At 49.2% G+C, this 225,122-nt stretch overlaps 9 protein-coding genes and 1 non-coding gene across 19 annotated transcripts; 5 read left to right on the forward strand and 5 right to left on the reverse strand.

The window, feature by feature from the left end:
- Positions 1-48,711: 48,711 nt before the first annotated feature.
- Positions 48,712-58,784, reverse strand: DHX38 (DEAH-box helicase 38). 2 transcript variants are annotated; one of them, XM_086620770.1, is made up of 26 exons: positions 58,459-58,784; positions 57,747-57,934; positions 57,485-57,589; positions 56,900-57,065; positions 56,695-56,813; positions 56,495-56,571; positions 56,181-56,336; positions 55,362-55,523; positions 55,170-55,277; positions 54,140-54,252; positions 53,899-54,036; positions 53,474-53,660; positions 53,198-53,383; positions 52,616-52,756; positions 52,329-52,439; positions 52,137-52,253; positions 51,783-51,890; positions 51,554-51,666; positions 50,807-51,015; positions 50,573-50,727; positions 50,340-50,495; positions 50,131-50,265; positions 49,926-50,051; positions 49,417-49,512; positions 49,134-49,255; positions 48,712-48,989 (listed from the first exon to the last, which is right to left on the reverse strand). In XM_086620770.1, exons 1-26 carry the CDS (start codon positions 58,779-58,781, stop codon positions 48,905-48,907), a joined length of 3,702 nt encoding a protein of 1,233 aa, XP_086476896.1. In that variant the 5' UTR covers positions 58,782-58,784; the 3' UTR covers positions 48,712-48,904. The 2 variants fall into 2 exon arrangements, with proteins under 2 accessions (XP_086476896.1, XP_086476895.1); XM_086620769.1 differs by having other exon boundaries at positions 56,495-56,613; positions 58,459-58,781.
- Positions 58,785-59,496: 712 nt separating this feature from the next.
- LOC147527804 (haptoglobin-like) lies at positions 59,497-61,524 on the reverse strand. The gene is made up of 5 exons (XM_086621267.1): positions 61,238-61,524; positions 61,011-61,072; positions 60,740-60,841; positions 60,431-60,505; positions 59,497-60,260 (listed from the first exon to the last, which is right to left on the reverse strand). Exons 1-5 carry the CDS (start codon positions 61,522-61,524, stop codon positions 59,497-59,499), a joined length of 1,290 nt encoding a protein of 429 aa, XP_086477393.1.
- A 3,060-nt stretch (positions 61,525-64,584) lies between these two features.
- Positions 64,585-68,267, reverse strand: DHODH (dihydroorotate dehydrogenase (quinone)). The gene is made up of 9 exons (XM_086621268.1): positions 68,250-68,267; positions 67,819-68,022; positions 67,119-67,318; positions 66,820-66,902; positions 66,095-66,282; positions 65,500-65,613; positions 65,008-65,161; positions 64,776-64,935; positions 64,585-64,639 (listed from the first exon to the last, which is right to left on the reverse strand). The coding sequence occupies exons 1-9, from the start codon at positions 68,265-68,267 to the stop codon at positions 64,585-64,587; spliced, it is 1,176 nt and encodes a 391-aa protein (XP_086477394.1).
- Positions 68,268-69,592: 1,325 nt separating this feature from the next.
- Positions 69,593-78,718, reverse strand: IST1 (IST1 factor associated with ESCRT-III). Of its 4 annotated transcripts, none has more exons than XM_086620828.1 (10): positions 78,636-78,718; positions 76,606-76,705; positions 75,751-75,931; positions 75,398-75,485; positions 75,007-75,090; positions 74,513-74,623; positions 73,940-74,146; positions 72,743-72,835; positions 71,109-71,154; positions 69,593-69,939 (listed from the first exon to the last, which is right to left on the reverse strand). In XM_086620828.1, exons 2-10 carry the CDS (start codon positions 76,691-76,693, stop codon positions 69,740-69,742), a joined length of 1,098 nt encoding a protein of 365 aa, XP_086476954.1. In that variant the 5' UTR covers positions 76,694-76,705; positions 78,636-78,718; the 3' UTR covers positions 69,593-69,739. The 4 variants fall into 4 exon arrangements, with proteins under 4 accessions (XP_086476954.1, XP_086476955.1, XP_086476956.1 ...); XM_086620829.1 differs by lacking the exon at positions 78,636-78,718 and adding an exon at positions 78,142-78,331; XM_086620830.1 differs by lacking the exon at positions 73,940-74,146.
- A 751-nt stretch (positions 78,719-79,469) lies between these two features.
- Positions 79,470-92,188, forward strand: ZNF821 (zinc finger protein 821). 6 transcript variants are annotated; one of them, XM_086620819.1, is made up of 8 exons: positions 79,470-79,578; positions 81,040-81,131; positions 83,192-83,275; positions 88,082-88,207; positions 88,704-88,846; positions 89,404-89,508; positions 90,389-90,555; positions 91,283-92,188. In XM_086620819.1, exons 2-8 carry the CDS (start codon positions 81,092-81,094, stop codon positions 91,935-91,937), a joined length of 1,320 nt encoding a protein of 439 aa, XP_086476945.1. In that variant the 5' UTR covers positions 79,470-79,578; positions 81,040-81,091; the 3' UTR covers positions 91,938-92,188. The 6 variants fall into 6 exon arrangements, with proteins under 6 accessions (XP_086476945.1, XP_086476946.1, XP_086476948.1 ...); XM_086620820.1 differs by lacking the exon at positions 83,192-83,275 and having other exon boundaries at positions 88,704-88,897; XM_086620822.1 differs by lacking the exons at positions 79,470-79,578; positions 81,040-81,131 and adding an exon at positions 86,056-86,576 and having other exon boundaries at positions 83,233-85,319; positions 88,704-88,897.
- A 5,869-nt stretch (positions 92,189-98,057) lies between these two features.
- Positions 98,058-101,037, reverse strand: ATXN1L (ataxin 1 like). The gene has a single exon (XM_009991612.2). It carries the CDS (start codon positions 101,035-101,037, stop codon positions 98,965-98,967), a length of 2,073 nt encoding a protein of 690 aa, XP_009989914.2. The 3' UTR covers positions 98,058-98,964.
- Positions 101,038-103,143: 2,106 nt separating this feature from the next.
- On the forward strand, positions 103,144-150,754 carry AP1G1 (adaptor related protein complex 1 subunit gamma 1). The gene is given in 26 exon segments (XM_086620692.1): positions 103,144-103,190; positions 116,089-116,292; positions 120,331-120,455; positions 123,016-123,157; positions 124,407-124,503; positions 126,790-126,866; positions 130,794-130,889; positions 131,394-131,474; positions 131,722-131,820; positions 132,241-132,296; positions 133,163-133,276; positions 137,519-137,550; positions 137,553-137,597; positions 137,600-137,657; positions 138,244-138,298; positions 139,882-140,004; positions 140,329-140,418; positions 140,923-141,050; positions 141,673-141,777; positions 144,728-144,869; positions 145,329-145,455; positions 145,912-146,007; positions 146,244-146,404; positions 147,425-147,523; positions 149,841-149,862; positions 149,865-150,754. Coding segments are annotated over 25 exon segments (2,448 nt in total). The 5' UTR covers positions 103,144-103,190; positions 116,089-116,091; the 3' UTR covers positions 149,942-150,754.
- Positions 134,592-134,678, forward strand: LOC147527805 (small nucleolar RNA SNORD71). Its single transcript, XR_015222585.1, has one exon. It is a non-coding gene; the product is annotated as a small nucleolar RNA SNORD71 (small nucleolar RNA).
- A 4,828-nt stretch (positions 150,755-155,582) lies between the features above and the next one.
- PHLPP2 (PH domain and leucine rich repeat protein phosphatase 2) lies at positions 155,583-190,390 on the forward strand. The gene is given in 33 exon segments (XM_086621285.1): positions 155,583-155,714; positions 156,138-156,382; positions 163,470-163,603; positions 167,961-168,151; positions 168,595-168,720; positions 169,925-170,079; positions 174,074-174,143; positions 174,145-174,221; positions 176,814-177,044; positions 177,756-177,820; positions 177,823-177,957; positions 178,468-178,528; positions 179,275-179,370; positions 181,367-181,443; positions 181,446-181,498; positions 181,500-181,522; positions 182,263-182,365; positions 182,368-182,442; positions 182,444-182,466; positions 185,182-185,273; positions 185,276-185,343; positions 185,869-185,999; positions 186,396-186,506; positions 186,981-187,169; positions 187,304-187,535; positions 189,202-189,356; positions 189,358-189,668; positions 189,671-189,750; positions 189,753-189,791; positions 189,793-190,002; positions 190,004-190,039; positions 190,041-190,286; positions 190,289-190,390. Coding segments are annotated over 33 exon segments (4,032 nt in total). The 3' UTR covers positions 190,349-190,390.
- Positions 190,391-207,354: 16,964 nt separating this feature from the next.
- TAT (tyrosine aminotransferase) lies at positions 207,355-214,524 on the forward strand. Its single transcript, XM_086621042.1, is given in 18 exon segments — positions 207,355-207,409; positions 207,412-207,588; positions 207,766-207,870; positions 208,657-208,724; positions 209,069-209,096; positions 209,099-209,166; positions 209,168-209,227; positions 209,383-209,531; positions 210,047-210,089; positions 210,467-210,502; positions 210,504-210,537; positions 210,540-210,619; positions 211,528-211,615; positions 211,618-211,632; positions 211,635-211,654; positions 212,093-212,176; positions 213,170-213,268; positions 214,381-214,524. Coding segments are annotated over 18 exon segments (1,353 nt in total).
- The last annotated feature ends 10,598 nt before the right edge of the window (positions 214,525-225,122 follow it).

The raw sequence follows: 225,122 nt of genomic DNA on the forward strand, positions 1-225,122 counted from the left end.
AAGGTTAAAAATGCGCCCAGAACTATGTATTCAAAGTTAATTTACTATTTAAATTTTAATGTTTGAGGTTCCTGTGTTTAATTTCCATGTAAATATTAACTTTTATTGTCACATAAAGGTAGCACTGACATTTTCCACTAAAAGATTCTCTTTTTGCTTGCTTGCCACTTCTTTACCCACTTTAAACCTGAAATTTTCTACGTTCATTTTTGTCTTGACATGATTTTTCTTTAATATTTCTGGAAAAAAAACAGTTTTGCCAAAAATTATTTTTACAGAAAAGAATACATGACTTGTTCGAGATTTGGGGGGGAACCTTACAGATGTTTCCTTGGAAACCACGAAAGCCTCTGTGCTTCAATGTAAAGATTTAATTCTTCTTGCTAGAAATAGCAATGTGCTGCACCTTGCCTTCAGAATTAGCCTTAATTTTGACATTTCTCACCCTCCAGCCCTGCTGGGAGTGCCTGGGACTCCCTTCCACGCCATTCCCCCATGCTCTGCCCGGTGTGAGCACACTAGTCCCACGCCTGGGCTGCATTCCCAAATAGCAAAACTTGGCACGATGGTGCAGCTTTGGCTCAGCCTCATTGTGCATATGCCCTACACCACTGTTCCTCGAGGACGCGCTGCGTGCACAGTTACTGCTCCGTGGACGGACCGAGGTGTGGCAAAGACAGCTGCTGTTTGTGGGATTTCTCACCCAGCTGTTGTGCACACCTGGAAGCGCTGACTGAATGACAGATGGTGGCTTGGGAACTGCCTCGGTGACAGAGACCTGTCTCGGGGAATCGCGTTTAGTGACAGGTACAGCTGTGGGAGTCTTACGTTACTGGAGACCACGGACAAGCCAGGACCCTCGCAGACAGCTCTGACTGTGCCATGCTTTCCCTCAAAGTTTTCGGCTTGGAACATGAAGGTGTTTCTTTGTAGAATTGCTGAGCGCTCACAGTTTTGCTTGAAACATATGAAACACTATAAAGCTGGTAAGTGCTTCACAAATCAGAAGTAGACACCTCGAGTCAAGCACCTAAAATTAGAGGACACATCTCGTGCTTGAATGTCTCTCTGCCTCTATTCTGCATTTGAGAAGTGTGGATAATAAAACTTCCTCACAGGGGTGCTGAGATGAGGTAATGCTCCTGGAGAATTTAGATAATGACAAATGTCATAGAAATTCCCAGAAGGAGATTAATGACAATGTTCTGCATGAGATTTGAGAAGTGTGCACGAAATACAAGTTGGAGCCACGCACTAAGTTGTGAGACAGAAGAGGAAATACTGACTGATTACCTGTTCTGTGCACGTTATCCACCTTCTGAGTGAGCAAGTCAAGGACCGTATAGGATCATGTACTGGAGTCCTTATCGTATGCTTATACAGAAGGGCCCAGATTGTGCTGGCAACCTTAATTCTGTCATATCCAATGTTCTAATAGTGTCTTGTATTTGTAGTGTTTTTCTAGAATAGTTCTACTGTGGGCACTATCTATAAACTAAGAAATCACATCTGTTCTCGCGCATGTTTCCGTACTCAGTCCGACTAATGAAAACTGCCAGGGTTAGGCGTTCTTTGAAAGCCTTCCTCAATAGTAAATGTTAACAGAGACACCAGTGCATTCTCCTGGCTATTAATCTGCAGATAATAGAGGGTCCATTTCTTAAGTACACACAGAAAAGGAGAAGAAGAAATACTGGCTATGACACAAAATGAATTGTCTTCCTCCATGCCCTTGTAACCTAGGGCATGTAGTGCAGGCTACCAGCCATTGCGTTACAGATTTAAAAGTGCTGGAATCTCTCAGTTCTTTAGCAGGTTGCCTGATGGATTGGTGAGTAATGTACTTGAAGAGTGCATTACTAAGCCCCAGACTAATGGCTAGCTCTTGCCCATGGCTTTTGCTATAGATCATTCATCGTGCTATTCATAAGCTCTCTGCCAGTCTGTGTCTGGCACTTGGGCTGCTGCTGCTAACACCATTTGCCTGATTAATTCTGCACGAACATCCCCCACGTTTTCAGAAGGCGAGTGGTAAACGAGAAGAAAAGAGTCACAGTTCTCCAGCAGTTCCCCTCGTGCTGTTTCAGAGGACATGGTCAAGGATAAGGGGATGGACATGATACTCACTCACTCAATATTACTCGTGAGTATTACTTGTGCCTGTAAAAAACGTCTGGGGTTTCTACACACCACAGGGCACCTTCCTATCACTTTCTGAGGAATTTATGCCTGGGAACTTTGCTTTCCTGGGAAAACTGTTACTGGCCATGGTAAGATAGAAAGGGGAAGGAGAGGTGACTGGGTTGCTGAGTATGGCTCTTCAAAAAGGAACTAGTTAGTTTCTCTGACGTGTGCTCTGGTGTGCTAGAAAGAGATGCCCAGATGTAGTCATCAAGATTTGGCTGTTGTGTGAGCTAAACGAGGCAGAACCAAGCTCCACAGCAAAGACCATCTCTGAGGTTGACTTCTGGGCTGGCTTTGGTGGACAGGGCAGATGCGTGCAGAGATGAATGAGCTGCCCAGCTTCCAGTCCCCACCTGACTTTGGAGGTTTTCCTCTTTCTTTAGGCTCCATGATATTAATAGGACTCCAGGGTAACTGTCCAGGAGTCGTGGCCCCCTGGTATGGTTGAGACTTAGCTGGATCCTTCTCTGCTCCTTTCACTTGGACCACTGCACAGCCTTGAGAAAAGTCAACTATTGATTTAAACTGGTGAGCCATCCTACCTCCAGTTGTTTGAGCCATCCAGGACCCTTTCCGATTCCCAAGTCCAATCTGGTAGCTTTGCCAACAGAGAAGGTTTAAGCCTTGCTCTCTATTCTGTGCTCTACGGCTTTGTATTTTTGCACGAAGTTACTTTAAAATAAACTTCTGCAGCTCTTTATTAGCATATTCCCAATGAGCTTATGGAAAGGATGAAGCCTTCGTCTTAAGGAATTTCCTCTACAGCAGTCATAGTAAAGATTGCTGCAAAAACTAGACAGCAGAACCAAAATTGTAAGAACAATGCAGATGAGGAAAGTTCTTCAGTTCCAGTAGTCCTGTGGAACTAGAAATAGTCCAAACTGAGCAACAAACTCTAAATTTTCTAGTTTACTCCATGTGTTAGGAATGTCGTGCCTTTTGAGGGGGCAGTAGTAATGACATCAACGTCCTTGGGGTGCTAGTTATTATATTCTTTTAGATAAAGACCTCTTTTTACCGGTGCTATTTTTCTTCAAATACAGCTTGGGCACCTTTTCATTGCCCCAAGCAGCAAGCAAATTCTGGTTCTTTGTATTATTTGCTTTAATTCTACAGCCGAAGGTCTGACGGTATTGGTATTTTGGATACCGAAACGGGGAGAACACAGAGGATTGCAGACAAAGACAATGCTGCTAAAAAGGGGTATGCCATAAAACCAGAAATTCCCGGGGAGTATATCGATCAGTTTATTTGCATGCTCTTTTGGAAGATGTTTCTGGTAATAAAGCGTCATCAATCTATTATTTCTTTTGACCAATCTTTCTCTTTCTCAGCCTGCCTATAGAAAACCTCACAGTGGCGTATATTTAACTGAGAATATCCTCTGCTTGTTTCCTATCTTCTAGCTTGAGTTTTCTTTCTTTAACAAGCACAACAGCATGCTGCTATATCTTCAGAGAGGAAATTAATTCCGTCCGCAAAAGGGTCAAGTGCTAGAAAGTGCATAGCAATGCAGTTTGCATGGCAGGATCCAGGAGATATGATGCTAATAAGATTCTAAGATGAGAACAGCAGACTGGCTCTGGGGATTCAGATGAAGGGTTCTGTAAATTTTAAAAGAAATGGTCTCCAAAAACTAATGATGTCTGCTTTCCAATTCATTAATAATGTGGAGCAGGGAGATGGGAGTGAGAAGCAGGCCATGCTTTGAAATATCAAAATGTAACAAGGAAAAAAACAGTGAGAGCTCATCTCATCGGGGTCATAAAGCTGGGAGAAGCAGGCAGGCTGCAGGGGAACATCGAGTCAGTGCCTGGAGGGAAGGAAATTGCACTGTGTGTTCTGCTATGTGTAATTTATGCACAGAGTCTTTGCCAGTGTTGATGTAAAATTTCTGTGCTGAAAAAGATGTTGCTGTATTGACAGAGCTTTTTCCACATTCTTGTTTAAGGTGACTTACTACATAGGATGCCTGATGGATTTTAAAAACATACCTGAATTGTCTTAGCACATTTACAAATGACTCGGGTAAACCTTCCCCTTCACCTTTTTGCACTGCATGCACGAAACTGAGTAACAAGAACCTGAACCTCGTTGGTAGTTAATAGTGGAAGAAAGCCCCTCAGGCAAAGCCTAATGAAGCAAGAGCAATTCTGAGCCTTGCTCTGTAATATCTGGAGAGACCGTGCCTTTCCAAGGGCTGCCTGGCCACGCCGGGCAACCTTGCTGCTTTACATCACGAAAATTTCCCATTGCTGGTGCAGCGTTTGCGTGGAGGTGCTGTGGCGCAGACGTTGTGCTGCAGTCTCTCCCCCATGTCTGTGCTGAACAGTTGCCAGGGTGGGAAGGTGTGCCGGGGGAGGATTTAGCTCTAACTTTTATTTTGACAAAGCTAATATGATTTGCAGAGTGAGGTTACGGTTTTCCTCCTATCTTCTCCTTTTATCTGTGTGATATTTTCTCATCTCCCCCCAAAACCTCCTGCCAGCGAAGACTGGTGAGGTGCTGGGGACTGGTGAGGTGCTGGGGAGCAGCCTGTGCCGCAGAGCTCACCGCCATCGGTCGCCATTTGGGGCCAGACCGCAGCCCGCCGGGCAGACCTCGGCCACGGAGAGAGCCCGGCCCGGGGCGCGGGGCAGGGGCTGCGCTGCCAGCCTGGGGCACGGGGCAGGGGCTGCGCTGCCAGCCTGGGGCACGGGGCAGGGGCTGCACTGCCAGCCCGGGGCACGGGGCAGGGGCTGCGCTGCCAGCCTGGGGCACGGGGCAGGGGCTGCACTGCCAGCCCGGGGCACGGGGCAGGGGCTGCGCTGCCAGCCCGGGACCAAGCTGCTGCTGCTGCTTCCTCAGGACTCGGTGCCGGCACGCTCCGGCTGTGCCAGCACGTTCCAGGCGCAGCAAGGGGCACCTGCCACGGCCACTGCGCTGGCTCTCTCCGCCGGGCACTCTGCCTGGCCCAGCTCTTGCACAGAGCAATTTTCAGCCTCAGCAAGACCCACGTCTTGTCTTTGCTGCACTGTGCTGCCCTGAAGCTTTTTTCTTGCGGTCTGCTCTCACAGTCTGCAGGTCCCATCGGTTTTCTTTAGCTCCAGTCACCTTATCCCAGCAGCAAGTCACGCTCGAGATGAGTAATTTCTCTTGGGCGCAGGAGCAGGGGTTCAAAGGAGTGTTTAGTACGTGGCAGCGTGTGCTCGGGATACCCTGCCCTCTCAGAAGAGCTGTTTTCGTGAGAGCTTCTGCTGAGCTGCAGAATCAGGAGCGTCTGCGATGTGGTGGGCGATTTTTGGGAGATAGCTCATTGAGTCTGGCGGAACTCGTTGAAGGCTGGAACTGACTTCTGTTTCCTTGCTAAAGCCACAGCCATGGAAGTGGGTGAAGTGGGGCTCTGCATCACGTCTGCAGCATGTTCACAAAACAGGTTTCTCTTATAGGTTTAGAAATGCTGTGTATTTCTTCATCACGATACCATGGGGTCTTCAATGTTGACAGGTACGCCTCAGTTGTCCCTAGAGCAAATCACAAATGCATTGGCACCAACTCCAAAAGCTGTAAGTGTTCACGTGGGGTTTTTCTGCACGTTCCTGGTCTCCAGTGAACATCATCAGCCCGACTTTACAGGCCATCCCATGGACTGCAGGGAGGACATAGCCATGTGGATCAAATCTTCCACTTTCCTCATATTTGCGTCTCAAATGTTCCCTTGGAGAAGAGCTGGGGAATTTGTGTCCTCGGGAGATCTCAAGATAGATAGATAAGAATTTTCTTGAAGGTTTTCCAGTGAAGTTCCTTGTTGTTACTGAGTTTCTCAGCACGAGGTTACAGAATGACTTGCCTGCAGCCACATAGTCAGTCAGTGGAGCAGACAAGAGTTCACAGCTGCTTCAGTGTAGGTACAGTTGTGTGCATCAGGACTGTGTTACGGCGTCAGTGAAGCTCTGAAAACCAGCTGGTATACGGAGGCCTTTTTTTGTTGATGTTCTTCACTGAGACACTTAGCAACTGAGTTGATTTTTGTGTTAATGATCTTCCAGCAGAAATCATTCTGGCTTGAAGCCTGCTGTAGCCACCAGGAGCTTGGCATGAGCAGTTATATTTTTAAGGTCTTTGCTTATGGTGAAGGGGAAATGAGGCAGTATTCCAGTGTAAAACATAAAGATTTCATAAACCCTCATTTCCTGAGTTCTGCGCCTCAGGTAGACTAATTGATGTGTGATCACCATCTCAAAAAAGTTATACTTTCCTTTCTGATTTGCATCAGTTTGCTGCTGACTGCTTTTTCCAACCTTTTATCTAAAAGGCAAAAAAACCCTCTAGGTTTTGCTGGAGGAGAAAAAAAAGTCAAGAAGGTTTCTCTGTTCAAAACCTAAAGCTTCTGCTGTAACTTGGGAGTGTACTACTGGACACGTTCCCCAGTCTTCCTGAGTGACAAACATCTGTACCCATCAAGCTGCAAAAGCCTGCAGAAGAACAACTACAAAAATGAGACCTCTAAATTTCTGCAAATCTGAGAATGAGATATCTTCTATAATCATGGCATCCAGGCTTGGAACAGCCCGTGGAATCCTTTTGAGATGCAGTAGGAAACGCTAGAAGCCAATGAGTTCTCTGATATTCTGGATGCTATACTGGAACGTGCTGTCCCAGTGAGAAGCCCAGCTCTTTGTGCCCATGCTGCGGTTCCCAGCTTGCACTGGCTTTGTGCTTGCAGTAAGAGTTAAGGTTGCCTGCACTCCTTGAGCTTGCAGAAAAAGCAGACAAGGATACTGCAAATACTACCTGTGATCTTACTGCCTCATTGCTCCCTGCTTGGCGAGAGCTGCAGCTGTGTGTCTCATCCTGTAGCTGTTCTTTGCAGTCTGAAAGGTCTCACGGAAAAAGAATCCTCAGCAATCCTGAATAAACTTTCCTGAGCTTCTTAAAATGGCATCTTTAATTAGAGGAGACAGTTCTGAGTTTGTGGTGCTGTCGCACCAGTAGCATCATCTTCACGCCTGCTGTAGCACAAACCAGCCTTACTCTGGCTCACACACTCGCTGAGCTGTAAGAAGAGACGCTCTTTGCTCTGCACTTGGCCGTGTGATTTCGCTTGGGCACACAAGTCCTTGCAAAAGTCACGTTTAGGGGAGTATCAGCTGTTTGCCTCCCTGCAAGAAGAGAGCTCCTGCCCTCTTGCACTGGGACTTGGCTGTCCGCAGCGTGAGACGTTTCGGCAATTGCCTCATCGTAGAGAGCAAGTTCTTCCTGCATGGCGCCAGGGTGACAGAGCAGCAGGGCTACAAGGAGCACCTGAGGAGCTACCTGTCCATCCTCATACCCTCAAGTGTGGTATTCCCGACCGGGGTGGTGTACAATTTAGTCCTGAAGGCTTCTGAGGATAGAGCCCTCACAGATCTGCAGCCTGAGACAATGAATGCCAGTTCAAACTATCCTTTCCGCTAAAAAGTTTTTCTTAATCTCTCACCTAATGCAATTTAAGACCATGGCTGTTTGTGCTTTCTCTCACTGGCATGGGGAAAGGATTACATGCTTGCTGTTTGCAAGAGCCGTGCTTTTATTCGTTTGAAGAGATGATTCCTTCAGTTGTTCTTTCTTCAAGCTAAATCATTTGAACTCCTTCACTCCTCCCTTAGGGGTCATGTTTCCAGATCTCAGTTCATTCACACTGTTCACCTCTGGGATTTATCCAGCTGCTCCACTAATCCTTTGAAGTGCAGCTCTCCAAATTGGACACCGTGCTTCAGCTGGGGATCAAGCATGCGGATGACTTCACATGTCTTTGCAGGCTATGTCCTGGTCATGCACCCAGTATAACATTTTCCCTTTTCACAACAGTCCAGTATCATTGGCTTGCATCCATATGGGTCCACAGCAGTACCAGCCCCATATCGATAAGCTCCTACCTCGCAACTGTCGATAGTCTATGTGCAGCAGTGATTCCTGGCTATGTAGACCTTGCACTCATCTCTGTTAAAATGCACTTTATTTTCCCAGCTCATTTCTCCAGTTTATGAGGTTTTAAATCCTGCCTTCCAATAATCTTGCAGTTCCACCTAGATTTGTCATTTGCAAGTGTAACTGACATTCTCTATTCCATCACCTGCACCGTGAATGTTCCCCAGCATAAAAGAGAGCAAGTCCTTCAAAAGCTCTAGGTACTGATAACTGTTCATGTAATGGGGGTCTTCAACAAATTTTGTGCCTAAGTTACCTTTGTACCTTATCTAATAGTAGTTTTATGTCCATCATGTTTCTTCAGCTTGGTTACAAAAAGACTATGTGAAACAGCATCAGAAACTTTTATAAAGTCAAGATATATGACACCTGTAATATCTCTTCCATCTACCTTTTACCATTTTGTGGAAGGAACTTGGATAGATTAGAGAAGATTTGTTCTTGACAAATCCATGTTGGTTGTTACCCATCTCCTTGTTATCTTTCAGGTGCTTACAAACTGTTTAATTGTTTAATTACTGGTTTTCCAGAAATTGGAGCTAATCTGACTGGTCTATGTTCTCTGACTTCTTTTTCCTCTACCCACTTATTATAGACAGACACTATGTTTGCTGGTTTTTAGTCTTCCATGACTAAAAATGTTCATGAATTGTTAAATGCTCTTAAACTGCTTCAGTCAATTCTTCACATACCCTGCACTGGGATTCCTTAGACCCAGAGAGGTTGAAAATATCTAACTTATAACTGCACGCCATGCCTGTTGAGTGTGAAATCCTGCCTCTGTGCCCTCGGTGGTAACTATGAGAGCCATCTTTTTGCTGTTAACCTTGTAGACGAGACTGAAACGAAGACGCTATGAAAGACTGGTCGTCTTAGCATCGTATGTCAATAATTGTACCAGTCTGTGGAGGAGCAGGTCTTTTCTTAGTCTTTCCAGTAAACGCACACTTGCCACTTTTGATTTCCCTTGTTGGTTGCACCTCGTTTTGATTCTTTCTGTTTTTTCCCTCTGCTTACTCCTGCTTTCATCTTTGTCTGATTGTTTCCTGTTTGTGTTTGTAGTCACTGTGGAGCTCGTGGTTTAGCTGGGTTCACTTCACACTACACTTGTAGCATTTTCTTGAACTGATGCAGTTAATGGCATTCTTCTGAGGAACTGTCCCCTGGTATGTTAATATTTCAGTCGCATGAGGCATTATACAAGTTTTTGTTATGCCAATTCAGTTGTATTATTTAGCATGAATTAAGAATTAGAATCAGAAAATCACAGAATATTAGAGGTTGGAAAGGACTTCAGGAGGTCTGCAGTCCAGCTTCCTGCTCAAAGCAGGACGAACCTCAAAGATAAGGTTGCTCAGGGTCTTGTTCAGTTGAGTTTTCATCATGAAACCTTGAAGGTCTCTGAGACAGTGAGTCAAGTGCAGCAGAAGTCCTTGCTGGAGGCCACGGCACAGTCCCGGGAGCAGTACCTCCCTCAGTTACTGTCCTGACGTGCTGTGTGCCTCTTTGTACACAGCCTGTCTTTCATCTTTTTCTGGGCTTCCCCTTGCTTACATGGGAGTGCGCACATGTCAGTGAGGAACGTAGTCGTTTCACAGCTTCTGCTTTCCCTTCCTCTGCATCCAGGGTTTCGTAAACCCAGCTGATGCTTACAGGAGCTGCAGAGATCCGTTGCTTCTGAAAACCAGACCCTGTGCCTGTCACTTCAGAGTGTGCCCAGTAACCTGTATTTCATGTGTCATCACCTGATATGCTGGTTGGAGATGAGGGCTGATGCAGTAAGAGGAGATGAGTGGTGGGAGGAACATGTCTACACCCTTCATATAGTGAGTCAGGATGCAGGAATGTCGGGCAGGGAAGATTTATGTATTCTGAGCTGCCTACTTGTGGATTTCGTGTTTCATCACAAAACGTCGAATTTTCCATTGAGGAGGGAATTCAGAGATCTGCCAGAGGATCGTGTCTTGATGGTACTCATACGTTGCCTTACGACCCTTTTCACACACCCAGCATCTCCCCAGCAGTTCCCTTTCCAGCACTTCACACCAAGCGGGGCTGGCTGATTATTCCTCGTGACAGGTGTAAAAACGCCTGGATCCATGGCAGCCCTGCTGCAGAAGATCTCTCGTGAAGAGTGACCTCTCGTTTCAGATAACGAGCCAGATTTCTGCGGAAATCTGTCCTGGACTGACTCATCGTCGGGCTGACATGCCAAGGGGCGAGCCACGGGCCAGCCAGCACACCAAGGGGCGAGCCACGGGCCAAGCAGCACGTGGATGCAGGCGCCTGTACTGCTCTCACAACTGTTCCTGGGGATAGGGGGTTCTCCTCTGCCTTTCCCTCCCTCTCAATTCAAGCTGCTGCAGACACTTTTGAAAATCTAATCACACAACGTTTAATACTATGAATTTGTGGGAGAGAGATCTACAAAGAGCTTTACAAGTAACAGCAAATGAAACGCACCGTTTCTTCCTGCACTTCGCTTCCTCCTGCATTGTTACGCACGTCTCAGGTTCGCTTTGCCGAAGCCGGTTCCTGCTGATACTGCCCTCCACAAACCTCTCCGCTCCTCTCCACGCAGTGCGCCCTGCACATCTCCCAGGAACGGAGGGATGTTTGCTGTGCCAGGCAGTGCCAATGCTGTTGGGTCTTTCCTTCTGAAGCTCAGCAGAAGCTGCCGACTCTCCCAAGCCAGCCCAGGAGAAGAACGTTGCCGGAGCAGGATTACTCGGTGGAGGTAACGAGGGGGAGGAACGGCAGATTTTGCGGCCGGACAAAGCAGCGTCACAGATCTCTCTGGGACAGGAGCCAGGCGTTGTGCGAGGCTATGCCGAGTCCCAGTGTTGCGTTGTGTGTCTCTGAAACCTTTCTGGGCCTCAGTTTCCCCATTTGAGAGAACAGTGGAGTATGTATGCGTCCCGCTGGGCTGGCAGGACTCTGCTCTGCAGCACCCTGAGCTTTGGGTCCTTCACCTCACCACTGGTGCCCAGGGCACTGCTGCTGTGGCACATGCCACGTGCGACCTGCTTCAGGCGCCCCGCAGAGCCCCCGAGACGTGCATTGGCTGCTGGCACCGCGGCCCTCGCGCAGGGCTGAGGCACCACTCCTCACCGAGAGCAGCCGGATGATTCAGCCCCATCTGGGAGCGCAGACACGGCAGCGACCGGCTCCGTTACAGATCCCAGATAGGCCACGGATTCCACAGCAAGACTGTTCTCATGACAGATACCCAAAGGCAGATTTTCTTTTAATTAAATATGAAAATCTATAATGCAGTCAGCATGATGCCTCTTGGTATGTTTATTTTATACCCTATTTATTTGCTTTTGTTCTCAACATATGCTTTCGTTATGCAGGAGATTTTCGTGCTGACCATCTGTGCGTCATGAACGGATTTCAGATAGGACTGAAGGACTTGGGGAGCAGGATAGAGGTCAGTTGAGACTTTTAATATCTGAGTGGAAATGGGTGTCGTTTACAGTTGTGGAATAAACACACCAACTAGTCTTTTTCTTAAAATAATATAATATATTGCAAAGTTGACATTTTTAAGCTCTTGTCTTTAGGTTTCAGGATTACCAGGCTTTTGAGATCAGTGAAGTATTTCATACCTCATATAGTTAACATTTCCCTTTCTGTCTCTACACTCAGAAAATAATATTTATTGTTTCAATAATATTTTGCCTACATTTTAATACTTTTCTCTGCAGCCAAAGGGCAAAAAGCATTTAATTTCCCCAGCACCAAAGGTGATGGCATTTATCTGTGTGTTTGTGTGACTAACTAGTTGTGTGCCCAGTCCAGTTTCAAGCCTTGGGGAACGGGTTAGATATCCCCACGTGGAGCCCTGCGGATGTCATGAAAACAAGAAGGGAGCGTGCCAAACCCTGGCTGGCACAGTACCAAGATCTGTGCTTGTCTGCAAAGAAAAGGACTGCTGCTCCCTCCAGTCTTCTCTCTGCTCTACCTGTCCTCTTGGCATGGTTTGAAACGATGAGACATCCTGCATCTCCCTGCTGAGCACTCGCTGCCAGTCAGAGCCTCCCAGCCCCACTTGTAACACACGACCGTGGAAAACCTCGGTGCCTCTGTATCCCTGCACAGAGCAGAAAGCACTGCTGCCCAGCTCTCCCCCTCTCTGCCAAGGAGCAGATTTAGGGGCATCATGGAAACCCAGTCCTCTTGCCTGGCGGAGCGGCACCAGCAGCGTGGACAGGCACAGTGGGGAACCACAGGTCCTGCCGTGAGTCCGAGCTCTGCGGAGGCAGCCGTTTGGCAGGACTGCTGCAGGAGTCTCGTCCCATGTGTAGTGGCTCCTTCGACCTTTGAATTCCTCTGTGTCTCCCAGCTTTTACCGCTCCTCCTCTTTGCCTTGTTATTTTTCCTTTTGACCACTTTTCTACACTCTATGGTCAAGAGTTTGCCCTATGGAAAGAAAAAGCTTAGCTGAAAATTAGAAGATTTAATCAAAGCTTCTCCAGACACCATGAACAATCATCCAACATTGAACTGGACAAAGGCCATTCAAATGGAAACAGAAGGCTGTGCAGATCTCCCTGAGCAAAGAACTTGATGCCATTTCCACACTCCACGTGCTGCACATCCACCAGCAGGCCCCAGCCTGCGCCCGCTGCTGAGCTGCAGGGGCGGCTGCCCAGCAGAGCCACGCGCCGACAGCTCTGTCCATCAGCCCACCGCGGTGCGCGGGCTGGGCAGGCGTGCTCTGCTCGCTGCAGAGATGTGCAGTCCTTTCGCAAGAGCTGCACTTGATTCCTCTCCAAGGGAGACCGTGTGCCTTTCCTGTGCCGTCTGCCTGTGTGGCATCACTGAGGATGCAAATGCCTGGGCGCGTGGGCACTACCCATAGTGAGGGAGTTCTCCCCCTTTCCCACCTGAGGTTTCCCATCTCCTCAGGCCGAGTACCTGCTCGGACTGGACGACCTCCTTCCCTTCGGGTGCTGGGTCAGCACCTGCCGCTCTCCGGGCGCTCCCTTCGCCGTGACTGCGGGGGTACAGTCGGGATTTGCCCCTCCAGGCTCTGCATGGTGCCGTGTACGGCAACGTGTGCTGTGACATGGTGGCCCGGTGCCCGTCTGGGTGTCTGTGCAGTGCTGAGAATGGCCAAGTGAGTGCTCGTGCTGCGCCAAGCGTGTGCCTGTGCTGTGCCAAGCGCGTGTGTGGGGACTGTCTGCAGTGCCCACGGAGGTGGCTGCGAGCGGAATGTAACGTGCCCATGCAGGGACCTGTCGGACTTTTGGGCAGCGATTGGCCTCCACCTCTTCAGCCGCAGCACCGCTCCTCCCCGGGTGGGCACCGTGCTCCGGGCAGGAGAGGGCTGCCTGAGCGGCGTGGCTCCCGTCCTGGTGTGGCGTTTCACCGCTGCAGCCGAGTGAGGCTGAGACAATGTGCTCGAGCGTTCTGTCTGGGGGGTGGGGAGGGGAGGGGGGAAAAGGCTGTTGGATCCACCGCTGGCAATTTAGATTCAGAGACATTTCATCTGCAGTTCCCTCAAGTGTTGAATTGAATAAAACCAGCAGCGGCAGTGGAAGAGGAGGTGGGGGAAGGGCTCTGAGCACTCTCGGCTAAACAAAAAGAGACAGGCAGCTCATAAAAAAAAAGAATTGCATCCTTGGGCTGAAAATACAGATTCAGAAGGAAGGGAGGAGCGCGCGTGGCAGAGCCCACCCGGCGGGCAGGGAGGGCCCTGGGCAGGCGCTGCCGAAGGCTCCCGGTGTTCCTGGAGCCGATCACAGGATTTACTTATGGGTTTCATGATTTTCTGTGGGTTTTTTGAAGCTCCTGTTGTAGAATCAGGCAGGAAGAACAGAGTCCCAGGCTTTGTTTGCGGTTTTAAAAAAAAGAATTCTACTTCACTTTCTGGTACTTCAGCAGAAAAGTGCGAAAGTGAAATCATAGAATGGTCTGGGTTGGAAGGGACCTCAAAGATCATCTAGTTCCAACCCCCCCTGCCATGGGCAGGGAAACCCTCCACTACACCAGGTTGCCCAAAGCCTCATCCAAGGGTCAAAAAATTCAGAAGGAAAAGTAACTTAGCACTTATGATTTTGTAAACCCTTGGTGTTTGGGGCCCGACTCATGGTTCTGAAATGCAGCCATGGGTCGGCGGGACTGTCCTCATCATTAGGTGTTTCCATTCACCTGCCTTTGGGAGGGAACCGCTGCTGGCGGTGGCCTGGCCACGCACTGCAGCGTTTGCTGTTCTCCAGGTCTGTCTCATTCCGCAGGCGTCAGGCGAGGCCGGCTTTCACGGAGCGGCAACCATTCCGGAGTTACATCACAGCAGAAAATAAGTTCTCGGAGTCTCTGTTGCCTGTGCGAGCGTGGCGCCACCACGTCCACGGTGGTGCTTCCAGTGGCTTAGTGGGGTGCAGAGGAGCACCAGGTATCTCAGGGCTGACTGTGACCTTCCCTCGGGACACCCCCCCGTGACACCGCGATGCTGTCGGCTTTGCCGGCGGCACAGGTTACTGCTGGCAGCACCTCTCTTCGCTGCGGGTTTCCTGGGCGCGTTTCACCCACAGGGACCAGGGCTTCTCCAGAGTGGCACCCTGCCAGTCGCGCTCCGAGATGCAGCCCTGGCACCCACTCCAGACTCTGCTGCACGGCGCCCTGCTGCCATGGCGGCACCTGCCCCCGGCCCAGCACGTGGAGGGAAGGGCCTCGGGAGAGGAGCTGCTCTGCAGCAGGAGGGCAGCCCTCCCTCCCCCAGACTGCCCGTCTCCATCTCAGCCTGTGCTGCTCACCAGCCAGGTCTCTTCCCCTCCTGCAGACAAGACCGATGCTTTCCGTCCTGCCCAAGCCGTTTGTTCCCTCCAAGCCGCCTGCCAGACTCCCCAAAGCCGATGGCTCTCCTTTCGCCTCCAGCAAGCACCGTGTCGTCGGGGTGGAGAGCGGAACTTGTTAAGGTGCTGCCCTACTGCTCTCAGGTGCTGCCGCGAGTTAATCCACTCGGCGGTACAGAAGCCTCCCTTTGGCCAGGCCAGCCCAGCACTCCACCGGCACCCAGCCTACAGCCGTCAGCACCCGCTCGGGCACAAGAGTTCTGACCGTGTTCACGAGCACGTGCGCACTGACAGCTCCTGCTCCTCGCTCTTCCCTTGCACAGACAGCACGTGGGCGAGATCCGTACGTGACAGCAGTCCAGAGTGCCCTCACATGAGCGCGACCTGTGGGCTGCCAGAAGGGCTACCTGGCTCTCGCCCATCCGAGGCACGAGGCAGCTGGTGGGGTGCATGGGTTTTACCTGGGCAAGATCCAGGCCGGCTTCGAGTCCCCTCAGGGAACGGTACAACATCAGGGACTGGTCCACACCAGCATTTCCAGCAGCAGTGGGAGATGAGGAGAAGCCTGCTGGTGTGTAATCCCAGAGCAGGCACCGGGTGCTCGGGCAGGACCTATTCACGCTGCTCAGGTCCCACACCGCTGGCATAGGTACGGGGCAAGGGCTGGCTGACGCTCCTCCGAGGTTATTTCTTCAAAAAATGTGTTCCTGCCTCAGGTGGAAAGGCAGGTCTTTTGCTTGCCCCCATCTTTATTGACCTTCTCGCCCCCTTTCTACACCTTAGTGATGGATCTTGCATCTTAGGTTTTGCTCAGCCCTGCTCCAGAGCACATGCAGACGTGCGCGCAGAGCCCAAGCACATGGCCCACGCACAGCGTCGGCCGGAGCGCTCCCAGCACAGCGTGTGAACGGATGCTGGTATGCAGCCTCAGAGAGAAATGGGTGTAGGAGAACGGGTAGGATGGCGTACATGGAGGCACCTGGCTTGACCCAGCTCTCCACGCATCACCGAGAGAAGCTGCTTGAACAAACAGCAGGTCAAGTGGCCCAGTGCCACCAGCGGCGCAGCTGCACGGCGCGGGCTGAGTGTGACCTGGTGGAACGCTGTGCGTACGTCCCCTGCCTTTGCTGGTGCTCACGCAGAAGTGCACGTGAAATACAAAGGCAGGAACAGGGTGAGGAGTCAGGACTCCTCGGGGCACGCACCGATACCTTTCTTTCAAGTTGTTTCAGCTGTAAAACAGGGGTCACGATTCTGATCTATGTCACAAGGATTTGGGAGCCTGATTAGCTGCCACCTGTAAAAGACTGAAGACGACTTACTGTGACTCTAGGACCAAAGAGTAGAGAATGAGAGAGGCTGTCTTATGGGCATGTTTTATGCTGCCCTGATTTTCTCCCTGTGTTATCGATCCAGTGGCTTGCTAAGATACAGCCCTGCCTGCTGTAGTGGTTTAATTCATTTTTAAGCATCGTTATTTTTCATGTTGTGGTCTTCCCCTGCTTGGGGTGCTTCTCACTGCCCATCCCCAAAAACGTCCGTTCCTGTCTGTGTTTCATGGCGTGCACTGCTCCCACGTGTGTGTGTGTGTGCACACCAGGGAGATGGAGAGGCAGCTTCAGCTACACTAAGCAATTAAACTCCGGTAGCTCAGGGATGAGCAGGAGGCCGTGATTTTCTTTTCCTTTGCAGTAATTGCCTCTGCAATCAGCTTTGATCACCCGAGAGCAGAGGAGATGAGTGCTGCAAGTTGACATCAGTGGTTTTAATATATCCATTTACATATACAGGAGCAGTGCAGCATACAGCTTTCCATAGCGCCTCTGACCTGAAACCATCGCTGCTCCATAGACACCTCATTTAATTTAATACTTCACCGCCACTGCGGAAGCCACAGGATGGGGATGGGAGGGGGGATAATCAAGCCCTCACTCTCTCGCTCTCCGTGAACGTCTGTAGAAATGACATGAAAGTAATTGCTTTTGAAAAGCAAAGCAGAAATGGCACAATTGATTCCACTTAAATGAGAGGAGAAGGGGTGGGGGTGGGGGATGCTCACCCTAAACATGCCACCTTCTTTCCTGCTGCAAGCAAATCGCTCCGTGGGTCTGTGTGGGGACGAAGGACGGGTGTGCTTGTCTCTGGATGGCACGCAGAGGCAGGTGAGCTCAGACAGGCAGTGGTGCTTTGAGCAGGGTACGTCCTCTCAGCTCACTTGGTCCCAAAGACGGGCGCTGCCTCGTGAAGCCATCCGACGTCCTCTGTTGTCGCGGGCGTTTCTGTTGCTGGGGAGCTGGTAGGGAGCCTCATCGCACTGAACGTCCTGGAATTATCTCGCCTTCAAGATGCACTCACCTGCCTCGCAGCTGGCAGAGGAGGGTGTTTATTCCATGTGCTGAGGAGACATCAGCTCCTCTCTGTCTCCATCCATCTCAGGTTATCCCTGTGGACAAAGCTTTGGGAGCCCTGGGCTTTGGAAGCTGTCCAGCCTGGGGCCTGCTGGTGGATGCCCGTCCTTCCGCCCCGGGCCCCGTGCCCACTCTGCGAGCTGCCCGCTGCACATCCTGTCTCACCCCTTAGTGGGTGCCGAGGCACAGCCCCCCACCGCCGCGCCTGCCCTGCGCAGCCCCTCGCAGCTGGGGCTGAGGCTGGCACTGGCGGGAGGCTCCGCTGCAGCCCGGTGCTACTGGGCAGGCGCTGCAGCAGGGCTGCAGGAAAGGAAGGGTGTCCTGCGCCTGGCAGCGCGCTCCGCTGCGGAGCTGTGCCGCTTGTGTGCTGTGCCAGGTCCCACAGCTGTACTGGCGCCTGCCGCCTCCTCGGCCGGGGCGGTCAGGTGCCCAGGGCTTCCTGGGGCCAGCTGCGGGGAGAGAAGTCCTTGCACGGGTTTTAAGTACTTGCTGCTCCTTGCCCTCTCGGAGAGGGAGAACAAACACTCCCTCGATGCTTCACTGCTTTAACCCTTTGTTCTTCATCTTCTCTGCATGGCAGCCCACCTGGCAGCCCCAGACTCCGGCCACAGCCAGCCTCTGGCTTTGCTGCTTTCCCAGCTGCCAGGAATTTCCCTGGCTGCTCACTCAGTCTCTACGAGTGGGCAGAGGAGGTCGAGGGCTGCTGCGGAAACGTTGTGCCTGGGATTGTGAGAGGGATGTGGCACCTCACCCCGGCTGCTATGGCTCAAGGCCGCGCCGGCTCGCTGCGGTGTCAGGGGCCCTGTGGCACCGGCCACGAGACCACGGGGTGCTCCTCCTCTCCGGCATTTGGCTGTTGCGTCCTTCGAGAGCAGCGAGCCCCGTCTGTGCCCACAGTGGGGCTGCTCGTGCTGGGAGCGGTGAGTCGCGGGACAGGACAGGGCAGCACATCTGGGCAAGAGGCACAGGGACTAGGGCAGTTCCGTGCCCACGGGCTCTTGGGTCACCTCTGCTCTTCCCATGTCTGGGAAGAGACTCCTAACCTGTATGGGCCCTAGCGATGGGGGAGAAGAACACACTAGATCTCTGCTAGAAATCTGTTCTTTGCATGTTCTGCCTTGTCCCCACACCCTGCGCAGCAGCATGGGCACTGCTCCCATCCGGCCTCGGTGCGGTGCCTGTCCCCTGCGCGTCACCTCGTTAGCGTTATCAGGAAGCGAGCCCCTTTCCCCAGGGAAGAAGGCTGCTCCTCATCCCTCCCGCACAGCTAGAGCAGCGTGCTGTTCTCACCCACAGCCATCGCTTCACTGCACGTAGGACTCCTGGTTGCAGAACGGCACCGCGCAGCCCCTGACCAGCAGCACAGAGGGCTTCTCGAGGCTGGATTTAAAGCCCCAACCAGAACAGCTCCTGGGCTACGTGGCCAGCGTTTCCTCTTGCCTCCCTGCCAGGAGCCGGGCACAGCCTCTGCCCCCGCCCCACACGTGGCACCCACTGGCCGTGACTCCCCTCGCCCCACCAGACGAGCAGCGTCCTCGAGACCGCGGCAAAGGTGGGGGGCCGCAGGCAAAGGCTGGGGGGGCCCAGGGCCATGGAGCAGCTCCACCACAGCGCTGCTGCAGCACCGTTAGTGCTTGCGGATCAATACTTGAGTCTTGTCATGAGAATTGCTCCTTGATTGACATTGGTGATCCTCTCGTGCTCCCTCCCTGTGCAAACTCTTTGCAGCTGGGACTCCAGGTGAAAATGCCAAGCCCTCAAAGCCCACTCCTGCTGAGGGTGGGTGACTGGGCTGCAGGGCACTGGAGTGCCTCGTTCCCTGTGCGCCAGGGACGTGGGGAAGTGCCTGGAGGGGCCCTTAGCACAGGGTAGAGGAGGGCACTGCTCTGACACGCAGCTGGATCAGGAGCTGGTTATTCAGCTGTTAGTTAGAATAACTTTAGTTGTGCTGGGTTGCTCTTTGCCCCCCTTGCCCAGGCTGTCTGACACCCTCCCTCCCGCGGAGGAGGCAGGAGCTCGGGTGCAGCAGGCTCCCTGCCTTCCCTGCGTTGGGCATACCACTGCCGCCGCGGGTGTGTGTCAGATCACACCGACCATATTGGCTTCCTGTCCCCAGAACATCAGGTTTTTGCAGCTAATGTGTGTGGGGGGTGTCTCCTCCTGACAATCCCCACCCCCAGCGGCATCGGGCCTGTGCTGTTCAGGGTTTTGTTAAGCCGTTTAGTATTAATTGATTTTTTTTTCCATTTTTTCTTTCTTTCCCTGGGCGGGTCAATAGCTGGATGCTCAAGAGCAGAGGATCTATCAACTGCAGACCAAGCAGAGGGAGAGGCAGGCTGAACTGGAGCAGAAATGCAGCCGGATCCAGCAGCTCAGCCAGGACCTGGAGGCGAGCCACCAGCTGCAGGAGGAAGCTCAGAGGCAGGTAGGAGAAGATGCCAGTTCCCTCTAGCTTGGCAGCTCAGGCTGGGAAAGGAACTTTATTTAATGCATTCACAGCAGCAGCGATAGCCTACTGTTCTCGTTTACATGACAGCAGAGGAAGGGCTAAAGATGCGAAAGTGGAGTCTGTCAACTCCCAGTGAGGAAGGGAGAGTCTGGGGAACTGGGAAGACAGCTACAACTGTGCTGACTGTAAATAGGTGCTGGGGTTGCACTTGGTTTGAGGGCATGACTGCAGTAATGTGCAGATGTCCTGGATGTTGCTCCTGCTGCCGACCTCCTCGGAGAGAAGGGAAGAGGGTGGCTGGCAGAGGCTATGGCTCCCAGGACAGTGCAGTCCTGGCTGGTGGTAATGGTGACGTGTAGTGAGCCAGGAGATGAGGCTTGTTCAGATCTGTTCAGCTATGCTGCTGTGGGTGAAATCCTGTTTGCTTCAGGACATGCAGACAATTGGGGTGGGCACACCCTCATCGCCCTGCGGACCTGAGAGGAGGCCTGCTGGGCAGCCCCTGTGCCAGTCCTCTCTGTGCTGGCTCTGTGTGCCCCTGCCCTGCTACAGCTCCTCTCCTCCAATCCCAGTATTTCAGAAGCCGCCCGGAGTCAGACCATTTGCTCCGACAATGTATTCCTCTGCATGTGAATCTGGCTTGGGAGTGCGTGCCGCTGCCCTGTCCCCTCAGCCATCGAGCTGTCTGCCTGATGTCCGCTTGGGCACCTGTAGTGGTCAGCAGATGAGCACAAGCTGTCATTCAGATCCAGATGGCAAACAGGTGAAGAGAGCTGATCCTGAAAACCTGTGCAGCTACTGCTGCTGCGCACTGCGGGATCACTTGCTTAGCCTGTGTCTGTCCTCCGTCGTACCCGCTTCTAATCTCTTTCAGCACCCCATAAGCCAGAAAAATCATGTCTATTTTAACAGCTTGATACTTAAATATTCTCAGTGTTCTGGAAGAGTAAACTGGGTGCTCTTGATATTGGAGTCTGAAGTACCAGCATGCTGGATAGCAGGAAGGAGCTCGGTTTGTCTGAGCAGCAGCTCAGAGGGCAGCATTTTAAAAGCGGGCCGGGGGGCAGGGGGGGAGTTCTCTTGTTATTCAAAGTGGAAACATTTTGTTTCACTTAATTTGGTGATGATGAATATGTTCATATGAACATACAATGTACATATTGTTCATGTATCATATACGAATGTGATGTAATGATTATGTTCATTGCGTTTGAAGGAAAATAACAAGATACTGTTCCGTTTACTGCCAAGTCATCCATCGTTCTCTATGGGTGGTTTGGGGGGGGGATGAAGGCACAGCGCGGTGTGTGGGCTGAACGGCGTGTCACGATGTTTTCCCGTTGCCCACTAGCAAAGGCTGGTGCAGAGAGTTTGTGCGGCGTGGAGCGTGCCGGTGTGTGTGTGCATGAGTGACAGAAGGCAAAGGCATGTGTGAGTGTGCCCGTGCGTGCCTGCGTTTTGTTCTGCGTATGCATATGGGTGACCGTGTGTTGATTCATGCAGGGACAGCGTGGCAGGGCAGGAATCACGCTTCTGTTTCTTCTTACAGTTACTCTGTCTTACTCCCTTCCCGCCCCATCCTTCCATCCATTGATACTGGATTCGTCTGAGCCTCGCTGCTTGGTTTTGGTGTGGAAGTGGCAGATAAAACAGCCCAGCGCTAAACTTTCTCTTGCAAAACTCCCAACGGAAGTAGTGAACATCAAGCCCTGTTACATACAAATATAACACTATTCTGTTCCACTTGGCTCCGTGTCTGGCAGCAGCTTATGCCTATGCCTGTGAAAGAGCTCTTTTCCCCTGGGAAAAACAGGGGAAGCCTGTGATGCTGCCCCAGGGTGCTCACCCACCTTCTGCGATGAAGGGACTTCCTGAGCCCAAGCGAGAGTCTTTGTGTTTAACAGCCCTTGAGGAATTTTCATCCATAACTTGTCAAACTCCGATATTACCCGGCTTCTGCAATGTCTTGTAGCAGCGAGTCCCACTGCTTAACCACGCGTGCAGTGCAGAGCCACCTCCTTTTGTTCATTTGGAACCTATCCCCTGACAATTCCTGTTGTTTTATTGGAAGAGACCATGTCGTCCCTTAGCCACTTTCCCTGTGACACTTCTGATTTTACAGACCTCTGTCGTGTTTCCTTTCCATAATCCTTCTTCCAGACAGAAGGGCCCCAATCTTTTTTTGGTTGTTCGAGCCAGACACGGTTGCTGATAAATCTCCTGGTTTGGGGGCTTCGGGCTCCCCTGGCTGGCAGTCCCAGGATGCCTGTAGCAGGCTGCACATACCAGAAGCCCTCTGCAAGGAATGTCAGGTGTAATTTAGCACTAGGAGCATGAGTTATGGTCCTGCCCTTTAAGGAAAGGCTAGCAGCACAGCCTTGCCTGTCATCTGAGTCCCCCACCTGATCATGAGCCCTCCTGGTGAATGAATCAGGATTTGGCATATCGTTGTTTAATACAGCCCCCATGCTAATGTCTTTTTGAAATGAAACCGAGAAAGCTGTTAACCTCAGTTAGCCAGCTGTCCTCATCGTGACCTGGATAAATCATCAGAGCAGGAGCTCCGAAGAACACTGCTCTCACTGCTTTGGAAAACGGAGCTGGAAAGGGCGGACTTCTCTGCAGCAGGGCTGTGCAGTGAAAGGACTGGTGTGATCTCACGCGAGGGACCCTTCTGGTGCTCCAGGCTGGGTGTCAGGTCCTGGAGACTTGCAAAGGCTGGAGAGTCCAGTGGCACGTTCCCTCCCCTGACAGCCGACAGCAGAGTCATGGTGTTACGCTGCAGGTGGGAGAAAGGCAGCGTGTTGTGTCTGGCAGAGCAGAGGGTGCATTTCCATAGCCACCCCAGGGACTGCCTTCCACCATCCAGCCCCAGCTCATGACCGCTGATGACCGCCACTCTTCCACATTGGTTGCCTTCAGCTGGAGGCTGGACTGTCTCCAGCGCTCTCTCCTTCACCACATCTGAAGGCAGCGAGCCTTGAGCTGCCTGTCTCTGTGGTGGGAAAGGGTCTGAAGAGGACAATTTGATGGCTCCCATAAGGAGATGGAGATCTACTGGAGCAGGACGTTTCTCTCCGCAAAGCTGTTTTGACGCTGGGAGCTGTTATCTCTATAAAGACCTCATTACTTCATCTGTTCTCGCAGGGCACTCATAGCTGCTGTCTCTGTGTGTGGCAGCGAGTTCCACCAGACAGGTTTTCTTTTGTTGTTTCTGATCTGGCTATTCTGTTGGGTTTTTTTCTCCTCCTGGATCTCCTGCATGGCTAAGGAAAATCACAACACCAGCTGCATGTAAAACTCCTGGAAAGACGAACAAAGCCATCTGTTCTCCATGTCCGTGAAGGCGCGCACAAGAACTGCATCAGGAGAGACTCCGGCCGCCTGCAGAGCCCCACCATAGTTGGTGTTCATGTGGTACCAACATGCCATTGCCCAGGGCGATTCCCCTTTCCTGCACAGTGACTGCACTTGGGTCCTGGATGTGTGCTCGCATCCTACTGTGGTTCACCCAATTCCACAACACTTAGTCCCAGCTTTGTGCTTCGGGCGGTGCCACATCTGCAGCAGAGCCGGCCGCGTTCCCATGCCGGGAAGCAGCGTTGGAGCCTTCTTCCACCTCACTGTTACGCTCCTGCAGGCTCGTTCACAGGAGGGATTTGCTGGGGAGTGCACACTAGTGTTTTTCCATGTAAATTCATCCTTACGTGTCTCCCTCGCTAGTGATGCTCCTTCAGCTCTCCTCTCGGGGAACAGGGCTCTCTGTTCTGAGCGCGGTGGGCTGAGGTCTCTGAATACACAGAGATTCTCCCCTCCAGCCCTCTGGAAGGACAAGTGAACCTGCCTTGTCTCTCGCACTGGAGCCTCAGCGCTCACCTGAACACACGGCACTGGTGACTTGTGCTCCGTCACGTGTGCCAGAGGTGCCCATGTCCGGGACGCTCGCGGGCAAAGACGTGCCCCTTAGGGCGAGCAGAGGCCGCAGTGCTGCCGGCCCTGGCTGAGGCAGACCGGGAATGAGCAGCAGGGCAGGACGGCACCGCCGACCGCTGCTGAGCGCTCCCTGTGATACACCAGCAATCTGCACGGCTCTGCTGGAGCTGGCAGGTGCTTTGTTTGCTGAGCTGCACCCAGGACCTAGCAAGTAGAAAGCAAGCCAGATTTTGCCCCGTTTACTGCCTACTTCTCTGGTCACAGGTTACCCAGTAGCCAGAACATGTGCTTTAACACACACTGAAAAGAGCAAGCAGAGCCTGGAGGATGTCAGTGGGTGATGAAGGCTCTGATACCACCATCTGTGTGACACGTGCTGCTGTGCCTCAGGCTTTGGCCTGAGCACTGCAGTTCCACCCGTGGTGGGAAACATAAGAGTCGATGAGGCAGAGATGGGAGCGTAGATTTGCTATCAGAACTTTGGATTCAATTTCCATTCTCAGTAGAATAGCTATGTTCTTACATGTTCTGCTTTGCAAATGAATTGTGCAGGACATGGCTATCAGTCAGAGACCGCCTGAAGAGGAAGGTCAGCTCGATGCCACGTAGTCCTGCTGTGCCGTGGCTGGCCTGGGCAACGTGCTCAGGGTCTGGCTGACGGAAAGGTCTTGCCTCTGCTCCTTGATGGCTGTAGGAGTGTACTGCCCTTTGGCAGCTTCCTACTGTCTGAGTGCAGACATGGAACCTCAGCAGCTGGAGAGGCAGACCTGCCTGGCTGTCAGTGGGTCTGACCATAACCAACGGGGTGCAGTTCCTCCTGAGACGTGTCGCCTGCCCACGGAGCCTCTCGGCCATCTGCCACGTAACAGCTGGGTTAGCACCAAGCAGCACCCGCCTCCATTACAGATTGTCAGCGGGAGGGTGGGACGTGCACAGGCACGTACTGCGTACCCTACACCCCGGTACGTGACACAGAGCAGCTCCCACAGACACCCCAGCACCATCGGTCAACAGACAGGGCCAGAAACACACCCAGCCACAATGGCCAGCGGGAACCGCGAGCGAAGGTGAACTGTGTTGGTTGTGCAGACACTGGCGAGGAACCCCACTGGGTACCTACGTGTGAGAGCCCCTTCTACAGCACAGACGTTAAAGAGGGAATAAAGAAAATAATAGAGCGTTGACTAAAATGGTCTGCAAGGCTGATTTCTCCCCACGCAGCCTCTGAAGGAGCAGCCTTTGGGGCTGTGCAGAAAGAGGCAGCCTCCAGGCTGTGAGGCTAATGCAGAGCCACAGCTGTTTGTATAGCTGCAGAGCCTTTAAGAGAGACTTGGGAAAACTAGCTTGGATTCCAATGAATATTTACAATTACACTGCTCCAAAGCTGAATCCAATCACAGCACTGCAGTATGCAGGCTTTGTGCATCAAAAGAAAATGAGAGGAAAGCAGGAAAGATGGAGTTGTCTTTGGAGAGACTTATAAACACAGATCTCTCTGCTTGTGGCAGAACTAAAATGCTTTTTTTCTGATAGGAGCAATTTATTCTTCAGGCATTTTGCTTGATATTAGAAAGTGCCTGGCTATTTTTTGAAGTGAGAGTCTTCAGAAGATGGTCTTTAATTCAAGATGAAAGAAAGGAATGGAAAGCGTTGCAGTCCATAATTTTGATATTGTACTAACAAACTCCAGGAATAGGGAAGCATTTCCAAACTAGAGCTGAGGCCCCTTTGATGACTCACTGCGTTCTCGGTTACCATGTGGAAGAGGGCTGGGCAGAGCTACCCTTGTTAGAACCATGCTTCTATCACGATATTGGGCTGATTACCGTGCTCTGGCACTAACCAGGATGATCTAACAGGGAAAGGGAAACGCTGGCTGAATATTCATTGCAGCTCAGTATTGCAGTCCTTCTTTGCAGTGGAAGGTATACAGAAATAGTGGTGTGGGGGAATCACTGCATAACAAGATGGAGGGCTGTGAGTGCTAGGTCACTGCAGAGCTGTGTGCGGCAGAACAGGGAGCGTGGGACAAAGCAGCGGCACTGCTGGCAGCGACAGCAGGAGCAGCACCGAGCCACGCGTCCCCAGGGCTGCGCTGGTGGCCTGCCCATACTGCCCACCGTGCCTGCAGAGTGCCAAGGGCAAGTATCTGGGGTTCTCTGGCTTGTGTTCCTTGTGTTGGCAGTTGGAAGAGCTGTAGGAAAGGGCTTGGCTAAAGGAGCACCCATCTGGGTGCTTGAAGAGGACCTACAATGTGTCAATCAGTTTCATAGCTTGAGTGAGTTTATGGAACTCTGACACACTGGAGCAGTTGTGGAAGGAGGTAGGTGTGAGAAGGGACAAAAGCACAGGGCAGACTGGGGACAACAGGGATCATGTAGCCAGCAGTCACGCTTCTTACTCTGACACTGCGTGCACGGACACCAGTCATGGCTGCAGCACAGAATGCCGCCTGCTGCTCTAACACACAAAGGCTGTCAATGATCTGTGGCACTGGTCTGGTCCTAGAGCACCAAAACACCACTGCTCCTAATTAATTACAAATATTTAAGGTGTATCTTTGCATTTGCACGCAGACATTCCGTGGCGCCATGGCAGCACCAGAGCAGACGCTCTGAGAGCAGTCAGGTTAGGATTTACACCGCAAGGACATGCAATTCCTTTGGCACACCGTGCGCTTACCAGCACACCCGACCTGGGAAGCGACATCCGAAGGGTCGGCCTCTGCCGGCCCCAGCAGGCAGCACGTCTCTGCCCCTGAACGGAGGGCAGCATGTTGCTGTCTTCAGACTGTGCTAATCCCTTTGTGTGTTTTGAAGATGATGCTGTTTCCTGGTGCATTTCACCTTGTGGCTGCACAGATCTGTTCTGCCGGATGGCAATCTTAAAGGATGCTGATGGGAAATCCTGGGAAGCTGGTCTCTGATCTGAGTCACACTGCTGGTGCAGGGAAGCTCTCTGTCACATCCAGGCATGGCACGGGGTGTTCCCCGCAGCTTGGCACATACTGGAGTCGATAGCCCTCAGCAGGAACTTGCATTCAGTATTGTGCTAAGAGGCTTAAAATCAACTGTGAAGTTTCAGTATAGCTACAAAAAAACCTGTTTTCGGTTTCTCCACTGGTAGCTTGCTCCAGCAGGAGATGGTGCGATTTGGTGACTGATTCCTGGAATCTGGCTAGTACATCTGCACTGGGGTATTTGGAATCATGTGTAACATGAAAAACAGTCATTCCTTTCACTCATTTGAAGTTGTCTTGCAGGAATGGCAGCTGCCCAGACAAATTCCACATGAAGATGAGAAATGTGACATAGCACCCAGTACTGTGTGCAGCAGAAATAACAGTGCAGTTTTGCATCCACCAGGAAGCCACTGTTGATCCATCTGCTCTCCACAGCTTACTGCAGGTTCTTACACCAGCTCCTGAGAGACACCAGCTGCTGTGGCCAAAACCAGTGCTCCAGCTGACCAAAAGAGGAGTAGCATCCTTGCACCAGTCTGGTAAGTCCGCAGCCTGCTGGAAAACTCCCAAATAGTTACTCGTGTTAGAAGCAGGTTAAAGCTCAAAGCAGCGAGTGCTGTTGGAGCAGGACGTGGCATAACAGTCCACAGGAGCCACTGGCCCAGGAGCTGGAGTAGTCAGAAGGGTCTCCTTTTGCCCATACTGTGTATCTCTTCTACAAGTTGGCTGGAACGTAAATGAGAGCTTCCTGAGCCGAGTGGGGCTGGAGGGCAGACTCAGAGCAAGGAGCATGGCTGTAAAGACAACTGGAGTCATGGCTTGAGCCAACCCTCATCCTGCTGATGGCAGGCAAAGCTCTGCAGTCACCTCAGCTCCCAGCTGAGAAATCCAGGTGTGTGCAGGGTCCCACATCAGTGTGTGGCTGTGCAGCTCTGCCCATGTCTTCCAGCACTCCATCTCCTCACTACTTGCCTCACATGCTGTGTGATGTGGCTGGGTGCTCTTCAGGACAGGTCTCATGTCTCCTCTTCCTAAGCCCTGTGCTGGGCTCCCGTTTTTCCATCGCAGGAACTGCATGGCAGGACTGGCCCTGGCTGGGACAGCTGAGCACGCTCTGCCTTGCTCCCGTGTCTGGCCGCAACGCCCTGAGAAGGTGAGAGCCGGTGTTGGCGCGGAGAGGCGCCGGAGAGTGGGGAAAAGGCTGATGGCGATCTCCGTTAGCTATGGAGCCCAGAGTGGGCAGTGCCAGCAGTGCTCCGACTGCCAGTGCAGTCTCCGCAGGGCTGGGGGGCCCTCGGCTGTGATCTGTGCCGTGTCAGAAGGCAGCGCTTGGACAGGGGCCTCTCCCACACGCACCGTGGCCAGCACTCGTGATTCTGTGACAGATTAGAGATGGCTGTTAAAATGGTTTATGTACACTGAAAGAAAAAAAAGTGTCTCACCAAACATTAATGGTGAAACACTTCCTAGAAACCTGCCCGCATGTTACCTGCTGTAACTGGTAACGGTGCGTGTGCCAACGGAGCTGTTCCGGCAAACAGCCCCGGGAGCTGCTGCAGTTTCTCTGCCCATTCACGCTCCATCTCTCCCCACTGTTGCTCAAGCATCGTGCCTTGCTCTGACCTGCTCCAGAGGCCCGATCTCAGCAGAGCGCTGGCTGAGACAGCCGTGTCCGGTGCCGGTGAGTGCATACCTCCCAGCTCCATTGCCTGCGCCAAACCACGGCGCCTCTGGGACGCCCTCGTTCCCTCTGGGGAGCAGCAGCAGACCAGCATTATCTCCCCTGCTTTTTGTGCTCTGGCAGCGTGCAGCACAATGTGAGGCTGCCTCACACAGGACCCCATGTTCCAGACCCATCAGGCTGAGCAGGAGCCTGTGTATCCCAGATGTGGGAGCAGCTGACTTCGCAGCTGGGTGCCACAGTGCCTCGCCGCTCCGAGACTCCCCTGGTGCGGCTGAGTCCCCACAGCAGGTCACTAGGCCACCCCCAATGCCCCAGGGAGCCTCAGCACCACAGGCCAGACCCAGACACCGGTTCTCCGGTCCTGCACCACCACTTGCGCCGAGGGCAGAGATGCTCCCTGACTCACAGGAGTACCAACGCCGTTGACCCGGCTGGAGGGCTCCCCAGGAGAACCAAGCACGGGCTTTTGCAGTGAAGGTGGCCAGCTGACAGGACAGCAAACTGCTTGCTGGACATCCTTGGCACATCATCATAGAGCGGGACCGGGAGACAGAGGCTTCTGCTGTCGTTACCGCCAGCTGTGCCGCTGCCAAGAGTGAGTGTTGTTTAAAAGTGGAGTTGTCCATGGAGGCTCACCTGACCTGGGTGCAGAGGCAGGGTTACTAGCCCACCACTGCAAATTTTTAAGCTAGGCTTTTTGGATACAACTCCTTAAAAAAGGAGAACAGACTGATACTGAGACAGAGCAGGATCAGTCCTTGCAAAGGAGCCTGCACCAGTGAGGGAAAGCAAGCTGCGATCAGCTGCCAGTCTGCCTGGCTCACCATCTCACCTCTGTCACTATCTCCTCTCTGACAGCAGCCAAGAACTGCTCTCTTGGTCAGTGTGAGAAGAGGGCACAGATACCACGGTACTGCCCAGAGTACTCTGCCAGCCTCCAGTGATCCACAGCTCAGAGACTTCAGGAGCAAAAGTGGGGTCTTGCATTTAATCAATGTAAGTGGATTTTTTTCTCCCATGAAAATGTTTAATTTCTTTTTGAATGCATATAAACTTTGTGAGCCCACCGTAGCCTGTGCAAAGCAGTCTGACACAACATATGACGTTAAAAAAAAAGAACTGTTCTGTGTTTCGTAGTTGTTGCCTGCTAGTTTATGGGGTGCTGCCGGTTCGTATATTGAAGGGTGTATTGGGTTTGCGTGGCAAGGTTTCGGTAGCAGCGGGGCGACGGGTGGCTTTCTGTGCCCAACAGAGCCAGTACCAGACAGCTCCAGGACAGACCCAATACTGGCCGAGGCTGAGCCCATCAGCAACAGTGGTAGAGCCTCTGGAATAACATACTTGAGAAGGGAGGAGGGGAACTGCACAAGGGCAATTGCAGCTGGAAAGAAGAGTGAGAACATGTGAGAGAAACAGCTCTGCCACCAAGGTAGTGAAGGAAGAGGGGGAGGAGGTGCTCCAGGCACCGGAGCAGATTCCCCCGTAACCGCTGGTGAAGACCATGGCGAGGCAGGCTGTGCCCATGCAGCCCACAGAGGTCCACAGTAGAGCAGAGATCCATCTGCAGCCCTTGGAGGACCCCACGCCAGGGCAGGTGGATATGCCCAATGGAGGCTTTGACCTCATGGGAAGCCCCCACGGAGCAGGCTCCTGGCAGGACCTGTGGCCCTGTGGAGAGAGGAGCTCAGGCTAGAGCAAGTCTGCTGGGAGGACTTGTGACCTTGCTGAGGACACGCACTGGAGCAGTCTGTTCCTGACGGACTGCACCCTGTGGAAAGGGCCCACGCTGGAGCAGTTCGTGAAGAACTGCAGCCCATGGGAAGGACTCACATTGAAGAAGTTCATGGAGGCCCGACTCCCATGGGAGGGACCCCCACACTGGAGCAGGGGAAGAGTGTGAGGAGTCCTCCCCTAAGGAGGAAGGAGCAGCAGAGACAACGTGTGAGGAACTGACCACAACCCTCATTCTCCATCCCCCTGCACCACTGGTGGGGAGGAGGTAGAAAAAATCAGGAGCAATGCTGAGCCCGGGAAGAAGGGACGGGTGAGAGGGAGGTGGTTTAAGATTTAGGTTTTATTTCTCATTACCCTATCCTGATTTGATTGGTAACAAATTAAATTAATTTCCCTGAGTAGAGTCTGCTTTGCCCCTGCTTGTAACTGGTGAATGATATCCCTGTCATTATCTCCATCCATGAGCCTTTTGCTGTATTTTCCCTCCCGTGTCCAGCTGAGGAGGGGAGTGATAGAGCAGCTTTTGTGGGCACCTGATGTCCAGCCCGGGTCAACCCACTACAAAGGGACAATGAGACGTCATACTGCAGACAACCTCTATATGCCAAACTTGATTTTTATAATCCTCTTCAGTAATTTCTTTTCCAGGCCAAAGAGACTATCTACTTTTTCCTCATCTGGAAAATATTCATTGTGTTTGATCACCCTTGTTGTTCTTCTCTGAAACCCTTCCAACTATGTTTTTCTTAAGAGAGGCAGACCAGAGCTGCATATGGTAATCACAATGCAGTTTCCACTATGAATCTGTTCAGTGACATAACTGTGATCTGCTCTCCGTTAACTTCCTAGTAATTCTTAACAGTCAGTTTGCCTTTTGGGCTGCTCCTGGGCACTGAGCAAAGGTTTCCATAGAACCATTTCTCCATCTATATCTGGTCTTTCTCTAGTACAGCCCCAAGCGCTTACTGCAGAGGAGGGAACAGAGCTACAGCAGTTGGGACTGCAAGTGAAATCTTGTAAGAAATGAAGTACAAATGCCCCAGAATTTTAGCAGGGTTAAGACCACCTGGCTGCCATCTCGTACCTTCCAGATCAGGGACATCTGAAAAACAAGACATTGTGAGTTAAGATCAGCATTGCAACACTGCAGCCCTGTCCTCTCCCAGGCACGGCTCCACGTACCAGCGCTGCCTGAGGCTGCACAACGCTGCGGGAAGAGCCCAGGAGCCCACTCCGTGCTGAAGCACAACTTGGAGTAGGTCAGGCAGAACCACAAGGAATGGCTCACGTTCGCCCTGCACTTGGAGACGGACCCTCCTTAAACAGAACACCCATTCTTGCTGGATGTGGTCACTCCTTTGCCCTTGTTGCAAGGATTCCTTCTGAGATCCCACCTTCACTTAGTGCCAAGCACAAAGGCCGTTGTTCAAGAGGCCCCAGGACTGCTGCTGGCCCACGGTGTGCCGGCACGGGCCCATGCGCTTCAGCTGACGCTGCCGCATGGCTCAGTGCTGAAGAACGGCCAGCTTCATCACGCACTTCTGCTGGGCAGCTCCCACCAACCTCTCACCGTTTGGCACAAGCACACCTCTCCAGGGAACGCAGCTGGAGCCCCTGCAGATAAACACTGAAGTTAATCTCTAGCAAAGAACACAAGTAATGGCATGTTCTCATAGTCCTTCTCCACATTTTCTTTCTGTAGATTCACAGAGTGAGCAGGACGGGATCGTGCAGGCTGACCACCTATACCTGCAGTCAGGAAAATTTCGCCATGTTACTGCTGAATTCCGTAACTTGTTTGACAAAGGCAGCTTCAGAAGGGCGTTCAACTGACCTGAAGACATCAAGAGACAGTAAATGCAGTACTTCCTCCCTTGGCAGTCAATCCCTTTGCATCATTCCTACTGATTCTTTTTTTTCCTCTGATTATTGCTGTGCTGGTGGGGCTGACGAAGCTTTCTATGCAGCAGGAGTATGGTCTCAACTTTTGTTTCTCCTGGTTTCATGCTTTATCTTTTCTTTGTCTTAGAATACTCATTTCTTTTCCGCCAGAGATTTAAGGTTAACCACAAGGAAAGGAAGGGCATGAGGATCCTCTCTTTCTGCCTCTATTCCATGCCCATGCCCGTCCACCCTGGGGAGATTCTCCCTGTGGTCCCCTCTACAAGAGTCTTTTTCCACCTACCCAGCTCCCTCTGGTTTCTGTCTCTCCTCAACCTCCCTGTTTTCCCCTTATCTTTTCCCACCTGCTGTTGCCATTGCTGCTGGTTGGAGAGAAGGCCCCCAGAGCCGATACTGATGTAGCTGTCCAGGTGCACCATCCATCTCCCAGCAGCTTAGAACCACCGTGGCATCGTGTTCTGTGACCAGACCTGAGCAGCGCTGCTTTTCCTTCGCTCACTCCTCCCTTCTTCCAGCACCATCTCTGCTTTCTGCTGATTTCTAGCTCATCATTCCTATAGAAACATGAGGCAGCGCCTACGCAGCTGATGCACATCGTTAACCCACAGGCACAAGAAACCAAGAGGCAGCTTGCAGAAGCAGCGGTGGAAATGGTTGCCATGATGGAGTAAATGCAAAACACCGAGAGAGGCACTGCCAGCACAGGGACGCTGAGCAGGAGGCAGCCCGGATGGGCTGGAGCACACCTCCAGGTTTGTGGGGTCACCCCTGCACCCGCCGGGGCCTCCCTCTTACCCTGGGCGGAGGTGTCCAGCACCCGACCAGCCACAGTCCTCTGTGCATACTGGGCCTGTCCCCCCAGGGAGCTGGAAAGCCACACAAGGCAGTGGCCACTGCGCTCTCAGCGGAGCCCCCAGCCTTCCTGCAGCACCAGCATCCGCAGCGCTGTGCCAGGGACGAGGCAAGATGCCCGGTGTTTGAGCAATGGGAACATCAAAGCTTTGCTTCTGTGCGACTGGACTGCGTGGCCCCCCCACGCACCACCGATTGCCTCAGCACCCCCTGCCCCCAAGATGGCACATGGAGGGCTGCAGGGGCACAGCGGGCACAGAGCACTTCTGTCTGCTCCAGGATTTGGCTTGGGCTCTCTGCATGTGCTGGAAACGCAGTAGGGCACTTGTTTTTGCCACCGTAGCCATTTCCTCCTACTCTTCTCTTTACACATCCAGTTCTTTCTTTCTCCCTTCTCTGGAGGGGACCCTCTCCCAAGAGCTGCAATGTTTTTTTAATAAGTATTTTTCAAGTAGCTGGCTGAGACCCTGGAAAGGATAATGAGCTCATCCTCACCGTGGAACGTAAAGCCGTGCAAGACTCCCCTGTTTGTTATTTGTTCCCTGTAGACTCTGACCACGCTGCTGGCGATTTCTGTGTGCCCTTATTCCTCACCAGCCAAACACACAGCGTGTGCCCCGGACGGTACCCACCAGGTATTAGACCAGAGCTACCAGTTTCCTACGAACACAGCGCACGGGAAATTATCACTACAACTGCACAAAAATAACCTTTAAGGCTCATTAAAATTCCACGAACGCAAACTCTGCTCCCGTTTTCCCTTTCATGAATCCCGGCGGCTGCGGCAGCCGCTCTGCGAGCGGGCGGGGACCCCCCTCCCGCTGTCGTCTGCCCCTCGGGCGGCACCCGCACCCGGCGGGCCCGGGCAGCCCCTCCCCGGGCCGCGCCGGCTCCGCGCCCCGTTCCGACCGCGACCCAAGGGGAAAATGGCGCGTCCTGGCGGGGGGGAGCCCTGGGCAGGCGGGGGGGCCGCGGGGGGGAAACGCGCCTCGGTGTCGGCGGGCGGGCGCGGGGCCCCGGTGCCGCTCGGCGGGCGGGGTGGTGTCCGCCGCACCCGGGCCTTCCCCACCGGCTCGGGGCTGCCGCGGGCCGGCCGCGCTCCCGCGGGACGCCCCGCCCGAGGGCCGGCAGCACCGGGCCGGAACTGCCGCCGGGGCCGCCCGGCCCGGCGAGGCGGCGGCTCCGGGAGAACAAAGGTGCCGCGGCCGCTGGGCGGAGCCGCCGCCCGCGCCGGGAGCGCCGCCGCGCGGGCCGAGAGCGACCCCTGCCGGGCCGCGCCGGGAGCGCGGCGGGGCGGGGCGCGCAGGGATCCGGGGCGGGGCGGCGCCTGCGCGCGCCCGGTGCGCCCCCCGCGGCCCCTCCGGCACCGGATTGTCCGGCTTCCCGCTCGCCGCCCGCTCCCTTCCCGGCCGCCTCCCGCGTTCCGGACCCCCTCCCCTGCCGCTTCCTTCGGGGCTCCCGGCCCCCTCCTGCCCCCAGCTGCCCGTCCCCGCACCCCCGTCGGGCCTCCGCTGCCGTTTCAGCCCGCACAGCCCCGCAGCCGCCCCTTCCGCTGCGGCAGCCGCCTCGCGCTCCTTTTCTGGACCCGGTGCTCCTTTTCAGTCTGCTGTCAAACTGGTTTCACGGACCAGGCCTCCCTTTTGCACCGCTCCCCCCTTCCATCTTCTCCCCCTTTTTAAGCCTCCCTTAGGCCTCGGCCCCCTCCCTCACCCCCTTTTGTCCTGTCACTCGCTGATGGCCCTTTTTAAGTCTCCCCTCACCCCCGTTTTTTAGCCTCACTGCACTTTCCCAGCCACACTCACCTGTTCTGGCCCACTGCCACCCACCGCTTCGGGTCTCCCTCTTTTTTGGCCCCATCTACTCTCTGGTCCCACTTTCTCATCAGCGTCCCGCTGCCTCCCGGCCACCCTGTACCTGTGGCCCCCCCCTCACCTCTGGCTTCCTCCTGTTTTCCAGTCTCTGTTGGTTCTTTTTTCCTCGAATTCTTTTGCAGCCTCTGCCTGCCCCCTGTCCTCCCACTCATTTTTCAGCCACCTTTCCTCAATGTCCTCCTTTTTCCCCACTGGCTTCCCCTGCTCTCTGGCCTCCACTTTATTTTTCACCCTCCACTTTCAGCCTCTAGATGCCTGCTGTCCTCCTGCCCTCTCTCAGCCTTCCCTCACTCTTTTTCAGCATCATTCCCCGCCTTCAGCATCCCCCATCCTCCAGCCTTGGCTGGGAGGGAGGCCGAACGGGATGGGAGGCCAACAAGAAAGTAGAGGCTGAAAAGGGATGGGAGGCCAAACACGCGTGGGAAGCTGAAATGGAGTGAGAGGCTGAAGCAGAGTTGGAGGCTGAAATGGGGTGTGAGGCCAACCAGAAATTAGTGACCAAAGAAGTGTGGGAGGCCAACGTGGAAGTCCAAAAGAGCATCTACATTCTTGTCCTTTTTGTTGTCCTGTTTATCCTCTACTTTCTTGCCAGCCTCCCATCTCTTTATAGCCTCACAGCTTTTTTCAGCCTCCACCACTTCTTTGTCAGTCTCCCACACCTATTTGGCCTTCCATCCTTTTTAGCTCTTCTACCCTTTTTGGCCTTTTCTTTCCTGCCGACCTCCCTCACTCCTTTTCCACCTCCCACCCCCATTTGGCCTCCCTTTCCCTTTTCGTCCAGTACTTTCTTGTTGACCTCCCATCCCTCTTTGGTCTCTACTTTCTTTGTCAGTCTTCCACTCTTTTTCAGCCTTTATTTTTTTTTCCACCTCTACTTTCTTGCCAGCCTCCCTGCCCTCCTGAGCCTCCTACTCTCTATTTGTTCTCCCACCCTTTCTTAGCCTCCTCTTTCATTTTTGCCCTCTTACCTCTTTTTGATCCTCCCACCTTTTGTCAGCTTCCACCTCTTTTTGGCTTTTAATTTCGTGTCAGCTTCCCAGCCTTTCTTCTGCCTCCCACCCCTTTTCAGCCTCCTACTCTTTTTCAGCTGCTTCTTTCTTCTCATCCTCTTACCCCAATTTGGCAATTGCCTATCTGGCTCGCCCAAAATTCCTGCTTGGGCTATCAGGAATCAGGTTCAGCTGGGAGCTGGCACACAGCAGCACTTCATGCAGTGAACTCTGCAAGGCTGCTACCAGTTGCCTTTGTTAAATTTGTCACTAAAATCAGTCCTCAAGTGGTGCAGCTCTTCAAGTAGCTCTGGACTAACCCTTCCCCAAATAAATTCTGGAGCACTGCTTTTTTTTGACCTTTGCACAGACAGTCCCACTGTTGGGAGCCAGTGCCAATGGATGGCCATGGAGACATTTGCACTGCCCTTAGCTGCAGTTTCTTGCATTTCTTCTGTCCCTTGAGGTGGAAGAGCTCCACAGCTGTAGATGCAAGTTGGTTGTCTCCTATTTTCGGATCAGACAATAGACACCTTCCCCATTAAATAACTGCTGGAGAAATCCAGCTGTTCCCTAGCGGCCTCTTTTTCCTTCTCCTTTGCCTCCAGCCATGCTCAGTCTGAGTGCTGAAACCACACATAACCTGGGAACCCTTCCGAGCGAGTCAGCTCCACACGGACCGCCGCCGGCACGGACCCACGGCACAGCAGGCTCTGCCGTGGCCCTCGGCAGCGCTCCACCCGCCCTGGTCCCAGCAGCCCGGGATGCATCTGCTGGGGCAGCCGCAGCAAGTGGATGCTCTGGCTGCACCCACTGTGCGCTGAGCCAAAGCGCGTGTTCTGCACTGCGCGTTGAGCGGGCAGGAGGGCACATACGTCCCGTGGGGAGGCATCTTTCACACTGCCTCTGTCTAAAAACATTGCAGGACAATAAAAAAACATAAAACCTCTAAATCATGGGATGTCGGGTGTTGTTACAGCTGTCATTTTCTTCTGTCAGGTCTGAGACATGCTTGATTCTGTGGTGCATGTAAGGGGGAGAGGTGTCTGTTTATTTTAAGATTTCTTTTGAAGTTCTGTTGTACAAATGACATCCACAGATCACTCCATGGTCAGGGTGAGGGAGACAGTGGGATGGGACTGGCGTTCCCTCAGTTTTTACTCCTTTCGTCTCTTTTTTTTCCCCCTCTTTCTTATTCCTTCTCCCCCCCTCCCCTTCCCCACTTAGCATATACCATCTGAGCAGGCTCAAAAGCATTTTTGTTGTATTTGCAAGTACATGCTCACTCTCAGGAAGGAGTTAGGCCACATGAGGATGAAGTCTGGTTAAGTTAAAAAAATTGTAGCTATTTTTCCTGTGGTTAGAATTATTTTTAACACTAGTAATTTTTTACATGCAAGTATTTTTCCACTCATTCCATAATTCAGGAATCGTTGAAAGGAGGTTAATAAAACATGTGAATTAAATGCATCTTCACACAAGGGCTCAGCGTGGAAAATTTTAGCCTACAAAATAAAAGTGTTTCAGAAGGAGTTCAGCCTGAGTATGACATGGTCGTGTCTGTGGTGCCCTCAGCCTGCACACGGATCCACGCGTAACCTCAGCTCACTCGCGACGCAGGAACAGCCCCTCTGAGTAGGACTGAAAACCTGAATAAAGCTTCCAGCCCCAGATCTCGTTCAGTGCTTCTGCAATCGCTTACCCAGAGCCTGGACCAGCCCGAGCCCAGCAGCACACGCTGGGAAGGGCCAGGGATGGGTGTGCCTGGCTCAGGGCACCAAAGGGAAGAGGGACCAGCGTGGTGTCATCCACCCCGTCACAGAACCACCAGAACTGATGTCAGCTTTAGAATCAGTAACTGGGTGAAGAGAGGTGGAAACAAACTGGCCAAACTTTGTTTTCAGTGTCCACTGATGGCACATCTCCTGCAGCAGTCAGTTTACTTTGCCAAGAGTTAACTATTAATGCATATGCTTTATTTCCAGTCTAAGTTCGGCTTGTTTCATCTCACAGTCATCAGACTGAGATGTCCTTTAGCCTGCTACATCTAAGAGCCTTCTGTTATCGATTCTGTTCTTCACAAAACCACTTACATACAGATGTGTGAGCAAATCACACCTGGCTCCCCTCCCCGCTAAACTCCGCACACGGCATCGCTTGAGTCTTGCAGGCGGAGGCAGTGCCTGTGGCTCCTCTTGGAGCCCTTCCTGGGGCTCCAACACCCCCCTGCGTTGTGAGCACCAGGAGCACGCAGGCTCCCTCTGCCACCGAGAGACCACAGCTCCTTGGCGAGATGTGCCTGTCGCTAACTCCGCGGTCACGTTGATCCGTTAGCCCACAGCTTCCACTGAGCACCCACGAGCTGCTGCTTGGTCTCCCAGACTGCCACATCTTCCACCAAGGCTGTTCTCCCCGGGCAGGGCTCTGCACTGCTGGAGAGGTGTCTGTGCTTTGCTCCTTGAAGGAGGATCTTACATCTTGCAGTGACCTGATGTCGTCTGCCTGTACCTGGTGTACCGCAGCATCCCGAATCTCTGTAGTGTCGGGATGCCTCCTTTGCTGTCCCCCATCCCTGTGTGCATGAATTTGTCGCTAATGATTTAATCAGTCATTTCTTTGATTTCTTCCATTTGTTAGGTAAAAACTCTGCTATCTGCTCTGACATAGGTGCCTCCCAGTTGCTGCAGGCATTCACCATCCTCTGTGCTTCTTTGCATACTCCAAGAGCTTGATTATATTAAAGTGATCCCATCTGATTTTTCCTTTCCAGTTGCTCAGTTGCAGTATGTTGGGCACTGGCACAGAGACCTTGCAGTCCAGGAACCCATGTGGAGGGAGTGAGGCAGCGTTTGGGGAGCAGTGGGGGAAAGCAAGTGCACAAATTTGCAGGCTCACGTTTGGTGGGAAGTTCCTTATGTCAAAAGGTGCTTCCAGTAGAAATACTACTCTGGCAAAAATAAAGAACAACCCAAAACCATTCCACTCCGTCCGTTCTGTGGAGGAGACAGTAAAGAAGGGGCTTCAGAGAAACGCAGGTTAAAATGCAGGAGGAGATTTGTAAGCTATTAAACAGTTTACATACTTGGAGAGTTCGCCTTTTAAAATACCACTCAAAACCATCAGGTGCATTAGGGAGTTGGACCTGAGGACATAAACATCGGATACATCTGTACAATGTGAGAGGAAAAAAACAACAAAAATAATGATTTAAAGTCTGCCCTGTCCAGGGGATTTTCCTGTTTCCTGAGTGCAAAAGTACAATAACTGCTTTCTGAAAACTGGCCACTGAAGATGGCTGCTAGGAAATAATATCCAGCCACACTGGAGCCCAGCATCAGAGCGCTCGGAGAAGCGGAACATCGGACACCGCCACACACAGCCCCTCAGCCAGCGGAGAGCTGCCGTCAGCTCCCGGCGTCGAGCCCGCGCAAGGGGAAGAGGCAGCGTTTGCTCCAGGGCCGTGTTGCTGGGTCGCTCCAGCCCTGTTCCTGTTACCCCGCTGACCACGGGCAGGACGCTCTGACCTGCATTTTTGCTGGCTGTCTGCAAACTGCCCCGTGTGTGCACCGCGGCCGATCCCACCACAGTCACACTGGATGTTTGGCTGCACAGACAGCCATCGTTGCGCCCGACACTCTGCTGATTGTGCAAATACAACAGCTGCTGCTGTACCAGCCATTTATGCCTTCACGTCCTTACGAGCAAGACCTTGGCTTACCTCTGCTTCGGCTTCCCTGTGCAAAACGGGGATAATGGGCCTTGCTCGGTTTGCAGAGGGCTCTGTGGTTCGTTCATGAATATCAAGTAGTTTGAGAACGTCTGATGGAAGATGCTGGAGATGGACAAAGGGGTACTAATGGCCCAAAGCTGACTAAGTCCCAAGCACTGGTCTCACCCAGTCGTGCTGCATTTGCTAATCCGAGTGTGTGATCAGCACATACGTAGGCGACATGTCGGCTCAGGCTGTGTAATACGCAGCGACTTCAAAGCCCACTCTCAATGCGAGCTCATGCTTCGCGAGAGGGGCGGGCGGCATCTGTGCACGCAGCCACGAAGGACTGGCAACGCGCAGCTGGGAACGGAGCACTGTCTGGGAGCGGGAGCGCGAGATGGGTGTATGTCTAAATACAGACAGGAAACATCTAAATCTCTCTGCTCCCTCCCCACCTCTGCCTGTCAGCTCCTCCGAATGAAGTCCCAGCTTTGTTTTCCTGATTTCCATTTTGTATCCTGAAATATTCACTCCAAGTTCTGCTTGACAGACATCCCTAATCTAATCTCCATGTCTGCTTTCTAATTTTCGCAGTCAGGATAAAACAAATTGGCTGGCGTTAATTGCCTGTGCAGCGGCCTGGAGCTTTGAGCCATGATTTACGAGCTCAGAGCAGGCACTCTGCAACACATTTTTCTTAATTTATTTTTAATGAGTCTCTCAATTAATTTTCTTGGAAACATCTTAATGATGTTGGAGGCGGGTGTTAATGAGGTTTGTACCAGCGCCTCATTTTGCATATTTTAAAGTACTGAATGGCATCACAAGCAAGCTCCTGGTCCTAAAACAGAAAAAAACTTAAGGCTGGGGAGAGAGATCCTCCGCAGCTAATACTGCTGTCTTGGCTTAGGCTTTTAGGCTGTATGGGAGGTTGGTGCCTCCGAACGTCGGGAGGCTGAAGCCGGAGGAGCCCGCAGGGATGGGACTCTGGTGGTCCGGGAGGACCAAGGGGCTGTGCTAGAGCACAGCTGGTGCCGGATGCTTCCTAACAGATGGGATCAAAGCCTGGACTCGGCACCTGGGCATGCTGCAGTTCTGCCCAACACCCCCCTGCCGGCATCCCCCGTGCCTCGGACACCCCACAGCCCTGGGCAGCCCCTTTGCAGGGGGTGGTCGGGTGCTCTGTGGTGTCGCTGCCAGCTTGCGGGGCCACAGTAACCGCTGGTGCGTGTGCTGGCAAGAGGCAGCAGCTGGATCGGCTTTGTTTTCCCTCAGCATGTCAGTCTTCATTAAACCGAAGGGGAATGAAAAAGGATTCACTTTTGTCCCAGCCAGAATGTGGCAGCTGTTTAATTTCAATTAATGATGTGGCACTGAAAAGAATAACATTACGGCAGTAATTAAAGAGAGACAACTCCCATCTCCAGCACTGCGCGGTGCCGGCTCAGCCAGCAGAGGGTCCAGCTTGTCCCCTGATCCTCCCAGCACCAGGTGAGCACGGGCAGGTGGTTGTGGGTCAGCCGTGGGGCTGCCCGGCCAGTGCTCACGAAGCTGGAGCAGGGCTGAGGCAGGCCAAGCAGCCAGCACTGGGGCGGCAGGAGCAGCAGCACATCTGCTGGAGGCAAGGACAAGTATGGCAGTGGTCAGACGTGCCCAGGCACAGGTGGCACACGGGCACCTCGGGAAACACCAGCCCAACACACAGTCCCACCGCAGCTCCCCTGCTCCAGGAGCAGGTGGTGGGTCCACGCAGCACAGCGCCACACAGCTCAGCACAGTGTGGCATGCATGGCACAATGCAGCGCAGCACAGCACAGCTCAGTACAGTGTGGCATGTATGGCACAATGCAGCACAGCTCAGCACAGTGTGGCATGCATGGCACAATGCAGCGCAGCATGGCACAGCACTGCAAACCATCACAGCACGTGCAATAACCAGCCTGGCAGCGGGTGTAGCCTGGCGGCACAGCCAGAGCTGCTGTGTGCAGTAACGAGGGCAAACGAGGTGGCAAAGGCCCATGTAAGCAGTGGCTGCAAGTGGGGCATGGTGCTACGGGCTGCAGATCTGAGTGTGTGCTGCAGATTGATGCCAAGCTGTGCTGAGCTGTACCGCCACGCGCTGGGCAGAGCTGTGCCACACAGAGCGGTGCGGCTGCTCTGGGCTCAGTCCCAGCACGTGTGCTATGTGCAGGGTGCTGCAGGGGAGGGCAACTGGCTTTAATTAAAGCAGCAATAAGGCCACGACAGAGCACCAAAGCAGAGGATGGCAGCTGTGGAGGCTCCGTGCCCAGTGGAGGCTCTGTGCCCCGGCTGCCATTGCCTGAGCAAGATCGAAATCTGCAGGGAGCTTCTGTTCCTTGCACTGGCAGAAATTAGGGCTAAATTCAATTGCGTTCTGCACAGTGGGGGTTAAGTGGCCCTGCTCACAGGACTCCTGGTGCTTCTCTGGCTCCCACTGCCTGTGGCTTCAACCTGCTGGTGGAGCAGGTCGTCATGGCAACCGATGATTTCTATTATGGTACATCTGCATTCACCTTCTGGGCCCAGCTTGGCCTTGGACATTTCCAGTTAAAATACTTAGCTGTGAAACTGCACTGAGTGTCAGCGAGGGGCAACAGCACAGGGTGCCCTGTGGCACAGGCAGCCAGGGCCAGTGGCAGGCGTGTGCCCAGGGCACTGCGATGCAGCCGTGCTCAAGTCAGTGCTGGTAGGGGTCACAGACCAGTCACACGCTGCCCAGTGCCGCTGCACTGCTGTGGGGCAGCCCCATCCACTCGCACCCCCTCAGCGAGCACGCTGGCCTGGGCTGCACGGCTCACCCAGCAGTTCCCCCCACTCTGGCACTGCAGCCCCCATTCCACCAGCCAGCAATCCCAGCCGCACCAGCGTTCTGCCTCAACAGACTGGTTTCCATACATCTGCACCGCTGCGCACTTATCTCCACTGCACTGGCACTGCCCCTCTCCCTCTGCGTGGTCACCATCTACACAGCCCTTTGGCAGCTCAGCACGTTGCCTCCCACCCACTGCGGGGTGGCCCCACGGATGGCGTGGGTGGCCTGTGGCCCCACGGATGGGGCGGTCTCCTGTGCCCCAGGAACTGGCCGGAGGTCGCTGCCTGCCAAGCCCCGACACTGATTCCTCCTGGAGCACCAGTCCATCCCCTGCGCACTGGCCAGCTTGGTTCCTGAAAGCCCCGGGAGGAGGTTTCCTGCAGGGTGGCACAGCAGGATCTCCCCTGGCAGAAGCTGCTTGCCCTCTCCCCAGCAGATGGGTGCTGCACATGGCGCCTGCTGATGCGGGTTTCTGTCAACTCCCCAGCAGCAGCCGGGCTGACAGCCGGGCTCATCTCCCTCCTCAGAGCCTCTCCTCGCCCACGTCAGGGCACGTGCCCCAAGAAGCGTGTGGGACATGCTCAGTCTCTCCTGCAGCCCATGGCCTGCAGCGCTGCGGGGATGCACCGCTGGGGCGAGTCCCGTGCGCAGTGCGTGGAGCGGAGGGGCCACACTGCACGGCCACCTGCCCCCGGCTGCTGCTGCCACGCTGCATGGGCAGCCCTGGGCCCGTTTGTTCACGTGTACTATAGCGCACACACACACACACGTGTGCACACACACACACTCACTGGCTTTGTTTTTTGAAATTGAAATTTCATTTCTGACAACTTGTTCCTGTTGTATTTACCCTTTTGGACAGGGAGAAACACGGAGCAGCAGCCTCAGTCGCTGTGGTCAACGGCTCGTCCGAGAGTGCAGCACAGCTCTGGGGGCATCTCGGGGAGCCGCGGGCCGGCACGGTGGGAGGCAGCCGTGCCCGGCTGTCCCAGGGGCACAGCACTGCGCGTGGTGTTGCTGCTGGCCCCGCTGGCACTTGCCCCTGGCTGCCGCAAGGCTCACCACGTGTGCCAGCGCTGAGCACGGCAGTGAGGCAGCACTTGCCAGGGCACCAGCACCAGGAGTTCCCCGGCGTCACCAGGTTACGGTTCTGGGCATTGTCTGCAGAACCGGGCCAGGGCACGGCTGCAGGCAGAGTGTCATGACGTGCCAGGGACAGAGCATGGCCGAGGAGCATCGTGTCCATGAAGGCTGCGGTGAGGGCGACAGGCAGCGGTGGGGGCTGTGCTTCGTTGGGAGGGGCAGGTGCTGTCGGGGGGAGGGGAGGGGGCAGGTGCTGCCAGAGGGGGGCCATGGGCCCCTGCACAGCTCTGCCGTGCCTGTGCAGGAGACCCAGGCTTGGCATCTCTCGCTGGCACGGGGTGCTGCTGCGGTGGGGAGCTGCAGTGCCAATGCCACAGGAAGGTGGGGCTGTCCCAGGCAGGGCAGGGTGACATCCCTGGCTGCCACCTCCCTGCAACCAGCAGTTGTCTGGGGCCAGCAGGAAAAGTCTGTCCCATGTTGTGGTCCCTCTAGCAGCAAGAGAATGTCCAAAATGTGGCACATCCAGGGAGGTTTCTGCACCTCTGGACCAGCCTGAGGATCCCTGTGGAGGGCTGCCAGGAGCAGAGGAGGTAACATCAGAGCTGAACAGCTCCATTCAGCAGCTTCAGCAGGACACAGAGACCCCGCAGCCCCAGGTGAGCAGTGCTGGCACCACCCCTGCCCCAGGCGCTGGCAGTGAGGCCGCAGGCTGGTGGCCCGGTGCAATAGGAGACCCTGGCCAGCCCTTGCTTGTGCCACCAGACAGCTCATCCCTCAGGGACAGGAAAAGCATGAGGGTTCAGGAGTGTCCAGTCCTGCTGTGGCCGCGCTGGTCCCACTGCCACCACCCACAGCAGTCACTGCTCATGCTGGCATCACTGCGGTGCCAAGTGCCAGCAGTGCTGGGGGCTCAGCTGTCCACAAAGCCAGGGCAACGAACAGAACACACACACAGAGGGGTGCTGCCTGAGAGGGGAGAGGTCTGCACCCACTGGTCATCAACACACTCGCCTGCTGCTCTCTGCCCAAAACCTGAACTGCTGGTATTGTCATCCAGCCCCAGTGCCTGGCAGGACCTGCAAGATGGGCTGGCCACAGCAGGGAGCCAGGCAAACGCTGCTCGTTTTGTATCCTAGGGCCAAAGGCGAGGGTCGGTGCTGGAGCCACGGCAAGAGGAGCCCCAGCCATGCCAGGACACACGGCAGGAAGAGCTGGAGCCAGCACAGGTGCTGGCCTCAATACGGGCGCTGCAGCTGGACCTGCACTTCTGCAGGGGCATGAACCATGAGCGGCTGGTCCAGCTGCAGCAGCAGGAGTGTGCAGTGGAGCAGAAGCACCAGGACTTGGTCTTTCTGATGCAGCAGTACCACGCGCTGGTGGGCAAGGTACCAGTGCCAGGCACGATGGTCACAGGCCAGGCCCCTGGCCATGTGTCCCCCACAGCCATCCCATCATGGGCTAGGCACCATACCTGCCCAGCAGCCCTGCCCGTGCTAAAAGCTGGTGACCAGCCCCTCCAAGGGAGGGCAGGGGATGTCCTGCCAGCCACGTGTAGGATGAGGATTTAGCACTGTACCCTGTACGAAGCAGCCCACCCAGCCCAGACACAGGCTGGCATGGCCCAGTCCACCTGACTGAGCAGAGATGGAAGACTGCAGCCCCTCATGGCCCCACTGACACCCTGGGCACCAGCCCAGAGCTGGTGTCACTGCTGCAGCCCACAGCCTTGCTGGTGAGCTCTTCTCGTCCACCTGTGCCCTGTCACAGGTCAGTGGCCACCAGGATGCCTTTCCAGGGCTGCTGGGTATCCAGCAGACACTGCCACAACAGGGAGGGCACGGGGGAGTTGCAAAGGGATAAGGCCAGCAGCTAGCAGCCATCCTGCCTCCTACCTGGTGTGGGCCACATCCCTCTGCCACAGGCCCTCCGCAACAGCCCATTGCCTGCAGGTTGTCCCAAATCAGCTGCTTCTCCAGCCCCAGCCTCTCCCCAGTGGGAGCACAGAGTGACTCAAGGGCTCTCACACCCTGCTGGGTACCCACAGGCCAGTGATGCACCTCTCCACAGGACCAGAAGGATGAGGCAGTGCAGACAGAGGTCACCTCCTGCGTGGCTGCCCAGAGCCAGACCGACACCAGCGACAGCACCCTGGAGGAGCGCCCAGAGATGCTCAAGCAGGTCAGTGCTAGCAGCACAGCAGCTGCAGTGCTGGTGCACGGGGCCAGGCAGAAGCCAGCAGACAGCTCATGGCTGTGCTGCTCACAGTGGCAGATGCAGAAATGATGGATGTTCTGCAGGCAGAAGCAGGCAGCTAAGGGGTGCTGGTACCAGCCACAGGGGACAGCGGGGGAGGGCAGCTGAGCAGAGCAGTGCTGAGGAAGGTGGAGTGGGCGAGGAGGGTGGCATCCAGGGCCGCAGAGCTGGGACGTGTTGGGGTTGGAGCCTGCAGCCAGCACCCTGGGGTTGCATGCTCTTGGCGGCTGCAGTGGGGAGCCCAGGGCCAGGGTTAGTGCACACACAGCTGGAGGATGAAGCAGGAAAGCACCCCAGGAGGCAGCAGGCAGTGCCTCCCCATCAGTTACTGCACATCCACCTGCCACAGCAGCAGCACTCAGTCCATCCCAGTGTTACAACAGGGAAAGAGTAAGGCCCTGCAGGCACCACAGGCTGCTGGTGCTTTTGGGGCACCGCTAGCTGCAGAGTTACAGGGCAGACAGTGTTTCCCTGTGCAGTTCTGGAAAGGTGGAGAGGCAGCTCCCCGAGCCTGGGGGGCAGCACCCAGGGGGGCATAGGAGACACAAGCTCAAGCATCCCAAAACCAGGCTGCAGGGCTGAGCCCTGCTCTGCTTCTCCCAGATGCCCTGGGACACAGCAGGGAGCGGCAATGCCAGCCTTCCCCCACCACCTCAAGCAGCCCAGGCACTGGCCCAGCAGCTGCCAGCCCCGAGCATCCCACAGCGCACAGAGGAGCAGCCATGCCTGCGGTCCAGCACAGGCACGCAGCACGAGGCCAGCTGCGAGGTGGAAACTGCGCTGTGAGTACTGCAGAAGGAGATGGCCAGTAGCAAGGCTGAGTGGGCACACAGCAGGTAGATGGGCCCTGAGGCTGGCTGTCCCTGGCACAGCCCAAGCCCGACCAGGGTTCTGCTGCACCTACTCCATCAAGGGAGGGCAGTCCGGGGCTGCCACCGCTCAGTCTGTGCCCTTGTCTCCAGGGAGCTGGCAGCACGGCCCCAGGCAGAGCTGAGCCAGTGGCAGCAGAAACAGCAGGTGACCCTCGAACAGGCACTGCAACACATGCATGCTGCAGCCCGTGCCCACGAGAAGCTGCAGAGAAGCCAACAACAGCTGCAAGCCCTGAGGGAGCGGGTAGGTAGGTAGTGGGCAAGTCCCTCTGTCAGCCTGGCCCCAGTCTGCCCTGCACCCATGGGTAACCCAGGGCCTGCTCAGTGCCAGGACTAGGCTGCCATGCCATGGGAGCTGTGCTTCCAGCAGGACAGGAAAGAAAAGCTCTAGCAACAGCTGCACCAGGCAAAGGAGTGGACAAGCACTCTTAAGAGAGAGTAAAGCCCTGAAGCAAAGCCTGTGCTGCAGGAGTGGGCAGCGAGCAGGGGCTGGCAGCAGAGAGGGCAGACCCTGCTTTTGCAGGAAGCAGCACTAGCACAGCAATGCCTTCTCTGCAGCGGGGGGCACAGGAGGGGCAGAGCCGAGGCCTGCGGGACAGCCTGGCTCTGCTGCGGGAAGAGCCGCAGGTGAGGACAGGCACAGGACAGCCCCAAGTTGCAGTCAGCCACCACGCAGCCCTCAGCCTTTGTCTGCTTCTGGAGGAGCCCCAGCCTGCCCGGGGCTTGGCCAACCACCCTCCCTGCCCCACGGCTCTGCATGCACCTGCAGGACATGGCCACCCTGAAGGCAGAGCTGGCCCAAGCCCAGCAAGAGAAGGCCAAGCAGGAGGAGAAGATTGCAGCCTGTGAGGAAGAGAGGCAGCAGCTTCTCTGGGAGCTGAGGAAGCTGCAGGGGTCCCTGGAGCAGAGCAAGCAGGAGGTAAGCATGGCCCAAGCTTTCCCGCAGGGCATTGGGCACCTGTGCTCTGCCCGTGTCTCCCTCACTGCCCCTCTGTGCCACGGGCAGGCCCGGTTCCTCCAGGAGATGCTGCAGCAGCAGAGCAGCCAGGCCCTACGCTGGCAGCAGCTACACCAGGACAGCAAGCAAGCTCTGGCGACGCAAGAAGAGGAGCTGGTTGTTCTGAAGGTGGAGCTGGCCTTCCTGAAGGGCGAGCTCCGCAAGGCCACGGAGCAGGTGAAAGGCCCCTCAGCACAGAACTGCCGCCTTCCGACAGCAGCTCATGGCTGGCGGTGCCCAGGCAATGGCTCTTCTCCCGAGCCGCTCTCCCAGGCGCTGGCTGCCCAGCCCCACAGGCTGCTGCCCCAGCACAACCTGGCTTCTCCAGCTGCCCTCAGGCCTGGGCTCAGAGGCTGGGAAGAGCAGTCACATGCTGGTTCACACGCGGTACGGGGGGTCATTCTTTCCAGATAGAAACGCTGCGCTCTGCCCACACTCTGGCACGCTCTGACGGCAGTTGGCCACACAAGGAGACGGAGCTGGTGCTGGTCAACATCAGCCAGTGTGTGAAGGAGCAGATGTGAGTGAGAAGCCTCATCAGAGCAGAGGGGCAGGTGGCTGCCTTCTCCCCACCCCAACTCACTCAGCTCCTGCCTTGTTTTCAGGCAGTCAAACAAGAAACTAGGGCACACGGTCCAGCAGCAAATCACGCGGACCGCAGAGCTGACAGCAGAAAAGCAGTAAGTGGTGAACATGGGGAGTGAGGCTGAGGTCTCTGCACACAGCAGTTTGCTGCCAGCAGAGTGACAGATGGGCAACTGCTGGACCACCCATGCTCCTGCAAGGCCAGCAGATCAGGATTGTCTTGGCACCGTTGCATCACTTCATCTCCCCTGCCTTTCCTCCAGGCATCTTCAAGACACACTGGGCAGGATGCAGGGGCAAAACCTGTACCCCACGGTCAGAACACATAAGCAGCACCGTTAAGTGTGAGCAGCCGAAGGTGAGCAGAATTCCTGGCACAGCCTGGCCTGAACCAGGGCTGGGCCCATGACCTCACGTGTACGGGGACAGCTGGACACTGGCTGCCTGCCCAAGGCATGGCTCGTGGGAGAACTGCCTCTGCAGCAGTGTGGGCCAGGGATGGGCTGTCTTTGCCCTCTCGGTCAGGGTAATTCTGTGCCTTGTCCCAGGCTCTGCAACGCAACAACTTGACAGTACCAGCCCTGCATGACTCTGCAGGGCTGCCTCCACCCAACACTCACCTCCAGGACAAGAAACAGTGCCAAACAAAGCAAGGATTAGACTGACAACCTTTAAACAAATAAAATTATTTCTGTTCCGTAGCAAAATTAGTGCCAAGCACCAAAGCCTTCCTGGGCCACAATCTGTAGAGCACCTCGCAGACTAGAGTGATCAAAGGAGCTGCACACCCTCCTAAGACTCAGCTGCTCCTGGAAGTCTTTAAGCCTCAAAGCAATGGGCACTGCCTTCTCAGAGGCCAAAGCGGGCTGGGGTGCGTCGTGGCGTCAGGGGCTCCCCCTGCTCCTTCCGCCCAGGGGTGTAGATTTTAGTGGATCTGCCAGGAGAGGACAGGGTGATTAGTGGAACATGCAACCTTTCCCTGCACCAGAACACCCATGGCGAAGCTGAGATCCTGCACACGGCTCACTACTCCTGCTCTTCAGCAGGCAGCTCGTGGCCAAGCAGGGCCAGCACCTACCTTGCACTGCCCAGTGGGTTACGGCGCTCCTGCTCCTCCCGGCGGGCACGCAGCTGCTCCTCAGCCAAAGCCATCTCTTCCTCCATGGCAGACACTTCCTCCTTGGCACGGCGGCGATTCTCCTGGAGCAAGGCAGCAGTAGGTCAGGGACAGACAGAGAGCTGGCCAGCAGCAGACTCTCTGCAGGCCCACAAAACACACACACACGCACACACACACTGCACTAGAACAGGTGTGCAGTGGGCCTGCCGTCTACCAGCTCGTCCTGGGCAGGAAGACTCACCTGGCGCGACTTGCCAGCATGTTTGATACTATAGAACATGGGGCCCAGCTCTGCCAGCCACTCTCCATCCACAGCAGTGACACACTGCATGTATTCCTGCAATGACAGAAGGAAAGACCAGGGTAGCAGGATGGCACTCTCAGGGCCGAGGCACCATTTTCAGCGCCATGGCAGCTCCCTCCTGCACTTGCTGATGGCACTTCTCAGGCTGGGACTATATCCCTTCCAGACAATGCTTCCTGGCCTCAGAAGCTGCTATGAGTGAGACTTGGTGAAAGGGCTAGACTTGGTGAGACCACAAAGAGGTTCAAACACGTCCCACACAGGCCAGTAAAAAACATTGGGAAAGCAACAAACAGGACTCTGCAGATGACACAGACAGGCCTAGTTGGTACAGATGAGAAAGGCTGAGAACTGCCCTTCTGATAGATCCCAGTATCACAGCAAAGCCCTCCCATCTCTCTCAAGGCACTCCTCACCCTTCTTGCTAGCCCTCAGCTGAAGCTCACCTTGGTGGTCATGACCAACTCATGATACACAATGTAGTCTGGAGTGTAGCCCATGCCGAACAGAGAGCTCGTGGGGTGCAGGTGGCAGGGCATGCCTGTCCGGATGTTCACATACTCCCCAATGCCCTACAAAGACAAGTGTGGTTAGCCCACCTGTCCCCAGACAGGGCCTCTCAGCCCCCAGACTAGCACAGACACCTCTCACCTTCAGCTTTGCAGCCTGGTGGAAATACGCAGCACAGATGCACTTCCTGACAACATCCCAGTCAGTACCACAAGACGCTAGGCTCATCCGCTGCTGCACCATAATGTCCTTGAGCTGGGCACGCACCTCCCGCACCTGCAAAGACACGTGCAGTCGGATCCCTCTCCTGCCTAAGGCTCCCTCCTCCAGCCTCACTGCCACAGCCTCACCTTCCGCATGGCCTTGGCATGGATGAAGTGCTGGTTGCACCACAGTGTAGAATAGCTGTTGTTCTTCCACTGCAGGTAAACATTCAGGTAAGTCAAGTGATCACTCTCTGGAACAGCAAATTTCTCCCGCACTTGGTCACTCTCCTCCTCTCGGCCCTGAAACATGAGCAAAGAACGCGGGTTAGCCAAAGGGCAGGGGAAGGTCCCAAACTGCTGACAGAACAAACAGGTACCTTAGGCCGATAAAAGATGGCAGGCACAGACAACATGGAGACAATGAGCAAGATCTCAGAGCTGCAACCCATGTCGCAGGAGACAATGAGCATTTTGGAGAGTGCAGGATCCAGTGGAAACTCCACCATGAGACGTCCTGTTGAGGTCAGACCACCTGTAGGAACAGCACAGGCATCAGCAACTGCGCAGATCCCAGTCCCATGGGCTGACAGCTTGCCCTTGGCAGCCAATACCTGTGTTATCCAGGGCCCCCAGGATCCACAGCTGGTACATGGAGTTCAGCATGTTGTCCTCAGGGGGCGGATCCATGAAGTGGAACTGCAGCAGGTCCTGCACACCCAGGGACTTGAGCAAAAGCACTACATTGGCAAGGTTGGTGCGCTGGATCTCGGGCACCGTGGTTGTCAGCAGCTCGTTCTTGTAGGCACTCTGGGTGTAGAGCCTGGGGAACAGATGCCAAGAGCATGCTCCTTCTGGTTCAGGCCACTGTGCTCCTTACTGACTCACCAGCTGTTGCCCAACCCAACCAGGCATGGCACAGGGCAGCAACTCTGCACTCAACCAGGCCAGCCAGCAGGACTTCAGGGAGGAACATCCACCCTGGCCAAAGTATGACCTTCCCAGCACATAAGGGTGCCTGGGCTGCAGTACAGTGAACACTCCTCTCAAGCACAGTCCTTCCCTGGGCACAGACCAGTCTCAAAGCAAAGCTTTGAGAAGGCTGCCTTTGGCTTGGCTGTTATCCTGACAGCATCAAGGGTGGAACAGCCACACATGAAGATGGGCAAGGGAAGAAACTGGAACATATTCCTTCCTCTGCAGAGGCACTGGGTCCAAAAGAGAAGGCCTCAAAGTCTGCCTACTGCCCTCTTCCCCCCAGAAGTTTAAGATAATGAACAGCTTCAGTGAGAAAAAAATGCATATAAGACAATGTCAAGCTGTGGATACAACAGCAACGGGAACACTGATGACGTGCCTACCTGAAGCAGTGGCCTGGGCCTGTTCGGCCAGCTCGCCCTGCCCTCTGATTGGCATTGGCTTGACTGATGGGGTAGATCTGCAGTGCATCCATGCCTATACGGGGGTTGAAAACCTGTAGGGCACAAGAAGAACAGACTGAAGTAAGGGGAAGGCTGGGTCATTCCCGCAGAACTCCCTCAACCCAATTCGAGATCACAGACATAAACGGTACAGGAAATCCTGGCTTACCTTCAACTTGCAGTAGCCAGAGTCAATCACAAACATGATGCCGTCCACCGTCAGAGAGGTCTCTGCAATGTTAGTGGCAACGATGCACTTCCTGACCCCATCCGGAGCCTGCAAGCATACCTTGCATCAGTCAAATCCCTGGGCAAGGGCCTCTGCACCACCGAGGAAGAGTGCAGAGCAGCAAAACAGAACCCAGAAGGACAGTGGTGACTATCGGGAAGCTGAGGGGGGCACATCCTTTCTCTTCTCACACGCAATACAAAAGGCATGTCTGCACCTCTGACTCATGCTCAGTTGTCTTCCCTGCACTAGTTTCCCCTGTCCCCACTCCTACCACAGACCACACATCAGCACCTTCTGGAAGATCTTGGCCTGCAAGTCTGACGGCAGCTGAGAATAGATAGGCAGTACAGCAAGAGCAGGCGCCTTCTCCAGCTCCTCAAGGTGCTCCACAATTTGCTCTGAGGTCACCTAGACACAAAGAGGGGTGTAAACATAAGATTAAAACAACGAGGGGGTAGGACAGTGCCTGCTCTTTCAGCTCACCTCTATGTCTTCCTGGCCAGGCATGAAGACCAGGATGTCTCCGGGAGCACCAGACAAATGGACCTGCAGGGCTTGTTTCACTGCAGCCTCCACATAATCCTCTTGTGGGGTCTGAAAGGTACAGCCTCAGTTACAGATGCCAATAATATCACCTGCCCCATCCTGAGTGCAAGCCTGCGTAACACCACCTCCTCCACTATCCTTTCTGTCCACCACAGAGTACAGGACACCCAAGCCACAACCTTCTCCTGTTACAACAGAACTTCCCTCCGCAACGTTGACCATACCTTGCTGAAAAGAATATCAACAGGGAATGTGCGCCCAGGAATGTGGAAAATAGGGACGTTTCCGAAGAATGAAGCAAACTTATCTGCATCCATGGTCGCCGAGGTGACAACAAGCTTCAGATCTGAGCGTCGGGCCACCACCTAGAAAGCAGATGAAAGGAGCAGTAAGGAAGAGGTATTTGTGCATGGCTGCAGGCTACTTACATCATTACTGAGACAACAGCACAGGACAGAGCTTCTGCTGTACTCTAGAGGCACTGGCCATTAATGCCAGGGAATGCAGATGCTGTATGATCTGTGCAGTTCAAAAGACTCAGTCCAGGAAGCCTTAAGTCAGCAAAGGTCTCTGTACCTAGAGTTTCTGACAGCCAGCAAGCCTGTGGCAGCACTTAAGCATTCGGGGAGATTTAACCCCCTAGAATGAGGGACAAGGATGTTGGAGCAGCAAGTGCAGACAGAGATGTTGCACCTCTGCCTCCTTCTCCCAGACCTGGTAGAGAAGTTCTGTCCCTGCCAAGACTCTGCTTTAAGACCAGCTCACGTGCCCTGTGCTGCTGCCCTCTAGCCCAGGCTCACACACACCTCCCGAAGCAGGCCGAAGAGAACATCGGTATTGAGCGAGCGCTCGTGTGCCTCATCCATGATGATAGCGCTGTAGTTGTCCAGGTCAGCCTCCCGCAGCGACTCACGGAGGAGGATCCCATCTGTCATGTATTTGATCACTGTGTTCTCGGATGTGCAGTCCTCAAAGCGGATGGCATAGCCCACCTGGGAGGGCAGAGATACCAGAAAGTCTTCCAGCAGCCCCATGCACTCACTGTCAGCGGGCCGTGCCCCTGCACCCACTGCCAGACTCACCTCCTCTCCCAGACGCACCCCCATCTCCTCGCTGACCCGCTTGGCGACTGACATGGCAGCCACTCTGCGGGGCTGGGTGCAGCCAATCATGCCATAGTCTGTGTAGCCATCCTCGTGGAGGTACTGTGTCAGCTGAGTCGTCTTCCCACTCCCCGTCTCCCCCACCACAATCACAATGCTGTTGTCTCTGAAGAAAGGGAAAAAAATATTTCTTCGTACACCACAAAGAAGGGCTTTTGCATTCACAGCCCTGGCTGGCCACACAAGCATCATCCTACTCAGGCAGAAAGGCTGCCACCAACCACACAAAGCAATTGGCTTTGTTTCCGGAGGGTACAGCTTCCAAACGGGCCATGTATCTAGGAAAATTTCTCACTTGGGCTCCTGAGAGGAAGGCTGTACGACCAGATCCCCAGCAGCCATACCTGAGGACGGAGAGCAGCTCCTGCTGCACGGCAAAGATGGGCAGATATTGTCTCTGCTCCAGGATCGATTTCTTCTTGGCAAACTCACTACTGGCTTCACTTTTTTCTTTCATGTGTTCGGCAAACTTCTGCTCCGTCCTAAGGGAATAGCAGAAGTCCTAAAACTGCCTCTCCACACACTTTGCTATGCCTACAGCCCCCATCACCGGCTGAGCAGAAGTAATGCAAATCAAGCTCCTACTTGTAATCCACTTTGCCATCTTCTGTCACCATCTCGTCCTTCTCCTCCTCTTTCTTGATCCCCATAATGTCTCCCAGTTTTGTGCCTGCCAGCTCCCAGTGCTTATGCTGAGCCTGGACAGACAGAGCGCAGTGTAATTTTGCCACAGAAAGCACTGACAAATCATTCTTCTCCAATCCTACTCTTAAGACTAGGAAAGCATATTAGCCCCACAATCCCCCAGTGCTACAACACAAAACACACACCCCATTCCTATATCAAGTTCCCCTCTTCCACGTGCATGGCAGCAGAGCTTTTACACACTGCTCTGCATGTAGAGACTTCAGGCACAGGATGACCAACTGCCTCCTGAGAAAACAGTTCCAGCTGCTGACCCTTCCATTAAACTTGAACTTAAACCTACACAAATCTGAACCAGAGATAATCTGCCTGCTTTTGACAGGTGCTCACAGGCCTCTCTCCGACCTTCCTGCTTGCTCCCAGCTCTGATACCAGTTTAGCTTCCACCTCCGTTCCATTCATAGCATACGTAGCTCAAATACAGCTCGGTTTCAATTTACAAGGAACCATCTGCACTTTCCCCACAGTAATCACATAACCTTGAGAGAAAGTCCCTAGAAAACTCACCAAGCTAATATGCTGCCTTACTGCATACTCCTCCTCACAGCTCTTCTGCTAAGATGTGACGAGATATATCCTGTCACCATACTGACTGCTGACTGTCCCTAAGCTACCTTGCATTCTTCTATCTCCTCTCTTCTCCCATGATCCAAATGTCTTTTGGATTAGATTCCTTTCCACAAGTACACAGTGATTCATGTCTCAGGCAGTGCCTGAGGAAATCACATCACAGCGGCTGCTTATGAGACAATGCAATGAGCTGGGCTACCAGGATATCCCAGGTCATAAAAACATGAAGTCCGTATCATCATTGCCATCACAGCCTGTCTTCTGCAAAGTCCAACAAAGGCTGTGAGACACCACACGACACGTTTACAGTGAAGTAGTAAGTCAAAAGGTCACAGCATACCCTCTTACGCTCCTTTTGCTCCCTGTGCTTGCGCACCAACTGGCTGCCTTTCCGGGCTATGATGGCCAAATCCGAGGTGGCATCCTTCACAGGGATGACCGGCTCTGGCTAGAGGAAAGAGGTATTGCTTCAGCAGAGGGCTCGTACTTGTGGGGCCCCCCTGCCATCAGCGCTCTCAGCCACAGTCTCTACCTGCTTGGTGAAGACAATCCTTCCATCTAGGAAAGGAGGCACCAGGTTATGCACCAACAGATGCACTTTAGCAGAGTTATCCTCCTCAAAATCTTCGTCCACTTCAATTCGATGAACCACACCACTGGTCAGCATACGATTCGTCTCCCAGCGCTCGTTATCCTGCAGGAAACAGCATATTAGAAAATACACAGAAGCCCCACAGAAAGCCCGAGAGATCACATCAGGACACTGAGCTCCGGTCTGGGGCCCACACATAACAGGATGAAATCGATGGTTCCAGCCTAGGAAGTCTGAAAGTAAGCATTAGGAAAGAAAGAGTAATTGGAAGCAGCAGGGTACAGGAAACACAGACTGGCCATATGAAGCCCAGGGTCAACAGGACTATCTCCAGGGAAACACAAGACAGACATTGTCCACAAGGCCCCTGCCATACTCAGAATACACCAGGACGCCTGGACATAATCCTGCTCATGTGCGAGGGCAGCAGCCCCCAGCGTCCACTAGGCCAACAGCAGACAGCCCTAGTGGTGTAACTCACACCCCAGAACAGCAGGAGCATGACCCTCTGCGCTCCTGCTGCCCCAGACACTGCGACCCACCCGTCACTCAGTGTGCATTCTGCCCCACACAGGGCTGCACCTTCCAGAGGAACTTAATGATACTTTCCCTGCGAACCCTCGTTCAGTCTGCCCAGGACACAGACTGCTGTTCTCCACCTGAGAACAAGGGTTCAGTGCTCACTGCCAGTAAGCAGATGTCTCAAGGGGCAGCAAAACCCACACGTTCAGAAGAGCCAACCCTGCATCTCGCCCCTACCTCATTTATCTGCCGCCGCTGTGCCGAGATGCGCTTCTGCCTCTGCTTGTGCAAGTGCTGCTCCCGTTTCTTCACGTACTCCTCCGAGGAGTAGGCCAAGGGGTTGTGAAACTCGTCGTAGCCCTCATCCATCATGTACCAATCCCGGTCAGCTTGCTGGGAGGGGAGAGACGCGGCCCTAAGCTCTGTTGGCCCCACAGCACAAACCCGTGGAGAGGCTCCCCGGGCCAGGCCGTGCCCCCACCCAGCCAGCCCAGCTGGGCAGCCCCAAGCCCACTGCGTGCCCGACTCCTCATCCGCCTTTGGACTCTCACCCGCTGATCGTCCTCCCACTGCTGCCGCTCCTCCTCCGTCTCAAAGGCAATGCCCTCCTCCCCATCCGCACGTCGCCCTGGAGGGGGTGAGCTGGTCAGTCTGGGTGCTGGCCCGGCTGCTCCGGAGGATATCCCACAGAGCTGAACCTTGTGCAGTGCAGGGAATTCTGCTGCTACCCAGCCCAGCCCAGGCTCCTCACCTCTCCCTCTGGACAGCCGTGGCGTGGCCCCAAGGTGCCTGCGGTCGTCAGCCCACTCGTTGTATTTGTATGACGGAGTGGGCAACGGCGTCTTATCTGAGTACCGGCTCCTCACAGACCTGAAAAAACAGCAGGAGAAAGGAACTGGTGCCCACAACCAGGCGCTACTCTCACATACACCATCCCCTTTCTGCAGCACTGATACCTGTCCCGGTCTTTCCGGTCTGTGTCCCGTACTGAGGATGCCCGGTGGCTGCGCTCTGAGTCTCGATAGGAAGGCATGGGTGAGGGAGATTCCCACTGTGAGCGGCGGGTACTGCTGTAGCCACTATCATCTTCCTCCCAGCTGGAGCGAGACGGCGTGGCTGCATCTAGCAGAGAAGATGGGGTTGGACACCTCATGTTCAAACAGAGATGCCGGGCATCTGGAGCCACCTTACCCCTTCTAGCAATGAGCACAGAGAGGGGTATCCGTTTGCCCTCTCTCGAAGAGAAGAGGCTGACCCAGCAATTCCAAGGAAAGTTGCCAAGGACCACATTTCTATCACATAGACCCAGACCCGACCTCACTGCACAGAGGTCAGCCAGATTTTCACACACACAGACCTGGCAGAGTGCTCCCAGACCCAGGTCAAGCTATGCTTGCCCTAACCAAAACATTACAAGATACAGGCTTTTCTACCTACACTTGCCCCGACAAAACCAACAGAAAACAAAACAAAAAAAAAAAAAAAAAAAAGCCCCTTCCTGTTAGGTCTTACATGAGAACTCTACCAGGTCCCACTCCTACCTTTGGGCCGATGTCTGGGACTCTCTGGTTCGCTCTTCCTGCTGCCCCGCTCCGATGAGCTATCCCTCTCTGACCTGCTGCTGTGACGACTTCTGTCCCGCTCCTCTGAGAAAAGAAAGTAAGATCAGGTGCCCAGTGCATGAACAGGCTTCCCAAGTCTGCTGCAGAAAACACCAGGAACATTAGCTAAAGACTACAAACAGGCTGAGCGACAAGCCCAAACCCTACAAGGGAAGGGGCACACAGGTCTCTGAGCAGTTACCACGGTCTCGTTTACGATCATGGTCCCGATCCCTACTGCGTTCCTTCTTTCGTTCCTTGTCCTCCTTGGAGGAGGCAAAGACACCATGTTCCCGACGCTCCCTTTCCCGCTGCCGGCTGCGTTCCCAAAACTCCTCGCTGACACCCCCTGTGTAGGAAGGTGTTTCCACATAGACAGAACGGTAATGCCTAGAAAGTGAGAGCAGAGAAAACAAAAGCTCAAAAGCGTTGAGGAACAGCTGGGCTTTGACTTGCCTCGTATAACTCCAGTTCCAGCTCTACTGCAGCAGAAGCCTGCGGTTAGACGCGCTCCCTCCATCCCTCGCTAACAGCCCACCATGCCCGCTGCGCTCCCAGACGTGCGCTCCGGAGCGAGCTGTTGCCTCGGGCACCAGGACGCCGACTCACTCATTGCTGGGACGGCTGGTGTCCGCAGGGCTGGCGGCACCTGAACCGCCGCTGCCCTGGACGCCGCGGGAGGGCCCCAGTGACACAGCCCTTCCTGGGCCGCCTCGGCTTCGCAGAGGTGCCCCACAGCGCTCTCCCGAGGAGATCTCCAGACCTCCCCCAGGAGGTTACGGCTCCTCTGTTACTGGCGCAGCCCCCCCAGCCACTGGCAGTGCCCACAGCCCCGCTCGCTCCCCCGGCACGGACCCACCGGCTGCACCGCCCCCCGTGCCACCGCCAGCACCGGGATCCCCCCCAACCCCCACCTGTCCTTGCGGGCGCTCCGGCTGCTCCGATCGGTCTCCTCATCCTCGTCCTCCTCGGGGCTGCCCGCCTCGTCACGGTCCTCCTCCCAGTCTTTGTAGGAAGAGACTCGGGACCGCTTCCCGCCGGCCGCCCCCTCCTCGCGCTGCCGCCGCTTCTGGGCCGCCAGCACGTCCAGGCCCAGCAGGGAGGCCCGCGGCGCCGGCGCCTTGAAGACGTGCGGCTCGGCGGCGGCGCTGCGCCCCCGCAGGACCAGCCCGCCGGCCTCGCCGTCGGGGCTCGTCCCCGCCAGCCGGTGCAGCGACTCCTCGCTCGCCTCTGCCATCGCCGCCGCCCGCTACCACGCGCGGGGCCGGCCGGCCGGGCCGCGGCGGGCGCCCATGGGGGCCGCGGGAGGGCCGGCGCCGGAGCGCTGCCTCGCCTCGCCTCGGCCGCACCGCACTCGGCCGCACCGCCGCCCGCCCGCAGCCCCCCCGCTTGCTTGCAGCTGCCTCAGCGTCCGTCAACCAGCTCCCTCAGCGCCGCCATAGCCGCCCCACAGTGCTCCGCAAGAGGAACCACTCTTGCCCGCTTACACCATAGACATAGAGACCAGGGCCTATAGGAGCGGCAATTACCATAGAGTCCAACCACTGCTAGACAAGACGTGCTACGGGGTTCTCGGCGGACTTCCGGCGCGGTGAAAGCGTGTAGTGTCACGTGACCTCGGGAGGCTTTCGGGCCGCGGAGGGCGCGACCGGAAAAGAGGGGCGGGGCCGGGGGCGGGCAGGGACAGCGGGGACGCGCCGGACACAGGGCAGGACCCCCTCCCCCTCGCGACCGCCCCACGCACGGCGGGGCGGACCCCGCAGAGCCCCGGGCAGCCCGCGCAGACGAGGTGCCCCGGGCAGGGGGGGGGCACACGGAGCCCACGCCCAGGGACGGGCGCACAGGGCCGCCCAGCGCCCGCACGGACACCCCGCACACCCCCGCACACCCCGCCGCGCACACGGACACAGCTCGCAGCCGGGTGTCGCAGCTTTATTCCCCGCCGCCCCGCCTCAGCCGGCCGCCACTGTCTCCCGGACCCAGGCCAGGACGTGCCGCACACCCACGTACACGCCGTACCGGGAGGCCGCGCAGGTCTTGTCGTGGCTGAGGATACCGGCCGCGTACCAGGTGTCGTCATCGGGGTCCCGCACGGCGAAGGCACCGCCGGCGTCCCCGTAGCACGTGTCCTCCTGCAGCTCGCTCATGCCCACGCAGAAGGTGGCATTGCTGAGGACGGGCTGCACCCAGTAGGACCCGTTCCGCGCCCCGTAGTACTGCCGGCACTGCTCGGCCTCTGCCACCGGCAGCATCACGTACTTCAGCATGTCGGGAAAGGCGAAGGTGGCGCCGCGGCCCCAGCCTGAGACATAACCCACCCGCCCCGGGCGCACGTAGTCCTTCTGGGGCAGACAGATGGGCATCACCTCCTCTCCGAGGAGCACCTTCTGCTTGAGCTTCAGCAGGGCCAGATCCACCACCTCTGGGTAGCCGGGATGCAGCACCACGCGCTCAATGCCCAAGGCAGGCTGCCCCCGGCTGCCCAGGAAGAGCTGCAGCGTAGGGGCAATCTCCTCCGGCTTGGCGTTCTCACTGTGGTTCAGGTAGACATTCCTGCCCGTGGTCAGCAGCCACTGGTCACCAATGAGTGTGGCCCCCACAGTGAGGTTGTGGCGGGTCACCAGCCGGCCCTGCCAAGGGAAGCTGCCCTTCCCAGCCAGCAGGCCTCCGATGATGCGCTGCATCTGCCCGGGGGGGTTCTTCGGCTTCCCACACACTGCACGGGGCAGAGCAGGGCCCCAGTGAGCCCTGGCCTGCAGCAGCCCCAGGGAGCAGCACTGCAGATGGGGGTTGCGGGCAGCCCCTGCTGCCCTTCGGCTGCCCTTCAGCTGCCCAGGCAGACCACTCCCCCGCCCACAGTCCCAGCCCCGGCTGCCCTGCTCTCACCTGGCTCACAGACAGGCACCTCCTTGCCAGCCTCAGGGCTCACCCATGCGTGATCCTCGTCACACTTGTATATACCTTTGGAGGGAAACCAGGGTCAGCTCCCTGCAAGGGCAGGAAACGCCCTGCCGCCAGCGAGGCAAGGAGTCACTTGTACCTGCCCTGGGCCTGGGGGCGCAGAGGCAGCTGCTCAAAGCCCCCAGGAAGGCAAGGGAGGGCTGCAGCATTCGGCACTGAGGCAGCCCCATGCATTCCCTGGAGCTGAGGACAAGCCCCATCCCTGTGTTGCTGTGCCTGTGCCGCATGTCTCACCATCAACAGAGCCGCGCAGCTGGTAGTACGGGTCGCAGCGGTACTTGATCAGGTGCTCCACGTAGCCATGTTCAATCTCCGGGGGCTTTGCGCAGCTCCACTCTGCAGGCAGAGGATGCTCAGCTGGCCCAAAGGACAAGCCCTGGACATCACCCCCACCTCCAGCAGGTCCCTCCCCAGTCCTGTCTTCCCTGCCCCATGCCTCCTCCCTGCCAAGCTGCTCCTGCCTTCGTCCAAGCCCCAGTGCTCCCACTCTTGCCCTGGAAGGTACCGGTGGCAGCTGCAGTCTCCAGCATGGTCCATGCCAGGCCAGCAATCAGCAGCACTGCAGGTCTGCAGGGAAGAAGGGCATGCTCAGCAGAGGGCTCCTAGGCCCCTGCTCCCAGTCTGTGGGCTCCACCAGGACCAGCACCCTGGCCAGGCTCATGCCATGTCCTGGGGGGTCCGTCCCCAGGAGGGCAGAGGGCTGACCCATCAGACACAGCCTGGAGAAGTCACCTGGGCCAAACCTGGACCCTGCTGCTGCAGAGGACGAGGCTGCCGTGTTGGGACCCAGGGCGCTTCCAGGCCAACACGGGTCCTGCCACAGTGCACAGCAGGGCCAGGTCCTCAGCCAGGCAAGCAGGACAGACAGTACCAAGCACCTGCAGGGACACATCAATGTTGCTCACCCCATGCTCACAGCTCGCTCTCCTCACAGCAGCCGCCTTCTGCAAGTCGATGCTGTTCAGCGCTCTCTCCTCATCCCTTTTATTGCCACCTCCCTCACCCTGGTGCAGCCTCATTGCTCCAGACCTCCTGACCCTGCCATATGCTGCCAGCACCTTTCCCAGCAGGAGGAGCACAAAAATCCCCACCTCGCTCACAGCTGGCCTGGCAGAGGCTCCTGGCAAGCCTGCCAAGCCCCCACGGGAAGCCAGCGTGCCAAGAGTTTCCGGGATTTTGTAGCTACAAATATGCGGAGAAGGATCTGGCTGCAGACACTGGTGCCCTGGTGTTACAACACCAGCTGAGGTTCACAGAAAGCACAGCCAGCCCCTGCCCCTGCAAAACTGCCCTGTGCCACCACCTAAAGCAGGCCCTGCGGGGGCACCCAGCAGCCCCACAGGGTGCAGGCAGCCCCCTCAGTGCTGTCAGGTGAAGCCAGGACACAGGAGCAGAGTGCCATCCTGTCCTGTGCCTGGCTCTGCCCACACCCGGGGTGCACCCTGCCAGCCACTCTGCAAACCTGGGGCGCAGTAGGGCTTGGCACTGCCAGTGCCCTGGGCAGCACCAGCTTGGCTGGCCAAGGTGCAGCACGCCCCACGCCAGCTCGCTGCAGGCTCCCAGGGACTGTGGCCAAGCTGACCTCCTCCCACAACTACCCACCCCTTCCTGCCCAGTGGGCTCCAGCCCCATGTCCGGGCAGCCCCTGGTCCCTCGGGTACAGGTTGTTTTTCAGCAGAGGCAAGGACCCACCCTTACGGGAACTTGCAGCAGCAATCGCTGGCCAGTGCCCAGCTGGACGTGGCCAGCCAGCAGCACGGGCACGGGGCAGAGCACAGCAAGGATGGCCAGAGGGCATCAGCCTGCTCTGATGAGCAGAGCCTGCTTTCAGCAGTGGCACAAGCAAGGGGCAGCACAGAGGTGAAGGGACAGGCACCTGCCCTCTTACCTACCCCAGGGTGTCAGTGTTGCAGTGAGGCCACCCTAAAACCGTTTGGAGCATGTGAGGCCAGCCCCAGACTCGAGCCATTGAAGCCTGGCCAGTGCCCCTCTGCCCCTTGCACGCTCCAGTCCTTCAGGCTCAGGAGGGACACCTGTGTCCGGTCCCAGACACTCCAGCTTTCCCATCCTGTGCAAACTTCTTTCCATCTCATGGGGTGCCTCTCCTCCTAAATAACGTAGGGCTTGAAGTCTCCGGACCAGCACCAGTCATACTCATGCAGCCACGCTTGAAACAGAAGATGAGTGGCTGGCACAGGGTGCGTAAGGGCTTGGCAGCTCCGGCCCAGGAACGGAAGCTTAGGAAGGTGCTGTCGCGTTGATGATAGCAGGCTCAGGTAGCATGGTCCCCCTGCAGCAGGCTTGTCCCTCTGCAGGAGATGCCATGCCCTGGCAGAGAAAAAAGCAACACACGACTGCCTTGGTTCCCACTTGGCAGCCTTAAGGTGAGCTCAGGCAAAGGGATGCCTGGGGGAAGGCGGGGAGAGCTGCCCCAGGCTGCCCATGAGGCACAGACCACAGCCCCCGCACCGTGCCATGCTTGAGGCCAACGCTGCCAGCAACGGCCGCAGTAGTGCAAGGCACCCAGTGTCTCCCAGCCACAGTCACGAATTTGCTTCAAAGGACAGACACGAGTGCCGTGGGGCAGGGTGAAACTCAAGCCCAGGCTCACATGGGCATGACAGATCTTCGAACTGGGAGAGCAAGTGCCTCCTGGGCCTCTCCGGAGACAGCACAGCAAAATGTGCCAAGGGAGCGGGTCACATCCCTGGTAGAGCAGCAGTAAGCACCACCTGTCCAAGGCAGAAACCTGGAAAATGCAGAGGCTGGTGCAGGGGGCTGCGGGAGCGGCGGAGCAGGGGGGTGACAGCCCTGACATGGGCAGGGGGCTGCGGGAGCGGCAGAGCAGGGGGGTGACAGCCCTGACGTGGGCAGGAGGCTGCAGGAGCGGCAGAGCAGGGGGGTGACAGCCCCGACGTGGGCAGGGGGCTGCAGGAGCGGCAGAGCAGGGGGGTGATAGCCCCGACGTGAGCCAAAGGCCACTGAGGGCCACAGTCCCGCTCCTCCTGTAAACAGGTCTGGTGGAATACAGTGCTGTGATGAAATCCTGCTCCACAGGGTGGATTGCGACAGGCTGCCAAGGGAATGCTGTGTCCGGGCCAAGCCATGTTGCTCAAGAAAGGCCTGAGACAACCGCAGGGAGCGCGGGGTGAAGCAGCAGCCAACACTGGAGGCCCCAAAGACAGAACTGACAGCCTTCGGCAGCGTGAACAAACAGCCTTTCTGTAACAAGGGACAGGGCACAGCCACAGCTGTCTCCAAATATCCATGTACTGGCAGCAAAGGGAAGAAACGGTGCCCAGCACCTCTCAAGGGCCCAGACTCAGACAGAGGTCTCTGCAAGGGGAGCACTGGTGAGCTTTGTGCGGATCCAGCTACCCTGTGGCTTCTACCACCAGGAAAAGATGCACTGACCAGGAACAACGTAGAGAGAGCTGATCCCACTTGGCTGAGGAGAGCCCGACTGCATCCCCCCAACCCAAGGGGTGTCCCCAGAGCAGCACATCAGACCAGGTCAGCCAAATATTTATTGACGGTCAGGCAAGACCCAGAGCCTGCAGGTTTGTTACAGGACCACATACAGAGGGGAGGAGGGCAGGGAGGGCAGACCCTCTGGCAGAGGCTGCAGTGCAGGAGGACCGAGCACCAGCCAAAGCAGGCAGTACTGGCAGAAGGGAGGCCCAAGAGGCTGCTTGGCCCGCTCTGGGCAGCAGCACCAGGCAAGGTGTGCCCTCCAGGGGCAGGCGCTGCAGCGGGAGCCGGGCACAGGACTGCACCGCCCGCAGGGCTGTCCCATCGGAGGCCTTCCCCGCCACCCAGCAGAGCCTTGCCCAGGCCTGGTTTCTGCTGGGGACCTCAGCCCACAGCAAAGCCAAAATATAGTCCTGGATAGCGGCACCAATGTGGAGGTCCCCTCCCCTCCTCCCCACCAGTGCGGCCCAGCTTCACCCATCACTGACCCTTCTCAGGGGCTCGGACCAGGACCTCAGCTCAGCCCCAGCCTGCCCAGCACTGGGAGTGCCAGACCTGCGCCTGCTTGGCCACGGCTCCTCCCAGCTAGACCTGGGTCCTGCAGGGTGTCAGCACCGGTGATCTGCTCCAACCGCCTCCATGACGTTCCTGAACCCCTGCTCCCTAATCGGGGACAGCATGGGACAGCTGGGTCAGCCTGGCACTGCGGTTTGGCCCTGCGGTGCCACTGCTCGTGCACCAGCATGCAGCTGCCCAGAGCCACCCTGAGCCCCAGGGTGGTGTCTGGCCCCTCACTCACCTCAGCAGCTCCTCCAGCTCCCGCTTCACTGCCCCCACCACCGGCGGCCCATGGTACACAAGCGCCGTGTACATCTGCACAAGCGAGGCTCCAGCACGGATCTTCTCCAGGGCATCGCGCCCACTGCTCACTCCCCCCACCCCAATGATGGGCACCCGGCCTGCAGGCAGGCGCAGGGTCAGGACGGTGTGGGTGATGCCAGCACACTCCCCGAGCCCTGCCCTGCCCCTACCTCGTGTGAGGGAGTACATCTCCCTGATGGTCTGCGTGGAGAGCTCCCGCAGGGGCTTCCCGCTGAGGCCTCCGGGCTCTGCGCGCTGCCTGCTCCGAAGGCTGCTGGGGCGGCTCACAGTGGTGTTGCTGACGATCAGCCCATCCACACCGAGCTGAGGGAGGCGGCAGCATGAGGGCACAGCTGCCACGAGCAGCCCACCACTCTCACCCCTGGGCTGCCAGGCCAGGAACTCCCTGGCATGTGCCGCACCCATGTGTCTGGGGACAAAGCAGCCACCCCTCACTGCCTGGACCATCCCCAAGGTCTGGGTGATGCACACAGGCCCTCACGGACTCAGAGCTACCCAGGACGCTGTCCCTACGGCAGCCGGAGAGCTGCACGTCTGCCTGTCTCTTCAGAGCACTGCCATCCCGCGCCCATGCCATGCAAGGTGCAGCAGGAGGCACACCAGCCCAGCTCCTCACCAGCCTCCCCTCCCCACCTCCTCACCTCGCAGACGACGCTCGCGATGTCCTGCTTGTCCTGTGCGGTGAGGTCAGGGGCAATCTTCACCAGCACAGCCGGCTTGCGCTCGCAGGGCAGCACGTCCCTCTCTGCCAGCACCTGCAGGGTGATGCACAGGGGCACAGAGCAGTGCATGGTGGGGAACACCTCCTGCCCTGGACTGGGGACACATGCACCCAGTGCCACGGGCAGCACAGGGACAGGCTCTGCTGTCCTGACATGGTGCTGATGATAGGACAGGCACCCTACGGAACAGGGCCTGGGCACATGCCCGCACAGGACCACAGCGACTCCCGATGCTGTGGGGTGAGTGGCTCGCTGCACCCTTTGCAGGAGCAGAGCGGAGGGCAATGCCTCACTGCTCACATGCCCTTTGCTGAAGTACAGTGCCCCGGTGAACCCTGCGCTAGCAGCTGATCAGGGGACACCTTGGTGGCCTCTGCCCATCACTCCGGAGAGCCACCATTTCTCTCCCTGTGCTGGGGCAAACCCACTGGCTGGAGCAGAGTAGGTGCTGCTAGGGGACGGCACGCATCCAGTGCTGCAGCTGTGGTCCAGGCTGGCTGTGAGAGTCACCCACCTTGGACAGCAGGTCCCGCAGCTCAGCCCTGCCCTGCAGGTCCCGCAGCCCCGGGGTGTTTGGGCTGGACACATTCACAACCAGGTAGTCAGCCAAAGGGCCCAGCGTCCGGACCCCAGCCACGTAGTCAGCTGCAGCATCGGAAGAGCTCTTGTTCTTGCCCAGGTTGACTCCCAGGGGCATCCCCGCTGCAACACAGACAGGGCTGAACCAGGGCACCCACCCACCACCCAAGCCAGAGCACCCGACAAGGGAGGCCCCAGGACCAGCTAAAATCAAGATGGGGATGTGCAACCCACGTGTTTCATGGGGGTAGGACTGGGACTGTCCTGCAGCCACAGGAGCATCAGCACAGCTGCCCTGGTGAGCACCTCCCAGCACTGCAGCCTCCAGCCTGGCCACCCAGTGGAGGCTGCCCTTGGAAACTGGCCGGCTGAGGCCCTACTGGCTTTGGCTAGTCTCAGCAGACGTGTCCTGCCCAAAGCAGCAACCGGAGCCTCTATCACAGAGAAAATGGCAGGACAAAGGCACCTGGTCACAGTCCCAAGGGGGAGAGGCTACAGCCCCAAGAGAGTTCCTGCTGCCTGAACGCGCTTCGCTCTGGCCAGGGCCTTCTCGTGCCTGGACACTGTAACACACACACCATTCCTGGCCTACCGCTACCTGGGAGACCCCCAAACCCACCGTGCAGACCCCACGAGCAAAGGCTTATAAGCTCATCTCACCATCAGTGAGCCTGAGCTGCGTCTCCCGGCGAGCCTGCAGCCTGCGCTCCACTGCAACGTGGCCGTGGCTGTTGAACCCATACCTGCACCAGAACAGACAAGCTTCAGGGCTGGGCTGGTGTCCACAAGCCCTGAGTAGGACACAGGAGGGAGATGCATGGTCTCTACAGCTCCTTTTGGCACATCCAATCCCAGAGCCACTGCAGCACAGACCACAGAGCCAAGACCACCCAAATAAAACCCTCCCTCTGGGTGGGTGGTCTGTGGGACACCGCAGAACAGCCACCCTCAGATCTCACCTGTTAATGACAGCCTCGTCCTCCACCAGCCGGAAGACCCTGGGTTTGGGGTTCCCCTCCTGGGGCTCAGGTGTGACAGTCCCTACCTCCACAAAGCCAAAACCCATCTTGTAGAGCCCGTCCACAGCCTCGCCCTGCTTGTCGAAGCCAGCTGCCAGGCCCACCGGGTTGCGGAACCGCTGCCCGAGGACACGCACCTCCTGCAGGGCAGGGGCTGGGTCACACACCGGCAGCTGGAGCACAGCAACACCAGAAACCACAGCCAGGGCCTTGCTCCAGCCCCCCAGGAGCAGCCCCGGTCCCCTCCCCTCCATTCCCCCTCCCTCATAGGGTGTCTTCAATCAGGTGCCAGCCCGAGGGGACCCACGGCTCCTACCAGGACCATCTCTAAAGGAATCTCCTGCACCCCGGGCTGCCCCAGGAGCCCTGCTGGACACCCCCACTGGCTGGCAGAGCGCACCGCTCCCCGCGGACTGCGACAGGTCCACGGTCACCCTGGAAACCGGCTGCGTGCCCATCACCCGGGGCCCTGTGACCCCCCCCGCCCCCCTCCACGCCCCGGCCGCTCCCCCGGCCATCATCCCCTAAAAAACCCTGAACCCCGCCTCGGCCACCCCACCCCCGGTCTCCCCCGCCTCAGAGCTGTCCTGAACCCCCCTCGGCCACCCCACTCCCGGTCTCCCGCACCCCAGAGCCGCACCAGCGCGGGGCCGTCGGGCCGGGCGGGTGGCAGCAGTCCGAGCGCGGTGGCGCGCAGGGCCAGCCCGTGGGCGGCCTCGGGGGGGAGGGCGCGCAGCGCGGGCATCACCGCCGTCGCGTAGAGCCGCTCGTCGCCCGCCGCCAGCGCGGAGCCCAGCAGCAGCCCGCAGCCTCCCAGCGCCGCCGCCAGCGCCCGCAGCCGCCCCTGCGCGAGGCCGTCATCAGCGCGCCCCGTACCGGGAACGGCCCCCGCCTCTCCGTCCCCTCCGACGCCGGCCCCCTCCCCGGCACTGCCCACTCCCCCGCCGGCCGCCCCCGCCCAAGCTCGGGCCCCCGCGAGCACGCCCCGCCTGACCGAGCCCCAGCCCCTCCCGCCGCCCGGGCCCCGGAGGCCCCCGGCCCCCAGACCGGCCCCGAGCCCCGGCCGCTCACGCGCAGCGCCGCCGCCATCTGCTCGGCCCGACACGTGGAGGGGCACTTCCGGGATCCCGACACGGTGATTGGCGGAGGCCGGACCCTCCCAGCCAATAGGGGCGCAGCACGACCGGGGGCGGCAGGCCGGTGGGCGGGGCGACACGGGCGGGGCACGGAGCGAGGCCGCCCTGACCGCGCCCCCGGGCGCTCCGCGGGCTGGCAGCGAGTCACCGCGGGCTCCCGGCAAGTCACCCGGGCTCCGCGGAGCGCGGCCCGAGGGCAGGCAGGCACCACGGGAAGGCGGAACGGCGGTGGCAGCGCTGTGGCACCGCCTGCTCCCCACGCGGGCGCTGCCACAGCCCCATGGGGCAGCACAGCGCCTCCTGCCACGCTACCACCCCCGCATCAAAGCGCCCCACAGCCCGCTCTGACACCGCCGCTCACAGCCGAGACTTTATTAGGAACCAACCCGTAAGGTACAAATCAACCAGAACTTCCAAAGAAAAGTAGTGTGAAAGTGTTATGTACAGAGACGTTACACTGCAGAGAGCACGTCGCGTTCGGCAGCCCCTCCGGCACGCCGCCCCGGCTGACGGGAACGGCCACCCCCGCTGCAGAGCTCTGCCAGCGCTGGGGCCAGGCATCCCCCATCCCTTACTCAGGGATGAGCAAGGTTACTGCCACGTATCCCGAGTCGCCGGGCCCTCGGCTCTCCGGACAGGTTCAGCAGCCGCTCAGACAGGCGCTGGTGCAGCCTACAGCCCTCTGCCCGGCCAGCTTGCGCTCCCAGCAGGTTCAGGCGGAACGTGCCACTGAACAGGAAACTACAATGCCCTCTGCGAGCAGATCACTCTCTGGAGAACGCAGCGAAGGCCACGTCTTGCTCCCCGAGTCCACTGGGAGCAAAAGACAACATCAGGTGAACTGCAACCACATAGAGCTGGAACAAGGGAGATTGCAGAAGTGCCTCAAGGGCAATGCCACATCTCCTCACGACCGTATTTCCCCACCTTATTTCCAATTAGTTAGACATCTTGCCAAAGGGACTTAATCACCCGTATCACACAGGCCATACAGCAGAGAGGGGCAGCTCGTGGATGATGCTGCCCTTGACACCACCAGGGGAGAGCAGAAAGCCCCATCCCATTCAAGCCTTCACTTCCCTTCTCTGTGGGAGGGGGCACAGAGCCACTGTGGGGACAGCCAGGAACAGCACCGTGAATGTCACACACAGCTTCCTGTATAGCTACCCAGACTGCCAGGGGCTGTTCCCTGCTCCAGTCTCACAAGATTCCCCACAGTTCACCTCTGGACAGTTCACCTCCCGGAGCAACAAAGATCAGGAAAGAGGCAGCACTTGGTTTAAGTACAGCAGGAAGAGAGCTCAAAAAGAAGAGCGCGTTCATTTGAGGTTAATACAGGACACCAGTTTCAAGGGGAGTCTGTTTCAGAGAGAAGAAGCCGTCACAGCTCCTGCCCCTCACATTGGCAGTACAGCCCAGTCAGTTTTATGTTTTCTTCTTTAGCTCCTCAAATCTCCGAGAAAGATCATCGAAGTCAATGTCTTCAGAGGCAGAAGAGTTGGCGCCAGCAGATGCTGTTGGCAGCGTATCTGGCACAGATGGTAATTCAGGCAGCACAAAATTATCAAAGGTACTAGGAGCTCCAGCTCTTGGTTTAGGAGAAGCTTCTGGCTTGGGCACAGGCCCTGTTTAGAATGAGAGAAATACCATTTCACCTCACCATCATCACGCTCTCACCAGGCCAAACAGAGCCGGGCACAAGAAAGGTCATTCTACCAAAAAGGCACTACCAATGTATTTGTCTGAACAGGACCAGTGGTCATTTACCTCCAACTGCACGTAGGCTCAATGGGGAAAGCCACAAGGCTTCAGGTTTACATGACTGCAAGGGACTGCAGCCATGGCAGATCTACACTGGTGACCCTGTCCTATGGCTGCACCACACAATACGAGATCCCCGTCCACTGCCCATAGCCAGCTGCAGGCAGGCTGAAGCGCCCACATGCCTACCCTGGCTGGACTCAATCACAGGGATTCAGTCTCAGTGTCCTCCATTCCAACACCTCCTAAAGATACATGCAGGTATCACATGCTGTCACCCAGCTGTCAAACTGAAGCATACAGCCAGATCCAGTGCACCCACAGGCCCATATTCTTCAGCACACAACACCAACACTCCCCAGAGGGCTCCATTAGATCACTAGAAATCCCTGCTGGAGCTGGCAAGGGTCCAGTCACTCTAAAAACCCTCTTCACCTTCCTCAGGTGCTAGAGATAATAAGCGCTTTCAAAACACACAGAGCAGAATCACACCTCACAAGGCAGGAGAATTGTTACGGTCCAATGACAACGCATGAAGCATCTCGTTAAGCCTTCAGGCAGATGGACCAATGGACAACAGCTCCCTACTAATCCTGCACTGCTGTATGCAACCTCAACACGGACAAACCTACCTACCCTCTTCGTGCTTAGTTCTCTCATTCTGGTGCTGCAGAACTGTATCACTTATGCCAGGTAAAATACAGTAGCACTCAGAGCTGTCTCTTTCTCATTTTATCCTGCAATGCCCTATTCTAGGTCTGATGAAACAGCTTAGGCTGGAGACTCAGTACTTACTTCCAAGTCAAACTAGTTCTTGAGTTTCTTCCCAGTGGAAGTCTGGATCCTCCTTGTTCAGAGAGGATACTCTCCGTTTCAGTCAGAGTCCTCTCCAAACTCAAATCCTGCTCTCAAGATGTGCTGAGTTCTATACATTGTTCCCTATATGGAAAGCTTCCTCCCAGGGACACTGGGATCCCAAGCTAACCACCACCTCTAACCACCCTAGGTTTCCCATACTTCTTGACATACTCACCAGCCACTGGTGCAGGAGCATCCTTGTCAGCATTAGGCTCATTGATCTGGAAAAGACTCTCAGTTACTACAGCTCTCTGTCCTACCAGGAACAGAATCACACAGGTGTGCAGGCACCGCTCATGGGCAACTGCAGCCACACCACGCAGAGAAATGCATACCCCACCCCCCCCCCAAGAAGGCAGACAAACCTTCCAGCATACTCAGAAGAACACGCCTCTCTTCGCAAAAAAAGGAGGCAGTGCTTTGACTTTCCTCTCCCTCCATCAATCCAAGCAGTTTCACTGGCCTTATTCTGGAACTGGCTAAACGGAGCATACCAGCTAGCAGGTCTAAAATATTTATCAAGGACATAAGTGGGAGAAGACTACCCTCTTCGCCCATGTAATCACAGCCACCGCTCACTTCTTTTCCTTCATAAATAGGTCCTTGTAACCAGTAGCAAGGTATGAAATGAACCTGTCTCAGGTTTTGGTCTGCCTGGGACAAAGGCCCCTGGCATGGTCAGTTGTGCTGGTAAAACTCCTCGTTCCCTGTGAGCTGGAGTCAGTGCCATCTATTCCCATGCAGCTAAAACTGCGGCATCTGTGCCTGCATCTCCTGGACTCCAAGGCTGCTGTGCAGCTAGTACAAGGTGTGAGCACACACAGGTGCTTAGCTATGCTCAGCCCTACTGAGGACATTGAAAAAACAAGCAGCATGTCACTGAAAGCAAAATGAGAGGCACGATCATGAACTGCAGCAACAAAAACATAGACAAGCATAGAAAGAGAAGACTCCAGCAAGTCCTTCATTGTCCCCAAGGACTGAGAAAAGCTGGGGAAAGGAAGAGTGTTTAAACATACATCATTTAGGTCAGCCAAAATTTCCATCCAGGCTAACTATGAATTAGTTCAAAAGCCACAATTAAACAGACTGAAGGTGACAAACCCTTCGCATTGCAAAAAAACCACAAAAACACACACCAGAGTTCGTGGACTCTACTTGTTAACTGTTTATCACCATTTTAGTAATGCAGTAAAACAGATCTTGGCTCTCTTTTGCAGCCAAAACACACAGTTGAATGAGGAACTTCTCACAAGTCCTTCTCCCATCACACGCACTCAGTGATTCACCACACCCATACGCGATGGCAAGCACCACCCCAAAAGGCTCCAAAGGTTGACACAATGTGCTTAATCATAGAATGGTCTGGGTTGGAAGGGACCTCAAAGATCATCTAGTTCCAAACCCCCCTGCCATGGGCAGGGACACCCTCCACTACACCAGGTTGCCCAAAGCCCCATCCAGCCTGGCCTTGAACACTTCCAGGGACAGGGCATCTACAACTTCTCTGGGCAACCTGTTCCAGTGCCTCATCACCCTCTGAGTGAAAAATTTCTTCCTTATATCTAATCTAAATCTCCCCTCTTTCAGTTTAAAGCCATTGCCCCTTGTCCTATCACTACACGCCCTTGTAAAAAGTCCCTCTCCAGCTTTCCTGTAGGCCCCCTTTAAGTACTGGAAGGCTGCTATAAGATCACCCCAGAGCCTTCTCTTCTCCAGGCTGAACATTTGCTTCTGCCATGGCTACCACTGTATGATTTTTGAGGTTCCCTCTGCTGCCTGCAACAGTGATTCAGCTCAGGCACTTACAGACTCGTATGTTGGTGGGGTTGCTGGAATTGGTGGTGGATGGATGTTAGTGAAAGGCTGGTAGGTCCCCACTGGTAGGCCATTGAAGTTCTCCTGTACAGAGAGATTACAGTCATGCACCAGACTACTCACCTGAGAAAGCGGCTGTGGCACACAATACACTTACAGCTGCTATGGGAGTCAGAGAAAGAGCAGTCTAAAATAAACGCAGGCAAGCATCCAATCTGATAGAGTTTATACTTAATACTTGAGAATATTTTCCTACTAAGTCAGAGGTAGTCACCTGGAGCAACCAGACCCAGCTAACAGGACCGTGGGTTACTCTGAAGAACCAGCATCACTAAACCCTTCATCTTCCAAGGCATTAGAAGTACCAGCACAAAAAGGGTAATACCCTGCCTTAAGCACACCTGAGCCATTTCTCCTGAGTGCAGTATCACAAAAGAAGGAGGTCGTCTCTGGCTCACTCAAGGCTTTGTATTACCCATACCTGTAACACAACAGTGCCTCAAAGAGCTAGGCTTGGTGCAAGTCCTCAGCATATTTATGCCTGGGCCTTCAGCCAGCTGATGATACTTGGCCCAGATTTTCCACAAAAAGCACTGCAGCATTGCTGGGACCATATTGAGACTCCAAGCCGTACCACTGTGCTGCCACTCTCCAGTCTACTCAGATATGCTACAAATGACTGAATTCAGACAACAATGCTCTTTTCAGCTCCCACCTTCCACCCTTGCAACATATCACCTCCGAGAGCCACTGCCCTGGTCCTCTCCCCTTGCAGGTTTGAAGGCAGGGCACTTCCGCATTTTTCTCTGCTGTTGCCACCCCACAAAACTCACCTGATCTCCTTGACTGAATCTTGGCACACTACCAGCCTACCAACTTCAAAGTGCAGCTCCAACCCCTGGTCAAAAGCCTGACAGTCAGGAGACTGCCTCAGGAGTTAAGTCTGGACTCCTCTGCTCCCTGAAGGCAAAGAGTGCTGGCTAGAGAACAGGGGTAGGAACCTCCAAGGTCAAGAAGCAACATGAAGCTTCATCTGTGCTGCCAACAATGTCCATCTCATGCAGTTTCACAGCAACCCATTAAGCTATCGAGTACAGACAGACACTTCCCAATCAGCAGGCACGGGGCTAAGCACTACAACTGGAGTCTTTCACAGAAAAAGGGAATGCTCAATGAAAAGGCACTTACCGGTCCCTTTGGAGTTGGATAGGAGAAGGGCGGATTTGGTGGTGGTATGGGCATAGGCATCATCACTGGCATGGGTACTATTCCATCATGACCAACCAGCGGGGCTGTAAATCCACCACCTCCTCCCCCTCCAGGACCACCCTTCTTCACATCATCTGTGAATCCTACATCAATCAGATCCGCCTCTCCACCCACAGGCGCTTCAGCCTGGAGAGAGTGGAAGAAACACAGCTCTATTCTAATCACAGCTCTCTAACAGCTTTAGATGCAGCATTTGTCACTGGACAAGACAAGACAAGGACAGAAGAGACGGCATCTACACAGTGATATTAGAGGGAATGAGAAAGAGAACCAGACCGTAGCATGATTAACTACAGCCACATGCCGTAGGGCTGTGGGAAGGAGCAGGGATCATGCTGTGCTAGGGCTGTCTAGAGGATACCAAAGCACAATTACCACTGAGTTCACTGCAATGCCACAGCCCTGTGCTCTGAAAGCCCGCACAACACTAACAGGACACTTCGGCCACTGGAACACAGAAGGAAGCTCCAGGCTTGCAGATGCCTCACTCACCATCACCACTGAGTCAGGCTCATAGGGCACGTTGTAGTTCTTGGCAATCTCGATGAGGTATCTCTCCACCAGAATCTTGGGCGGCGCCTCCACACTCAGCTTGTGCATTAGCTGGAACACAAGGGTGCAGAGACACTCAGAAAGACCGGGGCAGCGCAGCACAGCAGAGCTCTGCCCCAACCAGGGTCACCTGCTGTGGGGAGCACAGTGCAGCCTTGGAAAGGCCTTTCCTCCCAGTATGGCCCTGCTGCAGAGGAGGCTGCCGGCAACCACAGGCCAGGTCTCCACATGCTCTGCTCCTCTCCATCCACAGCTAGCACAGTAGGGCCCTGCCTGCCAGAGACCTCGGCCCTATGCAAAGCAGGCCCAGCCTGCTCTGCAGTGAGCCACAGGCATCAGCCACCGGCCACAGGACAAAGGGGCAGAAAGCCACAACAGGTATGCCTGTTCTGCCAGCTCCAGCTGGCCCTGCAGCTGTTCCACCAGCTTATTACCCTGTCATTGACTGTCCCGATCTGGTTTGTCCGGCACAGCTTCCCATACTCCTTGCTGTACTTGGCACACAGCTGGTCAGCAACCTGTAGCAGGAGAGAAACTCTGTGAAGGTGCACACTCTTTGCTTTCCCCCACCTGCATGTCTGCGGTAGCCACTACAGCTGCCAACCTCCCCACTCCAGACTGCACTCCTTTCTGCTACTGAGTGCCCCAGATGAGCAGGCTTAGCCATTTCTGATGCTCCAGGGACACCTATACTGGGGACTCCGTCTGCAGAGCCCATAAAAACATGTCCGCTGCCTTCATGACACAAGACAAAGGCTTCCACCAGCTTCTGGCTGCAGCACTCCCACCCTGCACTCGTAACATCCCTCAAACAACCCTACTCACAATCTTCAACTCAGCCACTTCTGACTGGAGTCGTGGTGCAGCCCAAATCAGTGTAGATACTGCTTCCGCCAGCCCGGAGTCCAGCTCCCTAGAGGAAAACAGAAGATAATTCTATCTCCACACCAAGCACCTAGTGACTGCCGCCCTCAATCTGCTTAGCTTGAAAGTCCCCATCCTTCAGGCTGGGCTCCAGAGTCTTCCCTGCTTGGGGAAGAAAAGGTCTGTGGAGGCCTTAGGACACTGAGACAAACAGGTGCCCTTCTGTATCCCAGGCTTGCCCCCAGCAGTACCCCTCCCTGAGCCCAGGGGGCCTGGACCCTCTCCCACAGCATACCTTCTAGGCCAGAGCTTACTTCATGGACTGAATCAAGCCAAAGCGGGCTAGCAGCAGATCGCAGTACAGCTCCAGGATCTCCATGGCCTCCACAAGGTAATCTTCACGGATGATGTGCTCCACACGAATCCTTGCACGCTCATCTTTTCCGGCTGCCAGATAATCTGCAATCTCCTTCCTTGCCTTCTGGGCCAACTCAGCTACAGCACATACCCCCAAGGCCAGTCACTGTGCTGGCAGGGGCTGCTGCCCCCGTACCCGCTCACAGTCCCCACCACACACAAAACCATCATGAGCTTCCCTCTCCTTCATCGAGCCTCTGCAGTGCAAGACACTGAGCTGGCCTGGTGAAGTCCTTGTGTCTAGGTCCTAGCACACTAACTCACAGAAGAAAGCAGAGTGGGCTTTTACTTGCTAGGAACACTCCTACACCTTCAACTTCCCTGTAGAGTCAATTGGAATCATTGCTCTTATCTGTGTCTGGGCAGGGCAGGGCAGGGCAGGGCAGGTGGAGAGAACCTCTCACAGCACCCAGTAAGTTCCCCACTATGCTGCTGGCACAAAAGGTCCAGGAAAGGCCCTTTGGGGCAAACTGACATGTCCCTCCAGACACAGCCCACAGCTACCATCCCATGCACCCCATAAATCGCATTCTGACACCTGCCAGGAGGTTGGACAGAGGCCATGTTGTGGCCAGCTTGGTCCACTGGGTACTTCCACACTGGGGCAGACTGCCAGGCCTGGGTACAGCAAGGAAGAGAAAAAGGCCACTCCATACTTCGCCCATGAAAGTACTCTATCTCCAGAAAAATCTCCTCAAGTCTCCTGAGCCTCAAAAGCATCCTCGGTCACACCTGTCCCCTCAAATACTCACTCTTCTTTTTCTCCAGCAGCTTGAGGCGATTGATGACAAGGCGCAGGTTGACTCTCAAGCGCTCAGCCTTGAACCCAGAGCCCAACATGATGAACACTTTCTGTGGGAGGAGAGGGGAAGGTCATTGGAACCAGGAGCTTTTGGTCACACCAGCACACCATCACTGTTTTACTTGGGGGCGAATAAACACACCATTTCTCCAAAGAGGTACAGGCCTGCTACTCCTGAATCTGGTTATTTACAAATTACTGGACCTACAGCACTCATCATTCCCTTTATACTTTACAACCCTGCACCTAATCAAGGCCAACAGGGAACAGAAACTTCCTGGATATTCCCATTCTGTCAGACTGAACCTCAACCCCAGAAACAGATGTCAGATGATCAAAAACTGGGACTACTTCATACGTAAAAGAGGATTATAAAATATATCCTAAACCAAGAAGTTAAAGGTCTGGGCCTATTTAATCTAGAGAAGTGACACTAGCCACTGATGTGAATACCAGAGTACAGTAAAGTTTTAAGAATGTTAGACAAAGATCTACCACCAACAGTCCAGGAAAACGTGATTGTGCCTCAGTTCAGTACGCTGGACTTACTGAGACGGTATTTTGTGGTTCCATTCAGCCCTAGATTTCTATGAAGCCCAAGTGCAAAAAACCCCTCAGATTTCACAGTAAACAGCATAGCTGCTAGAGCATATACCTTCATTCCCTTGCTTCAAAAGGTGAGGGAAGTAAACCGATGCCACAAGATGCCATCTGCGACAACTATAGCACAGTCAAATTCTCTCTCTCCCCCTCTGTGTTACTTCATTGACAAACCCACATTTTTAAAGAAACATGAAAGTCAAGCGCAAGAACTAAGCCAGCCTCTGTCCTATTAATATACAAGTTGTAAAACAGCTGTATGATTAACCCAAGGACTGTACAAACTAAGGTTGTAACAGCCCTGTCATCAGAAGGAAAAAGTTGCCAGTCCATATTTCCCACACTCTTCCTGCTTACTGAACACATGCTCTGGCACTTCTTCAGTCCCTCACAAGCCAGTTCAACTCATTAGTCCTACAGAAAACTAGCTCAGAACACGTTTTATTACAGCATTTTGTTATGCCAAGAACCGTTCATCAAAAAATCCTTTCTTAAGAGCTATCACATAGAAAGGCCTTGGCTTGTAACTGAAGGACACACTGCAACAGACTTTTAGGCAGCAACAGCATTTTGTGTGTAGCTAGCGATTTACACAAGATTTATTACTATCTAAACTATGTTCAGTTTCTTTAGCTGATCTATTCGCACACCAACACAGTTATTTCAATGACGCACAGAACCGATCAAGATCAGAAAACATTGCTACAGAAACATATACCCGACAGAAGTCTGATGCCATAAAAACCCAAGTTTTGTCCTTCTGTAACTGGAACATATTCCTACATCATTCAAATAACTTTATAGTGCTGCAAGAAACAGTCTCAGCACGAGTTGCAGTGTCTCTGAAGCACCTATTAAACAGCTGTTCTGATTAACAACCACGTACTTTAAGGAATCAGTTCCAAGGACAGCCACCAAGCAGCAGCCAGCTCGCCAGCCGCCTTTGGCGACCGTTCTGACGAGTTCTGTTGCCCACACTCCCTCGTACGAGGCTCTCGGCCGCGCCGCGGCACAAAGACCGGTCCGGTTCCTGCTTCCCTCGCCGTCCCGGGAATCCACCTTTACTCGCACCACCATCCGCCTGTCGCTACGGCGTTTCCTGGCGCATCAGCAGCCGCCGAGACCCGCCGCGGAGCTGCCCAGCGCCCAGGGCTGGCGCAGAGACGCGCGCAGGCGGCCGCGGGTCGGCTGCGCCCGACCGGGCGGAGAGCCCTCTGCCCCCCGCGCGGGCGGGCACGCCCCGGGCCTGCCCCCAGCCCAGCCCCGGGCACGCCCGGCACGGCGACCCCCTCGTTACCAGCACCTTCTCGGCCGCCGAGCGCGCCCCACCGTCCCGAGCTCGGCCGCCACAGCCCCAGCCCCAGCCCCAGCCGCACTCACCAGCCGCCGCTTCGCGCAGGCTGCAGGCACTCAAAATGGCGGGCCTCTCCCCGCCACTTCACCGCGTGCGGAGGGATCCACGGCGCCAGCGCCTCTCGCTCCTTACCTACGGCACGGCCGGGCTGGTGCAGCGGAAAGGCCGCAAGAAGCGCCCGCTGCACCGACGCGGCGACGTCCCAGGAGAGAAACGGCAGCGGCACAAGCAAAGAGAGCGGCGCTGAGGGACTAAATGACCCCGCGGAGGGATCGTTCTCGCGTGACAACGCGGTCGTCCCGGTACGCGCCCGCCCCGGTACGCGCCTCCCGGGCCTGGAGGTTCCGGCTGCGCAGCGTTCCGCTGGCGTCTGCCCCCGCCGCGAGCTCCGCCTCCACGGGGGGCGGGAGCGGCTCGGCTGAAGGCACCGCGCCGGGTGGCGGGCGGAGGGGTCTCCTGCTCTCCGAGGGCCGGGCGGCGGTGGCGGCGCCTCCGCGAGGAAGGGTCGAGCCGAAGCTGAGTCCAGCCCCAGGGCCGCAGTCCCGCCGCTGCGGGGTAAGCCGGCCCAGCGCGAGTGCCAGGCAGCGCCCGCGGGGCCCTGCGGCGGCGGCGGCGGCTGCGCTGGGGCTGGCGGTGGCCCGCGGGAGGAGCGGCCCAGAGGCCCCCGCTCTGCGGTGCGGTTCATTTCCAGACGGATGCATGAGTTCGTAACGCACGTGGCGGTTTCTAAATGAATAGTAAAATCGTGATTTTTGACCTTGCAGGCTAAGGAAGATTCTGGTGGGCTCGGCTAGCACAGGGGCCGCCGCTTCCCGACCCCGGCGTGGGGAGAGACAGCTGCCAGGGGAGGGGGCCGGGGCTCGGCGCCGCTTCCCGGGCTGTCCGCCGGGGTACGTGAGATCCGCAGCTGGCACGAATGAGCTTCGGACGGCCAGGAGCTGCTGGCTGGGACGGATCCATGAAAAACAGGTGAGATGCTTCAGCTAATGAAGACCTGGGGTCTGCAGGCGAGGGCTTCGACAGCCAGCGCGGCACTGCCGCCGCCGGGCCGGGGGCTTCCCGTGGCGGGGCCGGACCGGGCCGGGCCCGGGGCTTCCCGAGGCCGTTACTGTGCCCGCGCCCATGCCCGCGCTGCGCGCTCTGGCGGCGCCGCCATCTTGCCCGTCTGTCTGTCCGGCGGCCCTTTGTCTGTCTGCGGCTCCCCGACACCTGCAGCGGGACCGGGTAAGGCGAGCCGGACCGCGGGCCGGGGCCGTCCGCCCACGAGGGGCGAGCTGGGCCCAGCTGTCCGCCGGAGGGGCGGCGGCGTCTGTCCCTCTGTCTGCGAGAGGTCGGGCCGATCCGGCCGTCCGGGCTGTTGGGCTGGGTCCGTCGGTCGTCCGGCGGCATCCTCGGGAGTCCGGGCCGGGTTCCTCCGTCTGTCCTTCTGCCGAGGGAGCGGGGTCCGCTTGTGCGGCCGTCCGCCTGCGGGCTGGATCCCTCCTGCCGTCTACCACGTGCTGGGGCTGCCGGGGGATCCCTCTGAGGAGGCTGCCGGGATCCCCGTGTCCGTCTGCCGGTGGGAGGCTGAGGGGGATCCCTGTGTCCGTCTATCTGAGGAGAAATGGGTTCGCGTCCTCCTGTCTGTCTGTCTGAGGGGACTGTTGGGATTAATTCCTTCCTGTCAGTCTGAGGACAAGGAATCAGTGTTTCCCTCCTCGTGAAGTTTGAGGGGGCCCGTGTGTCCCCACCTGTGGGGGACAAGGGATTCGTGTCCCCACCTGCCTGGCCCTGGCCCTGCCTGCCCAGTTCCGTCCTGGCAGCAGGGAGGGCACAGCAACCCCGCTGCCTCCCTCTCCCTGTGCCTGTCTGTCAGGGTGGTGAGGTCGGTCCGTTTGAGGGGGTGACTGTCCGGGGTGAGAGCTGTCTCTGGGCTGGCCACACCATCCCATCAGTTGCTGCCGCTGTGTCTGGAGCCGTGGCTGTAGGGCAGCCAGCTCCTTCCCCTGCCCAGGCTGGGTTAGCGGGTGCCCTGCACCAGCCGTCTGGGTGTCGTGGGGCCTTGCCAGTCTCTTTCTGGGTGGGAGGCCAGAGATAGGGCAGGGTCTGCAGGTCTGATTAGGCTCTTGCCCTGTTGGCCATGGAAACAGACAAGAGGGAGAAGAGTGTTTGGACTGAGATTGCAGTAATTCCTGAAGTGGGGCATTCTTAGCTTTTTGTATGCTGGGGACAGGATTGCTTATAACTTTGCTTGAGAACTGCATGGGACTGCCCATACATGGTGGTTTGGGAAATGCTTGTGGATCATGTTGGGTGCTGGTGCTGAATATGGCTGTGGTGATGCAGAACGAGCCCTGTAGGCAGAAGGGTGGGGAATGGCCCTGAGACAGCCAGCTGTATTTGGCCAGAGGCTCAGGAGGTTCCAGTGGTGACAGGCTCTTCTCTTCTTAGGTGAGCCCTCTGCAGAGGGAACGAACACTCTGTGCTCCCCAGTCAGGGAAACATGTCCCGTCGGAAACAGACCACTCCTAACAAAGTTCACTGTGAGTATTCTGTTACACGGCATTTTGGGATCCTTGCCCTAGCTGGATTGTTGTGGAGTGAGGCGGGGAGGAGGGGAGTGATGAAAGCTACAGTCTGTGGGGGAATGGTGGTTACTCCTGTTTTGTCTTAGGGACTGTAAGAAGAGAAACTGAGCTCTGTGCGTCAGGGGAGCTGACTGCGTCCTGGCATGGCAGGACAGAGATAGGCTTGAAAAACAACTAATGCTGTAAAGGTAGGTGTGTATGTGCAGGGCCTGTAGCTGTGCTTTGCATTCCCACTGTCACAAGTGCAAGTTAGTGTGCTAAGAAAAATGACTTCAGGCCCATCTTGGGTAGCAAAGGAAGTTCAAGGCAAGGTGGTTTGAGTGTGCGGCTGAAGGCCAGAAGTACTGGGTTCTGACGTTTGCCCTACCACAGACTCAACTGACTGGCCTTGGACATGTTACTTAAGCTCACTGTACCTCAATTTCCTACCAAATAATATAAAACCATTTGCCCTTTCCTTTCAGGGAATGGGCAGTGGCTAAGTAATTTACTGAACAGATAAATGCTATCTGTCAGATCATTCTTGAGCTGAGCTGGTAGGACAGGTCTCTGTTTTTCCAGCATTGTCAAGAACGTGGCATTTGTTTGATAGTGAGAGGGCCGAAGATGCTGTACGTCAGCACTTCCTGTGGGCAGGCGACAGTGAGATGTTAGTGGAGCTGGGAGACACATATGGATGTTTGGCTGCAAAGGGGAAACGGCACATGTACGGCTTTTGTTTGATTGCAGCAGAGGGAAATTGAGGGGATTGAAGCTATGCCCTTGTACATACCCAGCTTTGTGGCTGGAGACATGTTTGGAATTTGGGCTGGAATGAGGAAAACAAATTTCTACTTTTGTAGACATGTGAAAGGAAGGCTGAAGAGAGGGCCCTAGATATTGCTAAGCTGTAGTAGCTGTCAGGAGTATGGGACAGAGAGCTGAGTGCTGCAGCCCTAACACTGCTTTACTTTGCTGATGCTGCTGGCTTGCATGTCTCTGTGTTTCTCTGTGCTGCCTTTTTGTATGCGTACAGCAACAGGCATCTATGCATGCTGTTCTCTGTACTAGGGGAAAATACATTGTGATACAGCCTAACACTTTGCACACTTGGTGAGGGTACTGGGGAGAACTGCCTCTGTCTGAGACTTGAGAGCCCCATTGGCTGCTAGAGCTGGGCATGGGAAAGCTGACAGAGCTTTCCATGGTGGCCAGTGTAAGAACCTTGAGGTGTGGCTTTTGGCATCTGCACTGACTTGGGCTCCCCAATTCCTGCTTCTGGGCGCTGGGATCAACAGTGGGCAGGGTATAGCTTTGATTTGCCTGATAGCACATTAATGACTTTGGAATTGTCTTCTTTGTAGAGGTTTGGTATGTCCTGTGTTTTGTCGTGTGATGCTAGTAACACATCTTGTGCCAACGTACGTTTGCTTCTGAGAGGGCCTATGGATTACTGCTGCTGTTTAGATCAGACTTATATAAGGCATATATATGCCCCTTATGCTGTCTCCCGTGGTGTAGAGTCACAGGGTACAACAGCTCTAATGGTGCAGGTAGAGTTTCCATGGTATTTAGGTGGGCTATTTTCTGCACTCCACTTCATAAGGGTTATGTTCTTCAGAAGCTTGTACTATTACCTACAAAACTCTACATATAATCGAGTTCAGTTGTGCACTGTTTTCACAGTGAACATTGCTTTTTTATCTGCAATACAAGTGATTGTATCTCCAGTTTTGGTCTCGGGGGAGCTCTCTGACAAACATGCTACCAGCAGGCATGAGGATGAGGTTATGACATCTGGTATGCTGTAGACAGGAATTCTGGGACTTGTTCACCTCTTTTACATGCGGTGCATTGCTACAGAGCAACTATTCAACAGGAACCACCAGGAGCAGCAAGTAGGACCACAAGAAAATAAAGAGACTGAAAGATAGAAGAAACATGGCAATGGTGATGTCTCCACCTTTTGGGATGGAAAATCTTGTCTGTCTTATGATGAACACCACCAAATCTTTGGGACTTCTCTGTCTACCTAGCCTGCTGTGTATCTGGAGGGCCCAGAAATGCCATGCAGTGCACTGACGAGGATAATCGGAGAGAGCATCAGCTCCAAGAACTGGGTGAGCCAGCAGAATGAGGAGTCAGGCTGACACATAGCAGACACATTACTGAGACTTCTTCACAGGGACTGAAGTGGTTGGGAGGAGAGGAATAAAAGGGACCACAGGTATGCAGCTTTTTATGCAGTTGTCTGCAGCTGGGGTCTGATTTGACAGGCTGTGGGGCTGGGGAATTGCTTTTTGGATTTGCATAAATACTACTGTGAATATCTAACTGGACAAACTTGTGGGAGGACAGTGTCTGCTTCTTCCTTGCGTGGCCACTCCATGTTATCTTCCTTCTTGGATTCACTAGGGCAAGTGACAGCTTGCTTGGTGCTAGCTCTTTCCAGGGTTACTTTCCAGGCTTGGCATGGCCCTTGTTTAACCTTGCTCTCACAACAACATGGTTTGCTGTCCTCATTTAGTGCAGAATCTCTTTGACATGCAGAGCGACCGGCTGGGAAGTTGTGTGGTTACAAGTCAAAACAGTTTTAAATAGAAGTTGTTGTGTAAGGAAATTCAAAATAATACAGAAACAATGATAAAAATTACTGTTATCACGAAAGTCTCATTGTGCATGATGGCTAGTCCTTCTACAGTTTTAACTGTAGTAATTTCACCTTTGGCAGGGCTGCGGCACATAATTGGCTCTTAATAATTTAATTTTGTTTTGCTACATGGTGCATGAAAAACACTTACACCTGACAAAGTGGTAACAAATAAAACTAATACTGGAATGCACTTATTGCATTGCCCATTCCACACTGATTTGAAAAATACAATGTAGTTATGTTGTTCCTGTGGAGATACCTTTATTGATTCAATTTGATCTTTATATTCTTCCAAAGTATAAAATATCTCTAAGCAATTAATCTGATCTTGCATTCAGGCCCATCCATTGCTGCACTGTCTCTCTGTGAGTTATGGGCTACTCACTGTTCTTGTGCTTGCCAAAAATTCACTTTTATTTTCTCTCCCTGCTGTCCCATGAGCTGCTTTTCTTTCTATTGCTTGTACCCTTTACAGGTCATGCTTATTTTAGAGCTCTTGAGAACAGCTTTCGTTAGTCAACTTAATTCCCACTTCCTACCTCTGTTTATCATGGTCCCAATATCCCGTTAATCCTCTATTTCCTTCCCTCTGACACACACATGTTCTGTGCTCTTCAATGTTCCTTGAATTCTACTGTCTGTAATATTCCCAGTTGGAAGTTAAAGTATCTTGCAAGAAATAGCACCCAGCTCAAAACTGAGCAGAAATGTTACTTGCATCAAAATCCTTGGTTCTTAAAGGGCTCTGTGGGCTGCCGTTGTTAACTCTTTCAATTGTGTTGTTTTTCATTTCAGTAACCACTACAGCAATGTGGACAACCCAGAATAGCGATGGGGCAGGTGGCCTAGATCCACAGTGGTGGAAAGACTTGCAAATTTCAGGTCCAGGAAAGGAACACAGAGAAGACCTACATGAACAGGGACTTTAAATTGATGTACAAGGAGGGAATAAAGTGGCTTATCTCTGAGAGTCCTTTCTGTTTAGGAAGGAAGACAGGGGAATGATGCAGTTTCTTTTGACTTTGTTTTGTGGATTTTGGGGTGGGGGTTGTTTGTTTGTGTGTTTATTTTCCAGAACACCTGAGAGTTATCCTGCATTCATACAGTTCAAGAAGGGAAAGGCTCAGGAAAAAATCCTTTGTGGCTCCCAAGGTGAAACACCACCAGATCCTAGCAGTCATAACTGCCCCTGTTGCACAGTACCACAGGGCTCCCCCCTACCTCCACAGCTGCTCACCGGGCATCCCATTCATTTACAAGATTATGGAGTGGAAAACTGGAATGCAAAGCAGAGGCATTTGTATGATCTTTCACTGTCCTATGTCTCTAGCTGTTTGTAAAACAAATACAGTGACACTTGTTTTGGTGTTGTGGTCAGCCTGCAGCCCTTTTTGTATTTAATAAAGAAACTTCTGGAGAAGAGTCTGTGAATTCGACATTGAGCATAACATCCTCTGCTGATAGCAGTGATCCTAAAGCTGTTGCCTGTCTTACTCCCTTTCCTAATGAATGTAAGTGTATTCGAAGCGGGGTGGAGCTGGGGATGTCAGTGTCTGTATGTGAGCATGTGTGTGCAGAAACAATAAAAGTATAACCCTGTACCTATCAAACATTAAAGCTCTGAAGCTTCATTAAAGTAGGACATAGTCCATCAGATGAACAGGACACTCCTCCCTAAGTTCTTTTGGGGAAAATACTAGTTTAATACATGAGAAATTCTGTTTAAGCTGAAGATAGCGTTTTTAAAAGTTTGTCTTTCCCAGTCCCATGATGCCTTTTAGCTACAGGCTAGTGGAGAATGCACAAGATGTCTGCTAACAGCACTGGTTTGGTTAACAGTGTGCATTTCGGGCTGTAAGCTGATAGTTCTGTGCTGAATCAGTGCTAACTTGGTCCTGGTACGTTGTACGGAAAGGCCACTGGCAGCTATGATTGCTCACTCAGTCGCTGGGAGTGATGCTGTGCTACTGACAGAGGGGTTCCCTCCTCAGCCACCTCACAGAAAGATCCTGCTTCTAAAATCCTGCAGCCTGTCCACATCACCTGTGTACCTGAGCAGGAACCCGTCTGCCCTTAGACTGCAGGCTGCTGCTCACTGGAAACATGAGCTACCTGGAAGGGGAAAGGGGGAAGAAAAACACCTGACTGCTTCCATGAGCAGTTGCAGTGGTGGTTGGGAATCCTGTTTTGTAACTGTCACAGGTAGCACATTTCCCACCATGGTTTTACATCTGTTGTGTTCCGCAGGTTTCCTCATTTCACCGTGCTTTGCCTTGCAATGATTTTTTTTGGTCTCTGGGCTTTTATCCTGGTGGTTTGTGGGTATCTGCTGCTTGGAGAGGCACTGTAATTCTGTAGTGTCTGCTGTTTGTACAGTCTGAATCTCAGTTCCACAGTGTGAGGATGTGGTCCAGACATAAAAGCAGCACTCCTGGTTATGAAAATCATTCAGTGCTGGAATGGCTTCTGATGGGGGTCCATGTGTCACAGCAGTCAAAACGGCATCTGCTGCTTTCAGTGCCAAATAGATGTAGAGTGCTCCTCAGCACTGCTCTTCAGTCCGTATGGATTGGGTGCTCAAGTCTTCGCTACAGAAACCTTTCTCACATTTCTGAAACAGAATGATAAAGGCCTTCAAATGCTTTTGGAAACCTCCATGGGGATGTTGGGAACTAAAACTCTTCTCCCACACTCTCCGTGAAACTTCTGAAGGTCTTTGAAGTCTTCCATAAATTACTGCTTTTTAAAGCACTGCTGGAAATTGAGAGGTAAGCACCAGAAAGGCAGTGTGAGTATGAATACGGGGCAAAGGTGGCTGAGATGGTTTAGCACGTAGGAATGTACCTGTCCTTGTAACAGGACTGGTGCTCTCTCAATGGGTCAAGAATTCAATTCCCTGGTTATACTGATGCCAATTATGGCCCTATACTAAAAGGTACAATTTTGTTCCAAAAGCTTTTGTTTTATGTGAAAAATGCACTGTGTCTTCTTCAGCATTTTTGTATTTATGCTTTCAGTGGTTCTTGAGAAGTTACAAATCAGTTGATAAACTTAACCCAAAAGCTAGCCCACTGGGAACTTCAGCACCTTGTCCCAAGCACTCCCAGCTCATCCACTGAGAGACAAATCATTACTACACCTGGAACAAAGTCCTTTGTTTGATTTAATATGAAAATTAATGGTTGCCTTTTATTGTTATGCTTTGGAACTAAAAATTCTGCTTCACAGGGATTGCTGTAAGAAATTTTCTTTCGGAGAAGCAAAATAATTGCCTTCTTTCAATGTGTTTGCCATCTCCTATTGAGTTGAGGTACTAGTGATCAGTGTCTTTCAACAAAACAGACTGTAAGCTATCCTAACTTGATAGTCACTGAGTTTTATTTTAGCCAGAGCCATTCCTGGGCTGGGCAAGGTGATGAAGCGTTATCCATCATGTAAGCAAGAGAACAACAGCTCCAACCACAAACACCTTCTTAATGGGCAGTTTGTCCTCAGTCCTCCCGGGACAGAAGGTGGTGACAGGGCATGCCAGGGACAACCCCTGAGTTTAGCATCACTGTGGAAAGCAGATGAGGTGCCAGGCACTCAGAGATATACTATTTTTGGGCAAGTTGCCCATTATAGCAGGGAATAGGACTTGATGATTTAGAAGAGCCATATATCATAGAATATCATAAAATGGTTTGGGTTGGAAGGGACCTTAAAGATCATCTAGTTCCAACTCCCCTGCCATGGGCAGGGAAACCTTCCACTAGACCAGGTTGCTCAAAGCCTCATCCAACCTGCCAGGGATGGGGCAGCCACAACTTCTCTGGGCAACCTGTTCCAGCATTTCACCATATAGCACTATGCTTGATTTGGGGTACTGGCATACTCCCCGAGTAGCTTCCCCTCTACCTAGAGTTGTGCTAGAGCTGCACTGGCAGATAGCTTAGTAGCTGAGAAAGCCACCTGGCTACATACAACAGATATATGGGATCTCACTTTTTTTATTGGCTAGAGTGGCATATAAAGAGTGTGCGGAGAGCAGCTGGACATTTCCATTAGTGAGACTGTTCCAGACACAGGGACTGGACTTACATCAGCAGGTACAAGAGGCTGGTGTTGCAGGGTAGGCAGGTAGAGAGGTTACTTAAATGCTTTCTGAGAGGTGACTTCAGAGATTCTACACAGTGCAGGTGAGCAGCCCCACTTGTATTGTGGTTTTGGCAAGTCTTGGTGGTGAAAGCAATGGAATGACACCAGTCTGACTCTTTGTCCTTGTGGCTGCCAGGGGAGCAAGTCTTTGCAGGGCTGGAGGAGCAAGCCCGTCAAGCCATGATGAAAAACAACTTTCCTGGAGCTCTTGGGGACCAAAGGCCAGCCATTCATCCGCTGCAAGACCCTGACTCCAGCAGCAGTGAGTTCTGCCCCTTCCAATAATGTCAGGGTAGTGGACTGGGGAGACTGACAAGGGGTGAGGCCATGTACTGCATAGCTTGCGGGGTCATCTGAGGACCATCTTACCCATCTCCTCTGGGTTAGCCTTGGGCTCCTGCGCAGGACTTGATGTCAGCAAGAGCAGGGCTGCTCCCTGGGGGAAGGCAAGCCTAGAGCTAAGGACTACCACAACACAGATTAGGCAATGACATCATCACTGGGATACAGTCCCAATTTACCAGAGCAGGGTGGTAACAGCAGCAGGTCCAGTGATTGTCAAGCAAGGCAGAGTAACAGGCAAGGTCTGGGGACTTTACAGAGCACTTTAGGGACTGGAGTGCCCCAGCCTGAGTTTAAATGGAGCCCCTGGTTGGAGGGTGTGGGTAGAGGCCCCAGGTGATGCTGGGCAGGACAATTAAGGCCTAAGTGTGAGCTCAGGGTCCTGACAGTTGGAATAACTGCTCTCCATGTTCCAGGTGGCAGTGATGACGAGGAAACCACTCAGGATGAAGCTTCTTCCCATACATCTGAGGAGGATGGCTCAATGGTGAAAGTGAAGAAAGAATTAGAGAATGCAGAACAACCTGTGGCTGGAACCCCACTGATGAGAGAGAATGAGGCAAGTGTGTGCTGGCTCTACACTCACCTTAGCCTCCCAGGGGGAGAGAAGGTATTGTCTAAACACATCCTCTCCCCACTGTGGTTTCTTACCTTTTTTTCTCTCCCACCTCCTCCAAACCATGTTTCCTGAAGAGCTCTTGGGCTGCCAGGAACAGGAGACAGTGGGCACACATTGCCATTGTCCTGGCTGGCCAGGGTGATCGTGCAGGGTATGCCCCCTTCCATCAGTTCTGGTGCCTTTCTTTGACTGACACCCCTTCCCTTCTGCAGAGCAGGGCTTGCCTGCCCCAGCAGCTGTGCTGGCAGGAGCCTGTGGGTGAGTGGAGGCCAGGAAGCCTCTGCCTGTTCTCCCCGAGACAGCAGTGGTTTTGCTGAGAGGCTACATAAAGGAAACTTTAGACTGCAAGAACGCCAACCAGCCCCAGCAGGACTGGGCAGACAGCCCTTGATCTGGTCAAGGCCTGTGTGCAGTGTTGACTACATGCTAAGGGAGGGTGGGGTGGCTGTGTGTGAGGATCCGTGTGCCTTACACAGAGTGGCTTTTCCTCCCTGTAGGTGCCTGAGAGCTTGAATGCCGACCCTATGCTGGGGCTGTCACAGTGCCCTCTCTGCCAGCTGGAGTGTGGGAGCAGAGAGCAGCTCATTGCTCACGTGTACCAGGTAGGGGATGATTCCAAACTGTGGGATATCTCTGGCCTTAAGCCTCAAATCTATAAACAACCCAAAGCACAGGATGGCTTTGTTGTGGTCCTTGCAGTCACAGAACAGAGCTTCTACCTAGGATGTGATTGAAGTTTACACCAGTAAACTGTGTCTGGGGAAGAGAATCAGCAAGGCACTGGTCTGCAGATCTGGAAAACACAACTCTGTCCCAGGGCAGTCTCTGCAAGCAGTTGCAGGCTAAGACCAGGCAGCTCCTTCAGATTAAACATGGAAACAATTTTTACATCATTCAGTGAGAGAAGAAACCATCCTCCTAATGACTCAGTTCTTTATTTTGTACCTTTATCACAGTTCCTATCCATGAAAACAGCTGTTCTTCCTCTAGAATGATTCCAGTGTTGCAGGAAATGTGTGCTGGAATCTCACAGGTTTTGTTGTCAGTACTTTCTTCACAGCACATCAAAGTCTGTAAAAGAAGGAGTGAAGCAGAACTGAATTGGCCACTTACCTGCACCAGCTGACTGTCTCCATCCAAGCACTTCCTCACCAGCATCCTGCCTCCTGTTAGTCCAGTCATGCTTTGTCCAGCAACAGCAACTCCTCAGATGCATTTCTGAAAACAAGGGTCAGGTCTTACGATCCAAGTGTTTTGGCCTTAATTATTTCTCTTGCACTGGAGTGGAGCTGTAGAAAGGTTTCCTCCTTGCTGTTTGACCTGTGACACCCCAGATGTCTTGAGCTTGGTCTAGCTGTCAGACAGAGGTTTAGTGGTAAAGTGTTCCCATTCCAAGAGGCTGAACTGAATGGTTTGCTGTATCTGTTGGGCATGCCTCAGACTGGGCAATTTGTAACTAACAGGCCAGTGGTTGTCTTGCAGCACACTGCAGCTGTGGTCAGCGCCAAGAGCTACATGTGCCCCGTATGTGGCAGAGCCCTCAGCTCACCGGGATCCCTCGGGCGACATCTCCTGATCCACTCAGAGGACCAGCTGTCAAACTGTGCAGTGTGTGGGGCACGCTTCACCAGCCACGCCACATTCAACAGGTCAGGGTCACCCTGGCTGGTGAGTGGGCTGGGGTACCCACATTAAAGATTAAGTGGGTTGCCTTAAATGACATGGAAGTCATGGCTCTGGACCCACTAAGGCCTGTAGGAGAGTTGTGAACACCCTCAGTGAGTGAGATTCCCTTGATCCCTTCCTGCCTGCAGCTCTGCATCACCTGCTGAGACCTCCATGGGCTGTGCTGCTAAAAGGGTGTTCCTTAGCTCTATGAAGAACCAGAACTGTGCAGAAAGCACTGGGGTCTCCAGTCAGTGGAGAACAATCAGCTGCTTCCCTTGTCCAGCAATCCGTCAGAGTAGGTCTGTGCTACTGAGATGGGTTCCTCATTTCCAGAGCAGGACTATAGACAGAAACCAAAATGTTCCTTGTTTTCCTTGTTTATGTCCTCCCTGGTAGAAGATTATCCATTCACTAGTGGAACGGGGCTGAAAGGAAAAATCCAGAGATGATGGGGAGGAGCAGCTTGCTGGCTAATTCCTGCTTTTGCGCTCTTCCAACCCAGATGCTGCTCTGGGCTAACCCACTTCCTACTCCTGGATATGATGTTGCTTCATTTTAGATATTCAGACACGTCTGTGGGCAGTTTAGTAGAGGCCTCTGTCATGGGCTGTAGTAGGGGCACCGTTCATTGCAGCTCCCTGGGCAGTCTGAGGTGGGCACTCTTCCGTCAGCACCAAGTCTCTGACTTCTGCTCTTTCTGTTTTCCAGTGAGAAGCTGCCGGAGGTGCTCAGTGCAGATTGCCCACCGGCACCGCAGAGTGAGGGCCCCTCCAGGGCTGAGGGAAAAGACATTGCCTTCCACACGCCTGTGTATCCTGCAGGCATCCTCCTCGTGTGCAACAACTGTGCTGCTTATCGTAAGCTGCTGGAGGCACAGACGCCTGGCATGCGGAAGTGGGCACTCCGTCGGCAGAACGAGCCCTTGGAAGTGCGGCTGCAGCGTCTGGAGCGGGAGCGCACGGCCAAGAAGAGCCGGCGGGACAATGAGACACCTGAAGAACGGGAGGTGAGGCGGATGCGGGATCGAGAAGCTAAGCGCCTGCAGCGCATGCAGGAGACAGATGAGCAGCGGGCGCGGCGGCTCCAGAGGGACCGGGAAGCCATGCGACTGAAACGCGCAAACGAGACCCCGGAGAAACGACAGGCCCGGCTCATCCGGGAGCGTGAGGCCAAGAGGCTCAAGCGGCGCCTGGAGAAAATGGACATGATGCTCCGGGCACAGTTTGGCCAGGACCCGTCTGCCATGGCTGCTTTAGCAGCTGAAATGAACTTTTTCCAGCTGCCAGTGAACAATGTGGAGCTGGAGAGCCAGCTGCTGGGCAAAATGACCTTTGAGGAGCAGAGCAGCAGCGCACTGCATTAAGCTACAGCCGAGGACTGTGCCGCCTCTGCTGCGCCTGCCGCAGGCGCACTAGCAGGCTTCTGCGCTCAGGAGGCTACTGTGGTCCCTGGCTGACTGGCGGTTCTGGCTTTCTCCTGAAAGGGGAGAACAAAGCTGAGAGATATCTGCCAAAGTAGCCCCGGTGGGAGCAGATTCTGAGGATACAGTCTGCTCTGGGGCCAGGTCATGGCCTGTGAACAGAGGGAAATAAATTAATGTTCATGTTTATTTAATCCCTTTACCTTTTGTGCTTCTTCCTGCTCTTGGACCCTTGTCTTGATGGGTTTGGTCTGCTGCAGATGAAGGCCTACCTCACTAAAAAGGGAGCTTGTTTACTGCAGCATGAATTGTGGAGCTGAGGACTTTGATAGTCCACAGCTCCTCCGGGAGTAAATCCCTCACAGTTTGTGCTCATAAAAAGGACGCAAAGGAGGATGTCATCTCCGTGCAAATGGCTGTGCACACTCTTAACACTATCATTATGTGCTTATTTGCAGTAGCATCCATGGAAAAACTAAGAGGAAACTGAGTTACTGTTCTAAGATACCCCATATAAACACTAACAGAAAGGCTGACTAAGGTAAGCAAACAGGAAACAAGTTTGCTGGTTTACTCACAAGTTAATTTTCACTTAAACAGCATTTCAGGTTTGCAAGTGGAATTGTTGATTGAATGGTAAACAGTTAGGGCAGGTCAGCTCTTTAGTACTCTATGGATTTGCTTTCCTCTTTATTCAGCACTGGTGAGGCCACGCCAGGAGTACTGTGTCCGGTCTGGGCTCCCCAGAGCCGGGGGTACAGAGGTACTGGAGAGCATCTAGCAAAGGGCCACTAAGGTAGTGAAAGGACTGGAGTGTATCTCCTGCGAGGAAAGGCTGGGAGAGCCGGGACTGCTCAGCCTAGAGAAGAGAAGGCTCGAGGGGGGGATCTTATCTCGAACCACGGCTCACGCTCAAGTTATCCATTCTCATAGTAAGTTCCTCTGTGACCAGCAGTGACTTTCAGTGGTCGCTGCAGATGACGCTGTGGGGCGAGGGGGGGACCATTAGTAAACAGAACCACACAGATAGAAAAGAAAGTTGCTTTGGCTTCCACACTGAGCAGCAAAAACAGTGAGAGGAATGTGGAAAAGGGGTGAGCTGAGGAGAGGCCATGGAAAGCTACAACTGAGTCTGGAAAAACCTGCCAGAGGGCAGGGAATTTAAGCCTTCTTTGGCTTATTCAAGAGGTAGCCAAGGTGAAATGCCATAGTCTGTTCCTATAGGAAAATGTTCCCATAGCTAATAGAATTCATTATGCAACTATGGAAATTAAATCTAGGCATGTTTAAACTGGAAAAGGCAAAACATTTAGCACAGGACTCATGGGGGGGCAAAGGGGTGGCACACTCTCTATTTGTTTCTTTAAGAATAAGCATCTAAAAACATGTGCTGTAGCTTTGTGGTTTCCAAATGTCAGCTCACCAAGCGCATAGACCACCACATCTGGGTTTGGCAGCCTGAAGACCCCTGCTGCTTTCAGAGCATTTCCAGTTAAGGTCTGCAGTAGTTATGTGGTGGTCTGAGTGCACTGGGAGCTACTGTCTTCTTTCAGGTTGCTGTTTCTCTGCATTAAGTCCAAAATGGTGACCACAAAATTCCTACTTGAGATCAGAAGAGTAAAGTTAAAAGAAGAAGCAAAACTGTTTGGCCAGACTACTTAGAAATGTGATTTTTCCCTCTTTTTGCAGTTTTAAAAACTTTTGATTGAAGTCCCTTAAAGGCCTAGTTAATACTACAATAGTTGCCTTAAAAGCGAATAATGTTGCATATTTTCCTTGATAATGAAGAAATGTTACAATCGTGTGGACGCTTGCTACAAAAAGCATTTAATCTTTTCAATACTACAATTTCCTCCACATGCCACTGGAACATCTTGTTTCCTCACCTTACAGAACCTGTTTTAAGGTATCATTCGTCAGGTAGAACTGACATCCAGGAGCCACCTTTCCCTGTCCCTTTGGGAAAAGGCACCAGATCTGGAAAGAGTCTATTCAGTTCCATGTTACTTTGTTCGTATCCTCCTTTGTTCTCTGAATGATCTCTCACTTTTATTCTCACCTCTATCTGTTTTCATACTCAAACTGGCAGAGTTTGCTTTTCACAACATTTGCCATTGCTTTAGTGTGTTTTGCTTGGCCAGCAGAGATGTAGCTTCACTCTGCAAACCATAGCTTTCCCTGCAGTGTCACTGGCACCTGATCATTATTCTAAGGGGTTGGAGAAAGAGATCACATAAAAGTGAAAGTATTTGAACACAGAATTATGGCTTATAATCCATCTGTCAGACAGCCTTTATCTTGCCCTTGTGGCAAGTCTCCAGATCACTGTATAAAGACCAGAGAAGCCACATCCTAATGACCACTGATGTTACAGACGAGCAAAAAGTCTCAAACACCAAAGGAAAAGCTATTGGTTTATATATAGATATATATATATAGATAGATATATACTGTGTTTACAGAGTCAACAAGTTAAATGCAATATTCAGAAGAGCATTACCAATAAAAATACAATCTGTGTGTAGCCAAGTACAGACTTAAAATGGTAAAACAGGAAAAAGGATCTCACCAAAAGTACAAATATACAGTACAAATTGATTTATTTAAAACAGTTACAAAAAAAGCACAACAAAATAGAGATTATCCTTAGAATTATTAATGCTTTGTTAAAGATCAGGTAGGAGGAAAGGGGCAGGAACAAGGTTGGAGGGGAGCACCTGACTAGTTCTAAGGCTTTAGATACAATGCGGTCGGTTACATGTTAATACAGCCATTACATAACTGGGATTATAGTTGAGGGATCAGCACTTATCTACAAAGACCTCCTTGCCTCAGGGCAGCCCAGCCGGTTCCCCCAGTGCAACACCTCTGTTTCTCTGCTTTGCATGGGCAGACCTTCCCCTGGCGCTAAGGTGCCATGAAAGCGGAAAACAACCAGAATGTGCACGGGTGCGTGTGCGGGGTGGCAGCAGCCTAGAAGGACGTCAGGGGCAAGTCCTGTCCTCCCTGGACAGATTGAAGACCGTGAGCATTTTGAGCCATGCCTGGAACACACCCTGGGCCACACTGTGTACACAATGTGCATTCGTAGCCGTCTGAGCAGCTTCTGCAAAGTTCAGGCGCGAGGACAGCCTGGGCGACAAAGAGCAGCTGTGAGCGACGCGAGGGAAAGGCACATGTACTGCTGCGGGCAGGAACTGGCGTTGGGGCTACTCAGGCTGCTGTAGTTTCTTTTACAATACTTTCTGAGTAACAAGGATTGTTAGTTCTCTATGGGAGAAAAGTGACTTCAAGTGTGGGGTGGGGACAGGGGGTCAGGGACACTTAATATGAAAAGTGCATTATACTTGTGCACCTGCTGGAAAGGGGAGGCAGAGGGGCCTCTGCAGCTTTCCTTCTTTCCAGACAGAGCTTCCTCTGCATAGTCTGGTAGTGATGAGCGCTCGTCACTTGGAGCAAGCCTCACGTTCCTGGAGCAGCAGCATACGCACAGCCTGGACACAGGCCTGGCCTCTACTGGGCAGCTGATCCAAGGAATGTTTCACGAGATGGGACAGATGGCTACAGACACCCATTATTGCATCCTATAGACTCTTGCCACAGAGTGTGAGCTGGACAAGACCAAGGCCAGGGGGCCCCCTCCTCCAGGCAGGCCAGACCACAGCTCTCCTCCCCTTCACAATAGCAGCAGGAAAACAGTATATTTCTCTGAGAAGCCTGTCACATCTCTGCCAGCAGAAGAGCCTGGATAACCATCTCATTCCACAATGTCTTCCTGGCTTTATCTCCTCCTTTCCCTGTAAACCTAAGAAATAAAAGCCTCCTCCACGGGCTCATTCATAGCCTTTCTGCCTACAGCAGAGCCTGTCTCACACACTCCCTGTCTCAACAGAGCCTCAACGCTCAACAAAACAACTACTGCAGGCGCTGAGCAACACAGCCCAACCCCGTAAGGACAGATTCCAGTGATTACAAGTACTACTAAGCTGGGCTAGAGGGCTGCCAGTGGCCTCCTTCTGCCCAGCACCTCTGAGGCAAGCAGCCAGACACCCAGATTCTTCATCTCAATGCCCCACTGTGAGATGTGCCCCAAACCGTTGCTCCCATAGAAGATGAAATGCGCACAAGAGCAGGGCCGACAGGGAGTGTGGACAGAAGCACCGGGGTCAAATTCACCCTGGCCTGTTCCACAGAGCTCAGAATCACACTCAACAGATGCACAGCTAGCCAAAATCCAGGGCGAGCACCTTCACAGCCCTCCAGCTGCCTACAGTACAAAGCTATTTTAGCCACACAGCATCTCACCTCATGCATCAGTGTCTGCCCTGGCAGACCGCTGTTCAGTGTGGCTGAGATCTAGGAGGAGTAGTCACAGTAACACACATGAGGTAAGGCAGGCTCTCCAAACCCTACCTCTAAGAGACAGAGACTTCTGTGTTCAAAGATGCACATGAGGAGCTCTGCACCTTTCAGCTGCGCACATTTCCTCTATGCCTGCAACCAGTCTGTCTACATTCACACGCCACACATATGCAAGGTCCCTTTCTTAGCTGCCTGCCACAGCTCTGAATTCCTCTACGTGCACCGTGCAAAGAACAGGCAAGAGAACCTGGGCTCCTCTGCCTTCTGCCCCTGGCCACAGACACCCTGGACATCCTGAGCATGAAGTACTCACCAAACACTGATCGAGGTCTCTGCGTAGGAGAGTCCAATGAATAGCAACTGTGAGACACACAAGGTGACGAGGTCAGACACCCGGGCCCAGACAGAACATTTTGCTGACAAATGGTGCCACGACAACAGCATCTGTTCCCACAGCTGCTGCATCAAGGAGACGGATTCTTCACATGACAGCATCACCATGACTTCATACATTTCAAATGCAGCTGATGAGATCGGAAGCAGTGTCACTTCGGGGAAGCTACGTGTGACACAGGCAGCATTCTCATTCTGGAGAAACCCCCACGAGGCACAAACACTGAAGGCGTGAGTAGCGCGTATCTCACCTAAGGCCTGAAAAGAAACTGTCCTGGTGCAGGCATTTCAAAGGCAACAGAAATGGCTAGCAACACGCTAGGAAAACGGGACTGACAGCCTGGACGGACACGACATTCTGGAGACTCTCTAATTTGCCAAATACTCGGGCGGAGCACCTCTCCGTCCGTCACACAGACAACTGAAGCCAACAACTTACACATGTTCCTGGAGAGTGGGCAGAACAGCCCAGAGATCCCACCGCTGCAAGCGGACCGAAGCGCAGAGGAGAGGTGCCGACACACGAGCCGTTCAGGGAGACAGAAGCAGTGCCCTGGCAGTCAGGCACTGCCTGACAGAGAACTTCAGGAAGATGAGAGAAGGGAGATGGAAAACGGTACGCTGAACATCAGAAGCAGCATCACAACTCTAGCGGGCACCTGCACCCTGAAAAGAAACTCTCTCGAGAGCCTGGTCCTGGCACAGAGATAGGCACCTTAACACAAGGAATACTGAACCCGAGTTAAGTCAGTGAAGACTCTTATTCTCAATGCAATAGTGCCTTTTTTTTATTCTAGCTGAGGAGTTAGAGCTGGTGTCATACCACACCACCAGAGAGGTCAAATTAGTGTAACTACAGGAGTCTTCACTTGAATGGAGTGTTATTACCATAACGAGGTATTAATATACATTTGTATTAAATCTCACCGTGACAAAGACTACTCTTGATTTTACCATGTTGTTCTACAGAGGAACTCCAAAGTGAAGCATCAGAAGAACTAACACAAACACACCCCATAATGCCCTATGGTGCTGTGATATTTTTAGAGTCCCTACATGAATCATAGAGCTGTACTTAGCAGAAACTTTGTACCTTGCCTGCACGTGCACAAACACTCATCTCTTGTCTAGAGCTTATTCAGGAAACTGCCTGCAGGGAAGAATTAGCCATCTGGAAAGTTTTCTTCTGATTTAATTACAAAATAGTCTCAGTCTTTTCACAGAAAAAGATGAGTTTCCATCCTCCCCAAGAGAACACTAAATATATTTTACTCCAGCTGTAAAAAAAAAACAAAAAAAAACAAAAAAAAAACAAACGAAACAAACCAAAACCACCAAAAAAAATCCAACCAAAAAAAAACCCCAAAACCATTCACCCATAGGCTAAACCTCTGCAAAAGCTGTAAGCCCAAGAGATATTTTTTTCAAGTTATTAATATGGGAGGAAAGATTTGATTTGGTGGCAAATAATTAAATGTATTTTATAGCAGGAAACTGATGTCTCCCATCCCAACTTGTCCCCCATTCCAGGTGCTCAAGTTCTCTATTCACCTACACCCAAACCCATCCTTTTGGTCCTTCCTCTTGAATTTCTGTGATTCATTCAAATCCGTACATTCTTTGCAAGAAGAAAGAGCAGCTGGATTCAGTGGAAGAGACATTAAACAGAAACACCAGAGAAGCATCTCCGTCCTGCCCTCAAGAGCTCCATTGGTGAACGGTCCTTTTAAAGTGCATGTGTGAAGAAAAGGGATACTGGGAGTAGAGCCCCCGAAACTCCAGTGGGGACTCATCTCTCCCCATCATGAGAAAGGAGGAACAAAATCTTCAGCAATTTTATCTGCTACCTTAAGCCGTCTGCCCTCCTCTTCTCCCCAGCCATCCTGAATGCTTAGACCCTGCCCTGCAGGGAATCAGTTATTCAGGGAGGTGTGAGAAAGCCCCATCCTCCAACCTCTGGAATGCTCTCATCGCAAGCTCATGAGCACATCCCTGTTCTCTACCCCAGCTAGCCTGTTGCTGCTCCCTGAGGCACTGGAGCCCTCTTGATTCCCCAAGAGGAACTGGTCAGCCACTGAACTGGATGGAATAAATCCAGCCCTGCAGGGCAGAAAGCAGCCTTGCTGGTGAACCTGTCACAAAGTCTGTGCAATTTCTCCACCTGATGGCAAGAAACCACCCACAGGGGATGCCAAACCTCACAGCCTCAAAGGGATCACTTCCCTGCATTAGAACGCCCTTCAATAGACAGCTTGACCTCCTGGGGAATGAAAGAGGGACGGAGCAGAGAGGGCCGAGGCTCCTCTGCCTGCACGCTGTATCTTTGGAAGCCTGGGGCTGTCCAGCTGTGCTGACTGCCAGTCTCAGGCTGAGAGGGTTCTGCATGAGAGCTCTGGGCTGCACTGTCCCTGTCTGCATGGCTCTTCCTTTCAGCAGCTCTGTCAGATGGTTCTCTGGACCCCTGAGCTGTTCTTTCAGACCTCTCCCTCGTAGATATCAACTGCTCTGTGAGAGGGTAGTTAGCCTGAGAGGCAGAGTTGCCATTCATGCTCTGTAAACTGATTGATATGCAGACATCACCCACCTGCAGCCTGTGACAGGGCAAAGCGAAGAGCTGAGCAGTCCGCCCTGGGCTACAGGAGGACCAGCCCTGGCCATACACAAAGAAGGGATGCTCTGGGGGCACATCAATGCTCACTTTACTTTGTTGCTCCCCAACCACAAAATGCAGTGTGACAAGCCCAGGCCACTGGCTTTCCTGAATATCCACCACCGTGCTGGAGTCGATCTTCAGGCCCCCGCTCACCTCCGCACTGCGAACAAAGTCTTGAGTCTGCAGGTCCTCCACCCGCTTCAGCTCTCCTGTAGCCAGCTGGATTATGGCTCCTTTCATGAAATGAGAGGGCAAGTGGGAGGAGCTGGGTGGCTGCAGCTGGGCCAGGTCCTTTTCAAGCACACTTCCTCGAGCCTGCGCATCTGGGCTCCGCCTCACCAGGGTTTCTGAAGTGGAAGACCTGATGGGCTCAGATCCAACGGGAGCCAGGACTGGCTTGCCGTTGGCTATCACCATTCCTTTGGTTAATTGTCTTTGTCTAACCGGCTCTTCAGGGGACATTACATACGGACTCCTGGACTGGCTTTTCTCAGCAGCAGCCCTTCCCGCTGTGTTCCTCAGCACGTCCTTCGACTCCCCCTGCTGATCAGGGATATCATGGCAAAGGTTTAAAGGGCTCGGGTCATCTTTCCTCTGGGCTGCCAGAACATGATAATCCTGAGATGCCAACACCCCCACCACCCTCTGAACTTCCAGATCAGTGTCTGGGGTGCTTCTGTGAGCTGGCACAGAGACCTCTGTTCCCAACGTCTGGTAACCTGAAAGGAACTGTCCATCGACCACACATCCTGCTGCAGGCCCTGGCAGACAGTCTTCAGCTTTACTGCTGGCAGAGTCCACAGCCTCGCTGGTCCTCCTCACCACATTATGCTCCATATGTCTCTGTCCACCATTGGCAGCAGCTACCTCTGAACTCAGCTGACTGTCTTGCTGAGGAGACTCTGGGCTTCCACCTGCTGTAGGTGTCTCATATGCTGAATACCCTGGTGGGAGGCGGGACATCTGGTAATAAACAGGAACTCTACCTGGTGCAGTATCTAGCGGCTGGGTCCCAGCATGGTGCTGCATCTGGCCAGAAGGAGAGACTGCAGAAGCAGATTTGTTGAAGGTGTGGGTAGGAGAGGTAGTCTGGGGGGAAGGAGTGGCTTCTTCCGTGAAGAGAGAGGCATATGGTACAAAGTGGGGGACATGAGAGGCTGTGAGGTTGGTGGAAGGAGACAGCAGAGGACTAGGCAGGAAGCCAGGAGGGACAGCATAGGGCACTGTGTAATGCGAGCCGATGAACTGGAGGGACGTTGGAGGGATCTGCGCGTAGTGGATGGGAGGGTAGGGCACTCCTGGGTGCTGGATTATTGGTGAGGTCACATTGAAGGCGGGGGGCAGGGGGCTCACGTTCACCACGGGGTGCAGACCCGTGGGGGAAAAGGTGGCGGGTGGCACTGCCACTTTGTAGAGCATCCCATACTGGTCCACTGTCAGACCCGCCACTGCTTCTGCGGCCTCACCAGGACCATGGCGCAGGGCCGCGGGACCCGGCCCGGCTGTCCGGGCCCACTCGGGGCCCTCGCCCGACGCCTGGGCACCCCCTGCCCGCCCCGCCTCGGTGCTGGCGGGGGGAAGTTCCCGCTTCTTCGGCGGGAGGCACTCCTGGCTGCGCTCGTGGCCTGCTCTCATGGTGCCCCGCGGTGTCCCGGCAGCCCCAGCCGTGACGCTCGTTCATGGGGGCACCCGCAGCGGCTGCCGCACGCCGGCTCCCGGATTCCCGCTGCCGGCCGCCGCCTCACCTGCGCCAGGAACAGAGGGAGCCGTAAGTCCCGGCCCCGACGCGAGCCGCCGCGGGCCCCAGGAGCGCAGGGAGCCCTCGAGCCACAGGGCCGGAGAATCCTGAGCCCCGGACCCGAGAACGAACAGGGTGACGGCCCCGAGCCCTCGCCCGGGACTCCAGCCTAGGAACAGCGGGCGCCCGAGGCCGGTCACCGGCCCCACCCCCAGCCCTAGAGCCCCGACCGCGCCGCGTCCCACCGAGCCCGAGGCGCCGCAGACGCGCCCCGCTTCCACGGGCCCGCCCCGTGCCCACCGCAGCCCGCGGCTCACCCGCCATCGCCCGGCTCCTCCTCCGCGACCCCCATCAGCGCCGGCGCCGCCCGCGGCCGCCTCCAGCCCGACCCCTCCCCGCGCCGCGGCGCACAGCAATGACGCGCTGCCCCGCGCGGCGGAAGCGCCTCATCCGTCGGCAGGGGGCGTGCGACGCCGCGCCCGCGGCGCTCGGGGCTGACGTCAGGGGGCGTCCGCAGCGCCGGTTGTCGTGGCAACCAGCCACGCCCGGCCGGGCCCGACGGCGCCGCGCCCACCGCCCGTCCCGCGGGGCTGTCCCCGGGGCGCCGGGCGGAGCCGAGCGGGGCCGAGGTGCGTGCCGGACACGGAGCCATCCCGGCGGAGAACCGGTGGGGAGGGCGCGCTGCAGGGCGGCGAGACGGGCTCCCCGGGGGCAGGGTGTGCTGCCAGGCCGGTCGGCGGACAGGCCTGCACCGAGACCTCGGCCTAGCCAGGCGGGTGGGCTGCAGGGAGCACGGTGCAGGAGGGGTGACATCCTGCAGATGAAGGACATACCGGTCTCCAGTCGCAGAGAACGAGTCATCCATCATCCAGCACAGTGTCCTTCGTGAGGTGTTTGTTGTCTCGCGCGCCTTAGACAGACTTTCCCAGGCAACCATCCGGGAACACGAGAGTCACGGTAGCCTGCCTGGTTTTCATTGTGGGGAGCCAGCGGTGCCGCTCCTGGAAGGATGCCTCCCCCTGCTTCCTCTGCACAGCTTTTCGCCTTTTGTCTGAACATACCCCTCATCCTGTCCTGCATCTACTCTCCAGGCAGTCTCTGTTCGTCTTGGTGCTGTCGGCAAGTCCCTACAAGTGTGCAGTTTCTTGGCGTTTATTGATTTTTAAAGTGGCAAAAGGTCCTGGGAAGTGCAGAGAGAAGAGAGATGCCCGGAGCTGGGACTGGCTCTGGATCCCCTTCTTGAGATCCTGCTTTCTCTGCCACACGCTAAGCCTCTCCTGCTCCGAAGTCCAGAGGCCGGGCCTGAGCAGCAGCGCCTGTGAGCGCCTGAGCAGCAGCCGCGCCACACATCCCTTAAGGCCGGTTTGGTTTCCCCTGCTCGGATGGAAAACGAGCCGGAGTCGTTCTCTGGGTATTGCTGCTGGCGCACGGCCTTGCCCTCCACAGGGCTGGTCTCAGGACAGTCTCCCCACACGCTTTCGACATAAAACGCTCTGCTTCGCGCCCGCTGACTGTTAAAGGTGCGGAGCTGCGCCTCCGATGCCAGGGACGCGTGACGCTGTCCCTGGACTCCCCAGCGAACACTTACAAGGAGCGCAGGAGACCGGCGGGCTGCGAGCGCCCCGCGGCTGAGCCCTCCTCGGGGGCGGCGGGCGCGCAGCCTGCGCGCTCCCGCGGCCGAACGCCCCGCGCCGGCGGCGCGACTCGCCCGGCCTCGCCGCGGGACCGCCCCGCGCGTGACGTCATCACTGACTGCCACGGTGCAGGCGGCTCGCTCCTCCGAGGACCGGCATCGTGGGCGCTTCCGCCAAGAAAAGTAGTGCGAGCGGCCCTTTCCGCCGGGCCGCAGCACGCGCCGCGCCGTGCCCGTGCTGTCCTCGCCGGGGCCGCCGCGTCCGTGCCCCGCGCCCGCGGGCGGCAGAGGCCCGGAGGCCGAGAGCAGCGTGCCGACGCGCGGATCCCTCCGCCTGCCGTAGCAGTGCTGCGGCCGCGCCGCCGCCATTTTGAATGCCTGGCTGCTGCCGCTTCCTCCGCTGCAGGGACCGGCCCGGTGAGTGGGGCCGCGGCGCCCGCCGTCCCAGCCCGCCTCCGCGCTGGGCGCTCGCCGCTCGCTCCGCTCCCCTCCCCTCCCCTCCCCGCGCCGCTGGCCACGTCGAGTCTCCGCTGGTGCGGCCCCGACCGCCCGGGCCCCTGCGTGTCTTCGCTGCCTCGGCCCGCCGCCGAGCTCCGTGGCCGGGCTGCGGCCCCGCGGGAGCGCCGCTGGCCTTTCTGCCGCCGGCGGCTGCCCGGTGCCCTCCCGCGGCTTCTGCCGGCGCGGCTTGTGCCGGGCCGCCTGCCTGCGCTGGCCGCCTGTGGTCGCCGGCCGCGGCCTGCGGCTCCGTGCCCCCGCTGGGCGGCCCGGGCCCGCTCGGACCCTGCCCCGCGCCTGTGCGCGGGACCGCTGCCTCCCGGGGCACGGGGCAGCGCTTCTCACGCGCGCCGGCCTTTTCCTGCCGGGAAGGCGTTGCTGGCAGAATCCCCTCTGCCCCTCGCAGCCCGCTGCCGTGACTCGGGCGATCCCGCACAGCCTTTTCGCAGCGGGAAGCGCCGGCTCGCACAAGTTGTGTCGGGACAAACGCCGCGGGACTCTCCGCTGGAGCCTGTGGCGTCTGAGAGGCAGCGCGGGCGTCGCGCCCGCCGTTGCCGGCGTCGCGCTGCTGGTGCTGCGCGGCAGCCCGGAGCCTCGCGGTACCGGCTGTTCGCCTGTGGCTGCATGGGCTTGTGATTCCTGGCCAAAGGCATCTGCAACAAACTGCCAGCGCGGGTTGTGGCAGGGGTAGGCTGCCGGTTTGGAATCAGTTCGTAAAGGCAGTTTCGAGTCCCTTCTTCAAGGTTGGTCAAGCTCTCTCTCTTCTCTCACGAGCTATAAGACAAAAAAGTGTTTTTTTTTCTATAGTAGGCACTGTTAAAGTTGTCAGGTAGAACAGTTGTGTGTTTTATTCCATTGTAAATGATGCTTAAAGATGGTTAGTGATGTGTTTTAGTTCTGATGCTTGAAACGTTAATAGAACAGTACGGGATCCCAGTGGAACACCTCCGGAAGGGTGACATGTCACATGCACGACTGGAGGTGTGTTTGGCCCATACTGGCTTAAACAAAGTAAAATACATGTATTTTCTCCTGCATAGTACCCCTAATGTCTTACATTTAAAATGGCATAGATTTTTGTGTTGCTAAACTTGCTCTTTTTCCTCTTCCACTTCTATGTGATAGTGCACAGCTGGTTTTTTACATAGCTGTTCTCCGTCCCTTTCTCCCACCGTCTCTAAACTACACTTGTTATTTTTTCGTTATTTTGTTTGCATGTCCCATTCTATTGCCAAATTTTTTCTTTTGCCTACTCATCTGCACTCTGGTATTTGGCATAGGATTTGAAAACTTTACTAGGTGCCTGAGAGCTCGATCAAGGCAGGAGCTTTTGAGTTTCTTCTTAGGGGTTCAGCGTGAACTCCTTGATTCTTCCAAGGTGGGACGAGGGGAAGGTATTTGAATTCCTTTGAGTTGAGAAGCGGAAAGTAAGTCTGGAGGAATTGTTTTCGGAAGGGATATCCAGCTTTTTTGTCTCCACTGTGTAAGAACTTTCAGATTTCCTTCTTTAATAAAAAAGCATTCTCTTCCTTTTTGTTTTTTTTGAGGGGGGGACACTATTTTTTTTTTTGTTCCTGTGACTGCTGATCTGATTTTTTTCCTAAAAGTGGTGTGACAGGAATGAAGGGTTCCTGCAGTACCTTTATTGCAGTGTCCTAGTGTAAGAGTAAAGGATAAAAAAATATTCCGATTCTTAATAGCTCCTTTGCATACAGAGTTTTTCACTGGCATCATTGTAAACTAAAATGAGATGAGTAAGTTCGTCAGGCAATAGTGTCAAAAGGTTGTGAAGAGCAGCAAAGGAACTGAAGCTGTCTGCTCTTAGCTGTGCAGGCAGACTGCACTGGTTAATGCAGTTCAGATTTGGAAGGTTGCCTTTCAAAGTGTAAGGGCTCTTAAAAATCTTAACTACTTCTGGAGTTAATGGCACTCATTCAGTAAAGCTTCTTGTGCCTCTCCAGTGTGAATATTTGTTTTTATTTTGAGTTGGCAGTGTATACGACTTCAGGAGATGGGTGGTTTGATTTATTTGTATTTTTTAATAACAGGCCAAACTCTTCTGACTGAAAGTGATGTTAATTTATTTTAAATGATACTCATCTGTTCTCTGAGGAAACGATTCTAGTCTGCCTTGTAGCAGTATTACTCCATTGGATGGGAGTTTTGAAGAGTTAATAAGTGAATATGTGATGAGGACGTAACTCGAAAAAACAGAGTTACAGCAGCGTGAGTATAAGTGACGCTGCTAATATCACGAGTAGTAGCATTACCCTTCACCAGCTATTTGGCAGAGATGCTATAGGTAAAATCTAAGATTAGAACTTCCTAGGGCATAGCTGAAGCTACCTGGTATATTGTAAAGTTTATATTAATGAGTGTAAAAGTGTGGTGTCTCATCTTTTATCTAACATTAACCAAGGTAAAGAAGGGTGGGTTTTTTGGTCACAAAGTAGCAGCTTTTTTTTTTTTCCTAATTTTAACTGCAGGAAAGTGCACAGGAAGTAAAATAACCAGATTACTTTACAGATCAAAATAGTTAGGAAACTAGAAGCAGGTGAGAAATACAAAGGTAATGTAGGTCAGCAGTGATTGAAGTATGGAAATAGAAGCCAGAAGTCTGGAATTCTGATCTTGTCTGTCACACCGAGCAGCTATGTAGGTGTGCTCACTCTTCCAGTGCTTCATTCGTTAGCTTCTAAAAAAACGGAAATACTTCTTGTCTTCTCTGGCAGATGGTTTAATACTTGTTGGGATTGAGAGCTCAGTGTGCCTGCGGAAGCTGGTTCAGGGGTTGTTTGGTGTGATGTGCGGGTACCACTGTGCCGGAACGGGCACCTCCTGGGAAGCGCTCACCTGCTCTCCCGAGTTGTCGTTGGGCCGCAGCCAGCGGGCCGAGGGCAGGAGAGGCCGGGCCGCGTTCGCCCCGCCGGGCCGCGTTCGCCCCGTTCGCCCCGCCGGGCCCCGTTCGCCCCGTTCGCCCCGCCGGGCCGCGTTCGCCCCGCCGCCTGCGCACGCCCAAGGGCCCGCAGAAGAACCGTGTAACGTCCTCGGGCACTGTCCGTGCCTCTGCACGGCGTGGTGCCTTCCCTCTAGAACACTTGGTTTTGAGTGACCGGGAACGGGACCATCGCGTCTGCTGAGACTTTTTTAGCTCTGGTTTTGGGGCTTTTTTTCCCTTACTTGATCTCTTTTTTTTTTTTTTTTTCTTTTTTTCCCCTCATGCTGTCTTAGGGTATAATGCAAATTGTAATGCTGATGTCTTTTATGATCATGCTGTATTTTGAAGCCCTCTGCTGCCTTAATTTCTTTTTGATTTTTCTGATGGTACTTTCTACTTTCTAGTTCTCTGTTGTATTAAATAGCTTTTTCTCAAGAGATTGTTTTTCCCTTTGGAATGTTGTATGGTTGGTTGCTTTTTCTCTCAACTCTTTCATGTTCCCTTTACCCTTCTTTGCCCTTCTTGATGATAAAGGTGCTCCTTGATTAGGTGTTTACTGTTTTCTGTATAAATATTGATAATACTAAACCGTATGTCAATATCTTTGCTTTTGTTCACAGTCTGTTTGCAGTGTTTATTTCTGTTTTTATTGCCAATATGTCTTTTTTTTTCTAAGTATCTGATAGAAGTGTGAAGCCCACTGATAGCAGTATTGAGTTGAGGCCATCAGTGTTTTGTAGTTGACCATCGCAGTTATGTCTCGACTACATGAAAGGAATATCTTCAGTGTTTGTGTGCAGGAGGCTCGATTCAGTTCTACTGAAGCAGGTAGGGGAGTTCTGTTACTGGTTACAGCTGGGAGTTGGGCCAGGCTTTAAGTATGCAACTTCCCAAAAGCTGTTTTTCCTTGAGGAATGTGATTATGCATGTATGCATTCAAGTGGAGCAACTGAAGTTGTGTGTTTCAGATATGTTTGAAAATGTGTGCTTCTCCAGTCTTGGGTTGATTTCTAGGATGAACCAAGTTCAGGAAATACTGTTTACAGGAAAAGCTATGACTGGGTATGTATCTTATTTGAATTGAAAATTCAGGCAATTTCCCCAAACAATAAAGCTCTTCTGTGAATAATTCCTTGAGCTTTCATGGGTTTTATGTCTTAATATTTCCAGAATTCAAGGCTAAATAATAACGGAATTTTAAAATGTGTCTGATAATTTGTCTTAAACAAGTTGTTAAGCTACTCTTTTTTTTTTAATTTCGTTAGTGTATTGAAAGCATGGTTTTTTGTTTTTTTTTTTTTTTTTTTTGAGACATAAGCTAATGTTTCTGAATAGTTTCTAGAGGGAAGGATCTCACCTCAATTACACGTTTAAGGATAGTAACTCCTTTTGTCTTTGCGCTGCAATTCCCAATAGAGGAATAGTTTGGCTGAAGTACGTGAGCATTTTACATGTGGGTTTTGGTAATACTAGGTGCTTCTTGTAAATGTAAAAGGTTATCCTGTTTAAATAGGTTTGTATTCTAAGATACGCTTATAGTAAGGTTCTACACTTAATTTTTTTTTGAAACATGATAAGCTTAACTAGTAAAAGACTAAAAGGGGAGAAAACAACGATTTAGAAGCATGATTTAGATGAACATGAAATGTTTTTAATACATTACAATTTTTGTTTTCTTAATTTTTTTCACTTTTGGATAGTTTACTAGGAATGAGTTGCGTAAAGAAAGCAATCCTTTTTTTATTGATTCAAGGGAGGAATTTGTGAATAGAAGAGGGAGGAGAATCACTTGAGTCAACACTTTTCATGCAATCCAGAGACTAGGAAAAAAGCTGGAATTCTTTTTCTGAAGAAACTTAGACACCAGCCACCTGTACCATTGGAACTAATTCGAGTTAGGTATCTAACTCTTTCAGAAGCTTTGATCTTGATAGTAGGTTCCTCTAACGAGCAAGGCCTTCAAAATGAGAAGGGGGAAACACACTTGATGAGGTGGAAGAATTCTGCATTCAATCCTGCCAAATATTGTAAATATTAGCTGGTGGGTTCTTTTCAGGTATTCGGGGATCATCCCTGATTTCTAGAGCTTGTGGTTAGCAAAGAAATGGTGGAGGAAAACTGCTACTGGAAACAAAATGAGGAAAGAGGTAACTACTTTTAAAAATTGCCTTGTCTTTGATATTACTGTGCAAAGAATAAAACCATATGTGTGTACTGGTGAAAAATGTGAACTAATCCTGAAGAACCAGACCTGCTGCTTTGAAGGAAGTTCTAAGCAGCATTTAGCTAGCTAAAGTTAAACCTCTGGTCTGCTAGTACTAGGTGATGTGGTGGTTCTCGCTCCGTTCATAAATTTGCGCAATAAAACGCGTTTCTGTAATATAGAGAAGTTGGTAAAATTTAATTTTTCATGGCAGCTTGCTATTAGATAGCTTTGTAGTTATCACCTGAAGCTGCCTTTTCTTAATCTTTCACATAATTCATAGTACGAATTTCAAGATTCTTTGTCATTTCAGGACGAATTATATAGTCAAAATTAGCTGATCACTTAAGTGTTTTAATTCTTCTGAGCTGTAAATAATTTAATCCTGTTTATATTTTACTTCTGTAATTCTTTAGTATTCTTTCTGTTTTAACTCGTGATTCTGCTTATCGATGTGTAGCCTAATTCCCTCCTTTAGTGAGGTCTGTGTGGTCATATATCAAGGCCCAATAAGATTTGGATACTGTAACTATTTGAGTGCCTTGACAGAGCCCTGCTATGGTTATGCTGCATGTTGTCCATCCTTTGTTTATGTGATTGGGAAAATCATAAATACTTGCCAATAAATTATCTTTTAGGGCTTGCTGGAGCCCTTTTCCATTCTTTGTGCCTCTTAGTGTGCCACAGCTTCCTAGAGTGCTAGCTCTGTGTCCATGGAGGGCACGAAACCCTAACAATAATTAAGTTATGGCCTGCCTCTGGATAGGAATCATCCAGATGAGCATGGACTGTCCAGGAAGTGGTGTGGATGATTTATTGGGTCATCTTTCTGAGTGTGAAAATATATGGATCTCAGAAAGCAAAAGGAATTTTCTTGGGGATGAGCATGGAACTGAGATTCTGAATGACTTTATCAAGTCTTGTGATACCTGCACAAAACCTGGATTGTTTGCTCAGACGGCTTGGATTTAGGATGGTTAGTTTTCCTGACCCCTACACAAACTACGGATCTTTGCTGGATGACCAAGGGCATATGCTGCTCATCTTAGACCTCTGGGAGAGGTTAACAGGCAGAGTATGAAAAGTAACTGCTCAGGCATCTCCAGCTCTTTTGTTCAGATGTTTGAGCTGCACATGCAGCTATGGGTTTTTTAGTTAAGTGGTAGCATCTGCCCCACCGATCCCTACTGGCTTGGCTTCTCCCAGTTTTGTAGTTACTTACTCAGCAGACCTTGTGTTAGTACCATCTCGATGATTGTCAGCTGATATAGTCAGTGGTCTAAGAGCTGCAATTAAAGTTTTTGTGTGCAACACACAGCTCTTCAGGTGTATGTATTCTGCAGATGCCTCTAGTAGGAGCAGTAAGAAGCCATTCTGTGGGTTGTAGCAAAACTGACCGTATTTGTTTCACCTTGCTGCTGCTTGGGCTAATGCTGCAGGAAGAGAGGCATTTAAGCTGTTTGCCTGCAGAATCCCAGGGCAGTCAGTATTCTGTGCAGTATAGGTGGGAACTGGGGCAATGAGGTGGTCTAGGAGGATTGATTTGCTGGTTGTGCGGAAGTCATGTCCGGCTATGTCTTTTAAATGTGACAAAGTGTCTGAGAGATCCAGTAAAAAGGAAGAACTGCTTAATATTTGAAGATTTTTTTGCATTATGTTCCTAAGTGAACTTCTTGATCTGTTTTCCTGTCTTTGTTCTTCTTCTCAGTTGGTGTTTGTAATTCGTTTGCTCAGTACCTCAGCATGGGTGAGAGGCTTTTTTTTTTTAAATGTTCTGATGACACCTAAAGACTGTGCCTGGATAGGCTGTCTTGTTGCCCAGTATAGGAGGAATATGATACATAGCAGAGACATACACTGGAAGTCTGGCTCATAATAATTGAGTAAAGAAAACAAATTCATAGCAGGAAAAAAAAAATCCACATTATTTACATCAATACTTTATTTGGAAAAACTTACTAGGGTTCTCATGTTGAAGTCTGTGAGGAATGCTCTAAAAATGAAATGTCCCAATAAGAACTCTTGGAACAAATAGGTAAATTAGGAATAAATTGCCAAGAGAAAGAGTAGTTCACCAGTATCTCTGAAGGAACTCAAAATTATTCAACTTGTGAATCTGATACATCATTATCTTAATTAACGCTTTACGTACAGTAAGAGTAGGTCATAGTTTGTATGATGACACTTTCTTAAAAGGGCTCCAGGAGAGGACCCAGAAACTGCATAGTTCTTGACAAGTTCTTACTGAATGGATACAGGTCATCTGAGTGATAAAATTGTTAGATTTTTCAGAAATCTTGTCACAGCCTCTAACCAAAGGTTTTTATTGCATTACAGTGCAGTTTTTCAAGGGAGATCTTATTGTGAATCAGTAACTAGCTAAGGAAGAAAGGAGAGTGACCATACAGTGATAGAAAATTAATCTGCTTTCGTAATGGAAAGAGGTTATGGAGAGGTGCTCTGTGAAACTCTGCCTTGAAGTGTGTTCATAAAGTGATCTGGAGAAGAGGAGTGAATGGTGAGGTGACAATTTCATCCTGAATCTGTGGAAGGATTTTGTGATGCTAAAGAAGTATGCAGTAAGATGGTAAATCTAGTTCATTGTCAGTAAATGCAAAGCAATGCCTACGCTGAAGAGAAATTACTGTAAAGATAAATACACAGTGAAAGGCTCTAAATGAGTGTTCGCTCAAGTCAGAGATCTTGGAGTTATCTGTAGGATCTTTATAAAAAATGTTAGCTCAACAGTAGCCAAACAGGCAAAGTGAGTTTACACGTTTTTTACTTTCTAAGTGCAAAGAATAGAAAAAATCTACAGAAACTCATGGTGCACCCCCGTTGCTTGAATACTTTTTATAGGTCTACTTTTTATTTTAGGAAGAAAAAAAAAGGAAATTCTGAGAAGTAGAGAGCAGTATGAAGGAGTTGTGCGATGTCTCCATACAGGAAGAGATTAGAGTAGGACCCCAGTGCCTAGAAAGAGAGGTGGCTGAGAGGTAGGTACGGTGAAAGGCTGTGCAACCATCAGTGACGTAAAATTAACTAATAGGTGATGAGTACTTGCTTTCTCAGTGTAAGAATTTCATTTAGTATCCCTTACTTGGTCAGACAGCACGTTTAAAGCAAAGGGTAATTTTTCATGGAATTTACAGTTAAACTCTGCAAATTATTAGTATGGATATGAATGGGAGAACGGTTGGATGCTTTCAAAAAACGGTAGATAAATCCATAGATCCATAGTGAGGTGCTACGCAGAAAGATACTGTCTGTGGTTCAGGAAGTCTTGTGAGTTGCAGCAAACTTTGGAAGCAGGGAAGGTATGGAGGAGATGTACTTTTTGTTACTTCCTCTCTACACCCACTCCTTTCCATCCTGAGACAGGATACTGGGGTGGATCAACCTTATGCCTTACCTGGCGTGGCTGCTGTCGTCCTCTGCAATTTCCCCTTTATGCCCTGTAGTGCATCAACATAGGGCAACAGATATTTGATCATGCAGTCTGTTAGTGAGAAAGCTCTCACCATATTATTTAAATTATTTGAGTGCATACATATTCTGTCACCTGAACAGTTGTGCTTAACAGAAAATCATCAGGAATCACCCAATTTAAAAAATTGCATTTTTTAAAAAGCCAAATGATTTAGTATGGATTAAAAAAAAATAAATGCTGAGTATGGAGTTGCAGCACACGGACAGAAGTTTTGCATGTTGGAAAATAAATCATAGCTTTGCCTTTTGCCCTTCATGTTGTCCTTCATCAGAGCAGTTCTGAATTGTTCTAGCCTTATCAGGCAGGAAGCATGTGTGAGGTACAGTTGCTCTTAGGAAGTAGTTCATGTTGGAATTTGTCTGTAGTAAGTGCCTGTTAGTGTGTTACACAGCTAGATGAAAGCAAGCGGAGCCTCATAATTTGGGTATCATCTGATTATGAGTCTTATTCTTTAATTCTTTGCTTTCAGAAATGCAGATTTCTGCTTGTTTTCCTGTGTTTGTGATGTGAGGAGGAAAAATAATCTGTACAGTGTGGCTTGCTGATTATTTATGCAAGGGTATTTGTAAATACCAACTATTTATTTTGTTCAGTGGCTGGACGATGTTAGGGTGAAATCATATTACACTTTCAATGTTTGTTTTCATTTTACCCACCTTCTTGGGGAGGTAGGAAGTCCTGCCCAAACAGTGGTAAAGGATGTGAAATAAACGTTCGGGAAAAGCTGCGCTTAGAACCTGTGGTAACTTTGTTCAGTGCTGTGTTCCTTGACTAAAACTGTTTAGGCAGTCTGCCCTTTTACTTTCTGTTGTCCAAGGCCAAAGTTAACGTGCTGAAGCCCTCTGGGAGCGTATGTTCGGAATGCTCTGGTCCCATGGCGAGGAAAGCAGTGCGATTGTACAAGTCACAGGCTGAAGGTACTGGTGTTGAGCAGTGCACAAACCCTTTGAATACAGAGTAGGGGCAAAAGGACTGGTGATATCAAAGCAAGTTGCTGCCAGACTTCAGTTTGTCTGCAGACTATGTATTAGCATTTCACAAAGGTTTCAAATAAAAAAGTCAGTCATGGTTTTAACTTATAATAGCTACTGCCTATCTTCTCAGGAACATTCAAGTTTCAGACGAACTTAACTGGGGTGCAAAACTGTAGCATAAGTGTGGTTTACTGCTGGAGGGAACACTTCTTCTCTTTCCCAGCCCATCTTGGGTCTCCCAAAGCCGTATGTTCTTGCTGCTGTCTTTGTGTCTGCACGAGCCAAACTGGTGTGTCTGAAGACCACTGTTCTTAGGAGGAAAGTAGCAAGCTGGTTTTCAGATGTACAGGTTGCCTCACTTGGTGCGTTGTCCCAGGGATGCCAGTGTCAGCACGACGGAAGGACTGGAACCACCTCTTTCATTGGGAGCCTGCGTACAGGTCATCTTGGTGAGGATTATTGCCGATAGACTGCAGAGGAATATTCCTGCAGTAGCGCTTTTATTTTTTTAACTTCTTTCTAATTTTCCAACAAGAGCATGACTTATCAAAATCAGTTTAGAACCATCTGATATATGTGTGTAGGAGATGAGTCCAGGCTTAAAAATTAGGGACTTGAAGCAGACTGTTGCCACCCAGGAAAGAGATTTTTTTTTTGTTGTTTATGATACTGTTACGTGAAAAACACAGGTTGAGCACTCTAGCAATCAGAACCCTGAACCAAGTGTTACCAATTATTAGGAAAATAAGAGCAAGCAAAATAGGAAACATTTTATACAAATAAATCACTGGCACATCTGCCTCTGAAATGCCACATGCAGCGTTTTGCTTCTCCTCTCTCCCTTTACAAAGGATGCAGGAGAACTGTAGAATGCTCAGGCAAGGCAACAAAGATCATCCATCAGGGAAGTGCTTGGATGTGAGGCTGCGTTTTGCAGACTGTGGAGGATGAAGGAGGGATAACAATAGAAGTGTGTAGAATTGGAAGCATCAATGGAAACCAGCGGTTGGAAATTCAGAACAAAAGAAGTAACTGGGTCTCCATCTGTCATACATTGAAGCTATGGAACTCGTGTGTCCTGCAGAATACTGACTCTAGAAGTTGTCCAGGGTTCCACATAAAACCAGAGTGTGTTTTATTTCTGGCTTTGGAAGTTTTTGGGCCACAAATTGTTGAAGACTGCAAGACAATTCTGAGGAACCGTTGCTACATGCTTTCCTGTTCTTACGCTCTTACCTAGGCATCTGCCGTTGTCAGAGATGGGGTGCAGAACAGGATAGAGCTTTGATCAGACCTGGTGTGGCCTTTTCTGGTCTGCTTTCTGCCTTCTTTCACTGCCCATTTAGGACAGAGAAGGATTGGCAGATCCTGCTTTTCCTGTTAAATTGGAGACTACTATAGAAGTGAGGTATTAACTTGAATTAATTAAGAATAGCTGTTGTACGAGATTGAGACCACTTCCAGTATGGCAGATTCAGAATAGAAACATGAGCTTAAGCAGATGATGTTTCAAGGACTCATGGAATTTGAGGGGGTTGTGTCCTACCTTATTGCAGAATAAATTCCTAGGTAGGCAAGCCTTGTGCCTTAAGTTTTATTCAGTTTCAGCTCTGAAGGCAGGCTCTAAGGATAGGCTTACGCAAACAAGTTTTTGGAAGATGTAGTAGGATGTAATTAGCAGCAAGTTCAAAAGTCTCCAGTGATAGCACACAGTTAATCTGTGTTTGTCCCTTTCACTAGGGGTAAATTGACACAGAATAAAGCAACACAACCAGACAGCACCTAGGAAACAACTAGTACGTGCTATCTTGGAACTCTGGCTTGCAATGATTAACTCTTGCCCAGTTACCTTAATTTTATATGTCATTTAAATCCATCCTGAAATATGAGGGAGTCTGCATGGTTTGACTGAAGAGACTTAGTGCAATGTATGAATTCAGGAGACCCGATTTATAATCCAGACCTATAGAGCTGCATTCAACTGTCTTGCTGTGAGGCCACCTTTACTCATTGTACGTTCATCTCTCTGCTTTTCTGTAGCAAACAAGTCCCCTGCTGTCCCAGCCTGTCTGTTCTGTGGTGTCATGCACGCCAGTTAGTCCAGCATCTGAATGTACCTCTTTTTCTGATACAACGGTGCTTAAATTGTATGACACACCATTTTGGAAGGACGGTGACCCAGACAATCTGTAGCAGACTGCCATGGCAGCTTTTTACAAGTTGGTGTGACGTTATTTGTTATCAGAATGACTTAGTTGTGTTTGCAGTCTAGGGTGGATGAAAGAAGACTGTGGAGATGCTTCCATAGTCTGATCTCCTAGAAAGTCAAAAGTCTGCTTTGCTGACCATGAACTAAAAAGTTCAACTGTTGAACATAATTCTAAAGTTCTGCTTTTGTTTGAGAGCCGTTTTCCTCTTGAGGGATACTTGGAAGTCTGAATTGCTCTCTTGGTCAGACAGCTCCATCAGTATTCCATCTGGTGAAGTGAAACTACTTGGAGTTCGTGTAGAATATGCTGTTCTTGTGCACTCTTTTCATACCAGTGCCACCAGCCAGTAATGTAACAGGTTTATTTGGTTTAGAAAGGATTATTCTGTTTGGTGAGTAATAAAGAGACGATGTCAACTTGATTTATTTATTTTTAAGAGAAGATCTCTGAAATATCCACACACCTAGGATTGCTCTTCCGTCTGCTTTTTCTGCTGACTTCCACGCCTCTAAGAAGGAAGCGTATGTGGCACAAGTGTTTGGGATTTTTGAAGCATGGCTATCTGAAACACTTGTATGAAATCTTGTGCAAGTTATTAAGCAGCATTGCTTTTTATAAAGGATTTCTGTCCTAAGTTGTTGTGATTTTGGGATCAACACTCTTTAGAGCCTGACTTTTCTGGAGAGATGCAAATACAACAGCATACCTTGCAGAGTTCCATTTCTGCCTGTTTCAGGTGGGGAGTCGTGTTATGTTCACCTGACAGCTAGCTCAAAGCATAGCAATTCCTGTTTCTAATGTTCTGGAAAAGCAAATGAGGTACAATGAATTCCTCTCTTTTTCAAGTTTACTTTTAACCATGCTATTGAAGCAGTCTACATTTTTTAAATTCTTCTGCTCATATAATCGTAGGGTAAGAAAGGAAAAAAAAAAAGGCGAACGTATGAGATCATAATGAGGCCTTTAGGTACAGTACAAGGTTTACAGATCTCTCTCTTCTCCCAGAGGATGCCAGCCCCCATCAGACTGCGGGAGTTGATCCGGACCATCCGGACAGCAAGAACCCAGGCAGAAGAGCGTGAGATGATCCAGAAGGAATGTGCTGCTATCCGGTCATCTTTCCGAGAGGAAGATAACACATACCGATGCAGAAATGTGGCGAAGCTGCTGTATATGCACATGCTGGGATACCCTGCACATTTTGGACAGGTAGGTCAGAGATCAGTGCTTGCTGTGCTGTGTGCATACGCCAGTCTGCTTTGTGTGGTTTGGGCACATTGACTTGTGTGGAGCATTCCTAGCTGCAGCTTTACTGTCTACTCTTTGAAATGGTGCAAGGTTTGTCTTCATATGTGTTCTGAACCTACTGTAGTTAGTTTTGACTTTTTTAGTGAGATCTGCTGTTTGGAGACTTAAATATTTTGTTAGGAAACTTAGGTTTAGTCTGTTTTTGCCAGACTCTCTGCTCCTCATCACCCGGGTTTCTGCAGAGCAGTATTTCTTAAACTGCAGTCCAGTACATATGGATATTTCTAGATGAATTCAAAACAGCACTTTGGAGTTCTGCCTCTGCTGGAAAATAGCAGATGCTTCAAAGGAGGTTCTATATCCTTTTCCTTCTAAAGCAATCTATTCTAGACAGATAGGAGCGGTCTGTTCCCAGCAATAAGAAATCAGTGTTCCTTATCCCCATCTTAGTGAGGTGACTTGGAGAATGCTGGTATGAGTTTTCCCTCTCTTGTCTTATTTTTGACACGCTATTTTAGGCACAGGTAGATTGTGGAAAAGGGAAACAGGAAGATGTGAGTTCTTCATCTGCAAGGTGTTCTTCAGATAGAGCATTGCGTAGTCTTTGGGGCATAGTCTGTTTTGCTTAAAAGTCAGTAAGAGTCCCATTAGTAGTAATTTAACCTAGGCCTTCTACAAAACCAAATAAAAAGTCAGTCGCATTGTTATATCCCTTAAAGTAGCTTCATGTATTGGGATTCTATCCATTCATGATTGTGTTTACCAGTCCTGAGATGACTTAGTGAAACAGTAAACTCAAACCACTGAAATCAGGTTCCGAATAGTCTTAGTGTTAGAGAGTGACTCTAGGCTGTGCTATTGCATATGAAGTGCATCATCTTCTACATCATTGCATTCTTCTCACAGTATTATGAGTTGTTGCACAAGAGCAAGTGAATTTCTGTATTCTGTTCTTAGTGCTTCGCTTAGCCAGACTCCCTGGTCCGAGAGAGAAACTTCCTGTTGCAAAAATTAGGGCTAAGTATCTAAGAGCTGCAAGAAGAATGAAAAGTGTTACAGATAGGTCAAAAGCAGAAATTCCCAGATGACGCCTATGTTAGGAACATGTTTAAATTTTATTGGGATTATTTTTATCTTGTTACTCAAGTATTTAATCCCATATATGGAAGATTAGACTAGATATCTAATAATTTTTCAGTTTCTGCTTAGGTCAGTAATGGTAAACTACCTCTTCACTCTCAGTGGTGCTGACCATTTTGGGAACAGAGTACTTTATCCAATGGCCTTGGTTCTTGTGTGGTTTATCAGCTGCACTTTCAGGAAGGTGTGGGGTCCAAGGCTGAGAAGGGATTTTAGCAAGCATTCTCCAAGTAAGTAGCTTACAGACCATTGCATGTCTTGAACGCTTACAACTGGAAGGATATAGTTTGCGCAAGGTGAGGACCTGTCGAAGACCCGTGCTGTTCCCACAGTGGAGTCTTGTACCAGCCTTGTAGATAGGAAACTTCTGAGAGTGACAGGATAAATATGCAGGAAATAGGTTTTGGTGAAAAACAGGAGAGCCATGGGCTACATTAGGCGGTCTCTCTTAAAGGTGTAAGCAGACATCTGATTTGAGCTAACAGTGTGGATGAGGTAACCAATAATAAAGAGAATTTTGAGAAGTTGTCAGAAGTAGTGAATGGATGATCTACTTCTTTCCAAACCAGGGATCTTCAACTTTGACCCAGGATATCTTGTACAGAAATACAAACACGAGCACCGTATTTAGCCAGTGCATGCTGAGATGCACTGGATGGCAAGCTGACTCTTCAGTGTGTGCAAAGGCCATTTGTGCAATTTTAAAAGGTATTGGGCAGCCTGGACGAATGTTCAAATAACTTTTTTATTTTTGTCATTATTTCCACTTGCAAAAAAATTCCAGATGGAAAAGTGGCTATGTTAGTAAAAACTTTCTTAAGTTGTAGTCTGGCTATATACCTGCATCATATCTGGCTTTACTAATGTATCTGTTGCAGTACTGATGTAGCAGATTTTAGTTGTTCCTTTGAATGAAGTGGACATCATGGTATCAAGATCTCTTCCTCTAATTAGACCTCCTAAGAGCTTCAGCTCATTATGTTTCTCAGTATTGTTGTGCCCAAAGCTAGTTTGCATATATTTGTATACAAGTGAAACAAGAACTCATCAGCCTTTCACAGAGTAAATTTCAATAATCTTTCAAATTCAAAAGTACTAGAAATATGTTTCACAGTATCTGTTGCAGTCATTAGTTTCCTTCTGCTTTTTCTTAGTCGTTTGTCTTCTGCCTTTGTTGGCTCTTACGCTGTAGCTTAGATGTCATCAATTCTGCATTGCATTTTTGCAGAGGGTTGTATAAGAAAGCGTCTTGTAAACCTGGAGAAGAAAGTTGGTTCAGAGATGCATTATTCTCTTACTGAAAGCACTGGAAAGATAAGAGGTCGATATCTGGTGTTCTGTACCTTATCCCTGGTTGATGTTGTGCATTTGTGCCAGTTCAGTTCTCCTTGTGGATGACTGAACAATAAGATCAGAGGTGTTTCTTTATTCTAGATTTTCAACCCCTTTGAACCTAGCAAACTGAACTCACTTTCCGTCAAGCTTTTTCTTACCAGTTTGTCACCCTGCACTAGCTGGCTGTTGGTACGTGACAGCTTCTCACGTAGTTGAGCTGTCTGTGCTGGCACTATGCGGTTGTGAGAACTTATCAGTGGTAGGTCATAGCACTTAATTCCTCTGGCATGTCAACTTTAATGTTCTTATCAACAACCTGTACAGCGTTACCCTCTTGATGTGTGTGATTCTTGCATCTCACCTGTATCTGTTCCCCTGTTAACTTCCCTGTAGCTAGGGACCATGAAAAACTTCATGAAATCCTGTATTTTTCCTGTGCGTGCCCCCCTTTACTTCCTTTAAAATGTATCTGTTGCAAGCTTTGTCTGACCTCTCCTTACATCCATTGTGTATGCTTACTTACTGCCTCGCCTGATTCGTAAAGACTTACGGGATGTGTTTGTGAGGAATAGGTCTCTTACCTCTTTTGAGAAGCCATTTCTTCTACTGTCTGCCTGGAAAGTAGAGGTTGATTATACTCGATTAGTTATCTGTTAGAGCAAAACATGTTAGTGCGTAGTAATGTCAGAATGTCTCTGTGGTTGGTGTCCTTTTCTTTTTTTTTTTTTCTTTTAGCAGGAAAGTGTTAAGTTTAAAAATGAGTTAGCAGTTAAATTCTTAATCAGCTAAGTGCAAGTGACAGCTATACACTTTATCTTAGGGATCTCCTTTATGCTGTTGAGCACAGTTGATGTTTCCACATGGTAGAAGGGAAGCTTGTAGTGACTACAACGCATCTGATTTTAGTCAAACTTCAGGTGTTCAAATAGAGACTGCTAGAGCAGCACAAAACTTAAATATCTTCGACTGTATCTAAGGTTTACCTAGCCAGCAAGTTAGCTACAGATCATAATAACAAAAACTGGTTTTGACAGCTTTAGCTTACAGAGCATTGGTCCTCTCTCTGGTAGGTAGATGGACCCATTTAAGCCTGGTTGAGAAGTTTCCGAAGCATATCAAACATGGCACATGGTCTAGAGTTCTAGTTCTGTAGTAGTTTGTTTTTAATGATGGATCTCTTGTCTCTGGCAATATGTTATCTTTTACTTTTGTGATCTGACATAAAGCCATGTATCTTGTATATCTGAGGTCATGGAAGGCCAACAGTGCCTTGCTACTTCAAGATGCAGGAGCTGCTAATGACTTTTCTGCTGGCTTGCTGGGAGCTTTGGGCAGGTCATTTAACCTTTCTTTGTTTTCTACATCACTAAAGTGAGAATAAAATATACTTTAAAAAATGCATTCTGGGAGACCTAAATGAGTAAAGATCAAAATTCAAACTGTTTCTCCTCTAGCTAAGAAGTAGTTTAAGCTAATTCTGTCTTTTTTTTTTAATTCTTTTTTTTCCCCTTTTTTTCTTTCCAGTTGGAGTGCCTCAAGCTCATTGCCTCTCAGAAATTCACAGACAAGCGCATTGGGTATTTAGGTGCCATGTTGCTGCTGGATGAGAGACAGGATGTCCATCTTCTTATGACCAATTGCATCAAGAAGTAAGGGTACCACCTCTCTCTCCATCAACACATGCTTTGAAGTTTCAGGATCTGAAAGTACACTCCTGACACTGTTATTTTGAGTACTTCAGGGTTTTTTTCCCTTGTGTTAGAAATCTTCAATTTGTTGTATGCTGTTGACTGTACAAGACTGTTCTAGTATTGTACTGTATTGGATGATCCTGTCTGGCTTTCTTAGAGGGAAGAGAATATAAAATTGCATTGGTCCTGAAGAGGTGTATGTGACAAACAACACTTCATGTAACCACTGTTACAGAACCCTAGTATGTGTTTCTGGAGGTCATGTAGAGACAAATAAAATCGGGAAGATGAAGTGGCCACAACCACAGTAAGCTGCTCAGCTAGTGCAGAAGACCTCCAGTTGGTAAAGAAGTCTCTTCCATTTCTGTAAATTAGTTCTCTTCCAGCTTGCAGTCGCAAAGAGCCAGGCAAGCTGTAATACAGCATCAGTAAAGGTCCATACACCTTTTAAGTATGATCGAATCAGGATGTTTTTATAACACTGTTAAAGCTGTGGGCTGGACTGGCCATCATACGTCACAAAGTCGTGTAATTGCTGCAGCTATGTTGTCCTGTGTTTGTTTACTTACTACTGCTGACGAGCTCCGAAGTTCTGACGAGTCGTCTTGACTTCAAGGATCAAGGCTGTGTATCCTGCTTTCTTTTTAAGATTGGCCTAACAGTCCTTGGAAGCAAGGCAGCAATTTGAAATGTGCTGTATGATCAGCATCTTGCTGAAATCAGGCAAGAGGTGATGGGAAATAATCTTTTTTTTTTCCTCCCACTTTTTTTCTCTCAGCAAAATGAAGATAAACTGGACCGTTTTACGTTATAGTTTAGTAGCTGATTGGTGCATTTCCAGTAACACTCCTTTCAAGATGGACAGGGCGAGAAGGAGTGGAACAACTGAGTTCTAATTGATTTGTCCAAATGGTTGCTTGGTTGTCTGGTGATTCTGATTTTATTATTATTTACTTTTAGAACATAAGCCTCCCAGATATTAGTCAGTAAAGTATTGGTCTTCAGTTAGACTGTGGCCTCAAAGTGCTTGGAAAGAAACTTGACAAAACTATATAGGCCTGAGGATCTGCTAACTTTGGATGTAGTGTCCAGGAAATAGGAGACATTTGGCTAAAGATTTTTCATTGAAGTGTCACACCTGTGTGACTCTTCCATTAGAACTAGGCTGCTAGTTTAACACCTCTTTTGATTGTTTATGCTAAAATGAGTTTGTGTGGTAAGGGTCTAATAAGTTTGAACTGGAAATGGGTCAGACTGAAGCTAAGCAAAACTGGTGGACAGCTTCCCACCACCTCAGTGGATTGTTTATTGCTTTCTTCTTTGGCTTCTGTATCTACCACTTTGTCTTGCTTTTGTCTAGGACGTTAAGGTATTTGGTTTATGGCATTGTCTTTCATTATTTTATAGCAAGAGCTAGATTTTTTTTTTAATACAAACCATGCGAGCACTCCTGTGAAGCACATACTTGCTATACACATGGCTATATATAGCTGCCAAAAGTTTGTTAAAGGAAGGATACAAAAACCCCAGCCCATTGAGTGGCATGTGCTGTCTGTTCCTTTGTCTGCGTGTTGCCATAGCTGCTTGACGTTACAGCCAGAATACTGTCTCTTGCTTTTCTGCATGTTGTGCACGTTTGCTTACATACCGCTCGTTGCCCCTGCTCTCCTGTCGTGCAGTCCCCATCGGCCCCCACCTCCCAAATCAGGAAGCATAGTTTTTGCTTTCTTCAACATTGAATCCTGGATACTGTGGTGACGTGAGTACCAAATAGTCTGCTGGAAAAGCAGTGTAGCAATCAGTTTTAAAGGCTGTTGGGATTGCCATGTGGAAGCTATATTGTCTTGTACTTAGTGTGACATGGGTAGCTGGCCTCATGCATAGCATCTGCTGTTGGGTGGTTTAACATCTTGGTGGCCACTTTTCACATTTTCCTTAGGCATATGAATAGTTAAGATTACTAAACAAAATTCCTGTATGGATTATTTTCAAGGTGTGCAAGTGGTGGGATTTTGTGGTTTTCACTCAGGACGGAGGATATTTTTACATGGATTTTTTTATATACCCTTTGATTTGTAAATGCAGAAGCTAAATCCTGTCCCGCAACATGTTTAAACTGGGACAACCCACAGAGTCACTGCAGGACTGTACTTCATGTTAGGTTCTTTTCTGCATGCAAGTGTCCAAAATACAAGGTTTGGTCTCTACTTGAGAAGTTTTAATGGAATTCTGTGTCATCTTCCGTCTCTCAGCTCAATCCTTAGATACCCACATGATGGTTTTAACTGAGTATTTTTGTCTTTATAATTCTAAGAAGTAGTAGCAAACCCTGTGGAACATGCACTCAAAGCTGCTGTTGCTTCTAATGCATGCTCCTAAATAGCTGAGCATCTGGAGAGTTCTTCTGGGCCATATGTGCAGCTGGTTAGATGACTGTAGGTCATCAATAGATGCCTTTTCTTGTGTGTTCAGGTTCTCTGTGTGCATGCTGATTGGCTTTTTTTGTTCTCCTTTACAGTGACCTTAATCACAGCACGCAATATGTGCAGGGGCTGGCACTCTGCACTCTTGGCTGCATGGGCTCCTCAGAAATGTGCAGAGACCTTGCAGGAGAGGTGGAAAAGCTCCTGAAAACTTCCAACTCCTATCTTAGGAAGAAGGTACTTCAGGGGACTTTTGCATAATTTGTTACAGATTAAAACTCAAGATTGATTGGATACCTTGCTAATATCTGGAATACTAGGTGGCTTGGATCACACTGGCTGAGTATTTTCCCAGTGTGCACGACAAAGGTCAAAACTCCCTGCCTATCTATAGCAGGAATGTGTGTAAGCCTCTAAAAGATAAGCCTCCAACAGTTGAGGCAGTTGTTTCTGTTTTGGTACTCTCTACCTTAAGGTTGTTGACACCCTACAGACGTTAACCCCAAATTGTAGTCAGCAGGTTTTTTTCTATATTTTCTCAGATAAGTCCAGAAAACTGTTAAAATCTTTAACAGTGCAGGCTGATATCTGAAGATTTGAATGTATTTGATCTCTTCTGCTGATGATGACGACAGTAGTGCGTGGGATAGAAAGGTTAACGGCTTCAGACGGGTGAACAATTATAAATTGTCTCACGTCCATGTGCCGTAGCGTATGCGAAGTGTAATTGCCCTTGTTCTTTTAAATGTATTTTGTTGTTAAGGCTTGGGGAGGGTGGGGAGCAGTAAGAGTTAAGAGGAGATGCATTGTTACTTGTTTATCTAGTGCTGGATCTAGAGAGAGATTGGAGAGAAAGCAATGCTAAGGGGTATTGCTATATTCTGGGAAGAGGCCCTCAGTGCACTTGATTCTCAAACAGCTGCAAAGAGTAGTGCCTCCTGTTGCTTCTGCACCCTAGGAGTAGGCAATTTTTTTTGCAGTATACTTTGTTTTTCATAGGACCCATCACCTGCAGGAGGAAGTTATTTTGTGGGGAAGGAGATGATATTCAAGGGAAAGAAATGAGCCACAAATTTGACATAAATTTCATTATTTGTTTCTAATGCATTATCCCCTCCCTAGCAACAGGAAGACAGACTGAAGTAGTCCTATTAAAGGCAGAGCTGCTTTGCAGTTAGTGTCACTCAAGTGAATAATGTAAAAATGAACCATTGCTAGTGGGAGTATTACTTTGTAGATCAGTGAGTTTTTTGTTTGGTGGTGGTGGATGTTTTTTTTCCCCTCCTTGCTTGTAGCAGGTTTTATTGAACCCTTCTCTGTGATGCTGTTTGGTGTCACCTGTAGTAGAGAGATGGAAAGATGTGCCATAAACTTTCCAGGCCTTTGTATATCATGCAATTTCTGATAGTTCCTACTGTGCCAGATGTTCTCAAAACATGTATTATTGTCATTACAGTATGTGCTAACAGCTGTTTTTCTTATTCAGGCAGCATTGTGCGCTGTTCATGTCATTAGAAAGGTGCCTGAACTCATGGAGATGTTCCTGCCAGCCACCAAAAACTTACTGAATGAGAAGAACCATGGTAATATCCAAGACTCTACTTAGCAAGGCCATGCCATTCTTTACAGGATGATGCACTTGCTACATAAGCCTTTTGTTTGGAAGGAACTTTTGAGGTGTATTTGTATGATTTATTTCTTCCCATTTCTATGCAGTGAAAGCAAATGTCATTCACAAGGAAGGGATGTGTATGACTTCTCTAGTCAGCAGGACTTTTACATGGCATAGGTGACAAAAGGAACTCTTAAACTGTTTTTTGATGCACTTCAGAGGGGGTGAAGTGGGAAAGTTTGTGATTTTTATCCAATAAACTGCCTAAAGGGACTCTAAAGTGCACTTTTTAGGGTTTGGGTTTTTTCGTATCTTCTGTTAGGATAGCAGTAAGGATTTTCTGATACCATTTCAGCAGACACTTCCAGGGCTGAGATAACTAAATCATTGTCAAGAAAGGGTCTTTCTTCAGTCTGCTTGTCATCAGAGCTACATCATAAAACAGATTCTTGCTTTAATGGTCCTTTGCCAGATTATTGTGTTTTAATGCATTTTCTTACACAAGTGCTTCTAGATTATTTAAAGAGAAATACTAATATTAACAGCCTGACTAATTTGCATCAAGCCAGTGCTCACTTCCCTAAGTCTTAGTCCTCTGGCACATCTGCAGTGAGCATGTGCCTTAAGAAGATAGGTGAGTGTGCTAGAAGTTCTACAAGTAGATGTTTGCAGTGCTGAAAACCTGTTACAGGGAGAGGTTCTGTCTCGAGACAGGGTAGTTGTAAGTGCAGCAGTGCTAACAGGCCACAATGGCTTCCTGAGAAGCTATTGTTTCCATCATTATTTTTGTTTGCTGCATGTGTTGTAAACCTTTGAGGTACAGGACAGGTTGGGTGTGCAATGCGGCTTGTGTGTGTGCAGTTAGTTTAGCTTGATTTAAAAATGTAGTGATCAGAACGTTGAGACTAGGCACTGTTTCAAACAGGCAATGGTCTGTAAGACTCTTATGTCAGTAAGCAATGCTTACATGATCCAACTTGGTAGTGCGAGGTCCTCTGTCCTTGTCTTAGGCAACCCTGAAAAGCTGAGAGCTGTTCTGTTCCCTCTTCAAAGATGGGAATGCTCATCTTCAAGCCTTGGCCAAGCAGAGAATTGAGTCTAGGTTCACCTGAATCAAGAACTGGATCATCCTTTCTGCTTTCCTCATCCTTAAAATAGTATCTCCTTTCCAGCAGTCTTAGCCGTGGGCTTTGTCTTGAGCTTTCTCTGAAGGAGACTATATATGAAACCCTTTTAGCAGCCTCTCGGGTGATGTCAGTGATAAGTAAGCAGTGTCAGTGTTAAGAACGCTGTAGACACAAGCTTTATAGAGAAATGTTTATGTTCTTCAAAGCAGATTTTGGGTAGAACCTGCAATAGATCAGAAAACTGCATAACTCGTGGAATATAAATGTCATCTTCTCTGTAGAAAACATTGCTTGTTAAGCAGGCTTTTAGTCTCTTTCTGAGCCAGGAACTCTCCAGTACAGACTTATCAGCTATAGAAAATGGCTAATTGAAAAAGCATCTGAGCAGCATTGCTGTGTTACAGCTGAATGCAAATGTAAAATAATGCTTGTTGTTGAAGTCTCATGCTTTGTGAGGTTGTATCTCACTAACAAGTTATCTAGCATTGACATCTAGTTAAATGGTTTGTAACTGACATGCCTTTTCCAACTATTTTCAGAGACATTTTGACAGGGTTTCCTTAAGACAGGACACACAGCAGCTGGCTCTCAGTGCGCAGACAGTGACTTGACTATAGTCTGACTAGTCTGCTATAGTCTTTCTCTAGACAGAGTTCTGAGGAATACCCAATCCAGGTCACGTAAGGTTGGCTAGGGTACCCAAATCAGAAGAGAAAATCAGGAAGCGTGAGGAACCCAACAGCTACAATGCAGTTAACACATACTGTCATTCTAGAGTATTATGTCCATGTAGAATCATAGAATGGCTTGGGTTGGAAGGGACCTTAAAGATTGTCTAGTCCAACTATTTGTTACCATCTGACTGTGTATTTAGTATGCAAGTTTCTGCAGACAAAGTCCTATTTCTGTCCTCCTTTGGCCTTTAATTGCAGCTTTAGGACATGAGCACCTTGCTGTCTGCTTTCCCTTGGGCATAGATGCAAGTGCAAATATATTTTTGGGTAGAGATGTTGGATTCAAGAATAATTTTTTTAATAATTTCCGGTTGTTTCCTTATGATCTTTATCACATGTCTAGAGCCAATGAAATTATGCTAAATGTAGATCATTTTTTCTTCCCCCCCTCTTTAGGTGTTCTTCACACATCAGTTGTCCTCCTAACAGAGATGTGTGAGAGAAGCCCAGACATGCTTGCACACTTTAGAAAGGTAAGTGTGAAGTGATAATATTGCAGAGTTGGTATTCATGGTTTGTCTGTGGTGGGTTGGAGATTTTTTGATTTTTGTTTTGGTTTGGAGTTGTTTGTGTTTTTTGTTTGGTGGTTTTTTTGTTTGGTTGGTTTTTTTTTTACTGATGCGTGCTCTTAGTCTCCTTAGTGAAACCAGTGTGCATGTCTTTTATTAAGATCCTTAAAACTGTTTGGGTGAAAAATTTAATAATACTATCTGCTTGTTATTGATTAAAAAAAAAATTGTTAAATTTGGAGATTTTGTGTGTATCTAGCCCTAATCTCCTTCAATAAGTAGGTAAGTTACAAAACATCAGCCTTAAGACTATGCAGTATGACACTCATCCTAAAGTTAGATTGAAGTGTCCTCTTGTTCCTTTAGGGTTTTTTCACTCTTTGTAGATAATTGCATAGTGACATTGTAATCACGAATGCATTAAACATAAAGAGGCAAAGAGGAAAAACTGAGCCTTATACCAGCACCTGAATGCTTTAACCACAGCCACACAATTTTATAAACTCAGGTCAAAATACCAATGGAACTTCTAGTTCTCTAGATACCTCACCTCTGGTGCATGTTATGTTACATCACTTTCTGTTTTAACAAGGGTCTGAGAGTCAGAGTCACTCTTCCTCCTCTGATAGGAATGTTTGCTTCTCCCTCTGCATGCGCCTCCTCCAAGCACAAACTTCCTTATGCTGTTTGTTATAACTTGCTGTGCAGTATTATTGCCATATGAAAGACTGCCGATAGGATGGCATCCATTGATTATGTCATTCTGACTTTTGGGTCAAAGAAGGAGAAATTGAACAAAGCTAGTAGACCTGAACTGGCAGTTTGCTCCTCTGAAAGCCTTGAAGGTGCTTATTTATTTGCATACCCAGTTTACTGTTCTTCCTTGGCTTGTCTGTATCATTAGGGATTTCAAACAGAACGTCCTTCGATGCATCCTAGCCTTTTGGCATGCATCTTCCCTTGCCCTGATTGTGTGTGGCAAAGTGGGAGTGAAAGTGGGACTAGGGTCATCTTTAAGGTAGCCATCTCTGCTACGAATTGCTGCGTTAAGATTATAGTTGTGGGAAAAAGAGAAGAGCTGAGTCTGCAAAATTTTAAGTACTAGGTACATTGTTTTCTAGCTATCTCTTGTGGTTGTTTATGCTGTGAATGGAATAATGTTGATCTGTCCCTAATACCTGCTTCATCTGTTTTGTCCCTTTTGTCTGTTTGGAATCCTGCTGTGTATTAGAATGAAAAGGTAAGAGTTAATTCTTCTAGATGGTGCATGCTTGCATTGAATCTGTAGATGTTCGTGTTCTGTGAGGCAGTGCCTCTTAATGCCACATTTGTGATTGATGCCACATGCTTAGATCGATTGTACTTGTGTAATGCTTTTTGTGTGCTGGTCTGGTCTTGTCACTATGCCTCTATACCCCTGGCAGCCCTGAACCTCCGTTGTGGCCTGCTCCAAACATGAGCCTGCTTTGGTCAAGCTCGCTCTCATTTGAGGAATATCTTAGGGACTTTTTTTTTGTGCCTATGCAAACTGTAGCCCTGGACTTTATTGTCACAAACTGGGCTTTGTGTTTTTCCTGAATCATCAGGCAGCTTTGGGTGATTCTCAGAAGGGAGCCAGAGAGACAGTTACTTATCCACTGGTAAGTGGGCTGACTGTGCTGCAGAGGGCTACTGAGTACAGCTGCATTGCTGATATTTTCATGGGTGTAATTGACTACAGAAGATTGCCAGGGTGGCCCTCAACTGATCTCCATGGCTGTAATGTTTCCCTTTGTCCTGTCCTCAGTCCTGATAACTCTGGCATGTTAGAAGGCAAAAAAAATGTTAATCAGAGTTCCAGGAATGCTCCAGCAGGTTACTCCACTTGTTTGTTACTCTGACTTGAGGGAAGATGTTGCAGCACCCTTTGGTTTCCTCTTTAAGGCAGATAATAGGAAATTGATGGTTCCTTTTGTTGTTGTGTTTAAGAAATGCATGTTTTCAGAGGAGTATGTAATTCCTGAAGAGCGAAGGTAGAAATAAAAAGGGATGATGGGGAAACTCAGCTGATTTTTTTCTTGCAGTGTACCACAAGTGTACAGGACTTTAGTCCAGAAAACATTGCCTGTTTAGTATGTCCACATGCAGCTGTTGTGCTCTGTAAGTCACACTGTGTTTTTGGCACATTCTGCTACTCTGTCCTGAATCTGAAGCACCATCAGATGCTGATGTTGTCAGAACAACATCAAATAACTTAATATAAGCGATCTCTGATGTGGTAAAAACTTAGTGTGAATGCAATCCCTGACACATAGTAGGCAAACGTGAAAGCAGGAGCAGCCCATCTCAAGGATGGGAAAATTCATTAAGTTTTAAGGTTGAATCACTGGAGAGGGTATTTTAGAGAACATCTTGATAAACTAATTGTCATGGATGGAGTTGAGAGAAAGAATGATGCTGTCCTGGTGCTGGCCTTGTTTCAGGAATGAAAAATCCACTTAGTGCAGCCACCATAACACCTCTGTCTAGTTTGTCACCTCATCTCCAGGCAGTATCTGGATTATTTCAATAATACCAGCACTGAGAGAGTTAGAAGAAACTTTCTGTGGAAGGAATAAAGCTTAATCTCTACGTCATCCACGAGGAGTGGTTTTTCTCTTGCAGTTCAATGAAAATTAGTCCAGCTTCTGTCTTTCAACCTTAAGATTTTTCACAGGATGTGTTGGAAGTGAGCTTCCATTTCATCCCTGAGACTACTTTGTTACTCATAGCTGCTCTGAAGGTTTTTGGAGATAAATAGTAAGTTTGTTATAGCTTGTCTGCTTTAATGATTGGCTTATTTGCCATGTTCTGCCCTAAACTGGTTACTTGGTTGGCGCTCTATTACGGTTCCTGTGACAGATGAAGCCCATCACTAGAGATCCCTAAGATGGAGGGAGTTGAACTAGACTTTGCTAATAGGTAGCATTTCTTTAAAGCTGCATACAAGTCTTGAAAGATAACTGATTCCTAAGGGTAGATGTCTACTAAGAGACCAGTGCCATCAACACCTGAGGAATCTGAACTGCTTCTGAAGTTTTTTAGCCTGCACAGTTGGAAAGAAACTTTAGAAAATTAACAGTGTAAGTCGATATGGTTTTGTGCTCTTAAGTCTGGCATAGTAGCAGTATTTCTACGAGTTTCTCTGCTATTATGCAGAACCCAGTGAAGTGAAGAATTTGGTCAGTTTAGTGTTACTGCTCTTGCCAAGAAGTCTAGGATGAAGAGGAGGAGAACAGAGCCTGGAGCTACTTGCAGGGACGAAGTAGTCCTAACAAAGGAGTGCTGGGGGAAGGCTGGAGGGAAATCCATTCCCTATTTGGAAACTCTTGGAAAAGAAGCAGACCACAAAGCTTTTATTTCTGGAAGCTAAGCTGGATGGAGTGTCAAACGTGAAGGAATTCTTAATAATTTAGTTTGATCATAGCAGTACAGTACTTGAAAAGATCAAAACTCTTGGCTGTGCCTGATGCTTCCATGGAGATGGATGCTAAAATTGAGTCAGGAGCTAATGTGAAGCCCCCAAGTGAGGTCCCAGAATTATACCATTTTAATAGTCCAAGCACATCATCTTTTCATGAAGAGAGGAATTTAAGTTGGTATTTCCTTTCAGATCTCAACTGCCAGGCTTTGCTAGATTTAGTACTTTAAAGACACAATGTGGTGCTCAGGTCCCAGTGTAACTGTTTCTAGTTGTGCCCTAGCTAAGCCATGGGTATTCATGTAACATCAGCTCTAGGTGGGCAGGTTGAACTTTGTGGAAGAATCTGTAGACTGACTTGCTTTCAACTACGAGATTTGTTCTTGGACCTGTACCACAGAGCTGGCGGGGGGAAGGAACAACATCCTAATAGGACAACTCTCTCTTCACAGCTTGTTCCTCAATTAGTTCGTATTCTGAAGAACCTTATCATGTCTGGATATTCACCAGAGCATGATGTGTCTGGGATCAGTGACCCCTTTTTGCAGGTAAGAACTGATGCAAACAGTGATTGAGAGCCTTAATTCTAGTACTATGTTTTGAGACTTAAGTATGATGAGGTGGTTACCTCAGGGCAGCTATGTTTATTTTAAGATTTTCTATCTTTGTTAGAGCTGGCTGTGCAAATGCTCTTCATCTACCTTAGTGAAAGACACCTGCCTTAGTTTAAACAGCAGTCGTAGTGTCTTATTGTATTATGTGAAGCTGTGACAAAAGGGAGAAGCAGCAACATGTGTTGGTCTTGCAAGGCTGTGCCTAGTGAGTAGTGGGAGTACTCTGAACAGTTCTGGCTAGTGTGAGGAAAATGAGCACAGCATAAACCTGTTCTTGTTGGTAAAGATCTTATTAATTATAAGCATTCCGCTTAGGAATGGAAATCAGCTGATTTTGCTTCTTTGCCACTCCTCAGGATGTCTACTGGGCATTTCATGGTCCCCATGTAAAACACTACAATCCAGTAAGATTTTTCTTTGCTTTATTTTGTCAAACAGGTACGAATCCTGCGGTTACTAAGAATTTTAGGGCGAAATGATGATGATTCCAGTGAAGCAATGAATGATATACTTGCACAGGTGAGATCTGCAAGGTTGATGAGCAGCTAAACTTTGTCTTTTTGGTTTCTTAATCATTTGGATTCAGCAGCACTGGTGAGGATACAGCTGCTTGCTCTGCTGGGTTGAATTCTGCTGTAAAACACGTTCGTAGGCATGATGCTTGTTTGCCTAGAGATTGATTAGTTTCACTGCTTGTTCTGCAGAACTGCACAGAGGGATCTGTTTTGGATGTGTTGGAGTCAATTATTTTGTTTCTTTTCTCCAGGTTGCCACTAATACAGAAACAAGTAAAAATGTGGGAAATGCCATTCTCTATGAAACTGTGCTGACTATTATGGACATAAAATCTGAGAGTGGACTGAGAGTAAGTTGGCTTTTCTGTGGCCTTTTTTTTTTTTCCTTCCTAGGCTTGTATTAGAGTAATTTGTGTAGAGGACATGAAGCAAAGTTGTTTTCCGCCCAAACATAGCTCTGCAGTTGGCTCTAGGTAAGACTGTAGCCTCTTCAGAAAGTAGCATTCATGTTTCTTTTTTTTTTTTTAAATAACAAAAATAAAAAAGCAAAACTTCCTGTAAACTGTGTTCCCTTGAGTGCAGGAGAGAGCTTGTGCTGTGTTTGTCTTAGCTTTTCCTCTGCTTAGTAAGCTTCTCTAGAGTACTTTGTTACGCTTTTGGCCAAGGTCCGCAATGGTAGCTTTGACATGTTGCCTTTAAAGTCATCTTGAAACAATGAAGATGACCAGCAGTCTTTTTTGATCACTGACATTCCCTCACTCTTTCTGCAGGTGTTAGCCATTAACATCCTAGGCCGTTTCTTATTAAACAACGACAAAAATATTAGGTAAGTTGTGTGAAGCGTGTTTTGGCAACACCCAGTTTAAAATGTGTGAGCAGCAATTGCACAAAGGTTATGCTGAAGTAGAGCTTTCCAGGAGACTATATTCAGAAGTACTGTTGTCGGGGCTACTATGACTGTCCAGCTTTCTTCTTTCTTGGTGCATTTGTTTCCCTGTGAAAACCTTAACTGTGGCCTTGCCCTTCTTAGTTGATAGATCTAGGTGTATGATCTCATTCTTAACATGTGATTTCTTAATTTATTCTAATGTTTTTTTCCAACGTGATGTGAATCTCCTGTCTTGTCCCAGCTGGTCTGTGGTGATATTCAAATCAGAGTTGGCATTGGAGATCTGACAAATGAGGCAAAGTCTGTGTTTTCTGATTGTATGCTGTTGTCAACAAGGAAGTTTGGTTGTGCTTTGGACAGTATGAATCTGGAAATGGAATTGCTGCAACTGCTGGAATTAAGTCCCATCTCTAGGCATTTTAATTGCAAATCATAGTATAGGTAGAAGATTCTAGCCTTGGGAATTGCAACTCACGCTAGTTTGAGTGTCTGATCTGTGGAGGTCTAATCTTTAATTGCCATGTCTTTTCAAAATCTTCATGAAGACTGGACAACTGACATGAGTCCAGGAATTGGAATAGGTGCTTGTCCGGGCAGCAGAACTTTGTTAGGCATGTTACAGTTCAGTATGGTAACTCACCTTTGGAGATAGGCCAGGCAGTCCCCTGGAAGATTTAGATTCCTTACTGAGTACAAGGGAACCCTGTTCTGTTGCCAAATTAGATTAAGTTTTGGGAATGAGTATCTGCATAGAAATTAAATGCCTACTGTCAACTATTTATTACCATATTTCCTTATCCCAGATATGTAGCTTTGACGTCATTGTTGAAAACTGTGCAGACAGATCATAATGCAGTACAGCGGCATAGAAGCACGATTGTGGACTGCCTGAAGGATCTGGATGTCTCCATTAAAAGGTAATTGAAATATCAGTGAAATAGACTCTCAAGGTTGACAGCCTATGGAAAGTGAGCCAGGCAGAGGGAAAAAAACAGTATTCTTGGGGAACTGTAAGTGAGACTAGAATTAATACGTTGTATGGTTCATACTTCAAAGACGATAATGAAGATGTGCAGCCATCTTCTTTGGGAAGCTGCTTTTACATTTTATGGGTCTTGGATTGGAAAAAAATATTGTTCTGTTTGCTTGCATTTTTCCAAAATGGAATCTCAATGGAGATCAGTTTGTGTGCTCACAAGAAGATGGAAAGCCTCCATAGATTATGCTCGTTATCGAAGCTACTCTGACATGCTCCATGTTGCTTTTCTTTACCAGACAAACAGGCAGTGCCATGTTGTCTTGAAGCAATGTTAAGCCATCCAATAATGTATTCTAGTTTAAATTTGATTAGGCAGTAGTAGAATTCAGGCTTGATTGTTCAAATAATTTGCTCACAAACCACATCCTGTTATGCATTGTTGGTGTTCATTTGTCATTTAAATGTTGGTGTTCATTGTCATTTAAATACTGGTATGTTATTTCTTCTCACTACTTCAGTTTGTTCCTTTTACTCATGATAGTAACTTTGTCCACTCATAGGTATTCTTGAAGTGTTTGACTCGCTTTTGCCCAACCTATATAGAATATTGCTCTTAATCTTCTAAATTTAGTCTTTTAGCCTGTTGGTTGGTTACTTTTTTTTTTCTGAACTCTATTCCTCATTGTTATTTTTTTCTATAACTGGTCGTCTAAGCTCAATGCAGCATATGACACATCAGCAATGGGGACAGTTGCATCCGTGTTGCATCTTGTGGAATCTGTCTGCTGCAGACCAAAATTTCATTGAGCTCTTGTCACATCATCGATATGCTTTCAAAATTGTTCAACCTCCTTTTTTTTTTTTCCCCTTCATCTTGTCAAACTGATTGGATATGCCATAGATACTCATTCTGATAGGCATTCTTCAAATTCGTACCCCTCTTTAAATCAGATCTAGATTTTTAACAGACTACTCAATCTAATATGTACAGAATAAGAAAGAAATTGTATGTTATGTAATGGGTATCATGTACTTTATTTTTACAGTTGCAACCTTATCCCAAAACACAAATTTGTATCTTATATGCTGAGCAAGTCAGGCTGCTGTTGCTGCTTGGTGCGGGAGCCAGCATGAGGCTTAGGCTATGGAATAGCAAAGCCTCATCTAGGTTTTGGATAGAAGGCAACAAAAGCATTTTATTGGTGCCTGATAGGAAAACATAAGTATGCTATAATGACAGAGCTTCATGTCTGAGTGCTGTTGGAGGATGAAGCCTCTGAGTGATCCATCAGCAGAGCATGATGTTGCCATGCTGACACTCGTGCTTCTGACAATGCACTGTCTTCATTGAAGCAATACGTTGTCTGGATGTCAGAGTCCCCAGGTGGCAAGTTTCGAGGGCTGGGACTGGAGGAAAAGATGCGATAGCTAGTTTTGGTTAACTGAAGCATGGCCTGTTCTCATCATCTTTTGACCATTGCAGTGCATCTTTGGTCTGTGTAGTATAATTCATAATGGCTTTGCCATTTAATTCAAGTCTTTTTGTCTCTGCTTAATATGATCAGACTAAGTGATTAGGAACTTCATGACAGAAATTAGCTGTATAATGATTGAAGGTAAGCAGTATGAGTTGAGATAAATGCCTGCCTTAAGATTGCAGAATACCTCTGTGCACCTGCAGTGTTGATATATCTGCTATAATGTGACTGAAAAGCTAAACATCAACATGGAAAACTTGTAACCCGGTAGTAAGTAGATGAGGCGTAATAACTTGGGAACTAATTGGAGAAATGAAAACAATTCTAATAATTGTATAGGTCTTCAACCAGCCACAGATCTAGATGATAAAAGCTCACAATTATGTTATGTATTTCCACCCTAATTCTAAAAGCTTCTGTGTTTTCTAGGTCCCTGGGTAGTAGTTGGGTAAAAAGCAAAATAACACCTTTACAATTCACAATTCTGTAGAAATCCTTATTGCAGTAATAACTAGGGAGATGTTGAGAAGCAGTGCTGTCTAGATGTTTTAAGATTCTTGAGAACAAATATCTTGTGCCCCATGCCATTGGACTGGGTAATGTGCTTGGTCTAAGTTGTTGATGTTTCGTGAACATTGGGAAATAACTAAGGGATCAGAAAAAATAACATGTGTCCGTGTAGTGGTAGGTTGGCAAGCTTGACACTGGAGCAAGACAGAATCAGCGGGACTGCTCACGAGTTTGCTGTCAGCACATATATAAAAGGATGACAGCTTAACTCATGCATCTCAACATTATGATTTTAATGAAAATTGGTGGAGTTAAACACACATTGAAGCCTGATCTATTTGAAGAAAGTATATGTTACAAAATAGACTTTAGACCTATTGGCATAATTGTGGACATAATCTGTTACACAACAAACAGTACAGAATCACTGTGCACATGAAGTAGTTCAGCAGCTATTCAGATGATTTCAAAAGATAACTGAAATGGGGGGAGAACGTTTCTGATGTGCTATGAGGATCCTTCTTGTCTTCTAGTAGGCTATCTCAGAGTCAGAGAATAAAGTTCCTGGTAGTATGAAGAGGACACAATTTGGAGATTTGGGTTCTGGATTCTACCAAATGCTCAATTTTAAAGAATAGTCAGGATTGTTTAGTGAGGCTGTTTTAATGCATTGCTTTAATGCATTTTAACATAACTAATTGCCAGCATTGTACAGAAATCAGCTTTGAAGACAGAGAGAATGGAGAATGGATTGAGAAACAGTGGAGGAGGAGGGACTTGGGGGTGTTGGTTGATGAGAAGCTCAATGTGAGCCAGCAGCATGTGCTTGCAGCCCAGAAAGCCAACTGTGTCCTGGGCTGCATCCAAAGAAGCATGGCCAGCAGATCAAGGCAGATGATTCTGCCCCTCTGCTCTCCTCTGCTGAGGCCCCACCTGCAGTGCTGTGTTCAACTGTAGGGCCCCCAATATAAGAAGGACATGGACCTGTTGGAGTGGGCCCAGAGGAGGGCCACAAAGATGATCCGAGGGCTGGAGCACCTCTGCTATGAAGACAGGTTGGGAGAGTTGAAGTTGTTCAGCCTGGAGAAGAGAAGGCTCTGGGAAGACCTTATAGCAGCCTTCTAGTACTTAAAGGGGGCCTACAAGAAGCTGAAGAGGGACTTTGTACAAGGGTGTGTAGTGGTAAGACAAGGGGCAATGGCTTTAAACTGAAAGAGGGGAGATTTAGATTCTTCCCTCTGAGCATGGTGAGGCACTGGAACAGGTTGCCCAAAGAAGTTGGGGGTGCTTCATCCCTGGAAGTGTTCAAGGCCAGGTTGGATGAGACTTTGAGCAACCTGGTCTAGTGAAGGGTGTCCCTGCCCATGGCAGGGGGGTTGGAACTAGATAATCTTTGAGGTCCTTTCCAACCCAAACCGTTCTATGATTCTATGGTAGTAGTCTTCATTCAGAACATGTCAGAAGAATGGCAGAGCTGTGCTAGAATCAACTACAGAAGCTTCAAGTAGAAGAGCTAAGGACTAACCTCTGAGCTCTGGATGTATACAACGGAATAACAAAGTTCTCACAATAGTAATAAACATAAAATATTACACTAGTAATAAAAACTAGTTGTGGCCTCAACTTGAGGGCAGGGAGGAATGGATTCTGAAAAGAGCACAAGGGTAATTTTGGGTTCTACAAGTCTTATGTAGCCTATCTGACAGGATACAATAAAGCTTATCAATTAATGTTTTAAATCTCTACTGTATTTGAATCTCTAATATATGGAGATTGAAATGGGTCTCTTCTGGATCCCTGAAGCTGGAGAAAGCATGTTGTAGCATGGATTACTTACTGCAGTTGTATGTCAGAAATGCCCAGCATGCAATTACAGATACTTGGACAGTTGGACCTTAGCGCTAGTGGACTCTGGTTGCTGAAAGATATTCTAGTCTTCAGGACATCTGGATAGGTGTTTCTAGAAAACTCCACACCCCCTTAGGTTTTTTTGGGGTGGGTATTTGTCTGCCCATGAACAGGAAATACTGGTGCATTTAATGTGGAAGGCTGTTCTGACAGATTGATGAATATTGCTCTCTTTTTAATTAAAAGGTAAATGTATTGAGTAGCTAGACTTGCGTTTTGTTGTGGTGGGGTTTTATTATTTCACTAGCCGAAGATACTTATTGGTTTTCTGTTTCTTGCCCTAGACGTGCAATGGAACTGAGTTTTGCTCTCGTTAATGGAACAATGTCCGTGGAATGATGAAGGAGTTGCTGTATTTCCTAGATCCTGTGAACCAGAGTTCAAGGCAGACTGTGCATCTGGAATATTTCTTGCAGCTGAAAAGTATGGGGCCTTTACTTGCTATTAATTTTTTGTACGTCCTTGGAATTACAAGCATTTTGTATGGTGTTCCGCCCCCTTCTTACCCCTTGAGAGAGTATGTTGATCATCACTTCTCTATTTGCTGATCTGTGTGGTTTGTCAGTTTTAATCCACTCTGAGGAACAGGACACACTAGTGTTGATTTCTACTGCACTTTGGAACAGGTATTGTACTGACATCCACACACATTCTCTCTGATTAGTTGTACAAGCGAGATGATCTCGTTCCTGTTGAGCCATTGTAATCAGCAGCCTGATTTTGAAGGACTTTGAAGTATTGTATATGCAAGGTATGGCTGTGCTGTATTATGCAGACGTGTATATTCATTCAGCTTTCCAATGGCAGCATTCATCCAAAGAAGTCAAAGAATGTGGTGTTGTGTTTTGTTTTGTGGAGGGTTTTTGTGTGTGTGTGTTTTGTTGGTGTCCCCCTCCGGAAACAGTGGGCCAGGAAGTAACTGAATGGGGAGGTTCTGACAGTGATGGATTTCTTGCTGGTGTTGAAGACTAGCAGTTACTACTTTAACATGTTTTCTTAATTTTGTCAGATATGCTCCTTCCAAACGCTGGCACATAGACACAATTATGAGAGTCTTAACAACGGTAAGTGAAATTGCCTCTCCTGTGTGTGACTACATAAAAGTGTTTTAATTCTGTGGGAAGTTACTAGTCATCAAGTTGGAGATGGCCTATAAAGGCTGGCAGGTAACAAATGCTACAACACACAGAGGAAGTGTACTTATGTGGTAGTGACCCAAGGCATCCAGTCAGAAATATGTAAACTCAGTGATTATGACTGAGTGTTTTTTTAGAAGAAATGCATGATTTCAGAAACACAGAAGAATACAGTGTGTAACAGTTTTTCTCCCGCAGTAATCACAGTAGCTTGTAAGTTAGGACAGCTCTTGTGCTGTCTGTGATTTCAATACGCAGTGCTTTCAGGGAAGAGTGAACACAGCCTTAAGTGACTAGCAAAGAGAAGGAGATGAAACAATTTCTTGGAATTCTTCCAAGTTGAGTTTATCAAAGCTTTTTTAATGAAACTGTATAAACAGCTTCCTGCTTCATCATCTTTGCATTTAATTATTACTCTTTACCTACATGAACTTCTTTATAAACATCACAGCTGAGGAGGAACTAGAGTGTGTTTTGGTAAACAAAAGGGAAGAGATCTTGATAACTTGGGTAGGTAGTCTGTTCCCTGAGGAGTGGGAAGAGATTTATCAGTTTGAGTGTCCAAATGTGAGAAGTTCGTCAAGAAGCAAGTCTGGCTTGTGTGCTATTTTGCCGCCCTGAAACAGAGAAAAGTAGATTCCTCTGAACTGACAATTGATTGCCATTAGAAGGCTGGCTATGAGAATTGCTCTCAGATTACTTCAGTAAAGTAACTTCCTTCTCTTGGCTGCTAGAGAAACCATTTATAAAGCTGTGTTCATGACACTGCCTACTGCAGACTCTTACAGATAAACATCCTTCTCAGTTTAGCTGCCTTACAAAAACTAACACAAAAAGATGACATCAGCATCAGCTAGGTAAATTCTCAGTTGACCTAATTAGACTGACTCAGTTTCCTTCTTTTTATATGCTCCGCTCTCAGTGCCAGAGGAGTGCCTAAACAGAACAGGTTTTGAACAGTATGCATCTTCCCTTCAGTGCCAAAGCTGTGTGATTGTGTATTGTCTCACATACTTTCCTGGCCTTAAAGTGGACTTTTCCCTCTAAGCTCCGTGTTCCTGCTCTTGAACCTAAGAGTTATGTGCAGGCAAGTTCCTGTCCTTATTTGACATCGAGTCTGGCTTTGAGCAAGCAATTGAGTAAGCTGCGTTCCACCTCCAGGGTAGTTTAACAGAGAAGTTTTCTGTGTTACTTTTTGTTCCTTCTGTAGCACAGACTTCTTATGTCTACGCTCTGTTCTCCTGACAATTTCAGGAGATCTGTAGTATGCATTTCTCTGGGTATAGATGAGTTCATTGGGAAAATGTACTGTCCTGTACTTCTACCCATCTAAGCCTGCTCAAAATCAACCATAAAGTATTTGGGGATGAAGAGGTTGATTTTTTTTTTTGTTTCCATGCACATCAGGTGGCTTTGTGAAGGATATCAGCAGATTCTGGGTGTTACTGAGAAGTCGGGTAGTGAATTCTAACAACTTTCTTTGTCTCTTGAATACACAATTGTTCTTGCAGGCAGGAAGTTATGTTCGTGACGATGCGGTTCCCAATCTGATTCAGCTAATAACTAACAGCGTGGAGATGCATGCCTACACTGTGCAGAGACTCTACAAAGCCATCCTTGGTGATTATTCCCAGGTACTACCAAACGCAGTCAGCTTCAGTTTCCTTGTACTGCAATGAGCATGTTTACAAAGCTTCTCAAGGCAAATCAACATCATACTGTCTAGCTTCAAGGGACAGATTGCAGAGGAGGCATGTCCTCTTTAAGTTCATGTTCTTTTTATTTTCTGTAATTCTCTTATGGAATTCTTGATCAAATCAATATTCTTGTTTCTTCTGCTGTGGAGAACTTCCTTGGCTGGAAGGAGGGCTAAGCTTGCTCTGGGAAATGGTGATGGTTATTTGTCACACAGGTGTCCCATTATCTCTGAAGTATCTGGTTTTTCTTTTTTCTAACAGCAGCCCCTGGTGCAAGTGGCCTCTTGGTGCATAGGAGAGTATGGAGATCTTCTGGTGTCTGGTCAGTGTGAAGAGGAGGAGCCAATACAGGTATAGCTTGGGAAAGAACAACAACTGTGTACCTGGCTGAGGCTGGAGCTGCTTGATGCTGGCTATGTGAGAAGAATGCTTGCAACAGATTGCTTAGCACTGGTGTCCACGATGGTGATGGACCCTGGACAGGAATCTCTTTCAGATACTACAGACATGGGCTATGTAAATACTCACTGAGAGGAGTGCAGCTGCCAATTGCAGTGTCATATGGTTTCAGTGCTAACCTAGCTCACAGGATATCTGCTAGGGTCTTTACTGTGTATTAGTGATGAACCTGCTCTTCGATGTGTGGAACAGGAACTGTATTTCAAAAATGATATCATAAGATCTCCACCTAGTTGTGTCTGTCTTGTACGCTCTAAATGTATGCTACAGACTCACAAAGTTGCAGAGGAGGTACGACGCAGCCATTAAGCAAGAGACAGGTTTTAATAGAGTGCCCTGGAAGGCTTGTTGCAAAGCTGCTCTCTGTCTCAGCTTAAACTTTCTGTACCTTTGCAGGTAACAGAGGATGAAGTTCTTGATATTTTAGAAAGCGTCCTGATATCTAATATGTCTGCATCTGTTACACGAGGCTATGCTCTCACTGCCATCATGAAGCTTTCCACAAGGTTCACCTGCACTGTCAAGTGAGTTTTTCATTGATGTTGTACTGCACAGGGCTTTGTTGCAAATGTGCTGATATCGATTGTCTTCAGGAGAAGTGTTCCTGGATATGTTCTGCTTCCATGGTTTATAAGAGTCATCTTGTTATTTGTTGGCCTTTTACAGTCCTCCTTTGCTTGCAGGGTGGAAGACTTCCACTGATTTGTACTGTTTTCTCTGTGGACGTCCTCTGCTGTGTAGGGACTTAGTCCCATGTTACTGTTGCTTGAATACCCCTTTATGGGGAAGATAAGTCCTTACTTTCAGTGGACTGTTCTTTCTAGTTCTTTTTCAGATGATGGAGAGAAAATAGCCTTGTTCTACTGATGGCTCTCAGGTGGGTTGTTGAGGTTCCTTATGATAGACCTTGTGGTGGTATATTAGTTACCTGCTGATGCTGTTGTGAAGAGACAGTTCAGAAATGGACGTTGTATAGATACTCAGGAAAACAGCAGTGACTGCTCTTTTAAATGAGTTACACGGACACCTGTTGAGCAGAGGCCAGATAGTGTCTTCTGGATGACACATGCTAATCCCTTTGGTCATTGCTGCTAATCCATGGTGTGGTGTTTTTTGTTTTTTTTGTCTCTCCCTGCCCTCACACAGTCGCATTAAGAAGGTAGTTTCCATTTATGGCAGCAGCATTGATGTGGAGCTACAGCAGAGGGCAGTGGAATATAATGCACTTTTCAAGAAATATGATCACATGAGGTAAGTGGATGAGTTTTGGTGTTTGAAAAGGATTGTTATAATCTACTCTGATCACCTGTGTTAGCACTGTTTGTGCTCTGAGAGCTTTGGTGATTTTGGTAGAATTACAGAGGAACTAGAATCCCTCCCTCATCCATCAGGTTAGCAAGTCTTGTAAGAATTTAACATATCCTGGGAGATTGTTCTGTGATCAGAGACTTTCTCTGCCAAAGATTTGCCCTGCTTTGAGCTTGAACTTGACTAATTTTTACTTCAAGGTGTTGAATATTAAATTTGCTAGTTGAGTAACTATCTGCAGGTAGCTTTGCCATGCTAGCATTACCACAGGCTTTCAGTTCAAACTGATTTTAAAAAGTCTAGGAATAAACATGCAGAGATCCATTGACCTGTCCTCCTAAGCTGTGCTCTGAGCTGGAGGTAATTCTTCCAACTGGTAATGGTTTTCAGTTTTTCAGAACATCTTTTTAATTTAGTGCATTTTCTTGTAGTATCTTTTTAAAATCTCAAGTTCTGCATGCAAAGGCATACTATTTTGCTGCACCACTCAGCATCCCTGCTTACAATTTGTGAGCGTTTTAATCTCCTTGCACCTTATTATCAAGAGGTTGCCATTCATCATTGCTTGCTCAAGTGGTTGTTTCTTTGAGAAAGGCAAAACTCTGCTTTGTTGCAATAACTAAAGCTGTAATTCTTTTCAGAATAGTCATCTGAAAAGTACAGTAATTAATTGTTGATACGTAGAAGCACCACAGATTCTGTTCAGTGAGGATCATAAAATTGGAGGAGATCTTCTGGAGGTTAACTTCATCCACCCTTGAAAACTTTCCATAAGATTCCATTGGATGGAGGAGCATCCATTTTAGAGTCTAGATGAGAGGACAGAGAGAAATGGGAGCACTGGACTAAATATTGCCAGTGATGGTAAGGGCCTCCAAACCTTGTTTCAAAGGCTCTTGACAATCACTTTTTCCATAGGTACCATCCTATTCACTGTGTATAGGACACAATATCCTTGTGACTTCCTCTTTTCTTTCCTCTTGTGGGATCCATGAAGGAGCTAAAATTGTTTTTGGAAAAGTCATGTTAATGAGCTAGGGCATGTGAGCTGCCTAGGACTTTACATGAAGCTTTATGAATGAGTTGAGACAAACCTAGCATGAGAAGCTTTTGATCTTTTTGAATTGACTATTGCAGGCAACAGTGTCTGGCGATCAGCTGGCATTTGATCAGATGGCAGTGTATGCTATTCGTAGTTTTGGGAAGCATTGCAGTTCAGAAAAACATGTGAACTTCATTCAGTTTTACAGGAGAGCATCTGTGTTTTTTCCCCTGGTATATTCTGGTGTTCATTACGGTGTAAAGGTCAATGTTTAATAGTTTCTGCTCGTTAAGACTTTTTTTCATGGTCAAGAACGCAGTCCATTGTTGAGCATATTGGCGCTGGAACACTTTTTCAGCCCAAAAGATGTGTAGACAGTGTGGATTACCCCTATTACATGTGGTGCTTTGTGGCCTGATCTGCCAGGTAATGGCCTTTCTCATGTTACAGACTAGTTCTCCCTGTACAGGTTTTCCCTGGTTTTTGGTTTGATGTCAGGATTCTGGATCCTGTGCCTCTTCTTCAGTCTCTCTGTCATTTCAGGAGGGTACTCTCAAGGCCTGAACTTAATCTCTTCAGAAACTTAATTTGACTAAATGAGAGCATGGTGATCTGCCTTTCCAACTTTGTCACCTCTTGTAAGTTGTTAACCCTCTGCAAAGTGAAGTCAAACGAGCTGACTCTCTGACTCAACTGCATATGGAACAGAGCAGTCAAGTGTCCCATGTCTGCAGTTAATCCACCATTGCTCAATTATTTAATAGAATCATAGAATGGTTTGGGTTGGAAGGGACCTTAAAGATCATCTAGTTCCAACCCCCCTGCCATGGGCAGAGAAATCCTCCACTACACCAGGTTGCCCAAAGCCTCATCTAACCTGGCCTTGAACACTTCCAGGGATGGGGCATCCACAACTTCTTTGGGCAACCTGTTCCAGTGCCTCACCACCCTCAATGTAAAAAATTTCTGCCTTATATCTAATCAAAATCTCCTCTCTTTCAGTTTAAATCCATTGCCCCTTGTCCTATCACTACATACCCTTGTAAAAAGTCCCTCTCCAGCTTTCCTGTAGGCTCCCTTTAAGTACTGGAAAGCTGCTATAAGATCACGCCAGAGCCTTCTCTTCTCCAGGCTGAGCAGCCCCAACTCTCTCAGCCTGTCTTCATAGCAGAGGTGCTCCAGCCCTCAGATCATCTTCCTGGCCTCCTCTGGACTCGCTCCAGTAGCTCCGTGTCCTTCTTATGTTGGGGACTCCAGAGCTGAACACAGTATTCTAGGTGGCGTCTCACGAGAGCTGAGTAGAGGGGCAGAATCACTTCCCTCGACCTGCTGGCCATGCTTCTTTTGATACAGCCCAGGATATGGTTGGCTTTCTGGGCTGCCAGCACACAGTGCCGGCTCATGTTGAGCTTCTCATCCACCAGCACTCCCAAGTCCTTCTCCTCAGGGCTGCTCTCCATCCATTCTCCGCCCAGCCTGTACTTGTGCTTGGGATTGCCCCAACCCACGTGCAGGACCTTGCACTTGGCCTTGTTGAACTTCATGGGGTTCTCACATGAGAATCTTTGTCTTGCATTTGTTATCCTAGCCCCACAGGGGCAACTGTCAAGTACTAGGGGAAAACAGGAGGCAGGAGGGCTTGTTTGGCTTTCAGCTATCAACTACTGTATTTACACTGGCACAGAATGTCAGAGATTGCTTCTGACCACCTCAAGCTGTCATGCAGTCTTAACTGTTCCCGTGCTAAAATGAAAAGGCAGGTTGTTCTGTGTATATCATCTCCTGAATGTCTGAGTATTTGGATTGGGATCCAGGAAGATGGCACAGTGTAACTATGTCAGCTTCTTTCAGGCCAGCCCTGCTTGAGAGAATGCCAGTAATGGAGAAAGTCACCACAAATGGCCCTACAGAGATTGTACAGACCAACGGAGAGGCAGAGCCAGCGGTCCTGGAAACCAAACCTCCACCCTCTGGATTGCAGCCTGCTAGCCAGGTAATGGAAACTGATCTAGGATAAGTTTCCACTGCCTTGTCAGACCACGCTACTAGCCACTGCCAAGAGTAAGCTGAGACAATCTCCCTCCCCCTCTCTGCCTTTTTTCCTAGTTCTAGCCTGGTGATGATTGCAATCTCTCTACCCTGATGGCTCTAGCGCCAAGAATGGGTGTGTGGAAGAGGTCATTGTAGGGAGTGCAAGAGCAGGGGTGGAGTAAAGCCATATATTCCCCCAACTTTTCTCAGTGTGCATGAACTTCATCCTTCTCTATCTCTGTGGTCCCAAGAGCACGGAAACTAGATCTCTCGTGAGGCATGGGACCACAGCCAAGCTAAGAACCTCTCTGGCCAGCAGCTCTGTTGGTCTTCAATCTGAGATCAAGTAGAATCCATTGCATTTGCAAGGGAAAGTAGCAGGAAGTTGAATATGTAACTATTACATCCACTCTCTCATTAGGCAAATGATTTGTTGGACTTGCTGGGGGAAAGTGATATAACACCTGTAATCTCCACTGCACCTACAAGCAAGCCAGCCTCTGCTGGTGGGGAGCTCCTTGACCTCCTGGGAGACCTCAACCTAACAGGTGAGCTGGCCGCATCTCTTAAAAGTCTACATTCTTGGTCCTGGGGTGGCATGAGGGCTGGCTAGTTCTTCACTTTCTGTCAAGTCCTAGTCTTCACCCTTACTCTCACCAAGATCCATGTTGGTGTACAGGTGGGAGTCAAGGAATGAAGTCAGAGGTTGACTCTGCATGATTAGCTGGTGAGACTTGAGTGTTTTCACACTCCAGCCTGGGAATGCTGTGAGTCTTTCCAGTAAATGATTAGGAGATGTAAGAAATTAATTCCATTTGAATGCCTCCTAGCTTATGAGGAGCCAGTCCTTGTTACTGAAAGCAGAGAAGGGGAGGATGGTAATACAGATGATTTGTAGAGCTTCATGTAAAGAAATACGATATGCAGGAGTTGATCTTTGGAGAAGGAGTAATAACTCTTCATTTCATGACAGCTAAGTAATAATCTTTCAACATTTCTTGTAGGTTCTCCAGTATCTGCCCCTGTGCCCCAGATAGCACAGCCTCCGTTCCTGCTTGATGGACTTTCGTCACAGCCTCTCTTCAATGATATTGCTGCAGGTTAGGGACATGTAAATCCTTAGCCTAAGGTGCCACAGCAGCCAGCTAGAAGAGGAAACAAGGGTAGTAAAAAAAGGGGGGACTTGGGAGTGAAGTGTGTCACAGACTCTGGAGCAGCAGGAGGGGGGGTGCGTAATCTTCAGAATAGTTCATGTCTCGGGTAAAGTAAATGCGTTCTATGGTGTTGAGACTGGTCTCCAGATTCTATAGGTGTGCTGCTTTTTTGTTTTCTACAGGAATCCCCTCAATTACTGCATACAACAAGAATGGGCTGAAGATTGACTTCACCTTTGAGAGGTCAAACACTAACCCTAGCGTCACCGTAATCACAATACAGGCCTCCAACAGCACAGAGCTGGATATGACAGATTTTGTTTTCCAAGCTGCAGTACCAAAGGTAGAGCCACTTAAGGCAACTACAGTAACAGGTGGAGGGTCAGCTGCAAATAACTTCCTGATCAGTGCTTTCATGTAGACAGAAACTTGCAGCATTGGTAACAAGGTTAAGAGCTGTTAATGGGTTCTCTTAGTGCTCGGTTTGCTCATCTCTTTCTAATCTGAAAGTAAATGTTACAAATGCAATAGAACACCGATTCCTATCAGATTAGGACTACTTCTGCTTGGAAAAATCCTGTTTAAAATCACCACTCTCTAGGAAAGTTGCCTAAACCACATACAGAAAAACATTGGGTAAAAAAAAAGTGAAGGCAGTCATCTTTCCCTTATTCTTAGTTTCTAACCTATATGCTCTTTGCAGCTATGAATCCATGAAAAAATCTTTTGAAGCTATCAGTTGCTTATAAAAGTTAATTGAGTCCCCATGTGGTGATTAGTGACAGTCGTCCTTTAAGCAGTGAATGTCTCCCCTTGCAGTTGTCTGCAGCAAAAAATGTAAGGCAGATACTGCTAGTTTAGAATAGAGCAAACCATTTAAGCAGGGTGTAATGGGGATGTTCTTCAAGTTTGGGAAATACATTCACTTCTGGGAGTTAACATTTCCAGGAATTAGTAATGATCTAACTTTAATTCGGATAGGTTTCATACCTGCTGTAGGAAGAAATTAGGGAAAGAATGGGCCTGCTGAAGTTACAGGTGCTGAGCAGTCTTGACTGCTCCTCTGTGGTGACACGTGAAACAATGCATCACTGCTGATCTTGATACATGATAGTAAGCCTTCACCCCCTAGTATTGTCTGCCTGGAACTAATCGTGTAGAAAGCAGATGGGCCAGTGAATATTTTGTTCTTTACAGATAGGGAATTGAAGAACTGATTATTTGACTTTATTGTGGCTGTGCATATAGCGTCAGGGCCAGGAGCTGAACTTTTAATTTCCCTCGCCTTCTCTCAGTGCCAACAAATCACTCATGTTCTTACTTGATTAAGCATCAAATTGTTTTCTCTTTGCCCTTTCTTCAGACATTCCAGCTGCAGCTCCTGTCTCCCAGCAGCAGTGTCATCCCTGCATTTAACTCGGGGAACATCACACAGGTCATAAAAGTCCTGAATCCACAAAAGGTGAGTGATTCCAAGAACAGTTATTAAAGATACTGTCTTTGAATCGTGCATTGAGTGGTGATCGGTTAGGGATGCACCTCTGAGAGATAGGGAGCGACGGTAGTGAACTACGTGTTTTTAACGACAGTCATTTTGGTTAGGGTTAGGAAAAAGGAAAAGACAGGAAGTTCTGGGCCCAGGTTGGCCTTCAATTTATTTACACTGCTAAAACAGATTCATGGGTTTGCTGTCGTCTTGAATTCATGAATGTCTTTTGCATCAGAATGGTGGTTAAACAAGTTTTTAGATGGCCTTTCTAGAGGAGCTCAGCCTGATGTTTGTGTGTTGTAGAAGTGATGTCTGAAAGGCAAGCATCTTGCCATGTAAATAGGTTTCACGTTCATTCTTGCTACCTGTAGTGGTGTTAACTGAAATGTTTGTTACACAAAAAATAGCTTGGTCAATAATCTTAACGAAATCGTCCGCTTTAAGTGATATCATTTGATTTTAATGTGATGAGTATAGTTTTAAGCAGTTGATGGAAAGAATCTTTAGGTGTGATTTAATCATAATTCCATTTGTTTTTCAGCCTTCAGAGATAGGCTTCAAGACTGGGATACAACAGACTTGAGGGGAGGGAGGGGTATGGCCCACATGTCCTCCTTAAGAGGCTTTGCAAGTATTCAGAAGGAAAAACTAAAATGGTGATCACACATTTCTCCCTATGTGGGTCACCCTTAAGATCTTAAACATATTTAAGAACTTAAAACATCTTAAGTTTTTCATAGGTTAACACTGATGTACTGCTCTAGATGTTAAGTGTTGCTGCTAGACTGGTGTGCAAATCAGAAAAATTCTCAAATCTCAACCCAAGATTCCCCTGAAAAGGCTGTCTTCTAGTGCATAGTTTTTGTGATTTGCATGCATCTCTACTTATCTGTGTAGTGTGCTTTCCTCTGCCTGTATTAGGGCACAAGGCTAATTTTTCTCTTTTGTCTTGTATATGCCCGATGTTAATTTCTCTGTGGTGCTGCGCAGCACCTTTCAAAGATCACCTTGAAAGTTACTTTCCAAGGTGAAATACCCCTAAATAGTGGGATGCCTTCTTGTTGGAAAACCAGAACTTCTATGAACACCTCATAATAGAGGTTGCAATAGTATTTTACTACTGTCTTCTCTTGCCTGGTATTTTTCCAACTCTTCCACCTCAGGCATTGGTGCCTCTCGTACTGTCCTTTAGATGCTACTGCCTGAAAGTACAGCTTTGCAAGAACCCTGTCCATGAGGTAGTGTAGTTACCTGGAGTACTGTGAGGGAGGCAACCTTGGAACAGCCTTGCTATTGAGGAGGTAGTTGTTTGTCTTGTCAGTGTTGTGAAAAACCAGTCTGTTTACCTGGACATGGACTGTCATTATGCTGGACTGAAACTGATGGCCAGTTTCCCAAAACAGCACCACTTATAACAAAACTGACACTGATTATGTTCATCTGTTAGTGATAAAGCATAGTTTCTTTGTCCTGAGGCTAGTTGGAGCAGTCATTATCCTCCCTTCCTCTCTGCTGTCCCTTTCACATGTTCCCTGTAGGTATGGGGAAAGATCCAAAAATAGCCAACTTCTTCCTTTTCCTTTTAGGGTTTTTGGCAAACAGGGTTTTTTGAGAGTGAGAAGAATAGGGAACCTGGCTGAAGCATGCTGTTGCTCTAGCTGTTATTAAGGGCCATCCAGTATGTGGATGACAGCCAAATGACAGTGTAAAACAACTTCTGAGCTATTCCATTCCTTTCTCACAGCAGGAGGAAATGTTCTTAGAGACTCTGTTTCTAGTTTTTCCTAGGCTATTTCCTTCACAGTGCTACTGAGCTGTGCAATACTGGAAGTTTAAAGACTGCTGCTTTGAGTGAACAGCTGGTATAGGAAATGACACCTCTCCCTCTGAACCTAAATGCAGGAGTAGCAGAGTCCAGATCTGCCTCCTGCTTTCTTCCATTGTTAACTGGGATTTTAAGGCAGTTATTTTTGTATTTAAGGACTTCAGTGCTTGTGAGAGCAGGGCCAGTGCAGAGAGAGATGTGGGTAGAAGCTGTGCTATAGCTTTTCTGAGAGCTTGTACCTGATCTGAGAACTACAGTGACCAATCAACATCCTACCAGATTAAGCATTTATCTTCAGTGTTATAGCTTACCTGCACATCCTTCCAGCAAGCTCTTATGGTGAGGAAAGTCCATGTTTTGTATTTGTGGGGTGAAGGGAGGGCAGCTGGATGTGGGGGGATTCGCTGACCTTTAATGAAGACCTGAATTTGTTTTGTTTTTCTATTTCCCCTTTTTCTCTTGTAGCAACAACTACGTATGCGGATCAAGTGACATATAATCACAAGGGCTCAGCAATGCAGGATCTAGCAGAAGTCAACAACTTTCCCCCTCAGTCTTGGCAGTGAGCCTCTGGCACCATTCTTATTCTCACCCCCACCCAATCAAAAGAACTCTGGGAAGAAGGTTGTGATCCTTGGCAATCCCCCCTAAACTGCCACCATGGGCATGGGGAACAGATGAGACCTGCTGATGAGGAGGAATTTCCTGAAGTGATTGCTGACTTTGAAGCATATCTGTTAAGACTATTCTCTTCTCCTCTGCTGATGAGGCTGGCGGCTTGTGGAGGCTACTGTGCACTCCCTCACACATGCATTCACAGCCAGAAGCAACATTCCCTTCTCCTCTCCCCTGCCCCAACCCCTTGCAAAGAAACACAGCCTGGTTGGAAGAAAAGTCTGGAATTTCTAGCAGGGAACTTTCTTCTCTCTGCAGCAAGTGAACAGCTGCCCCTCTTTCTGCTGTCTTTTTCCCCTGGGGTGGGCAAGGTGTGTTGTCATTCATTACTAGCTGGATTTCCTTCAGGTACTTTCATATGGGGCTCAGACTGGGGGACTTGGGAAATGTCAGGCTGCCCTGCCTCTTTCTCCTTGTATCCCCTATGTCTGAAGGGGCTGGAGGCTTCTTATGGCCCTATTCAGTGCATTATTGTGTACACTCACCTCTTAGTTGTGTGATACATACCAAGAGCAAGTTTAGGCCTGGAGTTCATCTGCAAACCTGGGACAGTGCAGGGAATAGAGGTTGCTGGTGAGAGTTGATAAATTGCTTTGGTGCTGTACTTGGAAATTAAGACCCTACACTTGAATTTTCTTTCTTTCCCTCAATAGCTACAGCCATGCAGATCACAGACAGTCTTCTGTACTTCCCGGAAAGTGTGGTGATGTGTAGAGTCCAAGGAGCAGCTAGTTTTCTACCACAGATGATTTCAAAGCCTTTTCAACCCATTAGTTGTGCTTTATGGGTAGAAAAGACATACTCAGTTTTGTAGATCAGTCTTTGAGGGCTCTGTTCCTGCTGGGAGACTCATCAGAGGCTATGCTGCAAAGTTGCTCTCCAGTTATTCCAGACCTTCTCTGCAGTTAATTTCCAGAGCCTGTTGTCGACCCCTTGGATTCCATTTGAGTTACTTCTGACCTGGGATATTTGTTGTTGTATCTGTAATATTGGCATTGAACTAAAGACCATACGGTTAAAGAGACCTTTTCCATTTTGTTTACTTAATTGATCCTTGTAGTTTGTCCTTGCTCCTCTTTCAGAGAAATGTGCAGTTCAGATCAGACTGAAAGTAACTAAACTGTCTTTTGAATGGAAGCCAGTCGTTTTGAGTGTTTGGATCTAAAGATGTGAGGTCCAGTACTCTTCTAAGCTCACCAGAAAGCTGTGTTCAGTTATGCTTCCCAGTGTGAACCATTGTCGAGGTAGTAGAGTCTGTGAATTCTTATGGAGGCAATGTGTAGGACACAAAGTACAGTGTAACAAAACTGTTTGGATGTTCAGCCCCTCTTCAGGGAAGAGGAGGAGGGGAGGATGTATCTTACATCTTCATCCATGAGAGTGCTGGTAAGCTGAAGGTACTCCAGCTTCCAACCCGGTGCTTTCTCAAAAGAAACGGCACATCTGCTCTGTTTCTGTTACGGGACTTTCCAGATAATGATTGTTCAGTGCTCTGATGGCAAGCTTAGATGCCGCTTTTTGCCTCTGCTGAAGTGCTAACACTGGGCTGCAGTCCTTGCCAAAAACACTGCAAGAATAGTGCACAGTGTACTTGGGGAAAATTGAAGACCTATTCTGTCCTTGAATCAGGAGCCAGAGGCCACTAAAGGTTGTTCAGTCTGCTTTGGTTTTAACTGCAGTAAGTAATACAACATAGGACTGCCTGTCACTGGCTTAAGTGCTGGTCTGTATAGTGGAATAAGTTTAGCTTCTCTTGGAGGGCGTTTTTGCTGCCCTATTCATTAAACAGCTTTGGGCCTTTGGATTAGCAGAGAGCTTTATTCTACTGCAACTGGCATCAGCATGGGGTTACAAAATCTAGAAGAATGACGTATGGTTTCCTTAAAAGTAGTTCTGGGCTGTGGCAGGGTCGTGCCTTGGTTATCAGTGGTGTGATAGATACTGTGCTTCAGCTAGAAGCATCATGGAGCAGGCAGTCTTGCAGAAAACAGCTGAATCAAAGTCCATTCTAGGTGCTGAGCATTTACCCTTGTTGCTTTCACTGCGGTTGTGACTATTCACCACCTGAGTAGCTCAAACTCCTTAGTGTTGAAGGCTGAGTATGTTAATCTAGGACTCCAGTGAGCTCTGAGGGGTGTCCCAGATATGAAGCTAATGGAGAGTCTTTGCCTTAGCTCCTGAACTCCCTGTAAGCTCAGCCATTCTCACAGAATTGTACGTGGTCACTTGTACTGGAAGCTGGCACACCTCGATCTCGTTCACTTTTGCTGAGAAAGAGCACTGGTGCATGGAGATTAGAGGGGGAGAAAGAAGTGAATGGTCTCTGTGCCAGTTTTTTGCAGCATAGTTGGGAACAGCTTGTCTTGTCCCTCTTGTTGCAGTTGTTTTCTGTCCCCTAGAGCAGCTGGGTTTTTGTTGTTGGTCTCTGTCTGGTAAGCTTCTAGAGTAAATTCCTACTATGTTCTTGGCTCCTTCAGCCACCCTTGCACCAGGTGTTTGTGTTTTGGGAAACAGGTGCTTGTAATATATATTTCAGAGTCAAGCTGAAGGACATGGTGCATGTACCTGAAATGCATTTTGCTTGAAGCCATCCCTTGGCTATGAAGTACTCCTTTGTAGCAGCTGAACATTCCTGTCTGTTGTTCTTGGAGCTCTTTCCTTCCCCTTGCTTAAGGATGGGGTACTAACACGACACCAGAAGGAAGGCCAGGTTTCACACATTCCCATATCTGCAATACTAGATACCATCACTTGCTCCTTGACTCCCAGTACATCTCAAGATCTATGCTGCTGCTTTGTTTTCCTCACGGGAGAGTATTCACATGTCCACATCTGAGGCACTCTGAGGACAGGGTGAGTCTTTTTCCACAAGTTGAATGCAACGATTCTTACAGATCTGGTCAACATTTCCGTGCTTCAGTGTAAGGGGAATATAAAGAGATCAAGATACAGACTCCATGGCTAATCTTACTAACATCTGCATTGGAGACTTCGGAGTTGAGATTGAATGTCTGTGTTTTTTTCAAGTGAATGTATTTTGAGTCAAAAATGACAAAGAATAGTGGCCATAATGGGCCTGAAGGGGGAGAAGACGTGGGACGGTCCTAACATTGACTTTGTTCAGGTTTTGATGGGACAAAATATGGCCTTGAACAACCTTTTGAAGCAATAGCAGTGAGGGGACTGCCACCTATACAGTATCTTGGATATATAACTCAGAAGATGCTGAACAGCTGGGAAAGGTGACTTAGTGCCTTCCCCAAGGCTGGTACTAGCTGCAAGATGGAGCAGCAAAGATGGCTTTTTTTTAGATCTACTGGTGTGCTTTCTGTGTGTTCATTTTCTACTTGGGGGCTGTGAGGGAAGGAGCTACTGATCTGCTTCCCTCTGAACTTTCACTCTATTGCTGTATATTCCTTTTTCTTTCCTGATGTTGTAATTTACATTTACATAGAGCCCCATCCCACCTCTTTGACAGTATAGTAAAAAAAATAATCATCAAACAAACAAAAAAAACCCAAACCAAAAACCCCAACAAACCCAACCAAATTTAAAGTAAACACATGCCATTTGAGCAGGGAGCCTGGTGGTGTTCAAACTTCTGCAGACCTATTTTTGAGATGTGAAAAATTTAAATAAATGCCGAGTCTTAGGTGAGTGAGGAGCATAATGGATGTAAACATTTACATGGGATGCATTAGACTTCTATGTGTATTGTCTTTTGGTGAAACAAATTATGGAGTGACTAATAAAATGAGTCAATATTCAATGATTAAAACTGTGCCTCGTTGCTTTTTGCAAGTACAGTGGGATAGGACTTACTGATTCTTAATGTTGGTCATGACAAGGTCAGATGATGTGAAATATAAGGGCAGAATTTGAAAACTTCCCAGAAGATTTTGGACAGCAAAACGAGTAGACAAGTACAAAATGCTTAGTTCATGTGAAATATCACTCTGAAAGAGCTTGTCAACCTCTAGCAGCATCCTTGTCCCAGTGCTAGAAAGGTGCGATGAGATCTGAACACAAGGCCTTTTTTCCTCTGGTGTTTGTAGCATGCCCTTTGAGCTGGTTCTGATTCCCTTCCTGATTAAAAAGCCCCCTTTCATACTCCATGTACCTCTGGGACAGAGATTGTTGGAATCTCATTGTCCAACTAAAGCAGTACACGTGCTTGCTCTAAAGGTTCTTCCTTGCGTTTTCCAGTCATGGTAACATTTTATTAGATAACTTTCCATGTGTTTCCTAATATGTAATTGCATAGTGGACATTGCAATATTCCTCTCTGCAAAGTACCATCTCCTCAGTATTGCCATGTTCCTTCCTTTATGGAAGTCCTTTAAGGCAAAGTGGTTACAGAGCTGTAGCTAGAAATGCATTGTAATCATGCCTTTCTGTAGGGAAACCTAATGAAAACTTGATTTATTTTGAAGTTGTCTCAGCTTGTGTGTATAGTCTGGAAATGTTAAGAATTAGGGTCCTTTCCTGTGACTTGCCTTGGCTTATTGACATGAAGTAATACAAGTGCCAGGGAGCACCCTGAACCTTGCTGCGAAGATAGGCTGTCTGTCGGTTCCTTGTTTCAGTATGAGAGCCCTCTCCAGACACTGGAGAATTTGGAAATGGCATCAAAAAGCTGCCAGTTTGGGTGGCAGCAAACAGTCAGTCATCTTAGGCACTGGTTCTGAAGTGGGACAGACCACTGCAAAGCTTTCCTTGGTGTTCCTCCTGTGCGTGGGACTAAGCCCCGGGAGCGCTGTGTGGGTATGCTGTAGAGCAAAACGCTCGGATAGACCAGGAAGAAGGCAGGAAGTGTTTAAGGAAAGGGTAATAAAACCAATGGTGAAAATTTGGAAAGCATGTTGGGACTTAAACTAAGACCGGGAATTAGCGTAGCAAGAAAGAAACGTGATGATGATAGGCTAAAGCATGTTAAAGTTTGGAACCGTTGGTGATTACGGGGAAGGCAGGAGGCTTTTGTTGTTTGGCTTTTAATGAGCTTGATCGTGTTCAGCTACGAGCAGTAGCTGTCTTAAAACCTTAATCAAATTCTGGTAAACCAGGCGGCGATGGTGATGGTTACTGCCTGAGCTGCTGGACGGACCTGCACGACGCGGGAGGGCGGCCGTGCTCGCACCTCTGCGGCCCGGCTTCAGCCCGCGGGCTGGTGGTGACGCCCCGGCGGTGGGCGAAGGAGGGCGCGTGGCAGCCCGTGCGGGATGTGCGGGGAAGCTCCTTCCCCTTCCCTCGCCTGGCAGCGAGCAGCAGCGGGGGGGCCGCGCTCAGCGCCGTACAACCGACGGGCGGCCTGAGCCGCTCCGCAGCCGCCGACAGCGGCGGCTGGCTGCCACCTCCCGCGCACGGCCCGGCGCGCACGGCGGGGCGCGGGCACGGGTAAGGGCCGCGGCAGGCGCAGCCCCGCCGCGCAGCTCCCGCGGCGGCGGCCGCAACTCGCCCGCACTCCGCGCTTCCGGGGCGGGGCCGGGGGCCGGGGCCGGGGCCGCGGCGCAGGGTCTCGCAGTCCGGCCGGCGATGGGGGAGGCCGGGCCGGGGGCCGCGCCGGGGCCCAGGGAGACGCCGGAGCCTGAGGAGGACGAGGCGGCGGCCGCGGGCGGCGCGCGAGGGGGCCGGGCCGGGCCCCGCGGCGGCATCCGGGTGCTGAAGGTGAGGACGGGGCCGGGGCCTGCGCCGCGCGGGGGCGGCTCGGCCCGACGGCCGCTGCCGGCAGCTCGGCGAGGCGGGGGCGAGGCGCCGCGCCGGGGGCGCTACCGGCCCGACCTTGGCGGACGGCTGGGTGGGGCCGGGCTCCTTCTGCACCTGCGTCCGGGCCCGGTGGCCCGCGCCTCGCCCGGCCCGGCGCAGGGGCTCCCGTCCGCTCATGGCGAGCGGTCCCGGGGGGGAGCCGGCGGCGCGGGAGCCCCCCGCCGAGCGCAGCGGCTCTCCGGGCCCCGCCGCGCCTGCGGCCTGTGCAGAGGGGCTGCCGGCGGCGCGGCCGGGTCGGGCCGGTCCGCCGCGGCCTGCGAGGGAGGAGGGCGGTCGGACGCCGGGTCGGAGGCCGCTGCTGACGGTCTGGTTTGGGCCTTGCAGAGAAACGTGAAGCGCAACGGGAGCAGGAGCTGCTTGAACAGGAGTCGATTTGGTTCCCGAGAGAGGGACTGGCTGAAAGGGGACGTCGGACGAGGCTGCGTATATGTTTATGGAAGAGATTCTGTAGCTGCTGCTTCTTCAGACTTGCGCTTGGTCCTCTGTACAGTGGACACCCCGACGTCTGAGATATGTGATGGAGAAGGGAGAAAAAACCTCTTTTTGCAACTTCATGGAGACCTGGTCAGGTGAGGGCTGAGAAAGGATAAATCCGTTAGAGAAACGTTTGCTTTAGGCTTGCAGGGTTCCGTTTGCTGCGTGCCTGCGTGTGTTAGCAGGGCAGCCGTGGAACAAACAGAGGTGGTAGGGAGCAGTTAGACACAGCCTTGGGTAGTGCAGTTCATAAAAGTGAATTAGCAGTGTGCCTTTTACACGTCTCTTAGTTAAGCCATCGGTGTTTTAGCTGGAAGGGTTTGGCTGGTGCTCCAACCAGAAATATGTCCTCGTTTTGTAGGTAGAGGCTACTGTTCATGTACTCCTGTATTACGTTGTATGTTGTAGACGTTTTAGTGTCCAGAAAACTCAAGTTATTTAAGCGGTTGTAAACAGTTATTCTGAGTTAGTGAAACATGTGAAGTACTTTCACAGTTATGTCATGTAATATTCATGTGTTAGTAATTCTTTTGCTAAGAAGAGTTGCTAGGTAAATAATTAAAGGTAGACAGAAAGATAGTGTAGCAAGGCTTATGTAAAGAAGGCTTAAGCATCAGATCATATGTTTATGTCTGCAGTCAGTTTAGACAGCTCAGGATTTAATGTGTGTGAATGTTATGATGTGGGTTTATTATGGACTCCTCTAGGTTTACAAGCTCCCATTAGGTTTTTAGGATTTAGACTTTGCATTGATTCTTCTGGACTTAAAGTTCAGTTATAAAGTTGCTACTCCTATTCTTGGGGAAAAAAATTGCTACGGTCTCCTTACTTGAAGGATAAGCAGTAGAGACAACACGCGCTGAACAGGACTACTGACTGTTTTCTTGAGAGGGAAATGAAAGTCAAAGGTTGTGTGTGTCCAAATTTTAAAAACATGGCATGTGTCTTATCAGATGGAGGGAGGAAGTGCTAGTGGTGAGAGATGCAGAGAATAGGATATGGTTTAAACTGACTGTTGAAAAAAAGTATTTAGAGCCCTTTTCCTTGCCTAGCCTGGGTTATCGTAATGAGGGACATGTTAATTAGAAATACTCAGGAGGATGGATGGACACTTGAACGTAGTCATGAGACAGCTGAAAATCTCCATTCATTGCTTGGAGGAAAGTGATAAGGAAACTGACTTGGTTTGGACCCTAACAGCAAGCAGATTTTCCAGCGTTTAGAAAGAAGAGCAGACCCTTTACTGCAGATCACAGAAAAGGCTGGGTAAAGCTTGTAGATGTGTTCAGAGAGGAACGTTTTTGACTTCTTTTAACTTTTGAAATGGCTTTCATATTCGAAGTCTTTCACTATCTGTCTCTCTTCTTGCACTAGGCAGCCATGCTTGTCTTCGATTTGCAGCAGGCTTTGCACTGTACTGGCAAATTGGTCCTGCTACCAGTCTTTTGGAAGCAAGTACCGAGTTGTAACTGTTTACTTCCCACTCTTGGTGTGTCTAGCACGTTGTCGAGCTTTGCCTTAGATTTCATGAAGAGTTCATGATTACAGTGTGTCTGTTCCTTGTAATTCTCAGAATGTATTTGCCACAGAAGAGACCCCTGACATACCTCCCTCTGGGCGTGTTCTCAGTAGAGAAATGGGAGTTACCAGTATTGCTTCAGTAACATCCGTGTCAATCACAGGAAGCAGGCTTGAGTGGTGCCTGTGCCTGCATGTCCACAGGAAGATGACAGAATGCTCAAGATATCCCCATGCACTCTTGAGAGAATTCCTTCCTTGAACAAAGTTTGCTGATAACTTTGATTACATGTTTGCGAATACAAATCACACTGTTAAGCATCTGATTGCGTTTTACCATAGGTACCTTTATCTCCCAAACAACTTGTAAATTCTTCACCGTTTTAGTATCAGTAGGTGACTGACTTTCAGAAGCTGAGCATGGCAAAGATTGATTTGGCACCTGACTTGGAATACTGAAAGCTGGACAGTAAACGGAAGAAAAGCAGAAACCTTTTTTATGTATTGGCTTTAAATATTAAGTGGTGTCCTTGTGATCATTCTATGTTTCCCTTTCAAGTCTGTGCACAGAGGAGTCAGTTTCTGTCAGAATTTTCTTTTCTTCTCCACAGTGCACCTCAAGGATCTTTAGAGTTCTTCCAGCTAGAGTCTTTCTTTATGTTAGCATGCTTTCATATTCACAAATTGCACCTTCTTGCAGAGGGGAAGATTAAACAAAAATAGCACGGATACTTTCTTTGGTCTGGACACCCCTCACAACAAAAACTTAAACTACAAAGATTAGACAACTTGGAGTAAAGAAGAAGAGCTTATGGAGAAGAGCTACAGTTGCAGCAGGAGTTGTGGAACTGTTTCTACTTCTTGCTGGCTTTTCTGTTTCCGTACCCTTTGCACCTTCACTTAATGGAGCTGCTTCTCTGACTAGTGGAAGTGTCTAGTACCTGATATGTGATACTGATGTGGATATAATGGGCTGTTTGTGTCAAACAGCAGGTGCTGTGACAGCCAGAGTCTTCTCCATGTGTGCTAGCGTTCAGTGTGTATTGAACTGTCTACAAGATGAGTTTTTTACATTTCTAACATGATCACACGCCAGTTTGAGTTTCACACCACACTGCTTTCTCCCAAAGAGAGAGCATATTTTTCTACCTCAAGCTTTAACTGTTGCCTCTGGAACCTGTCCGCCTTGATCACATGAGTAAAGAAATTCCATATAGAAACTGCCTTTGCAGATACTGGTTTTGATTTTCCCTTCCTGGCCTATCCCAGGTTTTGTCAGTGAATCACATGGCTCTTGACAAGAACTTGGACCAGTGATCTGTTCGTTCAGGTCTCTGGAATGTCTCCAAAGGCATTTAATTAATTAATTGCTCCCTTTCCTTGTTTCAATATAGTCCATAGGTGACAAACTGGTTTGTTCATTGCTACAAAGACTGTGCTGGACCTGTGAGTGTCATTAGCCAAACGCCTGGACTCTGTGCTGGTGTTCCCTGGGTCACAGACCCAGCTCATGGCTACTGCAGGAAGAGTGGTTTGGCGGTGGGCTGGGACTCAAACACCCTTCCCACCACGTCTTCATGTTTGAAGAGTGCAACACCAGGTCATGCTTCATCTGTGGAATGGTCAGTCATTGCCTTCTGTTTACATCTGACTATTAGGGGTAGATTTTTCTGTAAACTCAAACTCTTTTGCCAGGTAGTGAGCCTTGAACAGCTTGTGGCGTTTTGCAGACAACTTGAAGAACTCAGAAGACTTAACTTTTGGCAAGGCTTTTGTCTTCCAGCCTGTGGCAAGCAAAACTAGGTGGTGCAGTAGTACAGACTACTCTTTTGATTGGTTTTCAGATAGGAACAGTACTATGGCAAGGGAGATACGTTTGTTAAGGGATTAGACTTGAATAGATACTACTGCTAGTGTTCCTGTTGTACATGGCTTTTTTAGAAGAGAAACAAAACGGAAGGCATTGTTTTGATATCTTCAAGAAGCATATCGGTTTGATTTATGCAGACAAGAAAGAAAATTAAGGGGTTTTCAAATTAGCATTTTGAAATCCTGCTGAAGCGAAAGATGAGATCTGATTTTTTTGCTATTCTTATTCTTCTCATCTCCAGAAAGGGCAAGTGTGGTGGGATAGAGTATCCAGCTTTTCCAGACGGGTAAGCCACGGTACTGTACCTCAGAGAGTATTGAGCAACCTGTAGAACTGTGATTTAATTTGTGTCATATGAAAAGTGCCTATCCCTTTAATGTATTAAGGTTCTTCCTGAATTCTGATGTGCAAGAAGTATATCGTTCAGCGCATACTCGCAAAAGCCTCAGTCTGTTCAGCAACCAAATTGTAACATTCGAGTGATTTGTTTTTTTCCCTAGGAAATCTAGATGCAGACTACCTGAAGTGTTCTTTTAGTGAATGACACTCAAGCATTTATAGTTCCTCAGCCATGGGTCACATGCTGGAAAAGCTGTTTTCTGGTAAACATAAGGCTTTAATAGCAGAAGAATTGGAATCTAGGAGTAGTCAAGGGAAACTTGGGCAAGATATTTTGAGACCCAGTCAAATCTCTCATATTCTTCTTGGATTCTGTGCTGAACCATATAGACTACGTCAGGGTTTACTGTATTGGAAGTCAGCATTGTTTGGTACAATCTATTATTATTCCAGTTTCTGGTAGCTTGCTTGTTATAGGAGACAGATGCACAGGTTTGTCATTTCCAAGATTACGTCAGAAAGCTCGTTTTAAAAGTTTGATGTTGTGGTCACTGCTATCTGTTTCTGTAGGAAAAAAAAAAAGTGGTAACATAAACCTCAGTTACATATTTGTAAAAATGCATGACTCTAGGCTCCTAGATCTCTACAGAAAGTCCTGAAAAAGACTGAACGCCTGCATTTGAACTGAAAAAATCTCTGCAAAGAGAGAAGCATTGATGGCATTACACTCTTTTGAACCAATGTCTTGTCCCATGTCCATCTTGCAAAGCAGGGAAAGAAAAAGCATTTCATAAATTAGTTTTTCATGCTGGCTGTACAAAGAGTTCTGTCTTAGCTGGACTAGAGTTTTTCCAGGAGTTACAAGAATATGAGTGGTGGCAGAGTTGGTGGTGGTGGTGCAGGTGATCAGCACTGTTTGAATTTCCATTCTCAACTGATGTTTTCCTTTTTTTGAGGTTTTTGTTTGTTGTTTTGGAAGCTATTTTCCATTTTACTTTGGAAAGCATGGGATCTGGTCCTTATAGGCTCTCCGAATTATTTCAGAAGACTTCTCATCTTGTTGAAGATATAGAGTGAATGGCATCATCAAGAGTGAAGTCATCTCAGTTACAGGGGCAAGTTGCACTTTTTGTGATACTGAGTTAAACTTGGATTCTACTTCTAAGACACATGAAATAGTACCTGGTAACTTCCATGTGGTCTTGAAATTAAAATTTGATGCACTTGGAGCTAGACAACTAACCCTGGACAGGCAGAGAGGAACTTCATGAAGTTCAATGAAATGAAAAGCCAAGTCCTGCATCTGGAGAGAAACAGCTGCAGGCATTAGTACGCGCTGGGGGCTGAGCAGCTGGAGAGCAGCTTTGTGGAGGAGGACCAGGGCGTCCTGGTGAACAGCAAGCTCTCTGTGAGCCAGCAACACGCCCTTGTGGTAAAGGCAGTCAGCAGCAACCTGGGCTGCATTAGGAGATGTGTTGCCAACAGGTCCAAGAAGGTGATCATTAAAATAATCATTAAAAAGAATCAGAAATAATTCTGTTCTTCAGTTGAGAAGAAGCAGAAAGAATTGGTACATACGATAATAATATATTTCACGTTGAGACATCTGGTATAAGGGATGTATGCAAGTCAGCAAAGTCTGTTTAGTAGAATACAGATCTTGCTGAACAAACTTGATCTTGATGCTTTGAAATTTCAAACTTGATTGTCACCAAAGGCATTAGTCATTTGTTGCAGTGTGTGATGTTGGACGGGGCTCTGAGCAGCCTATCTAGTTGAAGATGTCCCTGCTTGTTGCAGGAGAGTTGGACTAGATGACCTTTAAAGGTCCCTTCCAGCCCAAACCGCTCTGTGATTCTGTGTTCTGATGTCATTGGTAGAAAAGAATGCACAAACCAATAAAACTTTTGGCTGATAACTTAAAAATCGGAAACTGTTACTCCGTGTAAGCAGGTTTTTTTTTAACGAGGGATTAGTGCACGTCTGAATGAAGAAAAGTAAAGTTGCACTGTTCGGTTGCTCTGTTAATCATCTTTGGCTAAAAGAAAGGTAACGACTCAGGAAAGTATAGATGGAGAGTGGTGAGTACAGAGAGGTCAGTGCAACAGGTTATTCTAGATGGTTTAGCCTACAGTATTCTCTGCAAAACACTGCTTTTCACCAGCGCTGGGTAGATTGATGTAAAAGCCAAATGTGCTAAATACTGAAGAGGAGAGGAAGGAGGCTGTAACTTGCAAAAACTGCAATTCAGGAGGACTTGTGGATTGAAGGAATATGAGTGAATGTGCCAAATAATCGAGAGCAGGTTTGATCCAGAAATATAAGTACTGTTGAGTAGAACCAAGAAGCCTCTGTACAGTTTTGTGTAGTCAGTGCAAGGAATACAGCGAACAGTCCTGGTGCTTACAGAATGTTGGCAAGCTAAAAAAAATCAGTGGTAAAAATTATTTTGAGTCAAAGTAGGCCCACCGTACTGCAAGAAAATTGAAAAGGAAGGTTGAAATGGTTAATCTCATGATTTATAAACACCTGTTTAAAGACTAGGTGACAAGTCAAGGTCCAGTCACTGTAATCTGAAGCTAGGCACTTTTAGATTAAAAATGGGAATTTTTAATGGTGGATAATAAGTGGACCACTGGAGCAGTTTATCTCCATCTTACATTTTCAGTGCTTAATCTTTACACTAAGATTTTTTCCCCTAAAATAAAACTTCTAATTTAGCAGGAAACTCTGTTATTTTTATTGCAGAAAATAACAATTCAGCATCTCTGGAAGAAATGAGATGAGAGGATCAGAAAACATCTTTCTGTTCTGAATATGCTAAACCTGGTGTTTTGGGAGAACTTTCCTTTATTTCATTTTATTCAAGTTAGCCACTGCATCCTTCCTATCGTGTGTTGTAGTTCTAAAAACATATTTTCTTTAAATGTACCATTTGAGTTAATATGTCAAAGCATGAGAATCTTGCACTGATGAGAGCTAAAGAAAATGGGAAGTTTCTTTCTTCTTTCTTTTTAGAGGTAAGTCTTCAGGAGGATTCTCGTATGCTTTGCTGCCAGCTGCATTTGGAAGAGAAGTTTAAGTAGAATTCTTTTATATCTTTCAATTGTTATTTGTAGGTTTTTTTAATTATTTGGCATCTGCTTTTTGTGCAGTATTTCTGGTTTTCTTTCTTGTCATTGTTTCCTCCTGGTGCTCCTTAAATCATGGAATAGAAGTGATCACTATGGATTGCATGGCTTATGCCTATTGCTTTTCCTCTCCGTTGCCTTCTGCAATGTAATTCTTTAAGTGCTACTTGACAAGCAGGAAGCACCAACTCCAAGGATGCATGCTTGCCAGACCTTTTCAGAGAGCAGAACAACCAGCGTGTCAGTATTCCTTACACTTTAGCTGCAGTTAGACTTGTTTAATCTTTTTGCATTCTCAAACTGCTTTCTTGTGTGTTTTGACAGGAGGCTGGAGCCCACAGAAAAACCGCTTCAGATTGTGTATGACTACTTGGCTGGGTTGGGTTTTGATGATCCTGTCAGAAGGCAGGAGGAGGCAGCAAACTCTGATCTCAGCTGTATGATTCGCTTTTACAGTGGTAAGAAATCGTGTGTGTGCACAGTCGCTGTTCTTGTAGCTTTGACTATGGGGTAGAACTCAGCTGAAGCCCAAGGGATTGACCCGTTGGGTTTCTAGATGGCTACATCAAACACCTAAAGTATCACTAAACATTTCTTAAAATAATGAGTTTTCAAGATTAGTAGAAAAAAACCAATTCTGTAGTTCTCTTGATCCTATCTATGGCTTGAGAAGAGACAGCTCCACAGGAAAATGCAAGATTGCTCTGTTGTCTTTAGTTTCCAATACGACAAATGCCTTAGAGTTCCTAATAGGATCAGAAACACACTGCAGGTCAGTCTAGATATGCCTGCAGATTGTATTTCCAAAAGGTGTATGGGATATGGGCAAGGAAGGTCCTGGTCAAATACTTCCACAGCCTGTAAATAGAGTGTGACAGTGCCAGCTGATTAACGCTAATGCAGGCTGCCGTTAGAAACCCAGTATGTTTCATGGCAGAAGCGCGGCTTCTGAGTGGCCTGATGCATCAGTTTGGGCAGGATGTCGTGTGCGTAAGGAGCAACACAATGATAGTCATAGGCCTGTTGGTGCATGATGCTAGCATCAGGAAAGGAATTCACTGAAGTGAAGAGTGAAAAACGAAATAAGAGGGAGGAAAGCTGATAATGAAATTATTTCATTACTTTTAAAAGCTTCACCTGTGTATTTTTGCATGTCAGAAAAAGAGTCAGGTGTTTTTAGTGGAAAATTGTTCTTGCGTAGTGGAGCTGTGCAGCCTGAGTAAGCTGCTAGCCATCATTTGTTTATTCAGTGTCAGAAAATGGAATCATAAGAAAGCAGCTTCTCCACTGCTGTACCTGAGACAAACCCCTTCTGTCAGGGCGCTGTGTGCAGGACAGGCAGCACAGGGTAGAAGTATAATGGAGGTGTAACGAGTCATGATGTGCATTCAGTCTGGATTCACAGGGCAAGGAGTAGCGGGTCAGAAGTTACTTCAGCTGGAAGGAGGAGAGGGATCAAGCATAGAGCTGTGTAGAGAACTTCTGAGGAAAAAATGAGCAATTTGGTTTGGGTATGTCAAGCAGGAACTGCTAGAAGATTCAGGAACAGTGTCTCGACTTCATGGAAGCAAGTAGGTAGAAAACAGAATTGAGTGGTTGCAGTCAGCATGGGAGTGTAGCCTGGCTTAGAAAGGCTGTAAAGGAAAAAGTGTAAGGATTAAGAGTGTTCAGGAGACATGTTTTAAAAAGTAAAAGCAAATGCTGACAAAGTGGTTCTTAAAAGTAGGGAACGAATTAGAGGGAATGCTGTGGATAATTATGTGGTAATTTTGCAAAGATAGCAGCTGAGAACATAAGTAATGCATTTTAGCTGGAGAAACGTTACTTAGAGTCATAGAATCACAGAACGGTTTGGGTTGGAAGAGACCTTAAAGATCATCTAGTCCAGCCCCCCCTGCCATGGGCAGGGCCATCTTTCATTACATCAGGTCGCTCAAAGCCCCATCCAGCCTGACCGTGAACACTTCCAGGGACGAGGCATCCACAGCTTCTCTGGGCAACCTGTTGCAGTGTCTCACCACCCTCATCATAAAACATTTCTTCCTTACGTCCAGTCGAAATCTCCCCTATTTCAGTTTAAAACCGTTGCCCCCTGTCCTGTCACTACAGGCCTTGGTAAAAAGTCCCTCTGTGCCTTTCTTATAAGCCCTGTTTATATATTGAAAGGCTGCAAGAAGATCTTTCTGAATCCTTCTCTTCTCCAGGCTGAACAACCCCAACTCTCAGCCTGAACAACTCGAGCTCTCAGCCTGTTTCCATAGCAGAGGTGCTCCAGCCACTTGGCCATTCCATGGCTTCCTCTGGACCTGCTGGAGTGCTGAGAGCAGCCTTCATGTTTCTTTCATCCCTTGAGGATGCCTGTTGGGTTTCTCTGCTCTCTTCCCACATTCCTGTCTGCCTACATGTGATATGTTGGGTTTGTTTCCTTTCCTGGTGTGTGGTGAGTACTTATGCCCAGTTAGGGTGGTGAGACTACAAGTGGATTAAAAGAAATCTCACATTAAACAGCAGTGAGAGGGAAGCATACTTCCTGGAGTCTGGCTGTTGAGATACTTGTAGGAGCCTCAGAGTTTTAAGAGGGTAAAGGATGTGTTAGATTGACTGGGAGAATGAGGGGAGCAATGCACGTCACTTGGAGAATGAAGGCTGGTGGCCCAGGTGGAGTGGGCAAGCTCAGAGACCAGATGTTATGGGGTCTTTGCGTGCTTCAGCAACAGGTCAAATGGAAGCAGCTCTCCAGAGCCATGAAACTGTTGATCTGTGGCAGGTGTGACACGCGTGAATTGTAGAGGGTCGCACACTCTCCGGTGGGGAATTGTCTTGATTCCTTGAATTGCTATAGCTGGACTTGTGTAACTTATGAGATGCTGTTAGAGGTGCCAGCTCTGTCTGTTGATGACGTGTGTCCTTGGTATCCATGGGAAAGCCTGTGCTCACTAACTGGAGCATGGAGTCCAGCACGATCACAGTGACATTCAAGGCCAAGCTCAGGAGCTGCAAAGAGTGAAAGGAACTTGCCTGTCCCTGGAGGTTAAGACCATTTGTAGTCATAGCTTGAAGAGTTGTGAGATAGCTGGGATTCAGAGTAGAAGTCCTCGCACGATGCCCGTGGATGTCTCCTTAGCACTAGGGTTGTTTTGGAGAGGATAGGGAAACTGGAGGATTGGTGTAGCTTCTCAGTAATACCTGGTAGTCAGTAGGTTACCACTTTTGGTCCCATAATACTGTTTTCTTACAACTCTGGGGCTGGTCTTTCAGCTTGGTGAAATCCAATAATTTTTTTCTATGGATGATTAGAGTTTCTCACCATTAAAGGACATCTTATGCCAAACTTCATGTCCCTGAAACAAAGCTACTGTAATAAATAAATAAACAGCTAAATATTTCAGCTTAATTCAGCCTGGTATAGACATCAAGAGAATGCTTTAAATTTGGCAAGCTGAAGATTTTGCTTTCTAACTGAGAAACAGTATAACAACTTTAGTCAGTGGTTAACTTTGCTCCTGATAAAAGTTTGGAGTATGGTTTGAGTCTAGAAGTGGGGCGTGCATATTTACACTATAACTTCACCCTCATTGGTAGTATTTGCTGGCAGGAATTGTTGGTAATTCCATCACCGACCACTTGCAGCCAGTATGAACACACTGTAAACTCCCTCTTACAAAACAACGGCATTTGACAGCTCCTTCCAAAACCCCCTCTAGATAAAAAGCCCAATGAACATCCTTCAGCTCGTTGTATGTGGCTTTTCCGTCCCTGTGTAATTTTGTCCTGCAAAAGTATTCAATGCTGTGAGAATATTTTTCCAACGGATCCAATTAGACCTTTTATTGTTGTCTGGCATGTATGTTGGCAATTCAGTTCCTCTGACTTTGGCATGGCAGGAGGGAATATAAATACCTGCAGGTTAGTGCTGCTTACGGATATCGGGATGCTTGCAGGACAGTTCAAGACAGAAGCAGCATGCCTGTAACAACTTCAAAAAAAAATGGATCCTTTCCCAAGTAAAATGAAGGACCCATTGCCAGGATCTGTCTTCAGGATTATTTAGCATAAAATGAAATACAAATTTAATATGAGGAGATTTTTAACGCTTGAAACTCATAGGTCCATCAGGTCAGGCTTATTCCTGTTCTTTAAAGTATTCAATTAAGTGACTATTTGAAAAATTTTCCTAGCCAGTAAGATGGTATAAACAATGGACAGAATCTTGAAAAGCTTCTAAGAGATTTGTCATTACCTTGGGGAAAAAATAATAAAAAAAAGTGTAAGGATGTCAGTGACCTGAAAGTAAGTGTGTGTGGATTAGAAGGCTGAAGTGGAGTTCTGCTTTGGTGGTTAGTCATAGCTAGCAGTGCACACAGCCCCGCTGTAACGGGCAGTGCTGGAGTCCTTTCACTTGAGTCATCTTCAGTAAATAACTTCCTTCTGTAGCTGATTTCCAGGCCTTCCTTTACAGCCCAGTAGAAGCCGCTTCTTTAGCTCACTCAACAAGAGTTTGAGATGGCTTTTCTGTTGCATCTGAATGAAGGATGTTTGGCAAGCGTTGAGGTTTGCTCAGGTCTGTCATTGCACAGCAGCTGTTGTAACGTTGTGCTGAAAGGCGTACGGTGGTTGCTGCTCAGACGTTACTGCACTGAGGGAGGAAGCTGCTTGTCCTCTGCGTGAGAGTTTTTTCAAAGTGCGACTTGTCTTGTCTTTACTCATTCTTTACAGTAACTGATTTCGCATGTTGCAGCTGTGTTGCTGTTTGTACTGACAGCTGAGAATGAAGAACAAATGGAAAGCAAATGCTAATGTTGCCTTTTCCTTCAGAAAAGCCATGTCAAGTGGAACAGTTAGATCGCATCCTGCTCTCGGGAGTCTACAGTGTACGCAAAGGAAAGACCCAGTTGCACAAGTGGGCAGAGCGCTTGGTAATTCTCTGTGGTACCTGCCTCATCGTGTCCTCCGTGAAAGATAGCCACGCAGGGAAGATGCACATCTTGCCTCTTGTTGGAGGGAAGGTAAGACTGTTTTTCGGTTAGCTTCCTGTGGTTTAGAAAGGAGGAAGGGATTATAATGATGGGTACTATCCACAAGAGGTTAATCCAGGATTTTGTAACGAATTACCACATTACAACGTGCAGAGAGCTGGGCAACCCCTTTCTGCTTGCTTTGCTTAGGTGGTAGTCTTAAGGCTAATAAATGAAGATACACTAGTTCTGCTTTTATGTTAGCAGCCAATGTTGCAAATGGGCGTTCTGGAAATCATTGCTTCTTGGATCTACTTCAGCAGAAAGATGTCAAGAAGGATTTACTTCTGTGTTTCTCTCCAATAACTTTACAACTGTGTTTTCAGCAAAATGTAATGTTACTGGTAGTTGGTAATACCTCACCCCAGACTTCAGATCCATGGTAATTGCTGGAGTTTAAGCAGACTGTTGTGTTTTCAATTCTCCCTTTGCAGGTGGAAGAGATGAAACGTCGGCAGTACACACTCGCTTTCACGTCTGCTGGAGCACAAGCTCAAACGTACCATATTTCCTTTGAAACACTGGCAGAGTGCCAGCGATGGCACCGACAGGCATCTACGGTGAGGCCCCAGAGACTGTAGTAGTTCGGGTGGTGGGTACAGGGGTAAGAAGGGTTTCTGGTGCAGGTTTGGTATGCAGGCAGAGATAAAGCTGATGCTGGAGAAAGTACCCAGGACACTTTCCAGCTTTCTTCATTTCTTATGTGCTCAGGACTACAGAGATTTTCTTTTAGCCTTCTCTTTTCTCTCTGCCTGTGCAACTGCATTGAGTAGTAGTTCTGTGTGTTCTTCGCCCTCACTGCAACTAATGAGGGTAGCTAATCACAGGTCACTGTGCAAACCCCAGGGACTGGCCAACTTTACAGCCATAGAAGCCTGTAAATTGCAGCTGTGGCCATACTTGAGTCTGCCTGAATCGTGGCCTGGACTGACATGAGGCTACCACGATACGTTTGAGTTAACGCAGCGATCATAGGTCAGCAAGGAAGCATAGTTTGTTCAGAGCTGTGTCCTCGTTCCGGCGTTGAAGTACAGTTAGATGGCCATAGCTTAATGCTGAGCTATGCTTTGACCTCATATATATATATACAAAATATTATGAAATATGAAATGAGTTCAGCATAAAGCAGGTCATAAAATCTGAAATGAAGCACTGAAGACCTTGAAACAAAGCATACTTAATGAAAGGAGATCTGATATTTGCAAAGACTTTATGAAATGTTGCAAAACCATAATTTGTGAAGCCTTTTCATCATAACAGGTTATGTTTCCAATATTATACCCTGAACCAGCTAACAAGAAAGTTGGAAGTAGTAAGTAGGCCAAGCAGAGGTTCTGTAAACCTGAACGGACTGAACTGGAAAGTCAACTGCTTCCTGTTGCTGCTTGCATCTTTGGAAGGCAGCCAGAGATGATGCTTCCTCAGCAGAGTTTCCTCAGACAAAGATATGCTTTCCTCCGTTAGGGTGGCTCTCTTACAGACTGGCTTTCAGGCAGCACCCATTGCACATACAGAGCAGGGCTTTCTGTTTGTCCCAGTCGGTATCCAGATACACATCCCTGTCAGGGGGCTTGCAGAACAGGAGTAGCAAATGATATAAACACATATGCCGTGAACTCAGGTTCCTGCATGGACTCTGCCTGGTGGGTACAAGGGGGTTCTTTAATGTTCTTGCAAATTGTTTACTACTTGCATTCTTTGGCCTTCCTTTAGACTTCCAGAGAAAATTGTTGCACAGCCGCAGCTGTTCTTCCTTCTTTTCAGGTTGTGTCTATGCGACTTGGCATGGTTGATCTTTCATGCTACAGCCTTGAGGAAGTACCTGAGCACCTCTTCTACAGTCAAGACATCATCTACCTCAACCTACGACACAATTTTATGAGATCAAGTGGAGCAGGGAGTCTTGACTCTCTTTGCAGGTCTGCAAAGAATTATCTTTCTTCTACTTGTGGAGTTCTTGTCATGTGCATCCAGGGATGAAGAGGAGGGGGAGTGTATTGCTCATTCTCATGGGATGGTAAAAAGATTGATCTTCAGGAAGCTCTAACAAATGAGGGGGCTAGGAAGCAGAACTGAACAGCACAGGCAGGCATAAGCTTCCAACAATTACAGTATTCGTGAACTCCCTTCCACAGATTCTTTGTGCTAAGTTTGACCTGAGATGAGCCTTGTGGAGCAATATGCCGTTTGTATGGACAACATGCAATAGTAATATAAGGCTGCTTGTTAAACAGAGAACATTTTGGGATATAGAATAAAAGGTGAGGGAAAGCATAATGCTGCTGTTGTGGGTAAGTGTAGGAAAAAGTGCAGATCTGAAAAAGCCTGTCTTGGTAAATTCTTAATGTGCATTTGGAATTGGCAGAGAGCCTGTGAGACTCCAGCTTTGCTTTGGAAACTTGTAATGATCTGCTTTTAAGAGAGTAGCAGTTGTGTGATGGTATGGAAGCATGAGGTAGTCATCTTGGGTAAGTGAAGGAGTCTTAAAAAATATTTTAAAATTAATTCCCGAGGCCCATAAAAATCTAGAGGAAGATTAGTCTCTTGATATCTATGCTAGCCAGGCTAGAAAGAATTCAAGGAGTCATTCTGAATTTCAGAAACTGTTAGAAAACCTGTAGTAATATTATCAAATGACTCTGTGTTTGGAAGACATTGTGTCTGAAGAAAAATGTATTTGGAGAAACTTTGCAAAACTGCAGGGTTTTGGTTTGGATTGGGTTTTTGTTGTGGGTTTGGTTGGCTTGGTTTTTTTATCTCTAGGTGCCTATTACCAGGTTATTTCATTTTTCTTCCTACAGAGTAATGAGATACCTAGGTATCCATGAGGGTGTACAGGGGGAAAAATTGCTCATCTGTGGGAATTCTTTGCAGTTTCATTGAGAGCCAGAGTCTCCTCTGGTTTTGTTTTAATTCCAGACTCGTTTAAATGTTTTCTAACTGCTGAATTGTAATAGATTCTGTTATTGGAAAGCTGCTTAAAATAATTAAATATTTTGCTTTCTATTTCTTTCTTCAAATACATTGTATGATGTTGAAAACCGTATCAGAACATTATTTCTAAAATGCGGTATCCTTGGTTCACAGGATCAGCAAAGGGGCTTGAAATTTCTTTTGGCCTTGCATGTAGTCAACAAGAGATCTGACATGTCAGAAACTCGGCTCTTTTCCTGGCAGTGACTATATTTGATGAAGCTGAAATCCTCAAACAAACAAAAGCCATAAAGAAGCCCTCACTTCACACAATCTTGAATAAACAGGTAGCATTAGGACCCCACATAAGGCTGCTCATTGCCTTTTGAAAAGATTTTCTTTCTGAGGTTTTTAGGATGTTTACCCGGTCACAACCCCAAAGGAAGAAACTTGGTCACTTATAGTAGGTGTTATCTGTGCTTAGAGATTGACAATTCTGAACAGCAGAATTTTTTGCAATGATCAGTTCTCTTCCTCTGAGGAAATCTTTGAAGCCTCTAGGAGTCAATGGAACAAAAAATCAACTAAAAGGCAGACGTTAAGCAAAGGAAATTAAATAAGCCCACCTGGTTTTTTTTACGTCTCCTAGCTTATTTTTTATGTAATGTACTGCCTTTCAGTGTCTCCCTTTTCTGGAAAACTTTGTCCTGTCTGATCTTCATTGATGTGTGTGTGTGCACACGCACGTGTATTACCACATGTCTGTCACCACCGTTCTAGCTAGTTGATACAGAGCTGTGCTGGGTGCTTTGGTGGCAGAGCAGGACATTGTGTTAAATTGGGAATACTTCAGGCCAGCACCAATTTGGGTCGAATCGCCATCCCACTGAGGATTTGTTGCTGTGTTTCCATACCTCTTTGCTGTAATCCCCAATATATGCCTTGTGAGAGCAACAGACAAAACTTGAGGACCTGTAACAATTTCAAGATCCTTTTCCCTATAATACATGGTTCATGTGTACAACTTGAATGAGAGTTGGGTTTGTGTTCACTCCTACGTCCTTACTGCCTGAGAATATTGGGACAAAGGAGAAGGAACAGAAAGAGAACTCAGAAGGCATTTGAGTACATCCTCCCCATTGAATATGACAGTCTGCTCGAGGAGTCTCAGACCAAGCTGTGTCATGTACCAGTTTTCCTTCAGTTTTTGGAAACTTTTATGCCCCTTTTGTGTTTGCTTCGATATTGTTTGCAGAGGGATGAATTCTAAAAATTCATTATGCTGTTGCGTTTAATGCCATGCCTCTCGGGGCAGCTTCTCACCACACTCTGCTAATGACAGAGAAGCAGCTGTTTGGTTTCAAGGACAGGTGCCATAGAAAAAGCCATTGTAGAACTCTAGAGAAAGTAGTTTCATTGAAGCATTTTCTGATTCCAAAACCTGCGGTCTGTGATCTGTCCTAAATCTCTTAATGTTGAACTAGTTAATGAGAAAGTTCAGATCTGTACGTTATCCTCATTGTTTCCTTCTTTTCTGTTACTGTTGTGAAGTTCTGTGTGCAAGTTTCTGATTTTTGTATCGTTGTTAGATCTTTGCATCATACATTATGTTCCCTTTAGGATGACTATTACCAATACAGCAGCTTTTTCTTTGGCTTTCAGTTGCATTACAAGCGAGTCTGTTTGCGACTGCAGCAAACATAAAATGCCTGTGCCCTTATTTATGACAGGGTGCTTTCTCAAAGCAAACAACCATCTCCAAGCTTCAGATATGCTTCTTTTTTTAAAAAAAAAACAAACACCACCACCAAAAACAACAAACCCTCCCCCAAAGATTGTAAAGCAAAATGGAGAAATGTGATGCATAGTTCCTACACAGATCATTTCAAGTATTCTGAATCTGAAAAAAGAGTCACTATAAAGAAGAAAAAAATTCAAAACATTTTAGTCTTAATACTGCAAGACATCTCAAGCTAGCAGTAATATTGTCCCTCAGGTTAATTAACATTGGTTTTGTTACCTATATTAAAACATTTGCTTCAAAATAAGAGCTACTCACCATCGCTTAACAAAGGTATGGTAGGTGGAGCAGATGAATGAGCTACACGTACTTCTCTGGTACATTAGATTTGCAATTGTCTCATAGAAGTATGATGGTAATTTCCCCACTGAATTAGTTTCCGATGGCTCCAGTTTGGGATGGGGAGGTTATTACTTGGGGAAAAATACTTTTGTTTCCTGTAGAAAGAGGAAGGAGCTCTTTCAGAAGAACCTCTTGCATATTACTCCAGCCCATGCTCAGTTTTCTTCTCTCTGTTTGGACCTAGCGCAGTGATGGAAGGAGCTGGAATAGGCAACCATCTGTGAAGCCCAGGTGGGACCATCGTGACTGCGAGGGCTGTGTCAGTGCTTGCGTGGCTGTACTACGGTACAGTCTGCAAGCAAGTGACACTTAAGAAGTGGAATCTTTTCCAGGGACCTCTGGGTTCAGGTCTTGGGCTTCCCAGCATGAAGTCAGTGCTGTCGTGGTTTACCCTTTCACAGCTCTGCTAGGCCGTTTTGTTGTTCCTAGCTTGAAAGACTGTTGCCCTCTTCTGTTTTATTCTCAGAATAGTTCCAGTTAATGTTTTCAGGTCCTGTTTTCTCAAGCTGCATAATTGTAGACTGTTACTCTAAATAATTGTTTGAAGGTAAATTTTTTGAACCGAATATTTTTAGTCTCCTTAGTCTTGGTAACAGTGAAGGCTGCCAGGAGTCAGGGCGGAAGGTTGTTACCAGTTTTCTGCAGTGAAACAATGGTATTTGGTCACTTTCAGCATTACCACTGAGATACAAAATATCAGTGACTTTAAACCAGATTTGTGCAGAAACTCTCATAATGAGTTAGCTGGTTGTATTGCTGGTATACAAAGACTTAAAAACTCTTTATGACTCGTTGTGTGTTTGGTTTTGCTTTGAGACCACAGAGGTTTGTGAATTAACTAGTGTTCTTGCCAATAGGTTTTCTCAGTTGAAGAGCCTGAACCTGTCTCATAACAGACTGGGAGATTTTCCTGTATCACTGTGCGATGATCTCTACTCTGACAGAGCTTAATGTTTCCTGTAATGGACTTCATTACTTGCCAAGGCAGATTGGCAAACTGTTGAAGTGAGTATATTCTTTTTACCTAGGATCATAAATATTCTTGGTGCTTCAGTTGAGCACAGCTGCCGTGAATGGTACTCCTCAGGAAAGCATGAGTGCTGGGGCAGCTGTTCTTGCCCATGAAGACTGGATGATGGATTGATTCCAGCAGAAGGCTGAGAACCAAGATGTCCAGTAAGGTTTGTTTTGCCTTGAAAATGAAGATATCCACAGTATGTTTACACAGTTGCCATTTTAAGCCACTGGTATATAGCAAGCTATCATTAATTTCTTTGTGACTTCCTGCCTATTCTACTAGCTGTGTAAAATATATTAGTGTAAATCAGTTTTCTAATAGAGGAGATTAATGGATTTCGCCTATTTTGAAGGGGCCTAGGAAGATACTTAACAGTCAGTTTATGATGCCTTGAATCACAGGTGCCACCTTGCTGAACTAGAGCAAACGTGAAGGCTTCTAAGCATATGAATACACTGTCACTTAAGGTTTAGTAAACTTAAAGCTTTTATGTTCTCTGTGGTGTGTGTGTTTTGAAGGGTTGTATTTTGCTTAGTTGTTTGCTTTTACTTTAGGTTGGCTTGTATGAGTTCTTGCGGACTTATGTCCAATTTTTATGAAAATGTGAATGCATCTTGTTCTCTTTGCATCTGCTGCCATCTTGCATTCCTTTGCCTGCTTTCTTGTTATTTCCTTCCTACATTCTCTTCTAAATTTTTTTTAAAACTACTATTATGGTGGTGCCTTATCAGTTACACATAAATATTGTTATGTTTGCATAAAAACAGTTAAGAGTTTCTAAAGATCATGTTGTCAGGGACATTTTCAGAAGCCGCAGATTAGTACAGTGGAAACATCTATGGAGATCAGCTAGGTTTGTAGAACTAGAGAAAAATACACCTGCCTGTCACATTCTGAGGCCTGGCACGTGGACCTGTTTATACAAGCAAGAGCATGCTGATTGTATTGCTGCAGTATTCATAAATGTCTTGCACAAAAGGGATTGTAGGTTTGTTAACTCTGTGCAAGTTTAAAGTATTTGGGTACCTTATAGGACCAAAGACAGTCTCAGGTGCAATTCATGAATCACTACTATTAAAACGATACACTGCTGATGTAGGAAAGACGTGGAAACACGATACAGATGAAGTATTGTCTGAAGATAGTTGTATTGTTTCTCAGATAACTTAATGTGCGTTTTTCTGCAGCTGCAGAGATGTGTGACTTTCTGAATATCTGTTTATTATTTGTATTTAATATCTTCAGTACTGATGCAGTTTCTATTAAAGTTTGTATTGTATAAAACTTCTGTGGTAGCTTCTCACAGGTCTAGTGATTTTTGTCAGCACACGTATGTTTCGATAGCTTTCTACAGAATTGGTTACTTTTTGAGTTAGAGGATTTTAACATGGAAATACTTGGGCAATCTCCTCTGAAAATTTTGTTTTAAAGTGTTTGCTGAAGTAAAAACCTTCTTCATTTTCCCCTGTAGCTACCTAGAATGCATAAAAGCTAAGCTTAGGTAAATTTAATTGCAAGGACTGTTATTGCATTTGTTTAGATAAACATTGATACTGAGGTATGGGTTCATTGTGGCCTGCTCTTCCTCCAGCTTATATCTTTAAGAAAGGAGTATCTGCAGTGACATTGGATGTAAGCAAGTCATTTCCAAAGTGATCTTTTAGCCATATGCGAACTGCGAGGAGAGAAGCTGGTATGCAGGCTTGCAGTTTTCAGAGGTTTACAGTGTAGTTATGGATCCAGTCATCTTTACAACCCCTTGAACCTTGTTCCTAAGAACTTTTTATGGCCCCACGTTGCATTTCTGCCGCCGCTAAACCGTGTTCAGAAAGTTCTTTATTGGAAAATAATCATGAGGGAATTGTATTTTGGGGGTTTGGAGTCTCAAAAGCCCTGCAAACTTTAAAACAATTCATCTTGCAACAGAAAGCTACTCTGTTCCTTTCTGAGTGTCTGAAAGGACAACTGGAATGTAAAAATCTGTTACCAATGGGTTAGTGTGGTAGGAATTGTGATTAAACTGTGTCATAAGTGCTGTAGATGTGAATAAGTCCCCTAATAGTGGTGTGAGATTCCAGCAACTGGATGATGAAGGTGCAGTTGATTTTCATTGTTTCTTATGAGATAGGTCTGTACTGTTACTGCTGTCAATTTTTGGGTTTAGTTTGTCATAGGTCTTTTAAAAATTGTCTAGCATGTGAAGCGAGGAGTTCTTAATTTGTAGAAAACCCAAGTGATTAAGTAAATGTCTTTCATTTACTGAGTAAGTAATTTTTTAATCATAAGTACTGATTTGTATTTTGCTTATGTTAACTTAGAATCTTTGGCACAAGTGGAAGTTTACCTCCAAAATGTTTTAGGAAACTATTTGGAACTACATGCAGTTCCAAGCCTATTACTGTGTAATAAAATTACTCCAGTAACTTTATGTGTATGAGAATAAAATAAGCTCCTGGGTACCTTTAAAAAATAGGCACACTGAGACCAGTAGCTATATGAGGAAATTCACTGAAAATGCGAAATGTGATGTTCACTACTCTTTGCTGAATTATTTTCTTTCTCTTTTTCACTGCTGCAGGTCTCCAGACCTTCTGGCTTGATGGAAATTTCCTCATGTCCTTACCAGAAGAACTGGGAAGTCTGCAACAGCTCAGCTGCCTTGGGCTTTCCTTCAATAACTTCTGTGAACTGCCAGCAATTTGTGAGAAACTCGTCACCTTAGACAAACTAGCCCTGGCAGGGAACTTGCTGGAGACCCTGGACCTTGCAGTGCTGAACCGTATGAGTCACATCAAAAGCGTGGACCTGAGGTAAGGGGTAGACACTTGCATACGTATACAAACTAGATTGCTACTTTCCATTTACAGCAGATGACCTGTGTAACTTCTAGTACATTTTGCAATAAACTAGGTGTCACTTTTTTCTCTTACTGATTCTTTAGCTTTTAGAGAGTTCTGTTTCAGAGGGTGTGCAGAGTTCACTTAGAGAAGTAAGGTTAACTGAGCAATGCCTGAAGCCCATGAATGTGACTCAGCCCTCTGGTTTCCTCCTCTTTGATATGCTTTTTACCGTGAGGGTAGTAGCTCTTTGATCTCCCCTACTCTTTAACTCCACCATTCCTAGATGTGATGCTGATTCTCCAGGCTGCCAACTGCAGAGCTCTCAGAAAGGGACAAAGAATGTTTCGTCTGTGGCAAGGCAGTGTAGTATCTGGTCTCTGCATTAGCGTCCTGTGTCAGTGCAAAGCACCTGTCCCTTGGCCTGGCTTCTGGTCTCTAGACCGGTCTTCAGAATCTCTTCAGCATTGGGGAATGAGTAAAATAGTTTCACATAGGAGTGCAGACAAAGGAAGTGTTTTACTTTGTATTCAATGCCTGAAATCTGCCATTACTCCTCATGCATTTCACTGTGCTCACCTTTAGCCTTCAGTTGAACTCTTCCTTTCCTTTCCTTTTCTTACTGATGTCCAGTGTTCAGTGTCCTGTTTTCTGACTTTGTAGTTCTTATCTCTGAGTGTTTAGGCTGAACAACCTGAAGAGAGCAGCAGCTGACACTCTGGAAGGGAACAAATCTGTGACTTACATGGATTACGAGACAATCAGCTGACAGATCTGGATCTGAGCTCCTTGGGCAGCCTGGAGCAGCTGCACTGTGAGCGGAATAAGCTGAAAGAGTTGACGCTGAGTGGCTTCTCCCTTCGGGCCCTCTATGCCAACAGCAACTGTACGTCTCTTGCCTTCTTCACCTGTTTTTCCTCCATCAAGACCTGGGAACAAAGGAAAACAGCCCATTGCCCTCTCCCCACACAAAAAAAATACTTATGCTGATGTTACAGTAGTGAGCTTATGTGATGGGTCTTCTGAGGTCAACTCCTAGGGATCACATATGCATGTATGCGTGCAGGCTGTGTAACAGGGGGAGGTTGTGGTGTTTGAGTTACTGTCCAAGGAATTTATCTTCCAGTGAGATCTGCTTGGGAGTCCACAAATAAAAGTACAGTTCTCCCTTGTTCTGGTGCCCCATCTGGCAGAGAGAGAAATGGGATAGTGAGAAGCTGTAGTGTCATATGGCAGATGTATGAAGTATGAACTCTGCCTTGACAAGGATGAGTAGAGACCTTTAGTATCCATAAAGTAAGACTATGAGTCTCACTTGATAGCTAGTCTGTCTGCTTCTCTGTGCTGTTTTCCCTCTGAAGCTCAGCAATCATAATTATTTGCTTTACTTCATCAGGTCTGACAGCTGTCAATATTTATCCAGTTCCTGGTCAACTGACATGTCTAGAACTCTCTCAGTAAGTGACTATACACCACAGAATATAAAACCAAGTATCTGGACACCTTTGCTGTTTTCTGCAGAAATTTTCTGGAGCTTTTAAGCTTTTGAAAGAGTTGAGAGCAATTGAGGGAAGGCACTCCGTCTTCACAATAGAACTGGAAAGCCCAGCACTTAGGAATGATGGAAGTGTCCCAGACAGAAGCCCTTCTGAAACCAGTATGACCTGTCTGGGTGGCTGGCTGTCCTCAGCTGTAGGCTGTAATCAGCAAAAAAAGCCAAGCAGGGGTCACTGCACTTGTGGCAGCTTACTGGGCTGAATGGTAGAAATCTGTGGAGCAGACATTTAGAGTAGCTGCCAGCAATCTCTGCTGTTGTCTTCGTTGCTTACATCTGCCCTTGGAGCAGCATTGTGGGACCTGTAAGATAAGATGCCCAGAGGACCTGATTACCTTCTGCTTCCATTCTGGATTGAAGCACAATAGCAGGATAGCGTAGGGTGGCCCGTTTGCTGATGTCAGTGCTGTAAACAAAAAGCCTGATCATCAGAGTCTTGCATTGGTACTTTCTACTCATCGTTCACCTGCTCAGTTTGGATTACACAGCTAGCCATAAGATAAATTCCATCTGACTACCTTGGATACTGTTGTTCATTTTCTGCCTATTGTTTTTGGTGTTGGCTGTCACTAATGTCAGGAAACGTTCAAACAGGGTATGTTCTATATGGCGTGCTGGTGTCTAGCTTTTTCCCCTTGCTTTTCTCAGCAATCAACTGCAGTGTGTCCCAGACTGGGCCTGTGAAGCAAAGAAACTGGAAATTTTGGATGTGAGCTACAACTTCTTTGTGGAGCTTCCATTGAGGTCAGCAAACCTTCTTATACAGAGCTGATCTGTCTTCTATGGTGAGCTGACTGGGGAGAGAGAAGTGGGGTTATTCCAGTTGCTTTATTCCTTGTTGTGCAGAGATGTAATCTAATTACTTTCTCTGTGCAGCATTGAAAATACTCTGTACTCAAATGTGGAAAGACCTGACTTCGAGAATCAGCTTCTTGAATAACAGGGGCCAGGTTATTTCATCCTATGCTTCTGGCTTCTGCTGCAGCTGTTTGTACCTGAAGTAGAACACACTGCCATGATTTATTTGTGTTACCATAGGTGTCTGTGAACACAGGTCGTAGGTGAGGCCTTAATACACCTTGCATTGCCCCCCAGGGATTTCATCTGTGTCCTTTCACAGGAAGATAACACAGGTGCAATATAGCTGATCTCACAAACAACGTCATCAGCCAGCTCTTTCTCCCTGTGTCTCTTGCGGTTTCATGCAGGAAATGCGGTCAAGGAGAGCCAAGAACTAATATAATTTACAGATATTTATAATGACTTCTCCGAGGGTTACCAGGGATGTCATGGGAAGAAGCAAAGCGTAAATGTTCTTAGCCTAACAAGCGTGTTTGGTGGGAGTGTGATTGTAATGAATGAGACAGTGTCTAGGGTAAGCTGTATTGAAATCGAACGGAAGGGTGGCTTACAGGGAAAAAAGGCAGAGCGCAGGTTTGAAGCCAGTTCCAGCAGCAGGCACAGGAAGCGATGTCAGCAGTGACATTCTAATGCTTGTCAGAGGCAAGACTATATACATCAAAAGAAAGAAAAAGATGTAACAAGGATGTGATAAGGAGAACTTAGAAAAGAATTTTAGCCATGTCAATGGATGAAAAAAAAAACCAACCCACATTTAATTGTTACGCAAAAAGAACCTGCAGAATTCAGACACAGAAATATATATTCTAAAAATAAATGTAAGTGTTTTAAAGATTCCTTAGGGCTGGAATTTACTGTATATATTGAGGATCTCTTCCAGCATGTTTTTGTCATCAGTGCTGCAAGTATGTCTTGTGTGCAGTGAAAACTTCGCCAGCGTTGACTTTCAGCCATTGATCAGCTTAATCCAACAGTCTGAAGCTTTAAAGAGCCTTGCATAAGGTGATATAGTTCGCCATGAAGTTGTCTTTCACATTTAGCTATCTGAAAACAGAATTGTATCAAAGTGATACGCAACAGCGTTGAGTGGAGATACCCAAGCCAGCTCTGGATGAGTCCGCTTGAATAAGGAAATTGGCGTATCTGCATTTGAATGGCTTTTTTTTTTTCCCCAGTTATAATTAGCTTTGAGAAGCACAGCATGCAGAAAAAAACTGAATTATTGGTCTGCATGGAGCAGTGCACTAATAAAGATTTAGCATTTCATGCTCCAAAGCTGTTGTGTACAGGACTCTCACAATATAGTTCCAAATCATCACCCTCAATAGGGTGGTTCTAGGCTATGTCCAGATGTGTTCAGATATCCTTTCTCAAAATTCCTACAAGCAATTCTTTGCAGTTTGGGCGATAGAGACCTTTTCCTTCAATAAGCTCTGCATTTCTGGAGGATGTGACAACAGGCTCAGAAATACTACAAGAGTGCTGAGCAGCCTGTTAAAGCTCTGAATTTAAGTTGGTGCAGGGGAAGCACTTCTTTCTGTCTACAAGTGAATACAGGTATTTAAATCCATCCTTTGTGACTTCTCTTTTTTTGTCTGCCTGAGAGAATGCTACACCACAGACAGACTGGTGGTCACAAGTTACAGATCTGCCATAGCATAGAGGGAAATGTAGATACGCTCCCAAGCGTTCAGAGTGATGGAGGGCACCTCACCATGTGTGTTTGTCTGCTTTGTCCTTGTTTATGTTTTATGGATCAGTGTATTTTAATTTTTCTCTGCTGTACAGTCAAATTATGATGGATTAAATACTACCTTTTCCCACTCTGTGGACTGGAAGAGTGAACCGAGCTGATACTGAAAACCCTGTGTCTTTCTAGGATCCTCAGCAGCTTGAGCCTTCGAAAGGTGATGGTGGGGCACAATCGTCTACAGAGCCTTCCACTTCTTCAAGAACACTTCCACTGGAGGTGCTGGACCTTCAGCACAACCTGTTGACTAAACTCCCGGAAGACACTCTTTGTCAAGGCTCTGAAGTGAGTGGCAGTGGCAAGGGTCTTTTATCTGCATTGACCTTGGGAGCTGTAAAGGCTGATAGTGGCATCTCAGAGTGGCTGTCCTTGCAAGATGTCATTCACATAAGAGATAACCGAGGGATGCACTTATGCCCTAAGGGAAGTCATCAAGCGGATTTGAGGGAATCAGTCCATGTTACTGTTAATTACAGGAAACAGAGGCTTGCCTAACCCAACAGCCAACCAAGAATTGGCTTCAGTTGCAACTGATTCTAAGGTCACCATTTACTGCCGGAAGAGCTTTGTCTTTAAAAGTAGTGCATAAATTCAGGTGCAAGGAAAGAAGTCAGAGATTTTCAGAAAGTACACCAGGTCACTGGATAACAGCGAGAGACACCCTTACAAATGAACGCCCCTTCATAACTGTCTATTCAGACATCAGACTACCCTTCTTTTAAAGACTGAGTAAGAGTTTATGTAGTCTGCTTCCACCAGTATTTACCCACCTCCTCCACAGGCTCTTTAGTACTCAATGTTTACTGTGAAACTGCTGTGTGCATCTTCAGTGCTATATAGCTATTTAGTCATCTAGTAGACACATAAATCTTAATGTGAGTAGGGATGTTACACTGTGTTGTCTGTCTCCTGTTCTACTGCTGTTGTTCTGTCCATACTGGAATTTGTGTAGCTCCTTTTCCTTGCTATTAATAGAGTGGTTTAGATGATACAAAGTCTGATTTTTTGCACCTTACTATGGTTAGCCTCAGATACCTGAATGCATCTGCAAACAGCCTGGAGTCCTTGCCATCTGCATGTACGGAGGAGGAGAGTCTAAGCATGCTGCAGCTGCTTTACTTGACCAATTAAACCACCTCACAGATCAATGCATCCCGTGTGTGGTGGGACACCGAGCCTACGGATCCTGCCATCTGGCAAACAACAAACCTACAGACTTTCCCCGCAAGGTAAGCAAGTAAGGCTGTGGTGAGCGAGCTAGCGTGCACCAGGAGGATGTTGCCTGCCTTATTGCGATTGTATGCGAATCGGTGTCAAAGGAAGATGCTCTCCCTGTGGCTTGATGGCAAAGCCTGCCATTTCCTAGACACACTCTGAGGAATAGCATGTTAAGGGGGATTGGCAAAGGGTACTATTGGCTGCGGTGATTTCCTGTCCTTCCTAGTTGTGATGGATGTGTGTGTCAAGATGGGCAGTATTTTCTTCAAGCTTCAGTGCTAATGGCATGCAGCTGCTGTGCTGCATTTTTTCCACTTTTCAGTCTTACCAGAAGACCCTCAGTCAGACTTGCCCGAACTCCTGCCCAATGCAGGTCATATAATTTCTCCATTAATTCACACACCAGGCTTACAATTTGGAGTTGAACTAGAGATAGATCCATGCTCAGTGTAGAAACTCTAAGACGGCTGGAGGAGACTCCCATGTCTTCCTACTAAGTCTTTCACTTGCTCCCAGTTATATAAACCTGCATCTTATTTTTCAGTGAGAATTATTTGTCTGCTTCTTTTAACGAGTATATCCATGCTGTCTTTCTAGTACGAGAACTATGTAGGCATCAGGTACTTTTGTGGTTGCAGTTGATTGGCTAGAGGGAAGGAATGTCATCTAGAGGGACTTTGCCAGGCTTGAGGAGTGGGTCCATGACACCCCGTGAGACTTTAGAAGGTTCTGCACCTGGGTCAGGGTGATTCCCAATATCAGTACGCCTGCGGACATGAATGAATGAGAGCCACCCCGCAGAGGAGGATGTGGGGATACTGGTGCGTGAAAATTGGACATGACCGTGCAGTGTGCAACTTGCAGCCAGGAAAGCCAGTTGTATCCTGGGCGCATCGGAAGCATGGCCAGCAGGTCGAGGGACGGGGATTCTCCCCTCTAACTCCACTCTGATGAGGCTCCACCTGGAGCACTGCATCTAGCTCTGGGCTCTCCAAGTACAAGAAAGAAGTGGACCTGTTAGAGCGGGTCCAGAGGAGGGCCATGGAAATAAATGGTCAGGTAACTGGAACACCCCTCCTCGGAAGAAAGGCTGAGAGTTGGGGTTGTTCAGCCTGGAGAAGAGAAGGATTCAGAAAGATCTTCTTGCAGCCTTTCAATATATAAACAGGGCTTATGAGAAAGGTGCAAAGGGACTTTTTACCAAGGCCTGTAGTGACAGGACAGGGGGCAACAGTTTTAAACTGAAATAGGGGAGATTTCGACGTAAGGAAGAAACATTTTATGATGAGGGTGGTGAGACACTAGAACAGGTTGCCCAGAGAAGCTGTGGATGCCTCATCCATGGAAGTGTTCAAGGTCAGGCTGAATGGGGCTTTGAGCGACCTGATGTAATGAAGATGGCCCTGCCCATGGCAGGAGGGGTTGGACTAGATGATCTTTAAGGTCTCTTCCAACCCAAAACATTCTGTGATTCTATGATGTTTCCAAGCATACATTAGGAAACTTCAGCTGTCTATGCATAATGATAAATATTCTCAGCCTTTTTAGTAAGAAGCCTCTCTTAGTATGTGGAGAGGGTTCTTCTGAACAGCCTTTCCAAATTCTCAATGCTTTTGTGGCTATGTAGACAGCAGGAACTTGGACACTGCTCTACTGAAAATTGTAAGCAGGTAATGTTGATTTGCAAGCATCTACCTCAGTCCCCTTCTGGTGACGTCTTTATACGCTGTTCTGTTCTGAGTACGTGTTCATCTGACTCAAGCCTTTTTCAGAGCTTGTGTCTCTGAGGATATTTCCTCTCTAATTGTGACCTGTGTACAAGTTCCTATGTGCATAACCTTACTTAGCTGATTTAAATCATGTGCTCTGAACATAAGTTCATATTACTAAATAATTCATATTACTCTATGTTGAACTGAGATTCCACCATATTTTTTATCTGCAAATTTGCTAGTACAATTGGTGAGTGTGTATATGTTTTTCTTATTAATCACTGGTCATTGGCTGTCATGACATCAAAAGTGCCTCCCCACAGAACATTACTAGAAGGACTACACTGAATCTTAATTCATTATTACTTTTGAGTATCTTCTGCAGTACAATTTTCGGGTATCAATATTTTTTATTTGGAATACAGTAGAGAGCTAGTGCTATCTTGGTAGACTTCTGTGTCATCTTCGTTTGTAGCCTCATAAAACCCAGCACGTTCTGTTACATTAGCATAAAAATCGAAGGTGTTTTTTTTTTATTAAATATGTCAGCACAATTAATTCAATATTGATTGTATCTGTGCCAGCTTTTGCCATGATTCTTCCTGGTACTGGTCAGGCTAAACAGCCACTTCCATGTAAATCCGTTTAATTCCTACAAAGTACACTGACACAGCCTAAGTTTTTTTTCCCAGTTTTAAAATTAAGACACTACAATCTTACGCTTTAATGCTTTAGAAGTCAGAGGTGAAGGGATCTGTCTCTCGTATAAATCCAAGCCAGACTTGAGGACCCTGAGTTCTTTTTAGAGCATCTCTTAAGACTCTTGATCTCCTATCAGTAAGTTAGAAATGTAGCTCATAAAAGTCAGTGTCTATGGATACCTTATCTGCAGGTTCAGAAAGTGACAAGTTCTTGCCTATAAATACAGTATTATTTTCATAGAATCATAGACTTGTTTAGGTTGGAAAAAGACCTTGAAGATCATCAAGTCCAACTGTTTTGTTTCCCTTTCAGCAAACTTAGTAAGCTGGAGCACTTGGAAGAGCTGAATCTGAGTGGCAACAAACTGAAAACAATTCCCACAACAGTCGCAAACTGCAAGCTACTCATACACTTATTGCACACTCTAATGAAATCAGCATCTTTCCAGAGATCCTGCATTTGCCCCGTATTCAGGTATTCTTACAGAGAAGGTAAAGAGATATCAGGGGAGAGTTTGGGGTGGAGAACGAAGAGTAACTGCTAGGAGAGGAACTGGAGATCCAGCATGTTGCTTGATCAGCCTGAGAAGAGAGTACCGAATGCACGTTCTAGATCTGCTGCCTTTCTGAGTTGATCAAAGGTGACTCGTCTCTCGTTCGTCTTTACCACTTGTCTCTGACTTGGTGTATTTCTGGTTTACTATTTGAGACAGTAGGGAGTGCTATATAGCTAGGCAGGTTTGTATATAGAGGCCTTGTGATATCTTTAGTGTGACCTATTCTTTCAGTGTTGGAGTCCTAGAGGCTGTTGCAGGTTATAAGTATTTGCTGCTTGTAAATCGTTCTTCTACTGATAGGTCAAACCCATTTTTGTGACCTATTTGTGGGATACAGTTAGTAGTGGGATCATACGATGTTAGGAAGGAGCACTGGAGTAACTGATCACATGACAGAACAGAGAATACTTTCTTTGTCATTGTGCTTTTTTTTGATACTGCAGTTTGTGGATTTGAGCTGCAATGAATTAACTGAAATCCTAATCCCTGAGGCACTGCCAGGCACCTTGCAAGAGTTGGACCTGAGTGGAAACACAAATCTGGTGCTAGAACACAAGACACTGGACACCTTTAGGTAAGCATGGAGATGCCAACCCAGTAGTAACCTGCACAGGGAAGGGTAACCCTTCTCAGGAGGGTAAATGGGATAGTAGTGTGTGTCACAGCTCTGCATGTTATAATGTCCCCTGCCTGAGGCAACTGAAGCTTTCTATCTTGTAGGAAGGGAAAAGTCTCGGTCCAAATCATCAGAGCAAGTAAACAATCTCTCAGGTGTGGTATGAGGTTGTCCCAGCTGTCTCTGGCATAAGCAGCCAGTCATCTCCAGAAGGCCAAGACCTTAAACTCCTCTCCTTGGTGCAGTTCTTTCCACAAGCTGCTGCCTAAAATGCTAGACTGGACAAGGTCCTTTGGCCACAAACTGTTCAGCAGGGTTTAGGAGAGAATGACTTCTGTTCTTCTCTCTCTGTAGTCACATTACCACACTGAAGATTGATGCTAAGCCCTCCCTCACAGCAGACTCAGCACTCGCTTCTACCTTCTGGAGTCATGGAGTAGCTGAGATGGCAGGCCAAAGAAATAAGTGAGTATTGTGGTCTGCTGGACACTGACACTTTTGTCTTCTCAGAGTGGAGGGCACTGTTAAGCACCTACGCAAACCTGTTTTTCTCAAGAGCTCATCCGTTCCTCTGTATCTCCAGATCTCTTGCTAAGTCTTGGTAACTCAAGTCCCCACTTTATCCTTTCCCTCAGCTTTCACAATTATGCTGAGATGCTTGGATTTTGCTTTCCACCATAGCAGAGATGCTTTTACTTTCTCTTGCCAGCTGTGCCCATTGCCCTCTCCTGAGTGTGGTCCAAGCAGGCTTGGTAGTTCCAGTAGTAAACTGCATCTGTACATCTCATGGGGCAGTGAATGTAGGGACAGTGAATGTAAGAACAGTGTCTTTGCTGTCCTGTGAGAACAGGACTCATGGCAAGGTGCCTGATGGCTGTGGTTTTGGGGACCATATAATCTTTAGAGATGTGTTAACTTTGCTTGTATGCTTTCTAATAGGCTGTGTGTGTCATCCCTGGCACTGGGGAGCTTTGCAGAGGGGGTGGAGGCTGTGTATGGCATGTTTGATGGTGACAAGAACGAGGAGCTGCCACGCTTGCTGCAGTGCACCATGGCCGATGTGCTCCTGGAGGAGGTACAGCAGTCAGACACCATGTTCATGTCCAACACCTTCTTGGTCTCCCACAGGTAGGACAGTGAGCAAGCTGGTCCTGGTGGGACCTGCATAGGTATATCACTTAATGTGTTAAGTGGGGTGAGGCAGCCCTTCAGAATGCCTGTCACTGGAGTCTGGAGCCTTCCTACACCTTCTCCTCCAACAGGAAACTGGGCATGGCTGGGCAGAAGCTGGGTTCCTCTGCTGTCCTTTGCTATATTCGTCATGATGTGGCTGATCCAGCCAGCAACTTTTCTTTGACGGTGGCCAATGTGGGGACGTGCCAAGCCGTTCTGTGCCGAAGTGGGAAACCACTGCCTCTCTCCAAAGTCTTCAGCCTTGAACAATGTTCAGAAGAAGCCAAGAGAGTCAAGGAGCAAAAAGCCATTATAACAGAGGTTGGTTTAGACCCTCTTCATTTCAAGTTCCACCTTCCTGTAAAAGCTTGGTACTAATACATGAGCTCTGCTGCCCGCACAGTACTACAGGGGAGAGGATGGCACGAAAGTGTTCCAGTGACTTGTCTGTTGCTTCCTGCTCGCTTCTCTAGCTGATTAGCTATTTAGAATGCCATATTCCTAAATCACGCATTATGGCCTCAGAACTACAGGTACAGGATGCCACGGATGGCTTGGGGGGAGAGGGAGGAAAGAAAATAGGTGTGAGCTTAAAGGAGGGGAGGTCCATCATACTGTGCATGACTTCAGTGAGTATGGAGAGGAGCCACTGAAGAACAGAGCAGGGCCTGGGAAGTAATCTTGTCTGAAAACTCACAAAATATCTTTGATATTTCTTGAAAATTATGACTCAAGTTATCTCTCTGGATTTCTTCCATGTTTTACTCAGTGAAGGTGTAGCATTAGTGGCCTTTGAGGCATGCAGACCATGGACATAAAGTACATTACAGGTAAAAATTTGAACGCAGAAAATACAGAAATGTTCATTGGTTTTATGTGAAGTATTAAAAGTGTTCCTGGAGAACTCTCTAAAGGTTAACTTTCTAAAAACTTGGAAATAACAGAGAAGTTCCAACAAACTGGAAAACATGTTGTCAGTGAAGATCTGATAAATCAGTGCCAGTCATACTGGTTTTATGCTCAGTGAGTCTTTTAAGATAAAACTGTTTCTGACAAGGATAATCTGCTAATGTCCTTACAGCTCTGCAAGATGTTGTATTCCATAGCACTCTAACTAAAAATAACTGTGGAATCAATGTAGCATGTTAAATGGTTTAAAAACTGACTGATGAATGGATTCTGAAAAATAAAAGTCACATCATTGTCTATGAAGACTTCCCTGCATGTGTCCTCTGCTATTTTTTAATACTTAGCAGCAGGCAGCAGCAACATTTAACACCTAGAGGATACAGAAGTTAGGAACACTGAAATTAAATCCAAAACACTGGGGAAGCTGTGTAGTCTGTATGCACTGACTTGGAAAAGGGACTGAGGGCTGTGGGCAAACTGTTCTGTCCAGCAGGCTGGTGCCAGGCTGACCAGGGGACTATGGAACAGGAATGGGAAGGAGGTAATACTTCCAGGTTACAGCAGTAGTGTGAGATACCCACTTGTTCTTCTCTACCTCAGGATGCAGTGTCCCACACTTCAGAATGCAGGTACATGTTAATAAAGAGGGAAATAGTCAGAAGTTCTTTAACGTCTGGATATCTGCCTTGCAGTGAGAAAGCAGAAAGTCACTGTCTCGCTGATACTGAAAAACAAGTTTTGTGTAAGACTCACGAGTGAAATGCTCTGATCAAATGTGCAGCAGGTAGCCTAGCTGTGCATTTCAGAATAGTTAGCTACAATTCTTCAGAATGTGACAAAGTCTTGTGGAGTAAAAGTGCGTTATTGCCAGCGTGGGTGATGGGTGATTACTGTACCTGATGATCAGGTGCAGTGAATGTCTTTGCTGTGGTACCTGGACCTAGATCCCTTTCTCCTATACTGTAGCAGTGTCCTGGCATTCTCAAGGCTCCAGACCAGTATATGGGATGAGGAAAGCCTGCTTCCAATGATCTAATAGCAGATCTAACACTACTGCCTTGTTTTTGTTGTTCTGCAGGACAATAAGGTCAATGGTGTGACTTGCTGTACTCGAATGCTGGGCTGCACGTACTTGCATCCTTGGATCCTGCCCAAACCACATGTCAATTCCATTCCACTGACTGTACAGGATGAGCTGCTACTACTCGGGAACAAAGCTCTCTGGGAACATGTTCTACACAGAGGCTGTCTCAGCTATTCGTCACATACATGATCCGCTAGCTGCTGCGAAGAAACTTTGCACTTTAGCCCAAAGCTATGGTTGCCAAGACAATGTAGGAGCAATGGTGGTGTGTCTGAACATCAGTGAGGACAGCTGCACATGTGAGATGCATGGCCTCACTCTGCCAGGTCCTGGGGGATTTAGTTCCACCACCACCAAGCCAGCAACACCTTCATCTAGCAGTGGAATTGCTTCAGAGTTCAGCAGTGAACTGTCTGCTTCTGAGGTTAGCAGTGAGGTGGGCTCCACTGCTTCAGATGAACACATGCTGTTGGTCTTGATGGCAGTTTGCTACCACGACAAGAGCGACGCTGCAGCCTACACCCTGTGCCCCCCTCAAACATCTTTTTCAGCGCCAACCTTCCAGTGCCACCTTCTCCAGCAACCCAGTCTGACAATGGTCTCGATAGCGATGATGAGCAGCCTGTGGAAGGTGTGATGACAAATGGCAGTAAAGTGGAGGTAGAGGTGGACCATCCACTGCTGTAAAGGAAGGACCTAGAGTTTGAACCTCCTGCTGCAGAGTACAGCTCCTCTGCTCCAGGGCCAGAGGATGACTCTGGGCTTGTCCTTGTTATTCGGAGACAGAACAGTGTAAAACAGCAACACTGTGCAGAGCGGGGTCAAGGAAAAGTTGTGAACTGCAAAAATCTCTTTCTACATGCTGTCTCTATGGAAAGACGCTTTCCAATGGCTCCATAGTGCCCTTTGGGGGGAGAGCCTTAACCTCATTGAAAGTAGCCACAGAAGGCACCCAAGAAGAAGACAGGGTATTTGCTGCTCCATCCCAGACGGAGCCAGAGGATCAATTTGTGGTGCCACCTGATCTGGAGGAGGAAGTGAAGGAACAAATGAAGCAGCACCAGGAGAATGGAGCAGAATCAGGAGCAGGAAAGAGGAACATGCAGCAACTCTCCCAGAGGAGTTTGACACAGCTTTGTAACCCTACAAGTACTGCTCCCACATTGTCTGTCCCAGGAAGCTCTGTTCCCGTAAGGGCTGTCTGCCCTCCAAGGGGATCTAGGGTCTGCAAGGAGTACAAGCATCTGCTGTTTCCTTAATGGAGTTGAGGAAGAATTGGGAGTGTTAAGGTCTGGGCTTTCCACTTTTCACTGTAGAGTCTCAAGTTGTTCTATGAGACTCAGACCAGCAGCTGAGCTCTGTGTTAGGGACTGTCTGGAAATGGTGCAAGCACTGAAACTCCTTGAATGCTGAGGTTCTGCCAGCTCTGCAGGAAGGGATTGGCGTATGTGTGTGGGGGGCAAGGAGGCTGCTTGAGGGGGACAATGTTTAGTGTTTGGAGTCCTGTGAATACTTCTGATGCAGCCCCCCACCCCTAGCACCTGACCTTTGTTATTCCTTTAAAGAATACAGCCAGTTGCAATGAAGCTGACCCAAGAACGGTTTCCTAAATTAATTGCAAGCACTTTTACTGATTGCACTTAAAACTGTTCTGCTCTGCTTCAGCCCAGCACTTTATTATTTAGGGTTATGGGAGACAGCACTCCACAGCAGTCTGGTGGGGGGCTTTTCCCAATGGGTATTGTTAAGGCAGTGGAGGTCTCAGGGTACCAGTGTTCTGATGAGGCACTGGTGCAGGGTAGAGAGTGAGGGTTATGATGCGATCAGCCTATGCAGGATTAGAAAACACAGCTGAGTGATAAGCAGGTGCCTACTGATGCATTTTACATGGAGCACAGGAAAGATCAGCTCTGGACTGGCTGATAATGTGTAGCGTTAGTGCTTCTAGCAGCCGAGTACAGACTCCACTCAGCAGCAACTTGGACACCTCCACTATGGATGCTTCACAGTAAAGGTGTCCTGTATCCAGAAGATGTGAGATTGAAACCAGGAGCTCATGCTTGTTTCAGTGAGGTACTCGGTGTAAGAGGAAAACCAAGTTGTAAGCAGCAGTATGCCACTCCAAGGCTAGCGAGCAGTGGGGCTGCCCTTTCGTATGCTGGGGAGGCGTTCAGTGCTCTGTTCCACCAACATAAACCTCTGCACTGCCAGCTACAGCATCTTTGCTTGCCTCTGAAAACAAGGGTTGAATTCCAAATCCACAGCAACCTGCATTTCATGGTACATGCCCAATTTGGCCACAAACAAGGTGAAAGCATGCTTGTTTCTGCTTAGCTTTCCAATGCAAAAGGAAAAGTAGAACTTTTCACCTCAATAACATCTTTATCAGCACTGAAAAGATGTTTTTAAAAAGTACCACTAACGGTGAACTGGCCAGTCTGCACCCAGCAGATGCTTTGTGTTTCCAGTAGGATTTTTGGTGCAGGGTTGTAGTTGGCTGCCTGTGTTGTCATCTTGTGTAAGGGTTGTGAAGAGACCACTGCCTCTGTAGCGTGCGGATCTGTCTTCCTTAGCTGGCAGAGAGCTGGACAGCAGCTGCCCTGGTTGTGTTGGTGCTGCAATAATCCTGACTGTAATGTGGGCTAGTGCCTTTTCTTCTTTATTAATTATCTTTATGAGAAAACTTGAAAGTTTCTTCTCAAGAGCTCTAAGCGGCTTGAGTTGTATATTTTGGATCAAATTCAGGCCTTGCTCAGAAGGAAATACTGTGCAGACTACTAGTGAGATTATGTCAATATAAATCTTTGACAAAATCTAATGGAGTTTTACTGAGATTTCAAAGCACCTTGAATTTCTTCTCACTAGGGAAAAAAAACATATTTTTTACACGCGCATGAGTGTGCAACATTTTAGGATATACCTTGAGCTAGTTACAGCGTAGTCATGAAACAACCCAACTTCCAAAGTTTAAACTCTCACAAATTTTGGCTGTTTAAATGCCTGTTTCATTTGGAAATGGAGAGAAAAGCTAATTCTTAGAATCACAGAAACAGCAGCATTTGAATCCCTTAGGCAGAGAAACACAGCAGAAAAGATTCAAAACCTAAATCCCAAATCTGTTTCATGTTCTCTTCATATAAGTACGCAGAAAAGGCTCATGCCCGATGTATGTGACCGTAACTTTTAATTCTGTCAGTGATGATAATTTTGCTGAATATCTGTGGCCAGACCAACACTTTCTGCAAAGCAGCCTCTGGTCAGTATGTGTCTGATGCAGAAATACACTCTTTTTCTGAGTAAGACTGTGACAACCTTGCACTAGGAGAGTGGCGGATATTAATGCAATTCAGGTCTCTATTCTTTGCATTGATGTAGAAAATCCAGTGTGTCCTTGCCAGTCTGAACCAGTAGCATTGCATGGAGCGTTGGCATGCCACAGGGAGTTAGTCATGAATGGCTCTACCGAGCTCGGTGGGGGAGGACTAAGTGAAATAAAGCTCTGCAACGGAGCATGCAGATTTCTGAGCTGCTCCTCTTCACGTAGTGGCAGAATGGAATGCGACCAGTTCCTACTTAGCCTTTTTATCCAGCGCCGTTTCTGGTTTTGAAGCAGAAAGGGAGTTTAATACAGCCAGCTCATGAACTGTCATGGCAGAGCATGGCTTGTTTTCCTTACACTAGGTAGAGTCCTCGGCTTTCTCTGCTTAAGCTGATACTACGAACTGTTTGTCTTACTCTGGACAGTGCAGCCTGAGTGCTTCCCTCGACCACCACCTTTTGTTTTCCTGCCTCCCTAGAGGCAGCAAGCCTCTCCTTTGTCTTCCTCATCTTACTTGTTAACATCACTTTAGATTTTCAAGCTCCCTACGAGTGCTGCTGTAGGTGGAATAGGTATGAATAACCAAGCCTAGTGAAGGACTCATAGCAGGGGATAGAAAGTGTTTTCCCAGTTCTCTTCCTGTTCTCCAGTCTCTTCCCTGATTTTTGTATGTCGTTCTTGCACAGATTCATCATCCCCACAGAGCCAACAACACTAAGAATGTCCCATTCATTAACAGACTTGCTATTAGAGGTTCTCAGCTTGGGGTCATCAGGCTCTCTTATTCCTAATAAGCAATGCCAAACCTGCCATGCTCCATGCGGCCACCATCAGGCTAGGCTGGCGAGTTGTTTTTTCCATCTCTTCAGTAATTCTGGCTCTGCTGATGAGCACGCTCGCTGAGAAGAGATACTCTGAAGGCACCGACCTGTCTGCCCTGTCCTGTCCAGAAAGGCTTCCTCAAAAGGAACCCATAAAGGTTATGTTCAGTGAGGAGTAGTTGGGGCCCAAGTGTTAAGGGTAAGGGATAGCCTTTAAGTTGCTCTCAGCACCAGGAACAGGCCTGGTGGAGGGAGTGCCACAGATCGCTGGGGACCTGATCAGAATCCTTAACTAGATAGGAAGGTAAAATCCTCTTCCAAGAAGGAGCAAGTAGTTCCCTTTCTTGGGGACAGGCCGCCGTGAGGACTGAAATCCTTCTTCTAGTACACAGGACATTCAGCCACACCTAGGGCCCTTGGACTTCAGGAGGTTTTCTGCACTCCTTCCGGATGGTGATGGCTTTCCTGTCACTTGCCAAAGGCCTTCTTCAGACAGTAGGTTCACCTCTTTGGTTTTGTGCAATCGTTGTCTGCTGTTCTGTTGCTGTCTGAAGACTCAAGTGTATTTTTTCCTCTTCTTTCACATTTTAAAATGTTACTTTTTTTAACTTGACTCATATGACCCAGCGCATGTTAAAGAAATATTGCAGCACACCAACTGTTTATTAAAGTCTTTTTTCATGGTTTTTTGTTTTAAAAAGGAGAGTATTTTCTGTACCCTACTCTAGCATGCACTTATTATAATCCTCGTTTTTATTGTGTATGGAAGTAGGTTGTCCAATGAATGCACTTTCAGCACTGTGGCCTATGTTTGTATTGCTTTGGAGAGGCAAATAGCATAAGATTGCTGGAAAACACTATTCCATTGATTCTTTATTCAGATGTATAGAGCAGTCCAGGAAGGAAGAATATATTTGGATCAACTTTTCAGCTGACTTAGCAATAAAGATTTTTACTTTCAACTGACTATATGTTCTGATTCCGTTACTGTGGCTGGAGGGAATTTGTGCAATATCCCAGTCAAACGTAGCTGTGGCTAGTAGCAGCTGTGCTGCAGGATCTCATTCACTGAGCTTTGAGTGCTACTTCACTCATCAGCCTTCCATAAAATAGCTACTTGCAGACTGCTGTGAGGGTAGTATTTCGCAATACCAATTATTAGCCAGCTTTCTGTGTCCAGGCACAGGAATCCTGTCCTGTGAACCTGCTCTAAATAGTACTGTGCAGCTCTCTAGAAGCAGCTGCAGCAAGCAAGAAACACAGAATGATTAAAAGAAATGGGACGACAGTGGACTATCCACATAAATCCCTGTGCTGAAACACTCAATGCATCTAGCTGCTAAACGGGAGGCGAAAACAAACAAACCTCAGAGTACCTGGTATGTTCCTGTTTAGCACCTGTTTTCCTTTTGTATCTAGTTCCAACAATGTTCCACGGTTTGGGTAACTGTGAGGATTTAGTCACTGGTGCCACTGAAACTGGAGGTATATCCAAGACAAAGCACGTTTCTGGTATGTTTAGTTTGGTGGTTGGGTTTTGGGGTTTTTTTTAATATGAGTAGAACTGATCTGAGAGACCAGTGGTGGTTCCATCTTCATATGGACAATGCACATAGTGGGCACTGCTCTGAAATGACATTTCATTCTGAGGCATGGTTTTGTGATTCTAGTGCTACTTTTCTTTTCCCTGATAGATTTCCTATAAAGGGGTTGGTTGGGTTTTTTTGGTTTTTTGGGGTTTTTTTAAAAAAAAAAGTAAATTTCAACTTTTTTTTTTTATGAATAATACAAGAGCAGCATCTCATTTCCCCAGCTTGTACATTAAAACTGTATTTTGAAAACAATATGCTTCTATCTTAAACCACCTGTTTGAGCTCTTAAAGCTTTTGTCTGATTATCCCAACTCAGGGCATCTTTTTAAGCAAAACTCTTGTATACAAGTTATATAAAAGACCATTTCATACAAAATTGTGCCCTCTCCAGGAGAGTTTGAAAAGGGATTGTGGCACAAATTAGGCTGAGTGTATTCATCATTTTGCAAGTTTATTTCAGTATTCTTTGATGGCTCTATAAATGCCACGTTCAAACTGCCCTGTTCCAAGAGACCTGCAAGAAAGCAATAATTAGCTGCCGCAATGTTGGGCTTCGATCACTCATTTTTAAGAGCTCTGTTCTCAGTGAACGCTCACATGCCCTTTGTAGAGACAGTTTCAGCTACATAAGCGGTTCACCAGAAGTATGTATGAGCAGTACTTGGAGCAAGACCTCAGTGGAGGAGAACAAGACACCTGGCATTGAGGACGGAAAGGCCACCTGTGAAGTGGGCAGCTTCCTAGTCAGCCACATGAGGACGGTCATTCTCTACTAAGAGACAGCCACCAGATGAAGACAATCCATCAGACTAACTTTGTGTCCACCAACAGTTCAGTAATGCAAATCCAAGTTGGGAACAGCTTGACTCTACCGTATTTAGAGCTATACTCAGTGTGTGTTCTGCTGCAGCATTAATGATGCACTGCCCAGAAGCAAGGAAAAGCATACTGCTTCATCTCAGTAAGGAGACTGGCAAGAATCATGACTGTTACTGGAGTGGAGGAATGATTCTAAAGCTCGTATAATTGTACTGGCTTCTGTTTCAGTTTTTGAACTGTCCTGTACCCCCTTACAGCTCGGCCTGCACTAAGCAGGTGCGCCCGTACAACTGTGCTGCCTTAGAGGCCAGCAGCAGACTTGGCCCCATGCAGGCTGCACCTGAAGTCCTGACAGCCGTTGCTTTGCTAAAGCTGCTCTCTCTCTTTGCACACTGATGCATTATAAATCCCCAGCAGAAAATGGAAGAAATAGTACCGAGCAGGCACTATGCCAATTGCAGGCACTATGTCCAGGATGCATTCAAGTAGCAACCATGCTGGGAAATGCCATGGCAACTGTAGAACACCAACCAAAATAAGTAGGCAAAAGAAGAGCAGGAGACACCCTCCCGCGGCCGCTGCTGCCCCTGCCGGCGGCAGCTTTAGTAGGCAGAAGCGCTGGCCAGGCCGCCAGGCTTTTTCCCTATCTGCTCCCTACAGCCGCTGTCGGCCCCGCCGGCCTGGCGGCAGCAGACGCGCCCGGGCGGGGAGGGCCCGTGGCACCGCCCGTCGAGCCGCAGGGCGCGGATGCTGCAGACCAGGGTCGGCGCGGCGAGTCGCGCTCCCGGCGCCGGGCGCGGGCTGGACGGGGACGCGCGAAGGCGGGTCGGTGGCCGCAGCGGAAGGCCGCCCGCCCGAGCGCTCCGGCAGCCTCTCCTCGGGCCAGGCGAGCAGGGCCCGCAGAGGGGGCCGGGCCGGGCCGCCCGCTCCAGCGGGACAAGGGAAGCGGCTCCCGCGGCCCCCTCCCGCCCTGTTCAGCCCCGGCCGTGCGCAGGCACCGGCAGCGACGGCGCGGCTCCCCGGCGGCCCCTCTGGCCCCGCTCCGAGCACGGCGCTGAGGGAAGGCGGCGGCGGGGACAGCAGCGACCGCGACCGCGCCCCTTACGGCCGCCTGCCCGCCCCGCCGAGCCCCCTCCCGCCCGCTGCACGGGCCCCCGCGCCAGCCCGCCCGCCCGTCCGCCCCGCCGCGGCCCGTCCGCGGGGTGCGGGGGCTGCTCCGCTCTTCCGGGCCGCGGGGCGCCCGAGTCCGTGGAGCGGGATCGCGCTGCGGTCTGGAGCGACCTCCGTTCCTCCCGCCTGGGGCTCGCCTCGGTGCCGCCGGGGGTCCTGCCAAGCGCGGGGAAAGCTCCGGCCATGGCCGGGCCCTGCCCCGCCTGAGGGAGGTGGCCGGAGGACAGATCTGTGCCCGTTCCCCTCGGCGCCTGTTCACAGACCCGTTGTCCGCCAGTGTTCCCACTCCTTTTCGTTCACACGGACACTGTCCCTACAACCCGTGTGGCAACCAGATCCTGAAGGTTCACCCCTGCCATGTAACAAGTACTTGTTTATACCCTTGCAAACTGAGCACCGACGCTTTCACAAGCGTCACTTTTCCTGTGCTGTGGATCTTGGTGAAAGTGTTCTGGTTCAGCTGGTGTGTCACCTCGTGCCTCTGTAAACCTCAGTCCTGCCTCTGTTCCCTTCTCAAACTCGAGTCCCAGCCTTTTTAGTCTCTCCTCGCACAGCAGTGGCACCATTCCCTTTGTTGCACCAGCTGCTCTTCCCGGACCTTCTCTGACTCTCCTGAATCTATCTTGTGATGCAATGACTCCATGCAGTACTCAAGACACAAGTGCACCAGGGTTTTATATCACAGCCGAATGACTGCCTCTGCTTTGCCCTGTGCCGCCTCCGCTTTGTCCTCTGCCACCTCTGCTCTGTCGTGTGCCACCTCTGCTTTGTCCTGTGCTGCCTCCACTTTGTCCTGTGCCACCTCCATTTTGTCCTGTGCCGCCTCTGCTTTGTCCTGTGCCACCTCTCCTGGCAATGCATTGCATTTTGTTGCTTCTCCAGCTGCCTTCGCCATGCAGAGCCAGTGTCTCCAGAGGACAGTCATCAACACCATGGGATCTGTCCTGCAGTGCAACTGCCAGGTTCCAGTTCAGCACTCTGCAGGCCATGTTCAGGTAATTTTCTTTAGATGCATTACCTTGTATTTACCTTATATTATCTGTATCTTTATCTTTATGTACAGAACCAAATAGACCTCTTCCGTGTCTGTCTGCTGGAGGCCACTTCGAACAATATGGTGTGACCTTTTTACTGGCTGCCCCATTTCCATGCACAATAATGTCCTGCTGCCCAGTGGGATTGGCTGCCTTCCCGTCCCAGGAAGCACCTGAGCATAGCCATCACTTTCCAGCAGAGGAGGCAATGAATTGCTCCTTTGTTTATTGGTGGTTGCTGGAGTGAAGGCCCAAAATCTCACCCATGCACAAGTCTCAGGGCTGGTAAGGGCAGAGCTGATTCAGGAAACGCTGTGTGTCATGAGAAAAAAAATAAACAGTGGGACAATTTGGAAACACAGAGGGAAGCATGGAAAACTCCACAGCCAGAGAGAATGCTTTTATCCAAGATTTTGACCAAATGCTGCCTGGAAAAGATTTACCATTGTAAATAAATGCTTTTGTTGCATTAGGAAAGCAGAGACTTTTAGGGAAATGGGGTTACACCATGAGGTTTCAAACACGGTGTCCGAATACATGCCCTGAGAGGTCCAAATTTGTCACTAAAATGCAGAAATACCTTTCCTCCATCTGTAAGATTGGTGGCAACAGTAAGATTGCTTCAGCCTTCTGTCCTTGCAGGAACAACAGCAACAACCCTATAGATTGATATCATAAGATACCGTAAGAAGCCTATAAACTGCGGTACTTCTGCACCTCAGCACTGTAGGAAAACACTCTCCTCAACATTTTGCCTAACTCCACGGACAGGAGATCTGAAAACTCATCTTTAAATTTACTTAGTTTGGGGATAAGAGAGAGGCAAATCAAAAGAAGTTTGTTCAACTCTCAGTTCAGATAGAGGGGGACAGGAGCTGTATGATGCTGATAAGTTAGGAAATGGAGAGACTATAGGGAGCTTAGGACGAGGGCTCTGGAGATAGTGCAGATGCTCAGCAGTGAGACTGTTGCACACACCTTCTGGTGTGCATATGTTGCTGCACTCATGTCCATGTGTCAGAACTCAGGCCTCCTTGCTGCCATTCACAGGATGAGCTTAAAAGCTTATCAACCCTTTGTATAATTTAGGATCATGGGCAGTGCCATTTTGCTTAGCTTTTTACTGCCATGAGAGGGACGTGAACACCTAAGTTGAATAATCATGGGCCATAAGAAGGGATGAAATAACCGTTTCTTATGCAGAGCATTGCAGCTGGTCATCCAGCAACCTGAGCTGAATCTTTCTTTGGAATATATGATGTGCTGGAATTACTTCTTCAAATACAGAGCTGGGAAGCACTGCTCTGTTGATTTGGTGATGCGTTCAGTGTTTTACTAGAGTGTTTGCTGCTAACAAGTGAGGTACAAACTTCAAGGTATTATAGAACCAAATCAGTCTTATTCCATTGCTATATTGAGAATTGTTTAAAAAAATGCTGTGCATCACTTCACTCCTGCTCGAAGTACCAAAGCTGAGCTTGGTCAGCATTGTCTTCTGGGTTCCTCTTCTCACTGCAACAAGTAGCAGTCAGCAGAAGAGAGCAACAGAAAGCTGTGGACACCAATATTAATCTTCACCTCTGCTTTGGCTTCTCTTTTTATTTTTTTTTTATTTTTGGCTCTTCTGCTTCTGGCCGCTTCTGATGTCATTGCAGCACTAAGGAGAGGGAAGGGCTTGGCCTCTCTTGCTATGGGCCAAGAGCTCTGACCTGGTTCATTGCCCTCCCTGGGAACTTGTAGGATGAAGTGGAAGGAGCAAGTCATGAACTGCCTCATATTTCTGCAGTGTGAGGCAGCTGGAAGCTGCAGCACAATCAGTGCTGAACACCACAGCCAGATTTATTGACCGTCTCACATAAATAAATAATCACTAGAACAATGAGCGCAGCATGGTGATGATGCAGCAGTGCTGCAGAAAAGAACTGGAGGTTATTGTGAATGACAAACTGAACTCAAGTCCACAAAGTCATCCTATTGCGAAAAAACTAACATTACTAGGGTGTATAAACAGGAATGTCACATGTAGGACATGTGAAGAAATTCTTCTGCCCCCTCTTCAGCGCTCATTAGGCCAGCTTGCCTAGCACAGTCTTGCACATGGTGTTTCCAGAGGTGAGTGGATTCACTGGAAGGGATCCAGAGGAAAGGAAAAGAAAGCTCTAGAAATACAGCCTGTGAGAAAAAGATTGATTCCAGCCCTCTCCTTTGACGGAACGTGTCTGTTAACAACTTGCAAGCTTGTTAATAGGAAGGTGTCTTAACAGCTCGCAAACTTGTGAAAAACTGTTGTCAAGAGAAGGGGAATATTTTGTTCTTCCTATCTGCTGTTGGCATGATCAGGAAGCAGTGAGCTTAGCTTGAAGCAAAGGGATGTGATTTAGGCACCCCCAAAAGCCAATACTTCTCCCACATCCACCGACTCCATCACTTTGTAAGGAGACAAGCAGTTGTTGCTGGAGCAGATTGGTTGGACAGATAGTGAGTTTCCATCACAGGGGCTCAAGTTCAGTCACAGAGGGGCTGGCCTTTCTGTGCTCTGAGAGAAGGAGGTGTCTGGTGCTGCCCAGCCCGCTCACTGCAAGCTCATGGTATTGTCTGACCCTGCAAAGCCACCCACCGTGCCCCTTTCATCCCATCCCCATTGGCTGGTCACTGGCTCTGTGGCTTCAAGGCCATCACGGCGGCAGCTGCCACAACAAAGCCCGCAACAGCTGAAGTCTCTGAAGTCATAACTAACTCAAACACAGGGTATGCACTTACATAATGTTTGCCTGGATGTAAGCAAAACACAAGGCTGGATAAGGTATTCCTCTTCACTGTGTCTGTACCTAGGAGCCACTAAAGCTCACACTTAGTGGAGCATTCCTCTCAACACCTGTAAGAGGACTTTCCAGACTTGGCTGTTGAGCCTGTAGCTCACCAGTGCTTCCAACTGTCCACGAACCTGCAGTGCTCTCTGTTTCTCAGCATGCTTGCAAGTTACTTAGTGCCCAGGCTGAGAGTGCAAGGGCTCTCACAGCTGCTGGACTCCTTCCCCTCCCCAGTGCTGCCGTGGTCCATGACTGAGGAGAGTAATCTGGATTGTCCAGCACAGCTGGTATGAGGTACTGCATTTGCAGACACTGGTATTGTGAGAGGCCCACAAGATGCCATGGTCATGAAAGCATTTGGTTTTCACAGTCCCTAGTTTTCTTGACAAAGGGAAATTGCGATTGTAGGAGATAGCGCTCATTAAGGCAGGTGTGTTAATGCAGCTGTTTTCAGCCTGACCCAGGGCCTGTGGAAGGGAGCCCCACCAGGAGCTTGGACTGAGCATTGCTGTCCCTCCTGAAATGCCCTGCGTTTGTGCGTGGTGTGAGCCACCTTGTTCCGCTTTCAGAAGCGCAGAGATCAGACAGTGTTCCCCTTTCCAAAGCCCAGTTCACACAGGTCTGAAGAGCACTCTGCAAAACGCTTGCTGTGCACAGGCTACTTTTCCAGAATGAGGCATCTCTAGCTAGGTTGTGCAATTTGCCTTTTGATGTCTTTCAGATTTCTGAGATCAAATCGAAATTGATCCTAAGTACAGGCAGATAGATAAAGTAGCTACTGTATATTTTTGAGTCACTAGATTACTGGCTTTAAGTTACTCTGTGTGGATCGTGCCATCTTTCCGGCTCTTAAACACAATGTTTGCACAGCTTTGTACAACCTAGCTGGGTTTTTTTTTTTTTTTGAGCTGCTTTTCTGCTCTGATTATGCAACGAGGTAACAGGTTCTGTGCTCCAGTTCAGGTGAATGCTGGGAGATTAAGATTGCTGGAGGCACAACCATCATCATGGTTTGATCGGAGTCTCACGCAGATATACGTAGGTTTGGCACAGCAGTCCTGTCCACGCCGCAAGGCAGATTTAACTGTGGATATGTGCATGTTCAGACTGCCCATGTGACCCAACCTGTAACAAACAAAGTTTGTCCCTTGCATTTCAGGAAACCTGCTGTGGTGTTATATAGATAAATATGCTATGAGAATCAATAAACAGTCACAAAATTAATGAGAGTCAAGGAGGCTTCATGTCTGTTTGCTCATCTAAATGAGAGATTAACACTAAATGGATTTAAAAAAAGAAAGGAAAAATCACATATTTGGTTATTAAAAGCTGTTTCAACTGGATGCAGAGACTAAAGAGAGATTAGGCTACATGCATATTTGTGGATACCAGCCCTGAACTGGATGGAGCTGTACCCATGTCAGAAAGGAGCAGACAGAAATTGCTGAAAATAAAAGCAAAATGTGAGGAAGTAGCTAGTAAAGTGATTTGTTATTGACCCTGGTGGATTTTTGTGCAGAGTACCAGTTGAGTGCCTGTCCTTGGAGCAGTGCACCCTAAATGGGGGTGCAGGGCACATGGGCAAAACGTTACTGGTGCATGTCCTGTCTGCAGCCTGACGGAGACACAGGTTGGTCAGTGCAGTGATGCTCGAGCCTGCGCACCACTAAAGAAGCTGTTTGTCAGTCCTGCTTCATAACTCTCCGTCGTGGTTCAGCCCAGCTGGCGGCTCAGCTACCGTGGGTCCCTCCTCACTCCTCCTCAGCGAAGTGGAAAGGAGAAAAATGTAACAAACGGCCTGAGAGGAGACAAGAACAGGGAGGGAGCACCCACCAACCATGGCCCCAGGCAAAACGGACTCCGTTTGGGGACAAATCAATTTAATTCATTAATGGTTCATTCAGAGAGGATAACAAGAAACCAAGCCAGATCTTAAAAACACTTTCCCCCCACCTCTCCCTTCTTCCCAGCTCTACCTCCTCCCCCAGCGGCGCAGAGGGATGGGGAATGGGGGGGTTGCAGGTTAGTTGTTTCTGCTGCTCCTTTCTCAAAGGAGGAGGACTCCTTACTCTCTTTTCCCCTGCTCCAGTGGATTCTCTCTTCATGGGACAGTCCACACACTTCTCCAACGTGAGTCCTTCCCGCAGGATGTGATCCTTACCCATCGGATTGCTCCAGCGTGGGCTTCTTCCCCACAGGGTCACGGCTTCCTAAGGAGCTGCCACCTGCTCTGACATGGCAGATGAACCTCGGCAGTCCCAGCAGAATGAACTCCGCCCAGTGGGCACCCCGGGAGTGAGGCACTTCGAAGCTCTCCAAGCCGCGCTGCTGTGGCCATCTCCAGTCGGGTAGCAGTGGCCCAGTGTGGGCAGCTGCCTGCCTGGAAGGCGGGGGGGCCAGCTCCCTGCCTCTCCCCTCTCTTCAGTGTAGGTCCAGCCTCAGGTCGGGCTCCTTTGTCCCTGTCTTAAATAGGGCATTGGCAGAGGTGCTGATGGCTCAGCCCTGGCCTGAAGGGATGGGGGGTATGACCTGGCCGAAGTCCAGTCCGACCGGTTTTGGAGCCGGGGAAGCTTTTTGCACCTACTTACAGGGACCATTTCCACAGCTCCTCCTGTGCTACCAAAACCCCATCACATAGATCAGTACACTGTGGCTGGTCCTAGAAGAGGGAACTGCTTGCTCTTGCTGACTTGGCCTCTGTTACAGAAACGGGACTTTGGACAGTCCTGGTACGAGAGCAAGGCAGTAACAAAAAACCACTGAAGCCATCACCAGTTTTTCCTTCCACTGGGAAGAGACAAAAATCCATTTCACAAGCTTCGCAAGAAAGAGGGAGCTGAAGAGGTGTACAACAAGATAGCTGTGAGAGAGAGCTGCTGAGACAGAGGAGCAAACTGCAGGGGGGAGGCTAGTCAGGGCTGGTGGGGTACAGAGGTCCTGACAGTCAAGACAGCCAGCTGCCTTGCTGGCAGAAATGCATCCTGCAGAGTATGGCCACCTCTTTCACCACACCGTACAAGGGGTGGCTTGGCCATATTTGTAGAATGTGAAGTGCTGAGCTGTGTGCGCAAGCTTCGGCCTTAGGAGGCTCTGTGCACCAGAAGGTGCTAGGGGGCTGCAGACCCCATGTGAGAGCATCCAGAGAAGGACTGGAGTCGTCCAGAGACAAGAGAAAGGCATAGTAATAGCAGGAGAAACTTACTGACCCCATTGTACACCACTGTCCTCCCCCTGCATCTGGCCAGGTTCTCAGCTTTATGTAACTGGGTCTACCTTCACCTCCAGAGCCACATTTTTTCCCCTCTTGGCAGCCAGCTTCCACCATGCCCTCTCCTGAACCCCACTGCTATGAGCAGTATTACAGGTAGAGCTCTGGTTGCGTCAGCTTCAGGGTTGCTGCTAGGCAGAACATGCAGCATCGTCCTTGAGGCCTCCCAATGCCACACTGGCAGGGCTGCAGCATGACAAGAGATGGAGCCAGCTGGGGAAAGTGAGAAAATTACCCATAGGTGCTTGGAGAGAGCCCGCATGGACTTCTGAAGGTCACTCATGCCAGGCTTTAGTAAAAAAGAAGAGAGAAAATAGTCTGGAACTGTGCCGCTCTCAGCAGAAGAGAGTCCACGCAGCTTCAATACAAGATGTGTCTCTGTGAAGTGTTTTTGAAAGATGCTATTCCTTGTCCAAATCGCCCAGGGGGTGGCTGCTTGGGAGGCCTGACAGTCAGTCTGGGGCTGGGGACGTTGGCTGCACCCCACCACCTGCCAGCCTCCCTCCAGCCCCTGCGCCCCTGGCCCCGCCATGGCCCTGGCAATGCCCATTGCAGCACTGTGGTCACACCAGCAGGTCATGGCTCCCCAGCAGCACCACCCCAGCCCCAAAGCCCAAGGAAGGGGCCACTGCTTGCGCCTGGGGAGGTGCAGCACATTGATGGTGGTGCAGTGAGCGTGGGTTGAGCGCAAGTTGTCCTTCCTCCTCCCACGCAGGAGTGGGTGTAACAGGCAAAAATCACAGCGACCACTGGCCTCTGCAACGAAGGTGTCAGCAGTCTGTTTGCAAGATTAGCAGGATCCCACTTGTCCCTGAGCAACCCTTTGATCTCTGGCCATTTGCTGCCAAGGCAGCAAGGGAAGACTTGGAGCAGCCCTTGGAGGACAGGGAGGGTGCAAATGCCTCTCCTATTTATCCCAGGCCTGCAGGAGTCAAGGGACAGGAAGGCATAGATTTCGCATCATTTAGCAAAAAAGGGGCCTTCTGGGAATGCTGTCAGCTGTGCTTTGCAGTACTACCAGAGAGGGAATTGCATCATTTTGTTAGCTGCCAAAATCATGAGTTTGTTTGGTCTCTGCAGTGACTAAAAAAAAAAGAAAAAAGAAAAAAGAAAAAAGAAAAAAAAACCAAACCCATGACAACTTGAGCTTCCTTTAACCCTTCAGGTCCTGGTGCCTCCAAGACCCTGGCTAGGGTAGTGCCTCCCTCCCTTCAGCCTATGGAGGAAGATGTCTCCTGATTGTAATGATGCCACAAACTGTCCTTTCTCAGCTGCTGCATTGGGACCCCAGAGCCTTTGAGGTCAGGACAGACTGATGCCTTCCACAGGCTTTGAGGTCCATCAGTCAACTCTTGGTGCGTTAGCAGGTGCTAGGGCTGGAATACCTGGAGGCTGTGCAGATTTGCCCTTGGCAGTCCTTGAGGACTGAAGGAAGTGGTGCAAAAAGGTGGCAGGCCAGAGCCTCCAGGAAACCCAACTGCACCCCTCTGTAGGCTGCCCCCCAGAAAGAGTTAATGTGCAGGCATGTTCCGGGTGTTTGAAGTGAGCAGTTGCAATGGGGAGGAGAGGGCATTTTTGGGTGGGGAGAGCAGCCCTCTCTGTGAGCCAATGGCTAAACGATTCAGTCTCAACGCCCTGTTTTGGGGCTTATTTCATGGGCAAGAATTTGCAGGAATTTCTTCTGAAGGGGATTTGTCCTGGGTGAAAAAGTAGGGACTGGACCCCAAGCTTGTTGGTGTCTCCCTCTCTGCGCTGTAGAAGGTAAAGTACTCTGCTCTACTACCATGCTTCTTTCAGAAGTGGGGAGATCTTCCCTGGCTACCGAGACTGGAGGCATCCATTGTGCCTGTGTCTGCAGCTCTGCTTTGCATGAGAGCCACATCACAAATGGTGCAAAGGGTCTGCTGGGATAGACTTTGCACTCTTCACTTGTGACTGAGCCCTGCGGTTGAATTGAGATATATGGCTCATTTCACTGCTCAGTTTTTATGCAGCCCTGCTGCATGTTTCTTCCGCTGCCTTTCTTTTGGTAGAAAACAGGCTAATGAGACACTGCTGGCAGATTACTGCAGCAGCAAGGGGCATCTCTAGGTGCAAGCTTGACTGGAGCAGTGGGAAGTTTGTTCAGATGGCAAATCCTGTCTGAACTAGGCAATGCTACAACCTTTCCAACTCAGCCTCTGCAGGAACAAAGGGGTAGCTGTGTTGTGCATACCTATGAGCATGGTGCCCAAGTAACTACCATCAGGAAAGGGCCACTGTTTCCTTAATTGCCTTTCAGTGGAGCAGAGAAATAGGACGGTACAGAGCATAAGCAGTTTAGGGCAGGATTACAAGATAGTGTGCCAGTATCAGCAAGAATGGGCTTGGTGGGAGGAGGTCTCTGCCGGCCCCATGTCCTGTCCCTAACCTTCTGCAGGTGGAAAGCCTTGAGGCAGCTGCAGTTCATAAGTAAGACTTTTGTTGGCTGAGTCTGGCTTGTACTTTGGGTGTACATGCTGGGGTGTCTAAGTCACTTATATACGAGTTTTGGGGCCTAGAAGAAAGTTATTCCTCTGCTGTGCCTTGCTTGTTACCCAGTCTTGTGCAGGACTGCAGTCGCTTTGCCTGGGACAGTGCCACCTCCCTGATTTCCCTCTTGGCTCCACCAGTCTTGCTCCATTTTCTGTGCACTGCCTTTTGATCTAGGGTCTCTGGGGCTGACAGAGGCAAGTGTATGTAACCTATACCTTGCCACTGCTCAGTGCATCCTGATAACATTGGACCGGAACTACCTTTTTGGCAGCTGAGATTTCGTTTTAAAAGTGCTGTATTTCTGTCTGCAGACTGGAGGGACATTCTGGACGTGAACACACGTAGTGGACTGATCCTGGTGTCTGCAGCTTAAGGTGTGCAAGTTGATAGCTAGGGAGGAGGAGGGGGGTGACCTGGTCCTTCTGTCTGTGGAATATTGAATATGCAGTCAAGCAGTAACTAGAACATGCTGCAAACTCTTGGCCGCTGGCTTTAGCGGGGCCTACTCCTCCTCACCACAGCAAGTCCATGCTAGGCAGTGGTGCAGCTAGCACAGACAAGTGCCTTTGTCCTTTCCACTGCATTGTGCTCTCTTATGTGTGGGATTTCCACTCCATCCTGGCCCCAAACACATCCCTACTTGCTGCTGCTGAGTTGTCCATAGGCAGTAGGTAGGGTCTACAGCTTTCAGAAATTTCACTTTTGGAAAATCGTGGGCTGTGACATCAAATGGGCAGATCCCTTGGTAGTCATATGTTAACTAAACCCAGGAAATCCGCTTCACACTGACAGCTCTCAGGATGGACTCGTACCTCATCCAAGTGAATGGCCATGGAGATCATGCCCCTGTGTTGGATGTCATCTCAAGACCAATGGGAACAGCATATCGCTGGGGAAGGTGAAGGGCCGGAAGCCAAGATGGGCTGTCAGGGCTTCTGAAATGTCAAAGAAGACTTTCAATCCTGTCCGAGCCATCGTAGACAGCATGAAGGTGGAGCCCAACCCAAAGAAAGCTATGATCTCCTTGTCCTTAGGTGAGCGTAGTTCTGTGGCTGAAGCCTCTGGGCAGTGGGGTTGACTGTGTGGCTGGCAGATTGCAGGGCTCTGAAGCACAAAGCTTGTGCGGACACCTGGGGATAGGCCAGACAACCACACAGCTCTGAGCTCATCACGTATCAGTGAGAACTTTACTATTTTCAATCTTCGAAAAGGAGACCCGACGGTCTTTGGAAACCTTCCCACAAATGATGAGGTCACACTGGCTGTTAAGGAGGTTTTGGACTCAGGACGTTACAACGGTTATGCTCCAGCTGTTGGTAAGTTGACAAAGCTCCTCCTGTGAGAGCAGAATGAAGGCATGTGCCAGCTCCTACACCACAGCAGGTGTATGGAGCCCACGGATATCTTTCTAGTAGTGCCCTGCAGCTGCCCTCACCAGCAGTCCCATGAGCACACGTGTACCCCTCAGATGCACCTGAGTGCTCTTCCCTGCATGATCTGTTTGAGGCTTGGAGCCTCCAACAGAAGCTATTTGCTCCCCCAGCCATTAGAGCAGGGTTTTAGGCACTGGAAGGGCTCAGGACTGTGTCCCCTTGCCATGGGTTGCAGCCAAGTTCCTTTCTGATCTGCCTAGACCAGGGTTGCCCTTGGGTTCCTTGACTTTGCTGACAACAGGAGCCTTGTTTGCAGACAGTGCAAAAAGCATGCACGTAGCACGGATCATGCCTGCCACGCAGGTCACTCCATGTGGTGGTGGGGGCTGTCCCTGTGCCAGCACTGAACAGCGAAGGCCATGGAACAGCACTCGGCTTCCTGCTGGGTCAGAGCAGCTCCGTGGCTGCCTCCACCCTGCTCCTGTCAGCTCCGTGCCCAGGACATGCTGGGGCTGGAGCCTGCCGCCCTGCCGGGGGGTCCATCCCTGCTCGTGGCCGGCCCCAGGGCTGTGTGCCGCTGGATCTGAGGCACGCAGCCTCTGCGCCTGGGGCGTTGTCGCTACCGTGGGCGTCCCCGGCTGCTGCGTGGCAGCCGTGAGGTGTGCGCTGGTGAGAAAAAGGAAATGGTCTGTAAAAGCATCTCTTCATGTTCGTCTTCTCTTTCCCCAGGCTACCAGTCCTGCCGGGAAGCAGTGGCCGCGTACTACAGCTGCCCGGAGGCGCCGCTGGAGGCCCAGGTACTGGTGCCCGACTGCGGTACTCCCGCTGCGGTGCAGGAGGGTGCTGTGTCCGCACCATGCGGGGCCCTGCCCAGCCTTGTCCCTCCGCTCCAGCCTGCGGCCATGTCCCGCAGTGGCCGCCCGCTGCTCTGGTCCTCTGCCCTGAGCCCTTCTCCTCCACCCTTCTCAGAAGGAGGCTGACCTTCCAGCTGTTGGAGGTTTCTTGCTTTCAGTAAGGCTCTGGATTTATCTTTTTGAGTGAAGAGCTCTCCCCTGGTGGAGCTTGGGCATCATGTCACTCCTACATGGCTGGGGGCACTTCAGAGTGACTGTGCTTCCTGCTGACCCTGTGCTCTTTGCAGGACGTCATCCTGACAAGCGGCTGCAGCCAGGCATAGAGCTTGCCTTGGCGGTGCTGGCCAACCCGGGCCAGAACATCCTGGTGCCACGGCCCGGCTTCTTCCCTCTACAAGACTCTGGCATTGTCTATGGGGATTGAGGTTAAACTCTACAACCTCTTGGTAAGCAGTGAAAGGCTGAAAGGGGCAGCCCTGACAGTTCTGCCTCCCAGAAATGCTCTGCCTGGAGAGCTGGTGAGGGTGACCTGGGCACCCTTTCACACCTCCCCTGTGGCAAGTCTAGTTCCTCAGCTGTCACTTCCCCTTCACTTCACTAGCCAGAGAAGGCCTGGGAAATTGATCTGAAGCACTTGGAGTCTCTGGTGGACGAGAAGACTGCTTGCCTCATTGTGAACAACCCGTCAAACCCCTGTGGCTCTGTATTCAGCAAGAGCCACTCCAGAAGATTCTCGCAGGTGAGCAGTGGGTGCAGTCTGGTGTCTGCCCACATTGCCCATGTCTTGGTCACTGCAGCACCACAGCCCAGAGCTTTGCTTCTCTGCTCACGACTGACTCCAGCTCAGCAAGCAGGGCTGGCTCGGCATGAAGGTGTTGCCTTAACTGGGGCAGGAACATGCCGAGCATGTGTCTTGCTCTTCCTCAAATGCTCTGTGTGGCTTGGACTACCTGTTTCTCCACTCTGGCTCCACAGAGGGAGTGTGTTCACAGGGAGCCCTACCCTTCCTGATGCCCAGCCTGTCAGTGGGAGGGCTGGGCTGGCTGCCCCATGGGTGAGAGCAGAGCTAGGCTCAGCCAGAGCACGGAGCTCCAATGCTTGGGCTGTCTGAATGAACAGTCTGTAGGAGGAAGATGGGGACCCTCTGCCCTGGGACAGAGCTGCCCTCAGAGCCCTGCTCGGCCCTGCAGCACAGGGCGAGTCTGCTTCCATGGAGGATGCAGTGTGGCCAGGCTCAATGCCCTCTCTCTCACAGCGGCATCAAGACAGTGCGTGCCCATCCTTGCTGATGAGATCTACGGTGACATGGTGAGTGTCAGTTGCAGTCCTTTGCACCCCCATGCTGCCTGCCCTTCTGATGTACTTGCCTTTTGGCCACGGCAGCCAGTTCTCCAGAGGTGAGCAACAGCTCTGCTACCCTATACTACGCCTGAGTCCATGCCTGGAGCTCCCAGTGCTCTGGTGTGTGGTCCTAAGAGTACCTCATGTCGGCTTCTTTCCCCCTTCCCAAATGGCTCACTTTCACATGACTGCACTTACCATGTTCATACCTTGAAGATGGGAGCTTTCACCATCAATTTCCCATCACTTGCCTGCCTCCCTTCTTGTGCCTCATGCACCCGCCGTCCCCGCCCAGCTCTCACAGTAAGAGGCAGGGACAGCCCTAACACAGTCTCCTGTCATAGGTATTTGCTGACTGCAAATATGAACCCATTGCAACCTCTCAGCACCAATGTGCCAATCTTGTCCTGTGGTGGCTTGCAAAGCGGTGGCTAGTCCCTGGCTGGCGGATGGGCTGGATCCTGATTCATGACAGGAGAGACATCTTTGGTAATGAGGTGAGAACTGCTGAGTGTCACTGTCACAGCAACAGATCTGCGGTGGCTTCAGTGTGTGGATCACCAGGGCTTTAACTGATGCAGGGATGTACTGCTCTCTTGCTCTCAGATGGGTGTCAGCCAATTGCTTCCATGCTTCTCTGCACCTCTAGGCTTTTCATGTCCCTTCCTTGCTCCATCTGCTCCCATGCATGGCCTTCTACCCACATCTGCACTTCAACACACTCCTTGTCTCTGCTGCTCCTTCATATATACCTTGTCCTTTTTGTGTGCTTCTAATTCCTTCTCTTCCGAAACAGCTCCAGTGTGCGCTGAAGGCTTTGCATGGCTTATCCAGCATGTGGAGTCCATGTGCGGTCTCTATGTGCTCTTATATGGTTTCTCATAAAAGTTAAGTACAAACCACCTTGCAGGTGCTGCCACTGCTTTATCTATTTACAAGAACAACTATCAGCTGCAGTGATCGTTCCATCTAGAGGGCTTTCTGCAGAGGAAGAGAGAGAAGAAAGGACCAACTGTATAAGCAGAAGAGCTAATGTTGGTTGTCCCTAGCTGGCTTTGAAAGTGTGGATTGTGGGCCCGAACCTAAGGGAATTGCAAAGTGGCATTTGGAACAGCTCTGGCTTTATTTGTAGTACCTATACTGCAGCCTGGTTTGAGTCAGACTGGGAAGCTCCACAGGTTGTCTCTGTTGGCATTACAATCTGCAACTGAGGAAGAGAGAATGGCACTGTAAATAGTCTGCAAATACCTCGCATTTAGTCAAGCAAATGTTGTTTAGTACTCTGTACTGCTCGCTGAAGAGAGGGTTCTGAACAGCTGTAGAAACACAGAGAGTAGGCCTTGGAGCTGTCCCTTTCCTTCAGAGAAGCACAATCTGAGCTGCAAATACCACCATGTTTTTTCAGATCAGGGATGGCCTTGTAAGACTGAGTCAAAGGATCCTAGGGCCCTGTACAATTGTCCAAGGAGCACTGGAACGTATCTTGCACCGAACACCCCTGAGTTCTACCACACACCCTCAGCATTCTCAAGGTAACAAGCTGTAACTGGTCAGCACAGTTTGTTCATGGATTGTTTGGAGGGAGTCACCTCTCTCTAGCTCATCATCCTCCCCACCCTGCTTCAAGGTGCAGTTCTGTCTGTGACTAGGAAAGCCCAACAAATCCAATTCCAGCAGGGGACATGGTAACTGGGGAAGAAATACTGGTTGTGATAAGTTTCAGGCAGCCCAGTCCTGCAGCTGGAAACTGGTGATCCGAGGGATGGGATGTTTGGCACTGACTCGCTGAGCTCAACTCAGTCACACCTGCTGTGCTCAAGGCCATGATCACCCATGCTGTTTGCATTTGTTGTCCCTTTATTTGCAGTAGGCAAACCTGTTTATAGTCCTGGTCCAGAGCTTGGCTTTCATTTGCTGAGCTGCTTCCTGGAATTTATCCTGTTTTGAAATTTCTCCTTTCTGCTTTTCAGTCCAATGCTGACCTTTGTTATACTGCCTTATCAGCTATCCCTGGCCTCCAGCCTGTTCGTCCTGCCGGAGCCATGTACCTTATGGTAAGCGAGGAGAGTGACATGCCATTTCCAGATTAGCTGCACTCACTCTAGGTCTTCTTGCCAGTCCTTGTCAATGGTTTCAGATTGGTGGTTGGCACCAAGTGCCCACTACCATGCATTTTCACATTGCTCTGTGTGTGATCCCTTCGTCACTTTAGAAGGCCAGAACATGTTGTGCACTTCTCACATAGCAGAGCCTGGTACATTTCACCCGCTTGCTCCTGCGTAGAACTCAATGACTTGTACTTTGCACTACAACATTGCTTTACCTGGATTTGAAGCCTGCTGGCAATGGGAAGGCCCTACACCACAAGTCAGACTACCATACCTCCTGTTGGAAATGTAGCCTTCTCCCTACTAGCATGTCTGTCTTTTGCCTATGCTGTTGTCTCTTTTTTAGCCTTTTTCCATAACTTTTTTTAACTTTTCATGGCCAGGATACTACTGTCCTTGTGGGATAAAGGGACAGCCTCATTCTTTACAAATACAGAACAGAAATTTATGAAACATTTCAGCACTTCTATGTCACTTTATCAATCATATCATCCTGCAAGGATTTATTTTTTTCATGGTGTTCTAGACCTTGTTATCTTTTTTCTTTTTTTTCAGTTTGTCTTTTCTTACCATATGGATTCTTGCATGACAGAATTATTAATGCATATTGACTAGAGTTCTCTCCCAACTCTTTTTCAATATCTTATTTATGCCTTTTCACTTCTAATTGGTTACTCTATCTTTGCCGTCAGCTTTTACTAAAAATGTCCTTAACTGAAATTCCAGCTTCAGGTAGCTAATGAATACTTCTTAAAGAAGCCCCAGTTTTCCTTTATATGTTTCTATTTGTGTCTTACATTCCAATCAGCCCAAATCGTGAGAAAAATTGAGGGCGGACAGCTGCACTTGACTGGGAAGTTTTTGGGCCACGTGGGTAAGCAGGGACACTGCAGATAGTTTTGGTGCCCATGGTTGCCATGTTACATCCCTCTGCTGCAGGTTGAGATTGAAATGGAGCATTTCCCTGAGTTTGAAAATGATGTGGAGTTCACTGAGCGACTCATCTCGGAGCAGTCTGTGTTCTGCTTACCAGCCACGGTGAGCCTAACACTGAGAGCCCCAGGGAGCTGTGGGGCCAAAGCATGGAGAGAGAAGCAACAGGGGTTTGCAGCCCTGAACTCTGGGGACAGGTTGTGAGTTGTGTGTGCAGTGTCCATGGTCTGTAATGGTTTGTACGTGCTAGCTGTGAGCTCCAGGTGCAGTGTGTAGGGATGGGGACTGGCAGTCTCTGGCTCATTAACAGCCCTCAGTCAGACTGCCAGGATCTTCCCAGCTCTAGGCTTGCTACAGCGCAAACCGGCAGAGCTGTATCCCCTGAACCCTGTGTACTCCCACACCTCCTTGCTGTACCCGCTCCCTTCAGAGGTGTGGGACTGGTATCACCCATGTTCCTTTCTTCACCCTGTTTCCAGTCCTCCACTCTTGTAAGCACAGGGATGGACTACAGGCTGATAATGTGTGCCCTGTGCCCATCTACTTCCAGCCCCACTTGCAGCATTGAATACAGACGGGGCCTTGGATACTCTCCAGCCCTCTCCTTCTCTAGCTGCTTTCAGCCCATTCCCTGGGTCCTATGTAGTAGATGGAGTCCTTTGTCCTGTCACCCTCACAGCATCATGTCTACACAGATGGAGACGGGAGATTTGTTTGGAACAGAACAGTCTTAAGGGAGCAAAAGCCCAGTCTTGCTGTCCTCCAGTCTGTCCTACACTGACAGTTTTCACTTGCTGACACAGCACGTGGCCCCAGGGCAGCACCCTGAAACTACAGCACTATTGTAGGTAATCTGCCAGCTCCATCCAGTGCCTAAAGGGGGCCTAAAGGAAAGCTGGAGAGGGACTTTTTGCAAGGGTGTGTAGTGATAGGACAAGGGGAAATGGATTTAAACTGAAGGAGGGGAGATTTAGATTAGATATAAGGAAGAAGAAATTTTTTACATTGAGGGTGGTGAGGCAGTGGAACAGGTTCCCCAGAGAAGTTGTGGATGCCTCATCCCTGGAAGTGTTCAAGGCCAGGTTGGATGAGGCTTTGGGCAACCTGGTGTAGTGGAGGGTTTCCCTGCCCATGGCAGGGGAGTTGGAACTAGATGATCTTTAAGGTCCCTTCCAACCCTAACCATTCTATGATTCTATGATCCTTTCTCGTTTCAGTGCTTTGAGTACCCAAACTTCTTCCGTGTGGTTATCACTGTGCCTGAGGAGATGATCTTGGAGGCCTGCAGTCGCATTCAGGAGTTCTGTGAGATGCACTACCAGGGTGCTGAGGGGACTCAGGATCTGGAGTGTGACAAGTAGCCACAGCTGGCCACATGCCTCTGCCAGGCTAGACCTTGTGTGAGGCAGCAGCCAGGCAGGCAGGGCTGCTTTCTGCCAGCCACACATCCCGCTGCCCGCAAGCAGCCACTGTCCGCTGCTTCACTTTGTGCTCCACAGACCCCTCAGCACTACAGGAAGAAGCAGCCACTTCTCTCTCCTCCTCCACTGCAGCTTGCACACCCTCTGGCATCCAGTGCCTGTGGTCTCTACACTGCGTTTGCACCCTGCGTTGGTCTGTGCTGCCTGCAAACCAGCTGCAGGCAGTGGCACACGGCTGCTCCTGTGCCAGGCCCTGCGCCCAGCTCCTGTGCTGGCTGCCTTCTCTCGGGGACAGAAGGCGAGAGAAAAGTACCCACCTCTCACTTAGCTGTGTTACCTTAGGAGGCCAGAGCTCTTATACTGAGCCCTTTGTGTGACAAAGGGAGTAAGTTATTGTGACTTTTTTTACTAATAAATGTTCTGATGTGCCAGTCTCCGCACTGTGCTCCCTTTGCACCAGGGCTGGCTGTTCACTTTGTCGGTGGCCTTGCTCAGCCATGGTTCTGCATGCCCCGAGACTGGCTCTGCACTGCGGGTGGCTGCCCCAGGCGCCTAGCCAGCAGCAGGTGGTGCAAGGGCCCTAGACCCTCACAGGAGCTCACTGGGCCCCAGGGGCAGGACGTGCCTGCAAGCCTGGCACCGGGGGACTGGTGCTCTGCTCTGCTGATGCTCAGCTCGCTGCGGCAGCTGGGATCCTCTGTACAGAACAAGCCCTGCACGCACACTTGCCGCCGGCCCTCAGAGCCCCTTCACCACCCGCAGCCCCCACCGAGCTGCAGTGCTGGCTGCCAGTGCCCAGTGTTCAAGGCGGGGGCAGCCGGTGTTTCCTGCTGCAGGTGGTGATGGATGGAGTGGTAGCCTGTGAAACACTTTGTACCGTCCAGGGTGTTCGTGCCATGCCAGCAGTGCTGCGGTCACTGATTCACAGAATCATAGAATCATAAATCATAGAATCATAGAATGGTTAGGGCTGGAAGGGACCTTCAAAGGTCATCTCGTCCACCCCCCTGCAAGGAACAGGGATATTCCAACTAGATCAGGTTGCTCAGGGCCTCATCCAACCTGGCCTTGAACGTCTCCAGGGATGGAGCATCCACCACCCCTCTGGGCACCTGTTCCAGTGTTCTACAACTCTCATGGTAAAAAACTTTTTCCTAATATCCAACCTGAATCTACCTCCCTCTATTTTAAAACCATTACCCCTTGTCCTATCACAAGCATGATTGCTGAATACGTCAGCTCCATGAAGTAATAAGGAACTGGTGGCCTGTTGTCTGTTCATTCAATGGAAACAAGAGGAGTTCCTGTGCGGGCAAAGAGGGCAGTAGTGACCACCGGACCACCTGTTCTGGTGACCTGCTCAGGAAGCCGTGTCTGGAACTGACAGAGGGGCTACTTGTGGAGTGCCTCATGTTGTCACCTGTAGCTCTGTTCACCTGTCCTCCTGCAAAATTGGGATCCACAGGTCAACCCTGCCTCCTCAGTGACAGGAAAAGTCAGCTAGCTCTAGATTGCACACTGCCAGAACCTCCTGCCAGGTTTCGGTGGACATCTCATTCCTCCCCCTCCCTTACCCAGGACAAAAAAATGTACTCATTAAAGGGGATGGTACCTATATAAGAAAGACAGCGTGTATGAAAAGGTCACTGACGCATCAGCTGAGTGACTTTGCTACCCTCCTTTACCTTCAAAGAAAGCAATCCAGAACAAAAGAGGAGAGAAGCTGGGGCTAGGGATGAATGGTAGAGCCAAATAACCTGAGCTGCTTAAGACAAACATTGATAATTACAGTAATGATGGTATGTGAGGGGTCCTGTTGGCCAGGAGACCTTTCAGCATGACATTGCTGCATGCGGTCTTGCATCTACTACAGCTGTCAAGTTTCATCTGTCTGATTGAACTCTTCTCATGTGTCTTGGAGAAGACACATTAAAGCCAAATTCTGTGGCTTTAATTCCCATTACTAATGACCAGTTCCTGTTTTTAGATGAAGCTGCTCCTTTCAGACCACTCTTCCCTTCATGGACTCCCTCCTTTCAGAGTCACCTCAGAGATGTCTGTTAACATGCAAATATTCTGCAAAGATTAACACCATTCTTTTTCTTAGCCTAGCAGCATTTGGCCAGGGACTTGAGACAGCCAGAAACGTGGGTCATATAAATATATCTATCTCATAAGTCTCAAGACACTTAGATTTCTCAAGGCTACATCCTCTATTACAATCTTTTGTAAACATAACACTGCGTTTTGACCACACCTAGGTTTTTCCTGCTGCCATAGCAAACCAGCATTAAACCACAAACATACTAGTATCATTTTTCAGGCATTATACTTACAAATGCTTGTGTCACAGTGTGGGTGCAGCCTAGAGCACCCTGCCAGCTATGCAAACTAGCCTAAGATGGTGTTTGGAGGTGCTTTGTGTCAAAGAAAGCCTCTTCAGCACTGAGACTGAGGAAGAAGCCAAGGCACAGGTCTGGAGCTGCTCTTCCGTGGATGCTCAGACAAGGTCTGTAGTGGTCTCGTAGGATTCCCTCAGTGCCTTTATGGCTGACCCATAGCCATCCTCCCTGCCTTAGCTGGGGAGCACTGCTAGCTGTATACCCTTGAGCAGACTTACAGTGTGCTTCTGCTCTTCTCTGCACCATATAGACTACTGGCCCTATTTAGGAGGAGGGTGACCTACCCTAGACATGAGGACCTAGGTGATAAGGCAACTGCATGCCTAGTGCTGTCCTTGGGAAAAGAAGGATCTTCTCAGCTTATGGGCAAATAAAGGTGAAATGCATAAATTCTCAGCTTCCTAAAGGGCTGACAGCAGGGCCCCATCCAGCAGAGCAAGTTGTGGCATTGTGGGTGGGTTGGGTCAAATCACACCTGCAAGCAGTGAGTCCATCATCTTTCCCAAGTGCCTCAGTAGCCTGGATACAGCCCTGGCCCTGGCTTTGCCTGCTCTCTCTTCCAGCAGCTCTGGCTGCTCTCAACGGGGCTGCAGCCTTGACAGTCCCGTCTTCCTGCTATGGGGCGATGGCCCTTAGCCACGAGAGCCTATCTGACCCAGCCTGCTCTTCACCAGCATGCAGCCACGCTGTATGCCTGCGGTGGGAGGATACGATCTGCCCTCAGCTGGACTCGGGACGGTGGCAGGGAGGCAGTCTGAGGATGAGTGGGGAGGCCCTGGCAGACCAGTGCCCAGGCTGCCCCAGCGCTCAGTTGAGGCTCCAGCATTGTGTGGGAGGGGGAGGGGGACCCCAGGGGAAGGTGTCCACGCAAAGCTCCTTTGCACATGAGGGTTTCATGTAGCCTCCTTTTTGCAGGCTGTGAAGGCCTGTCAGAGGCCAGAGGAGCTGACCTGCTCCGGCAGTGTTACCCACGAGGCGGGAGGGAGGAAATACTTGGTGCATGGCACAGGGAGGCACAGATAGGTTTCACAGGAGAGGTTGGCCAGGAAGGAGACTGTGGATGTAAAGAGGAGGAGCAGCAGTGGACTGGGAGACAATACATTCTGCAGGTGACTGGGAGGGATTTTGCAAACCAGACTGTGAGAGGTAGAGGAGCTCTAGAGGAGCAGGAGGCTCAGCATGGGCAAAGGCTTGCAATTGACAGGACGGCCACAAAAGACAGCCTCAGCAGGGTTCCAGTAGCTGTAAGGCACCTGAAAGCTGGCTAGCTAAGCTTAACAACTGGTCAGAACAAGATTGGGTTATATCTTCTGTATTGGTCTTCAGCCTGGGATCCCAGCGCTAGGGAAGCCTTCTGAGGGGCAGAAGCCCTGGATCTTCCTCATGGTTTGGCTGTCTGGCATGGCTCTTTCACAGACCTGGGAGCCCAGACCTATATGAGCTCTTTGCTTTTTCATGTATTGGTCTTCTATTAGCTTATTTGACTTGGGTCAGTGTTCCCTAAAGCCTTGCCAGAGCAAACAGGTGCTGTCAATAGGACTGAATGATTTCCTGGGTGCCTGACAGAAGCAGTTGGTGCTAACATGGGGTCTTCTGCACTCTAGTGCATTGTGTGGACTACGCATGCTTCAGCTCTGCTTATTGCTGTTGTTCCTCCCAACTCTAACTAGCTGTTCTACTTGAAGCTTCAGTGCATGTGCTGATTTCTGGTTTTAGACTGCCTATGTATGTAAAGAAGGCAGAAGCTGACCAGAGAAATGAATTCAAAAGCTGAATAAATAATTTTTTTCTTACTATTTTTCTCTTTTCTGTAATGTGTTGGTAAAGTATTACAAGACCTCATTCTTAAAGCCTTGCTTATATAAGCTTCTTTCTCTCTCTCCTGTTTTACCATTTTCCCATTCCCCCACCACTTGAATTAGAGTGCTATGAAGCCAATAAATGAGTGTGTTGCTGTTGCATTATTTTGTAAGACACGGGAACATGGTCCAGTAAGGTTCTTCCTGGGTTACGGATCCCTGCTTCCCGCTATTGAACAGACAGCTCTAGGGCAGAGCTGTCTTACTTGTTCAGCCATGGTAGAATACCTTTTTATGTCATTCCTTAAGAAAATGAAAAGACAGATAAATGAAAATAAAATCAGTTAGTAGACAGGTTGGTAGTAACAAGAAAATAGAAATATTAACTTAAGTAGTGGAAAGATAGGTGATATTGGAGACCAGCCGGGAAATGAAATAATGTCAGATAGATATGGTGAAGATGTTTGTTTACTAATGCAAGGAATCAGCAGTAAAACAGAGGAACTACAATTCCTGATATAGGTTGTAGAGTGGGAAAATCTTAGACTGCCATAGATTGGCAATCATGAATGGAGCATGTGTATCTGAGGGCATGCAAGAGTAGAAACAGAACTAAAAGTCTTGTGACAAGTAAGTAATGATGAGGGTAAAAAAACCCCAGAATTACTTGTCTGAAAATCTTCTTTGTAGAGAAACTTAGAAGAAAGCAAGATGGAATGGGTTCTTATTGGCCCTATGTGATTACATACACAGATCTCCATGGTATTAGAATGTTAAATACAGTGAAAGACTGTGATTATGGAAGACTTTCAACTTTTCAGGTAGGTACTGGAAAACAAACATTACTACTAACAATAAGAATGAATTGTTCCTGATATGATGGGGAGATTTGTTCGCTGAATCAGTGAGCTAATAAGAAGTGACACTGTTTTAAAATTCTTTTGGCAAGCAGTCATCATCTTCTAGAAGAGAGTCGTGGACAATAACTTCCAATCATGTGAACACAAACTGGATCGGTTTAAATTATGTCGAGAGAATCAAAGGTCAGGTGAAGTGAGGAGCACAAATATTAGCATGTGGATAACGCTTGTAACTTTCCTGGATTATAATGTATCTTCATGTTCAACTCTGTAGTCTGGAACAAGTGGAATAATTGTTTGCACTCAGCAATGGTGATTTCATGATACTTGCCAATGGCTTGTGATCTATATAAATGTCTTCTGCCAGACCAAACTGTTACATTCTCAATAACAACATACATTTGTTCTATTTTCTATCTTTTCTTTCTACAGAACTGGGGCAAAATGGTTCAGGTAAAAACTATGCTCTGTTGCCTGGACATGGCGCATGTTTCATTATTACCTTCCTGCTGCCTACCACTTATCATTCTCTGCTTCCTGATGGCTTTGTCTATAGCTCATTTGTCTTCACTGCGTACTGGAGTCCTCAGGTCTGCATACATGTTTTGCAGTGTTTTGTTCCTTTCCCAAGCTGTCCAGCTGTCCTTTTTGGATGCATCTCTCTAAGGCAAGATCCATTTCACTCAAGTCTTGCTACTGCCATCTGAAATCACCATGGAATCATCCAGTAATTTTGGTTGAAAGGGACCTCTGGAGCTTTATGGTCCAACCTCCTGTTTACAACAGGGTAGATTAAAGCAGGGTCCTTGTCCAGCTGAGTTTTAATATCTCCAAGAATGGAAGTCCTACAGCCTCTGTGGTCTCCTGTTCCTGGGTTTGACCCCTCTCATGAAAAATTTTCTTGCGTTGTCTCTCATTCTGTGCCCATGCACATCTGAGAAGTGTCTGGCTCCAGCCTCTCTGTGCCTTCCTGTTAGGTAGTGTTAAACAGCAATAAGGCCTTCCTTTTGTCTTCTCCCAGCTAACAGCTCCCACCTCCTCAGCCTCTCCTTGCGCATCTTGTGTGCCTACCCCTGACCAGTTTTGTGGCCTCTTCTGGGCTCACTCCACTAAACCAATGTTTGTCTTTTACTGGACCTAGTATTCCAATGCAGTCTCCCTGAAGACAGGGGAAGGCAACCCTCTATTGTTCGCGAACTTGTCGAGAGTGCACTATGTTCTACTGTGCACATCATTGATAAAGACATTAAACAATATGTGCACAAAGAGCTCTTTAATTTGGAAAGCTGTACCATCTCCAGAGTGATATATAAACGCTGTCTTTAACAGAGGCAAAAATGACTACTTCTCCTGCTTGGTTGTTTTTGTTTTTTTTTTAAATGATTGTATTTTTATCTTTCTGCCACTTCATTTTGTGCAGGGACACTCAGGAAACAAACATTTTCATTTGCTTTGATGGTCTAGGCTCCACTGGGTTTTTTAGTTGGGTTTATTTTGCCTCCTTTCCCACAGTGAAAGTGGACAAAATAGTTTCTTCATCTGAAGAATAGTTTTAACCTGTTTCTAACCTCAGGTTTGGTTTTCACATGGAAATTCAGTTACCCAGTTTATCTATAACATGTGTTTTGCAAATTTGCAGTTTCTAGCTATTGGCTTTATGTGTTAATCATGTTCTCTTCTTTGCTGCTGATCTTACCAATCTCTCTGCTCCAGTGTGTTTCATAAAGCATTTGCTGAATGACAACAGAAAAGTTCCTTGCTTGTAAGGGTAACTTAGTTCTTTTACAAAAGAACTATTTACAGAGATACTGCAACTGCGAGCAGGGTGGAGAAGAGGGGGAGTCAGCCACCATCCTTACTCTTTCCTACTGCAACTTTGGGTCCTCCAGTGCCAATTCAGTCAAGTGTCTTTATCTCAACCTGCTTCTAAATCAAAATATAACTTTAAAACTTATCTCAAACACAAGGGAAAGGCCATAGCAACATGGGTGCAGGAGCACACCAGCCTGCCCTTGGAGAAATGTCTCATATAGGACATTGTATCAGTCATTTATCTCATCTTTCCTTGTTCTGGAAGCTACATGGGGCAAGTTCTGCTCTGGCTCAGAAGGAACTTGCTGTGTCTGGCATTTATCATAGGCATTGCAGCTCTGCTCCTATGCATCCTGGTCCTTACCTAACTGCTGTGGTTCCTTTCCATCCTGTGTGAATGATGATTTCTAAAGCAACCAGAGTGACTGTATACAGCATCCCTGGAAAAAAAAAAAAAAGCTCTTTCCAAAAGCCAGAGTTCTGCTCTGTTGCCTTCATCACTTTGAAAGTGACGAGCAATTGACGTATAGACTTCTCTTTTTTTTTTTTTTTAAGATTACTGTCAAGTTTCTTTTCTGCAATAAGCAGGGTTTCCCTGTGCATTTCCAAATCCAAAAATGCAGCAGTAATCAAAATCCAGTGATCAGTACAAGACATTGTGCAGGGCTCTTGTGTGAGTAGCCACATTGTAGCTTTCTGTCATGTTCTAATCTTGCAGAGCTGTGAACCTCCATATTTCCTGTACACCTTTAGTGATGCCAGCTAGAAAACGCCTAGACTCCCTCTGCTTTGAAAGGGAGATCTCTTTCTACAGCAAGGATTCACCAGTGCATAGTCACCCCATTGACTCTTATGGCAGCTCCCCTACGTCATACCTTTGGCATGTAGGAGATGTGAGCCATCCCATCACACACCTCTTCCAGGTGTATTGTGACACCAGGAACTAACTGATCCCTCTAAATAAATATTAATGAACACATGAGAGAGACTTGTAGTCTCCTAAATCTGCTTTTCTGCCAGGAAGGCAAGAAAAAGAGGTGGCATATCAGTCATTGTGTTTGAGAGTCTAGATGCTTTTCTAAGGTCAAAGTTGTGATCTGAGCCACACAGGAAGTTGCAAGATAGCAAAATTCCCTTCAAATTGTAGAAAAGAATACCCCTGTCATTTCCGGCTGGAATCCTGTCAGTGAGTAAACACTGCTGTCTCCAAAGGCGGATGCTCGCAAAGGCAGGGCTCACGAGACAGACGAGTTGATGTACTGCAGAAGAGGGGAGAAGGTTTCAGAAGATATGAAGGCCTTTCATTAATCTGAGTCCTCTTGTATGTTGCATAGGATTGTGATCTATCTTGCATGTGACAGATGGCTCCAGGTTAATATTTCTCCTCTGACTTAGTCATGTGGGCTCCTTTTGCAATCAGTGGAAAGAGACAGAGACTTCTGCAGCGTGATTCCTGTGAGCTGCTTGAGATATCAACCTGGTATAACATGAGTTGTGTTTCACAGGGCGTATAAAAGCAGATGCTAAAATCCCTATATCTTAAAGATTGTGAATAGGGAGAAATACTCATTGTCTCTCTTGATTAAAAAAAAATAGGTGTAGTACCAAATATAGTTTTGATATGCCAGGTTCAAAACAGGGGAAGCAGTTCTCCCAACATGCAGCATGATTTTAGACTGCTTCAGTGCAGATTTCTACTCACAAACATCCCCCCTACTCTTGTCACAGCCAAAAGAAAGAAACAGAAACTCCTAGGCATCGCTCATTAGCTTATTTTGGACACCTACATTTGGAGAGGTGAATCGTGTACTCCAGAGCCCGCTGCAGGCCAAGAGAGCACCTAGGGAGGAAGCGTGCTGCTTGTTCTCTTCCTCTTCCCTGGGCATCTGCTCTTGATGATGGCAGAACATAAGGTATGGGATCGGTCAAACCTTTCAGCTGAGCAGGTTCCACTGCCTCTAGGTATGCCTGTTTCTCTCATCAAACTATCAAAGACATGCCCTCAGGGAGGGAGTCTTCTCCAGTGTCAGCACTGAGGAGTTACCTCTGGTCCATACCTCTGACATTACTCCTCAGCCTACTCCTGTTGCTGCTGCGCTGGGTCTGTGTATGTGTGCTGGGGAGCTCAGCACTCATTGCTTCATCAGGGGATAAGAAATGGAAAGTCTGGCTGCATCGGCAGTTCACAGGGCTCACTAGTCTCCAAGTCCCCAGAAAACACTTTTAATCATGGAAGGAGGATAGAAAGCAGAAATGTGATCAGTCATCATGTGAGATGGAAGAAAGGTGCACGAGGCCAGGTGATATGGGGCTGACTGCTGCATGCTTCTGCTTTGCTTCGTAAAGCTTATGAGTCAGACATGAGAATGATGTCGGTTGTTCAGAAGCCAGCGGATTCCTCCTTCACTTTCCACACAATGTGCAGGTCTCAGGAAATGCGTGTGCCAGAACAGTGTGCCCTCCCAAGCCTCGTCTCCAAAGAAGAGTATATTCTCCTTCTCTGTGCAACTGCTCATGCCACAGTGGCTGCCTTCTGGAAAGCTCAGCCATGTAGTTAGAACTTGGGATCTGTGCAACTGAAAAAATCTGCTCGGCTCTTTGACTAGAGGACTGTACAGCAGTGTTCAGTGCTGTGATGAAGCCTGAATATTGGTGCCAAAGGACCAGCATGATTTGAACAAGCTACATACAGGTGGAACAGGAGTTTGATACCTCTGTTCATGCAACTGTTGGTCAGAGAGGAATAAGGCTTCAGGAAGAGCCCCAAGTGGCGTGACCTTATAAACCGTTTTTGTAACACTTAATGACATACGGCAAATTCTTTCTACAAATGGTGTCATTGCGGGGAATAGGAACACATGGTTGAAATCCAGCTTGCACAGAACATTGCATGGTTCTCTCTGTAGGGCCCTATGTGGACGACTGCCAGCTTCTCACCTTGTTTCCCAGCCCAGGGTTACCAGGGCTTGACCATCTGTATTGCAATGCAGCAAGTGAAAGGGAACATGACCTGCCCCATTGTCCTTCTTGCTGGAAGGACCAGTGTTGCCCAGATTTTTTTGCTTCTGCTGTCTCATATACTCCACTTGCCCTCAGAGCAGCTCAGTAAGATCTCTGGGACAGGGTACACCATCAAGAGAAGGTCTACACCTCCCAGATGGCGTGACAGAAACTGAGACCTGGAAAAGGAATGATCCAAAGCAATTGTCTCTGCATGGTTGCGAATACCATGCGTTTTCTCTTGAGCCAAGCGCTGCCCTACTTCACTACCTTACCCGGCACAGCCCCATTGCAGCTCCAGCACCCTTGTGAATCATTAACAGGCCAAGTCCAGCTGCTCGTTTCACAGCTTTTCCTTTCACACAATTTTCTTTCCCAGCCCCCAAATGCTTAACTCAAGCAAGGCACGAACAGAAAGAGTCAAAAGGCTTCCTGTGAATCTGGCATCTGCTGACAACATGGCAAGCAGCCAGAGCAATGGTAGGCAAAGATGTCCTGTCTCTGCACACCTGGTGGGCAAACTGGTCTACCTTGCAACAATGGTTCCTGTTTGTCCTTTGCTTGAGACTCCACAGACATCCCTGTTCCTCCTTTTACAGAGAGAAGTCTCTTTGGGCCTTGCGATGGGACTCATCTCCTTCACGAATTTCTTGGCCTTCTCTTTA

Source organism: Tauraco erythrolophus, chromosome 15 (assembly GCF_009769465.1).
Source record: "Tauraco erythrolophus isolate bTauEry1 chromosome 15, bTauEry1.pri, whole genome shotgun sequence".
In the NCBI taxonomy this organism is placed as follows: Eukaryota; Metazoa; Chordata; class Aves; order Musophagiformes; family Musophagidae; genus Tauraco; species Tauraco erythrolophus.

Coding starts and splice junctions, on each gene's coding strand:
- DHX38 (XM_086620769.1), bottom strand. CDS start 58,781: ATGGCAGAGGCGAGCGAGGAGTCGCTGCACCGGCTGGCGGGGACGAGC. Junction 57,935..58,458: donor CGGAGCGCCCGCAAGGACAG/GTGGGGGTTGGG, acceptor CTCACTTTCTAG/GCATTACCGTTCTGTCTATG. Junction 52,757..53,197: donor TCTTCGGCCTGCTTCGGGAG/GTGTGTGTGAGC, acceptor TCTGCTTTCTAG/GTGGTGGCCCGACGCTCAGA.
- LOC147527804 (XM_086621267.1), bottom strand. CDS start 61,524: ATGAGGCTGCACCAGGGTGAGGGAGGTGGCAATAAAAGGGATGAGGAG. Junction 60,842..61,010: donor GGAGACTGCAGCTGCCACCG/GTACCTTCCAGG, acceptor CTCTGCCTGCAG/AGTGGAGCTGCGCAAAGCCC. Junction 60,506..60,739: donor GCTGCGCGGCTCTGTTGATG/GTGAGACATGCG, acceptor TTCCCTCCAAAG/GTATATACAAGTGTGACGAG.
- DHODH (XM_086621268.1), bottom strand. Junction 65,614..66,094: donor TGCGGGACCTGCTGTCCAAG/GTGGGTGACTCT, acceptor ATCACCCTGCAG/GTGCTGGCAGAGAGGGACGT. Junction 64,936..65,007: donor GATGTACTCCCTCACACGAG/GTAGGGGCAGGG, acceptor GCCTGCCTGCAG/GCCGGGTGCCCATCATTGGG.
- IST1 (XM_086620828.1), bottom strand. CDS start 76,693: ATGTTGGGCTCTGGGTTCAAGGCTGAGCGCTTGAGAGTCAACCTGCGC. Junction 75,091..75,397: donor AAGTGGCTGAGTTGAAGATT/GTGAGTAGGGTT, acceptor CTCCTGCTACAG/GTTGCTGACCAGCTGTGTGC. Junction 71,155..72,742: donor CCCCACCAACATACGAGTCT/GTAAGTGCCTGA, acceptor AGTCTTTTCCAG/ATCAATGAGCCTAATGCTGA.
- ZNF821 (XM_086620819.1), top strand. CDS start 81,092: ATGTCCCGTCGGAAACAGACCACTCCTAACAAAGTTCACT. Junction 83,276..88,081: donor GCATCAGCTCCAAGAACTGG/GTGAGCCAGCAG, acceptor TGTGGCTGCCAG/GGGAGCAAGTCTTTGCAGGG. Junction 89,509..90,388: donor TCATTGCTCACGTGTACCAG/GTAGGGGATGAT, acceptor GTTGTCTTGCAG/CACACTGCAGCTGTGGTCAG.
- ATXN1L (XM_009991612.2), bottom strand. CDS start 101,037: ATGAGAGCAGGCCACGAGCGCAGCCAGGAGTGCCTCCCGCCGAAGAAG.